This window comes from Astatotilapia calliptera, chromosome 17, assembly GCF_900246225.1.
Source record: "Astatotilapia calliptera chromosome 17, fAstCal1.2, whole genome shotgun sequence".
In the NCBI taxonomy this organism is placed as follows: domain Eukaryota; kingdom Metazoa; phylum Chordata; class Actinopteri; order Cichliformes; family Cichlidae; genus Astatotilapia; species Astatotilapia calliptera.
In genome coordinates, this window is record NC_039318.1 from 36,877,394 (window position 1) to 37,108,465 (window position 231,072).

The following is a 231,072-nucleotide window of genomic DNA, read 5'->3' on the forward strand; positions in this document are numbered from 1 at the left end:
CATTTTTGAACACGAGGAGCTTGAGGCTAAGACCTTTTTTCCCTCTAAAAAAATAAACAGCTGATTATTAGAATTGTTGTTCCCAAATAAACCGTCAGTCATCTTAAACAACTTTCTTAAAGAAAAGAAAAAAAAACTAAAAATAAACAAGAGGTTACTAACTTTACTAGGATTTACTCAGTTAAACAAATGCTAAATATTATAGAGTACTATACAAAAGTCTTCAGCCACTCCAGTAGTCCAGGCCTTTCAAAGTTATTTGGCTGCCTTTTCACTCATTTTCAGTCCGGTTCTTGTTACCAAACCATTTTTAAGCCACTTAACACAAACACAAACCTATGATTAAGTCAAGCATACAAAGGTCCCTATAACTCAAGGGATGAGCCAGTGCTTTGTCTACACATAACAGACAACTTGGCAAAGGACCAATTTTAAATAGTATTTTTAGTTTGTCACCAGCAGGTCTGACAGGCATAAAATAGTATTTTTGCTCCATGATAGTTATCCCCAGTTGTGCAGCGTGTCTTAAAAAATGAGGAAACAGGCAGGCCTAAGAAAAAACAAAACAAATGAGAAACACTATCTACAGCAGATGAATAGTATGTGAAAGTCATGCCCTTAAGAAACAGAAAACAAATCCAGCAACGCCCTGACACAGGACCCGAGGGATGCATCTGACCCTTCAGCTGGACCAAAGTCTTATCAGAAAGTGTCTCAGTGGAAGAGTGGCAGTCAAGCAGCTATTCTCAAATAAGGGAAACTGGAAGAACTTCTCTCACAGACTGATTTAGCTCCACTGCCACAAGGACAGATATCGGCACTTATCACATCACAACCTCAATACTACAATATAGCTGATAGAGAAGCAAAATAATAGTAATGATGATATTAATGATAATATAATCATTTCAACTGCTAGAACAAACGAAACTCCCAAATATGAGATGAATGACAAAGTTCTCCTTTGCCGTGATCTGATGGGAGACCACCGTCAGAGCAGGTGACCCGACCAGGCTGAATCAACTGATCAGGAAGTCCGGATCTGTGATTGGCTGCATAGTGAAGAAGAAAGGGTCCGTTTGAATGACGCTCTTCAGTTGTGAATAGGAGTTATGCATCCAAGTGTTTGTATCTGCTGTCTGACGCGTTGCCTGCATTTGACTGTGCTGATGTTATCCAACAGAGGAATGTCTGGAGAACGTGTCTCCTTATTCAACTCCAGTGCAGTTGCCGTGGCAACCTGATCGACACAATGGCTTGGTGGACCCTGCGATATAATACAAGAGAAAAAACCCGTGTCAAAGTCCCAGTTCAGTGCGTCTCCTGTCTGGATGGCTTTCTCTCGCACGCTTCCTGCCTTATCCTCACTCTGCTCATTCACGTGCGCACACTTGTGCAGCACTCACCATAATCACTTAGTGAAGGATGCAAAAGGACAGTTTAATCACAGCAAAGTAGCTCAAACGCAGTGAAAAAATACATGTAAGTGAAAGAGGGAGACTACCATGTTTTGAATTGTCTAATTCATGTGGTTAAATCGTGGTTCAAGCCTCTTTTTTTCTTTCTTTAAGTGTTCTTTTGGGTTTGAGTTCATCTTTTCTTTGTTTTACTCAGAATCCCCGAAGCTGAGACTCACCCTTCTGAAGAATACACACCAATCTTCATTTCCTGTCCACCACAAATTCTTTTTCCTGTAAGGACTGAGCACATAAGTGTTCAGAACTCACATTATCTTCAACCACAATTTTTACCCAGGTTTGTTCCGCTCCGCCGGGATGACCAAGACCAGGACACGTTTGGTTCAACTAGCTGGAATAGATCAGCGCTCTGGGAAGAGTGTGTAGAGAGAAGTGGGATAATAAAGGAGAAGTAGCTCTACATTAAGTTAGAATTAAGGAAAGAAGTAGCGCAGTCCCTATTTAATTCAGTTTATTCTTATTTTTCTTTCTCCATTTTATCCAAATTGACAAGGAGACAACCATAAAACCCTGTGTGGCAAACATCACTACAGATCTGTGTCATGTTTGTCTATGTTCAGGCTTGTTAGCCAACACAAACACACACATTTCTTTCTGTTTGACTTTGAGCCTGAATTAACAGATTTTTTTTCCGGCCACTTGGGGGCAGCGGAGACAAGTTGTGAACATCATCATGACTTTGTTGCCAGCTGGTTATGTAGACCTACGGTATTTGTATTACTGCGTTATTACTTATGAACTGCCTCTCACTTTCTATCTCAGTCTTAGAATCAGTGTAGCCACTGATAGGTTGCACGCAAGTTTATCAAGTGACCCTCATTTTAATTGAAAGATCTCTTTTTCAAGAGAGACCTTTTACAAAAAGTGTTGTACAAAGGTCTCCCTGACACAGCTACATAACAAAAAAGACACATTATACACATTCACAAATTAAGAAGAACACGTGCAAGAGTAGATATGTGAAAACAGGCTTTTTAAACGTGGAATCAGAGTATGCAGCTTCATAGTTTTTGGGGGGTTTTTTGTAGCTTGTTCCTATTTTTCCAAGTTCAGTGTACAACAGGTACAAGAACATCTAATGTCAAAATGTCCTGTAACCTCACTTGTAAGTACTGTGTTTCCCATCCTCTCTTTATATAAGATAAAATAACAAGTAAGAAGAAAAAGTGTCATATCACAGTCACATTGTTAGAGGTTGATTATTAGGTGTGCTGTTTAATTGACCACAACCTGCTTTTATATATTTAGTTTTCTCTCTTTGTTTAACGCATAGTTTTTTTTAAATTTTGTATTGTAAATCTTTTTATATTAACATATATTTTATTTGGTATTATATTGCATTTTAGATATAATTCCAGTTTTCCAGGTGAAATAAAATTCTGGCCGATATTCTGATGTATACTCTGCTACACTCACCGTTTGTGCTTATAAACAGAGTCGGAGCTGCTAAATGTATGACAGACTACTTATGTGCTATATAAATACATGTATAAAGACAGGCTTTACTTTCTTATATTTCTCCAACTTAAATTTTCTAAGTTGAGGTTTTTGCTGTACAAATTGATTGTAACATTTTCTGGAACAAATCTAGGGCTTCGGTACAATTTTACGTACTTTTTAAAAGCCATTAAATATTTCACTGTGGTCACAGGAAGCATTCTCCGGCACGATGACCCCAGATCGAGCCTTGCGGCTAAGCTGAGTGTGCCTGCCATTAACTATAAATGCTCTGAAGTGCAGGCGATTACTGTAAGGAATGACATTACACAACAGCAGTGAGGGAAAAACACACGTTTGTCATCACAACGTCTCACGCAAGCCAAAGGGATTGTTAACATGTGCTGCAAACCTCTGGTTTGGCTGTGCGAGGGAAACAAATGGTTTATAAACTTTAGTACCAGAGGGCTCGGTGACGCAGCTGCGAAGAAACGAAAGAACAAGGAAGTGCGATGCAGTGAAATTGATAGTTCTTCAGGAAAAGAAACTCTGATTCTCAGGAATTCCCCTCCTTTAGTCAGTGGAATGAAGAAATGAGAGCTTATTTTTTAAATTGTTTCTCATGTTGGTGAGTCAAAGGAAAAGATGTTGAATACAGGGGTACTTTGGTTGGTGAACATCACAGCCTTTAAGATGGTTAGTGCCAAGCTAGGCAGAGTCTGTTTATGTCTTATGCTTTTTATCTTTCAAATTGTTGTGAGCGCCGTTAAATGTCACAATAAACACGACACTTTCCACCTGTTCATCATTAAAGTCAATGCAGAGAAAGATAGCTGTCAGTCAAATTTCGCTATGACGCCAGTGGCGTCATCAGATCCATCAGATATTTAGCGCCATCTCCGACTTTGTCTTGTGAAATTAAAGAATAAATATGTGTTCTGGTTGAAACTGAAACTGAAAGTAGGAGAAACGGAGATTTACAGTATGTGAGATACAGTTTAACAGCTGAAATAAAAATGTTTTTATATTTTAATTTAACCGATATACAAATCCCTGCTCTGCAGCAGTACACTCCAGACCTGACAGCCTTTGAAAACCATGTGGTTAATAAACACTAACATGAAGCAGTCCAGTACATAAATAAATGAAGAAAGACAATCGAGAGAATAAATCTTCTTGGATGATTCTAGCAACAATACGGTCGCTCTGTGAGGTGCAAGTCATTTAATATTTGTTACCTGTTCGCTTTCAAAGCTCCACTATTGGAGTCCTAATTCTGATCAAGTGTGCACAAAGGATCTCACAGTATCTGGGTGTGGCAAGTTGTGTTGAAGCTGTTGTAAACCTCGCCAACACCACACTGTGTACTGTGCACACTGCATTTTGTTTCCTCTTTGTTGCATTGTATGTAGTCTGGGAAACAGTGCTTAAACCTGACTTTTTTCTTTCTTTCTTTTAAAGCTGCACTTCCTGTTTCACCTGCTTTGCCTTCTCAGCATCATATTCTCGGCTGCAGGTGTGGCAACGTTGGGTGTGGTGGGAGCAGAGTAAGATTAGATAATGCTTTTCACCACTACCCACATTAACAATTGTTGCCAGTATGTTTCCAGTGCTTGCCGCTAATATTAATGCGCCTGCGCAAATGTTGCTATGACAACACTGAAGATTTTTCCCATAGTTGTCTGCATGTGTGTGGCTATACTTCTGACTAACATCCCTAAAAATGACACCAGGTTATTGTTTTTTCTTTTCTCTACAACCTGTTCGCCTTCCATCCTCATAAAAAATTGCTTGCTTCTTAAATGACATTGGTTCAGAAAGCAAGTAATCAGTTGCAGTCTGGAGCCTTGCAATAAGGACTTGTTGAGGTTCTTTAAACAGGCTGTCTGTGGTGATTCTGTGCACCCTCATCCACTTCATCATCTTTACTCTAATTGGCTCTGGGGATAAAAATAGCCGCATGTATCCATCACAAGACTGATTTACTTGCTTTCCTGAAAGCCAGTGTAACTGCAGTGAAACTGTAAAGTGTAACTGCTTGTTTTACTTTTCTTTTTTTGTCTTGTACGAATGTGTTTTTATAAACGTATTGTTATTATTTTCTCATTACAAAAGGAGGGTCTTAATTACAGAAATGATTTAATTCAGAAAATGCATCAACAGCGAGTTGAAAGGAAATCGTCAGTTATCAAATCAATATTTTCTTCTTCACTAAACGATCTCCTCGTGGATGTAAAGGAGCTCAGTAATTCTTCATGCAAATTCAAATCAATTCCCAAGCTTGTCATTTTCTCCAGTATATTTCTCTGAGAGCAGCAGCAGTGTTTGACCCAGCTGGCCCTACAGCCAGCTATAAAACCACAATGACGCAAACGCAGAGGCCACATAATTTGCATTAAAAGAGAAGATATTTAACCCTGTGTGGTCACCACAACTGTGTCCTGTTACACAGCCAGCCCTAAAAAAGCCTGGGTACTGAACGTATCCTGTATGTGTGATCTCCCACTTGAATCTCTCAGAATCCTAAACTTAGACACTCCATACCAAGCAGAGAAAATAATCTGTGCAAGGTGTTAATTCCTTATTTACATAAATAAAACTTTGATCGCCAGAGAACTTAAATGTTATCTGCAGGCTCATGCTCGCATGCAGTCTGCATTCTCTCACACAGATGGTGGTTATATGTTTAGCTGTCATCAAGAAAGCTGCAGAGAACGGTCAACATCTAGGAAGTTTGTGAAGTTTCCAGAAATGAAATGCACTTTTTTTAAAACTGCAGATTTTCAAATACTTTGCTTTCCTGTCAAATGAAAACAGAAACCTCCCTTTTTAAGGTGAAGATGTCTTTTAGGATCCAGTGAAGACCGAAGCGCAGTCGGGAAAGTTTGGAAAAGTGAATATTGAGCATTAGCACTCAAATCAGCTCTCTGCTGTCACTTCATAATCTTGCCCAAAGACACTTTGGTCTTGCAGAGTGGAGGATTGAAGCATCAACCTTTAAAAACGCCCGTCTTCCTTCAGCTGTCCGTGTGTTTGTGTGCACGAGGCTGAAGTTAAAAGAGTTCTGAGCATTATAAAAATCAGCCAGGTTTCCAGACATCGTTTGAGCCTAGACCCGGACTTTACGGAAAATTCAGTGAAGATTTCCACTCATCCATTTTTCATCCTCACAGCCCATCGTTCAGTTATTGTGCAAATGTACTGTTTATAAGGTTGATGGCAGTCAGCTGAGACTAAAGAAGAAACGTTTCTCCCGCTGAAAACGCTACATCCAGATGAACAGAATCAACCTTTTGGGATTCATCTTTACAGTTACCTGCTTGTGCACCTGCTGTGTATATAAACCGCCCTGTGGAAGCCCCCTTCCTCTGTGGATTTCCTCCAGTACATCCAAACACCCATTCATCTTGATTTTTGTTTTGAGCAGTGAAGAGGAAGTCCAAAGGAAGCGGAGCACAGGACAGGTGGTGAGCAGAGATTGTTTGTTTTCTCCAGTTGTGAAACTGTGATTGTTGTCTGTGCAAAATGTAAATACATGTGAGGATTTTCTTTACATATCAAACCCATATGTTTACATATGTACTCTTTTAAAGCAGAGCTTTTCACTGTTCCTCCAGCTGAGGTCATGCATATTAAAAGTTTCTCTTACTGGCAGCATCTATACGCTGAAAGCTGATTATTGCACTGATTTAAAAATGTAACAATAATTCATCGACACTTTTTTTGTTGTTGGTTTTTGGATATATTTTTATGTCCTTTAAAGCACGCCAACATGCTCCCCCTGCTCTTTCCTCCTCCTTCCTTTTCTCTATTCTGTCTCATTCATCCACATCTAGGATACGCTTGGGATTTTCCCAGCCTCCAGCCAATTCCCTATTATTTCCTATAAGCCTACAATTTCCTTTTCTGGCCTGAAAACATCCCTCATCTTTTTCTTTGTGCCACACAGGGGAGAAGTTAAGTGGTGTCATTTACCTCAACTAGTGGGAAATGCGTTGCTCTGTTTTTAGCTTCGTTAGATGACTCTCCCATCCCCGTGGAACTGCATGCCTTCGAAATGGAGTGCCAGTCATATGCACGTAAGCGGTTCCATCAAATCAAATCCCTTCCTTTTACTGGGTTATGTCTGAAGCAAGAGATTTCCAGAGGGAAATTGGAGAGGAGGAAGGGGAGTTGGAGGGGATATAGAGCTACTGACAGATATAGAGTATAAAATTTAAAATAAATTTAACAATAAGCACTTACAGATGGAAATGAGAGGATCGGAGAGGGAATAAAAGAGACTAAGGTGATATAACTCACTCATAATTGTCCTTTAAAGCAAGGTTATAGTGGGTGCAAACGCAGACAGCCTCAGAGCTCTTGTTGTCACTGGGATGTTGCATATGAAGGGTCATACATGAGAATTACTCAAGCCTCTTACCCATGTCATGCTTCAAGTCTTTAGGTAAGAAGAATTTCTCCTCACTCAGAAGCCTCCGTGTGGCCACATGCCGCAGATCAGTTGCTGCCTCCAGCTCTGTCTTTCTTTCAGAAAATATAACATTTGTTTCTATTTATTCGCCAATGACACTCAGATCTATGTTCAACTGAAGAGAAGCTCTTCTTCTCCACTAGAACCCTTCCCCTGGATGGCCTCTAACTTCCTTAACTTTAATGAGAACAAATGTTTGGACGATCCCAGCACGTCTCATTTTAACCTGCACAGTCTTCAGCCTCTTATTAAGTCACACGCCAAAAATTTGGGGGTTATATTTGACAGCAATATCACCTTTCAAAAACAGATTACAGAGTATCTTTTAAAAACTTTGAACAGGCGATCCTTGTTGGACTATTCTAACTCTTGGAGTTAGTCGGACCTGCCTTGCAGGACTGCAGTTGGTCCAAAGGCTGCAGCTCGTCTTCTGACACGAACTAAAAGACGTGAACATATTTCTCCGGTGCTTGGCTCTCTTTGCTGGCTCCCTGTTCACTTCAGAATTGATTTAAAAATGTTATTGTTGACTTACAAAGCCCTGAATGGACAGGCTCCCGGGTATTTGTCGGACCTATTGCAGCCTTATGCGCCCTCTAGATCTCTTAGATCAAATGATCTTTTAGCCGTACCAAGCTCGAGGCTGGTTCACAGAGGCGATCGAGGGTTTGGGATCGTAACGATAAAAAACACTGTAAACCATAAATTTCACACCCGAGCCTCAACTCTCGCGGCCCGGTACCAAACGACTCATGGACCGGTACTGGCCCGGGGGTTGGGGACCGCTGTGCTACATAAATAAAAAACGATAAACTTTCTATAAAATGAAATTCCATCACTGTGTTTGGTGGTTTGAGCAGCAACTCTGCAGTCATTTGCAAAAAAGGAGGCAGCTTCATGCTGCAACACCTGCGTCCACTTTGCAAAACTGCCCTTATTATGTTTTTAAAGACAGAAGTTGTGGTAAATAGACAAAAAAGTCAATTACTAATGGCACAGTGTTATGTACTGTGGGATGCTCCCAAAGGGTTCTGGAGCCTGTAAACCCTCCAGTTAAAATAATAGGCCAATAGAGCATTCCTGGAAATATTGCTTAATCAAGCATATTTGCCTCCTCTTCCCGGCTACATACAAAGTCTCACATGTTATACAAAGCGGCTTAATAATGTAGCAATAAAACAGCTTAACTGTCTGCATCCTTTCCAGTAAATATCAGTAGGGAGTCACTGCAGGAGGTGCTGCAATAAACCAAGAACCAAATTGAGTAGAGATGGAGCTTGCAAGCATTCAGAGAGCGTGCACCACCACTCGGGTCCTCGTTTAAAGAGAAGGTTTTTGTCTTTTTTCAGCCTTAATTTGGAATAGCGCTGATGAATCTGATATGGAAATATTATCTCAGAAGAGTTTGCGTGCACTTTTTAAAATCTAGTTATGTTGATCACAGGTATTTACATATGGAGCCTGAAGTTAGGCCTCACCTAACACCTGCTGCTCAACACTCACAGCTTGGCCCAGAGAGATGGCTAAATAAAGATAACGAGTCGAGACTTTCTAGTTTTGAAATACTTTGCATTTATTTTGCATAGCAATGCAGGTCAATGCAGCTACCTTTAAAATCATTTATTGCAATAAAAACTGCATCGAGACCAGAACACTTCAGTCTTTTGCAGTCAGCTGAAACTTTGCAATACTGCAGCTGTTATTTGACATCTAAAATAAAACTTCAGCTTCTGCAGAAATTGATTCTGTTTGACATTTGTACCATCTGTTTTTAATAATCACTTCACATCTCTCCCGTGTGTGTTGGAAAGCACCCTTGCGCACGTCTGAAAGGTGTTCGTTTGTGTGTAACATTTTAACTGGGGCACAAAACGGGCAGCGTATTTACGTGTGCGTTTCTGTTCATATGCGAAGGCCTTATGTCGCATGAGGACAGCCCTGTCAGATTGCGTGTAGGCTGCGGCGCTGAGTCTGTGTCACACTGTGTCCCATCTCAGCACATTAGAGCCAAACCTTTGTGATGATGCAGCGTACACGGGGACATCAAAGAGAATGAGGAGGAACATAGTACAGATACGAGGACCAATTTTAATTCCACGTCACTTTCCTGACCTGAGAATTATTTCTATATTTAATGGTTTATTTCTGTCTGGACGGGCCAGAGTCCCAGATTATTTATTTATTTAGGCACTCGGTTGTGGTCAACTAATTAAGGAAAATTACATGTCTGGATTTTTTTAAATTTCTTGATAGGTTTCCATATTTTTATTGCATATTAGAAGGCTTTAAGAGAAACATTTATGTAGTAGTGCTGAGTGTTACAATACTCTGCTCTTATTCTCTGGTTTCATGTTGTAAATTGAGTTTTGAGTCTGCTGGACTAAATAAGGAAATGTCCTCTCTGGCTCTATTTTTTGTTTCTCTTGTGTGACTTCAAGTCAAAGGTCAAAATTGATTATGGCAACATCCCTTAACCTGCCTCTGACCCCACATCGGCCTCTAACTCTAGGCAGCAAGAATTTGAAGGTGCGTAAATCCACAGCAAGCAGCTGCATCTCATTCCATTTAATGAAGCGCTGATGACATCACGTGACACAAACATGTGACAAACTGCTGAAATGAATTAACTTTGGAAGTTCAGCAGTGTCGCCACTCCACACTTGGCAATCAGAAAAAGGGAACACGGAAAAGAATCATGCCAACATCATGTGTTTGAAATATAGAGTTACAACCAAGTGTTGAAGTCTGTTAATTGGGGGCAGACACCAGTACACAGGAGCACTCTTTTAATTCACCCCTTTGTCTTTATGTCTCTTGTTGGACTTGAATAGCTGCCCAGGCTCATCAAACATAAGTTAGCCTCACACGAGCTGTTGGACTCAATGCAGAGTCACTGACGTCACACCAACTGACGATTATATCATATCCTAGATAGATTCAGATTTTGGATGTTAACAGAGTTACGCACATTCACTGGAAACAGTCTCATTGGCAGCAGTAGTTGTTTTTTTAACCATCTGCTGTCTGATTATCATAAAATTTTTGTAGGAAATCTTCACAGTTGTGTTCCAGTTAGAATGATTGTTTCTTTGCTCCTTGATTGCCAAGACTTCCAGATCACCTATTCTGACTACCTGGCATCAGAAAGTTGTCACTGATGTTGACTTTGATTTTTTTTTTTTTAGGCAAGTGAGACATTGAGAACAGGACACTATTGTGTAAATTCATACCTTGTTAGTCAGCTTGAATGTCAGGAGCAGCGCAGGCCTCCAGGTGCCACTAGCAGGGATTTTAGGCCATTCTTAGTACACTTTCATACACAGGCTATTTTTACAGAACAGGACCCAGGTGCTCTGTAAATACAGTCTTCTATTGTGAGGCAGACTAATGAAACATGACAAACGCGTGAAAACCCACCAGGAGCATGACTGTGACCCAATTTGTTGCTCACACCCATGGTGAAAATAACAAGGCCACAAAGGGAGAAGAACAGCAGACACAGTAGGAATATATTCATGCTTTGCTTTTAATCACTTCATAGAAAAAGTATTTCAGATTTATTTTTGAACACAATATACAATATAATACCATACATTGTGTGAAACATTTAATAACCCACCTGCAACAACTGGCAGACTTGAACATATTATTGACAATAAAAGAAACAAACCCATCTCTCATGCAGATAGTGCTAAATCTGGCTAACCATTTGGACACAACTAGGACCAAAAAAAGAAGAAGCTTGAACATAGTTAATGTTGATACTGACAATTTGAATTTCAAAACTGCTAACAAGTTTGGTCAGAAACACTTTAGCACAATCAGTTACATAAGATCATTTTTGTTGGTAATCCAGAATGTTTCATGTTAGTGCGGGGCGTGTTGTAGCATGCTAACAATACCGTCCCCATGAGATCTACTTTTACATGAAGTGCATTAAGTGTAAAAGGAGACAATCGCTTTGTGTTTGTCAGTCGAACCTGTATCTGGCCTCGTATATCAGCAATCTTCATTCAAACGCCAGATGGAGAAGCTTAGGTTGTAACGAGCCACTGAGGGGAGCTAAGCTAATATGCTAAGCTATTAGCATACTTTAAAACCGAGCACCGACTAAGCTAAGATGTTCCTAACTCCTACATCCAAGCCTACGCAGTTTAACGTGTCCTCTATGTTGCCTCTGGGTTACCAAATTGCTGATGTCAGATGAAAACCTTGTAGTGAAATGCGGTTGGTCAAAAATGTGTTTAATGTGTTGTATTTTCTTGGATTCAGACTATTTCAGCAGAACTCTGATATTTGGAAAACAGATTTAGATGAAATTCAAGACAGAAAAACAAAGTGACAACATTTTTGGTTTAATATTCATGCATAATATTAATAATTTCCATGTTCTTGTCTGTGACATGATATTTAAATGTATCTAAACTTGTATGTGAAAATTAAAAAAAGAAGCTGTTTCATAGATACAAGGTTTCCATCTAACAACAACAATATGTCTCTTTAGCTGCTGCTCTGTTGGGCACTCAAAACATTGTGCGAATATATACTTAGATATATTTATATATATTTATATATATAAAAACAATATATGATACATATATAAAAAGGCTCTAATTAAGAGTCTTCTACACATTAGACACCACCACTTCCAGGTAATGCAAGTGCATATAAATTAAAATAGATTTTACACTGAACCAGTATTTCTTATTTACAGGCTTAAAGTATAGAATAAATACACTGTTATAAACAGCAAAAGGACCAACTTGAGCTTCTAGCGACAAACAGTAGAGACAAAGGTTTGGAGTGATGGGGGTAAGGCCTTATGAGGCTAAGACCTCATCCAGACACATACATACATCAACGCTTGTGCATACATATGAAACTTACTCACATACTCCATACACAAAACTAAGCATGCTTATGTGAAATCAGCTGAAGTACCTTTGAGTATCAGTAAACTAATTAAAAAAAAGAGAAAAAGACGTGATTACAGAAGCCACGAGAGCCAAAGTCTAATGGCCTGCAAACCATTTCAAACCATCAGACATTTTTGGGGGTTGTTTTAAACTAGAGCGCCTAATTATTCCTATTATTATTTTTTTTTAATTTCTTTTTTCTGTGGAAACAGGCATAGCCTTACATGCTGAATCCAGCAGTTCCAGCTGTGCCAAATCCTCATAACCTGACTGTCCTGGAAACCTGATACAGCAGAGAGGGAGGGACAATATTCAACTGACGTCAATGAGCAGGAGCAGAACATCAGGGATTTTTTAGCGTGAGGAAGAAATAGCTGGCCTGATTGTTTTGAGGTCGTGTCCGCGGAGCCTAGAGGGGTTTGTAAACCATGTGAATACTGACGCTGATGAGGGTCGAAGAGTGCCTTTCAGACAGGCAGCTGCAAGAGCGCCTTTAATCATCTGGTCTGGGCCTGATTGCAAAGAGGCCGGGGTAGGGGGGTGTTACATCAGACGGGTCTGTGGTCAGAACCCATTTCAACTAACAGGATTATTACCACTGTAGCATACCTGTGGGCTAAAAATAGACTCATCGCTGTTGCGCATTTTATCCTGAGCAGATTTCTTTTCATCGCAGATCTTAGCAGCTTGACGTAAGGGCCTGTTTGCTCGGGTTTCTGCGCATTTTATCTGGCAATGAGGGCTTGAACGTGGGTAACGCCTGTTTCACAGCAACATAACTGCAAAAATGAACAGACAAAAGTGTCTAGCTCAAACAGTTTACACTGAAAGATCAGCAGGAATCATGTAGGAATTTAGCATTTTGCATGAAAAGTCGAGTGTTGGTTTGAAACAGCAGGAAGTGCAATGGTCTGCAGGCCATTAAAAACTAAAAGAAAAGCTGTTTAACAAGAATGAGAGGTGTTGTATTTGTGTGCAACTGTGACATTCATTGACTGACATGTGATACAGAAAGCAAGAAGCTAAACGTGCGGCGTGAACCATGGATTTGAATTCCACGTGTAAAGAAGGAACTTGTGCTGAAATGTTTTCTCGTTTAGATGAATTTGTCCAAAAGTTGTTTGTCGACATTTGTTTGGATATCTCTATTGCCCAATACATGGAAGACTTTTTTCAATATACAAAAAAAAATTTGCTCTATTCAGTTAAGAAAAACAAAACAAACAAACAAAAAAACATTTCACAGACATACTAGAGTGTTCAATAAATAAAAAACTATTATAAAGACAATAGTAAAAAAGGCACACAAGTCCTTTGACAAATGGTACAGGAAAAAAGTAAACACTTCCTCTTGCTATACAAATGTGTCTCCATCAGTAGATCTCACTCTATGCTACTTCTAGATCATATCGTGTATCGGTAAAAAAGTCTCAAGGTACAAAACTTCTCTCAGTAGTGTCAATGTCCATTTAATGCCAGTCCAGAAAAGAAAAGTAACCATTTTCCAAACTGGCTGAAATCCTTCAAGTTCCACCATCAGTCTTGCTTTCCCATCAAGACTCAATTGTTCGCGTGAATTATTTCCTGAGAACTCTGAAGCCGCTTCGCTGAAACCGTCCGTCCGTGCCTGGCTTCAAACACCCAAGTGCAACATGCCACTGCGCGGGGCAAAACTAAGCCCTTGCCTCTGTGGGCTTTTTAAAAAGGACAGCAAGAGGATTTCCCCTCTTTTTCCAAAAAAAACACCCGCCTTTCAAATCACCGAGTGAACCTGATGCTGGAAGCCCTATGTGTCTGTGGGCGAAGCCTCGTGCGTCACGATCTCTATAGCTGTCGTGGGCTCGATCATGCCTTCCTCGTCATTCTCCTGACCGTCCAAATAGTCCAGCGGAGGAGAACGCGAATCTCCTAGACTGTCCTCCTCCTCCTCCTCCTCCTCATCCAGCTCTTCCTCCTCTTCGTCTTCCTCCGCGTCGCCGTCTTTTTCCATTCCGTCCAAGTCCTCCTCCTCTAAGGTCAGCTCAAATTGAAATTTCTCCCCGCCCCCCGGCCCTCCGGTGCCTCCGCTGTGTCCGTGTGTGCTCTGGTCGTAGAAGGGCGGAGAGGGACTTTGGGGAATCATGCTCTGGTACCAGTTCCTGTTGTCCTCCAGCGTGTCCAGAATGTCCTGAGCATCGGGGTGGACCAGGTCGGCCCAGGTCTCCCACAGAGGGTGTACGATGTAGTCTATGAAGCCCACCTGAAAGAAACAAACGAGTGTTAGGAGTCAGTGTCTTTTAAAGCTTTCCTGGGAATTCTCTCCATCATAGCTAATACAGTTTCTGCATACCTGGCTCTTTTCCACTGAGGCTGTGTGTTTATCGCACATCGGACTGATCTCCATGCCCCGCTCCCTCTCTCTGTCTCCTTGGTGAAAGAACTCCTCCATTATCCGATCAGTCCACTGACGATACAACTCCAGGGACTTAGTGGGGTTACTCAAGTCGGCACAGTGCACCATGTTACGCAGCACCTGGAAGTCATACAGAGTTGAAGACTGTGTCACTACACAGACTACAAAAAAGAGATGGATGACGTGACTGAGCCCCTCGTGCACAAACTTGTGCCATTATTACTGCTCAGGCAGACGTCACACATACCTGTATCCTGTCGGTGTAATTGTCTAGCAGCAGCACTCCGGAGCTCGTCACCTTTTTCGTTTCTACCATAGTCTTCAGATCGGCCAGCAGACTCATGTGTTTGGACATGTCAGTGGCCAAAACCTGAACAAAAGAAGAAAAAACACTTGATCAGCATCTGGCTTTGGAAAGTTTCTGTTTTTTTTAGTTTTACTATGAAATAATTGTAAAGAAACAAGAATCTGGAATTCCTACCATGTCGATAACCATCTTGCGCAGGGACTGACGCTGCTTCTTTGTGAGGTTCTGGAAGATATCACAGTTGTCTTCCTGTAGCAGCTTGAATCCCACAGCCAGATGATGGTTCTCCAGCACAGACTCGTCGTTGTACATTAGAGCCAGCTCAGAGTCTGCGTAGTGGTTAAAAACCGATGGTTAAACATGCTCCGATGGCTTTGTTTCGTCTCATATGAGTGGACACTTTTTGTTTAAGCGTTTCAGACTTACTGGTATTGATTAAAAACTGGTTGGATACTCCGGGATGATCAACGTCATGGATAGCCGCAGCAAAGATGGCTGCCAGGATCTCGAGATCTGTGAAGACCGCCTGTAAAAGTAATCAGAAAGGAACAGTGTTAAACAATGTCCTGAGATTGAAGCTGAAAGCAAAGAGCAGATAATCTTTGACACTGACAGCTGAGTGGCAATGTGGGAGAAATCCAGTTGTTTCTGTCACACTCTGCCTTCAAAGAAAAACGGCACACTGCCAAGGTCACACGAGGACGGAGAATTAGTATTTCCTCAACAAGCTAGCTAATAGGCTGTCTGCCTTTTCTGTGAAGATACATTGTGACAGTATAATACGCCGCCAGCTGGCTGCTATGACGACAGATGGGGAGAGCCTAGAAGTGTAAATCAGGATCTTCAGATTGGGTCATGTTGACATGGCTGCATCTCACCAGCTACTCGAGCTTGAATAGAGCTTTTAGAAAGTGTTCACCGGAAAATCTGAACAAATAAGGCGTGTGAGAGGGGGGATTCTCTCAGAAGAGGAGAAGGGAAAATATAGATGATTCATCGGAAGGACGTGGAGCTCTTTAGCCATCCAGGAAAGTGACACACGAGGTGATGTAAGAGCTCACCCTCCTAATTTAGTTTTCCCTTATTTCAGCAGATTCTGGCTCCTGATTCAAAAACGGACGAACTCAACCAAAGTGGAGAGCTACTGTAAGGCCAGCTAATGATTGGCATTACCAAACCTCGAGTTCAAGTCGGACTTTAAGACATCGCTTTCAGAAAGACTTACATCCAGGGCTGGAGTTGAGAGGAGGATGTGTGTGGACTGTGCTACGTCAGCAGCGTGCAGGCTGTTGTGGTAGGCCACATCTGAATGGTAGTGATCTTCTAATGTCATCATGTAGGCCACAAATGTATCTGCCGGGATCTTAAATGTCTTTAGAAGGTCTCGCTCCTAGGAGAAGGATACAGGGATAAACATGAGGAAGGAAACCCAGGTAACGTTTAAGTAGTAGGAAGTAGTAGAGGAGTCCTTACCTGGAAGATGGCGTACATGATGCAGGTGAGAGGTCGGTTGTTGGAGAACTCTGAAACCGAGAAGATGTTCAGGCCCCATTTGTTGAGGTCCTCCAGCTCCTTGGACAGCAGCTCCTCCTTATCAGTCTTGACCCCGAAGCGTGCGATGCTGCTGCTCGAGAGCGAGGGCCCGTGGGAGACCTTCTTGACCCCGCTAATCTGTGTCATCAGCTGCTGCTTCTGCTGCTTCTTCTTCTCCCGTGTCTTGGATGTTGGCGATGGGATCTCCACCTCATTTTGTTTGTCTACGTGAGTGGGGATTAAAAAAAAAGATGGATTTTGGTCAAGTAGAAGGTAAGAGGCTTATTCAGCAGTTCAGTGAAGATGTCTTGTATGATGGTTGGGATGTGAGAACCCAGGTGTGCTATATAGACGCACCTGTGGCAGGTTAATTCCTCGGGGGGTTTATTGATTCGCTCACTCATTCATTTATCTGTCCCTCCAGTCGTTTGCTTATTTATGCTCGCTGTCATCCATGTCTGTCTCTCAGAGCTCCCACTGCTCATTCATCCACATCCCTCAACCCCCCTTGCAGCGCCTCCGCCCCCCCATCCCAGCCTCACAGCAGGTGGCTCACATCTCATCTCCCGCTCTGTGACTCTCGGAGGTCAGCCCGTTGACACACTCAAAGCTGAGGCTTCGCCACGGGCAAAACTGTTGGAGTTTTTTTGCAGCTCTATCAGATTCAATAGTTGATGACATCAGCGAGCCTGTGCGGCTAAATAAAACGAATCGGAAGGCAAAAAAATTAAAATAAACACTGACATCACGCCAGTCTCTGTGCTAAAAATAAACATGATAGAAGTGATTTTTTCCTGTAATGAGCTTACACCGCCGTGTTTACTGCAGTCGCAGAGGAACCGAATAAGACCCTGCAGGGACCGGCTATTCTGCACGCGTGCGCGCCGCGCGCTCGTCTATCAAGCCTCGACTCGGCTCATTGCTGGCCTATCAGCCTTCCCCTGCGGAGGGTTATTCAATTACCAGGCGTAATTCAAATAATCACTTTCACTCTCATGCTCTCCCTCACATTTCTCTGCCTTCTTCTCCCCGCGCCTCGATCGCTCTTCAGTTCTCGCCTGGTAATTGAGAACGGGCAATTAAGCACACTCAGACATGTGCTGCGTGGAAACAAAAGGAGGAGCAATGTATTGCTCTCTAATTTATTACAAGTCATTGTCACCACTGCTGTGCAGTGTTTGCGTGTTGCCTGTATATAACATATATGTGTGTCTGTTAGCTGAAATATGGATAAACTGAGCTCACTCTTTTCTCTCAACTTAGCTGGTACGAAACATGCAAACAAATCAGCAGATGAAATAAATATCCCAATCGGCTATTTTGTCTCTTGTTTTTCTTCCGCTCTCACTTTCCAATCCTCTGTCACCTCCCACGTTCACTTAGATTTCAGCCAAACTCGTTTCACCCTCCTCCACAAGCTCTTCCCTGAGAGATTCGGTGGGGAAGATGGAAGAGGAGCCTGGGAGACGACTATTTTCCCAAAGTTGGGTGTGCTGGCTGATCCAAAGGGAGTTATGACAGATTTATGATGCAAGGACAGCTGGGAAAAGGTCCCAAAAAATAAATTAAAGGCACACGTGAGCTGCTGTGTCGAAAGCAATCGTAATTGGAAATCCTTGATTAAAATAGTCCCCGCTAAAAGTCTGAGATGTTTATTTATCTGGGGGATGAATCGTGCTCCACGAGCACCGTTTTACCAAGCATGAGGTCGTCTGTCACAAAACGATGGGACTTGTGATGGATCTACCAGGCCTATGGCATCAAAATTTAATTTCCCTGAGACTGAATGATGCTCTTTTTTTTTAGTAACAAAAATAGGATAATGCAGAAATAAGTGCATTACTGATGCGATGTTAATCTTAGTGGATGGAAGGATTAAAACAGTCCTTTTGGTGAGCTATGGACCGTGCCAGGTCTGCTGTGCTGACTCCTTTTCTTCTGATTAATATTTTCTCTTTCCTCCTTTGCTTCTTCAGCCCCCTTCAGCAGGGTAATCCTCATTTCCTTATCGAAGTCGTTGGTGAGTGGATTCTCGGATCGGCAGAGAGAGAGAGGGACAACAAGGTGTCCCTGCTGACAAAGATGCATTAAGATGGGGATGAGTCACCCAATCTGCCGAGCTCATCTCCCTGCCAGCAAAGGGGGTTCCTCTATACCTCCATTTTTTTCCCTTCAGTGCAGTGAGGTCTCTCCCTCCCTCGCTCGTTTGCTTCTTCTCAAAGCCCGTCTCGCTCTAAACGGGGGCGAGGGATCCACTGACAGCGCTATACCAGCGGGGGACGGCAAACGATCGGAAACAGAGTGTCTGAATAATCTCGGCTACCTTTATGAGCATTATCTCTGAAATATATCAGCCTTTTTCTTTCTCCCTCTGTATATCTGGGATGAGATCATTTACTTCTACTTTATTTCTCTGGCTTTGTGCATCCTGCATCGAGCACTCTTCCGTAGACTTATCAGGTTTCCTGAAAATCAACTTTGAATCTGTTTTGTTTCATTGGTTGTTGATTGATGTTTCTAGAGCCGTTTGTTGCATTACGGTTTCTTTTTGTGCTTTGGTGCCAAGAACAAAACCAGAAAGGTTTTAAAGCTGAATATTCATAATTAGATGTCCGCATCTATTCTCAGACGTGCAGCCCACGCCGACAGCATCCAGTTCCAGTTCAGACTCCGAAGCCTTCTTTACAGTCGATACCCTTTTTTATTCTCGTAATATTTTGAGAAATTAAATATTAATACTTTTTTCAGTTCTGTTTCAACGGTCAGATGTCATAAACGTCGACACAAAGCTTAATGGCGCAGTTTTTTTATGGTACGCCCCCACAGGAAACCAGCCAGAGCAACTTGCACAGCTCGACATCATGCAAAAGACCGAACCTCCACAAAGAAAGAAAAGAAATTGAGCTCTGTGAGCTGTAATGTTGCATATCTGACCAAACACACAAGTCATAAACGTGATTTGTGGAGGCTTCAGATGGATCATAAACATCCAGTAGCTGTTTTTGTTTAACTTATGAACATGGTCGTGATTTTGAGTTTGTGTACACAAGACTTCCATTTACCTAGGAAGGTGTTGGAGATGAATTCGGAAACCTGGTTCCCAGACCGACTCATCTCGGATAGGTGCGTCAACTCCCGATTCAACATTCTCTTGAACTGCAAGAGAGAAAGAGGAGGAGGAGGGGGAAGAGAGAGAGAGAGAGAAATGTCGTCAGTTTCCACTGGAGAGGAAATCTGGGAAACATTAGGATATATACGGTTACATGGAAAATTTACAAGTGCCCAGTTTTATTCTGCCAGGTCAAGAATGTCACTTGATATTTGTGCTTTTCCACAGTTTTCCCTGAAATGAATTAAGATGCAGATAATTATTAGCGTTAACAGTGAGTAGGCTGCCACTTTTTAATAAGCCTCAAATTACCCGCAGCAAACACTTCACAGTTTTATTACGCTGGGTCGCATATTTGGGGCATTTAGCCATTTTCCCTGCATCAGTGTGCAAAAATTTCAATGATGCAAGAGGAAAATCTGCACGCAGCTCGAGACGTTCCTCTTGTTGCCAACATTTCACGTAATTTCATGCAATTTGCACATTGCGAACAGTTCTACGGTGGTTCAAACATTTAAAAAAACACTTGTGATAAACAGGCACAGAGTACACAGAGACCCAGACACTGCAGCAGCAGCTGTTTATGACAGGCTGTTGCATGCGCGTGCACACACAGACACACAGCTCTGCAGAGGGCTCAAGATGGAGCCCGAGCCGTCGGATCCCCCACCACCATCGACAACAACCCTCTAATAATGATGGAAATATCTTTGGGTGCACGCGTCGTGCCCACAAAAGCAGCCGATCGGTTCCAAACCGATCTTTAGCTTCTAATGACAGAACAGCACAGAGAGCTATAATGAGGCCAACGCGGTATCCCCACAAGCTACGTAGATAAGCGCCACACACCTTAATGTAACCCCAAGACACCGACAGCAGGTAATTGGCTTCAGGCATTTTGGACCCCGTTTTCTCGTTCCTACACAAAGCCAGAACTGTAATCCAAAAAGGGAGGATGGGGGCAAATTAGAGGCAGATGATCAGGATTCCTCCAGCACCCAAAAACAGGGGGGAAAAAAAAATCCTCTCTTCTCTCCTCTCGGGTTTCTCTTCTTCTCAGCAGCTAAGAGAGCAGCTCGATGGTGGCTCACTCTCTCTCTCAGCAGCAGAAAAGGGCCAGCTCTGAGTTTCCATGCTTGGGAATGGAAATCTGGGAGGATGGACGGATGTGCGTGAAAGAAGGAGCTGTAAGCGAGGAGACCCAGCGGGCTCGATGGATCGGCTGGAGCAGCAGCTGGAGCCGTGAGCTGGGGACTGTCTGCGCACTGATGAATAATGGAGAAGAAGCGAGGAAGGGAGGAGGGGAAAAACGGCGATGGAGAGGGGAGGAGGAGGAGGCGGGAGTGAGGCAGTGATGTTCATCTGACTAGAGGGGGGGTTCCTCTACTGGATTTGTCTCGCTTTGCTGCTCTCGCTGCTGTAGCACTCCCTCCCTCCCTCCCTCCTCTCGCCCTCGCTGTAGTCTGCCAGCCCCAGCAACACACTCCAGTCAGAACACATGATTTGACAGAAAGTGGGGGGGGAAAGGGGGGAGCCCAAACTACAGCTTGGCATTGGTGTATATGTAAAGTTATAAAGGGGTGTGTGAGTGATTGATATTTAATATCCATTTAATATGAACTCTTTCGCTCTCTTTTTTCTCTCAACTACAAAACCACTGCAAGTAATGTCCATCCTCCTTCATTCCCAGGCCCTGTAATGTCATGAAGCTGTGAAACTGCGCCTCCCATCTACGAGTGAAACAATGGGAAGAGCGAGAGGGATGCTGCAGCACGTTTTGAAGAATATGAACGTACAGCGATGTTATTTCTAATCGCCATTATCTCTATTATCCCCTCCCGCCCCCTCTTTTGTGTCTTCTGTTGTCTCCTGACGTGCAGCCACGGCAGCCATTGTGGAGAACTCATAAGCCTGTTCATTATCCGCACCCCATAATAATATTAGATGCTGACAGGGTGTTTGTGGACGGCTATTTTTAACAGCCAAGACACAGGAGGCGAGACGGTTAGAGAAGAAGGAAGATAATTGTGTCCTTCCTTCCCCAAGTTAGGTGACACGAAGCCCACGGTTTCTCTCGCTGCCTGTAACTGCGTGTGCGCCAATTACCAGAACACCCCAACGCCATGGCAACAGCACTAGGTAGCCAGTGTCAGGCTGTTTTTTTTTTCTAAATGAGGAGAGGGGAGGCGAAGGAGAGAGGCTTCCCCTATTGCTTCCCAGGCAGACATGTGCAGTAGCTGCTGAGCTGTCACGAGGACTCACCACACACATCGCCCCTGCTCGCATCCACTGATGCACAGGCTGAAAATCGCCTCCTCCTCCTCGCCTCCACCACCATTCCCTCGCTCTGCTTCATCTATCCCTCACTCTCCACCGCTTACATGTCAATTTCTCTCTCGGCTTCCACTAGCCAACACAGTCATCAATCTCTGTCTGTCTGCTTCGCTGGCAGAATCGATGGGCTGTCCTCAGAGCAGGTGTTGATACTGGCTGCGGTGTACAAGGCCAGGCCCACCTGACCGGAGCGTAACACCAGCAGCACCAGACGTGTCAATCACGACTGGGCTCTTATGTGTGAAAACCTTGAGGACAGCTGCGACGCCTCCCTCACGCTTCAGAACACATCCACAGGAAACTGTAAACAGAGGTTCCCAGAGAATCTCTCGGCCCTAATGTGTGTGTGCGGGAAGATGAGGGGGAGATGAAAGCTTTCCCGAGAGAATTCCTTCCGGATTATCCTGCCAATGAGGGAAAGAACCAGAAGCGAGGAGGTGGGATGCAAGGAGAAGAAAAAACACAGAAAAGGAGGAGGCAGCTCTTTATATAATAGCTCACTGCATAATATATAAAGAAACCAGAAATAACAGGATGCAGTGTCGAAGTGCCGTGCTTCCCCCAGAAGCTGCGAGAAAAGTGCGCACACGCTCCGCAGCAGCCTGCGAGCGCCGTCACCTGCATTTAAACCCAGTCAGTGCTGACATGTTTTATAAGTGTGTGTGTTTCAATGTGTCGCTGCCAGTGTGTGTTTGGAGTTGGCTCTTTCATGAGGGAAGCCTCCTTATCTCCCACTGACATCATGACACTGGAGGGAGATTAACCCATCCAAAGATGTGTGGATACATCTCTCCGTCACTGGAATCTTTATTATATTTGTTTCACCAGTTAGCTCCTTTCATTTATTATAATCTAAATCAGTTTTTTCAACAAATTTTCCATTATTTTTGCTTTTATCTCGTCTTCCTCTCGCTTTAAGCTCCATATCTCTGTCTTCTAACCTCTTACTCCTCCCCTTCTCTCCCTGCTTTCGGTGGGTGGGTTGATTCAGCAGAGAGGTGCTCTGACAGAGGGAAGGAAGGTGAATGGAGCCCGTGGTACATCAATGAGAGGTGGAGGGAGGGGCATTCGTGCAGAGCCCCCTCCGTTCAGACGTGATCCCATCGGACAGCTCGCCGTGCAGGGCGGCGAGGCGGACAGGTGGACCGGAAGGCAGACACGGAGTCTCCCTCTGACACGAGACTGATCTTACGCAACATCAGCGTGCTTCCATTATCTGAGCTGGCGCTGCAGCCTCAGGGTATCGTGTCTGTTACTCTCTGACTGTTTCTCCTCATCGTTCTGATCTTTTTGCACCACAGCTTAGAGGATGACTGAACTGGAACTCTCTGGTGTTGCTGAAATCAGCTGAAATTTTCCAGTTTGTCTCGTTACCCATTTGCGCCTGAAGTGGTTCAGACTGAAGTTGTGTCTCTGAGCCACTAGTGGGTGCACTACACCCATTCTGGTCAGTCTTGACTTAGTACTGGGCTCCCAGTCTGTACTGGTATTTACAACTTATGGCTAAATCTGTAAATATCTTTGCACCTCTGTGAAGGTGCGAAACACACTTTAAAAGTAATCAATTTCTTGATTTAAGTCACTCAGGATTTGCAAGGAGCTGCAAGTTTTATTTATTATCGTGATTTTTATGCTTCTCAACAGTCTCATATTCACAGCATGCATGCAGCGTTGCTGATTATAACTCGTGCAACCATCTCCTTTACCAGCAAACGTGCAGCGTTTGCGGTTAATCACCTCCTCAGTTTAGCAAACGTGTGACGCCAGATTGTAAAATCGGCACAGCGGCGCGGAGGGGTAGTGACATAACTCGGAGAAGATCAGGAAACTTACCTACGTATGAACTGTGCGTATGTTGGTTAGAGATACAGACAATTCTGAGAGACGGCCTGACTACCTCTCACTTCCTCTGACTCACTCGCTTATGCTTGTGTGTGCGTGTGTGTGTGTGAGAGATGGAGTGTATTCATGCATCTGTGGTCCCGTACAGTAAAATATAGAGGGGGGAAAAAATGAAGGTTTCGAGAGCAAAAAAGGATGGGAAGGAGAATCGCTTTTAAGCCGACTGATTGATTCTAATCGCTCCTGGTGATCACAGCCTCAGATGTAGTTTGCTTCACTATTTTTAGGCTCGAGGCTGCAATGCTCAGCTCGAGTCGGGGCTGCTTCGAAAGCAGAAAGCAACCCTCTGTTAAAGACCACGCTGCAAAAAAAACCAGGAAATGCTCAAATCGTCTGTTCTAAATTCTCCTCCTAACTTCTGGCAAAATAAAGAATTGCAGAAATGTGTTCTCGACACTGTGCACCCAAGCTACGAGCACTTCACCACTACTTCTCTCGTCAGACAACCTGAGTGTTTTGGCCTATGTCAAAAAAAGTCTTTGGTACCCAGCTAAGATACACTCCTTTCCATCCGCTGGACCTCCTGTGATTTAAATCTGTGGCTCCTTCCCTCATTTTAGGCAGTTGGAGACATTAAAAGCAGACAAAGCTGAACTTTTTATAAGCAGTAACTATGCAGTTACAGTGAATACTGGTTATTGTCACTTATAGGTCACTTACAAACTAAAGAAATCGCTTTGGCATTTGGCCAGGAAGAACAAAACGACATCTGCGCTTAATTATCTGGAAGCACCATAAATCTCTCATGAGTTTGATTCTCTGGGAGTAAAGGTTATCTAGTTCCACAGACAGAAACAATTTGGGAATACGCAGCAAAGGAAGCATAAAAGACCCCCGAGGCAAATGCAGAAGGCAGGTTTGACCACCATGAGTTGAAAATTAATATTCAAAGGACAAACTTTTCAGTAAATTGAAGCGGCAATAAATACTCCCAACATGCTTCCAAAGTGAAATCATGTGCAGACTTGAAATAAAATGCTGCTAAAATTCGCTCCAAACTCCACCAGGATCAAAGGGCATATAAGTACACAATGTGTATGAAAAAGCAATGTGTATGTAATATATTAAAATATATATATATATCCAATAGCATTCAGTGCAAGAAAAAGCTTGAGCAAGCCACAAAACATCTGTTCTTTTAAGTCCAAGCAAGGCAGGAAATCTCACCGAATGGCGAATGATTACAAACTGTGTCTACCAGCATAAAATTATAAAAATAACAAAACTCACCTTCCTCCAACCGTTCAGCTTCCCTAATTTCCTCTCTTTCTTGTCAAAGCAACAGGCGCCCATGTTGCTGTGTGTAAAGTGCAGGGTAGAGTGGGGCTGCCGTCCGTTAAAGTGTCTCAGTCTCAGTCTGACTACAGCATGAGTAAAAGGACCAAGCCTCTGCTCTCTGACGCTGGGAAACGCCACAGCTCTAGTGACTCACTCGGGACTGCGAGGTCTGATCAGGCTCTACCTCACACCCTGTGTCTGTGGAGCAATGACTGTGTTAGACCTCTGCTACATACACACTCCCTCTTGGGGTAGTCCCGCCTCTAGCCTTTTCCCCCCCCTGCTCCTCTTGCTTGCTGCTCAGCGCTCTTGCAGCTGGCAGTCACATCTCCGAAGCTTTGCTGTCACTGTTAAATCTACTCGGGTGACCGGCTCTTTAAAAAGCCCTTTACACGTGCTCGTCTCCATCAGATTTCTTCATGGTTTCATTATTCATTCTAAGACGCAGTAATTTGCTGCTTGGTGTTTGTGGATTTTGTATTGGGGGGATGATGATGTCATCATCTCAGGCTCAGGGATAGGGATTCATTTTTCCTTGAGCTTTCTTTGATAACCAAGAAAACACTTAATGAATTAATGCACATACCGTATTTTTCAGACCATAAGGCGCATTAAGTGAAACAAAACAGTCAGATAAGTCAAACTTTACTCAGCTCATTCTTCTTGCTTCCTCCTCTTCCGTAGCATTGATTCATTGATGCTGAATTCTCTGCAGCTGCTCTATTCCCATGTTGTTGCAGTATATGAATGACTAACCTCGTATTGTGGATGGATTATCTCAGTTGTTCTCCTGACTGAAGTTTGGTCCGTTTACAGCATCCTGCCATGCGATTGCATTTGTCCCTAACCATCAGGAACCCTCATGTTAACTTTTATCAAGTGGAAAAAAGTTAGCGTTCATCCTCCAGCTTCACTGTGTTTATGCTATGCTAACATAGCTGTGTCACTAGCGATCACGTAGCACATCATTATATACCAGCTAGTCCAGCTTCAGTAACCCTACAAACGCCACTGCTGTTTAGTTTTCTGTCTTCATTTATGTTGGAAGTGATAGCAGAGCTGTACGTTTGATTTTTTCAGAAATCTCTCAGTCAGAACATGCTATATCATGTTTAGGTGGAAGCTAGCGAGCTAACTTCCTGCTAACTTCTAACTCCGTTGAATGTAATAAATTCTGTTTTCATGGATGCCTGGATGTTAAACTTAATTGTTACACCTGGTAAAACAGCAACGCTGATCATTTTATTAAAGATGAAAGAATTTAGACAGTTTTAACTCTCAGTGATGCTGCAGTGTTCGATTGACTTTGGGACCTGAACGGATGGAGTTTAGGACCCAGATTCCTCCGCGAGGCTCCTGACTATGGTAGCCGTAATGCACCGACAATCTGGTGCAGCTTCGTAGCTACCAAAGTTGTAGTAAAACATGTTTTGACAGATTTCTGTGCACCGTGTAGCACATAAAATCAGTTCGAGGTCAGTAAGCACAACCAGAATTCATACATAAGGCGCACTGTTGATTTTTGTGAAAATTAAAGGATTGTAAGTGCGCCTTATAGTGCGGAAAATACGGTATATGAACTAGACAAAAGCAGCAGCTTTTCACCTTTTCAAAGCAGGAACCAGTTGTTTCTTTTTTGGTAGCAAATTCATCACGTTTCGCAAATGAGTGCAGTCAATTATAAACTTCCATTTCAATTATAATTTTGGCTCATGCAGAATTGGGATAAAATCTTTATCTTCTCTTCACTTCCCAAAGTTCAGTGAAATCCGCATGATTAAAAAAAACAGTTGTTTCATCTTTTTTCAAGTTTACTAAATCTGATTTTCTTTTTAAGTTTTCTTTTAAATCTGTGAGTAACTCTGTTAAATGATCTTGAGCCCCATATTGACAAAAAGAACTGATTATAATCAAGCAGACATTAGATGCTTAAGCTGTATTTTCACACAACAGAGAGTCTGCAGTGCTGGAAGGAGCATATTCCAACTCACAACAGACTTTGACCCGTCTATGTCAACCATACATAACAGAGGGGACAGTCACGTACTGTAAGTGCTCAGCATCAGCCCCTGCCTGCACTTCACCTTGGAGGTACGATCGCATCTTCTTGCGTTTCACCTCCCCTGTGCTCATGTTTCATACTCTGCCACAGCTTGGATAACAGTTTTTCCACCATCCTAAATACAATAGGAAGTTGCGGGGGTCATATGAGCCGATCGGTATGTTCTTGCTAACAAAGCCGCGTTGGGTGTAACGGCCAAGTTGACAAAGGGTCTGCAGTTGTGCAATGTTTTAGTTTACTGTAAAAACAAGACTGCCGAGATATGAGGGGATTAGCCTACTGTGGGTACGGACACCCAGCTGCACGCACACTCACGTAGACACAGGCATGTATACATGCGGCACATGTTCGATGGGCGACTCCTTATCAGCATCTTGTGCACATACGGTTACGTGTCGGGGCACATTCACCCACTTGCCAAAGTCACATCTGTGAGAGAGGGTCATAATGCATAATAAGCACATTGTGCCACTTGATACGCTGCGCTGTGGACCGCAGCGGAGACTCCACATTTAAAGAAGAAATACAGTTCAGTATGAACTGATTAAAAATAAGAAAGTACAATTTAGAGAGCTACTTTTCTTTCGTTTGACCAACGATAAATGGCCACACCTGTCAGTTTACATCCATCTGCTCAAGTGGAAGTGCTGTCAGCTTTCCATTGTGTTACAGTCTGATGATCTTGGCAGACCGAGGGGTAGGTGTAATGTTTTCTGGAAAAAGCAGCGCAAAACCATTCCTTCGTTTTTCCCTTATTGGGATATTTGGGAATCTTTCAAGTTGGTGAAGTTCCTGTATTCAATCATCACCTACAGATAACGTTCGTCTCGATCCAAAAAAAGTTTTCTACGATTGCAAAAGTCCTACAGTTACAGTCTTGATTTCAGGCTAAACTGAAACGCAGCTGAGGAGTGATGCAAACCAACAGCTTCTTTAAAGAACGTTTGTACAAGCATGGATGCTCCGACTTCCTCTGCACTCTGCCTGTCTTCTGTGTTTGGTCTGTCACCCCTGCTTTCATGTCTAAATGACTGTTTGAATAGTTGTTCCAGTAGTTCTGCAGTGATTCTGTCAACCTAAGTGAAACCGCTCCTGCTTACTGTCAGTGCTGGATGTGTGACGGCAGCAATAGGATAAATAAACACGGCCATTAACCGTCCAAATGGGTATGTTGGGATGGCTATTGTCATATAGAGAGAGCAGCAGGAGATCAGGAAGGAGACAGGAAGAGAGAGTAACTCTGCCCAGGGGTCTGCGAGGATCCCTTAAACACACACACAAACACACACACACACACACACACACACACACACACACACACACACACACACACACACACGTTCTTTGTCTTCCTCTCTAGTTCATTGTGTTTGACCCACTGCTGGATCACTCGCATCCTGTTGTCCAGTTTTCATGAGAAATAATAAGCTTTCCTCTTGATTCACATGTTTACATGACAGGGTTTTTCAGGCTAAGTTACACTCATCGCACACACAGCAGCTTTCTGTGGTTTGGACTTAAACAAAAGACCAAAAAATGTAAATATCTAGCTTCCTCCAAGTGGCCGATCTCTGTGGCAGTCTACGGTATAAAACTGCCCAGTTTAGATCTCTAACAGTGATGGCCATATATCCAGTGACTCATGAACTCTTCCTACCTTTAAATCCCACAGACATATTTACTTTGGTGTCCGGCGGCCAACCACATTATCTCTATCGACAACCATTTTAAAAACAGACATCTGTGGACTGACTGGATACTTCAAGCCGCAGGCGAGGTCTGATCATTTTCTCTGAATGATGAATTCTTAAAGTACAAAACTGAATAGATGTAAAACCTTGTCGTAACGGGGAAACCGTGCTTTGATATCCATGACATCATCTGAATGCAAAGGCCAAAAGGAGGCAATTATGAGACCATGTGTTTTGTATTACAGCCCTTAAGGTAATAGCAGCAGAGATTCTAATGACAGAGAAATAAATTATAGACCGAGTAATAATTTTTTGATCCCCTGCTGAATTTGTAAGTTTCCAAAGAAATGAACAGTCTCTAATTTTTATGGTAGTATCGTTTTAATGGAGAGAAGCAAAAAATATCAACCAAAAATCCAGAGAAAATACATTACATAAAAGTTTTAAATTGATTTGCATGTTAGTGAGTGAAATAAATATTTTATCCCCTACCACCCAGCTAGGATTCGGACTCCCACAGATTGGCTGCGTGCCCATGTGTACAGATTAGGATCAATCATTCATCTCAACGCATGTTTATAGAACCAGAACCAGTTTCTTCCATTCGAACCTCGCCACCACCAAGGACATGGTCAGAGGCAAAGCCTTAGATATGCTCAAGACTGGAACTGAGGTACAAAACGTTTGATGAGCTTTCATTATTCAGAAATGGAAGAAGTATAAAATGACCAAACTGCTCAATCTGGAGCTCCTTTCAGTATCTTGCCACACGGGGTGTGCTAACAAAGGAGTGGAAAGGAAGAAGCACATTAAGGTCATGGAGTGGCCTAGCCTCAGACCTCAGTCTTTTAGAAAATCTGTGGAGGAAGCTGAAGCTTTGAGTTGCCAAACGGCAGCCACAACACCTAAAGGATTCAGAGAGTTTCTGTAAAGAGGAGTGGGCCAAAACCCCTCGTGAAATCTTTGCAAACTTGGTGACCAACAAAAAGAAACGTCTTACCCCAACAAGGGTTCGTCCACCACCAAATAGTAAGTCATGTTTTGCTTGTATGTCTGTCTCTTTCCATGAAAATGATACAGCCATTTCTTTGTAAGTGAGCAAACTTACCATGACTCACACAGTCATGGATGCCACCTAATAATTCTTAGATATCATGTCGAGAATCCAGTGACACGAGCACAGGAAGCGCAATACAACAAGTGATTATTAAGCTGAATGTGGTTCAGTACCATTGTTTCAACTTCCTGTCTCTTCACATAAAAACCAGGCATTGAACTTCACTGCACATGACACGCAATCGGTGACACAGAAGAAACAGAATAATCAGCGGACAGTGGAAAAGTTAGTCAGCTAAGATGGAAAGAGAGCCACAGCCGGTCAAGAAAAAACACACACCTGCTTGTTAGACCATCTTTTCAACAAGGAGAGTTTTATGTTTGCTCAGGAAAACAAATCTGATGATAAATAGGACATATAAGTGAGCTGGTGGCCTTTTAATCCAATCAGCACTCATCTCAGCCCCCTCTGCCAAACCAATCTCCTCCTCATTACTGTTCTGTTTATGTTCAAACTTTTAACGCTGTTTACTTTGATGGGTCATGCTAAGTTCAGCAGTAGCATCTTTGGATTTTGTATACCGCCCTTCATGTGTTTATTATGCTGAAGGATTAATGCTTCCTGCAGATTCCCTTGCTAGTCAGATTTGAGAGCTCCCCTAAAAAGCGGAGCCCTTTTTTTGTATAAACACTTGCAACACATGGACTTGGATTTATCTGCTCGAAATACAAGTGTGATGGCACAAAACTGCCCCCATTATGATGAAACACAATAACAGCAAACAGTGAAAGGTGCAGCCTCTCATACCTTGGTGGAGGCCATGTCGCTGACAGAGCGGTAGGTCTGGATGGTCTCCAGCTGGTCCAAACACCACTCCAACTCCTCCATTGTCTCCATGGCCAGTTTCTGGTACGCGTCATCTGTCAACAAACAGCCGGCACACAGAGACACGCAGTCAGAACAGACAGAGCACATGGAGCCCGAACGCTGCCCAGCCACTCCCAGGGACCGTCCACCCACGGGTCTCGCTCAGGGTTCCTGCTGCTGAGGAGGGGGGACTGCTAGAGGTGGGACACGGTTGTAGCGCCCCTTCGTCATGAGGAGGTTTTTTAGCTGCTGGGACTCGCAGCTGTCAGTGGAATCGAGAGAAAGCCAGGACCTGACCTCGTTCTGTCACACACTCGACTTGTCTGTGTGAGTCCCCAACCCCCCAAACGTCATCTCCCAATGTGAGGCCCTCAGCTTATTTACATAAAGTCAACCGCCCTATTACAGGAAACTAGATACCCCCACCTCACAAACAAACTTTACCCCATCTCACAGGAAACAGACACCTCGAAACCTAAACACACATGCAGAGGCGCACATGTTGTACCATTAAAAACATGCATTGACTTAACTGGTAAAGTTGCCACCGATTAAGAAATATTTAATCACACTAATTATTTTATTTTTGATCATCGACAACAGACGGTGGCATCGGACACGTCTTCGTGATGAGCCCATCATTTCTGACGCAGGATGTTTTTAATCACTCATTTAGTCATAAAAAAAAATGATAACAACTGCTGCAAAACATGTGTCACTGTTGCTTTCTAGGACGTAAGAAGAAGGCTGAAGGTCCAACCACAGCAGTCAGAAAATGCGCCCTAGATATAAAATGACAGGAACTGGCACTGGCGTTACGTTTACCAGAAATGCAGTGACATTTCTAATGCTGTTGTGCTGTTACCATTTAGGTTGTTTTTATTTCTTTTCTTTTTAAATATGTTGGTCAAATAAAGCAGAAGGATTATAATAAAAGAAATCTTGAGTAAAGAACAAAAACATCTACAAAGCACACATGAAGTTGGTCCAGAGAGGGATTATGATGACAGACAGAGAAAGTCAAGGCAAGGTTTGTGCTGTCACCACTGCTGAGAGATTCCTGCTTGGCCTGGGAGTCACTGCTCCGACCCTGTTCCTGTGGTTTAACCATTTTTCAGACAACTGCAAACTGTACGTCAGAGTTGGAGTGAGTGTGTCTTGGAAAGCAAAGGCGAGTGTGCGATGAGTTGGTTGGTGGAGTTGAACCAACACACACACACAAACACACTCTTCTCCCACTCACTGTGTATACTCCGGGTCGCCTAGCTGCAGAGCACAACATGGCAGCAGGGTGTGCACTGCGGCGACCTTAGCGCGGCCACGTAGAATGCGTCCCCCGCTCTGATCTCCTCGCCATCAAAGACACGAGCCTGTTTGCTCTCCCAAACATGAGAGGCACCTGGCACTTTGCCCACAGCCTTCCCTCACTCTGATGAGGGCAGTGAAAGAAAAAGAGGGAGTGTGTGTGTTTGTGTGTGTGTGTTTAGTTTAATGCCACAACTGCCTGATCTTGAAACGGTTTACACTTATTTGAGATGTTGCTCTCCAGTATTTCCAACATCTTTGAGGTGGTTTGTGTTTTTGAAGAGCGTAGAAAGGTCCCTTTCCCTGGAACGGTCTTTTCTTTTGACCTTTTAAACTCTGCTCAGAAAGCAAGAACCACAGTAGAAGTTTTTCGACTGGTATTTCAACATTTGTCCAAAGTCGTAGCAGTAATGATGAGTGAAAATGAAGCTGCATCAGAGAGAAACAGCCATGGCTGGATTGATCTAAAAATCACTTTCAGGACGTGATTTCAAAACACACAAAACTGGGTCTCAAGATCTAGTTCAGCAAGTCAGGCCCTAAAGCCAGCCATAAGGCCAAATACCTGCAGGTCTCCATGTATTAAATCCAAGTTTTGAGGCAGGTGCCAGAGCCACAGAACTGTAACACTTGTATAACGGTTTTACTTTGATCCCTGGCCTGCTGGAAAACAAGGCCAAAATCACCAGTCTTTCCTCCAGCAAAGGACCCAGTTAACCACCTGTTAAAGATTTATTTGCTAAGAACTAAAATATTTGGCTCGGGTTCTAAGTTTTATGTCAAAAATATTTAAATTGCTCCAACAGCTATCAAAAATAAGCACCGATGCTTAGAATACTTTACTTCAGATAGAAATCGAGCTAATAAATAAGACTAGTCGACCATAAAACAAGACAAGTTCACAGCTTCCGCAATATGACTTCACTTCCTATTTGGCTTTGCCTATTTTAAATTCATATGAAAAGTTCCATCATTCATCCATCTACCGATCCATCCATCATCTACCCAGCCATCATCATCCATCCATCCATTTATCCATCCATCTACCCAGCCATCATCCATCCATCCCTCTACCCATCCATCCATCATCTATCCGTCCATCATTTATCCATCCATCCACACATACATCCGTCTACCCAGCCATCATCTATCCATCATCTACTGATTCATCATCATCCATCCATCCAACCATCCATCCACCCATCCATTTATCCATCTACCGCTCCATCATCCATTCATCCATCTCCTTATTTCTCTCTCCTGAACATATGGAAGGAAAAAAAAGTCAGAAATTAATCAAGAAGTAATTAAGTGCAACATACAAATAATAATAAGCCTTATTATGTTTTTCAGGGTTTGTTTGTTGTTTTTTGTAAACTTCAACTTTTTTTACATTTCAAATATCATTTCAATTAAACAGCCTGTACACATTGGTGGACTAACCATTAGACAAACATTAAATATAATTTGGTTAATTACCAATGCTTTTAATTTTGGTGGTCTAATAGACGTATTAAACACTGTAAATATAAGTATATAGGATATAATGAGAAAGAAAAAAAAAGGTCAGTTTGAACCTGGATCTTAGGTCTACACCTATAGTCAGGTCTAATTAGATGGATGAGACACAAGCAGTAAATCACAAACGTGTTGGTATAAGGTTAAAATATGATTTGTCATAATGGGTAAAAAGTATTGGTGAGAAAAACTGGTGATAATGAAAACACATTAAGAGTAGAGGCATGTGCACTCACTATATATTAGTAAGTACTCCAGTTATGGCCTTGGGTGGACTGAGGGAAACAGCACTCCAAACACACACACACACACACACACACACACACACACACACACACACACACACACACACACACACACACACACACACACACACAACGATACAAGAGGGGATTTCCACCGCCTCCACCCGACACAAGGACCTTTCTGATCAGTGCTCAGACCTACAGTTTGTCCCACAGGGGCAGGCAGGAAAATACATATGTACAGTCCAGCCACACATACACAGTGACACACGCACACTTGATGGCTAAGATGTCTTGTTACCGCACACACTGCCATACAAACAAGTACTTTCCATCTGAGAGAAGCGGAGCCGGCAGGAAAGGTTGGGGGGGGGGGGGTTGAGGTCAGCACTCTCTGTCTCGGTTTCAATTTAATATTGAAAAGTTTTTAGTTGTTTTTCACTAAATCCAGCGAAATCAGCAGCCCGAGGTAACATTAAAATCGAGAAAATGCAGGAAAAGGGCAAGAGTGAATGAAATAAAGAGAAATAAAAGGAACAGAAAATAAAATCCAAATAAAGAACACATGGGCTGTTTTTTAATGTTACCAGCATTCCTCTTACTGTGTCAATCCATAATTCAATGATTGTTTTTCCTTTCCCTGTTTCACGTGCATTTTAGCGCCGGTTCCAAAATGTTTTATAATTCTTAGATCTGTCTTTTATTTGATTATTAGCATTTCAGAGCATAATTTTTCAGATTTCCCCATAAAATCAATTTAAATTCACTCACCTCCTCCACAAGAATAACATTTTGTTGGTTTATTTACTCCACATTTTATGGGAGATTTCTTCACAAACACACACACACACACACTCAAATGAGGTTATTTAAGGACCATTGTGCCCACAGGACATCAGACAGGAGCTGTTAAAGCTGTTTGTGTTTGTGCCTGTGTGTGAGCGACAGCTGCATCTGTCATCCTCCCATGGGCATAGAGATAGTTTGCCCGTGATGCAAAGGTAGATGCAGCAGGGCATGTCAGCTGCAGCGCATTATCAGCAGCCAGCATCTATGTGGAAGACTGTTAGCTTAATTGTGAGCAAGCACTGACACACGCTGGGACACAAAACCGACTCTGACTAAAGGGGTCAGTTGAGGACCAGCCCTCCCCACACCTGCTCAGTCCATCCTAATTTCTGCTTTTCGTTGACCAAGAATTCACCGTGTAAACATTCAGGTTTCGAAGGGTGACGTCCCACATTTCTAGTGAACCAGCGTAAACAGACCACACACGCACTTAAAGAGAAGCCAAACTTTGACGCTGGTCAACTGGCAGCAGCGCCGGATTTGTAAATGGCTGAAAAAAAGCAAGAGAGAGACTGAGGCACTCTCTTTCTTCATCTCCTGCTTTACCAGAAAGTGAGTTGATCTGAAACCCTCCGTGCGGTTACACAACACTTCCTAACAAAGACCAGAGATGGTACATTGAGGTGGGGGGGTAGCGCCGCATTTGGAGGTCTTACAAACTCAAGTTTGGCTTGACATTCACAGAAATGTCATTGACAAGAAATCTGAAAAGTCAAGGGGAGGACGAAGAGCGGTGGTGGAGTTTGTGGTTTCGGGGCCTTCTTGCATAACCTCGATACATTTCTTGATCAAAACATTTCTCTAAGCTGGGTTCTGAGAAGTGACAAAATGACATCATGGCTATGTATTTCATTAGCAAACATTTATCTGATTTACTGGGACTCAGAATGTGAGTAATATTTCAGTAGATGACATTTCCTTACCCTGCGGCTGTTTGATATTAAGGATAGGAGGGTAAAATAAACCTCTAGCCATCCTGTTATATTGGAGACAAAGCTGGTAAATTCATTGCTCAGGGACGCAGTGCTGGTAAAACGTGCTGGTTCCTTTTTTATGTGGTTGTGACCCTCCAGAAGCAGCACTGTGACATATTTAGGATGTTGATTCACAGATTAAATATTCTGATGTGTTGTAATCGTCCATGTCTCTCGTGCCAAAGCTACCAGCTTTTATATTTGCTGCCTTCCCCTAACACAGCGGTGGAGATGGCGAAACAGCGCTTTCGCGTGCGCGGCTGTCGGTGGAAAGAAGAATGCAGCTGTTACACTTGCTAACAAAATAGCAAGCGCGTCTCTTTATCTGTGTTTAATGTTTCTCACTTTAGTAAACAGAATTTGTGTGGCGAAGGTTCAAATCCAGTCTGGAATAATCTATGAAATGAGACATTATTGGAAGTAGCAACACACTGGAAGTAAACATTAGATTTGCATTTTTTGCAGGGTCGGGGGTCCTATTGTTTCACAGCATGTGAGTACAGCTCAGTGCAACAGTGTGACTTGTGGCTCTTCTACCTGCATTTAAACTGAAAGTCATTTACAACCACAAAACATAACAAAGGTGCTTTGACTGGGCCACACAGCGTGTACGTGTTTGAGTGCTAGGCCCCATTTTTGTAGCTTGCTGGCTCTAATCCCCCCTGCTTATACATTCCTCCCCACATTATACACATTTCTGTGAGATTTACAATCCGGTCGTTAAGTGATGACGCGACGAATCCTACTTCCGGGTCTAAAGTAGTCTGCGTTTAATATGGCTTTTGTGTTGTTAACATGTTTAATGTTTTGTATTTTCTTCTATTTGATCTCAAAAAGCTCCTAAAACAGTCAGTGATCACTGTTGACCTCCCTCGGCTTTTATTACCGCTAATCATTTATTTAAGCTCAGTTTTTAAAACCTTAGGATGTAACTACAGCCCAGCCCATGCAGCAGTATATGAACGACTAACCTCGTATTGTGGATGGATTATCTCAGTTGTTCTCCTGGCTGAAGTTTGGTCCTTTTACAGCATCCTGCCATGCGATTACATTTGTTCCTGACCACCGAGAACACTCACGGTAACTTTTATCGAGTGGAAAAAAAGTTAGCTTGTTTATATTATGCTAACATAGCTGTGTCGCTAGCGGTCACGTAGCACATCATTATATACCAGCTAGCCAAACTTCAGTAACCCTACAAACGTCACTGCTGTTTAGTTTTCTGTCTTCATTTATGCTGGAAGTGATAGCAGAGCTGTACGTTTGAATTTGTTTCCAAAACCCGGCAGTCAGGACATGCTATATTGTATTTAGATAGAAGCTAGCGAGCTAACTCCCTGCTAACTTCTAACTCCGTTAAATGTCATAAATTCCGTTTTCATGGATGCCTGGATGTTAAACTCAATTGTTACACCTGGTAGAGCAGAACGCTGATAATTTTATTAAAGATGAAAGACTTTAGACAGTTTTTCAACTCTCAGTAATGCCATAGTGATCGTTTGATATATGGACCTGCAGCGGAGTTTAGGCCCAGACACGGCTAGTGACGTCAGACTGAACGACCGGATAGAAAAGAAAAGCAACGCACAAAACGATGACTCTGCCCCATAAAGGCTGGACGGTTACAGCAGAGACCACGCTGAATCGTTGGAACGACAGCAGAAAGAGCTAATCAAATTCTGTGTCTACGCTGCTGTTACCGTCTAAAAACAAAGACTGGAATGAGAACTGTGTGACTGGAACATTCATTCATGTATTTATTTGTATTACTGGTATGTGACCTAATTTCAAAGATTGTTTTGAAGACGGCCGGGCCTCTTTCAGAAGTTCTGTTGCAGTGAATTCATTCTTCCATTATGCGAAGTCTAATCCAGACAGTAACTTTGTTTTATCTTTGCATGCAAGTGTTAAGATTTTATGTGGCTAAAACTTCAGTTACAGTAACATTAACCCAGAAACCAGTCCAAACGGGCCTTTGCTCCAAACTGAATCACGCACAAGTCTGAGGTTTCTCTGCCTCCGTCACGTGCACATTGTTCGCAGAGACACGGAGTGATTTACGCACGTAGGAGATGAATGTGAGGAGTACACGGTGAGGAGTGAAACGAGCTCAGGGACAGTCTGACACGGCACGGTCTGAAGGTTCGCTGAGACCTGAGGTGCCTTGTCGTACAAACAGTATCCCTCTTATCTGACCGCTCGTCACTTTCTGATGTAAAAACCTTCACAGTTTCGAATCTGTATCTCTCCCGCTGATAAAAAGACAGACGTCATTGAAGCTGTGTGTTTGGCCTTATTGTCAGCTCGGCTCTGAGGACCTGTGAGCGTAAACAGTCTTGTCCTTGAGCTGCATGCTCACGCACTCTCTTCATCTCACAACAGTTTCTAACATTTCTATATATCCAAAACTTGGGTATGCCCACCAAAAAAATGCACACAGACCGGGCTTTGTCTGTATTACCTGGGGTGAACTCCTGCATTGAAAGCAACAGCACTGACTAGACTGAATGAGCCTCATTGTCATGCTGACTGGCCTTTGGCCCTCAGGTTGATTTGCATGGATCAGAGGAGCCGTGGGACCCCGCTCAGCCAGACTTCTGTCAGTGTCGATGCTGCTGCTGCTTTGTTCTCCTTTTTAAGTTCCAGAGAAGCTTCCAGACTTAGAATTAAAAGGTGTAAGTGGTGCATCTGAATTCAGGGATTATGAGAAGTGTTGGGTATAGAGCAGCTGTTGGTGGTCCTGAAAGACCCTGCTCTCTAAAACACCTCCAGACTGATTTGACACCAACAGATTTACTCACTTCTCACTTCCTGAGGGCGTGGCTGACACGTGGTCAATCACAGTGTTCTGCTTTTTTTCCCTATTTCAAATATCTGACTGCAGTAGAGATAAAGCTACTCTTTTTCCTTGATTCTTGTTTACGTGATCTTGGGTCCAGCCCAGTAGCCCCTCTTTGACTCAGTGTAAAGCGTGTGCATTGCATAGAGAAGCATCTTCCCACTAAAGAGCTGTTTTTGTGCAGGTTTAGATAAAAAATACCATCAGTTTGTTAAACTTCATCAAAAAAAGAAAGAATCCTACATCTCTGCTAGTTTTCAACAGGTGCCTGTAGCTGTCCCTCCCCACTTTTCCACTCAAAGTGGAAACAGAAGCAGAATATAGTGTGTATAGGCTGCAGGAAGAAGCCTTCATCACTCATCGTTCATATATTACTCAGTGAATTGTCTCCGATGAGACCCTGTCACCCCAAACCTCCTACTGTGTTATTTATTATTTATTATGTTACTGCAGTGCCCATTATGATGTGGTTCCTGCTCAGCTTGGTTCCTTTAGTGTTACTTGTGTGATTAAACTGCGGTGCATTTAAAGTTGTGTTCATAGCTGTAACATGCGATTCAGAAATGAGATCAGTCACGATATTATTTTTGCAAACACTGCAGGGGTAGGGGCTCCACATTAGCTTTTGTCACAGGCTGAAGCTTCAATAAAAGAAAAGTCATATAAAGTCATATTCATATAAATATACACACATTCATTTGCCTTTTTGTTAATTTCTGTTAATTTCTAGGGAAGCTAACCAGCTACTTTTTAATGATATCATATTTGCCCTTCTCTCCCTTCTTTCTTTTGGATTTAGTACTAAAGTCAATTAACTTATTTTAGCATATTAGACTATCGCTTTAAATGACAAGTAACCAAACAAACTGGGACACAATAGCCATGGTTAACTGGGAGCGTTTTTTTTTCTGTGCTAATACAGTGACCTGGCATGTTCCTCGAGTGGGTTTCAAATCACAAAAGCAACAAAGTGCATGCTCAGTAATCACAATTATTGTTTTATTTTTAAATAAATGCTCATAGACAGCTTTACTACTGTAAAGTACTTACTACTAATTTAAGAAGGCAAGTCAGAAATCAAAGGGTTTCCAGGAGGGGAGCTTCAGACTCTACCAGGAGATGCATTACTGCTGCTAGATTTAGTGTCACGTCAGAAGAGCTACATGTGAAAATACATTTCAGGTGACAAATTGGAGTAATTCGTTTTGTCATAAACGATTAGTGTTATTTGTATTTTGACGGCTTGAACATGTCAGAAAATACGGACCGCTTCCACGTGCTCCATCCCAGGCCTCATATCACTCCTGAGGGTCTTATTTCAAATAATGGGGCCGTAAACAGCCTCACCAAGGTGATGTGCACTGCAGCTAGACAGGCTCTCTTCACATGTCACGCTTCTTCTGTTTCTTGGCGTCAGGACCTGAAAAACATTCTACTGAGGCCAAGCGAGAAATCATTTTAGTCCGGAGACTTTTCCAGCTGTTGTTGAACTGTTGTCAAGACAAACATGACTGTCTCATTAACATTATCTTGGCTGTATTTAGCGTGCAAGCCGTGAAATGGAGCCAATTCTGGCTGGTCCGGGTCGGGATAAAGTCGAGTTAACGAGCGGGGCAGGAAAGGCACCAGAAGGGTTCTGCAATGAAGGGCTTTGCGTGCAACGAAGGCTCAAGAAACATATGAAGACCAGCTGAAGCAAACCTCAAATAACCTCAAACAGCATGCCTACTTATGATGGGTAAGCATGCCTTGTGTGTCACTTCGGGCCAGCCCGTGTGTGTTTATGTGCGCCTCCCAGACCACATTACAAAATCAAATTGAACCAATAAAGACTGTTGGCAGCGGTGAGCACGCAAGACAAGATTGATTGTGTTCATCCAAACTGGCTAAGTAAGACTTCCTGATTGAATCAAGATTAAATACGACTCCCTCCCCGAGTAACAGCGAAATAGTCACGCGGCATTCACGGTGCAACTGAAGAGCAGTTTCGAAAAAGATACATGGATTTGGGGGGAAGAAAAAAAAAATAGGTTAATCGTTTCAGAGAAATGATAAGCAAAAGCATGCTTTTCTTGTTTTTTTCTCTTTGTTGGTAAAAATCAGGTGGCTTTTTATTAAAGCGAGCTGTTTAATCATTGACTTTTTAAAAAAAAAAGCTGGCTTCCTGCGCTGCTCCACAAAGAGGACGCAGTAGCTGTGGTGTTTTTCTGGCAGGTCAGGTTGGGGGGAGTGCAAAAAGCTTCCCAAATACCCAAACAAAAGGCTCTGTCTGTGAAGCAGAGAGCGTTTGAATCCATCTGCACAGAGCTGAACAGGCCTGCTGGCAAGGGAATACTTCAGGGGAAGGGCACCCGTCTACTTTATGACTGTGCTGACGTCAATGGCATAATTCAAATACTTGCAGAGTGCATGCTTCCAGCTTTCTGAACCTGCTCTCTCTCTCTCTGTGGCGGGCTGCAGATAAAACCCGAAGCGGAACAGGACTCCGGTAAAACACAACATCCAAACAACAACTGGAGCGGAGTCACGGCTGCGCTCAAACAGCATCAAACCACATGGTGTTCATTTACTCGGCCTTCAATGCTCACAAAGCCAAAAGTGACAGATTGATACATCTTTGGAAATGAAATGTAAATTTGTTCACGGAGAGCGTAATATTACTTCAAAGGAGACTTTTGAAACTTTAATTGGTTTGAGGGGAAAATAAATCCTATTAGGGAGAACTGCAAGTGTTTTTGTACGGTTTTTATAGGTTAAAGAGGAAGAAGAAAAGAAAACTGAAATCAATTAAACCCCTTTCTATGAAGGATGTTTGTCTTTTACCGAAAGAGGGAAGTGACACCGCTTTTTGTGTGAAGTGGTGTATGTATGTGACGTACAGCAAGCCTACAGCCACTATATACGCGCTGTAAAATAAGGTAATGAAACAAGGACAGAAAAACAAACAAAAGAGTAGCATTCAAACCAATTAAGGTGTAAACGAGGAAAAAGGTTGAAATATTTATGGCTCCTGACTAACTTAATGACACTTGTGAAGACTCAGACTGTTTGCTCCCACCAGATGTTTAAGGATTGTTTTTCAGAGTTTTAATGACATCATGGCTTGTATTGTTAGATAAGTGAGGATGACATAACTGAACGGGGGGCCGGGATGATGACCACAGACAGACTGAAAACCCCCCAAAACAAAACAATCCAAAATGTGAAATCCTCCTCAAAAGTCCCGCGAGTTGAATCCAGCACAGGATCTTTGCTGTGAGTCAAATTTCCTCTCTAATCAAAATAAAAGGAAAAGAATAAAAATGGGAATTTAACAGCAATGTAACGTCATGCTTTAAAATAGAAGCTCAAAGCTAATCCCAAAATCCAGTAATGACCATCCCCTTGAATCTAATAGCTAACTGCACATAACATTACTTTACATGGTTTCTAGTTCATTATGTGGTGCTTCCTGTGCAGCAATGCAACTTCTCTGACAGGAAGGATATTTTTGGGGGGCTTGCAGCGTAGGTAGACAGGAAGTTGAGTTACATCAATGACTTTTTTAATCTCTACTATGTATAAAACTCTAGCGTTAGCAATTTGTGGCCTTTGCTTTTCTGGTTGGTGTCGAGTTTGTTCATCCAGTCTTACTGCAAGGACTGGAAATCATCCGTCTGTTTACAACTAGGAAACTGCAACCTAACTGCAACCTGGCAGATCTGCCGTTTTTAAGCCAAGAAAGTTAAAACACCGCAATGAAATATTAACAAAATCAAGAATTAAACTACGCACACTAAGAAGGAGAATCAAACCTAAAATAGGCCTCGTGTAGAAGAATACACACTCATAAACATACAGTCAAGTGGGTCTTTTCCTAAAACTGAGCTCTGGATCTCCCTTGGCTGGGAGCCCCGCGAACCCAGCGCCAGCGTGTATAGAGAGCTTTGAGTAGGGTAAATACTTGGCACAGCAGCTTGTTTATGACACTGGAGACTTGTAAAGTGGAGACCAGGCCCGGCCACATTTTAACACTGGGATTACTTGCAATTAAACCATGAGCTCACCACCACAACAGAAGCCTGTGTCAGGCTTTTAAAATGTATTTGCAGCTACAGAGTGAATACAAAGTGATTACTAGTGTTTGTTTTAATTTTTTTTTTTTTTTAACTGTCCAGTAAGCTATTAATAACTAGAAAGCGGTGCCACTTATTCTGTGTCAGTCACTGTGTGTGGAAACCTCTTTAACCCTCTTAGGTCACTTGACTGATACTCGAGAGTCCGTGAGTTGGAGGATGGTGAAATGTGACCTAAGGCTGGAAAAGGCATCAGTGGGTACCTTTCCATAGCTAATATGCAATAACATAACTGTTGACACACAAAAACAACCCAAGCAAGGTCCATTTATAGACGCGTACGATGCTTTAAAGAAAACATTTGGTACTTTACGAGTTGATTAACTTGATTTGTGTTGTATTTGCTTTTGTTCAGAAGATATGAAACAACCCTACAGAATAGTCACCAAACTTTAGTTTTATAAACTCACACATATAGCACATGGCATTATTTTCTTTCAGCAATTGCTTCCATATCTCAGCCGTTACCAGTTTTATTCATGAGCACTGATTCATCTGTTGCTGTCTGTTCCGAGGCAGCGCAGTGGCTAACACTGTCGCCTCGCGGTAGGAAGGACCTGGAAGATCCCTGTGGCTGTGTGGGTTCTCTCCAGGTACTCCCGCTTCCTCCCACACTCCAAAGTCTTGCACGTTAGGTTAACTGGTAGTCCTAAATTGACCCTACCATACGACCTGGGACCTGTTCAGAGAGTACCACGTCTCTCGCCCCACGACATGGGATAGGCTCCCACTACCCTGAACTGGATAAGACGTAAATGGATGGATGGAAGGGCTTTTCCTTTCAAAAAAGAAAAAGAACAAAAGTTTATCGTTTGAGCGCACCTGGAAGAAACTGAAACCAGTAACTTGAACTAGTTCTCCACACAACTCTAAAACCCACTTCTCTATTTGTGCAGACATAAACAAACTGGCTAGCTCAGAGTGGATGCTTTAGAGTGGATGGTGCTACAATACAAGCTTTTCCTAGTAAACAATTTACACACTGGGGAAGTCGCTGCACGCCAGGACAGTTTTAGTGGAGCAACCTCACTGAACAAAGCACAACAGAGCATTTTATTTACTTCCTTATCTCACAATGAGAGGCAAGCTCTGGTCCTCAGGGGTCAGCCAGCCATTTTTCAAAAACCTTTGGGTTTTATGTCCATTTCAGCAACAAAAATGCATACTGAGTCGATAAAGGCCCACTTAGCGGTACTGGTTTAAAAAGGACAAAAAAGGCAGTGATTAAAAGATTGAAATTGTTTTTTGATGTTGGTTTAAAATTAACTGAGAAGTTAAAGAAATTTTCTCTATGCAGGAAAAACAGTGACAGCAAAAGTCTGTCGCCACTGATAAAAGTCTCCCAGACAAACAGCAACATCATCCTAGAGGTCAAAGCCACACAAAGTACAGCAGCGTCAGAGTCATAAAAGACTCTTTCCATCGAACTGAGGTAACGAATTAAGCTGTTATGCAACAAAATTCCAGTGTAGAAAACATCCCACCCTACCTTTCTTTCTCTTTCCCCATTTACGTATCTCTGACAGTCTCAGCAACAGCCAACCCATCAATCACCCACTACAAAGAAAACACAGAGAACCAAATTCCTGGAAGGGAGCAGACGACAGAAAAGCACTTCATTTTAAGGTGAAAATCAGAGCTGGGCTGTCAGGATACGGAAGAATTAATGCAACTGTCCTGCAACTACAAAGGAAGAAATCGGTATACGAGTGATCTCAGTCGACGTACATCTGCAGACAGAAACACTAAAAATTCCCTCAATTACTTTTTCTGTCTGGGAGTGGTTATCATTCCTTCGTGTTTGCAGTGGCACACCTTCTACCAAACAGAAGATCTTCTGTTAGGCTACAGTCCACAAATTATTTTTGGAAGGAATTTAACGGACAATTTCCTGTAGGGCATCGAGGTTGGACGAGTACGACATTTGTTAATCAGCGAAAAATATCCAAATAAAATGTGACTGCCAGCTCTTCGATGTGAAGAATCACCATGCAATGGGTCAGCATGGCGATAAGATCAGCTGAAGAGTCTGTCTGGATGGAGACCTCTAATGCAGTTAGTGAAACAGCTGTTTCAGGCAGATCATTTGTTTACTTTGGGGAAGATTCTAAAATATCGAAATGTGGTTTCCTGGAAAGCTGCGCGGAGACTCCTCTCAGCTGAAAGTATAATTGGAATTATACTTTAAGACCATAATGTGATCGAAATTGACTGTTAATAACAACTGAAAGCTTGTAAGTATGTAAACAGAAAATCAATCAAGCACGGCGAGCTGTAGTTAACTTCCAACTCTATGACTCGAGGGGAAAAATAACATGTTCATCTTACATATTAGCCCGAGTATTCCCAAAGGGCACCTCGGCATGTAAACATCCAGATTCCTGTTTGCTGCAGAGGCAGGCAAGGTGACATAACAGATGCACAAACAATGAGAGGTGGCCTCTGGTGTTAATCAGAGGCCACCTGAAGTGTACAACTGCCATTGTGCAGCATTTTCCCATTATGTTGCTTTTAACAAAACCACCAGACTCTAATGACAAAAATGCAACTTTACCCAACAGAGCACGGGTGCTGCAGGTTAAATGTCTCAGTCTTAGTTAGTCTGTTTGCTTTAATGAGTGATTTTGGTAATTTAAACCAGTTAGGCCTCACTCACACAAACTTAGAGAGTGGTCAGAGAGTTGGACAGCTTTCAAAAGTTTTATTTTTTAGGGGGTTCCTGATCTTTGGTCTCTAGGCTTGGGTGACTGGAGCTTTGGAAACTGATTTCACAGCCAGCCAACAACCTCTACCAATCGCCCATGAAGCAGTAGTGACATTTTTGGTGCCAAGTTTCTGGTATTTGGTTGAAGTCTTCTTGAGTTCTATCGACCAATCACAGTATTGTCAAAACCAGTTTTTTTTCTGGCCACACAAATCGAGCTGACAAACATCTTGCGCCTGTGTTTCAGGTTCTTTATTTACAATAGATTTCTATGAGATGTTTACATGTAGTACATTGGTTTAAAAAAAAAAATAGTACAGTATGGATTAAATCCATTTACAGAGCTGGTTAATGATTTTAAACCAGTCTGGTGGGCGGATTATTATCCCTCCCTAAACAAACATTTTCTTGAAAACACTGACACAGATGCGATGCAGAAACACAGCCAACAAACCTTTTATGATTATCGCCTCAAGGATTCACCTCTGGTTTTTCTTAAATAATTTTTTTTCTTTTATTGCTGTGCTTACAAGTACGTACGGGGAAATTACACAAAAAAGTGAAATAAACCTGGTGTGGACACGCATACAAAAACCTCCTCAGAAGAAAAAAGCACCACTTCAGGTTGGTCTCCATAACAAGTACAAACAAGTTTCTTTTATCTCGACTGGCATACTGGTGATACGGTCTAAGTTGTGAGTAAGAGGACTCGTATTACAGCAACCTTACGCATTCACAGACAAACGCTTACTGTAGCCTGCACGATACATGAGAGGCCCTGGCAGAAAATATTATTGATGACGTCACCTTGTCTCCAAGAGTCAGATCGCATAAACAACGGTAAGATCTGAGCTGAGCAGGAGAGCGGGCGGTTTGGCGGAGGGTCGTGATATTCCGCATCTCCTCTCTGAGAGTAAACGTACAGCTACCCACATCAGTCACAAAGTGTGCACACAGTCGCACATACACACACAGCGTTGGCAGGCTCATCTAAAGCATAAACACAGGTACACACACAAATTCACCTGGTGAGGCAAACAAGGGTTCAGTAATATGCCTGTGTGGGTTCTCAGTCATCCAGGTTATGATAAACTAAGGAGCGACTGGACTTCTTCAAGTTTCCCAAAGACGTTTCAACTCTTATCTAAGAAGCTTCTTCAGTTCTAAGACCAAATGTTGCCGAGTCCCAGGTATTTGTCCCTTAAGAGGGTCGTTAACCAACTATTGATCAAGGTGCAACAGTAAACACACACACGGTGGGACGTGCCTTTTTCAGTGCAGCCAAGGTTTGTGTACACATTACATTTCAAAGTAGTGAGCCAGTGTTATTGGCAGAGAACAGCATCAGGAGGACAGTTTGATGGCTGTTGTGGTTTCACAGTGGGCTGGGGTTCCCGCTCTTCTTCTGAATGCCAGTCATGTTTCCAGGGTCTGTGTGTGACACATAGTGGAGAGGATGATAGAAATGTTTGGACAGGCTGTGTGGCTGACCCGAAGGATTATGATAGATGGAAATAAAGGGAAAGTCGCCAAGACTCTTGCCATCTCTTTTTCTCTCTCCGGCATGCGCTGCAGTCCACTGCGCATTCATTTTGCCGGTTCAAGACTAATGAAAAACATCCTCCTATTAAAAGGCAAAACAATGTAATACTGTAAGGCTGTCTTTCACTGCCTTCTGGAACAGCCTTGATTGGCAAGATAACGCTGTAATTTCATCAAAAGTCTCAGACAAATGCACTTAGTTTTATTAGTTTTAAGTACAGAAGTTTCTTAGTAAAGTACATTTTTGGATTAAAAAAAAACAACTTTATTAACATTATGAAATGTCAAAATCAAATCTTACATGAAAAGAAAGTCAACTCTGAAACCTGCAGAGATGCAAACATATATTTGCACAAACAGGCTTTACATAGAGTCCAAGTTTGCATGAACATTTGTGTCTGCCATTTACTGCTACACAGAAGTTCTGAATATCAAATAAAAGACTGTAGTAATCTTCTCTTGACCACAACTAAACCCAAATGCAATCTTTGCATTTGGGTTTAAAAAAAAATTACAGTCCTGACCGCACGTCGCTGCAAGCGGATGATGTAAGCGACTGCCGAAGGTTGATCGGTAGATGAATGGGCCTAAAGTGATAGCGGAGTTCGCCGGGAACGGGAGAACCGCAAAAAAATTCATAGACGAAGAAATAAATCACGAAAAGCACAGAAAGTGGTCGCACTCGTTTTCACTTCATCTTTGTACAGAGTTTTTTAATCTCGTTCTCCTGCGCAGCGGACTCAGTGACCAACAACACGAGTCATGACAGTTTTGACACCTCAGTCTACATCATTAAACATGTGCTTTTACAGCCATTAGAATACTTTGTATAGACCCTCCCAAACTTTGAATGCAAACTCAGTCATCTTGTTCATCTTTCAGTAAAGTGCTAAAACTAGCATCCCACGTAATCACAGTGAACTAAGGATGCGCCTAAGATCAAAAGAAGCTAACAGCTAAATTGCTAAATGCGAAATTCAAGGCTTCAAAATCTACAATGGTTGACACTGGTTTGACAACTGGTCACAGCAGATGGCCCCGCCCCTCACTGAGCCTGGTTCTGCCAGAGGTTTCTTCCTGTCACAAGGGAGTTTTTCCTTCCCACTGTCACCGAGTGATTGCTCATAGGGGAGTGTTTGACTGTTGGGGTTTTCTATCAAACATTGAAGGGTCTTTACCTTACAACACAAAGGGCCTTGGGGTATTTGATGTTATATAAATAAAACTGAATTCAACTGAATTATGGTAGCTTTATCTTGTAGATACAATCTATGTCGACACCTTAAACACCACCATTTTACTTTTGCAGCTGTATGAACATGTCAGCTCAGCTTTTGCTTTTAGCACACAGTAGTTGGACATCACCAAAGTAATTTTTTGACCAGAAAACATACTCAAAGTCAGTCTTTTTTTTTTCAGGATTATTCAAATCAGATTTATTGAAGATCCCAAAATGCGACATGCAATTTAGTGCAATGACTATTTCATATTACTGAGAAATAAATCCATCAAGTACTGCTCGGGTGTGTACCACATCAGAATTTGGCATGACAACAGCCAGCTTTTATCTCAAAGTGAAGTGACGGGAACTTGCAACAAAAGAACAGTGTGTCCATGACGCTGTGGCACAAGATGGTCCAGTTTTATTAACCACAGTTAAAAGCAGCAATGTAAAATCCCTTCTTTGCATAATCGGACGTTACAAAGACCTGCACTCTTTAACTTTTGCTCTTTTTAAATCTGCCTTTAAAGCATAAAGTTAACAGAATTAAGTCAAGCATCAGTTATGTTAGTCATATGCATTTAGTGAACTAAAAAACTGATTTTCAGAGGTCAGTTCTTCAAGCATGGGATGTGCTGTTACTCTTACTCACTGTTTAGTGCAATCTGCTGCAGTCGCATTAGTCCTGCTCTTTGCAGCAATGTCCCTTGGAGACGTTAACTGAGGACACAGCTGCGAGTGGATCATTGTCTTGATTTAAAACTAATTCGTGAGAGGGAACACACCACACGCAAGCGTCCATTTGGGTATAAACATACAAGGGTGTCTTCATTTAATGGACAGCTGAAGAGGATAATACATGACCCTGGGTCAAGCGCCCCCGAAAACACAAAGCCCTTAATGAGCATCACACTGTCCCCTTTCCACACGAGGTGCAGTTTTCACCACAATAAACACACCTGCTTTTAATCGAATGATATTCGGGGTAAATAAACGAGAATTTTTTGGTTAGATCCAAAAAATGACGCAAGCCTCGCTGCCATGTGTCACGCATACACATTTAAAATGCAAGAAAAGACACCTCATGTAGCAGTTAGATGGTATTTTGCCCCTTGCTCAGGGACATCTGTTTGTAAAAATTACATGAAAGATTTCATTTGAATCTACAGCAACCATTTTTTTTCTCCACAAAGTCTGCACAGGTTACTCTGCATGCTCCACTGTCAATGAAAACAGTTTAAAGGGAAAATTATGGTTCCCTGGTGGTAGCATGTTGGCAGTCCATGGACAGCCTGTCTACCTGCAGAGCACAGTGCAGCCGGTCTGTGGGTTACTCTTCGTTGTGCTGTTGTTGGCCCATCAGCCAGCTGCAGACAAGAGTGAAGTTATAAAGTAAAAAGAGCCGAAGTAAATCTGAGTGCTAAAACCAATGAAATGTGTCCACTTGAGCCACTGTCACTACTGGCTTAGAAAAGCAAAGTAGCAATTCTTGAGTAACATGAACTTGAGTAACATGAATCAGTGGATGACGTCTGTGCAGATGTTATATATTTTATTAGGATTTGAGAGACTGATTTTGCACAATGTATGTGATTCTTTTGCAAAATGATCAAACTTGCAATTTGAAAAATGTAAAGCTGTTGCAGGGATCCTACCTGCTGTGTGTTGCAGCTGAATATTCATTTTGCTTGTTTGTTTGTTTGTTTTTGGGCCATCTAAAAATAAATATCAAATAGAATTTAAGCCAAGTAAAATATCTTTAGTATAGTGTCATCACTACAGAATCCACGATATACTTTGACAGTATATTAAAAGGGAAACTATGTTATGTAACCCAAAACTCAAGTGGTCTGATTTTCATCAGAACGGAATGTAATTGAAATCTTATTTGTCACATTTAACCCTCCCACTTTATTTGTTCTGGGTTGAACAATAATAACAGCAAAGAGTTACAAAATAAAGAAACTTTATTTTTTCTTCTTACATAATATGTGTTTCAATATGTGTTTCAAACCATATAAACTATTATTTTTCTCCCACCAAAGGGAGGGAGTATGTAATCAGTTCAGCTTGTGTTTTTGTTAGCAGTCTAAAAATTACCACAAAAAAGTACCACAAATTTAGTGGTAGAGGCCAATAATAGGTAGAGCTGATTTCATTTAGGTGAAAATCAGGTCAAGGTCACACCAAATGTGAAAATCAAAAAAAGCTTACCATATTTTCTGCACTATAAGGAGCACTTAAAATCTTTAAATGTTCACAAAAATCGTCAGTGTGCGTTATAATCCGGTGCGCCTTATGTATGAATTCTGGTTGTGCTTACCTGTCTCGAACTGATTTTATGTGCTACACGCTCAAAAATCTGTCAAAAAATGTTTTAGTACGACTTTGGTAGCTACGAAGCCGCACCGGATTGTTGGAGCATTACGCTGCCGTAGTCAAGAGCCTCGTGGAGGAATCCGGGTCCAAACTCCACTTCAGGTCCCAAAGTTAAACGAACACTGCAGCATCACTGAGAGTTAAAAACTGTCTAAATTCTTTCATCTTTAATAAAATGATCAGCGTGGCTGCTTTACCAGGTGTAACAATTAAGTTTAATATCCAGGCATTCATGAAAACAGAATTTATTAAATTTAACGGAGTTAGAAGTTAGCAGGAAGTTAGCTCGCTAGTTTCCGCCTAAACATGATATAGCATGTTCTGACTGAGAGATTTCTGAAAAATTCAAACGTACAGCTCTGCTATCACTTCCAACATAAATGAAGACAGAAAACTAAACAGCAGTGACGTTTGTAGGGTTACTGAAGTTGGGCTAGCTGCTATATAATGATGTGCTACGTGATTGCTAGCGACACAGCTATGTTAGCATAGCATAAACACAGTGAAGCTGGAGGATGAACGCTAACTTTTTTCCACTTGATAAAAGTTAACATGAGGGTTCCCGATGGTTAGGGACAAATGCAATCGCATGGCAGGATGCTGTAAACGGACCAAACTTCAGTCAGGAGAACAACTGAGATAATCCATCCACAATACGAGGTTAGTCATTAATATACTGCAACAACATGGGAATAGAGCAGCTGCAAGAGAATTCAACATTAATGAATCGATGGTATGGAAGTGGAGGAAGCAAGAAGAATGAGTTGAGTAAAGTTTTGATTTATCTGTCTTGTTTTGCTTAATGCGCCTTATGGTCCGAAAGATACGGTATATGGTTTGTCTTTAAACTTCACAACATACTAGACCTCGGTTACATGAGTACCTAGGCTGGGTAGGTATTTGACCTTGACCTTGATTGTTAGCACCCAAGGTCAAAATGAACCTTAAAAGGAATGATGTGGAATAAGGAGGAATATTGATGGGGAAACAACCTGCTTAACTGCTGGAGCTGGCACTGACACAGGTCATCAATTGTAATAATCAGACTGAGCTGTTATTAAAAGCTCTACAATAACACCCTTAACTCAATATAACAGGTATATAATGATGGTACCATTTTTGCAAGAGGTAGTAGATAAGTTTACTGTATTGTTACTTCTTGCTTCTTCAAACGGACATTGCTGGGACATTTTCATTTTACTGTTTGCAAAGTCGGATCCGTTACGGCGTCAAAGAAAATCTAAGTCAATAAATATTTTTGAGTCCTGATTTCAGCCATGGCTAGCATTAAGAGCATTAGACACGATAAGTGTCAATAGAGACACATATTGTACACGCACACATACAAACATACTGCCAGACATTAAGAACTAGTTCACGGGTAAAATACACATTCCAGAGTAAAGCAAACATCGCATGTATGTATTTTTCTCAGAGCGAGAGAGAGACTGAGGGCAAACAGTGTTATCTGCCATAGCTAAGAACAGACTCTTCTCTCTATAATTCCTTCTCTCAATATAAAAAAGCAGTTTCTGTGACCAGCAGAACACCTTGTACAACCCAACACAACATGCCCCACTTAACATTTAAGCTGTTTAAACTGGGGCTCTTAAGTGTTTACACAGGTACCAAAAAAAAAATCCACTGTTAATGTTTGCTTGGCCACATCGTACACATTTTGTACAATACTGCATGTGCTGATTTGTACGTCTGATGGTCAGTTAGTCATAAAAGAGAACCCAGAGTGCACCTTTTTTTCCTCATTCATTATTCAGTGTAATTTAACGTGATGTCATATCTGAACACTCATTATGCCGTTTGTGACGTTAATTGCTCTCTACACAATGAAGCAATATTTGAGCATGCGTACTATGCAAGTGCTAATATGTACACACTATTGAGAGTTAAATATGTTTTTCTTTGAGAGGTGAAACTTGCACAAGAAACTTTTGACAAACGCTGAATTGTATAAAGGTAAACTTAAGAACTACACAGTAAGTCCACAAAAAGAAACACTAGAGACAGTAGAATGATTTCTTTGTGGCAATTAAGTAGGCCTAAAGCAAAAGAAAAAATACAGCAGTGGTTTTCCCCTTTGACTAAAATAAGATAAATTTCCCTCAGGACAATTGTTAAAGTGCTACAGAAGTAACTTGATCGGAGTAACATAATCAGAATACTTATTTTTTTAAAAAAAAAGTTTTTTTAAGATGCTACTTGCGCTGTAAGGCTAATGCAGTACTCAGACCTTTTTCTCTCCTAAACCATTTTCAGGGAGATGAATCGTTGCTTCAGACTGTTGTTTGTCAAAGTTACCAGTATAGTGAACATTATTCAAACTAGTAACTTAGCAGATTTTAGGGACTAGCTCGCTAAGCTAACTAGCTGGCAGCTAGCTAAGCAGCTAGCTAGGTAGCAGGCTTTATAAAAAGAGTTGTGAGATTGTCTTTTCTGAATTTAAATAAGCAACATTCAACCCTAGCAGCAGTTTTCAGTGCTGCTTAGAAGCACCAACCCTAAAGTATGCATGTCAAAAATCCCTGAAAGAAGTGCTACATGCTAATGCTTTTACTGTGTTTTGCATATCAATTTAGGACATTGCAATGGTGATAATCTGAAACAAACAAACAATAAAAATCCTAATTTCAAAAGATTCTCTTCAATATCAAAACCTGTTGTGGAGACCCAGCCTTAAAGGCTCACCTGTGAAACCAGTTAGTAAAGCCCTGAATGAGCTGTGACTGGGGCAATGTGTTATAAGTGTTTTCATCCTGAGGACCGTGACGCAGGTCAAGCCCTGTCTGCTCTTTGTCTCATTGTCACGCCAAAGGAACTCATTTGTCCCCGCAGAAAGATGAATGAAGTGTTAAAGAAAAAGAGCTTGTGGGTGGCGTCTGAACACCTGGGGGTGAGCGTGTGTTTGTTTCCTGCTGTGTGTCTAAGGAAGTTGCTGTCGTCCTACGGGCCTGTTTCCTCATTAATGTCATAATCCTGACCGGTGTAGACTTCCTTCCACGGATAGAAAGTTGTCTGCGTGACAAACACACACAGACACACTCACTTGATTCACAGTCACTCATATAATAGTCATACCTTTGTTTTGCATGCATTTACAGTTTCTATTATGTCATCCGTGCACATACATCCAAGCAGACTGTCTGCACCTGCCAACTTTGATGCAATTCAAATGCATCCACTGAAGTCCCTACCCTGCCTCTCATCCAACACAGTGTGTGTGTGTGTGTGTGTGTGTGTGCGTGTGTGTGTGTGTGTGTGTGTGTGTGTGTGTGTGTGTGTGTGTGTGTGGGTGTGTGTGTTTGGGTGCTTTTACTATCAGAGTGTCTAAGAAGTTTGGGAACATTGAAGTTGAAGATAACTTTATATAAAGTAGTTTAATTATGACTAAGTTATGAGTGGTGTGAAAACTGTATTAAAACGGTTTCCATACAACTGTTGGCTACAGTTTCCCCTTGTTATTAACAGTGAAACTACTTATCAATACTATATTATTACTTTGTTATGCTGGAAAGCTGTTGCTGTTTTCTGAGTCATGCGAAGGGCTTAAAAAGAAATCGATATGATTATGAATATAATTGAAAAACAGCACCCTATCTTTATTGCATGAACCACAGGACTTGCAGAATGAATATGAGCCATGATTTACATAATCTGTGTTGAACTTTAAAAGCCGTTGCAATAGTTCGTTCAGATATTGTCAGTGGCAGTTGCCTGCATGCTGGTGGAGATGTGCCGCAACACACACCAGCAAATACACACACTGCCTGCATAGGTCTTTTGCAGAAGAGCCTTCCTAGGAATGAAACAACTCTGCCTGGACACATGAAGCACTTAAACAATTAAAATTCCAATATTGTTGCTTCAGAGTTTGACACACAGCAGACCAGCCAGACTCTTGTATAACAGTGTTTGGGTATGATTTGTTTTGGGAGCAGTTGGGAAGTAGTAAAGAGGGCAGGTGAAACAAGGGGCAAAAGTATAAACAGCCATTAGCCTCTATCAAGCAGGGAAATGCGACCGAGAGTATGTGTTGCTCAATGCTTGGATACTTCTTGGAGAAAGCAGGGAAGAGTGAGGCAGAGGCCATGGTTGTAAAAGACGCCACTACCACAGCAACGGTCGGTGTTGTGGACGTGCGCAGCAGAGTGTGAGCTGAGAAACAGTTGATAGGCTGGTGGATACTGTATCTGCAGCACTTAGGCATGCTTGCTCAGCCATAATATCCCTCAGTGAACTACATATCTGGACCGTGACACTTTTCCAGCATTACTGCACAAACTAAAAGATGGTTTGTAGTTCTTGGAGCAGGGGTGGGGGAACTCTAGGCCTCGAGGGCCGGTGTCCTGCAGGTTTTAGATGTGTCCTTAACCCAACACAGCTGATTTAAATGACCTTGTCAACATGTCTTGAAGTTCTCCAGAGGCCTGATGATGAACTCATCATTTAATTCAGGTGTATTGACCCAGGGTGAGATCTAAAACCTGTAGGCTCTTGATGCCTGGAGTTCCCCACCCCTGTCTTAGAGACTTATTTCATCGCCCGAAACCAGCAACTTTTTGATATATTTCAAAAAAGCCCCAGTATTAGAAGAGCAGCAGGCAATGCAGCCCAACACGGCCTAATCTGGCTAATCTTTCTGGTAAACACAGGGTTTTGTATCATTTTTGCGTACGCATGTAGGTTCGTGAGATAAGCACACTTGTCACACTAGCAGATCTTCATTTGTGCTGTAGGCCTGCATCGGTGAGAAGGTCAAGACAGCTGCACTCGTTCCTACTAGAGACTCTAGTTTTAACTGGGCCTGTTAACATGACGACCTATGTGTGTTTGTGTGTACAGTAAATGAAAAGTGCTCACAAAACAGTACTACTGCACACACAGCAGCTGCAAGAAGATGCAAATATATGCACAAAACAAAAGTGATCACCATATGATGTCATGCATGTTTCTACCAACAACAAACTGACAGCATGTAGTCCCTCAAGGAAAACTGCTCTTTTGATGGAAGTTACTGAAGGAGGGACCAGATGAAACCTATATTTTTGTAAAGTATATCTTTGTTAACCAGTTTTTGACGCAGTTTTGACGCAGTTCTTCACAAAAATTGCCCATACTGCAGAACCAAGTTCAAAGGTTTTCTTGATAAATGGCTCTTATACCAGGATACTTCTTTAGTCTAAAGTTTGGACAGGGTCTAGGCTGTCTTTGGTCACATGCTACCACTCTAAATTAATATCAGCTGAGGTTTATGTGTATGTGTGATTATTTGTGCCATGCTCACGAGTGTCTGTACATATCTGAGGAAGAAGTGAAACATCTACGAGACATCCAAGCATGTTTCCATGTAAACAGTCATTAGCACCATAATTACCTTTGCCATCATCAATCAAAACTGTCATTTATGAGTTAAGTACACAGACTATGCTTTTTATTTTTAGCTGAGAAAGCAATTCCACACATAAAAATATTCTTTTACTTAAAGTCTGATAGATAATTATGTGTGATTTTCAGCGAGTGGTGTGTCTGTCTGGTTTGCTATGGCTCCATCGACTCCTGTTTGTTACTATAGCTGCAGTGGCCCAGTTTAAATTCCTTTAGATTCCTTTTCACATAGATGTCAATACAAGTAATAAATAAGACAGCTTGACTCAGAAAGAATTCATGTTGTTTCTGTGTTGGGTTTCTTCTTTCTTGTCTCATATTTTCTCAGGGTCCTTCTTGCTTATTCTTCCTCCCTTTTCAAGACAACCCTTATCTCTCCTGTCCTCATCACTCCTCATCACTCCTCCTCCTGTCCTGTCTCTCCTGTCCTCCTCTCTGTGACCTCCTCTGTGCATTCCCACACACACCGGGCCACTGTCTGAATCAGGGAGTGCATGGTTGTTGAAAGCCTGCATTAAATAACATTTATAAAGAGACTGATATGGTAGTCCTACTTCAAGGCCCTTTGCTCTACTTTCTGCTGCACACAGAGAGGCTTAAATAAATAATTTCATGTATGGTTCTGTTAGTCATCATGATTGGTAGTTTCTGTTTGCCAGTATAAAAAGGACTTTGATAGCACTTTTTGGATTGACCAATACTCAGAACACCAGCGTCACTGTTCACAGTTTGACTGTTTGGCATTGCCATAGACTGAGAGGGTGTTGACCTTAAAGGTGTTGGAGTCCCTGCTCCTTTAAGCTGGTCTTGATGCATGCTCAATCATGCAGGTAAGTAAATCCCAAAAGGTTGATTCTGTTCATCGGGACGTTTTCATCATCAGGTGACGTCTTCAGTCTCAGCTGATTGCAGGTTTCTCCAATCTTATAAACAGGACATTTGGACAATGACTGAAACCACCCACTGAATGAACAATGGGACTGTGAGCTCAGTTCCTTCATCATTAATATGCATATTGTCGTGACCATTGATCAACAACTACTGATCAATAACCCTGAGTCCCATTCACAGAGAGTTGGGGAATGGCTGCAATCACAGCATTGTAAGATGGTGACAGATGTACCCTTAGGCCCCCTCCTCGATTCAGAGATGGTCTTTCCCTTTTCACGTAAATGGCCTCCTTGACTCTGCGCTCAAACCAGCGTTCCTCCCTGTCCAGGATGTGGACATCCTCATCACTGAAAGAGCGTCCACTGGCCTGTAGGTGTAGATAGACTGCAGAGTCCAGATGAACAGAATCAACCTTTTGGGACTTTCAAGCTTGGCAGATATTTGCAGCTGCCCACATGGACGAGCCAAATGCCTCCTGGAGAAATGTAAGTACAACTGGGCTTTGAAATCTAAGAACAGTGTACAAACAGACAAGCACGGTGGTGGCAGCACCATGCCCTGGTCTGCTTTGCTGCCAGTGTTACTGCTACATTATGCAAATTGGATGGAATAATGAAGGATGCTGACCTCCAAATTCTGCAATTACACCTGCAATTACACCTACGTAGCACTTTTAATTCTTATTCTTTTATTTTTTCATGTCTATTTAAGTGCTATTTATGACACTATGTTTGCACTGAAGCACCGCAGCAATTTCCTAATGTTGTAAACCTGCTCAACATTTGGCAATAAACCCCTTTCTGATTCTGATTCTGAAATCAACAGGTAGATGGTTGAAAATCGGACACAACTGGGTATTCCAAGAGGGGAGTGATCCCAAACACATAAAAACTGGTTTTGGGAGGGAAGCAGGTTAACATTCCGATTTTGGAATTGTCTTTCCAAAGCCCTAACCTCAACCCTAATGAAAATGTGTTGACTTTGCCAGGAGCTCTACCAATTCTGCCAAAAAGAGTGATCAAATACTCAGCCAGAATTATACCAAAACACTTGTTGACTGTTATCAGAAGTGTCTAGTTCTTGCTAAGGGTCATTTTGCCAAATGTTTGTGGGGCTCTATGTACATTTGACCACGTTTGTATAATTTTGAACCTGTGCAGATTAAACACAATCCAAAATAAATTCAAACTTGTGAAACCAACTTGTGAACTCTGTTTTTAAAGTCGCTAAAGGTGTATGCTGTACAATCATTCCAGCCTGGAAAAAGAACAGTTCAACGAAACATTAAAAGCAATGCCAGTCATGCCCACGACGGTGTATTTAAACTTCTGATTGCAACTGTAAAAATCCACAATAATTATCCGTTCTACGGCTGATCCTGCTTGTTGAGGCAGATTGTATTTACAAACATGTACGATCTGGCACATTTAAAGGTTTTAAATCTGAGCAGCAAATGAATTTATGTAAACCTCTCAGGAGTGCTTGTCTCCATTATGAATCCTGCGTACAAACAAAGCTTTGATGACCAAATATAGCAGCAGCATTATCTTGATCCACCATTGTGTTTTTATAACAAGCTTTTCCTTAAGACACAGCTAAGAATTTCCTGGTTATAAACAAAGAGAAAGTTCTCCAAATATGGACAGTGCCATACACAACAAATATCTGTGCACTGGTTTCTATTTGCAAAATTGTTGTTTACTTTTTCCCGCCCATCCTGATTCGGGCCACGCAAGCGCGTTCGCTATCGTCACTCATACTTGGTGTACAAAGTTCACCAAACAGCTGCTTTTGGGGAAAAGTCATGGGAGGCCCCTGTCCGCTTTATAAGAAAGCACTTACACAATGGAAAAGCACATTACGATTTAAAAGTCATCTCAATGACACCTTTCCACACTGCTAATCGGCCAAACTGAGACACAAGCGGTGTGTATGTGACTAAGGTCTGGAGAGTTCACGAGCCCTTTGCCTCACATATATCCTGTATGACAGCATTTCATCACAGAGGTCGGCTTGACGAGGAAATCAGGTCATACCTCCGCGAGGTTCTCCCAGCTAAGTGCGTTACTAATGGGATATAATATTTCCTGACTCTGTTATGACACCATAACACACGACAGCTGCTTTGGGTCAGTGGCTCGCTATTATTTGGAATTTCTCAGCACATGTGAATGCGGATCTCAAACAACCCATTGGTGACTGTGACGTGATAATGGCTCTGTGAAAACAATGCGTTTTCGTCACTGAGCTCAATAACTGTAACGCCAAAAGACTCCGAAGCCTTAAGAGTGGACAGTAGCACAGCTTTTAAACACTGTGTGCATAAAAACTGATTTAAACCCCAATATATTTACAACATCTTTCAATGTACTCACTTTATCTTCTTGTTCAAGTGAGAATGGGGACATTAAATTATTTTTAACCTGCTACCTGCTGTAAGCTGCGTAACATATCTGATGCTCCTGTGTGAGAACAGCCCAGGTATTTGCAAGTTGACGTCACGCGTCCTTCTACCTGCGTGGCAGCATCTTCACTTTCCAGAAGTGAAAATACATCTGAGCAGACTATCTGCACTAATCTGATATATGTACACATGTGAAAGACTACCTTTGATTGTCTCGACTTGATTGTCCCACCATTGCCTTGAGTTAAATTCACATTACTTTATGATTCCAACACATACTCTTTTCACCTAGTTGTCCGACTTATTGCATAAATCACTTAACAGTTATCTAGAAACCAATCTGATCTATCTCCAGTAGTTCATCTACGGCATGTTCATCTTTGTTGTGTGAGAAAAAAAGCGTACCGTACTTTTCCTAACTGTTGGGTACCGTGTGATGACAAAGGCACTAACCACACCTGACACTCAGAAGTTGTCAGGTGTTCAAAAGTACAACTTCTAAGTGTGCTTTTGAACTGTAACACTTTAGACCACAGGGTGTGGATTAATATGATAACAGAAATCTGTGGACATTTCCACTTACTGCTGAGTAGAAGTGATGGACGCATAACAATCCCTCACCACACACTGGTACCAATGAACCTAGAGACTTTCCCCACATCCACCTTTTGTCAGATTCACATTTGAAACATACAAATAAAGAAACAATACAACCAAGAGCATCATCCAGCAGCTGTCTGTGGCATTACGTTTCAATGCAGGCTGCAGAGTTTCAGCAACAAAATGTCTCCGTGTCAAAGTTTCCCTCAGCAACATGCTGTAGCCTAAGTTGCTTTGGAGGCAAAAACCAGAGTGATATTTCTTTCAGCTCTCTGCTCTCATAGGATTTCTACGGTGATGATATTTATGGCAGCACTGATGATACGAAACCTTCAATTCCTCCAGTTTAAGCAAAGAGCAAAACCTGCCAATGATTGTTGAGGTTCTCATTTAACAACCACTTTATCCTAATGCATAGTCTAATATGATCTCTATATATTTGTAGATTAGAAATCTATTAGAAAATTACTAGGTCATTGAGTTTATTGTTACTTTTTTGAAGATGATTTTCTGATTTTTTTTCATTTGCCTTTCGTGTTATTGTTAGCAGAGAACACGTTTTATTAAAATTGAGAGCAGCTGTTAACATCCGTTTGACTTCTTTCAGGAATTCTATTCAAAACATGGCGCTTCTTCCATTTTTAATATTATTTTTCTCTTTAAGAGATTCAACTCGTGTCCTTAGAGAAGGTGAAATGGATTCGGCACCTGAGAGCGACGCGGTTTGCACTACTGTAGGTATTTACGTATTATATCATTGTGTCAGCATGTGCATGTTTGTGCAGTGTGTGGGCACAGACAATAGGCCTTTGTCTCTTCGTATCCTATTTTTCTGCAGTGGGCTGACACACACACACACACACACACACACACACACACACACACACACACACACACACACACACACACACACACACACACACACACACACACACACACACAGTTCCTCCTGGCTTCCGTCAAGTTACAAGAGTTTAGAGACAGCAAAACAGGAACAATCTGATCTTCGCTTCCTGCCTCACGTTTCCTGCCCCATCAACCCCCCACACCTCCTCAAAATAATGGCAATGAATAAAAGAGCGAAAAGATGGCGATGGTGGGAGAGAGAGATGCGGTTGCATGTGCATATGTGAATACAGGTAGTGTGAAGTGAGGACGGGGCCAAGAGAGTCATGAGAAAAAGGTGGGACTGAGTTCAGAAGTGATTCTGCGGTGGGCAGGCGATGACTTATAACAAGTTTACTACACGAAGTGACGACACTGGAATACTTGATTAAAAGTTTTAAAGTGCGTTGATGCATTTTAAAGGTTTCCTTACTTATCTTATGATCGCTTGAAAGTTTCCCACACTACTGACATACTCTTACACCTATGAGCAAAATGAAGTCACGTAGTTTGGTAATTAGAAGGCTAACCATCGACATTGCTGACAAGCTTTTGCAGTAACAAGCAGACTCCAGTGAGGTATTCGGTCAATTGCAGCTCGGCGCATCTGCAGCAGTGCTGGCGGCATGACTGCGGAGGACTTTAGAATGCACGGGTCAAGTCAGACTTTGGGAAATACCCCTCATGGGTCTCTTTGGAACTAAAACGAGGTCATTCATCAGCTCGTGAGGCTAGCTTAAAAGCATGATCTCACATGAAAAATTACAAAGCAAATGGAAATGTGAAGAAGCCTGCGGTGCTGTTGTGTCAAGTTCATTCAGACTTCTGCTCCTCACTAAAACACCTCTCCTCTTTTTTTTTATAACTTTTACTGTTTCTCTGAGCATCTGCGTGTGGTGCTAAATATGTAAACAGATTAATGATTCAATTTAAAGAAGGTTGGTTATGCTTGAATTTGTTGTGCAGCCTGTTAAGGTGGCCCAGCGTAGTGCTGTTGAGACATGCATGTGGGCCGCAAGTGTAAATAAATGTTTCCATGAATTGGAGGATTAAACTGTCAACTCCACTCAGTAATTCTTAAACTTTGTGACTCTCAAACGACTGAACTTGAACGTAATACGCACCAGTAATTTTGCGACACCCATACAAAGAAAGGTCACAATGCACGTTATGCAGCTTGGTTATGACACACACACACTAACTTAGAGCACCTGATGAACTGCGGTTCTGAAGAAGGAAGTGAAAACTCAGTCCATCTGCTTTGACAGGAAGTCAACAGAAGCCACATACAGGCTTGCTGACGTCAATCAGAGCCACAGGAACACCTCCCTACAGCGCGCGCGCACACACACACACACACACACACACACACACACACACACACACACACACACACACACACACACACACGCCAACATTACTCACAATACTTGATGATTATATGATATAAAGTGAGCATCTTATCAATCCGCATCCACTGCAACATTGTACAGAGTTTGGATACAATTGCACGAAACGCTCACTAACATATGTCGCTGAGTTAACTGTGCACACAGCAGCGCGCACACACACACACACACACACACACACACACACACACACACACACACACACACACACACACACACACACACACACACACAGACATTGTATAAACAGCATAATGCGTTACTTCCCTTTCAACGACATGAAGTCATGTATTTGAGCAATAACACAAACAGACCAGTAAGGACTAATTCAACAACAATGTGCTGAATTATGACTTATTTGGACTCAAAAATGAAAGAAGATTAGAAGCTGTCTGATCCTCCTGAAGAGCTCAATATGGAAGCTGCCCCAAACAAAGGAGACTAAAGAAACTGTGCGAGGCTTCATTTTCACTGGGTTAACCGTGATACCTTATCTGGCCTGAATGGGTTTCATGTCAAACATCTTGGTTATTTGATGGTTAACTGCCTCGCCATTCTCAGTTTCACTGTTGCTCATCTCGGTCTCTCTTTATACAACAACACATTGTCTGGGACTGTTTTTAATACCCTTTGCAGACAGTGTGGGAACATCTGCCTACAGATGCGAGGTCTCATAGTTCACTCTTTTAATAAAAGAATGAAAGACAAATGTTGATGCATCTTAAAATGAATATTTTGGGGAAAACATCATTTTTAGTGCACATTCAGTTATCGCCTATGGCAAACGTGACATATAACTGTGTGCAAAGACTGCATTTCCTTTTAATCTCGTGCAGCTCCTGTCTGGTTTAGCTGGTTGCCGTGACATGACGGCTTTATAACGACACTTGAAGGAGACCTGCGCACATGTCCGATGTGTACACTTTTAACCGTAATTACTGCTCGCGCCTCTGTGAAACGAATGACCTCGGCTGAGCAAGTGCACAAGAACAAATCTTAGCACTACACAGAGGACTGAAAGGACTTTTCACTTTCCAAAGACACAAATAAAGTTATCTTCGCCCGTACATGTACTCACACACTGCCTCTTACTGGCCTGGACATGTACGAGTACAGTACAGAAAGTCACACGGCTGCTTAAAATCAAGTGCGATGAAAGATGAAAAGGGAGGTCTGCTGTTTTCTTTAAAGCGAGCTGGTTTAATAGGAAAAACTGTGTGTGCAAGTGTGAGTCTCAACCGCCAGTCTAATTGCAATAGAACAAAGTTAATGAGCTTGATGACAAAATAGTCCGGGTTACAACGCTGGAGATGGAGACAGATGGTGGGGGGGAAAAAAGAAAGAAAAAAGAAAATGTAAGTGGTCACGTAGGCGAATTCACGGGACAAGGAGAAGACAGGAGATAGAGCGAGGAAGGGAGGGAGGAGGAGATGATGATGAAAACAAGGAGAATAGAGAGGTTGAATGTGTGCACCAGATATAAAACAAGATAACTTTGTATCTGGTAGCTTGGCACAGGTCAAACATGTAGGGGGACATTTCTCTGAGCTGCTTACCCGGGAGACAAACTCTGGTGACTGGAGGCTGAGTTGTTGCTGCAGGAGAGCGCCTGGAAGGACGAAAACAACACAGAAAGGGGGAAAGAAAGATGCTATAAAACAAAGACTACCACAGATATATATTTATATAGAAACACTAGCAAATCTTACTTGAAAATTTAAAAACCAAACACAAAACAAACAAACAAAATAAACAGATTTTAGAGGCTCTGGCAATAATATATAGATATGTGGACGTTGCGTGGACTCCGGGCAGTCCTGTGGAAAAACGAAGTACCCCATGATTCATCAGCTGTACCCCACCTTTAGCTGCGATAACTTAAAGTAACTGTTTTCTGTATGACTGTCTCACACATTGTGTGGGAATTTTGGCCTACTCTTCTTTACAACGCTGCTTTAACTCACTGATGTTTGTGGGGTTGGTTTATGCACAGCCTGTTAAGGTCCTGCTACAGCATTTCAAACAGGTCGAGGTCTGGACTTGGACCATCGCTGCTATGCTTGAGAGAGCCCTCCACAGACCTGCTTGACAGTAGGTATGATGCTAATATGCTGTGTTTGGTTTTCTCCACAGTGGTGCTGTGCACGACAGCTGAACATCTTCACTTTGGTTTCGTCTGTCCAGAAGTCGTGCAGTTTGCTCAGATGCAGCTTTGCAAACTTAAGCTGTGTTGCCATACATTTGTTTCTAATTATACTTTTGTGAACTTAAAACATTTAAAATGCTAACTGTGGCTAGCTCTTGGGTTTTCTGCAATTCCTCTGAACATTGCACAGTCTGACTTTGGGCTGAAGTTGCTGCATGTGCGTCCACACCTGGGAAACACACACCTGAATGCTCTAGAGCAGCAAACTGAAAAAGTGTACGTTTTTTAAGCATTTAGTTGCGTGTTTACATGTTGCATTTCCTGGTTGAACTGTGTGAAAAGTTTCGAACAGTCAAGGCAGGGGTTGCAGTGTATAAATAGACTGAATACTTTTAGGTGGAGCTGGTCAGTGTTCTGCAACATGTTGCTAAACACATCAGTTTTAACCTCCTGAGAGCCCGTGTCCTCATATGGGGACATTACTGTTTCCTTCTTGCCCTTTGCTCAACTGTGTGAATGTGTATGAAAAAGTCAGTATAAACAGACTAAATGTTGGTATTTTGGCAGTGGCCGGTGGGCTGAAACACGTTAAAGACATTAATCTTAACCTCCTGAGGCCCCGTGTCCTCATATGGGGATGTTGCATTTTGGCTTTTCTGCTCATTAGTCTCTATTCAGCTAAATATTTTACACTTTTTTTGTTTTGTTTTATGCTGTACAATGAACCCACCGTCCCTATTTTTTTAAAAGTTTAACTGAGCTTGATTAGTATAAAAATAACCCAAATAAGAAATCGGGTTAAGTGAAAACTGTGCATGTGTGCTGGAATGGCGAGCTCCAGCTTATGTGTGTGTTTAATTCAGTATACGTGAACGATCCACGTTTGTGCGCCGTGTGTGCTTCTCAGTCTTTGCTCTTGTCTGTGTGGAGCTATCAGAGCTAAATGTAGGTCAGACGGGCTTCAGGTAGTCAATACAGAAAACTGAGCGTTAATTCAGCCTGAGGCAGAGCAGAGAGCTTTTAGTGTCTTTAGAAACACATATTCATACTTAAACCTTCACAGTGACGAACAGAAAGAAAGGTGGCCTACATACATATTTCTAGTACATCTAAATCTGCAGTCGCACTCCACTGGGAGAGATGATGCTCAGTGTGCTGCTGCAGCTTAAAGCAACACTGTTGAAAAACGGAGCACTCTTACTTAACTATAACTATAAACGACACGTATATTGTTGAAAAAAAAAAAAGCTAGCCTTTTGAAAGAGAGAGACATGAAAAAATTGAAAAACTAAATAACGACACATTTTCTTCTTCTTTTTGGCATCTGAAGAGAGATTGTAACTAGTCTCCTGCGTTATCGTATGCCAAACGCATATATGCTGCAGCGGCCTCTGAAGTGGTGCACGGTGAATGCCAATGAGTCACTTCATGCGTGTGTAGCTGCAGGAGTGTTTTTCTGTTTGTGCTTCATGTGCTTCATGACAACAGAGGAATTCCTTATAGAGCATTTGAACCGTGCCGTGCACAGCAGAGAACTATTCCTATTGCTCTGGAAACCAGAGAGGAGAAGAATTAAAGATTCCTTCGGCTGTAGCATCGTGTTGAGTTAACTTTTCAAATCTAGCTTGTACTCATTTTTGTCTGTCTGAAGTATGTAGGGTCTTCACTGGACTGGTTTAACTGTTCTGCTGCACTGATGTCAAGCATCCCACTTCAGTCCCACTGCAAGACAATGCCTCCCCCTTGTGACAAACTGGTGGAACTGCAGACGGCAAGCGTTATTCTGATTACTTTCTAAAATCTAATATTATTCTGGGAAAAAAGCATTTACACTTACCACAAAATATGTGGTAAGTTATGTAGATTTCAGCTTGATTGATGTGTATGCATGAATTATGCCAGCTCATTATTTAAAATATGCTAGAAGCCACTAGAGGTACTTACTTGTTGGAGGCACACTGGACATTGGTCAGTACAGTGAAGTTATTCCTTACACTTCGAAGGCTTGCAAGAACCTGAACAAGCAGAGAGCGAATCAGTAGCATTCTTCGCACTTTTACTTATTTACTTCAATTTAAACATTAGGACGAATGTTGCTAGTCCTGTTCAAACTGAGCCCTTTTTGCACCGCATGCACATTTCAAGCCTGCATTTTAGATTTCAGTTTTGCAACTACTTACATGTATGCTGATAACCGTGGTATTTATTGAAAGATTTACTTAAAATAGGCTTAGTTTGAAGATAAAAACATAAATGTGTACATACAACTAGATAACGGGATATTTACCTGAGCAAAAGGTGTTACGATCAGGTCATCACCATGTCTAAAAAGAAACAAACCATCGTCAGCAAAATGCTTGGATACAAAATATATCAAGAAAATGAGAGAACTGTTAAGAAAAAGAGCAAAAAGAAATGACCCAAGCAGCTTTGTGCAACAACCTAATAAATGGGAAGGAAAGTATCGTGGGAGAACGCGTACCTGGGTCAAGGAGGCCTCGATATTGAGGTTAACCTATTTTTGTTAGCTGAGGTGGGGACAGAAAGTGACTCTTCTGTGGGTCCAAAAATATTGTGATAATGTGGTCAGTGAGGAGATCCTTATATAGTTAGGTCCATATGTTTTTTGGATAAAGGCACAACCTTTGTAATGTTAAACCTTTCAGCAGCCTTTCAGCTTTAATACAAGAAGGTGAACAAACAGATGGCACGAACTGCTTAGGAATTACAGACTCAGAAGTAACTGGACAAAAGTTTCTAGAATTTGTTTTTGGCAGCTGTTCACTGAAACCCTTGATACGAGGTAAAATATGAAATCAGTGCAGTGAAGGAGCCCATCGTTAGGCCGAAAAAACTGAATAAACCCATTGTAGGAAAAGAGATTCCAGGACTGACCAAATGAACAATTTGGTCTGTTCTTATAAGGAAGGCAGCTCAAAATATTCCTCTGTAGGCCAGGAGGATGAGGGATTCTTTCCTTAGTTAAAAGGTTCAATGTCACAACAACTAGCCAAGTCAAGAAGTCGCTCCCAAGGAAGTGGTCAAAGTTTACAGATGAGAGACTCCTTCATGGACAGAAACAGTGAAGGTGCCAACTACAGATAACATTCAAGACCAGGAAGAGAACATCTAAGAGAGATGTTTCCAGAAAAAACACTTTGGCTTGATGAAGCCAAGACTAACAATACACTATTTTCAGGAAATGTTGTCAATATTCTTGCAGTAATTTCATTGTGATCGTCACTACTTACGGTGAACACTCAGTGGCCACCTGTTCAACTGCTCATTAACATAAAATACCCAGCCAGCCTGTCTATCATGTTGGTGCCAGACTGGCTGGTCTGAATATTTCAGAAGCTGTTGATGTGCTGGGAATTTTCCCACACAAACATCTCTTGGGTTTACAGAGAATGTTCTGGAATAAACAGAAAAAATCCAGCGAGCGGCAGTTCTCTGGGCAAAAATGCCCCGTCGATGCCAGAGGTCAGAGGAGAATGGATAGACTGCGTCGAAGAGACAGGATGGTAACAGCAACTCAAATAACCAATCGCTGCAACCAAAATATGAGGAAGAGCATCTCTGAACGCTGAAGGAGATGAGAAGCAGAAGACCACAGCAGGTGCCGCTCCTGTCAGCTAAGAACAGGTTGAACAAACTCACCAAAATCTGATAACAGACGATGGGATGGTGCCTGATCTGATGAGTCTTGATTTCTGCTGCCACATTTAGGTGGCAGGGTGAGAATCTGTCCTTTCTCCTGCTGCTGATGAAAGGATGTGGTGCATAGAGCATCATTTAAACACCACATCCTACTTGAGTATTGTTCCTGACCAAGTTCATCCCTTTACCATCCATCATAGGTGAGATCATCTCAAATTATCTGATTACTTGATCACGACACATAAATGGCCTTCACAGTCACCAGACTTCAATCCAACAGAGCGCCTCTGGGACATGCTGGAGCGGGAGAGTCGCATCATGGATGTGCAGCTGACAGATCTGCAGTAGGTGTGTGAAGCTATCATGTCCATATGGACCAAAATCTCAGAGGAATGTTTGCAGCACCTTGTTGAATCTGAGTAACAGAACCTGGTAATAGCAAAGTGTACCTAATTAAGTAACTATGGAGTGTATTCAGTCAGTCAGTTGATGTCCACTGAGCTACGTGCACAGTATGACAACATACTGCACGTATTAGTTAAATAATACTTTTAATGTACTAAGGTCAAGCATAGTGAAACATCTTCATTTACTGGAAGTGCAGATTACGAAAAACATTTCCTCACATGTAAAGTGATGATTGTGCTGAATTGACTCCTCCGATCTATGACATGCAAAGCAGTCAGCACAGTGAGAATAATTTTCGAGAAGAGAGCAGTAGTGTTTGTGGTGGAGGCCAGATATGCAAAACCTGGAATGCATGAACACAAACCAGGACTGACTGCGTCTAACAACCTGTGGCATTTTGCACCGTTAAAAAGCTGCAGAATCAAGTTCACTTGAGGTGAGAGCACCTCAACACCTGACCCTAAAAAACATACTTACTGAACTAATTTCAAACTAATTGCAATTTATTTCTACTCACAGTTCAGAGGCGATGGAGGAGTTTCGTGACATGGACTTGGGGGACAGTTCATAGTCGCTGTCTGAGCGATAGAGGAAGGACTCTCGGCGCTGGTTGTGACCTGGGAAGTTGGTGTGGAGGACCAGACCGGAGCCAGGGGAGGCCTGAGGGTCCAAGGGGCTGCAGCTAGAAGAGGGTCCATTCTCCACATCGAAGCTGAAAACATAAACGCACAGTTAAAAAGCGAATTCTTCGCTGTTTCACTGTTTCATTGCTGAGAATATGGGGGCTAGCTTTAAGGGTCAAAGCAACAAAAGACTCCACCAGCATCTTTTGCTTCTGGCTTTCCTCTAATTTCATCGCGTCTCTCTTTGATTTCCTTTTGTTTTCACTATCAGGCAGCCTGACCTTGACCTAATTTTAATGGTGGAGCGTGAAAAAAGGGCAAGATGAATTCTTCCACATGTCAACATCCTATGAACAGATCGCGCTCCCACACACACGTATATTCATATCTTGTGGGGACATCTAATTGACATAATGCTTTCCCTAGCTCGTCACCCTAAACCTAACCATGAAAAATGAATTCCTAACCTTAACCTAATTGTAACCCCTGCTCCCACCGTTCAAACTTGTGGGGATTTTGGTCCCCATAAGGGCCGTTGGTCCCCACAAAGATATGAATACACGCTTACACACACACACAAAATAAATCATGAATAAACCGGACAAGAAAGGGCAGAGTGACACACACCGGGGCGCACTGTGTTCCTTCACTGATGACAGTTAGTGAGAATGATGCTGCTAAATTCATGGAAAGAAGAACGTGGAGGAATGGAGGAAGGGGAGGTTGACCTCCTTACGACACCCACTGAGAAGGAGGACCTTGAGACTCTAGAGACTGTAGGTTTTTTTGGGGTTTTTTGGCTGTGGTTTATCCTCCCAGACATTTTTCCAAAGAAACAATCTGCATGTGACATTTACTTTCTTGTATTTTTCTCTGTACTTTACGCTTGTCAGCTTCTTTTCTTTTCCGTCTTTATAGTAAACACACACCTGCAGGAAGTGTGCCGACGGTTGCGCTACAAACAAACAAGCCATAAAGAATAATATTAACTAAAATTAGTTTATTGGATTTCCTATATTGTGATTTTTCCCCTGTATCTCTTCTCCAAAGCGGCCACTCTTCTTTTTATCATAAGAAAAGCTCAAAGTGGTAAGTGACTAAGTGAACAAAAGGCTTTATACTCCTGTGACTATCTGTAAAGCATTTGGGAATGAATGAGGAGGCGTTCTGGGTTTTTCTCCCCCCTTTCTTTCCTTCTCTTCCTATCCCCAGGGAAAGTCAGATGCAAAAAGGCAAATAATGGCCATCTGGGTCCAGACCCAAAATGAGAACACATGTGACGTGAGCAAAAAGCTCTGCGATGAAAATAAAAAGCAGCGGCAATTTGGTGCAGCGTGAGGAAGTTTATATGGTTGCAGTTTTTCAAGCTCATATAAGAGTATTAAGAAAAACAGGAAGTAAATGAGACAATAAAAACCTCAACGAGCACGAGCTCCGTTTAACTGCATCACAATCACGGGCAAAAACAAACAAGCCGCAGCATACACTTTCTGCTTCTCGGCTCCTCCCATCGATGGACCGTCGACTTCATGTCATGGGCGGTTCAAGGAGTCACAGACATGCAGAGACGCAGCTGCTGTGAGGGTGCAATAGCATCCTTACTGCCAGCCAGCAGGCCAAAATGTAGAATTACATATCAATGTAAGCTGTGTTTATGTTAAAGTTATTGAAAAAAGAAAAACTCATTTTAAAATGACTGTAAGATTAAAATAATGACAATTTCATGATAATTAGAAGGATGTGACTGATTAAAAGCACATATGTGGGGAAATTAAACAGCTTTAACACATCTGCTCAATTCAAGGCATTCAAAGCTACGACAGAGTGTAAAACAAGCTGCTACGGAGATACAGGAGCAATAATAGTTTACATAAAATCCCATAATTCCACTGGTACTGGGAAGATAGTGGCATAATGTGAGAGGTGAAAGGGAAATGGTACAAAAATACACAAGTAACACCAAAAAGTACGTAACTCTGTGGTGTGAGCTGTTTTCTTATTTATGGCGACATGCACCTGCATCCACACCCATTTGGTGTGGATGTTCGGGATTTATCTCATAATATTTAATAAGCTCATTTGTTGTAGGCAACAACATCTAAATCTGTCTGTTAACACATGCTGTCAGGTAAATGTAACGAAAGCAAAAGTTGGAGTGGAGGCACAAAACCTCTAGAGTGGAAAACGTGGACTCAATTTGAGAACACTTAAACCTCACGTTGAGTCATATCCCATCAGAGGGATGTTATGCTAATGTGAGTCATGGAAGAAGGTGTTGTGGTGGTACCGTTACACAACAGGAAAACACAAACAGTCAACACACAGTCATGACAGCCTTTGTCTTTTGTTAGCAATACCACACGATTGGATGTCCTAAAAGCAATTTAAAGTGTATAGACAGCATAGTATGCTTAGACCTGTGGAAAAGTCATACCAGGAAAGTCTAAGGAGCTTGGAAGGAAAAGTGTCTTTGTCATCCGAGAAGCTTCTTCAGGTCTAGGATGAGAGGTGAAACGTCTTCAAGTAACTTAATGTGGGATTCATCGGGAAACTAGCGGATGATACCGTGGAGACAAAGACTATCACAACGTTTCCCAACCAGAAGCCGTGGGTGGATAAAACCATCCGCGACGCTCTGAGATCCCGCACCGCTGCCTACAACACGGGACTCATGACGGGGGACATGGACCCGTACAAAGCCGCGTCATATAACGTGCGGAGGGCGGTGAAAGAGGCGAAGCAGCGCTACGGGAGGAAACTAGAGTCACAACTCCAACAGAGTGACTCTAGGAGCCTGTGGCGGGGACTAAGGACAATAACGGACTATAAAGCACCAACAACCGGTATGACGAACGCGGCCGTGACTCTGGCAGACGAGCTGAACACTTTCTATGCTCGCTTCGAGGCTGCAGCTAAGGTCTTCAACAATGCTAGTGTTAGCGGCGCTAACGGCTGCAGACAGGAAGATACTGCCAGCACCGGAAACGTGCTCGTCATCTCCGAGCATGAAGTAAGGAGAGCCTTCAAGAGAGTGAACACCAGGAAAGCAGCAGGACCAGACGGCATCCCAGGTCGTATCCTAAGAGACTGCGCATACCAGCTAGCTCCTGTGTTCACTGAGATATTCAACATCTCTTTATCTCAGTCGGTGATCCCCACATGCTTCAAAGAGTCCATCATTGTTCCTGTCCCGAAGAAACCCCACCCTGCTTCTCTCAATGACTATCGCCCTGTAGCCCTCACCTCAGTAGTGATGAAGTGCTTTGAACGCCTGGTCAGAGACTTCATCATTTCTTCACTACCAGACACACTGGACCCACTACAGTTCGCTTACCGTCCAAATCGTTCCACAGACGATGCCATCTCTCATCTCCTCCACACATCACTCACTCACTTGGACACTAGAAGGGGGAATTATGTTAAAATGCTCTTCATAGACTACAGCTCTGCATTTAACACCATAATTCCCTCCACACTCACCACCAAGCTGGAGCATCTGGGACTCAGCTCATCTATGTGTCAGTGGATCTCCAACTTCCTAACTGGCAGACCACAGGCAGTAAGGATGGGCGGACATGTCTCAGCCTCCACCACTCTCAGCACTGGAGCCCCCCAGGGGTGTGTTCTGAGCCCCCTGCTGTACTCTTTGTACACATATGACTGCGTGGCCACTACCAGCTCCACCACCATCATCAAGTTTGCTGACGACACCGTCGTGGTGGGCCTGATCTCTGATAACAACGAGACGGCCTACCTGAAGGAGATTAGGAATCTGGAGAACTGGTGCCAGAGGAACAACCTCCTTCTAAACGTCAGTTAGACAAAGGAGCTGATAGTGGACTTCAGCACTAAGCAGGAGAGGAACTACCAGACCCCCGTCATCAACGAGTGCCCAGTGGAGAGAGTGGACAGCTTCAAATACCTCGGAGTTCACATCACGCAGGACCTGTCATGGTCCTGTCACATCAACACCGTGGTGAAAAAGGCCCGACAGCGTCTCTACCACCTCAGACGCTTGAGAGACTTCCAACTGCCCTCCAAGGTGCTCAGGAACTTTTACTCCTGCACCATAGAGAGCATCCTGACGGGAAACATCTTAACCTGGTTCGGGAACAGCACCATGCAGGACAGACGAGCTCTACAGAGGGTTGTGCGGTCAGCTGAGCGCACCATCCGCTCCGAGCTCCCTGACCTGCACTCAATCTACAGCAGGCGGTGCTGGACCAAGGCCAGGAAGATCGTGAAGGACCTCAGCCATCCCAACAACAGACTGTTCTCTCTGTTGAGGTCAGGAAAGTGATTCCGCTCCCTGAAGACCAACACAGAGAGACTGAGGAGGAGCTTCTTCCCGCAGGCGATACGGTCTCTCAATCACACCACCACACAGTACTGACCCACACATATGGTTCTTACACACACACTGGACTTTCTGGACTTTGTTTTCACTTCATTACTTAAATCACGCTGCTGTTATTGTGTATATGCTGCTGTTATTGTGTATATATTTATTTATATTTCTTCATACATTCTTATATAGTTCTATATTGTGTATTTTGTTGTATAGTTATTTTATTTTCAACTTTAATTTATATATTTTATCTTATTCTTCCCAGTTAAATTTACCCTTCATTCTAATTTGTGTTGTACAGTTATTTCATTTTTAACCTTAATTTATATTTTATTCCTTCCTAGTTAAATTTACCCTTTTTAATTTTTCATATTTATTTCCTATCTTATTCATAGCCTTTTCCTTTTTTGTTTTCTTTAGGTCACGAGCAGTTGTCCAAGCATTTCACTACATATCGTACTGTGTATGACTGTGTACGTGACAAATAAAATTTGAATTAGAATTTTGATAAAGAAGTGCAGACGCTTTTCTTTCCAAGCTCCTTAGACTACGATGAGCTGGATGACTGAGAACCTTCACAGACCTATAAGAGGGAAAATAGTCAGTTAAGAAAAATCACCAGAATGTGATTTAAATTTACAAAAACCACGTCCTGCAGCTCTTTTCTTTCTATTTAACCCCCCAAACTGGCCAAAGTGCAGTGGTGCTTCCAATGTCTATGGCCACTTTCCAGGATGAAAGCTCTTTCCAACACTGTGGATTGCAGTACATCCCGAACTGAAAGCCTTTCTCTGTCAAACACCTGTGATTGGCTCAAGCTGAATCCCCAAAAACTTTATTTCTAAAGCCTGAAGGTGCAGGAGTGTAGATCTCTCCCGGGTTATTTGATTAAAAATGTGCTGAAAGGTTATTGTGGATTTTGTCCAGTGACGCCAACATGTTGCCCAGCTTCAAAGGAGTAGCAAGAGGTCCATGCAGGGTGGCACATACCTCTTCAGTGAAGTATGTTTAAATACTCTATATGTAAATGGAGTCAATAACATATCGACAAAAACACTTTAAAACTATTGTATCATTATCTCTTCTAAGAAAACAAAGATAAGATTTTCAGCAACCAATCTGTCAGTTAATTCGGACTACAAAGCAATTCAAACCTGAACTGACCTTCATATGCCAACATTCAGCCTTATTTTCTCATAAAAACTGCATATTATCAAAAACTAATGACTCTCTTGTGGCTATCTGAGTGTTTATAGCTTTCTTGTCCCTAGGTAGCACTTATTTCAACCCACACGACCATATAGGGAATGCCAAATATATTTAACTTGGAAAAACTTAAGAGTGAACTTATAAGTTCCTCCAAGTTAAATATATTCCAAGTTAAAGTTACTACATGGAGGTAACCTTTCGAAGCTCCGGCTAATAGCTTAATGTGTATCTCTTTACACTCTTTGTGCAACTCCACTTGCAGAATGGAAATGCTGAAAGCCTGTTTCCTTAGTGTTATCTACACAGGGAGGATAAAACAAAGAAAGCAGCCACTGAATACACAAGATAAGTAGTGGAGTGAAGTTATCCTTGGTGAATGTGAAGTATATGTCAAGTGAGGTGATAGTGGAAGGAAAAGGTTTTCCACCTTTGCTATTATGTTTATGGAGTTATGTAGGTAATGTTAGCTTAGTGAGAACTTGTTATTTATTTCTTCAGTCTAGAAAGTCAACTACTTCAAGCTATCAAGTGGTCAAGCTAGCAGGCTAACTAGCTAGCAGGCTAACTAGCATGTTTAAAAATAAAGTGAAAGTTTGTTCTCTTTGTGCAAAGGTCATGTTTAATCTGTTTTTTCATGTGGTGGCTGCCAACAGCTTGACACGAAATTAACTGCTGCACATGTAGCAGCAGTACACAGTAGGATATAGCGCAACTTCAATTTCAGCTAATGCTAAGGATAGCCCCACTACCTGTACATAGCACATAGCTGTTTTGCTGCTGTGTAGCAGTTTGAAATCTCATATATCAAACATTTTAAACCTAGATGATATATTAAATGACCTATTATTACAAACTAATCAGAATTATAGTTAATGGCAGATCCAAATCCCAACTCTCCTTTTGCTCCCCGTATTTCTCAAACTGAACTTCAGTGATCTTTCATCTAGAGCAGTGGTTCTTAACCTGGGTTCAATCGAACCCTTAGGGGTTCGGTGAGTCGGTCTCAGGGGTTCGGCAGAGCCTCCACCGTGACATGCATGGCTCATTTTGTGCACCAGTTAAAAACATATCTATGTCTTCAATTGGAAAAAATCACATTTTATTTTTCACTAAAGAGGGGTTCAGTGAAAGCACATATGAAACTGGTGGGGCTCGGTACCTCCAACAAGGTTAAGAACCACTGATCTAGAGGAAGTAGACCCATGCCAACAAAATGCCCTTGCCCAGCACAACAGAGCCACCAATCAACTCAATGTTGTGGTGAATGGTTCAAGATTTTCCACTATTTTCTGGGGGTCTGTCTGTAACTTCTCTGTGATTGTTGTCTCAAGTAATTAGTGAAGAAAAATAACCCCATTTTTCTTATGGCTGTGTTTTCCACCGGTCTTGTTAACAGGACAAAGAAGGGATATCCAATCATTTATCCTCAAAAACAATACAAAGGGAGACCTTGGGAACAAAGACGATTTCCTACTGAATGGGGCATCCTGGTGATTTAGTGGATTAGTGAACTGGTCTGGGAATCCACTCTCATATCATTCACCCATGTTTGTCTTTGAAGTTTATGTATAGAGAAAGGTCGACATTAGCACGTTTCAGTCCTTACTCTATCAACCACAGGCAGGCCTGTGGGTTAGGCATGATGAGAGCAAGGACAGCCACAGTCCTGTCATTTTAATAATGATCTTTCAAGGTAAAGAGGCAAAGTAGCATGTCTTTGAATCTGACAATGTGTGAACAGAAACTAAATGAATCAAAGTGTCGCCAGGTTCCATGACGCACAACTGTGGGTTAGGGTATGATAGGGTTAGATATGTTATCTGTAAACTTTCAGGGAACTGTGGTGGTGGCACAGACTAATAGCAGTTCCCTAGAAATAGGTTTTCCCAGTAATTGTGATGTTTAAGATACTGGGTAAGTCATTCAAGTTTCAGGGTGTATTTCTTTTATACCACAATCAGGAAATGGCCCTTCTGACCCCCAAGTAATTTACTATAAAGACGACATTCCTTTCCCATAATGTAGCTGCATCTGTCTGGGTGATGAGCAGAGTGATGGACTAAGCTGACATAATAACAGAAGCAGAGAAATTTCCTCAATGTTTATTTAATCGTGGCTTCATTTTGTTGGATCGTCCTTGGCCTCTGATGCTAATCTTCCTGCAGCCAGACACAAAAAAATGTCCAAATAAAACATGGTCGCAATAATGACTGCAATTTTCCAATCAAACAGAGTGAAGACAAACATCGAAATAACTTCAAATTCAAAAGCAGATTATCTTGGAGCTGATCCTAACACATCGCAACTCAGTCAAATAATATGCATAACTCTCAATATGAATAATATCTCAAATGAGCCATTTCATTTAGTCAAAAAAGAAATAAAAAAACATTACCACTGGATTCAGGACTATCCTGGGAAATCAAACCATTAATTTATTTGAACAAAATATAAATAAAGTCTCACTAGAGCAGCAAACAAAGTCCACTTTATGTAAACCCCATCAATGATTACCAGGGACATGCAGTAAAAAGCTTGTTGCGTTTGGCCCAAATTTAGCATGAGAAGCTAAACCCCTCCAACGCTTTAAGTGGAACGTGTTTATTTGAAATTCTGTTGTCACAACAAGTCCCTGTGGTAAACAGAAGCAAAACAAAGTGGAGATAGTGAGGACGAATGGAATATTTGTGACAAAAATTGTAAGTCTTTTTCCAAGGAAATGACTCCACTTCCCAGCTGTGAAACAATGGTGTTGTTTCAGGTTGACAGTAGAGACACTCACTATTTGATTGACTCGCATTTACTGGTAGAGCTGGACTGCTCAGTATCCTGTCTGGTGAGGTAAGGCACATGGGGACTGACAGAAACCAATCCACAGCCAAAGATCTAAAACAGTCCAGCTTTCAATTAGAGCTCACGTCAATTCACGTATTAATGGAACATGACAAGCGCCCGGTTCATCTAGAGCAGGGGTGTCCAACTCCAGGCCTCGAGGGCCGGTGTGCTGCAGGTTTTAGATGTGTCCTTGATACATCACAGCAGATTTAAACGGCTAAATGACCTCCTCAACATGTCCTGAAGTTCTCCAGAGGCCCAGTAATGAGCTAATCATTTGATTCAGGTGTGCTGACCCAGGGTGAGATCTAAACCTGCAGGACACCGGCCCTCGAGGCCTGGAGTTGGCCAAGCCTGATCTAGAGAGATGCACACCTACAGACAGTTTAGGCTCATCAGTTAACAACATGGATGTCTCTGGACTGGAAGAGGAAGCTTAAGCACCGGGCTGACACACACAGGCACAACTTCTTTGCTGTGAACAGACAGCTGTACTTCGTAGCTCTCCCCAAACCAAGTATTGCTAATTCGGCAAAGTTTTTCAGGTGTGTACCTCTGATATGAGTCAAAGTTTCAAGTGTAATACTCTATTTGTACCAACGATTTAATAATCAAAACTAGTAATGAAACTGCTGAATAGCCAGATAGAAACTTTCTACCAGGTGAGAAGCACGTAATGAGACGTTTCACTTGTTGAGTTGTTGTAGCACACTCACTATCACAGCAGCTTCTCATTTACACTTTCAGCAACACTGTCGGTCACAGTTAGACTTTTGCATGTTCCAACATGCCCGTGGTGGTGGGCAGGTGAAGCGCAGCATTTTTTTCATGAGCACCCTGCTGCTGCTGCTGTAAAGGTGAACAAGGTTGAACTAAAACATTAATGCTGCAGAATGGAACAAAGAGCTGAAACAGACTATAAAGTTTTGGATTATAATGCCTCATCGATCTCACCTTATTTTCACATTGTTGTTTAGCACTTACTTGTTACTTGGGTGTCAATCTCAAGACAGAACAGAGAGATTATTTATAATAAAACCACAAAGAAACCACAGTTAGTCTCAGGAGAAAAGATTCCGAACAAGGCCCAGTTTGCATCGACTTTTGGATTTACAGTAAATGTTTGGATCAAAACTAAAAGTTCATGCATAATAATTAAAGTAGTATTGAAACAAGGATCACAGACTTCAGTCTAATTTCTTTTTCACTTTCATCTGTACATGAAATTTTCTGTTATAAATAGAAAAGCAGCAAATAACAGAGAGCCAGAGTGTGTGACAGAAAGAAAAAAAGCATTCTTATACGTTAATGTGATCACTTCCTTCCTGTGTGTTATGGTAAGGGGAAACCGGTGACCATGTGTTTGTTGGGCTGTGAAAACAGTCATGCTATGGCAACACCTCTTGTTTCTCACACCGTTGGCAATGGCTCAAATAATTTTTCTTCAAGTCACACTGAAAAAGGCTTTTATTATGTTATTAAATTACCAGCACTACTAATGTTAACAGTCGTCAGCTCCAAAAAAGGAGAAAAAAAAATCTCTCCACTCCTTGCAAACGTTTGTGACTACAGGAGGGGAGAGAAGCGTGGGCCAGGCAACATATCCTAAAAAATCCTTTCTGTCTAACCAGCTGGCTCAGGGTAATATGCCAGAGTTTTGCAATACCCCAGAAGAACTGATGGGCTGATTGAATGATCCCATCAGAGCAAGCAAAAATAGCAGCTAAGTTTCATGTTCCAGCGATCTCAGACAAATTTCCTTACACGAGCAGATAAACCTAAAAATAGGTTAATTACCCGAGCTAGCCAGGACATGCTAAAGCAGACAGTTCCCAACCCATAAGCTTATACAGTACAATTCCTCAGGCACAAAGTGTTCGCCTTTAACAATCTGGAGATCATGAAAACAAACTATGCAAGGTCATTATCTCATGACCACCAAAGAGCGAACTCGACACTCAGCTAAAGTTTGTTGATATGTCTGTGAAGGATCTCAGTCATCCAGGTCATGGTAGTCTAAGGAGTTTGGAAAGAAAACCATCTGGACTTCTTTAGGTTTCTTGAAGACGTTTCATCTGCTTCTTCAGTTCTAAGAGCAACTGGTGGAGAGTCCCAGATTTTAAGCCCTATGGGGGTGTCCCCAAGAGGTCATGGACCCCCTATCACCTCAGTAAATCACATGATAAGGTAGGGCTAGGTTTCACAATGGAGTCACCTGAAACCTTGGCTGATTGTGAAGTACACCTGTTTTCACATCTTGGCTCGTGTGATTAGGTAGAGGATCAACAGGGGGTCCATGACCCTCTTGGGGGGACACTCCCACAGGGCTTAAATCTGGAACTCTCCACCAATTGCTCTTTGAACTGAAGAAGCTTCTCAGATGAAACGTCTTCAAGAAACCTAAATTAGTCCAGATGCTTTTCTTTCCGAGCACCTTAGACTTTTATTGATATGCCACCTTCACCTATGATATACATGTATACACATCTCATTTTCAGTAAAAGAAGCAGTCAGATGATACTCTGTCAGTATTTGGCAAAACATTCAAAGAGCAATTTAAAATGCAAAACACTGCAATTGTCCTTCTATTTGTTTGACTTATATTAGCTCCAAACTGTCTTCAACAGTGTCACAATAGCACAGACCTACTCTACCCCACTATGTGAATTATAAGAATTATAGTTTTTTTGTTTAAATCATCTGTTTATTTAAGGAGGACACTAAACTGGACTACATTTGTCTAGCCACAGATTGATAAGGCTTATACACGTCTATATTTTTTATGTAGTTGGACTGGTATCGCAGCAGAACCCCTCCCTGAGCCTGGTTCTGTCGAAGGTTTCTTCCTGTTAAAAGGGAGTTTTTCCTTCCCACTGTCGCCAAAGTGCTTGCTCATAGGGGGTCATATGACTGTTGGGTTTTTCTCTGTATGTATTATTGTAGGATCTACCTCACAATATAAAGTGCCTTGAGGTGAATGTTGTTGTGATTTGGCGCTGTATAAATAAAACTGAATTCATGTTTTCTTCATTATCAGCAATGTTTGCTGGCATTGCAAACTTCTTGGAGGGAACACGGGAGTCACAGTGCTTGAAATTCCCATGTGGTGTCCTGTAGCCCTCATGCACAGTTACATTTTAGGAGCTAGAAATAGAGCTTTTTAATATCACTTCTGTGTAAAACTATGCTGGCACCAGCCCACATTGCATTTTTTCCCACTGACCCAAAACAAGCATTAGCAAAAGTATTTATATTAATTAACTTAGGTCAAATTTCGTCAAAGCCCTCCTTATTACATCAACAATCTAGTCTCCCTGCAAAGCACCCAAACAAAAAACAAGCACATCCAGAATTATAGCTATGAAACCACTTTATGGAAGAAAAATAAATCTATATAAAACCACGATGAGAATTAAAAAGTATCACGTGGCTTTTTTTCAAAAACTGTAAAAAAAAAAGTAGAAAAGCAACAATGAAACTAGATACTAGAATCCAACTAGAAACAGGATTTATTATTAGAAACGAGGTCAGTAACATAATCGTGATTTGCACCAAGTCATTATACATGCTCATTTAGGCACGGAGTCGTGGAGCAGACGCTCTCGTTCCAAGTCATTTTGCAGCCTATATATGCTGGCCTTCGTGTCAGTGAGACAGGCCAAAGGTGTGATGATGGCGGTGATGATAAAGAATCAGGAGCTAAAGGTGGTGTAATTGAATTGTGATGTTATTTAGAGCAGAGAACCACTGAAGAAATGGCACGTCTGAACTAAAAGAGAAATATATTTGTACTAAAAATCTAGACAAAGAGAAATAATAGTAAATGATCTGGTATTAATATAGTGTTTTTCTGCTCCTACCGGGCAGTCGAAACACTTCACGCTACAGCCACGTTGTGCTGAAAGTTTTGTGTAAATGCATTTGTTATTTTTCTTTTGCATTTTTTGTTAATATCTTGGCTTCAATTGATGACTTATTCTGCTTGTTTTTCACGATTCCTTTCGTTTTGTTATGACTTGCAGATGCTTTCTGTCATATAACAAAGACTCCTCGTTGTTGATCAGTGTTTAGACCTCAGCTGGTATTTAAATTTGTCATTACAATTTTTCTCAAATTGCACTGAGGATGGCTTGAGGCTGAATCCATTTGTTATAAACCACATTTAGTTTAACACACATCAATGCTGTATTCTATGCACTTTAAGTGCTTTTTACCCATCACACACAGACTCACATGCTGATGGATGCATCAAGGGATTAATCGCTTAACTATGTTCCCCAAGGATGCTGGAGGGATTTCAAACCACCAACCTTCTGATATGTCCGTAGTTTTATTTTTCTTGCACCAAAGGACAAGTGGTTTATAGTAAAGTGCAACCAGTCCAGAAACGACTATCCTCTACTGCAGGCTTGGCCAACTCCAGGCCTCGAGGGCCGGTGTCCTGCAGGTTTTAGATCTCACCCTGGGTCAACACACCTGAATCAAATGATCAGTTCATTACCAGGCCTCTGGAGAACTTCAAGACATGTTGAGGAGGTCATTTAGCCATTTTAATCAGCTGTGTTGGATCAAGACACATCTAAAACCTGTAGGACATGGGCTCTCGAGGCCCGGAGTTGGCCACCCCTGCTCTACTGCTAACAACAACGTTGACTGTATGCAAAGGCAACAAGATAACACAAAGCAGGTGAACCGAGAACGATAACAAGGCTGACTGTGCCGATACCAGCCGAGCAGACAAAGCCTGATCTTTAGCAGGTGACAAAAACAGCGCTGAGCAGTCAGACTTGCAGCATTTTATGTAAATAGACCTCGGCTGTGTCATTATTAGGACAGGGATTTATGCCAGCGTGTGGGCGGATCGTGGATTAAAATGAATTTTGTTAACTGGTGCGACGATAGATTTCAGCCCATGTAGATTAACGTGAAAGTAATTTAACAAGAAGTGTTTCAAATTATTCAAATGACTTTGAATAGGAACAGGAAACCGAGGCTACAGTTTGGACGGACTCACCAAAACTGTACAACGGAACATTGGACAGCGTTGCCCTGTGTGATGAGTCTGGATTTCTGGCAACTTCTGGATGCTGTAGGTTCACATTTGGCGTACATAACGTGAAAGCATGGCTCCATCCTGCCTTGTATCAAAGTTTCAGGCTGGTGGCCGTCACATACACTTTGGGCCTATGAGTACCAACTGTGTATTAATTGTCTTTCTCCACAGTGTACCCATTTTCTAATGACTACTTCTAGCTGTTGTAATGCACCATGTCACCTTAAAATGGTTTGTTGAACATGACAGTGAGTTTGCTGCGCTGCCTCACCCGTCATCAGATCTCAATCCCATAGAGGACCTTTGGGATGTGCAGCTGACAAATCTCTAGAAACCACTTGATATATAGTCTTGAATCCATGTCAGCAAGAATTAAGACAAAAGACGATCCAACCCTGTACTAGTTGTAACAAATTAAGTAGCCAGTTAGAGTAAATTTCTTTAACTACAGATCAGAATAATGGCACGTACCAAAGCAAACACCTCAACACCATTGTCTTAATCTGCTCAGCCATCAGCCCTTATTGTCATCAGCCCTTTGATTACTTCAACTGACATTAGTCACCATCATCATCATCATACAAACTTTATTGCAGCAGCGGCTAAATTTTAGCTTTTACAAGTCACTCAGAAATCAAAGTTCTTGACCACGGCAGACTTGGGAGTCGTGAAGTGCACTGCAAATAAAACTCTGGGAAACCACAAACTCTACAACACAGAGCTGCACTCCACCCATGGACAAGCAGCACAAAACACTGTAATTCAAAATCCTTTGCTGCAGAGAAAAATGGGTCAGCAAAATAAAAAAGGAATCTGGCTTCAAATGCCTACAGCTGTTTAACACGCAGCAAATAGAAGATGAGGGTAAATGGTTCAATCACACATCTTTGTCTCTTGTCACGGTCACACAAATGAGGCTTTGTCATTGAGAACTTAAATGTGGTTTCAAAAGTCAGATCTTATTGTAACTGCATAAACAGCATGTTCCACAACAGTCAAAGCTTGAAACTGAAACTCCCATGGTCTGATGTATTTTCAGCCTGTATCGGTATAGGCTTAAAATAATAAAAAGAATTTTAAAAAAGGGATCCAGCACCCAAGAAAACATTCTGTTATAGATACAAGGAGCTTTGCTCTTTGTTATTATGCCATAGAAATCCAGGTCACCGGCCAAATATTTGGTTAAGCCCATCTTCTGCTCCAGCTAGTTATGCTACACACAGTCCCTGGGACATACAGTATATAGGTTAACTCATCCACACCCACCACCACAGGGCAGCTGCATGCCTGTAACTATGTAATCCAACGATCTACTAACAAAAGCACATACACTCACAACACACAGAGCAATGTGAGGAAGCAGTCATAAGGCAATTACTCCCCAGTGCTCACATGTCTACCTGTCTAATGATTCAGTACAGTGCACCATTTGTGTACTTCTCCTTTCTTCACTGTAGTCCAGTACTTTCCACAGGAAACCCTCAGTCACAGAGGTGGAACCCACCCAACCAACGAGAGGTTGATGCCCAACGTCTCCAGACATCCACAATTACACACTACATTTCCCATTTCCCCTTCTATTTTTGCTTAAATGTCTACAGAAATAAACAGATTGTGATTCTTTAATGCATACAAGAGAAAATTACTTCTCGCGTGTAATTCGGGATATTTTATTTAATTCATTAAGGCCATCTAGGCCTAATTTGGTTGTATTTAGTTGTTTCTCTTTTATCTGCACGCTCTCTAAACACTGAAAAAGTCCCACCCGGCAGCCTGATCAGTCTCCTGCTAAGCCAAAATACCGTCAGCCCTCTTGGGGCGAGACCCAGCCTAGTTTTTACACTGGTGTAGTTTCTCCCTGAAACAGCCTACATGACTGATGAATACTTAACATGCTTTAAGGTTTTGCTGTTCATCAAAGCAAATTCCTAACATAGTAATAACATCGTAATAAATGATTACATTTATAGAGCAAATACTAATGCAGCCATCCTTCATTACACCCAATTTAAGCTTATAGACATGTTCTATAAAACAAATATAATACTTGTAGGGCAAGTACTATATTCAAATATTTGTTACATTTTGAATCAAATGAAAACTTTGTAACAAATATGCTGCAAGAAAGTAAATTGATACAAAATCACCTTCCTTTAACACTTTCTGTTCTAAAGTAGCAGATATTTACCACTTGCCATGAATGACTGGTGATATAGATAGGTCTGTTGATGAGGGCTGGAACTAAACGCTGATACGGGCAGACAAAGTCAAATTTACCACCATTGCTCTAGGCTGCGAGGATCACAGACCCTTCAATGTCACAATATTTTTTTATTTATTTTTCATTCTTTGGTTACGTCCCCGGGCTCAGCTGCTTATTATTATGCCTGATAGTCAAAACTGGACTATATTTACACCGTGGCTTAAAAAAAGCCCAGAAAGAAGTCTGGATAATAAACAAATTCATTGCAGCACTTCCAGACTGATTTGCATGGCAAAATACTCGACTATCTTTAAACACAGCACGCAGCTGTGTTTAAAGATTTCTTTTTTTTTCTCCACCCAAACATGTGACAGTGCATTCGCTTTCGAAGCTAAGTATTCATGTAATGATAAGAAACACACGAGTGCTCACATGGGAGGGGCTAATGAATGAGAAAATGCAAGCGAGCCTGCTCGTGCTGCAAAGTGATAAACACACAGCAAAGGGAGGCACTCAGAGATTAGAAGGAGTGAACACCCAAGAGGAGACTTTGTTACAGTAAATCGGAAAGTTAGTTTGACAGTTGGACAGAGTGAAAACACAGCATGACAACATGAATTGCGTGTGGCCGTATGTGTACCGTCTAACCTGTGAGTGTGGCCGTGGTTTGTAGCGTGGAGCTTCCTGATGACTTCCTCACTGAAGTCAAAATGAACCCTTCCTCTGGCACAGGGTGAACGCCGGTACATTTCCCCGACACACATGAACTCATGCACACGCTATCTGACTCATACTATCACATATGTAACTACAAGCACAACCTGCTGTTAGAGCCTCAAAAACTCAGCACGCACACACACAAAGCGCACAAATGTCTCATACACTGTAGCATTATTAAAACCTAAGCAGCATGCACACACACCTCAGACACTCAGCATTCAACAACAAATCTCACACACACCTTGTCACAAAAGCATGCGACTACAAAAGACTGACAACTGACATTCCTCACACATTCACCACATTTCAACACACAACCAGCCAACCTGTATATCCATATATGACAGTACATCGAAACAACTGTTTCCTATAAAGCTTCTGTTAAAACAAAAGTTACTCAGCACATTATCCATCAGCCACTCTCTCCGAGGTACAAGACAAGCAGCAAGCACGTCTCCAGTCACCCTCTCGCCACACTTGATCTCATGTCACAACAGTATAAGCAGCAGCCTGCACGTCACATCACTGAACTCTTTCAGCCCCTGATCACTGTCTGACTCTGTCACTGCCCCCTCTCTGCCGGACTCTTCTCCTCGTCACAGACTATACTTCCTCCCCATGCTGTGTGTGTGTGTGTGTGCGAATCTGAGCGGCTGTGTGTTTAACATGTGTGTGTATGGAGCTCTGTTCCCTTCGGTGCAGCCCAGCAGAGTAAGGAGGAACATCAAAGTTGCGGACTGGAATAACTGGAGTGGAGTAATTATTCACAACCTTTGCCAGCTTTTTGTATCTACAGAAAACATCCAGAAGCACGAGGACTCACACACTCAGCTACTCAAAAATAACTACATGCAAACAAACTGTGATTTATGTCATTTTTCTTGAAAAGCCTCTGAAATAACCCTCTGTACACAAAGGTTCGAGCTTTAGTTTCACTTATTTTAAAATATATGAAATAAGTTTGCATATTTGGGTAAAAGTTTTAGGCTTAAAGATTTTATTGGTTCAGCGTTCTTTCCTTTTTATGGTATCTTGTGAACCGGCTGCACATTTTTGAACGCACAGCGCAATAAAAGATTATTACACTTCCCTTTAACGATGTCTCTTCTGCATTTACGAGCAAAATATAAAGACTGGAGAACATCTTTGAGGACGAGTCAGTGATGGCGTCATAGAGTAAGGTATAGCTATGCTAAGATCTTGTGCGGCTACATTATAAAGACCTTTAAGCAACATATTTAAGCTCTTTTCTGCTTCGATTCACTATTTGAAACCTGGTCCACCTTAACTGTCAGCGCATCTCTGTGTGAGAAAGAGGGGGCATCTGGCATCATTGCAGGGGGCCACAGTGCCCGTTGACACTGTGCGCTATACTGATCGCTAAGCCCTCATTTCATGACAACTGATGACAGGCTTGCGATGGATAGCAGCACGTACAAAATGTGCAAAGTCATCAGAAAGAGCAGTGAGTACTGGTTTTGTGTGTGTGTGTGTGTTTTGTAGAAAGGGAATAAACGTGAAGACTTAGCTTCATTTTGGGGGTATCAGTCTTAGATTTAAGCCACGAGCTTCATTTGAAACTGCAGAAGAAGCTCATTTGTTCATGTAGACTCTGTAACACAGGTTTACATTTCACATCAGAATCAGAATCAGAATCAGAAAGGGTTTTATTGCCAAATGTTGAGCAGGTTTACAACATTAGGAAATTGCTGCGGTGCTTCAGTGCAAACATAGTGTCATAAATAGCACTTAAATAGACATGAAAAAATAAAAGTAGGGATAAGAATTAAAAGTGCTACGTTGAAAGATATATACATGAGTGCAGGTGGTGATCAGTGCCAAACATGGAATGATGCAGTGACACAGCGTAGGGTCATGTGTTAGTGGTGGGAACAGTCATATGGTTATTGTTCATGTGTCCAACAGCAGAGGGGAAGAAACTGTTCTTGTGGCGAGAGGTTCTGGTGCGAATGGACCGGAGCCTCCTGCCTGAGGGGAGCAGGTCAAACAGACTGTGTCCAGGGTGAGAAGGGTCAGCTGAGATCCGAGCTGCACGCCGCAATGTCCTGGAGGTGTACAGGTCCTGCAAAGATGGGAGTCTGCAGCCAATCACCTTCTCAGCAGAGCGCACAACACGCTGCAGTCTCTGTTTGTCCCTGATAGTGGCTCCAGCGTACCACACGGTGATGGAGGAGGTGAGGATGGACTCGATGATTGCAGTGTAGAACTGCATCATCGTCCGTGTTGGCAGGTTGAATTTCTTCAGCTGCCTCAGGAAGTACATCCTCTGCTGGGCTTTCTTGATGACGGAGGTGATGGTGGGCTCCCACTTCAGGTCCTGGGTGATGGTGGTACCCAGGAAGCGGAATGAGTCCACAGAGGTGATGGGGGTGTCAGTCAGGATGATGGGGGGGGAGTGGGGCTGTGTGCTTCCTGAAGTCCACAATAATCTCCACTGTCTTCTGGGCATTCAGCACCAGGTTGTTGTGGCTGCACCAGGACACCAGACGTTCAACCTCCCTCCTGTAGGCAGACTCGTCCCCGTCCGAGATGAGTCCGATAACGGTGGTGTCATCTGCAAACTTGATTAGCTTGACAGACTGGTGGGTGGAGGTGCAGCAGTTGGTGTACAGGGAGAAGAGCAGAGGAGAAAGAACACAGCCCTGAGGGGAGCCGGTGCTGATGGTCCGGGAGTCCGAGACATTCTTTCCCAGCCTCACATGCTGCTTCCTGTCCGTCAGGAAGTCAGTGATCCACCGGCAGATGGGATCAGGCACATTCATCTGGGAAAGCTTGCCTCGGAGATGGTCTGGAAGGATGGTGTTGAAGGCATAGCTGAAGTCCACAAACAGGATCCTGGCGTAGGTTCCTGGGGAGTCCAGATGCTGCAGGATGAAGTGTAGGGCCATGTTGATGGCGTCGTCTACAGACCTGTCTACAGACGATGATGCATCACATGTTTTGTGGCGTACATGTCTATAATCTGGTGTCTTGGCCTTTGTTAAGCCTAAGGAGCACTGGTGTATTTTACAAAGCCAGACTCTTCTTATCTGCGTCCAATCTTAACGCTTACAAAGAACTGCTATGATTTGCACTCCTCTCGATGGCTTCCCCACGACTTTTTTCTAAAATTGGTAAAACGGCTTTCTATTGGTCAGAGCGCATTAAAGCTGGATGTATTTGTCACCCCGGGAGAGTTAAAAGCTCTCATATAGGCTAAAACTGCATGGATATGTCCTGCTACCCAAAGGCTGACCTTCTCTTTTTTATTTCAACGTTCATTCAGGTTACATTTTCATGTTTCCCGTTTTTGTAACTTTATAATCATGCGACTTCTTGGCGAGTGAAAAAGAAACTTTTAATGTGAAGAGACTTCCTGGTTAAATAAAATTTAAATTACAAGAAAAAAACCAACAAATGCTACTTTTTAAATATATGTCTCTTGTTATGGTTTACGAAGTTTCACGAAAACCCCCAACACACCAACACACACACACACACACACTATGAGTTTCGGTTCTTCTTATGAAACTCAGGAAAATCTCGCTGAATGACAGCTGGAGGAGTTTCTAATAAGCCCTGTCATGACGGGACACGTAAGCTCGCTTGTCATTTTGCTGAATATGATTCATGGCCATGACACATAATCGAGGCACTTAGAAAAACACACGAGGGGAGGAGCAGGATCGCATAGACCAAAACTGAATTGGTGCTACGGTACGTTCCCACACTGCAGCTCGCACAAGCGTTTCTCAATAAACACAAAGACGGAAGAAGCGGGACATGTGCATAGCCAGCGGGCTGCATGTATCCTGCACAACAAAAGCAACAGCATTCCTCTGGAGGTAACTATGGGAGAAAAACACACAGAGTCAATGTTAGCTGCCGGACACGAAAACAAGCCGCTGTAAGTGGATCGTGTATGTTTTTTATTTTTTTATTCATATAAGAAAACTGAGATATAAGTGTCTTACATTGGTGCTCACTCAAAGACCTGAATATTGCTCGTTCAGAGAGAAACTCACCCTATTTAAGTGGTCTTACATAATTCAGTGACATCACACGGTCAAATCCTTCTAAAATTAGAGACTCCCCTGCCTTCAGCTTATGACGTCAGCTGGTTAACTCAACTATGACTGAACCTAAAATCGAATTAAAAAAAATTTAATAAATAAATCATTCATAAGTGCATGACTCACAAGTGCTTCTGAGCACCTCTGAGCAGGTTTGCTGCTTACTTCTACATCCAGGGCTTTGGTGGAAGACACTGAACATATAAACACCAGCAAGTCAGCATGTCTGAGTTTACACCAGGGGTCCGTTCTTCGTACATCGCTAAGTAAGTTAGCTGGATTTGATTGTTGACGATTTTGCGTGATCCTGGATCAGTCGGTTCCCCGAAGCTCATCCGGGACTTGCTGTCATAGCAACAGATCCGTAAGCGTAAACCTGCTCGGGAGCAGGTTTACTTTATGTAAACAGGATTAGATCGCGGCCACTCAGGTATGTCCGCTTCATTTATAAGAAAGCAACAGCGATATTTTACCACTGTTTTTCCATAAATAAATATTATCAATGTAACTAAAAATAATGCAGTATTTGATTCTTTTATTGATTTCACACAGATACATACAGGTCATTTCCTAAAAAAAGGGAAATGTACTATTAATCATTCTATTTCATGTATTTGATTATTTCAGATGTCATTCATATTTTAGAGTAGTAATAGTAAATTACTTCGTGTAATCAAGATGAGAGACCACGGCTATAAAAGCGAAGGTGGATTTGGGAAGCCTGTCGCAGCCATGTCCTGTCCGTATACGCGATCCACCCATTGCGGAAGGTGCAAGATTGATAAGGAGAGTTTTCAGAACTCAGCGTATATTGCGGGATAGACAGGATCCTTTAGCTCAGCGCGACAGTGTGCTCATAGAGAGATATCGATTTTCCCATGAGGGTATTATTTACTTAACCAACTTGTTGACGAGGGGGTGCAGGACCACCACCTGTCTTTTTTTGCTCTGCCCTTTTCTTGGTTGCTGTTATAAACAAACAAACAGATTATTTCAGGGTCTCTTTCCAAGAGACGAAAAGCAATATAAGAGATAAATATTACCATTCTGTAGAATATTCTTATATTTCACTTTTACTTGTTCCCATGTTCTAGTGGGTCCTGTCGTGGCTCTAATGTGAAAGAGGATATAATGTAATATAATATGATAAATTTACCCTACCGCCTACTGGTGTTGGCCAGAGGGGCCGATGGCGCGATATGGCAGCCTGGCTTCTGTCAGTCTGCCCCAGGGCAGCTGTGGCTACAACCGTAGCTGCCTCCACCAGTGTGTGAATGTGAGAGTGACTGAATAGTGGCATTGTAAAGCGCTTTGGGTGCCTTGAAAAGCGCTATATAAATCCAATCCATTATTATTATTATTATTATTAAATTACTTACGAGTTTAATTTGTCAGCAACTTTCTGCCAGCCCTCTCTCCTTGCTTTTGCAGCCTTTGCAGTGTTCCCTTGCGTTTTAATTAAACTCTGAAACTCCTGAAATCCCTCAATCAAGAGTTCTTGCTCTGCTGCCGAAAAATACCGAGCGCGCTCCTTCGACATTTTCGCCGACCAATCAAAGGGTTGCCGATCAATGTTTCTACTATTGATGCGTAGCCCCTGTTAAGCCACCCAGTGATCTCACATTACTTCATCCAGCTATACTAATCGTCAACAACAGGTGTGTTCGAAGAACCGGGATAGCGAGCTCAAAGTTAGCGCGATGATTTGATCTTGGATGTGTCATTTGATCTTGGATGTAGTAAGCGAGGTACGAAGAACGGACCCCTGGTTAGGAAGCTTCCTGTAGTGAAAACACAAGAGACCAGCTCAGTGTCTTGGCAAAAACAAAAACAGGGATTGTGTTCAGAAGCTACGGCTCTGCTTTGTTTCCTTTGTCAATCCTTTAAAATGAGCCAGAAAAAAAAACATTAGGCCACAGTCTCATTATCATACCAAAGTCTTGGCAACACAACACACGCCACTAATTCTTTTTCCACAGGTCTAATTATAGCGCATCAGGAAGCAAGCAGTATTGTAAAACCTGTTGATAAACTGCATACCAGATGTTTTCTTACCTGTTCTGTGACTCTCATCACATTTTAAAATAGATGATTTCGTTTTCTAGAACTAACAACATGCAGGAACCTTCTGTGAACACAAGAGGGCGCCATTTAGCTTCACAGAAACAGGTTTCTGTGGCCACGTTTACATCCATGAGGTGGCAGTACGATATCTGCATTATGGCTCTAGATAAGCCATGCAACATATTTTTACATGGTTTGGCATGTGCTACCAGATGCCCTATGGAGAGCGTGTGAAGACGCTTCCATAAAATATTAATTCACACTGACTTAAAAACAGCGCTCATTGTGGTTCTGAGCAGGCTATACTGTGACTAACAGTCAACCTTCAGCCATAATTATGAATGAGGTGTGCTCTGAATGTCAAAGGGAGAAATCAATACGCGTGTGCAAATCCTTACAGAAATCTGTTAATGAAGGTGCAGAGATCGTGCACATTTGGAATTTGGAAAAGTTCCATGAAAAAACACATTTTCCCCATCAAATGCAGAGAGCCATAATTTAAAACTGAGCAGGCTCTTATTTGACAGCTTAAAAAAAGTAGCCTGTCAAATCGTCACCTTATGTTTTGAATCCATATCACTTTGGAGATGAGGAAACTTGTAAAAAAAAAAAAAAGTAGAAAAAAAAGAAAGAAAAAGTTTTAACAAAATGTCTTTTATCTCTGGGAACAACAAAGAAAAGCTGCAAATAGAATCACAGACGTATCTGACAGGCACAGCATCACCTTTGACATGAAAGCTATCGTGCTAATACAAACACTCCCAATCGTATTAAATCAGGATCAGAGAACAGACACGATCCCTGAAAGCACTTTAAAAATAAACTCTGAGAAAAGATGAAGAAACTCAGGACTTAATAGGACTGAGATGAAGACAAAGGCGGACGAAGAAAAGAGCAGGAGTCATTTCCAGGGTAAAAAAATTTGATCTGCAGGGCAATGAATAAAATGTTATCTCGCAAGGTTTCTGCACCGAGTCCGAGAAGAGACTTCTTGTGCGCTGACAATATTACGACCGTCTTCAATGAGTACGCTGTTTCAGTAAAAGTGGGGGAAAGTGCACTCTGATTTCTGTCATGTGAATTCCCTGTGATCTGACTCGTCGTAGCACGAGCGATCCACAGCATGTGGAGGTCTAGTTCTCTCCTCTGTCTGCAAACATGGGTAACAAGCTCGGGGAGAGTTGGTACATTTCTTGGACGGTGGTCATTAAGAAAAATTCACACTTGGTGTTTATTCCAAATTTGACTAATTTCACTGAGGGATTAAAACAGAGTGTCACTTCTTTTCAAGCAGCATCGAGTATTAAAGTATTTATTCAAAACTCTAAAACAGTGAAAAAGCCCAGTAGGATACAGGTCATTTATCCCCTTATTTTATCTTACTTACGTAAAATACATAAAATTAACACTCTGTATTTAATCAGTATTATTCATGGCTCTCTTCCACGGCGTGCATTTGTCCTGCCTTCCTCTCTCGCCACCAACCGGTCGCAGCAGATGGCCCCGCCCCTCCCCGAGCCTGGTTCTTCGGGAGGTTTCTTCCTGTTAAAAGAGAGTTTTTCCTTCCCACTGTTGCCAAAGTGCTTGCTCACAGGGAGTCATCTGATTGTTGAGGTTTTCTCTGTACTATTGCAGGGCCTCGAGCTGCTGCTGCTGTGGTTTGGTGCTATATAAATAAAACACCTGTAAGAATTTCTTTTTCAGACCTGTGGACCTTGAAACTGTGATAAACTATCAGTACTGTAAATTGTTAATGAGGTTATAAGCTTAACACGCTGTAGGATCGCGCGTGCGCTGCTTTGAACAGTCGTCCTTTAATTGGTCGCTTCTTGAGTTAAAAGGTCAACATCTGCCAATCAAGTGCATTAAGTAATAAAACAGCACTGAGCAGCACAGATTAGTCTGTTTGATAACAACTGCGTCTGGTTAAGAGTCGCCGGGCAGCCCGCTTTTAAACACATGTGACCTTTCAAATGTACCTCACGTAGACGACACTTTAGCAGCGTAGTGGGACTTTAGTATTACTGCTCCTCACCTACGTCACAGGTAAGGCAGGTATTGATTTTTCACGGAAAGCTCGCCTTGATGTGCGAACAGAGGGGGGCGCAAACCCGCCCCACCACCACACGGCTCTGAGGTCACTCTGAATGCTTCATTCATCTACTGACACATCACTTATAGCTTCCAGCAGCATCCAAAAAGACCAGAGAAGCAAAGAGGCAGATACGGTCAGACAGGAGATAATGAATCCTTCCAGTCTACAAGCTGACACGTTCGATTGCCAGATAGAGGGAGAATTTAAAGCTCCGCCCTGGTGTCCGCCGCCTTACCACAACATAGCGTTCTGAACCCCCGTCCACTCCCCCACCTCGCTCTCTGTATAAATCGAATTCCCTGCTCTGAAAAGAGGCCACTGCAGTCATTCCCCCTGTGATTAACCTAATCCGTTGGCAGAGTGGTTGTCCTCTCAGTGACACCACCATTACGTATTTGACGTAGACTGCATTCACGCCGCGATAACCAGCGAGCGTACTCTGAAAACGTGTGAATTTGAAGCAGCACGGGGCACAAATGTCACTGAAAGGAGCTCAGAGACCTACAGCGTAGCAAAGCTTCACTATAAAGCACTGCGAGCTGTTTTTGAGCTTTCAGCTACACTCTCTGGCCACTTTATTAGGTATATCTGTTAAGCTGCTCGTTAACACGAATATCTGGTTTTCCATCAGACGGAAATTTCAAGCGGAGCGTGATCTGCTGGGATTTTCCCACGCAACCATTTCTTCAGAAAAGGAGAACCTATCCCAGTTTCAGGGAGAACAAACGTCACTGATGCCAGAGTTCAGAGGAGAACGGACAGACTGCTTTGAGCTGACGGGAAGGCAACAGTAGCTCAACCACTCACTACAAACAAGATATGCAGAAAGCATTTCTCAGCAGAAGACCACCCCGGGTGCCGCTCCTGTCAGCAAAGAACAGGAAACTGAGACTACAGTTCACATAGTCACCAAACTTGGACATTACAAGATTGGAAAACGTCGTCTGGTCTGATGAGTCTCGATCTCTGCCGTGACATTTGGATGGTCGGGTCAGAATTTGATGTAAACAGCAATGGTTCAGGCTGTTGCCGGTGATGTAATAGCGTGGGGGGTAGATTTTTGGCACACCGTCTGCCATTTTTACCCAATGAGCATCATTTTGATCATACCTAAGGATTGTTCATCCCTTTGTGAACACAGTGCTCCCGTCTTCTAACGGCTGCTCCCAGTAGGATAACACTGCAGGTATGAAAGCTCAAATCATTTCAAACTGGTTTTCTGAACATGAGGGTGAGCTCACCACATTCACTGGCGTGTTCCCAATCACCAGACCTCCATCAGAGCACCCTTTGGCCATCTCCCTTTCGCTGATGAGGAACCTTTGTGGTCCAAAGTAATTACCCCCAAAAACATGTTAACTTTTATCAACACTATCAATCCCAAGTTACGCTTTTTCACTCTGTAAAGCAGGAGTGTCCAACTCCAGGCCTCGAGGGCCGGTGTCCTGCAGGTTTTAGATGTGTCCTTGATCCAACACAGCTGATTTAAATGCTAATTGACCTCCTCAACGTGTCCTGAAGTTCTCCAGAGGCCTGGTAATGAACTAATCATGTGATTCAGGTGTGCTGACCCAGGGTGAGATCTAAAACCTGCAGGACACCGGCCCTCGAGGCCTGGAGTTGGACACCCCTGCTGTAAAGTAACATTTAGTAACAAAGTAACATTGTAACTATTGTTTGTGAGGTGAACTGCTTCACCTGGTTTTTTCTCTTCTCCTCTGTACGCAGGTCGCTTGTGGAAACATAACTTTGTTTACTACTTCTGCATGATTTCATTACTTTAATGAGAAATCGATCGTTTCTTCCTAGAAACTTGCTCAACGGTGGCGAGTGTGTTTTCATGTGATATTTCATGCTTTGTTGTGTCGATATCTGACGGTCGTGCTACCTCGGGGACGATGATATCAGGTCACGCATGTGACAGGCAGCCGTGCTTATCACAATAAAATACGATTCGCAGACACAAAGGAGTTCACCTCCCTCAGTGCTCACACTTAATTATTCAGAAAGCTGCAAAGGAAACCTTCACATACATCGCAGCTATTTCTCAAACACACGAAACGTATTAATTACAGTCTAATTGTAGTAGACTTTTTTTCTTGGAAGTCTCGTGTTTGAGAAGCTTCTCTGTGTGTGAGAATATTTAAAGCTAAGGACGTGGTGGTTTGTGTTTGGGATTAGAGAGCTTGAACTTCAGTAACAAACCCCACACATGTCACTTCTTCTATCGTTTGCTTTTTGCTTTTCATGCAGTCCATCTCCAGCTGTCTACGGGCGACCGAATCCGTAGGAGTGATGATCCACAGAGTGGTTCAAAACAATGATTCACTTCAGGTTCACGGATCAAGGAGAATAAATGAGGTAATGTTCGCTCTGCACACACTTCACCTGTACAGAACATGCGTAAGAGCTTCGCTTTAAACTTGCACATAAGCTACGTTGCCATCAGAATAGTAACATTTCAGTTATTTGGCGGTTTTGGGCTAACTAACCCTGCTGTAGGCGAAAATGACCGCACTTAAGTTACTGCTGGATAAGAATTGCAAAATTAGTTTGGATGGCGGTGAAAATCCCCAGAGAGAAACCGCTCGTCTTGCTCATCGCATTTCAACGAGACAACCTGCACAAGCAGAACCTCATTAAGTGTCGGGTTTGGGCTAGTTTACGGTATATTCAGAGCAGCAGATCCCTCTTTAAATGTGCCGTTTAGCTCCCTGTTAAGGACTGCAAAGACTCTACGGAGGATAAACACAGAGGATTTTTAAAAAAGCACGATTTTCATATCACGGCTCTCCCTCTGTGTTCACAACATTTCCAGCAGTGATCTACACACAGTGCACTGCTGAGGTATGACTACAGAGTACCAAGTCTAATGAGAAGGCCACGCTGTGTCCGAGCAATTTTCAACTCCAGTATGTTTTGAAGGGAACTGCTTCTCACTTTTAGATCAGCATATATACATTTACAATAATTTGTTATGTCCATACTGTTTGTGCTGCGAGTGCCAACACTTGGGGAAGGTTAGGGAAAGAATGCAGGCAAGATGTTAGCATTTCTGTAAAAGTGCAATCTGCTAAACGCGCCCCGACCATCCTCCTGCAGTGCTGATTCAGTTAATTCAAAAGTGTTGGTGCACTGTGATCATTGTGCAACTGAGAATCCTGTTTATATTACGTAAGCGTGTAATATTTAAGAAACAGGGTTGCAACAATAAAACGGGGCAGTAACAAAGATGGATCTCCAGTTTATCTTTACGCACCAAATCCAGGAGTGACCACAGAAACAGACGGGGCTCGTGGAAACTTCCAGATCAGACCATGCTGTCGTCATCATCTTGGTTACCCTTGTGATAAATAGATTTGTTTATTGTTCTCTGCAAGTCTCTACTCAATATCCTACTAGATATGACTCATGCTCAAGTCTGGTATTATTGAACCAATCTCCTTAAGGAGGAGCATGCACACACACATACACACACATAGATGCACGCATCCCGGACTTTAAGAGGATACTTTCAGAAGATGAAAAACTCTGCATCGATCACTTGATAACAGTTCTTGGTTTTAATAATCGTGCCGGCCACATATAATCGCCACTGATGCTCTTTTAGAGCTGCTGCCTGCTCCAGGTTATAAACAAGGAGAAACAAAAGGAGGCTCGAGCCAATTAGAAGGCAAGAAATCCTCATTCTGTCATCAAGGAAAGGGCAGATATCAGCAAGTCTTCTTTAAATCACAGCTGATGAAAATCTAAACACTTACAGTATAATCCTGCAGTTACTGGCAATCAAAGCATCCAGAGCCACGTTTCACATCTCTGGTCGTCTCCAACCTCAGGTCTGCTGGACCACGCTCAGGTCACATTTCATGAATGAGCTTTGATCCTAAAGGTACATATGTGCATGGGATATCACACCAGCTGCTACTACCAGTTATCAAATTATTGTTATCATTTTATATTTAAGCAAATGATTTTGAATTAATTTTGGGGACAAACCTGAAAGCTGAGCCAGCTGCCTGTTTTATCTACAACTCCAACCGGGGTTTAGGTCTAATCTGGAACAATAAAATACACAAGAGCGCACACTTAATATCAGCACACGTCAGCCTGCTGTGAGACATTTCTTATCTGTGTCTGTGCAACAGCAGGAATGCATCATCAAATGTTAAAAAGCCCTAACAGCTAAGGCCTTCACCTACAAAACCCAAGCTTAACCCGGCCTGAGGTAAATAATGTGCAACATCAGCTGACGTCTTTTTTGATCAAATAAGACATCGGCAGCAGAGTAATCAAATCCTTTGGCAATACCACGCAAAAAGAATCACACTCACTGGTTTCCTTCTCATATGGCAGTCGCTTCTTTCTCACATACGTGCTGACCGAACCCACACGGGTTCTGATTACACGCAACAATGCATGAACTGCAAGGACCACAGCGACGACTCCAGCACACAAACTGGAATCAACATGTTTGAAAAAGCAGCCCCGCCGGCCGATCTTTAGCTTGACACTCGAGACCGCGTGTATCAAATTGCGTTCTGCGAGCACAAACACCCGCAGCTGAATACAAAATCTGTTTTTTGCACCGGTGCCCACTTTGTCAGGCCATTCAAAGTGCCTCTATGAAGCAGCATGTGAAACTGCATGGCAACAAGAGGGTTCAAAAGCACTTGACTCGTGGCTCCGTGTGGTCGGCCATTGTTTGCTTTGAAATACCTGCTGCTTTTTTTGCCGAATACGCTTCTCTCTGGAAAATTATTCTGTGAAAAAATATCTATGAACAGAGCGGCCAGAGCTGTTTTGTTGCTGGATATACTAATGAATCGAAAAGGCATTTAAATGAAAACTGACAGTGGTTTCAAAGAGTGATTAAAGCCCAGAGACAGATGTCTGTAATTTGGGTAATCTCGCCAGTCTCCCCACCATCATTATCAAGCCAAACAAAGGCACTTTAAACTGTCATCTCTCAGTCAGCTGCTTCAACTGCATTTTGAGCACAACACATAAATCCCATAAACGAATCGTGCAAAACTAGGGCGACATAATGTCCCTCTCTTTTGTCTCCCTGTCCCACATCTTGAGACAATTTCCCATCTTCTGACTGTGTCTGCAGGGCACGAACCTTTCTGGGTTTTACCCTGACACACGTGCAGGTGAAGGGGAGGCTTTTTAAAGATGTATTATATTTAAATGAAGCTTAGCCTGTCCATTTCCACCCATTTTCGCCCATGGGAGAAAATTACAAGCTACCAAAAAGTCACAAACTTTACAGAGTTTGGTGATCATGATGGAAACTACCACAAAGAGAATAAAGCAACAGCAAATACTTTATCTCCGCTAGAATTGCTGTTCAGTTTTTCAGAGAAGGAAATATGGTGCGATGCATCTATGCACGCAGCCCTACAGAGAATATGAGAGTATATGAAGACTATTGCACGGGGCCGTAAGAATCTAAGTAAGACATCTGTGTAGCCTCTGCTCCGGAAGGTGAAGGCCGGTGCTCGTAGAAGCAGGTTAAGATCGAATTATCAAATTGTTTCAGTTTGGCTCAGCAATTCTACTATTTTATTATCTGTTACTTCTGATGCTGACCATCCAAGACGGTCACAGACAAAATTAAGACTGCGTGAACAAGTTCCTGTTGCCGTCAATCACACTGAGAATCGACGTCCAACTCGCAAATAACATCTTATTTTTTTGGTATTACAAATCACAAGTGCTAATTTGTAAAGGTTAGATACTGCAGCTTTTACAAACTGCCAACATAAAATCACAGCCAGCAGTTTCTAGCAAATAACTTGAGATAAGCTCAATGGTTCATCTTACAAACAGAACGCAGCAGAGAGTCAAATTTAACAAATTCAGACATTTTCTTAGAAGTTGCTGGAAATCAAAGATAAAGGGGAGCAGGTATAAGAAGCAAAGTCATCAGGTAATACACACACACACACACACACACACCTGTTTATTTAGATGTATAAAATGTCTCTTTAGTTGCAATGCATTATTGGTCTCACTTGGTTAGAGGAGCACTGCATGGAACGGACGAGTGCACCTATTAATCCTTTGCTGTTGCAAGTGACATAAAATCATCCAATCCCAAATGAGGAGCCAAATATTCACTCGCCTCCCTGTAGCTGAGCGCTGCACCCCCTGCTTATTGGCAAAAGACTCACAGATGGATATGCACACATGCACAAACATGCATGCACACACTTTATGTGTGAGAAAAGATTCCTCAGCATGAATATTTTGCATCCACAGTTAGAACACAACGTGTCTTCCTTTGAGACCAAAAAGGTTTTATAATATTTCCATGTTTCACTTTCACAAATATATTAAGTATTAAGTATATTTAAAGAATGGATATGTTACTATAATCTGGTGTTATGTAGCTTGATTAGCTATTCTATTTCATGTTTCAGCCACATTTTAGGAGCCGAGGAGGGTTTAGTGTTGGTGGGAGATAAACTGGCAGTGTTGTCATTAGGGATTAGATGGTGGAGGGCTGGGAAAATGATCACTGGCATGAATGAGTAATTGGTTGGACCAACAGCAAAGCATGAGAGAACTGAAAAGAGAAAAGTAGAGACGAGTAAATATTTTATCCCACTCTGTGTCGGCCTGAGTGATGCAACAGAGACACTGATGTACGGAGAAAACTTTGAGGCTCTTGAACGTAACGCTTTGCAAAGCTAATTAGAAGAAATTTGTTACCATAATCTAAACAGCCATTCGATCAATGCACAGCAGTCCAGAGTCAGACAAATGGCTCAATATATTCCAACTGCAGACAGTTCTGTTTCTTTACCAAATCAGGTGCATAATCCTAGCTACGGCTGCCGCCGTAGGACAAAAAACTGTGGCCGCCGTTGGTCTGTAGTGAGTGTAAGCTGTCAGTCTGCTGGTGTCCATGTTTATTTGTAACTGATGACAGCCACACTGAGGGGAGTTGTTGAGGATATTTCCTGAACTTTTGTGTCAGCGTGCACTTCCTGGTGTTAGTGAAACTGTCTTTGAAGTGAAGGCAACATTGTTGAACTTGAACGCTTTGTGAATAAACTCTCATATGATGTGAAAATGCAATCAAACTGTTTATCGGAGGGAAAGCGTGATTTTGGGACGCTGAAGCGTAGCCGACATAAAGTTAGCTTCTAACTGTTATAACTGCTGCTGTTTAGCCTGCTTGATGACAATAACTACCTGCAACAATATCAGGAATGAAAAAGCATGTTTATGCATGTTTTCATGTGTTAGATGAACCTTGAGATGAGGAGACAGACGATAACATTTCATCCAGGTCGTGTTATCTCTTTTCTTTGGTGAAGGGACCCTTGAGCCTTGATTATTTGAGTCTGAAAGTACAGACACAAATACAAATTTGCCTTAATGGCATGCAAAGAGCTATGGGTTCTCCTCTCTTCCTTTGTCATACAATGCATGGGCTGATCTCTAACCACATACACAAAACAGCATCGAGCAGAACAGCAAGTCCACTTTGGCCACTGCATTAAAGACGGCGGGTCAGAACTGTGAATTCCACAAACCAGCACTGAGTACTTTAAACCGATTAATTAAGTTTATGGGAAGGCACCAACTTGTTGGAAGTCCAGTTCTTCTATTCTATTAAAGAACCTCAAAAAACAACTGCCTGTACCTTTAAAAACAACATGACCCTCTAAACTTGGAGGCATTTTATCCCACAGCCTTAAATATTTGTGGCAGATATATCGTTAACTAAGAATGGGGAGAGAAACTCGTATTATTTTTCAGCACTTATATCGTTATTTATACTGCGGTGGAGGCCGGGACTTTGTGTCTTCATTAAGTAGCAGTTTTGGAATATTACTAACTTTTGCACTAAGACGTTTTAATGCATAATTTAGGTCAGGAAATGACTCGTTTTATTTTTACCTTTATAAATATTGCATTAGGCAAGTGGAAGATATTTAATGGAGGCCCTTTTTTGACTGCGCAAATGTAATCGCGGCGTCAGTCAAGTGAGTGCATTTAAATATGAGCAGCTCTTATTAAATCAAATATTAGATGCTTTCCCTGTTAAGGTATTATTTATGAGACAAGCCTCTCTTCCTAGTACTGCTGTCAGGTCACATGCTGAAAGAATAAAAGAGGAAAAAGATGCTGCTCAGCTTGCTGCCACCACCACCGGCTGCGGCTGCCGGCGCATGTCACGCCCCGGCACCACCCGGCATCGACCTGTGGGCTCTGATTCTTCAAGGTTCCCCGTGGGGGCCGCATCGATCTCGCTCCTCTCTCAGTTTAGCCGGGTTTAAATTATGCTTCACGGGGAGCGACACGAAACCTTTAGCCTCAGCACCAAAACTAAATCTATACTCTCGTCTCGCTTTTAGTTAACATGCAGCTCTGTGCAACGCATTCAGCGTGTAGCGTATTAGCGAAGTGCACGAACACAGACAAGAGACACCAACTCATTTCACTTATTAGCATCAGCGTGTATTTGATGAGGGTGAGACTGCAAACCAAGAAATAGTAACGTTGTTTCAGGAATGAGATCAGATAATACATTAATTGAATAAATCTTTTAGCTTTAAACCAGAATCTCAACGAGGCTGTGACGCATTATATCCTCCACACAATAACCAGAAATAAAGCACTTGTGTGCAAATGCCACAAAGGCCACCACTGACATCACCACACCTCACATTAAGACGTGTAATTTAATTATCAGTTGTGTCCAGGGAGGGTCGGCTCCGTTGAACCGTGCCTGCATGTTTATGTGTGCAGGTCTTTAGAAGCCAAGTGTGTGTGTTTTGTCTTTCATCCCATCTGTGCGCTCTGTGCATGGTTGTGTGTTCTCATAAGGTGTGCGCATATGTCGGTGTGACACACATAGTTACCAGCAAACGTTGCTTCCTGGTTGCCATGGCTGACGGTTTCAGTGAAACCATGCTTCACAGAGCTTCCTGTATCTCATTACCATCTCAGCCTCTCTTCTTTATTATTTTAAGTCATTTTCTTTCCCCTCATCTTAATTTATCTTGTGCTTCGTGTCCTTATTGTGACTTACACTTGATTCTTGTTTCATTTTTAGGGTTCTTGTCAGTACTTTAGCAAATATCTGTATTCTCTTTGCTTTTTAAAAAAAGCATTTTTGCATCTCAGATGTTTGTTTCTTTTCTTGAATTTCCAATATTTTATTCATGTAGTTTTTTTATTATCATGGACGCTATTATCTGATTTCCTATCATGACACTGTGTATTAGTATCACATGGTGCATCTGTTTCTGTGTGCAGCTTCACTCCAAACCTGCCTGTTTCTGTCTCTGTGATGAGGATGTGTTGGCTTCCAACTTAGCCTATTTTTTTTTTTTTCTAAAATTGTCTCCCACAAATAAAAAACAACTAAAACAGGTCACCTGGGAGCTGGTTTTGCTTCTTTATTGTTGGAGGTTTTGTGTGTTGTGTCTGCTGAGGACAAAAACACCATTTGGTGTCACAATGAACTGAGATGACACGGCATTATTGGCACCAGTGTTGGTCAAGTTACTTGAAAAAAGTAATCAGTAACTAATTACTGATTACTTCCCCAAAAAAGTAATCCTGTTACTTTACTGATTACTTATTTTCAAAAGTAATTAGTTACTTAGTTACTTTTTAAAAACACAATTTACAACCTGAAGAGGTGATAAAGTGATAGATCTTTCAGCCCAATTCTACTTTTTCTGCATAATCCATCATACAAAATGTAATCAAATGGAAAAGTCTCTTTTTAAAACTTGTTTTATTAGTTTTTAATCTTTTAACTTTATGCATCAAGCAAACATTTAATTATCTGCAACATTCTCTGACTGGAAGAAATTAGTTTAACATTTAAACCTATTTTCTGCACATTCCAGCACATAAAATAAAATATTTTTTGTGTTTACACTCAGTCTTTCAAATAGATGCAAGTAAAACACAGCAGAACATAAATAAAGTCAAAGACTCAGCGGTCCTGTTGCTCTATTTTCACCTGTAAAGCAGGAGTGGGGTAGGCGGAGGTTTACGCTGGTGCAGGTGTGCCGCGGTCAGTGGAAGAATCCGCGAGTTTCTCTGTGAGTTTCCCATTACGTCGTAGCTACTCGGTGCTTGTTGGAAGTTTAGGGGTTTTTTTCTCTGTAAAAAGAAGTTTTCTTCCCACGCACAGCGGGCACTAATGTTTTTGTCACTTTTTATGGAATCAAACTCAAAGTAAGGTCAGTACTTCCACGCTTTAAACGCTGCACGCTCATACTCTCTCTGCACTCGATATATGATCCACTGTTGATCTGCACACAGCTGTTGTCACCAACGTCGCACTTGCTTACGTCACTGTCATGAGACATTCTCGGCAAAAAAAAAAAATCACGGTTTTAGTAACGCAGTAACGCAGCGTTCCTACGGGAAAGTAACGGTAATCTAATTACCGTTTTTGCAATAGTAATCCCTTACTTTACTCGTTACTTGAAAAAAGTAATCGGATTACAGTAACGCATTACAAGTAACACGTTACTGCCCATCTCTGGTTGGCACTACTTTCTCATGCCGTGTCTACAGGATCAAACTCTTGGGAACACTTTTATACGCTTCTAGAAAGCAAACAGTTTTGGTTCCTTCCACTAATGAAAAACAAGTCAGTGGGTCACTTTGATAAAGGGGAGGAGTTCCAGCTGCACACATGGACGTGGTCAGAAGTGAACTTCCACAGTGGAGTCTAAAAACTGCTGCAGCGCTGGATGTGATCCAGCCTCGAGCTGCTCACCCTTCAGTTGCCTCATTTCTGTTACTCATAGTTTGCAATCCCATATTTTCTGGTTTGTAGCTCGGATATTCCAGCATGCGCTCAGGTGGACTGGGTCCTTGTTCCTGCCATCACTTCTGTAAATGTATTGCTTTGTGTCGTGTTTGTTTTGCCGGACTGACCACTCGTGCTCATTTTTTAAATTATCTCTGGTGATTTGCATTTGGGTCCTCTCCTCTGTGAACTCTCACATCAGATTTTTTATTATAAACACGCAAACACCTGCACACAAAGAGCTGCTTTTGGACTACCTCGGGAACCTTCATTAGACAAATAGGCAAGGGCATCCCATGGGTCTTTAAAATGACACCTCCCACTCTGGAGGAGGATTTGACTGTCAGACAACATCTCTAGTCAGTGTTAGCAGCTGCTGGAAATAGTGGCTGGGGAACACCCAGTCTTAAATCCAAGAGTCCCTTCTATATGGCTTCTATATATCCCAACCCATTTACAGCCAAACAGGGAAACAGGTGCTGCTGTTCTCCTAAAATCTGCTCCAAGTCCAGTAGACTGCAGCAGGTACTTTGGGCAGTTTTAATGAATCAAGCTTGAAAATGTTCGGATAAAGTTGGATTTTCACAATCTAACCATTAAGTATATATTTTGTTGGATATGATTACATAAACAGCTGAGATTTTTTCAGCGCATCTGAACTATGCAACATGTTCTCACTCCCAAAGCGTAACATTTTACTCTAGGTGACAAATCGTTGGTATGTTATGCTTCCAGACGCCCAACACGTCCCTAGATTACAAGATCGGAAAAATGAGGAAACATGAGAACCGTTTGGAATGAATCTACACATGTGCGTTTGTTTTGGAAAACACCTCTAACGTTATTAAAGTCGTGGTTAAGGTTAGGGATAAGGTGAGGTTTTGGACTGGAATACATGGCTGGAACATGTATTAATAACCCATAACCGGCGCGTAGCATAAGAACGCGGAAGGTTACCTTTCACGTTCCTCAGGAACGCCTCGGGACTTGACTCTATATTACACCTCGGGAGTGAGAACGGGCTGCAACTATGACACGTGTAATGTGGTGCACTTGACTTTCTACAAATTCATAAACAAGAAAGCAAGCATGGATACATGAACCTGCAAAAGTCCAGCCCAGAGGCTAGAATAACAAGCTATGTGCTATTAAAGAGCATCAGGCCAGGAATCTTCTGGAAGTACCAGGTTTTCCTGTTTCACGGACCAGCGACTTCACCCTAAAGCAACCTAAATGCAAAGGAACGTACATATGGAGGTAAAAGTGTGTGACCCTTACAATCTGTGTGTGTGAGCGCGTGTATTCATATTGTTGTGGGGACCAAACATTGGAAGTTTGCTACACTTGTGGGGACCAAAATCCTGTTTCTCCCAAGTTTGAGACTGAAAATGTGGTTTTAGTGACAGGGTTACAATTAGGTTAGGGTTAGGCATTCATTTTTCATGGTTAGCGTCAGGGTAAGGGGCTAGGGGAAGCATTATGGCAATGACATGTCCCCACAAGATGTGAATACCTGACGTGCGTGTGTGTGTTTCTGATAGCAAACTCACACTCTCATCCTCTGCAGACTCACACACTTGCAGAGGATGACAGCACACATGCACACAAAGCCACGTACTCACACACACACACACATCACATCGTGTGCAACCCGAGTCTGGGAATCACATTGCAGCTTTTCCTCAACAGACACACTAAAGCTCAGGAACCTAACCTCTCACTCGGACGCACAGAGACGCCCATCTCGCAACAGGCCTGAGACACATTGACGGAGAGACATATAATTGATATGACACCAGCACCACATGGGAGCGGACCAGAAGCAAACCTGCGTCACACCGGCGCACAAATGACAAAGAACGTCTATTCTTTTAACAGCATCCGCTCAAAGGAGAAAGACCTCTTTCTCCTCTTTCACCCCTCCTCTGCAATCATACTCTTCCTCTCCACTCTCATCCACTCTTCTCATGGGTCCTCTCTGTCACTTACTTGTGTACTCTGTCCTCTCACGTTACCCTCCAGGATCTCTCCTGCTGTATTATTTAGTGAGGAATAGTGCATTGTGCGTTGTTTGTGTGCGACCTCTCAGTGGCTTACTCTACTGTAAGAAAGAACTAATGTGCAACTGAAGGCCAAAAGTTTGAACCTCAGAAGAAGCAGTGACCTCTGTCTGCTACTGCTGTGGATGAGTTCAGCATTTTACCACTACTGAGAATCACTTGCAGCATGGCTGAACCATCGGCTCTGGTCGCTCACATTATAGCACATCACAGGTGTCCCGACCATACGGCAATTCAGCATTCGCGCCTAGTCATCGTGAAGACAAGGGGAGGCTGTGAGAGAAGATGGGTGTAAAAGTGCCAGTGGTGGAAGAGCTCAGCGTAGGCGTTAGAGGATTGTTTCAGTTGCTGTCTATAAGCAGGAGAAAAAATATAAAGAAATGTGAGAGCAAAATAGATATTAAAGAGAGCTTCCAACAACAACATAGATATTATATATATTATATTATATACACACATCGTCTTCCTGGTCCAGCTGAGTCACTCACTGCAGAGCGACTGCAGAGCCAAGCCACCTCTGGTCTGCCCTGCATTCATTTCACAGCACAGGCTCTGATAAATTATCAAACACACACAGTCACTGAGGCAGCTGTGAGGCTGGCACCGCTGTCTAACAAGCCAACATGTATACAATGCTAATGCACCATACTGCATGTCGCAGGGCTGAGAAGGGCAGATTCTGAAACTCCATTTTTAGGTTTGTACACAAACTTTAATGGATTTTCATCTGGTAAAGTTTCCATTTTGCTGTGCAAATGCTGCAGGTAAGCCTGGTTATTTGATGTGCAAACCCACCATAATGGTAATCGCTATGTTTGAGTAGTGTGAAATATGTTCACATGCTTTTGCAACTATGTTACAACACATGGACTGTAGCCAAAGATCAGAAGATCCCTATCGCTAATAATCTGCTTATATGGCACAATGTTCACATGACGTGCTAATAGATGCAAAGCTGTGAGGGATGACAAACACAAATAAGCTGCGACTTTCTGTCTTCATTTAACAATGCCACGGGCTCTAATGAATTATCTGGCGCACACATTCACAGTCAGTGACTGTGCAGCACCTTAGGCAGTGATTAGTAAAAACAACTGCATAATGAGGCTGAATTTATGCACTCGCTCTCCCATGAAATCCATAGTGCACTTGGGTGGAAGGTGTGAATCTGAGACACAGCATCGGTTACAGAGTAGAGCTCTTTCAACAGCTGTGACTCGGGCTCCATCTCCGCAGCCTCTGAGCTCCTAACGAGTCACAGTTTAACAACATAAGCAGCCAAACTCTTGCCGTGGGACCGGTGGTGTGTAAAACAATCAACAGTCCTCATTAATAACCGCATATCTCCGGTGGCGCTGCCTACTCTGCTTAAAAGCTACAAACCTCTTAGTGGTCGGTTTGTTCCACTTCAATGGGAGGAAGAGGTGCAACCACAAAAGAACAGTGCAGATCAACAGGGACCAAGAACATGTTTTGTCACTCCAGAACATCTCTGATCGCTACGAAAACTCTTGCTGTGGGCCTCAAATTGCTTCCAGAGTATAAATTTAGAAGTGCCAAACATGAGCACGTTGATCGTACAAACCTGAACATAATCCATCAGTTCCTCCAGCCTGATACTCTGGAGGAACTGATACTCTCTCTCTCTCTCTCTCTCTGCCTATCACCTGCCTCCAGGACATCAGGGAGCAAAGGAAATAAGGACAGCAGGCTGAAAATGGCCTCACTGCTGTATCTACCTCCAGGGGTGGTGATTTGATTATGTGAATGTGGACAGGCATCTGAAAGGCTAAAAAAGCAAAATCCAGCAGCCGCCACGAACATAAAGTCAACGAATGTAATAGAGGCTTTAAATTGGACTGAGGGTTTCCTGGGATGGAAAAAAAGAGTAGCCTGGTGCTATGTAAGGCAAACTAAATGTGTATTATGAGTTCTACTTTACACACCTGACAAATCCAATCAGTGCCAAACTGAATCAGTCTTCAGTGCACATAGCCAACATTTACATGCTATCATTTGTGACCTTAATATAAACACATTTAAAGGCTGAATGCATTTACATGGAGCATGTCTTCATAAACAAGTCTGCATATCAAAAATACATCCATGAGTCACCGCTACTGCAGGTGGTTGGCAGTTTTTTTGGTGCTCAAGACAGCGACAAACTTTTCCAGAGTGGTGACGGAACATAAGGAATATGGGCACCAGTGCAGATGGTCCTCCAGCCTGCCATCTTCAATGCTCACCAGATCTAACTGCATATTTGTCACTTTTTTCTAGCAGAAACATGTCTGTAGCAACCTAGACTGAATAACACAACCCGAGTCGTGTGTGTGTGTGTGTGTGTGTGTGTGCTGCTGCCGGCCCAGTTGCAGTGCCCAGCCTTGTTGAGTGGTCTGTAATGACAGATTAAGTCAGCGCGAGAGCCACAGAGAGAGGCGGACAACCCCTCGGGGACATATTTAGGTGATAAAAATGACAACAGTAAACAAGTCAGTAATTAAAAGCTCGTCTCTTTTTGTCTCCCCAGTGGCAGGAAGTGGATTGTTTTCTCCCCTCGCCATTTGCTTGAAGCGCTACAAAGCCTCTAACATTTCCAGCTATTCAACAATGAGCAGAGGAGTTTCCCGTTACATCAGGCCGCTGTGCTAAATGTGTCGCCTGCATTTAAGACGCAGTCTCCGTAAGTTCCACAGTCAGGATGAGTGTTTTTCTTCTTCTGACATGAAGCCAGCCTCATAATATCATGTGAACTTCAGGAGAAAGTGAGTCTTTGAAACGGATGGTGCGATTACCACCCTCACCATCGTCATCCTCGCTGTTGTTCTCCATTTTAACCTGTCATTAGGCTATCGAGGCTGTTCAGTCACCGGCTCCGTCCCATGCCTCTCAACAGTCGCCGCATGTCGATGAACAGGAGGTGACGGCGAGATGAGCGTGTTTACACGTATCAGTGCATGCTGGTATATGATCTGCGCGCGCCCGCTACCGTGTTTCTCTGGGCTTCTGTTGTTTGTGCGCGACACTCTGTCTGAACTCCTCGGAGCTCCAAGGACACTGACAGATGGTGAGCGGCGGCTGGGTCTCATGGCCAAGGCCCCATTCACCAGCTGCGAGCACACAGCTACAGGGAGGCTGTTTAGGCCGCACACACACTTACAAACACAAGGTCCCGACAGACAGGTCAACCTTAAACACACATGCAAAACATTGCTATTGCACAATTGCTGCTACACACGCAGACACGGACAGCCCAGACTGCGAGCTGACTTTCAGTGTTATAATTAATTTTAGACCCGGTGTGACTTTTCTAGGCCAGTAGTTGTAAAAGTGGAGTCTGGATTCCCCCCAAGGGAGAATGTAGCCAGAGAGGTGCTCCAATAACATGAGCAATATGCTACTTACTAGGAGTCGTTCAAACTAACAAAACCACACAAAGAATTCAGTGTTTTCTGGCATTTTTAGTCACTGCTAATTTAAGGAACCCAGAACAGATCAAGAAGGTCAACGTGCCATCGAGCGTCCTAATACAGGACTGTTTAAAGTGTTTCTAGGGCTCAAGTTTGCAAAATACAAAATAGTTCTATGGCTTTATTAATAATGCACATGTAAGATGACAGTACTATTTTTAGTGGTGCATCAACCTACGCACTGCATTGTAATGCAAGCCAGTTGAACCTTTGCAGATATTCTCTGTTACTCTTATAGTTTGGAAACATGCAGAGGGTCAGCGGTCCTTTCTTATGTGTACTGTGCAAATAATTCCAACTTATTTAAGCGGCTGCACTTACATACAAGCATCTGGATTATTAATCCTCTTAAATTTGACTTTAAATTCCACCAGCAGGATGTCAAGTCAATCATTCTCTTGCTTTGAAAAAAGCCAAAAGGTTACTTTGTTTGGACGCGAGGAACGAGGGCCGAACTACCAAGAGCCAGTTCAATTTCCTCTCATGACCCGAGAGTCAGAAGATTGCTATTGAGGGGAGACAGGAAATTATGTTTGTACATGTGTGTCTGTGTGTGTCTGTGTAGCTTTTGTCAAGAAAATGAATAACGTCGCAGGATGTGAGTCTGCATTTGGATTACGTCAAATTAATCTTCAATTAGCTTTCTGGATTGTAACAGCAAAACTGCTGATTCATTTTCTTCTTGACTGACAGCGCTGCTGACCAGAATCTTATTTGTTGATGTTTATCAAGTCTTTTCTGGAATGACATCATCCATCCACACAAGCAAGCTTTTGGCTGCTCCTCATCGGCTCCTAAAGCATCAGGTCCCGCCTTACCTTAAAGGCCTCACAATACTGTATCATCCCAGTAGAGCACTTTGCTGCTGGACTGCAGGCTTATATGTGGTTTCTAGGATATTTAAAAGTAGGATGGGAGGCAGCGCCTTCAGCTTTCAGGTCCTCATCTGCTGAACCAGCTCCCAGTTTGGATTCAGGAGACAGACGTCTACTTTTTGAAATGCTTATTAGTCAGGGATGGATCGGGTTTATACACCACTCTGCACTTAATCATTAGTTATTATGAATCTCTGGCTCTCTTCCACAGTGTGTCTTTAGTCCTGTGTTCCTCCCTCACCTCCAGCTGGTCACAGCAGATGGCCCCACCCCTCCCTGAGCCCGGTTCTTCTGGAGGTTTCTTCCTGTTAAAAGGGAGTTTTTGCTCCCGACTTTCGCCAAGTGCTTATTCATAGGGGGGCGTTTGATTCTTGAGATTTTCTCTGTATTATTGTAAGACTGTACTATTTCTGTATATATCAAATTAATATATAGCTACATAGCAACTTGAGGCAACAGCTTATGGTTTGGAGCCATGTAGCTACATATTAATTTGATATATGCAAAACTATATCAAAATGAAATGAATCGTATCATATCAAACTGAATTAAAGGTGAAATGCTGGTGAACAGTGCAACATAAATATTAACGGTGCAGATGGAATAGACTCAAATGGATTTGCAAAGCACTAACACACACAGACAGATTTAGATGATTGGGTGGATGCAACAGACAGAAAATAGTGCTCCAGCTCTAACAGCCAAGGGACTGCAAAAAAAGAAAAAAGCTCCACAGTGTAATGTGGAGGATTGTTAGGATTTGGCAGAGATTATTTTGGATCTGCAGCTCAAACAGTGAAGCATCCTCTCTTCGGTTTTTAGCAATTCATTCATCATCAAAGAATAATTAATGAATGACTATAACGAGAACACGTGAGAACCTGCCATAATCAGCGCAGCAAATCGACTCATTAAAGTTACTTGATTGTAATAATGCTATTAAATAAAAGAAACATCTGGTTACTTATTAAATTTCATTTGAGTCATCGTCATGTTTTATTGTGTTGAAATCTGACTCCTCCTTTCAATGTAAAGAAATACCACTGAACACGATTTGTGGGAGACAACACTGCTCACTGATCGAGCTAAAGCTTCGTAGATTTATAACAGATTCAGATCATTTGGGATGGAGACAGGGGCTCCGCAACATAAGCTTCCCCAGAAACAACTGCGTTTTGAGGGGCTGTCATTGACATTTTATCTTATTGTACAACAATAAATAATAAAATACACAAGGACAAGATGGGAAGTATCTGAAAGAATAAGATCCTGTTTCTCAGCTGGCTTGGGAATGTGTCATATCCTCCCAGAAGAGCTGGAGGAGGTGTTGGGGAGAATAAAGTCTGGGCAGCTCTTCTTAGACTGCTGCAACGATGGCTCGAGGAAGGAAGGAATAAGACAGACGGATGGACGGATGGGAGGTAGGTTAAGCTAAGTGGAAGCAAGCAAGTCAGGTAAAATGAATTTAGTTTGTCACAATATATTATAATAATCTCCGGGACCACTTTGGACTTTAGCTTCCACATATGTAAACATATGTAAGTATATCTTTAATGTATTAGCACTTAAGCTGAACTCGGATTTTTATTAATTTTATTTTAAAAGTAGAAACTAAACAATCCGAGCACTTTTGCATTTCTTGAGTAATACAGTAGCCACAGAGGGTCAAAACATGGAGCCTCAAAGTTGAGAGAAACTACATCTGCTAACCTGCTTGCATCCATCCATATAGCTCATTAGCTTAAGACCACACACATATATGCTAAACCCAGCGGTTTAGCTTTCGTTACCATAGAAACCCAGCAATGGTTGGGTAAAAAAGGCAACCGTCCAGTGGGCAGTCTCACCACTGGCAGACTCAAGTATATTCTTGCATCACAAGGCCACACCTAATGATGGTGTTGAGTAATTATTTCCACAGGGGCCAGAAGGTCACCAGGGTAACCATAACCAGTGTGGAAACCATTATTCCCCTCCCCCTCCCCCAGTCGCCGCTCCTCCTCGGTGGTCACACTTCACCGTCACCTGTCAATGCTGAGAGGCGGGAAAGAGCCACGGCAAGAGGGGGAGGAAGGAGGGTGGGCCTCTGTGTTTATGTTCTGGAGAAGGACCCCCCCTCATGCACATAAATATCATTACGCTGCGCCCCAACCCCCCCGGGGGACACATAGCAAAGGGACAGAGAGGTTAGTGTTTGAACAGCCTACAGTGTAGCCCCTGTGTGACAAAACCAAGCCTCCATTCATATCTGCTCAGGACCAGCCATGTCTGATTTCATGCCTCATTACCACTTCAACATGCGTACACACACACAAGCACTGCGCACAATGTGTTCAAATATGCTGGCATACATAGAGATGGAAAGACAAACATGCTCCGGGCATATGCAAGCAAAGATCCAGGACCCAATAATTCCACTTTTCCAGTACCTGAATCCTGAGAAATGACAGCTACTGTTGATCAGCTCGGTTTTGTTAACACTTCTTCATTTGGAACGACTGGAATGAGCAAACGTGCGCATGAATGCCAATCTGAGGTCGTCTAAGTGGAGATGTCATTTCTCAAATGACACGCTTTTTAAGTTTTGTGCCATCTGGAAAATTTCTATATTTGTGTTATCAGGATGAATAAATATGAAAGACAGAAAGTGCTCTAACAGTTATGTGGACCATTAACTCAACACTGAAAAAACATCTTGGGAGAGAGATTCCTCACTTTATATATACGCAGCCATTGTGCCAAGTATATGTACATGATACTAATGGGGATCATAATATATAAAATGAACATGATATTGCATTCAGCAGGACTTGAAACAAGTAGATAATAGATTGAGGGAGACGATGGACTTCTGTACCACCGGCTTCTGTTCTCAAACCAGAGGAGTCGCCCCCTGCTGGCCCGCAGAAAGAATGCAGGTTTGAGGTACTTCCTCTGCAGCCTTACTTTTCAAATCAGTTCAAAATGGTTTTAAACTGGGCAACAGACGCTGAAGGGGGAAATGCATGAGGGGTGATTTTCATATAATAATACTCACATTTTCAATGTGCATGTGTGTGTCTGTGTGGAAGAGTTAATGAAATTGCAGCTGCAGTTTGATGCAATATGATAACAGCAGACGGATGTCACGTAACACGCATCTAATCTAACATAATCTCTTTTGTATGCGGTAGCGAGGTTTCTAGTAAACCAGTGGAATCTATTATTTCATTCATTAAGTAAACAGGACACTGGCCCTTTAGCAACAGCTGTCAGCTGTGCTCTTTGCATGTATCAAGCCTGTAAAATGAAGCATACAAAGAAGTTGTTTACACAAAGAGGCACACACACACACACACACACACACACACACACACAGGCCAAGTCTATCTAAACAAACTGCAACACTAAATGTGAAAAAGTTCAAGAAGTTCATCCAACAGATGATTGTCCACAGTATTTACTCCATCTGTTCCATGTGCTCTTCTCACTTGTAAAAACCTGCTATCATCAGCAAAGAAACATATAGGAATTATATCAGTTTTGCATTGTTAAATTGTAGCCTTATACATTGATAGGCTGTAATCTTTGTAAGCCCACTACAGTGTAATGTAGCAGTAACCTTTTTAGGACAGTAGTACATTTTTGGAGCAGTTCTAAGTAACATCATAGTCAAAGAAATAAATCAAAGTCCCTCATTTAATGTAACCTGAATTCTATTTTATTCCCAATAGAACATAGAAAACATATCAAACGTTTAAACTCTGACATGATGCTATTTTACATAAAATAATAGCAGATTTTGAATTTGATAATCAAAAAAGTAAACATCAGGAATGGAGGAGAGAAGTTGCCGGACTTCTGGGAGAGGAATGTTGTTTATCCTTCTCTATCTCCTTCTCTCTGCTCAGCAGTCCCGCCTCTTCTTCATTCTGCCAAACTAGTGAAAGGTCTGGACTCGTCTACTATGAAGCCATGCTGTTGTAATAGATGCAGAGTGTGGTTTAACGTTATCTTACAGAAATGTGCAAGGCCTTCCACCAGGACGGGAGAATTTGTTGCTCTAAAGCCTGTATGTACTTTTCACTTTTCAAATTCAGATTCGTCGGATCACACAACCGTTTTCCACTTTGCCTCAGAGAAAAAAGATGGTGGTGTTTCCGGATCAAGTTCACATTCGGCTTCTTCTTTGCATTTGTGATGAACTGTGCGCACAGACAATAATTCCTGGAAGTGCTGCTCATCCCGTGCAGTGATTTTAACAACCGAGTCATTCCTGCTCTTAATGCAATGCCAGCTGAGGGCCCAAAGATCACAGGCATCCACTACTGATTGTTGGCCTCATCCCTTGAGATTTCCCCAGATTCTCAAATGTTTGCCTTACGTACTGCAGATAACGAGATCTTCAAAGTCTTCAGAATTGTGCGTAGAGGAACATTATTCTGAAATTTTTCCACAATTTGTAGATTCAGAAACACTGCCTCGCTAAGATCCTCTTTCTATACTCACCTGTTGCTAATTAACCTAATTAGGCTACATTTTCCATCTAATCAGGTTACCAGTTAAGCTAATTAGATGCAAAACATACCTCCAGGTGTTTCGTTTTAATACCACTTACTTTTCTCGCCTTCTTTCCAACTTTTGAGAGACGTGTTGCTGCCATCAATTTTAAAATGACCTTATTGTTTTTTCTTAAAACTGTAAATTTTCTCAGTTTTCTGTGTTCTACTGTGAATAAAACATGATGAGATTTACAAATCATTGCTCATGAATTTGTAAAAAGTGGAGTTCATAAAAGCATCCAGGTTAGCCGGGTTAGACCTGGCTTCAGATAATATATTTCTCTTTTGCTTCTGCAGCTTGTTCAGTGTGACTCTGGGTCCCTAAAAAAGAAAATCACCCCAGTGTCCTAGCAAACAGAGTGGGACTAACCTTCATTTCACACGTGTGAATCAGGCTCCATTCTGTCTCTGACAAAAAGAGAAGGCGAGCCTGGTTCCTCTGCTTAGTTCTCCATTCCTCTCTGTAATTAGGACTCTGTCTGCATTCCAGATGCTTCCAGCCTGCTGCCAGGACATCGCTACCGTGCACAGTCATTAATACCCTCTATAGTGCAACAGTGACTGTGGCTCTCTATTGGCTCTGCAGTGTCCTACACACAACCTTGGATGTTAAAATTTGAGAATTTAATTCTATATTCATTATAGCTACTCTAATTTCCCACCGGCCGACGTCGCATCTTAGTGCTCCTGCTGAAAAGTTGAATGTTGGCCAACAGAACTGAATCAAGAGTCCCTGAGAAACACTGCAGTTAGCAAAGGTTCAGGAGAAGAGGCCAGACTCAGTTTACGATGGTGTTTAAATGTGTATGCTCTGATTTTTTTTAAAAACAGCAAGAACCTTAACATAAAATTATCACATAAACTAAGGAGACGGTAGTCTGGCATCAGCACAATCATAATTATGTTTATTAGGGGTGCAACGATACACAAAATTCACAGTTCGGTTCGATACTTTGGTGTCACGGTTCGATATTTTTTCGATACAAAAAAAAATGTTCATGCCTTTTTAATTTGTCATTTATTAAAATTATAAATATATATTTTAACTCAAAAGTTTTTAAATGTAATGTTGCTGAAACAACAAAGTAATAAAAATAATAAATCTATCTGATGGAGGAATCACTCATCTTTGGAAAAGAGAGTTTATTACAGAGAAATGGCTCTTTCAAAATAAAAGCTATACTATACGCTTCTTCTGGGCTATATTCTCAGCAGCATATTAAACATATCAGGTCCCCATAAGGAGAATCCTGTGCTAACGGCTGTCTAAATGACTCCGGTAAAGTTTGTAGCATGCGTGCTTGTTGTTTTTGTCTGCTTCCACTTGTCTTTGCACAAGGATGATGTCGGAGTAAATGTGCAGTCATATTCGTTGTGTTCCCACTAGTGCTGTCAGCGTTAATCTGAAATGACGTTAACGCCACAACACGGCAAATCTCCGTTAACGAGCTACCGCGGATCGCCCCGTGTATGGGGCTAGACGGCCAACACGTTAATGAGAAAACTGCGCTAACACGCTAGCGTGGCACATCCGACATACTATTTTACTTTTGTCCATGACGCGCTTACCTTCAGGGTCATACTTCACATGAAAACCAAAATAGTTCCAAATGCCAGATCTGAATGAGGGTCGGGGAGGTTCGATTTCGGGTAGTGTTGAGGCAGTAGCCATGTTGCAACGAGCTTAGCTTCTGTCTTGCTAGCTTGCGCTGCGCTCAGTGGATCTGCGCTCGACAGTGCAGCCTAGGCGGAGTAGTCGAACGCAGATCCACTGAGCGCTCAACACAGACAGCATCGTCAGAAGGAAAGTTGATAAAATAAATTAAAAATGTTGTATTGTTCGATACATATGCGTACCGAACCGAAAGCACTGTATCGAACGGTTCAATATCGATACGAGTATCGTTGCACCCCTAATGTGTATGAGGATGGTGCTGAATTTCATATGATCTGAGAGTGAAGGCCAGGCCTGATACTCAATGTACTGTATACATCTGTGAGGTATGAAACCTTAAACGGTAATTAATGCATCAGAACTGCTACTGGTGGCTGTAATAAGAGCGATGCCACATAGGAGCATCTACCCTGCAGAGCCATTTGAATAATTCTTCTTGGAGCTGGAGCAAGTGCTATAAACCGCGGGGTTTGATGGTGTCGTGGCAGCTCAGATGACTCAGGCGCATACTGTGTACCCGCCAATCTGGCATGCAACCTTTGTCACATGTCATCACGCCTCCCTCCCATCTTTCCTGTCTGTCTCTTCTGTCAACTACCAAAGACAACAGAAGAGCTGACGAAAGAAAAAAACAAGCACAAACAAGCTTCAAACCAGGCAGGACTGCTGTTTGTATCACAACCAACATTTCCATCGATTAAAATTACAATTATTTCATTTGATTTTGTTTTTATGAGGGCCATTTATCTCTCTGAGACGGACGAGCGTGAAGGGAGCAGCGGCAGAGGAGCAGGGAGCCACCTCCGCCCAGCTCCCCCTCGGCAACAGTCGATTCTATATCCCTCCATTGATTTCAATTAAGATAACTGTTATTAGGCAGCATGCACGACATGAAGTCGATGAAGCGGTGGAGTGAAGGGATCCCATTGTTGCTGAGAGGGCCTGGAGGGGGGAAATAGGGTGAAAAGTGGAGAGATTACATGAAATGCCCTCTTAGGGCCACCACAAAGTAACAGCAGGTAATATGTTTGAGAGCGGTAATCGCTTTCCCAAATTCTAGCGGACCGAGTGAGGTTTAAGAGCAAAAGAAGTGGAAGAAGAGACAAAAGATTTCCTCTCTGGAGAAATTCTTGTTGATGTGCTTGTGCAGCGGATTGTTTTGCACCATCAGCTGAAGTCTAGTTTAGAGGATTTTGCACAGAATAATAGAATAAAACTCTTCGTGTGCGTGTGATGTGTGCTTATTAGAAATATCTTAGTGGAATAATGGATGCATAATACATCAGTGAGGAAAATAAAGGCACGCTGTTTGCTTTGAATTAGTGATGACTTCAACGCAGACGCCACTCCGCTGCCTGTGACACATAAACAGCCGAGGAATAAGGAGGGAGTGGACCGCGAGAAAGTACTGGGGTGAGAAGAAAAGGGAGCAATGTGCATAACACGAACAGACAGGAGCGGAGGAGGAGTGTCGCGAGGAATAAGCAGAGAGGAGAGGAAAATAAGAGAGAAAGGATTTAATTATCCCCGTTCGCCGAGGCAGAGTAAACACATGGGGCGCACACCAAAAACGTTCTGGATCAGTGTCCGACTGGACAAATACGCACAGGCGTAATCTCACGAGGATACGGGGAAGAATTCACACGTTAATATCTGCTCGTTAAAACAATGTTTAGATTTGGACTCTTGGTTTACTTTCTGGAGTCTTTGCATCACCGAAGCTCTAATTGCGCATTAAACAAATGAGCTATAGCATGATAACCTTTAAAGGCTCTCTCATGTAAATGTTGTGACATTTGGACTGAGCCAGAGCAGCTGTTACCAGTCTTGGCGATATGTTAAGCTAACCAGCTTAGCAAGCTCTCATTTCTAATATGCAGGCATTTAAAGTAGGAATCAGCCTCATTCAGTTCTCAGCAGGAGAGAACTTCCCTCGGCAAAGGCAAATTCATCTGTCCGTTCTCTTCACTTATCCTCATCAGGGTCATTAACTGACCCATAGCACTGTTATATTTTAATTATTATCATAAACACTAACTAGGGCTGCTCGATTATGGCAAAAACGATAATCACGATTATTTTCACTGAAATTGCGATCTCGATTATTTGACGATATTTATTTAACAATAACAATGTGTTGAATAATGACTTTAAAGATTGTCAAAAAATAATATAAAATAGTGTGCAAATACTGATAACAGTGCAAATGTTTGCAATATAAAAAAATAAATGAAAAATGTAAACATCTATGTTTAGTGAACTTTGCAGTGTTGCTCTGTGGTGCAGCTATGACACCGTAGCAAAGTTTACACACTGTGTCTACTTGATCCACGTCTCAACTCCGCGAACCCATAATGTTTCCACACCAATGAAGTTTTTTTACCTCTCTTTTCAACCAACGGCAGTCACTCTCCTCTCCAAATAACTTCTGCTTAGCTTTCCGAGCTTCCCTCGGGTCCTCTTAATCAGCGGTAGGGATGGGTACCGGTGTCCGGTGCAATTATGGCACCGGTTCTGACATAAACGGTAGTAACCAGACCGAAAAGCAGCGCACATTTCGGTGCTTTATTTCGGTGCTTTTTTTTCCCTGAGCTGTGATACACTGTAGATTCTAGCCAATCATTTTACGTTTCCGAGGATAGTAGGTGGGTCCAGGTACGTACGTTCTTGTAGAGCAGAGCTACAGATTAAAAATGTCCAAGGCGAAGCGGTCAAAGTCTGGCTGTACTTCACAGCAAAATATGCAAACTCAGCAGCAACAAGTGCTTTAAGCTGATACTGTGATACTGTCAAAGGAGGTAACTCCTCAAATCTGATGAAACACCTGGCGACGCATAGTGGTTTTTTTTAAAAGCCGAGAAATGCGCCGTATTTGATAGCTTGCTGCGAGACCTCACACCGAGCACATCTACTGCGGGTGTGGTGCCTGTTATCGGGCCCGGAGTTAGCAACATCCCCCAAAAACCCGAAGAGGAGAGTCCTGGCCCCTAGCCCTGCCAGTGTAGCAGAAATGATGAGGATGATGATGCAGCAGCAGCCGTTCTTCTCTGCGTGAGTAGCTTAATGTTGTTCGTGTGTAATTTACGTTGAGTAGGCTAACCACGTTATTACATTAATGCATGTAAGGTGAACTAGCAAACATCATCATAGCTACATGCGGCTGTCTTCTTGTTTGATGGGATATACTCCCTTCACCCTGGCCAAAAAGGCTAAAAGGACCAAAGAAAAAGAGGGAAACAGCTAAACATGAGAGGTTTTTGGATAAAGTTTGTGTTTTTTCCATTGTTTAAGCACTGCTTCCAGCCAAGAGTGATATCATATATGCCCTATAGCCGCAGAAAAGGCTAACATTGTTATCTTTTTACAAAAAAACCAGCTGAACATGAGAGGTTTTTGGACCAATTTTGTGTTCTCCATTCTTTAAGCACCGGTTTGAGCACCGTTTAAGCACGGGCACCGTTTCAAAAGTACCGGTTTGGCACCGGTATCGGATAAAACCTAAACGATACCCATCCCTAATCAGCGGTCCCCAACCCCCGGGCCTCGGACCGGTACCGGTCCGTGAGTCGTTTGGTACCGGGGCCGCAAGAGTTGAGGCTCAGGTGTGAAATGTATGGTTTTCAGGGTTTTTAGCGTTATTTTGTTATCGTTTTTATAATTTACTCGGTTTTCCTGGGTCTTTTCACGTGTGTTATGAATAAATCTTTTTTTCGGTACCGGTACTAGTTTTATTTTGTTGTATTTATCCGCGACACCTTAAAGGCCGGTCCATGAAAATATTGTCGGGCATAAACCGGTCCGTGGCGCAAAAAAGGTTGGAGACCGCTGATCTTAATTGTTGTGACACGTGTTCGAAATGCAGAGAGGTGCGCTCGATTTGCCACACGGAGCAGCGCGAGAGTAAAGCACGAGGGAGGGGCTAATAATCGGCTCAGTCATTTTTAATGATCATTGAAAGCCCAGATCGTAATCGTGATTAAAATTCGATTAATTGAGCAGCCCTAACACTAACACATTTGTTTTTCCTTCTTTGCAGATGTCTTGCATTGCATAAAATATTGCAAGAATCACTACATGGTACTGGAGGTAATATATCATGATATTATTATATAGTAAATCTGTCTATCATTCCCATCCGTAGACAGCAGTCAGATCCTTAAAAACAATCAATGCTTTCGATTTTTTCTCATCCATTTTCTGGTTGCAGGAAGTCTCTACAACCTGGAATTAGAGCTCTGTTCAAAGCATAGCACTCAAGCTATCAAAGCAGAGTGCTAAAAATGGCAGCTTTTAGTATGATGGTCTTTGAGTTATGGGTACACAAACACACACACTTCCTTATGACTCTAACTTGTTTAGCGCCATCGGATCGAGGACGTTCAGAACAGCCCGAGGTATTGATGGAAAATGACGGGACATGGCGAGAAAAACAGCGTAACAGAGAAAGAAGAGTGACACTGCTGTATGTTGTGAAACAAGGCGCGCCACCTTCAAAACTCCTGTTCTGCCTTATCTTTTGTCGTTGTGCCACTTTGTCGGAAACCTTGAGACAACACTGAGTGACAGATTTATTGATTCTGAGGGCTTTCAATACACAACCCAAAGCTTGTGTATTTATCTTTGCATTGTATGGGGAAAAATGGTTACATACAGAAGAAGGAGCAATATTAGTCTGTTATTATGTTGTTAATTAATACAAAGCAGTCCAATTTTGTCTTTGAGGAAAGAACTGCCTGAGCTCGTTGTGCTTCTTTATGTTCAGATTTACTTTAGACTTTTCAAAGGTTTTCTGAAGCCATAGAAATGTATGGCGTTTGTTCGGAAAGCAATACGTCTTGTTCACAAGTTGTGGGTTATGGCTGATTGTTGATCACAGCCGCTTACTTCATTAACTTAGTGCCCAGGACGGACTGATTTAAAACGTGTCCTCCGACGTCTGTGTATAAAAAGCAATTTTCAAAAGAGAGCGGAAAGGATTAAAAGTCAATAATCTGGTCAGAAAGCTTTGTTCCCCCTGGATTTCATCTCTGTGTTTGATTTGATCGAGTCCATTACTGAGACACGCCGACGTGTTTCCTGTGCCCGTATGTGACTGTGTTTGCGTTCAGTTCTGTATGCTCTCTAAGTAGTTGGATGTGCAGCTTCGTACGACTGACCTTCAAATGTCAGTCTCATTGGCTCAGAGTTTGGTGCCTGCTGAACTAACCTGAAAGGTTACATATGAGAGCAGAAACAAAGGAGAGTGGGATGACATGCAGTCACTGAACTAATGGGAACTCAAGCAAGGCAAGAAGATGTAGAAAGACATTCAAGAAAAGAGAGAGAGAGACGCACAAAGATGGGAGAGGTTAAAACAAAACAAATCCGGTCTTTAAGTAATGACGTATGAACCCTCCTTCCGGGTCCAAACTAGTCTGTGTTTATTAAGGCTGTTGTGTTTTTAACATGTTTTAATGCTTTGTATCTTGTTCTGTTTAATCTGAACAAGCCCCTAAAAAAAGTCAGTGATCACTGTCGGCCTCTCTCGGTTTTTATTACCACCGTTCATTTTAAAGCTCAGTTTTTAAACCCTGACAATGTAACTGCAGCCCAGCCCATGCAGCAGTATATTAATGACTAACCTCGTATTGTGGATGGATTATCTCAGTTGTTCTCCTGACTGAAGTTTGGTCTGTTTACAGCATCCTGCCATGCGATTGCATTTGTCCCTAACCATCAGGAACCCTCATGTTAACTTTTATAGAGTGGAAAAAAGTTAGCGTTCAACCTCCAGCTTCACTGTGTTTATGCTATGCTAACATAGCTGTGTAGCTAGCGATCACGAAGCACATCATTATATACCAGCTAGCCCAACTTCAGTAACCCTACAAACGTCACTGCTGTTTAGTTTTCTGTCTTCATTTATGTTGGAAGTGATAGCAGAGCTGTACGTTTTCATTTTCTCAGAAATCTCTCAGTCAGAACATGTTATATCATGTTTAGGTGGAAACTAGCGAGCTAACTTCCTGCTAACTTCTAACTCTGTTAAATTTTAATAGACTCTGTTTTCATGGATGCCTGGATGTTAAACTTAATTGTGACACCTGGTAAAGCAGCAACGCTGATCATTTTATTAAAGATGAAAGAATTTAGACAGTTTGTAACTCTCAGTGATGCTGCAGTGTTCGTTTGACTTTGGGACCTGAAGCAGAATTTGGACCTGGAAACGGTTAATGACCTCAGACTTAAAGAGTGGGACCTCTGTCACGATTAAACATTAAGCTCCCTCTTAAGCACTGATGGCTAATTAATGTCAGTATTTTTTATTATTATTATTATTATCATAATTTTTTATCCTGATCTCTTTTAGCCACTCGCTATACACCAGCCTCATCATTTTGACTTTAGGAACAATGAAATTAGTGTTTTTTTATGTCCAGGTCTTTGAACATGTCGATTTACCTGTTCTACTGTAGCTGTGCAGTTTTATGATTGTTCATTTGAACCCATGGGGTTATTTTATCCTTATGAACAGCTCTCAACTTCTAGCATGGTCAGTACCATTGATTCCTTCTGTGCATTTCACTACATTTCACAACAGTTTTTTTTACTTGACCAGGAACAGAATGGTTATCATTATTTTTAAATAAAACAAATAATAGCATCAATACCAGCACTCATAAGTGTCAGCAAATTCCTGGAGGGAGCTTGCTGAAACTATTTGAGCAGATGTGAGCAGGAAAAACATTCCAGCTTTTTATTTCTTTCTATTAACTGGCATTGCATATAAAGAAAACAGGACACAACCACATGGTAATCAACACATCATGCATAAATGCCAGCAACACCATCAGCCACTTACATAGGGTATGTTATACCTCTACAAAAAGTTCTCACAGAAATCTAAATCAGGCCTTACAGAAACCAAAATAAGGACATCACTGATTAATGTGTGAAGTTCTCAGAAGTACCATTGTTGATCTCGTCTGGGTAATCCATGTGACTATTGCCCAAGTTTAGAGTATAAGACGCACAATATTTCCACAGGAAAATAAATGAAGTATTGAATAAACTTGGAACACTAAGGATATATCCACCGAGCTAAAAGAAAGTCACGTGCCACACTTGAATGTAATCGAGCCACTCCATTTGTCAAGCCATCACGAGTCAGTGATACTCTTACCCTGAATGTAGTGGAGGAAGAAAGAAGGAAAGTACATGCATGGGTATTAAATTAGAAGTAGCTGCATATAGAGGAAAAATGGTTAAAATAAACTTGCTGAATTCTAGGCCACATGTAGTGAAATGTTACTCCAGTCAGCCATTTGTCATACCAATTAAAAGTAAGCTGGTAGTGGCGTGTGTTTGCGTGTGTGCGCGCAGGTGAGTTTTCACTGCACTCCACTGGAATGTGCTCCTCATTACCTTCTCTATGAAGTTCTAAATCTATATATTTTTCTCCCTACCATTAATCTGTGTACTTTCAGTGTGTTTTTGCATGTCTCTATATACAATATCCCTCTATACGAGTGTGTTTTTCTGCATGTATGACTGCGGACCTGTGTGTGGACCCGCCACCCTACTGGAAAGTTTTTCTATATGAAATCTGTCCTATATACTGCAAAGTTATGATGTTTCCATCAAGTAAAGAACTACAGGGAGCAGAAAGGTTTCCTCTTGGCTACACTGAGATAAAACACTTCCTGCATAGAAGGACTTTCAGAGACAACCCAGTTTTACTCCCTAAGGTAGTAAAGGGCCAAGATAGCACTGATTAAGCTATCCCAAAGTTCAAGTGTCTGAGTTTACAGAATGGATCAAAGTAATCCACCGTGGCCATTAGGAGACACAGGAACTCTAAAAATACCTGACAGCCATGATATATCATGCTCTCACCTGAGTCCTGTTTCTGGGTGCCTGTTTAAATGAGGCGTATTATACGATACACACTTTGCAAAATCATTCCCATAGGAACTTTTGAGATACGAGCCGATTGTGAGACTGGTTGAGATTAGCATCTCTGGAGCTAAGCCGCTACACCGCTGATTAATGCAGTCTTTTAAGAATAATGTTAAGTTGAGTTTTTCATCTTTATCTGTAAGATTAAAGTAATTTATAGTGGAATGTGCTGAAGATCATATACGTCTGGTTCTATGTACAGTAAACCAAATCAGTTTATGTGAAGTACAAACTGATTAGTATCATATATCATATATTAGTATCATATTATCTGTGGAGCTTGCTGCACGATCGCTGCACAAGTTTAAAGCAAATGAATGAAATAATCAGTGTGACAGAAGTGCAGACATTGATCTTTGATTTAAAGGATTTACAAAGTGTTAGGAATTACATCTTCATAAACAGTCCTTCATTTCTGAGGCTCACAATTAAATGGATCCATCCATCCATCCATTCTCTGCCGCTTATCCTTTTCAGGGTCGCGGGGGGGCTTGGAGCCTATCCCAGCTGTCTTAGGGCGAGAGGCAGAGAACACAGCAGAGAAAGAGCGTGTTTGGAGGCGTGGTCCCGCTCCTGAAATTCCGATACATAATCTCCAATAGTGCGGGACATGGCTTTGGACTGGTCGCCAGTCTGTCGCAACACATAGAGACAACCCTTCACGCTCACATTCACAACTATGGGCAATTTAGAGATTAGAGTTTCCAATTAGCCTAGCCCCCCCTAGTGGGGAAAACTAAATGGATGAACTAGGAATTTAAAATTTCATAGACTATATAGTTAGTATATATCAGTGAAAACTGCCTGATGTCTAAAGCCCGTGGACATCACCAAATGCTGTTTGCTTCCTTGAGATGCTCTGCTAGACCTTTACAGCAGCCACCATCAGTTGCTGCTTATTTGTGGGTGCCTCTCACCTGGCCATGAAACTGCTTGTCAGTCAACTGCCTACCGATTTTGAGTCACTTGTAATGAGGAACTATGCATCAAAAATGCCTTTAGTTCAAAATCAGTGAACAAAAACATGTGAAACCTCTTGAATTAAAGCTGAAAGTCTGCACTTGAATCCTGCTTTGATTGTTTAATTTAAAATCTGTGAATCTGTAAAAGCTGCATCTTTGTCCAACACAGAGGTACCAGGGTCAACGAGGATTGAGGAACGAGTCTAGTGTATTAAAACACCTCTCACAGTTTGCATGTGTATAAATCAGTGTGGTACTAACCAAACGGGCACTGCTAGAGAGCGGGGATAATGAACGCTATGGAGTCAAACTGAGTTTCAATCATGCGACAGACGTGATGGGTGAGAGAGGCGAAGGCATGTGGAAAAATTACTAAGAAGAAAAGCAGAACTGAAACTTAAAAAGGTTAGACTTCGGCCAAACTGCATCTTTTGGTATCAATTTGAACCTTTTTTAGGATTCGGAGCCTTAAAAAAAAACAAAACTTTAAATATTCAAATCTTAATGGACTCAAACTTCCCGCATTCAACACATTCATACTTCAAACAAAGAGACGGACTGACACAATCCAAAATAACAGAGACTCCCATCCTAAGGAGGGAAGTGACCTTAGGAAAGACTACCTTACCCTACAATAACTGCTACCATTAAGTTTCATGTATGCCTTAAGTGCTGCTCTACAACAGCCTTGTCCTCTCTCAAGTCTGCACTTGTCAGCTTGTGAATTTAACAGGATTTCATGTTGTTACATTTTAAGTGTTCAGAAGTTGTTTGCATCCCTTCATCCTTCTTTTGCTCGCCGTATCCTGTGTTTTTGTTTTATGCTTTGCTTCCGTTTTAATGGCTAGTTTGCCATCTGCAAAGGTCCGACATTTGAAAATGAGCCGTTCAGCTAAACTTGATCCTGATTAATGTGTGTATATAAAATCAGAAAATAAGAAATCAACAAATAAAACACTCACTGTGACTGAAAATGTGGCTAACATTACATCAGCTGGTCTCATGTGCAAACCTCTGGCATACTTGCTGTCAGAGACATCTTTGACCTCTGGAGGCTGGGAGGAGACACGTGAGACTCTCCTTCAGATGTGGCAAGATTTTGGAGCTTTTTTATCTCCGACTGAAACATGAATATCAGCATAAACCACTGCCATTAGGGACACAAAAGCTCAGCATGGGCCAATGTGGGACGTTTGCAAATCTGAGAGCGCTCGCGGGTGATCTGACAAAATTAACATACCCCTGGGTATCCACTCAATCACCGGGTGCAACTGTCTGCAATCACAGACAGGAAAAAGATGGGGGGGTGTTACCAATTAATGTGTCGCCAATGTCAAACTGTCAACATGCCAGCATGGATAAACACTGACCACGTGCTGCTATGTGACCTGCAGGTCTTCATTATCTAAAACACACACACAAGTAGCAAAAGGAAAAATAAGAGTGAAATAGGTGTTAAATCTAATTTATTTAAGACTGCTAAAAAGAAGGTTAGATGCTTTCTTTGCATCTGACAACACTGAACACAGTAATCTGCTTAGTGGGGGGAGAAGGCTCTTAGAAAACCATACTTCTAAGAGAATAAAAATAACTTTTCCTCTAGCTGTGGGATTAAAACAAATGGGGAGAAAGCCTGCTGCAGAAGGTTTTAATTCATTGCCTAAATGTTTGCGGTTAGAATTCATCAACACAAGAGACGCATCTTAGTGATGATGACACAGTGTTAGTGCACTTCAGCAGCACTGCTGTTATAAACCAGGTGAGAGTAAAGCAACGAAAGCAGAAGGACACTTCCTCTCAGAGTTTGCATGACCTACACTCTATCGCTCTGTAGGCAGTAAACGAGTAAACAAAACAATTAAGCTGCATGCTAAGACGCACTGCTGTTTTCTTCTTAAAGATCCCCTCCAGGTGTCCTACACAGGGGGAAATACCTTATTTTCAACACTATAAGGCGCACTTAAAATCCTTTAATTTTCTCAAAAATCGACAGTGCGCCTTATGTATGAATTCTGGTTGTGCTTACTGACCTCGAACTGATTTTATGTGCAACACTACGCTCAGAAATCTGTCAAAAAATGTTTTAGAATAGAATAGAATAGAATTCAACTTTATTGTCATTGCACATGCACAGGTACAGGGCAACGAAATGCAGTTTGCATCCATCCAGAAGTGCTTTAGTGATATAGATATATTACAATATATATTAGCAATAATATAGATATGTGAGTATATTACAGAAATGGGTCTATTATGGTATGTTATAATGTACACGGTATGAAGTATGTTGTGAATATTCTATAACTATAAGTATGTACAGGCTGTAGTGAGTACAAGCTATGTACAGGATATAAATATGAAAAACTATACAGAATATGAAATAAATAACTTTACAGAATCTGGGATATACAGCTATACAGAAATGGGAACTATGCAAGTTGTAAACAGTTGTAGGATTAAAAATTATCGAATGTACAGAATGATTATTTACACAGAGCTATACAGTAGTGCAGTTAAGATAAGTGAGGGTGTAGATAGTTTCTACAGAGGCTATATAAAGTGCTAGTGGTTGTGAGTGGTGGTTCAGTCCATGTTATTATTGTGTTTGAGGGTACAGTTGTCCATTGTGGGTGTGTGTATGTTCAGTCCATGAGTTAACGTGGGTCAGATGTCAGGAGGCAGAGTTCAGGAGTCTGACAGCTGTGGGGAAGAAGCTGTTCCGGTACCTGGTGGTCTTAGTCCGGAGGCTCCTGTGGCGCCTCCCAGAGGGCAGGAGGGTGAAGAGTCCATGTGATGGGTGACTGGGGTCTTTGATGATTTTCCCAGCCCTTTTCAGACACCGCTTCCTGTAGATGTCTTTTATGGCAGGAAGTGGTGCTCCGGCGATGCGCTGGGCAGTTTTCACGACCCTCTGCAACGCCTTCCGGTCCGAGGCAGAGCAGTTCCCGTACCAGACTGTTATACAGTTGGTCAGGATGCTCTCGATGGTGCAGCGATAGAAGTTCACCAGGATGTCTGAGGACAGGTGGTTCTTCCTCAGGGTCCTCAAGAAGAAGAGGCGCAAAGTCCGACTTTGGTAGCTGAGAAGCCGCACTGCTTGATGGATTGTTGGAGCATCACGGCTACCGTAGTCAGGAGCCTTATGGAGGAATCTGGGTCCAAAACTCCGCCCGGTTCAGGTCCCAAAGTCAAACGAACACTGCAGCATCACTGAAAGTTAAAAACTGTCTAAATTATTTCATCTGTAATAAAATGATCAGTGTTGCTGCTTTACCAGGTTTAACATCCAGGCATCCATGAAAACAGGATTTATTACATTTAACAGAGTTAGAAGTTAGCAGGAAGTTAGCTCGCTAGCTTCCACCTAAACATGATATAGCATGTTCTGACTGAGAGATTTCTGAATAAATTAAATCACAAGAATGAGTTGAGTAAAGTTTGACTTATCTGATTTTGTTTCGCTTAATGCGCCTTATGGTCCGAAAAATACAGTAATTATTTGATCCCCTGCTAAATTTGTTAGTTTGCTCACTTATTTAAAGAAATGAAGAACCTCTGACTTTTATGGTAGTAGTAGAGACAGAATATCAACAAAAAAAACACAGAAAAAATAAGTTATGAATTGCATGTCATTGAATGAAAAAAATATTTGATCCTTAAGCAAACATGGCTTAGCACTTGGTGAAGAAACCCTCTTTGGCAAGCGGTACGGCACAGTTGTAAGACTTTTCTTGTAGTCGGTCACCAGGTTAGCAGACACGTGTCTAGAGCCTACGTATGCTGTGGTATGGTAATCAATCTAGTAAACAGCCTATAGAAGTAAAAATGCACCTCTATTGGAGTACAAACTCCAATAGATCCGTTATTTTCCCTTTTTCTTCCATATAATCCCCCTAGTTTACTGTGCCTGTCACACACAAACAATCCACACAAATCCTTTTATCCCTGAGCACAAACTACCTCGAAGCCATTCAGTCTCTCTACAAGCCTGGTTTTATTCACATCAGCACACACACACACACACACACACACACACACACACACACACACACACACACACACACACACACACACACGTGTGTTTCCAGACACTGCATTGAGTTTAACATTTATTTGGCAACCATGTAACCCTACACTATTCCCAATGTCTTCATACAGAAGCAGTTACGGGGGACTCGCTCCCAGACATTTATGTCACCACAAGATGAGTAACAGAGGTAAGCATAGACATGCACGCACACGGACAGACACACTGCATCTCACACTGTATATCAGAAAGTGTGTGGGTGGTGGTTCCCCCAAAGGCCAGTGGTGACAGTGAGTCAAGGAGACAGGGTGTGTGAAGACACACACACACACACACACACACACACACACACACACACACACACACACAGTCTCCCGGTAAAATGTATACAAGGTCTCGTGGTCTGCACTGATGATGATGACAGTACGGACAACGAAAAGGAAGAATGGGCAGAAAAAGAAGACGACAGCGTTCGTTGAAATATGGCAATGTGCGAGTGTGCTGAGAAGTCTTGTTTATCAGACAGCTGAACAGATAATCTTATTGTACCAGAAGACGGTGATTCAGACTGGGTGACTGAGTGCCAGACCATCCACAGACACCATTCCCATGCTGTTTATTGGAAATTTGAACAATTGCTCTTAATCCAGTCCAAATCCCATTTACTACCCGACAGTTTTCGTAATTATCTTTGCTTTTTTTCTCTTAGATTATAACGAATATTACTTCAAATATTTGCTTTAAAACTATTTTAAAACTAAAAATTGTGCAGTTCTGGAGTCTGTAAAGACATTAGCTGTCATTGTGAGCTCACTCCTGGCAGCTTTAATACTGCTAATTAACAATAAATACAGATATAGGAAACATACCCAGAGCAAAGAATCTAAAGGGCAGAAAACTCAGGGAACACGCAACCACACGCCACGTAACAGGGGAGAGCTAACAGGTGGGAGGACAATGAGACGAAGGAAGTAAAACCACAAGAGACCAAAGATGACCAAAACACGAGAGACAACTGAATGGGGAGAGAAGGTTAACTTGACATAAAAAGACAAACACAGAGACAAGACTGAAGGAAGCAGACGAGAGACAACAAAAACTCAGGAGCTCGCGGAATACAACTTAACAATATCAACAGAAGAACATAGAAAATATAGAGTTTGAACATAAATTGCTTCTCAAAACCAAAAGAAATCATAAAACCAGACCTAGCGACAAAGACACAAACATAGTGTTTGGTCTACTGATGCTTTGTTTATTAGCTAAGCTTGGTTTCCAATGGGTTTTTTAATACCTTTTGCCAGCTTTTATGTTCAGGATTCAGTAATCACAGATTTCTAGGAAAGCTTTTCACAAAACTCCAGCTCTTGAAGCTGTTCAGCTATTAGTTAATTCACACGGCTGCAGCTCCGAGACATCGTTACATTGTTACCACAGATGAGCAGTGGGCTGTGTTTTCTTTCTTTTGTTCCGATATTTTGTAGCTGTATGTCATTCTTTCACCAAATTCCTGGGTAGAAAATGAAACATCACTCAGGGACACAAGAAATGTAAAAGTCATGTCTTAGTGATGGCGAGCTTCAACCTAAAGCCTCTGAAGGGCCAATAATTTCCAAAAGACTTGGCTTTATCTGAAACTGAGTGACCTTCAAGGCAAGATGTAAGGGATGAGTGATTAAGCTGGAAACTAGGTGAATTTCTCTTTCCTTCATTTGTACGGTGAAGTCTATGTGTGTAACAGTGAACACTGACCGATTAACATTAAGATGCCCTCAATAAACACTTTAATCAGTTTGTCCGGCTGCAAGGTGACAATATTCAATCAGCTTTCTGGTCAAAACGAAGACTTCAGTGGGTCTCTGTGTCTTTGCGATGACAAATGTTCGTTCTTGGCCTCCGCGCGGAGCTTAAATAACTTCAGAATATGTTCTGCTACACTAAATTCAGTTTTCAGATGCCGTAAGCCTGCGTTCGTTTGATAAGATAAAGCACAATGCAGCTCTGCCTTCTCTTTGCATCACTGCACATTGTTGACTGCTTCAAAAAACAAAAAAAAAACAAAACAAAAAAAGGGATGCTGCCATGCTTCCTTTCAATCAGATTGATAGACAGTAATCAAGTAGTGAATAATCACTGCTTCTTTCTTAAAGCAGACAGAAGGGGGCCAAGCAGAAAGGAAATGTACTGCTGCGTTCTGCTTTAGAGTTTTTGTTATTAATGAGTGCTCATGCTTTTCTCGGTGGGCTGAAAAGAACATTCAGGGTGCTTCACGTATACCACAAAGACGTAGAAGCACACCATCATTAGCAATAGGTTAATGGCACAGTTGTAGTTTCCCGAAGAAGCATGAAGGTGAGACGCGCTCAGACCAAGAAGTATGTGCACGTGACAAACGCATGCATGCTCAATAAGACAGTGAGTAATACGGTTATGACAGGATTCATAGTTTCAGTTGCCCTACTAAGCTAAACTTTAAGTCTATATAACCACGTTCACAACCTGACCTGAAATGGCACCGAAGTGCTTTTTTCCCCCCTCAGTCACTCCTGCCACTGCTCTACGTTTCCCCTCACCCGACTCCAACAGAAAACCAAAACCAGAAGAAGAAAACTGGAAAAATTAAAAGCAGAATTCCAAGATCCCTTGATTGTAGATTTTCCGTCATAGCAGCACTGATTTAAAACATACTTAAACAGCTGGGAAATGTATTCATTTGTGCAAAACTGCAGAACTCACAAATAGCTGAGATGTCAGATGTAATTTATTACAATCGCTTAATTATTGGCATCAACATAATTGTACACTAAACTACAAGACATATGAGAGAGGGATGAGGAGCTGAGCATGGAATATAATGAAGATGATTTGTTTTATTAGCGTATTTGACAGAAACTATGCAAATAATAAATATTAGGAGGATGTTACAAACAATATACTACAATTCAAGCAATACTGTACACAAACGCACTATAGTTGAAATTCAACAGACAGCAGACACATGACATGACACAACAATCCAGTGTGTAGATATATGACATGAACTGGAGTTCATGTCATAGATCTACAATGTTGCGTGGAGATCAGGGGCAGTACCCCTGGACTGGCAGACCGGGGTGGTGGTCCCCATCTTTAAGAAGGGCGACCGGAGGGTGCCGGCAATAAGTCGGACTCGTTCCCGGTGGGTGATGGGCTCCGCCAGGGCTGCCCTTTGTCACCAATTCTGTTCATAATTTTTATGGACAGGATTTCTGGCGCAGCCAAGTGGCGGAGGGCTTTCACTTTGGTGGCCTCAGAATATCATCTCTGCTTTTCGCGGGTGTGGTTCTCTGGGCTTCATCAGGTGATGGCCTCCAGCTCGCACTGGAATGGTTCACAGCCGAGCGTGAGGTAGCAGGAATAAGGATCAGCACCTCCAAATCTGAGGCCATGGTTCTCAGCCGGAAAAGGGTGGAGTGCCCACACCGGGTCAGTGAGAAACTATGCTGACTTGTCCAAATTAGAAGCTTGTCTATCTTTAATTAGAAGCTGGTGCTTCTTAATGCTGATAAGACAGATTTGATGGTCATTGGACCACAAAAATTTCAGTATTTGTCTCAAAATTTCAACTTGGAAATTGATGACTATGTCAAAGTTTCATCACTTGACGCTGCAGAGGTTCTTCTCCATGCATTTGTGTCTTTGCACATTGATTATTGTAACGCTCTTCTTTCTGGGTTACCACAGAAAAGTCTTAGAGGTTTACAGATGGTACAAAATGCAGCTGCTCACATTTTAACCAAAATGGGAAATTTGAACACATTACCCCAGTACTGAAATCACTGGTTGCCTTGTCAGGTTCGAGCAGATTTTATACAGTAGCTCATCTTTTGCACCTCTATGTTCCTTACCGTGCTCTCTGATCTGAGGATACTGGCCTTCTAAATGTTCCTACAACCAGAAACAACTATTGGGAGCGTGCTTTTTCTTTTCGTGCCCCATCTTTGTGGAACAACCGCTAACCTCTAATTTAAAACCTCTATAGCAACATGTACCAAATCAAATACGTTTCCTTTCGCGTTTCTCAAATTTTTATGCATTACATCATCTGCATTCAGTGCAAGCTAAACAACTGTATTGCATATTTATAAATTAATACTTTTCACTGAGAATAAACATGAAGGAAGTACAAAATCAAGGTACTACTGGTTTTGGAAATCAGATAGAGAGCAAAGTACAAAAGGACAAGTGGTGGGATGACAAAGAGTACACTTCATCGGTTAAATTCTTACTGACAGCAGTGGAAGTGCATGTACGGTACAGTATGTTCTTTACAATGGCTTAAAGCAACCACAAAAACATCCCAGTGGAAGAAGTGTTTACCTTCCCAACAGCCTTTTACCACAGCATGCACGCAAACTTAAAGACTGCTTGGGCTAATTAAGAAGCTGAATTGCCAACACATTGTGTCAGCATCAAGCAACTGTTTCCTGTAAATGTGTCACTGGCTTTTAAAAAGGAGTTCATGACTCCCTTAGATTGATTCACAGAAAGTAGATTTACATGTAAACATGCTGCTGGGAGGAACAATGTGATTGCTGAGCAGTTATTTGATTAAAATTAGCAATATGAGAATGGAGTCAGTCATCTGTGTGTAAACATGTCGCCCACAATGTCCTACAGAAGCTCATCCAATGTAACCCAATCTTTGGGCAAGATCCTTGTTAACGTGCACAGAGACGCGCACATACACATAGCGGGTCAAGCGTACTCACTCAACGGTCCGTAATGGTTAACTTTCTGCTCCACTGGTTCAGTAGAGGGAGACAGGAGAGGAAGATAAGGGTGGTCGACCGAGTCGTACAGTCTTATGAAGAAAGGGAAGAAGAGGAGGTTCCAAACCTCTGACTCACTGCCCGCATCACTAAATTTATCAGTGAATCACAAAGGCTTGTTATGCCTGTGTCACTGTGGTCAGAGGAACCAATCAGAATTTCTGGCAGGTCGATGTTGTTACAGAGCAAGGCACTCAACACATCGTTCAGCTAAAGCATTTCTCACAAATAACCTTTTTTCATATGTTAGACAAAGAAAACTTGATTTACATAAAAGCAATAAAATGTCAATTCTTTAGGCTTTAGGCACCAGTGTTTTTAAAAGCTACAATGGCTTCTTGTTTTGCATTTTTTAGAGTCGCACGCTGACAGGAAACGACAGCAGAGAGAGAGATGAGAACTGACAAGCTACCAACCAGGTAGGCCCGCAGGAGGCTTCGTATTACACTAACTCACAAAGAACCAAAGCAATGAGGTGTCTATGCTGTCTCGAGGAGAGTTTACACTGTATATACACTAACATTATTCTTTTACTTTGTCAGCTGCATCTGAAAGTCAAAAAACTGCTTTAACATTTATGTTGGAAGTGATAGCAGAGCTGTACGTTTGAATTTTTCAGAAATCTCTCAGTCAGAACATGCTATATCATGTTTAGGTGGAAGCTAGCGAGCTAACTTCCTCCTAACTTCTGACTCCGTTAAATGTCATAAATTCTGTTTTCATGGATGCCTGGATGTTAAACTTAATTGTTACACCTGGTAAAGCAGCAACACTGATCATTTTATTAAAGATGAAAGAATTTAGACAGTTTTAACTCTCAGTGATGCTGCAGTGTTCGTTTGACTTTGGGACCTGAAAAAGATGGAGTTTAGGACCCAGATTCCTCCATGAGGCTCCTGGGTACGGTAGCTGTAATGCTCCAACAATCCATCAAGCAGTGCAGCTTTGTAGCTACCAAAGTCGTAGTAAAGCATTTTTGACAGATTTGTGAGCGCTGTGTACCACATAAAATCGGTTTGAGGTCAGTAAGCACAACCAGAATTCACACAGAAGGCGCACCAGATTATAAGGCGCACTGTTGATTTTTGAGAAAATTAAAGGATTTTAAGTGCGCCTTATAGTGCGGAAAATACAGTACATATATATATATATATATATATATATATATACATATATATATATATATACACACATATATATATACATATATACACATATATATATATACACACATATATATATACATATATACACATATATATATATACACACACATATATATATATACACACATATATATATACATATATACACATATATATATATACACACACATATATATATATACACACATATATATATATACACACACACACACACACACACACATATATATATATATATATATATATATATATATATATTTTTTTTTTTTTTTTTTTTTTTTTTTTTTTTTTAAATATTTGAAACTGAATCCCAAAAGGTTGATTTCGCTCATCTGGATGCAGTATTGTTATCCAGCTACGTCCTTTTGGGATTTACATACTTGGATTCATCGAGGCAATTGAAACTGAAAAAAAAAAAAAACCCCAACCTAAAGCAATAAGGAAATATTGGTGGATGTTCACCAACTTGGAGACAAAGAAACAGCGCCACTCTGGCCGACTCTACCCAGGATAACGCTAACTCAGTTCTGCCTCATTCTTGCCACGTATCCTTTTTATCGAACCAAAGAAATCAAGACTTTGAAAAAATTTGTTCACACTTAATAGAAACACCATTAAAGGTCTGAGCAAAAGGGTACGTGAACAAAGGTCACAGGGGGTTGGAGCTCACCAAGTCGCCAAAATTCACTCATGCAAAAGTGAACATGCTGCATAAGGTTTTTGCTCAGGAGCGGCTAAACGTCCAAAAAGAAAGACAGAAAGCAAACATTTGCTCTGCTGTTTGCTGTGTAATGAAAGGGTTTCTTTTGTCTCTCCATCTGTCCCCCCGTCTCTTACTCAAGTGAGCAGTTGGCGTAAACACGCTGGCTGCAGCAATAACAATGCTCGCGTCGAGCCTTTTCTTGACATTCATGTAAAGATGATTTCGGGTGAGTCACAGTGCAAGAAGAGAAAGAAACAAATCAATAGCAGACGGGGTGCCGGATAGAACAGAGCCGCGAGATGGGCATTTAGGTTGACATTTAAGCTAAGGTAAATAACCCTCGGTGCAGGGCCACCTCTATTTGTTTTCGCTGCTGTGGTGAATGAAGTCTGTTTTACTGGTTCTCTCTTTCTACATCCTTCCCTCCATTTCATTATCCGTCCCTCCGCCCATATCCAGCAACTCTTCCCCCACACCTGAAAGTATCTTGTGGACGTCACACGCATAAGGACGGCAAAGCTGAGAAAGTGAACAATCTTTCCTTTTGTTGTCGACAGAGACCTTTACGCATTATATATTTCGCAGATATGTAGGTGTGATGATCTTAATTAGGTGTTGTTTAGTAGTTATGCAAAGCATGTACTGTGTAGTTCATTTATTTGCAAGCATAATTAAAAATTTAAAGTTTTGCAAATAATATTTTTTCTTTTTCCCTTCTTCCTATTCCCATGGCAATTTCTCCCTCTGTCTCCGTCTCCCTCACCCTCTCTCTTCCCCCCTTAATGTGCTTTTTGTGTGAGTGGAAAACAGAGCGGTCGTACGCCTCAGCTGCCCATCAAACATTTACATCTTGCGGTGCTTTGGAGTGCAAAAGAGAGAAAGACAGACAAGAAAGAAAAGGGAGAAGGGCGCCCATAAAAGAAACCAAAGCAGGAATAAAAAGACTGAAGAAGAAAACACAGGAGAAACAAACAAGCAGCGAGGGAAAGAATGAAGCAGACAGAATGGGGCAAATTTAGAAAAGACAGACAAAGAGAGCGTAAAAGACGGAGACAGAGACGGGGGAACCGCTGAACCGGTCAAACAGAAGAGTCATTGTCTGACTGCCAGTAGGTCAGAAGATCACCAGCCACTCGTCAACCACAGCAGCAGATACTGCTACCATCAAGGCTGGGATTTATAAGCCCTCGCTATTTAAAACCAGACATTACGCATGAGAAAAAAAAATGTCTGGGAAAAAAAATATGGGAAGTATGTTTGTTTAGTTAGATAATCCTAAAAAGATTGAGCAGTTTGATTTTAGCGCCACCCGCCTAGTTTATGAATCAAAAGCAGCTAATGAAAAGATATTTCTCTGTGTGGTTACAATAAAATCCCCGACTATACCTCGAGAATAAATCATCCATTTTTAGTTGTTGTTGCTTTTTGTTACAAGCTTGGTTTAAACTGTTTAATTGTAACCGTCTAAAAACCCATGTCCCAGACTGTTCCCACAAGTAATTCAAATCTAACAACACAGTAATGTTTCTCTCTAATATGATCACTCTGTCTGATTGCACAATAACAGAGTTGCCTTTTTTGGCGACCGGGAGACACGACAGACTCCATGCTTGGAGTTGTTTGAATGGAAGGAGACCCTAGCTGGCAATTCCTGGAAAAACATGATGAACAGATAATGGTAAATAAACATCCGATCTACTTCACAGCTCCACCAGCCTTTCTGTTGCTTTTATAGTGCCGGTTTTCATCCGTTATGACAAATTGTGATGAAACAAGCAGCACTCCAAGAGGGCGAACCTCCACCAAGACTCTCGGGGCAGTATTTACTTTTAAGGGAACAGCATTGGATCTCGTATATAGAAATGAGTTCTGCATGCATTTCTAATTTTGATAGAACAGCAGCAGTTTAATGTCCTCGTAAGTGGATTTCAGGCCCATGTAGAGCAAAATTCAGTATTTTGGTCAAAATAACCCAAAATGTGATGTCCACATATGTGGGCGCCAGGTCCTAGGAGGTTAAAGAAGGAATTTCCATATATGAGTATCATTTCTGAAATGTTGCCAATACAAACAAAAGCAGCAGAATTTGGAGCACATTTATTTATTTATTTTAAAAAAGACGTTTTATGAACGTTTGACCATGTTTGACATTGAACAAGATGTACTGTGATACTCAGAGTCCCCATATATCATTTTCTACATGTTGTCAATACAAACAATGGCTGTAAGAAACATGGTTTTATATATATATATATATATATATATATATATATATATATATATATATATATATATATATATATATATATATATATATATATAAAAATAGCATTATTATCACTTGTTATATGCTGGTGCACCACACTTGTAAGAATCAGTTATATTTGTTACCAGTTTTCCACCAGAAATCATTATGTTGACTGTTGAGTGAAATTTTAGTGGATTGCTAACATGACCCCACTCTACACTCCTACAAAGTTTTACCACAATTTACTCAAAAATCTTCGAACTACTGTGTTTGCAGACAGAAGGAATGACGCACGCATAACCTCTTTGGTCACAGCTATGGTTATGTTGGATAATCATCAAATCTAGCTTTGAAAGAAGGCAACTGGACTTTTTTTGAAGACGTCTATGCTCTCATCCAGTAGCGGTTTTAGATACGGGCGACACGGGCGGTTGCCCGGGACAGCATCGTGGTGGGGGGGCGGAATCACGGGCATCGGCAAAAACAAATAAATAAATAAATTCCTCGTACTCATGCTGCTCCGACATCAGCCAGCGCATATTGGGAATGCCGTAGGCACCGATCGGTTTTCTATCGCCCATTTGCTGGGAGTAAGGGCGCCCTCCGTTTGTGAGGTGCACCTGCTGCTTGCGGCACAGAGAGGAGAGGGAGGGGCGGATTCTCTGGCTGGCTGGAGCAGCATCTGGCAGAATAAAACTAAATAAAAACAAACCAACAAGCACGAAAACACCAGACATCATGATACAGACTTATAATTTGCACCGATGTTTTTTCGAAATTCTATACGCGAAAAGTGAGCGCGAGAGCCCTCGGTGCGCCTGCTCGCTGCTGAAGTCAAAGTAAACTTTATTGTCATCTCCGCTACATCCAGTCCAGGATATAGAGAGACGAGACGACGAGGCTGCAGTTACAGCAGTGCAAGTAAACAAACAATAAATATAAGAACAGTAAGAAAATAAATATACACTTTAGGACTCGGGATAAAGGGATCAATAACAATTTAAAATTTATAATTTGCAGTTTGATGATTTAAAGTCTCTCACACAACCAGGCTGCTTCCAAATAGAGCACATTTCATTCATAATGTTGTAAATCCAAGCCCATTATGTATTCATGATTTGAATCCTGGGTTGTGTGAAATCCCAGAAATAAACCCTAGACAAAGTGAATCTGTGAACCAGGGTGTAGGTCTGTTAGGTTATGTTGTGGTGATCCTCGGGTTGGAGGACTTGTATTCATACTGGAGTGCAAAATAAAAACCAAGATGGACAAGAAAAGTTCAAAGCCATCAGGTGCTCAGTTTAGAAAAAAGAGAAAAGAGGAGGAGGAGAAACGAGCAAAAGATGCAGGTAAGCAGATGTGTGATTGGATAATGGCAGGTCATCCTGAAACAATCAGAATCAGAATACTTTATTAATCCCTAAGGAAATTATGTAGGTTACAGTTGCTCCAAGAATAAATGGTAAAAATAGCAACAGTAACAGACTAAACTCCAAACAACACATTATGTTACAGATTTTAATATTAATGAGTCTTTGTCAGTTGTTGATTTGTCCTGTTCTCATTGTATGAGGAATTATGATGGCTGCTTGGTAGCTGTTTGCATACTATGCATACTCTCTCTCTCTTCATGTGTGTGTGTGTGTGTGTGTGTGTGTGTGTGTGTGTGTGTGTGTGTGTGTGTGTGTGTGTGTGTGTGTCGTCGGAGGAGGGGGGGCGCCAGAGGGAGTGTTCGCCCAGGGCGCCAAACAGGCTAGGACCGCCACTGCTCTCATCCAAGAGTCTTACTGATTTATTGCTTGCTGTTATTTCAAGGTGATATGGCAAACATGTTCTATTTCATGGGGGGAACATGTGGCTCTTTTGGCCCCTATTGCTCCACCTGTGTCCAGTTTGGGCAGGTGATGTTGTTGCAGTGGCATTATAGAGCGTTTCCACAGCTCAGAGAGCAGAGACACTGAAAAAGAAACGATAAACGGCTGAATAATGAGCTGAAACTGGCTATACAGCCGTGCAAAACTCGGGGGAGCTGCAGATTCAGGTGACAATTCTCTGGAGGATCCTCACAACAAGAAACCCCATTCACAGAGTCAACTGAGAGCACCTTAAATTTGCATCTTAGCTACTTTTCCAGTACTAAGAAAACCATTTGAACTTAAAGGTTATTTATATTCTGAGCATATATCTGAGTAAATATTCACCTGTGATAATTATTGCAGTGGTACATTTAGAGCTCACATACATATAGGCATCATTACATAATGACAGTTCTTTGCTACTCGTACGACGGCAGGCGCGCCTGAGCAATACGGATCACCGATTCATCTTATTTTTCTCCAGTATTTCCCCGAGGTCTGGGACAGGTGGGGAGACAATTAGGCCAGTATGAGCAGACAGTAATGCCCTGAAGGATTTCCAGGTAAGGTTTTTGTTCTCCAAGGAAAAACGTCATTGATATTCTGGTGCAGCACGCAGCACATTTTACGTCACGAGATAAAGCCGAACGTGTGATGATTAATAGTCTCGCTGTGTATTTTAATGGCATCCTAACATTTAATGTGTGTGGGATTAAAAGAAAATGAGCATGAAATGAAGTCTGAAACACCTGGTCCTATTCTGGTCCTGGCTGTCAGCTGGCATTTCCATCCTAATTGCCACACCTCCCTCTTTTGGAGATGACTGGTGGGTTTTTTCTCCCCCTCTCTCTTACTGTGTCTGCTCTGCTTTTTGATCTCTTCCTTCCTATTTGATTAAAAGAAAATTTTATTTGTAACTTTCAGAGAATTATAATTAGACAGCAGACAGATCTCTGTGTCTTGCCCGAGGACGCCCTATCATGAATCTGCTGTAAATGCATTAGACTTACGCCTAATGGCTGCAATTAGTGTTATAGGTGTTGTCGAGTCCCTGGCTCCGGCCCATATGCTGTGGATTTATGAGAACGAACAAGTCAAAGGACACTACTGACGTCTTTAATGATGTCTAAATGAAGCCATTCTCCTTGTTTCTCCCTTCTTGTGCTTTGCCCCTGTACCCACCCAACCCCCACTAATCTCCCTGTGCTCTATACTATACAAGCAGAGAGATAAACAGGCACGAGTCCCCTTTCTGCTGCTGCTGTGTAGGGAGGAGATGGTGAGATATACAACGAGAGGGGGCAAAACAAACAACCGCTGTAATATCTGCATTCAAAATCATCCGTGCACGTATGCACTCTTACACGGACCACAGGTAAAGCTGCACATCACACACATTATTTCTTCTTTTTCTGTCATGCAAACATCTCAGATTGTAGTCACAACACAGAGGGGCAGATTGATATCGAGACTCATTTTTCTTTTTCTTCCTGCATGTCCCACCACAGGGAATGTTTTTAAGATCCGCCCAAGCAGTGACAAGCCTGCTTTATCATGTTACGTCGAATGTGCAACCCATTTCGGTGTCATGCGGTACGTGCTTAAAGGTACGTGACAATCACCCTCCTCTGAAGATGGTTGTGATGGTTTTCACCTTCAAAAATGTCACGAAAAAAAAATAAAGAATTACATCCCCGTCTTCCACCACCTAATTTAACCAGAAAGAGTCACCTTGAGCTCTTGCAGTCAAATCACATCAGCTCTTTGCCTCTAATCCATACATTGCATAACAAAGCAAGTCATCCTTTCTCCTGTAGTCTCTAACCGCTGCAAAACGAAAAGGTAGATTTAGGGTGTGGGTGGGGGCACAAAATAGAAAAAAAAGGATAGAATTAAGGTGTTTATGGGAAGTAGACCCTGTGCTCTTACTGAACTCGGAAAGTCAGACTTCCTGCATCTGGGCTTCTTTATAATAAGATTGACACAAAGAGAAATGCCGTCTGTGTAAACTACACAACGAAATGTAAACAGAGCCGTACTCCGTGCTGTGGATGCTCCAACATATTTGGCATTTTGTGTTGCGCTCGTGTTGTGTGAACATCCATTTCCTCATTGGGGTTGTCAGCCAAAAGAAAAAAAGGTTAAGAACCACCAGGTTGCATAACACACCCAACACTCCCTGCATATCACAGCAGCCATCCAAAACAAGGGCTGATCTGCACGCACACAAATCTCACCCAGGTATGGGGCAGAGACACCACATCAAAATGGAGGACAGGGGAGTCTGCCGAATGTGATTTTAGTCCATTATGTAATCCTCTAACCCAGTAACGAGTCATCCCACAGCAGCCCAGCCCTGATATATTTCTGACCCCATGCTTACCACAAAATTGGTTTCCCTTTTAGAAACCACGGGCTGTTTTTTGTCAGCTCAGTCTCTATACTTGGATTCTCTCACCTTCCATTTTCCCCCTCTTTTCCCCACGTCACGGCATCTCTATTGGCAAATGAATTCCTCCCCGACGGCTACACCCCAGCTCTAACGCTGTCCCTCAGCCACGCTCCCTCATGGGTTTCCCACCAAAGTAAACCCATTAGATCTTCTTTACTTTACTATTCACATCCACATTCAGTCTTTCCCCTAGCTTTAACTCTCTGTCACATCAATCAATCTTAGTCTGCACATTTTCCCTCCACCCCTACTTTTTTATTGCCCACCAACCCACAGGCCTTACCAGGTATGAGCTACAGTGAAGCGTCGCCTCTGTCGGATGCTCTTGTTGACCATCAGCTTGCGGAAGAGCCGCGGGGAGCTTCTAGGGGACAGCTTCGGGGACGTGGCTCCCCTCTTCCCTCCCATGACACCTGGCATCTTGGGTGGCTCCAGCTCCAGGTGCATGTGCTCCTTGAACGTCCGAATGCACGAGTCCATCTCGACGCTCAGCTCGTTGGATGACATCCCTGTGGGCAGACTTGTGCTCTTCTGTCAAATTCTACCAAATTCCGCCCAATTTTAGCCCCACGGGCTCGTCATGTATGCTTTAGTTAGCCCTTCTCTTGTAGACACACTGAACTTTTCCACTGGGTTAAAATGCTGCAGAGAGCCTGAGCATGCACAAACGGTCACTCAGGAAAAGGCCAGCTCACACATACCTTTTTGTTGCTCTGCCTCTGTGCTTTCAATTCTTTCCCTTTTCCCTCGTTCTTCGCGAGTTTTTAGGGATTAGCCAGCCAGCGGTCGTGCCCTCCCGCTCCCTCTCTTCTGTGGCTCGTGCCCTCTGTTTTTCTGCTGGTCTTCGGTTCATCAGAGGCTCTCAGAGGAGCTTCTACAGCTGGGCCACATACAGAAGAATTCCCCTTCTTATTACGGCTTGTCCATCCCTCTCCTGGTCTCTCCTGCTCTCACGCCCCAGTGCCCCCTCCTTCTCCCCGTGTTCCTCTGTCACTGTTGGTGCCTGTTAAGCGAACACCAACTCTTTCTCTCAGTCCATCAGGCGGCTTGATGTTGGAGGATCTCCCTTCATGAAAGATTCAGAGGGACTGAAAAGTGCTCTCTGCCTCCTCCTGTCTTGCTCTCTCTCCATTAACCACTGCTTGACGAACCCCTTTCTTGCAAAACAACCCCCGCCTCACCCAAAGGCACTCCCGGTGTGGCACAGAGTGACTCCCACTATGCTGAGGCTCAAGTCAGATTTCCCTTCACTCGCACACTCAGAGCAGCGAGCGGAGCAGCGCTCAGCACGCAGGGAAATGCTTCACTTGCCGTTTCATTCAGAATATACACAAGGAGCTCCGAGCAGGCACGCAGCGAGTACAAGCCACACCTCCAACGCTGAGGATTGGCTGGCGGCTGTTGTGACGGCAGGCAGGCAGGCACGGTAACAGGTTGCCAGATTTATTATTTATTTTTTGTTTAGCTGGTATTTGTGGTAATGTTGCTGATGGTGTTGTGACCTTTAGCGAGGCAGGCAACTAGTGAGGACATGCCAAGTTAAAAATAAATAAGGACATTTGGAAGGGAGATAAAAGCAAACAGCTTAATGGGGCATCAGTGAAATGAATCATACACACTGCTCAAAGGGCAGCCGATTCAAGTAAACACTCTAAACTACTGCAATTACAAGAAAACATATTGGTGTAAAGCATTCAGTACAATCCATCTAATGTAATCCATCTGTAATTCTGCCTGAACTGAACCAATCCAAGCATGAGCATGTAAAGAGAAAGAACGGACACAGAATAGACACAGTCATAGCAGAAATACATCCACAAACACAAAGGACTACTCCTTGTGGTGAAGAGAGAGAAAAAGAGGGGCAATGCCCTGCGAGCGGAGAGGCGGGGAAGCTGAGGGAGAAAAATCTAAAGTGAACATCAGAGGAGAGCAGAATGGCAGGGAGTGCTGGAAATGTGAGTGCTTGCTCATCTGCTCGCTGGACTGATTTGTTGAGGTTGTGAGTCACTGATGATCCTAAAGCGCAGACGCATGAGGAGCTTTCACACCACATTTTGCCAAGAAAGCCTTTGAAAATAGTCTTCTCGTGCTTGAATATAAGGAAAAGAACACTTGTAGTAATGCGAGACGTTATAGGAGCGCAGCAGGCAGACACGAGGCATTCCCCGACTCATTTCCTCCGTCAGTCTCCTGTTTTACATGGTAGTAGAAATTATCTGACCAGTCTAACACACACATATCACTGGGCTGGGTCTGTGTCCCAGGATTTTGAGCTTACGGTGGTCCCTCACTATAACACAGTTCACCTTTCGTGGCGTTGCTGTTTCGACGATTTTTTGTGTGCAACTTTGTTTTTTTTGGTTTGTTTTTTACAGTGTATGGTGTTCTGCGTCCTGATAGGCTGTAGACCACTGTCAATCAGTCTCGTACTGTGTCTCGTGTACAGTACAGAATGCATTCAGCTTGTCAAATTTACGTAAATCTTCGCTAACAGTGTGGCCTCGTGTTCCATGTTCGGTGTGTTTAGTTTCACTAAACTGCAATAATAATCCCATGTTTCCAGTGCATACAGTCCCAGGCATGTCTGACTGCGAGAGCTATGTGTCAGCCTCCGACGATGAATTAGTACCTAAAAAGGGATCTACTTCAACAGCTTCCAACAAATCACGGTACTTTGAAAAATATAAAAGAAAACTCTTCTCGCTAAAGGTGAAAACAACAAACCCGTATCATCAAATGAGGTAAAAACCCAGCATCAAATGCTAAGAACGAGGTGATACGAGCAGCTGGTGATGTGCGACTCAAATGTAAATAAGTGACTCCACCAAGAGTCCCCGGAGCACTCGCTCCATATAACTGGAAAAGCAAAGGGTGGATGGAAATCACCGATGCAGTTATATGGTGGAAAAGCGAGACTTTAAGCAGCTGGTTATAAAGTCGGACTCCAGATCCAGCAACCAGAGCTTTTAGTTTTATCATGTGATGAAGGAGGCTGCTCAAGAGTTACAGGGCTAAGTCACTTTGGTTATTGAAAGCTGCTATAAAACACCAGCAAGGCTACTTTTGTGCTTACATTTCATTTTTCCTGCCTCGCTGAATGTAATGCTCTGTCACTACAACTGCACTGTAATGAACGCGCCGCTGCTGCCACCTTATTTTAATAGATTTAGACTTAAATTTAGAAAATGTGTCATCACCGGCAGTAGCTCATTGGAAAGGGATAGAAAATGTCCTTCATTCACTTGTGCTTTACTCACTAGCACTTGCATATTACACTTAAATGCTGCTCAGTGCAAGTATCAAACGTTCAGTATTTTTTTTTTTTATCACCAGTTTTTGCATACATTTGCATCCAAAACTGATTTTTAGCCTCATCTTTGCAGATTGGTGAATCTCTGCTCACCTGTTGCCAGTTAAACCAGTTGAAAACTTTCTCCAGCAGTTTCCTGTTTTCATATATAATATATTAATATCATATATGAATACATTAATGCTAATAAAACAATGAAATTGTTGTATAATTGTGTTTAGCCAACATGAAAAAAAACCCTAAAGGAATAAAGTTTAAGAATATTTTGTACTGGTGCTCATCAGGGAAACAAACTGCTGAAAAACATACTACTGTCTGCACACAGATACTATTTTTCAGAAGTGATTGGTTGGTAGGCAGGGATTTCTGCCCTGGTGATCTCTAATCTCAAACATAACCTTCCACAACATTCCCCAGCAGGTAAGGTCTACCGCATATGTTACCAAAAACCACCTTCACAGCACAAGAAACCCAGGGTCAGTCCTGCTTCATAGTACAGGCCTCTGGGCACTGAATAAAAGTGGTATATCTCACAATGTATCTTAATAACCAATAACATCCAAAGTAGTTAGTCAGTCAACCAACTGATGTTGTAAAGTTGTTTTGCCATAGTTCTTAAAAACTGTTTTTAACCTTCTTCTCATCTTTGAAATTTTGCTGAACCTCAATCGCAGTGGCCAGCATGGATAAATGTATATAATTAGCTAGTCCTGAGTCCCAATGAGGTATGGATTCCAGATCCAAAGCTAATAAAGTCACAGATAAATTAGAGACTTCTGTGATTTCATGGTATGCTCGATCTGCAGCTGGACTTTTAGTAAATATTAAATTTCATCTATTTTTTAAAATACTTTTTGAAGCATTAGATTTAGCTTTAAAATGCTATATTTTGTTTATTATCAAAGTAAACTATATTTACTTTGATAGCCTCGCCTCTGTCAGCGCGCCCCAGGGCAGCTGTGGCTACAATGTAGCTGCCATCACCAGTGTGTGAATGTGTGCGTGAATGGGTGAATGACTGAATGTAGTGTAAAGCGCTTTGGGGTCCTTAGGGACGAGTAAAGCGCTATACAAATGCAGGCCATTTACCATTTAATTTCATCAATTTGCACAAACACGGGTAGGACTCAAAAAGGCATGCTATGTTTACAATATACTGCTAACATGCTAACTTAACATTGTTATGTTTAGTTGGCATTAAGTAATTAATACAAAAATTATTTAGGGTAACTTAAATCAGCTCTATAAATATAAATGCAATAAAATTGTGGTATTATTATTAGAATGAAAATGCAAAGTTTAAGTATCTAATAATCAGAAATTACCATAACAGAGCAATCCCATATGGTAAAAGATTTCCATTACTTATAGTTTAATTATAGAGATCAGATATGTTTTGCAGCTTCATACTGATTTTTTCATTCAAAATTAATGGTTCTTTTGATAGCAAAGGATGCTAATCCATAAATTAGCGGACAAGGCAGAAGGTTAGACTCATGAACTGATGCCCCATCAATTACTGTTTAAACTTCTATGCTTAGCTATCTTGCACATATAGAGTAACTGTTGACTGACAGTTACTCTTCACACCTGCCGGTTCCTCCTGAGAGATCCATGCCAATGGTGGAAAGAAAATAAAGAAAAATCAAAGAGACCTGCACACAAATCTTAAAAATGACTGCTGGCTCTTGCACATTAGCGCATTTCAAAACAGAAGAACTGGGAGCCAATGCCAGGAGAAAGATTGAAAGAGATTTAATTGAAGAGTAACTGGGCCATTGGATTCCATGTTAAACTGGATTTCACATCCTTGAGGGCTTAAATGAAAGCACTATGATCACAGCACAGGAGGACCTGAGACACAACAGCCCCTGCAGCAAGTTGTGAAGCTCTGACAGGCCATTTGTTGACCTTTACATTAGGATTATGTTTTAGGCACCTGTGCCACCCCTAAAAATAAAGCTCTTGGTTAATTACTAAATTAATTGTTTAAAAATAATTTCACAATAACTGACAATAATTTGAGTTATTTGTCAGTCCTTTTAGCTATATGCATTTATATATGCTAACATGCTAATGTTTAGCTGGAATAAAGCTAACCATGTCATTTGATAATTAATTACCACAAAACTATATGTGAATATCTTACATTTAATAACCTTTACACATTTAGACCTACGGGCAATTTAGTGTTACCAATTAACATAACCGCACTAACTGCATGTCAGGACTGTGGGAGGAAGCTGGAGCACCCAGAGAGAGCCCACGCAAGCACGGGGAGAGCGTGCAAACTCTACACAGAAAGACCCCGCCCTGCGACAGCTGGGACAGGCTCCAGGATGGATGGATGGCATTACACTGTAAATTGAACTATTTGTCAAAAAGTAACTTGGCTGCCTTGAAAAACAGAACAACATGTTTGGTTGTAGAGCTTAAGATTTCCATCCAAGCTGTTCACAGTAGTATTTCAGTGCCGTTGCAGCGAGGTTTGTACAGGATAAAGCTGATTAGGCTAATTTCTCAGTGTTGTTATTAGTTAACTCGGCTTATCATTTTAGATTAAAATAACTCCCATACATACATATGTGTCAACTGAACATTTTCAGTTTAATGAAGGTGCTATTTCTAGGCTTTCTAGATTCCAGGTTATTTTAAATTGAACTAGCTTGTTATTGTTTATAGCGTCAATTTGAAGTCAATAAATGCAGTAGTCGGGTTTTTTTGGTTGCACAGAACCAGACAGTAGAAAAACTAATCTGGGGATTACTAGACATTAAGTTTTATTCTCCAAGGCCATCAGTGTCTAATAAATACATAAATAATGTGATTATCTGCTGGTATACAGACAGAGCTATTAATAAAGAATTTACAATTTAAATTCTTTGTTTCATCTTTACATTTATGAGCAGTTCTTGTTTTTCATCATGAAAAAACTTAATCTCTCTCTTTTTTTAAATACTGATCAAGTAATTTATAGATGTGTCTTTGGCCTAAAGGATCCTGGGAAGAGTGTTTTTCACACATCTTACTAAGAGTGTGATAAAATGCATTAAAACAAAAGCAGCCCTAAGGCTCCGCTTTGCTTTACTTCTCTTTTCAAACTGTGCCGACTTCGGTGCTAGGATAGCTGGCATATTTGCTGCTGCAACAGTTTTTACAGATGGAGATGAGCTCTGATTGGGATCAGTGCTTTTCTAGGATGAAAATAAATGAATACATTCATGAATATGCTGTTATGTATCCGCCTGACATCCAGCACAGGCTCCAGCCCCAGCGTGACCTTGGTTTGATGCACAGTCAGGAAAATGGATGGATAGATACTGACATGTTTCTGTTCATATATTTTTAACTTGCTAAATTAGTATTGGCTTAATTTTTTCCAAGTATACTTTCCCCTCAAACCCCTATCTGTCACTCTGCATAATTCACAGCGTATAAGAAAGACGCCTCTTCTCGTCCCATGCACCTTTACTCACTTGGTTTCCCACAATGAGACCCTGAGCTAGACAATATTAGAAGTGTGCTGCCAGGGAAGGAGGTCTTACACGAGCGTAGGGGTCAGATAATTGTAGTACAGGTTGCAAGGGATGTATTTAGGTCTTGAGAAAGCTCTTGATGTCGTTCCTCAGGCTACATAAAACCCTCTTTTCTTTATTCCCCCTGTCACACGCCATCTCTCTCACATTAGTGAAAACAATCCTGCATTGTGGCCTAGATTTACAGAGCTGTAGCGCTACACAAAGGTTTACGGTACGAGAGATTCAAACACAAAAAAGCAGATAAATGTCATGTGTGAAAAAGCATGAAAGGTAATTTGAAGTTACAGCAGTGGACGGTTGAAATGAAAAAAGGAAGTCAGAAATAAACATAAAAAGAAGGACGAAAACAACAATATGAGCCTAAAATAATCTAGAAAGAGGGCTGAACAAACAGTATTATTATTTGAAGGTGACATTGTTGCACATTCCTAGATAAGAGTGAAAAATAATATCCATGACAGATTTCTCTCTGGGATGTTTGAGTATAAGCAGACAGATTAAAAAAAGGAAAAACTCCATGTCTCTGTCACTTCACAGCTTAACAGACTAGAATATTCTCAGGTTTAATTCTCAGCCAGACTCGGACATGAGAGGATTGCCATGTAACAAAAACCTGTCAGAGTATCTGAGGTAACTACACAAGCGTTTTTATTCCCTCTGGCAGTGAACAAAAAACCTGATGAAACTGTGCGTGCACGACTTGTACATGTTTACAAATAAGTATGTATAACATTTAACCAGCTACAAAAAAAGGATGATTAATCATCAGAAGCATGTTGAATGTTCCACGCGCTCTTCCTGGAGGTAACTGAATTGCTGGAACTACAGCCACAGTGCATAATCTGCCTGCCTTCATCTGTTGCTTGCTAAAATGAAAAGTGCAAGATCCAATTTCTGCCTCCTGGCCGTGATGATCACCAGCACCCACACAAAAGCCGTCTGGGACACCAGCGTAGAGGGCAGTGCTCAAAACACATCACACAAAGAAAGTACACCGAGTGCAGACAAGTCATAATCTGGCCAGCGACGCTGTGACACGATGGGGAAAAAATAGAAATAAAAAATAAATATAGCTCCAAATCAAGTTTAAACAGACTTTCAACATGGAAAATTTCACTCATTCTGGGAAAACCTCTGTCATCATACATCACAAATACCACTGACTTAACTTTAAACAGCTAAATGCACTATGCAGAATCAAAGTATTCTATTAAGAGAAGATGTATAAGCATCCATCACTGATAGAAGTTATAGCCATGCAAGTACAGTAAAAATTCAAAGCATAAAAAAATGTGTAGCATGGTAAAACGTCTTATTGCACTCTAACTGGTAAAGAAAGAAATGCATTGCACGGTCTTTTCAAACAGAACTACGCAGACCTGCAGGCTCTGTCGATCCATTGTGAACTTTCTTTTGGCCAATCATTACCTCAGTCATCAGACCACGAGCAACACAAGGCAAAATATTTGACCAGAAAACCCATATTTTAAACATATGTGGTCACTGTGAAAGCTTCAGGAGAATTTGTCCCATCATGAAAATTGCACACTAGTTTGGTGCTTTATCATATTTCATCTCTGGTGCAGACACCCCTCACCTTCATGCAAATTAGTCAGCATACAATATGTAATGAACACAAAACAGCTAATCACCTTTCTTATGCTCAACTTCACATGTCACAACTCTGGCATCCTTAAATTGCCCCCAGTCATCACCTTTTCAGCTGGGATGCACTAAGTATCACAGCTACAGTTACACTGAAGGGGAACTAACGTGCTTTCCTTCGTGCGCTGTCACATGTTTAATGTTACAGTGGTGGAGGCTCGCATTAACTACTTACTTCTTTTAGTCAAAGGAAGGAGAAATCATTATCACTCAATCACTCCCATCTGCTGATCAAACCTTATTATTCAGGGGTGAAGCCAATCAGAAGGGCATCAGCTTAAAGTAAGGGTGGCCTAAAGGGAGAGCAGCTGGCAGTGGATGAATATGAGGGGCTATACGAGACAAATGGGGATTATTTCGAGGTATAAATCATACAAAGCTCCTTTGCTAAGATCCAAGAATGAAAATGAGGTGCAAATGAGCGTAATAGGCTCTCTTTAAGGTCTGATGCTGCACACATATTCATGCATAAGACACAAATTTACTGTAGCTCCCATCTTCACAAGCAGAGGTTCTTATGCGCAGTTGCACAAACACACACAATTTCAACAATCAATGCACGAGGCACTCGAAGCTTGAAAATAATTGTGCACATCAGCAGGAAAATAATTAAAATCCCAAAATAACTTCTTGCTCCCTCCTCCTCCTCGTAATCACCGAGAAAGGCACTTAAATAAGTACGAGTGGAACGAGACAGGATCAAGAGGAGGGATGGGGCAAATTGTTGTTGACTTGGATTTAAAATTGCACTGCAGACAGATATACATAGAAACATGTAAACACATACAATACACAGTCGCGCACACATCCACCAGCTCATGGCTTCACAGGGGGAGAGAGTAATCTGACTTGAGGAAGGTTGTGCTGACCGCAACATTTAGGGAGCATAGCGTAATAGCTTTTAGAAGAGAAGAGAGCCGGGAGGGAGGAGTACACGAGGGAAACACGTCTGCCTCTGACACCAAGGTTACTGACAGCTGACACACGCCTCACCTGCTGCAAAGCCTGTGGCTGCAGGAGTGGACTGTGCTGCCATCAGTAAAGTCGCTGTTAACAGAAACAAAAATAAATGCAGTAAATATCTACAGGATGTTCAGAGCCGTCAAATTCAAAAGAAAAACAGCAACAAACGTCATATTTTGAATTCTCTGCTGGAGTCATTTATTACAATCGTTCCAAACAATATAACATCAGGTGTTTTGATGAACATCAGATCACAAATGTCCAAAATGGTGTAAACTGGGTTACAAACATTTAACCATCCAGTGCACCAAATATCTGCATTTACACGATGTTTGCTCTTTAATCTGCATGTGTGCATCCAGCTAGAATCAACACACTGCACTCTGCTGGTTACAAGAGAAGGTACAACACTTTTAAACACGCAGTCATGTTAATCCACAAACGAGGACGTTGTACATCAGCATCCACATGCAGGGCTTTGTTTGATGATTCAGAGAAAAGCGGCCTGGACTGTTGGTTTAATACATCGGTGTCGAACTCCAGTCCTAAAACGTTTCCATGTGTCCCTGCTGCGACACACCTGAATAGCATAACTAAGTCATTAGCAAGGCTCTGTAGAACTTGACTGCATGCTGAGGCGGCAATTCATAAATGAATGAACATTTTTTCAAAAACTTACATTCATTTAAATGTACTTGAGTCTGGTTAGGGGGTTGCCACCTCAGCATGCACTCAATTCTTGCTAAAGACCAATTAACTTTCTTCAGGTGTGTTGCAGCAGGGACACATTTAAAAGTTTACAGCGGCCCTCGAGGACTGGAGTTCGACAGGTTTAACAGCTGAATAGTTTGCCTTGGATACTTTGTTACATCTCTCCTGATCATTTGTATTGTCTATATTTTTTCAGCATTTAACATATCAATAAAATTAGACTTGCAGAGTTCCCAACAGACAGTTTTAATAGCAGAAACATTACTTCATTTGTATAATACAAATATTACATTTTTCAACTGTTTACAGTACTGTGTGAAAGTCCCAAGCCTGCACCAGTCTGCACCGAACAGACCCATCTTAAAGTGTATTTTTAGGAATTACTGGCAGCTTGCCCCAAAATCAATGATCCCAAGAACAGTGCCAATGCAGTAAAAGTATTCCATAATAGGAAAACACATACGGGAACACTATCAGCCGTGGATTGGCCTCACCAGAGCCCGGACCTTTTTTTATGCTTTTTATTTATATCTGTGTTTGCAGATTTTTTTAAAAACTGCTGCACTTACTGTATTCCCCACTTGTCTAGCAAAATTAGAATAGACATGAGGCGTGGCTGAAACTTTATCTGCGTGTAAAACTGGAGAAAGTTACAATCTGTTGTTGTAAACACAGGCACATGTGCTCTCTGAGAGAAACAAATCATTGTAGCCACATCGAGCCCTCCGTCACCTACAACTGTGTTGACTCACTATGGAGCAGCACACATACGCATCCATACACCACACATAAACACATACACTTAAATTCAGTGCCAATCATTGCTAATTAGCAGCCGCCTTTCAACATCCATTTATCTGAAGAGAAGTAAGCACTAGGCAACTCATACTCAAGTGTGCCTTAACTGGATTTATCTCTCCTAACATCAAACTCACTGAGAGTACTCAAGTAACGAGCCAGTAAGGGCTGATTGGCCAGCTTAACAAAAGTGTATCTGAATTTAACACAACAGGCTTCCAACCAAAACCCAGCCACACGCCGTTTGTGTACGTGTCATCTGAAACTGCACATTGTGCCTCCTGCTGTGAACGAGTGCCCGGTGTGCACCAGAATGCACTTTCTCTGTGGGCCGAGTGCATGAATAATGTAAAGAGGCAGCATCATCTTCATCAGTGTTAATGGGACATGAAAAATCACACACTGATGCAGAGAGGTTTCTACTCTCTACAGCTGAGGATTCATTTTGCTGATGCTTGTCTGCAAAGATTAGTTATTCAACCCACATTTATATAACACTTAAGCAGAGCTTGACTAGCTTTAAAAATATGTGTATTATAAAATATAAAATATGTCATTAACCTCGAACTTCAGTGCCATGCATGTATTTATTATCAGCTCATTTTAATCAAAGGAACTGAATCATCAACTAGAAGGCAGATATGTATGTAGAGGTTATGTAGAAGTAATCCTATTACTTACACAGAAGTACTGATTCCACACTGTAAAGCACATTTTTACCTGTAAGAGCAACTAAATGTAGCTTAAAGTGATGTTAAAGTACTAAATGTATAACAGTGTAACAATAAGTAACAACTGATTGTAATTACTTTGTATCAGACATAAATAAATGATAGTTTTAATCCGCCTATCTATTTTCTTAACCACTACTTTCATTCACAGGGGGCTGGAGACCATCTCAGCTCTCATTAGGTGTGAGGTGGCGTGCACCACGGACAGGTCGCCAGTCTATCGCAGAGGATGCTCACGGAGAGACACACAGCCCTTCGTGCTCACACTCGCACCTGATTTACAGCCATATTGCATGCATGACTGTAGCACCGTGGGAGGAATGCTGCAGTCCCACACTGACAGAGCACGCCAACTCCACAAAGAAGGTGGAGTCAAACCCAGAATTACGTGATTAAGGACAGCACGAACCATCTGCTACTCGATGATTGAAATAATGAATCGAGCTGTTGATCCTTTTCTCAATATGACAAACTGTAAGCATGAATTACTGTCTTATCTGTGTTGAAGGAAACCAAACAGTTGTTGGATTTTAATATGTTATAGTTTAGTCTTTATTATGGAACTAGATCACTGCCTTTCTGTGACACGAGTCAGTGTGGAGGCATTACAGACTCACTCACTGTGTAAATGTGGAGTTCTGTCACACTTAGACCAATGTAACCTGAAGAGCAACAAGAGCTCGCGTGTTCATGCCAGATGCCCCAGAAACATGTTCATTAACCCTTCCCTAATGCACAAAACCCAAAGTCACCCATAGCATATGTTGCAAGAGCTACTCCACTAACATATAAGACAAAATGTTCTCATAGTATTCTTCCTGTGAGATTAACATTAACTGTACACCACCTTTGTTTCAGCTCACTCACCATTCAGGATCCACCGGTGTGATGTCTATCCTGGGAGGAGCTCCAAACGGCAGGGATGTCGGCCTCGTCATGATCTCTCCGTCAGGCGTCCGTGACCTCTCCCCCTGACGCCACGACAGCGGGGGTAGCTGCAGGTTGCCCGAGAAACGCCGTCGTCCTCGCCGCAGGTCGACTCCCAGAGTGCAGGAAGGGGAAGTGAAAGACTCACTGAGGCAGCAGTCCGGAGGCTCTTTGCTGTCCTGAGAAGAGAAAGAAAGAACAACAATTAAAAATACAGATTAAAAAAATTAAAGCAAGATAAAACATTTTCTCTACTAAAAAGATAAACAGAGCAAAAAGAAATTAAACTTTATCACCAACTCACAAACCTGTTCTCGCCAGTTCATCACATGTTTGCCCACTAAGTGGCGCCATAGCCTTGTTTTTGACTAAAACTCAAATCTATTACCATACAGTGGATCGGTGACCTGATACAGCGTCTGCATTCTAAGAAAGAAATAAGTATCACAAACAAAAAAACTCGACTGTTTAAAAAGAGTGACAAACGTGTCAGTTTCCATATTTCTAATACTCACGTTCATTTAAAACAAGATCAACGCAGCTGTTTATTCTGTGAACATTTACAGTTTCACTCATTCTTCCTCTGAAGCTTCAGCTCATCCACTTTATTTACAGACATAATTTGTCTTATTACTGTAGCGTATGCCGTCTGTAGTGAACTGATTGCACGGCATGTAAACCATGTTTATGTCTCAGCTGCACTGCCTAATAGTAGCTCTGAAAGCCATGATAGAGCCTGACGAGTGTTAATGAGCAAACGAGAGAGAAAAACTGAGCATGTGCTTAGATTTTCTAGCATGCACATCAACTATGCAAACTCACAGGCTTCTTCATTAGGTACACTTGTTCAACTGCTCGTTAACGCAAATCTAATCAGCCAATCACCTGGCAGCAACTCAGTACATTCGGCTATGTAGATATGGTCGAGCTGCTCAAGTTCAAAGTGAGCATCAGAATGAGGAAGAAAGAGAACTTAAATGACTGAATGCAGCGAGGCTGTTGGTGTCAGACGGGCTGACGTCGTTCATAAACTCGTGATCTACCTGGATTTTTCCACACGATCATCTCTAAGATTTACAGGACGATTTGGAAAAAGAAAATACTCAGCGAGTGGCATCAGCTGATGACTGCTTCGAGCTCAGTGGAAAGCAACAGCAGCTCAGCTGTTACAACTAAGGTGCAAAGAAGACATGTGGAACCTTGAAGGATACCAGAACAGAAGACCACATCGTTCAGGAAGCTGAGGCCGCAGGCTCACCAAAACTGAACGACAGAAGACCGGAAAAACATTTCCTGGTCTCTCAGTTCCTGCTGTGACTCTTTCATGGTGTGGTCAAAACACGAAACGAGGATCCATCCGATCTTGTGTCAGCTGTTCAGGCTGCTGCTGGTGTAATACTGTGATTCTGAAATACTATGTAGTCATATTTAACTGCCTGCTATTCTCCTCCGTCTTTGTCGTCTCAACAGCTTATGTTTACGCTTTTGATATCCTCTGACATATCTGTCAAATATCTCACACACCTCTCAAGAAATTTAGTTTATTCTTGATGTTAACAATCATTCAGTTAAGTTAGATACTTCCTCTCTTGTTTCCTGAATGTTTTATTTTGTGTCTCCCACTCAGGTAGCTGAAGGTAGCAGCTAAAACAGCTGTGCCTAAAACACCACCTAGCATCAACACATCATGCGATAAGAAGCAGCGGCATGTATGGAAACCACCTGCACCTGGAACACACAGAAGATCCCACACATGCCACGGTGACGCTCAATTATCCCGTACCACAGCCAAATTATGGGCTGTCTTGATCTCTCATGGCTCGGCTAATGTGAGACATTTTAAAAAGCGGAAATATAAAGTGTGACAAGTCATGTCAGTATTTACCGACCTGTTTACCACCTCTCTTCTTGGCTAGCTGCCTCCCTCTGCCTACGCGTGGCTTCTATGCATTACCAAGCTAACAACGCATCGCTAGCAGCGCTACAACCTCACTTCACTGCACATTTACTTTTAGCAGCGTGGGCAATGACTTGTTTTCCCCTTGTGGCTTCCAGGAGCCCAACAAATCCTGATTGTTCAATCAGTGCTAATGGCAAACAAGGATACTGAAAGCTTGATTTAGCTTCTGTTTCTCCATTGTGTAAAAATCATCTCTTTGTTTTGCTATTAGCAGTTGTTCATTTTTCATTTGTGTCTGTAAACTTTACCCAGCTGGGTTCAGCTCGATATATTTAATTCTTATCCTGCTCTAAGAGCTGTCGCTTGGTGCACTAATTACTCCCGAATGCAGACTGGTCTTCATCTAAGTCACATTTAGAGACAAACACAACTAAGCTGGAAACACCCCAAACAGTTTTACTCTGCAAGTCTTAATTGAACACACTGGATGAGTGAACTCACAGAGTCTGGCTTGTTATTACACCAGGAGAAGTAATTTGGGACAATTTATCAAGATAAAACGGATCTTCATGTTTCTGGTGTCTTCATTGAACATCCATCTTCACATCATGCTGCAGCAGTTCATTTGGTCTAAGGGCAGGACTGTCTGCAGGACACTGCCCCAGTTTCATGGTTTCCTTCATGTCCTCCACTTACACCATTGTTTTTATTCAACATTTATTTTCCCTACAATCTACGCAGAAACACTTACATTAGCAAGGTTTTCATTGCTTGTGTTTTTTGTTACCCTTTAGGTCTTTACATTCTTCTATAAATAATGGTGTGTTCATTATAATTTATTAGGTACACCTTACTAGTAATAGCTTAGACCTTCTTTTTTGATTTAATGACGTTATGATTTAAATGTCTTGATGCATGCCCAATCATCCAGTTGAGGAAACTAGACGTAGTGTTTTCAGTGGGAGAAACATTTCATCACGTGGGGAAACCTGCAGCTGAGACCAAAGACCATCTGTGTATCGAGGAGATGGTCTTGTTGTCATTTTGTGCTAACGAGCAGTCAATACTAGAGATGGCACGATACCACTTTTTTATGTCCGATACTGATATCATAAATTTGGATATCGGCTGATACCGATATGAATCCGATACAGTGTGTTTTTTTAATTAAAACTGTTTTTTTAATATATTGCTGCATTTTGTATAAGTTCAAATTCAAGTTTAAATAAACAACAACACTAAAGCTATTCTGTTATACCTGTATGCAAAAAATACACTGCACCCAAAATATTTCATAGTTCAGCAAAACTGATCAATCTAATAAAGTTAAACCTGCACCATCCTCCTTATTCTGCTTTTTTAAAGAGTAAGCAACCTAATTAATAAGGTTGCAAGCTCCCAGCAAAAAAAAAAAAAAAAAAAAAAAAAAAAAAAAAAAAAAAAAAAAAATATATATATATATATATATATATATATATATATATATATATATATATATAGGGAACCACCCCCCACCCTCCACCTCATGATGCTTAATCGGCGTAATCAACTTTAATATGATGCAGTGTGAAACAAAATGCACAAAAATCAATTATTTTCAAGAAGAAGAATTAAATAGATTCAACATCTTTCTTCAACAGAACTGCAGACTGCACAGATGGTATCTTCCCAAAGGAAAAAGTACTATAGCTTACTAGGGTATATCAGACTTAACAGTTACTATATACAGTAATGGACTTCTATACATTTTACATCAGATTAAAACTTTGGGTGTAAGATTCAGATAATTATTTATTAAAAGCTAGACATTTTAAATGAGAATAAGAAAGGAAAGTATGTCTTTGTGCCCCCTTTTCCCTGTTCATGCCCTATCGGCCCCCCTGGCTAAACTTTGCTAGATCCGCCCCTGCACAGTTACCAGCGTCAGCTGTAGAAAAAGATCCTGGTGTAGAAAGTAATATTAAATAAATTCTAACAACAGCTGATCAAGCTTAAACGTGCTGCTGTTGTTCAGCCGCTGGTTTCCTCTTTCTGGAGCGAAGTGGGCCAAAAACAAACAAGAGAGACGGACTCCCGACAGAAAAGCCGATCAGCTGATCATTGATCAGTTTCACGATTGAAGTAGCAGCAGGAGAGAGAGAGAGAGGCAGTCACTCCATATATACAGCTAAGCGTTTTGCAATTTGGTCTAATTTTAAAAAGTTTACATTTCTTCGGTATTAAACAGCAGAAATGAGGCTTTGCTGTCAGAGGTAAGTTTTGAAAAAAAAAAAAAATAGAGTGGTAAATGGCCTGTATTTGTATAGCGCTTTTCTAGTCCCTAAGGACCCCAAAGCGCTTTACACAACCTGTCATCCACCCATTCACACACTGGTGATGGCAAGCTACACTGTAGCCACAGCCACCCTGGGGCGCACTGACAGAGGCGAGGCTGCCGGACACTGGCGCCACCGGGCCCTCTGACCACCACCAGTAGGCAACGGGTGAAGTGTCTTGCCCAAGGACACAACGACCGAGACTGTCCAAGCCGGGGCTCGAACCGGCAACCTTCCGATTACAAGGCGAACTCCCAACTCTTGAGCCACGATCGTGAGAGCAGTGCAGGAAGTGTGATTTTATCGAGTTGGAAGCAAAACAGCAAAGGTAGGAGGGAATTAATGACAATATTTATCAAATGTGAAGCGTAGTTTGGATCTTTTGCTGCTAGTTCAGTAAATTTTGGTTATAGAGTGACGAAATCTGCAGCATCAGAATCTGTGAGCTGTCGGCTTTCAGGCCCGGTGGACGTGCCGTCGGGTGAGAAAGCCGACAACTCAAAGATTCTGATGCCTCAGATCCACGCTTTGCATGGAACCAGTCTCTCATTTGCTGTTTTAGCTGTTTGGTGGTTGTTGAAATGAAAGCTTTAACCTGAGGTTCTGGCATTTCTGGCAAAATACATTTATATTTAAAAATCGATTCAGGATTTAATGAATTGATATCGTGGTATTTAAGCCAAAATCAATTTTAATCGGAAAATCGATAATTGAAACCCAGCCCTAGTCAATACTCATGGTACACCTAACAAAGGGGCCGGTGAGTATAGATATGAAAAATACCCAAGTTTGTATTTTAGCGGTTTCGTTGGATTATACTCGTCTGTAATCGTGACTTTATGAAAATCTGTTTGCATAAATTCCGTTTCACTAACCTTCTCTGTACAACCATGCTGCTCACCACTGTGTATATTAACACTGGTGTCACACATATGTGGATTGCACCTCTGAAACCAATTTTCCTCTGCGTAATAATTTCCCACAATTATTTAATTAAAAAAAAAAATAGCAGGCTGCAGCTATTGTGGCTTTGCTTTGTCTAGTTATGCGATTATTATTTCCATATATTTCTGATGTCACTACACAAAATATGCAAGGGCAATGATGTTCATTTTTTCTCTAAAAAATAAATAATTGCTTCATAAACTTCATGAAATGGTTCATCATCTAAAATGACACCAACATTAGCATTAATTGCCTCAGAACATAGATGGGCTTTCTGATGATTTATTTCTTCTTCAGCATTTTTTAAAATAATTTAATGTTCAGTCAGATAATGAATTCTGACCCTTTCTCTTGAAGATAAAGGGAAACCATGCTTTTAGAAAATACAGCTGAAAGACTAATGAGCATGGCAACTGCTCTTAGGCAAATTATAAATTGACAGCAAACATTAAAAAAGTAGAGGCACTATGTAATGAAATACAAAGCAGTAAAAATTGATTTATGACCTGACTCTGGTGCTGTGCCATATGTAAATATGTTTTAAATAAATAGAGTAAGTACTGCTTTACAGTGGGAAGAGCTCCAGAGGAGTCAGCAAGGAGGAACAGATAATGCTTTTCTTTGACAGCTCCGAGAATAAATGGTGGTGGCGGATGGCAGATACACAGAGGTAATGTGAAGCATAATAGTGATAAGAACTGCACTGAAAACAAAATAAGATAAAGACGGGAAAAAGGAAGGATGGTGATGTAAGATCCATAAAGGATACAGAGGAAAAAAAACACATGTAACTCAAAACAATTACCAGAGCAAAGTAAAGGACACAGACCGTATGGACCAGAATAGGCAGTAATCTGATCCCAGGTCAGATAACATCTTTAACAGCAATACTGGACTGGCTTCCTGCTCAAACTCTGTGTAAACTTTGCAACATTTCTGAACTGATAACAGTTTCTATGCAGTTTTATTGAATGCTACATTACGGTACTTTGTGAGTTGCTCAGGACATAAAAACAATGTTTCTATGCGGTTCATCTGTGGCCATTGTAGAAGGCACCTTTACATTACTCTAACAGGACGAGCGTGTTAGTCAGAAGCACAGCATGATTGTAATAACACAGTGACTCATTTCCCCTTATTTTATAGAAAGTTTTCTTTTTCTTTCTTCTCCCACGGTCACAAGGTAAAAGGACATTTGATCGAGCGAGAGGAGAGAGTGACGGAGCTACGTGCGAAATGAAAGTCTGAACCAATTCAACTGGTCTGATGAGTCATCAGACTCAAAGCTCTGTCTAGGTTTTCCATTACTTGATATATTCAACATAGAAAGTTCATCAGTGTTATGGATACGACCATTTGATTCATTTGCCTTTAAAACAAAATCTGTTCTTTTGCACACCAAAATGTAGTAAATCGGGTAAATCCATTAAAGTGGTGCAAAGACCTTGCCAAGCTTTTAGTACTTTTAACATTTTTACAAAAATGGACAGATGAAATATTTCCCACCACTGATCACTGGGAAATATCTTGGTTGAGCCTGGTCTGGCGATGTTAGCCGTCTGGCAATGGCTGTAATTTATTCAAACAGCGGTGTGAGCAGCTACCAGTAGGGATGATTACTGGTATCCGGTGCAATTATGGCACCGGTTCTGACATAAACGGTAGTAACCAGACCGAAAAGCAGCGCACATTTCGGTGCTTTATTTAGGTGCTTTTTTTTTTTTCCTGAGATGTCATTAACTTTGGATTCTAGCCAATCATTTTACCTTTCCAAGCATAGTAGGCGGGCCCAGGTACGTACGTTCTTTTAGAGCAGAGCTACAGATTAAAAATGCCCAAGGCGAAGCGGTCAAAGTCTGGCTGTACTTCACAACAAAAGATGTAAATTCAGCAGCCTGCAACAAGTGCTTTAAGGTGATACTGTGATACTGTCAAAGGAGGTAACTCCTCAAATCTGATGAAACACCTGGCGACGCATAGCGTCTTTTTAAAAGCCGAGAAATGCGCCGTATTTGATAGCTTGCTGCGAGACCTCAGCCCGAGCACATCTACTGCGGGTGTGGTGCCTGTTATCAGACCCTGAGTTAGCAACATCCCCCAAAAACCCGAAGAGGAGAGTCCTGGCCCCTAGCCCTGCCAGTGTAGCAGAAATGATGAGGATGATGATGCAGCAGCAGCCGTTCTTCTCTGCGTGCGCAGCTTAATGTTGTTCGTGTGTAAATTATGTTGAGTAGGCTAACCACATTATTAAATTAATGCATGTAAGGTGAACTAGCAAACACCATCGTAGTTTCATGCGGCTGTCTTCTTGTTTGATAAAGTGAAACCATATATGCCCTATAGCTGCAGAAAAGGCTAACATTGTTATCTTTTTTAGAAAAAAAACCCCAGCTAAACATGAGAGGTTTTAGGACAAAATTTGTGTTTTCCATTGTTTAACCACCGGTTCGAGCACCGTTTAAGCACCGGCACCATTTCAAAAGTACCAGTTTGGTGCCGGTATCCGATAAAACCCAAACGATACCCATCCCTAGCTACCAGATGCCAAATACTGAAGTTTATCAAAAAGTAGCTGCTTGGTTTACCAAATGTAGATCTATTATTGTGGTATTTTTCAGGCTCAAAACTCCTAAACAATGGCGATCAAGTCAAACTAGTGTCTTTTCAAATAACTGGGCGCTCATCAACCAGGCGGTATGTGTGAACAATCGCCAGTTGACTCATATGGTTGATGAGTGCCTGACTGTCTAAAGAAGATTTTATTGATTGAGACATCACACCATTATTAAAAATAAAGAAAGAAAATTGTGGGAGTACAGCAGAGTGAGGACTGAGATGCTCAGACTACCAAACGGCTTTACAAAGTAATACAAATGTAGCATCATCAACTCCATAAAAAAAACAACTGAAGAAGCTTCTCGGATGAGAGGTGAGACATCTTCACAAAACTCAAAGAAGTCCAGTCGCTTTCTTTCCAAGCTCCTTAGAACGACAACAACAATTACACCCATTTTGCCATGAGTCTGGTGACCCAGTGTTTGTGTCTTTGGTTTAAGTGATATTCTTTGAATTATTGTTTTCTCTTTGTACTATATTTAAAGTTCCTGGTTTCTGTTTCAGTGCCTCCCCCTGTGTTCCTGGTGTCATGTCTCTAGTGCAGCTTTAGTCCTGTATTTTTTGCTCTCCTTATTTGTCTCAGTGTACTGTATGCTTAGTCTTAGTTCTCCGTCACTACGTCTTCCCTGTGTTCCACATCTAGTTACTTTTGTCTCTGCGCTTCATGTTTCCTCTGTTCCAGAGTCGGTCATGTTTCCACGTCTCAGTGTCTAATCTGTATCTTTATGAATGTTTTCATCCTTCCCGTTTTATTTTGATAGTTCCTCATCCTGTGTGCAGTGTATCTAATTTTGCTTCCTTGTTAAGGTTGATTTGTCCCAGCTGTGTTTCCACCCGTTTCCCCATCCTCTCGTTGTCCCGGTTGTGTATTTAAGCCCTGTGTTTTTCTCTGTCTTTTGTCACATTGTTAACCATCATTTACCCTCCATGCTGTGTGTTCCTCCATGCTCCTAGTAATTTCCTAGTGTCCTGTTCCTGGTTTGTTTTCGAGTTTGGGTTTCTAGTTTCCAGTTGTATTCGTCGTTTGAGTTTTCCCAGCAAATAGAAGCCAAAACATACCAAAATGTCCCAAAATACTAAATAAGCTTGAAATAAGCTCATAATTAAGCATCATTGTAATAGAGTTGTTTCAAATATACACTGTGCCTCAGGAGGTAGAGAGCAGGTCATCGACTTATCGGAACATCAGTGGTTTGATCCCTGGCTGCTCCAGTCTGACTGTCCAGTATCATTGGACTCGTGTGAATGTTGATAGAAACCAGTCAAGCCTTTTGCCTTCAGAATTTCCTTCAAAGATTCAACAAGGTGCTGGAAACATTCCTCAGAGAGTAGAGTTGCTAATCCTCCTCATCAAAAGAAGCCAGCTCAGGTTGTCGCCTCCTGGGTAAGGCTATTGGGAGGAGGTCCCAAGGTGGACCCAGAATACGCTGGAGAGATTACACTTATCGGCTGGCCTGGGAAAGACTTGATGTTTCCTCAGATAAGCTGGAGAAGGTTGCTGACGAGAGGGAGGTCTGAGCTTCCCTGCCTAGGCTGCTGCCCCCGCAACCCATCTTCAGGTAAGTGGAAGGATGATTTTAACTTTTATTGAAGTAGTTGTCATGAATTTTCGAACAGCTTGCATTTTTTCATGCACACCCCAATGGGTCGCACTATTCCATCGCAGTTTATTAGTTCTTCAGATGTCAATTTTTCATATTTTAATAATTCGTGAACATCTTCTGTAGTAACACGTTTTCATATTATATTTAACACTGGTTTATTCGTATAACATTAAACAGACAACACTGTATTACATGCAATGCTGATAATGCCTGACGCGAGGTGACAGGAACTTGGCTTATGAGGTTTTTATTTTAACTCAAACAGAACACAAACCAAGACAAACTGAACATATTTACAATCTGGGCAATCAGAGAAAGTACCCAAGTACTGGCAGGGAGAAAATAATGGAACAAATAAAGGATTCTATGAAACTCAGTGGATGCAGAAATAGAAAAAGATGGAAAAGGCACTTTGCCATTATATATTTTTTTTATATATTTCATAAAGCCAGACCACAATTCCTGGAACTTTCCTTGGCAGTTTTATTCCTTGCCACCAGTTACTAAAACAAGCCAGAGTCTGTCCTCAACTTCAGCCATTCTGCAAATTCTGGTTTGGTCGGCTCACCCGGTGGCAGTTATGAAGCCCACCGATGCTAGACCATATTGTCACTTGGACATACGCTGGGTAAAACAGTCCAATCTCTTAATAGGCACAGCTGAGGAGGTTCTAGTAGAGGCCCATGGAGCCACTCATCAATGCATTGGATTATTTGTTCCCAAAAAACCCAAAAGACCACAATAAAGGAAGAACAGTACCAATAGTTGATGGACATTTCCAACACGAGTTGTTAGATCCGAAGCCCATTTTATGAAGTTTAACTGGCATATAATAATACATATGCACAATTTTATAATGAGTGAATTTGTCCGTCGTATCTTTGATTGACCACCCAACATTCACAACAATGCTATTCAGTTTTTGCAATTCTGTATTTCCATCCAAATCTTTTCGTTCGCCATCATTTCATAAACTCCTGATGCCGATTGAGCGGTCTGAAGCAACAAATAGATGCATTTATTGAGACTTTGGATGTCTCAAAACTACTTTAAGTCTGTATACATGTGCTTTCATCTTGTTAACATGCCATTCTGACCCTTCCGTCTGAATGTCTCAGCAGAATTCGAGACTCCTCAAATCAGACGTTATTCCAATCTAGAGTTTTATGCATTCAGAAAGGTTTTTCTGCAGACTTTGGTTGTGTAACACACTGTTACTTGAGTTTCTATTGCCTTCCAAAAAGCTTGAAGCAGTCTGGCCATTGTCCTCTGACCTCTGACATCCACAAGACATTTACTCCCGAAGGACGGTCCCTCACTGAATATGTATTTTTTTCCAGCCTGTTTCTGCAGACCCTACAGATGGTTGTGGTAGAGAATCCCAGCAGATCAGCAGTTTCTGAAATACACAAGCCAGCCTGTCTGGCACCTCTCTTCCCCATTCTAAAACTTAGTTTGAACTTTAGCAGGTTGTATTGACCATGTCTACATGCCAAAATGTACTAAGCTGCTGCTTTGTGTTTTCAACAGTTCATCCTAAACTTCTGGGCGTTTCTCTAGTTCTAAAAACACATCTGAATTTTAAAGATTCACAATGGAAACTGACAATTATACTGATTTTTAGATTAAAGCCTGAGAGACTACACTTTTACTTGTTCCTTCCACATGTGCTACCTGCTGTCTTTATACAACCTGATGCAATAAGTGTGTATGTGAGGGATGTGTAACTGTGCGTGATCAGGATGGGTCCAATGCAGAAGTCCATTAGCCCATTAGCAGCACAACCCCAGTGGCCTCGTTGTTTCCCTGGGACCACTTAGTATGGAGACAGTGACAAGTTCATTACTCTCGCATAGATACACATCATACAAATGAGAACACTTCTATTCACCTCTCTAGGCACACACACACAAAAATACAGTCCCAGAAGCAAGGTCACAAAGCCTCAGCTGTTAGTAAGATAACCACAGACGCACATTTATATGCAGCCCTGTCACGCCCACCTTTATATCAAATACTACAACAAACATGTGCCGCAGCCCTTTGAGACGGCCCACAGAAAAACAACAACATCAGTTATTTGTTCAAACAGCAACCTTACACAACCCTTCTGCTGTTGTATGATTTATGACTCTCCTTTACAAAAAGAAATCTAAGGTTAATGTCACCTATGTTTATAATAATGGGGAGCATGATGTCTTTGTACCACAGCAAAAAGTCCTTGGACCATTCACAGTACACAGCAATGGTTTCCTTCAATGATGACAATGATTTTTCTCCAACTTTAATTCAACAGTCTTAGAAGATGCTTGGGTATGACTCATAGAGAGATATGCTAGAGACATACTGCTGAAAATAACTGTTGAATGAAATGAATTAATGAGTTGCACCAGCAAATGCATGGTTAAGATTATGGAACTGCCTGATAAACATTTCAACTTTGTTTTAAACATTTTAAAACATTTATCATCCAAACCATCCACCAGCTCGCCTCCTACCTGGCTCTTAATGTCAACTCATTTCATTCTTCGTCCTCCTAATTATTATTTTGACCATAAACAAATATTTCAGAGAACTTGCTGCCAACCGCTAGTGGTCGAAACACAATGTAACCATAAAACAAAATGTCATGATCCTGGGTCTTTTGACCCAGCGTTTTAAGTTTGAGTTTATTTTGTTCATTAGGTTATCTAAGTTCATTTGGTTATTAGACTCCTTGTGTTTTCTTCTCCTGTATTTAAGCTTCCCCTCACCCTTCGTGTTTCATGCTGCGTGTCTTATGTTATCAAGTTTGTATTATCATGCCTAAGTGTTTCTAGTTCTTATTATTTCCCCCTCGTGTTTCCAACCATGTTAAATCTCCCCTGCTCTTCATGCGTTTCATGTCTGTGTCTTACATTGTCAAGTTCTGGTTGTCGTGTCTAAGTCTGCATGTTTCCTGTTTTATTTTGAAAAGGGGTCTTGTGTTCTGTGCTCATGCGGTTAGTTTTACTCTTGCCTGTGCATCATTATGTTTATCCTAGTCAGCTGTTTCCTCATGTGTCTCCACTTCCCCTAATCACCTCCTGTGTATTTAAGTCCTCTGTTTTCAGTGTGTGATTGTCAGGTCGTCTGTTGTCCATGCCATGCTTCCAAGTTTCTTGTCTAGGTTTTTCTTATTGTTTGTTTAGATTCCCCAGTTTAGGTTTGTGTTAATTTTGCTTCAGTTTGCCTTGCCCTTTGTTTGTACCTTTTCTACCAGCCATATTAAACAGCTCACCTTTTGTTAACATTCAAGTTTTGTTCCCTGTTCCTTGGAGTCTGCATTTTGGGTCCTTTTTTCAATTCATACAGTCTGCCCTCGCCAGACTGTGACAACAAAAGCTGCTTATATGCTGCTAAAATGAAAGGAGCAGGTCAGGTAAGTAGCAGAGGGGGTTGGTAATCTGTGTCAGCTGCTTTGGTGTCAATGAAATTAACAACAGGTGTCACTGGAGGGGCAACAATGAGACAACCCCCAAACACACATGGTTTTACAGGTGGAGACGACTGACATTCTCATCTTTTCTGACTGTTTTTCACTAGTTTTGCATTTGCCTACAGCAGGGGCGATTCTAGGATCAGAGCTTTGGGGGTGCTGAGCACCCAGAGAGCTGCCCAGCCAGGCAAGATAAACTTTACACGTCACGATGAGACTTCTTCCCTGTCTCTGTCAGTCCTTGCATCCTTAAATGTCTCCAGTTGTCCTGAGTTCTCTCAAACTGTCTCCTTGGTGCATTTAAACCCCTGTTCCTCCCTGTCCTCATCGTCTGTTGTCTTCGTCTCCGTTATCAGTCATCATAATTTTACCATCTCTGTGCAAGTCTGCAAATTTCTTTATTGAATCATACGATTCTTAAATTCATCAAGTCTCTCTGTGCCTGGGTCCTCGTCTCAAAACATGACATGGTAAATGGCCTGTATTTCTATAGCGCTTTTCTAGTCCCTAAGGACCCCAAAGCGCTTTACACAACCTGTCATCCACCCATTCACACACTGGTGATGGCAGCTACATTGTAGCCACAGCCGCCCTGGGGTGCACTGACAGAGGCGAGGCTGCCGGACACTGGCGCCACCGGGCCCTCTGACCACCACCAGTAGGCAACGGGTGAAGTGTCTTGCCCAAGGACACAAAGACCGAGACTGTCCAAGCCGGGGCTCAAACCGGCAACCTTCCGATTACAAGGCGAACTCTCAACTCTTGAGCCACGATCGCCCCATCACATCACTGTTTTGTACATTTTAACACAATTTAATCCCCACATTTGTGAAAGAAAAGCAAAACACTTTTTTGAAATGTCTGTAACAAAACCATCAAATCTGATCAAGGTTATTTAAATGCTGCAAAAGAAGAATGGATTGGAATAAAAAATATGACGCTCATAGTGAGTAAAAAGTAAACAGTGCATTTTTTGGACAGAGATTCACTTTTAATGTGTATGTATAATATAATATAGGCCCCACCCCTGTATTAGGGGTCACATCAGTGTGAAAAAACTTTAAATTTGTCATTCTGGTGAACAAAGGAAAATCCCACCAATATTTACATTAGCTTTTGTTTGGGAAAAAAAAAAGACCAACAGCTAACCAAATTGTGGGGCTGAAAGTCTAAATTCTAACATCTTCTGAGTGACAAAACCTGGATTTCTGATGGGCCGGTGTCTTTCTAACAAAAACTAATGTAAAGCATTTGAAATTATGTTTTTCACCCTCTCTTAGAAACTCTGTTAGACCATGAATGGCAGCATGGCAGGCCACTCTTTGGCTATAGCTATTTACTATGTTGCTTGCATTGGTTTAAATTACTCTAACATTAGAACTGGTAGATTCAAAAGAGATGAGTTTAAAAAGGAATCTTAAAGAAATGTTTTGTGTTTAACCAGGACTTGACTGAGGCCACTGCACAGATTGAGAAAACCACAATGAACATCTGTCTCCAGAGGATGCACCAGGCAATGACTTTTCTGACGTTGGCATCATCATCGAGGGTATAGTAGTTCTTCAAGATCTGGATAACGTGACCTTTGCAGTAGCCATGCTGTTTGGACCATTTTTTATTCCTTCAACATGAGTTACCCATCACAACTCTGCTACACTTTTGAGGTGATTCAAAGGGTGGTAATGGAGTTGGAAGCAACTCAGCTCTCAAGAAAAACTCACAACTAAGACAAAACTGCTCCTGCAAGGAAAGCTCACTGTTATGCATGCAAGCTGATCAGCTCTAGGTGAAAGGACATTTAAATCTCACACTTGTTCTGCTGCATTTTTGAAGCTCAATTCCAGGAACAGATCGCAGGGTTCATTTTTATATACTCTGCAACTGCCATGAGGACGAGCCGTTTTTGTTGTTGTTGTTTGTTTTTCCTTTTGCTCTGTACAGCATTTTGGCAGCATTTTTAAATTTCTCTTTGTATTTTTTCTTTCTTTTACTAGTGAAGAGATGTAGCGTGAACAGTTATACAGTCTAAATATCCCATATGGGTCGTGTGAAATGGTATTTTCAGTTTCATTCAGTTGAAGTAAGGAACGTTGAATATTTCTAAGTGTGCTGTTTTGAACCAAGATGTCACAGTATGATCAGTGCCGTAATTTTTGACAGTCACTGTATCAATGTTATTTTTGCATCTCTTGAATAAAGGTTTTGACCTGCAAGTGCTAATTTCTTTAGTTATTGGGGTAAAATGGGTAGTGTTAATAGGAAGGTGTTTGCCAATTCAGTAACCTAATTTAATGTTAATGGAAACTAACATTACCTCAAATTTGTTTAGTTATAATTGTTGTTTAACTGAATCTTGACGTCAGAGGCCTTAAATAGAATGTTTTGATTTGTTCTTTCCCAACATTTTTCAAAAGAAACAGTCTAATTTCTTTGCTGTGATTGATTCCAGAGAACACGGAAGAACTGACATTATTTAACTGTTGATTTATATAGATTCAGTAGTGGAGTAATGTCAGTTTAATTCTTTACCTACTGTCAATGCAGTGAAATTAGACATTTTGTTTTGAAAGGTTACTGGTGGATGCCAGCAACCATCTTGGAAGAGAACAATATAATCTGTTATAAGGCCTCCATTTGAAAATTGTGTATTTGATACTAGAATATAATAGCAAAATGTAATTTGAAGATAACATGTAGTATTTAAGTGACCAAGTAGTATTGGGTAAAAGTTATTGAATGGTGTTGGGATAAAGTGAGAAAATTGTGAAGGATTAAAATATTTCAAGAGCTCAAATTACTTCATCAAAACATGTTTAAGTCACATTTTATCAACACAAATTGCACAGGTTTATTGAACATGAATAAATTGTGTTAATTTAACTCAATTGTTTAAGTTGCTGCCAAAGCAAAACATCTGTGTGCAACAAATGTCCACCATTGAATTAAGTAAATCCAACAACATATTTTTTTCAGTGTATCTCAGTGTACTTTCAACCAAAAGGCAAATAACCAAACCACATGAACATCTAATAAATGATATAAATATTGAAACACTGATCCAACATTATTCCTGATTAATGGATCATTAGATTTTACACTTTTACCTGAATGTGGCTCTTTTTTTTTTTTTTTTTTTTTTTTTTTTGAAAAAACTTCCTTATATCCATTATGAACCTGTCTGTCTCTGTACACACACACACACACACACACACACACCGGGAGTTATAAGGTTAATGGGCATTCAGTCAGTTAGCTAGTTAGTATCCATTTCAAACAGGACAGTGGTAACAACAGCAGGCTATGGACAATTATAAGTTTTAGATTTTAAATAGGCTGTATACATTTCAATGGGAGCAACAGGACGGTCAAATGTTGCTGATTTTACTACAGAGCAGGACGGATTGTAGGGCAGCAAACATCGTTGGAAAACATGTTTTCAACACTGCAGGTTACCTGGTGTAATGTTTTTCAGCTAAAAAGAAACATGGTCTGACTCCTACCAACTATATAAAGAGTAACTGAAGGTTAAATGCAGCTAGTATGTCCTGTTTTAAGCCAGGCACTTCCACCTCCGCTCAGCTGCGTCTCAGACACCATCGCTCTGGCAGCAACGGTGCTAGAGCCAGAGCAGGGGAGAGGCGAGCTGGAACAAACCATTTTGGGAGGGGGGGGGATTTCTATACTTTTGTTATTAAATGTTACGTCTCAACCAAGTACTGTATGCTTTTTATACTTTTAGCAGTGTGCCACACAAACAGCAAATATTGTCAAAAAAACTAAGAAATCTTTGGGGGTGCTTTGATTCATTTTGGGGGTGCTTTGATTCATTTACCCCCCAAAAATGGGCTAAAAATCACCCCTGGCCTACGGTCAGTGTCACTACTGGTAGCATGAGGTGATAACTGGAACCTACAGAGGTTGTACATGTAGTCCAACGTCTCCAGGATGCCGTTGCCTGAAGGTTTGCTGTGTCTCCCAGCGCAGTCTGAAGAGCGTGGAGGCGATTCCAGGAGACAGGCAGTTACTCTAGGAGAGCTGGACAGGGTCGTAGAAGGTCCTCAACCCATTAGCAGGAGTGGTGTCTGCTCCTTTGTGCAAGGAGGAGCAGGGTGAGCACTGCCAGAGCTCCAAAATAACCTCCAGCGGGCCACTAATGAGAAAGTTTCGGACCAAACAATCAGAAACAGACTTCACGAGGGTAACCTGGGGGTCTGACGTCCTCTAGTGGGCCCTGTGCTCACTGCCGTATAATCTGTGTTTTGAGTTTTAAATTGTTTTTTAAATTGGAGATTTGCCCATGCTTGGGCAGATGGCCTCTTTCAAATGCACACAAATGAAAATCAGAGCCACAAACCCATCAGTGGCCCCATCGCGTCAATGATGGATCATTTCCTCATAGCCTAAAAATAAAGCAGTTATTTCAAGTGCAGTTCTATTGGTGGTGCTGGTCTGTTCTTTTTTTCCCCCACACCGTCAAACTGGATGCTAGCGACACTGCTCTAGTCCGGTCGTCTTCTTGCCTGCCTTCTCTGAGCCAATCGGCCTCGTTTCTGCGTGCTTTAAATTACAGCACTTTTCTGTCATTCTACTTTTCAGACTCTCATTCGTGCAATGTAACTCCTTTAGGTCCTGATCCCTATAACCACTGCGATCCCATCCATCTATGATGGGTTATCAGAGTCTAACAACCAAATAGCTCGAGTGAATTCCATATCTCAATAAATCATGTTCTGTTCTTCCAAATGATCTCTCCTTAATCAATATGACTCTCTGTCTAAGGCTACAGATGAGATCCTCGTGTGTTTTATGGTAGTGGCTATACTGGACTGTCAAAGCTACCGGTAGTGACCAAACAATTCGCCCAGTGTGTCAGGGCTCAGAGATAAAGCGAAGAACTCAGTCACTCAGGAATGAGTCACTGCCTGTGCTACTGTAGCCACAAGACAAATGCATGAAAGGACAAATGGATAAAAGCATGGTTGAGCTGTGGATTTTCTTCAAATACTATCAAATTGGCAAGGAATTTTGTTCCATAACTGTCCCTTGCTGCTGGATTTGTACCTCTAGACAAAATAAGAGCAGTTTTTTTGTTTTTAAATGAAGAAGTAGAAAAAAGACGACTATGCTGAGCATCATTCATTGCATTTCACACATACCTTGTTTTCATAGTTTTAATTAAATGTAATCCATGTCATGTTTTCCAACTATGGTAAAGTTTTAGTTTCACTTTAACGGGAAGAAGCTTTTTCTTCCTTGAAAGACTTTTTACCAATTAGTGCCACCAGGGCACTGCCCTTGAAGAAACCTCCGCTTTCTTTTACAGTTAAATGGACAACAAAACACTCATGCTTCACTCATAACTGAGTGTTATTTATGGATTTTCCAACACTGTAAGCACAATGCGTAACAGGGCATCCTTGGCATCTTTCCCATTTGTCATTCGCCTCCACTGACACTCAAATCCCTCCGTGCTCAAGTCAACAAAACAAAAGAGGAGAAAACAAAGGAAGAGATGAACTGAGAAAACATACTCCCATTGGTTAGAAGGGCGGACGTACGGAGAGTGGGAAAGGGAAGAGAGGCAAGGATGTAGATCAGGAATAGCAGGGGAAAGGTCTAACAGAGACTAACGTAAGTGAGAGGATAACATCGGGAATGGCAGGAACAGCTCAGAGAAGGAAGGGTGAGTCAGACAGAGAGAAAGGAAAGAGAGACAACTACAGAGAGTAAATAGAAGAGCATCTGAAAGAAACTGATTAGTATTCTCTAAAACACAGCTGACCAAAGCTTCCAGCAATATGCTCGTGCTTTTTGCATAAACACAAGGAGAAACACAGACCTGTGCATGCAAGCAAACAGCAAATGTTTGCAGCTGCAGATTTATACACAAGCCTGAAAGTCTGTGGCATTTATTTGTTCTTCAGACTTGCAACCTTGCATGGTTCAGCAGATTCAAAAAGACATGAAATATACAATTACTTTGAATATAAAAAATGTATTGCGTGTTTAACGGAACAACACAGACATAATTTTGTCTCTCAATAAAAGGCCGTTCTAGGTCTAATAACACCATTCGCTTCAATTTATATGCTGCTGAAAGTGATGAAATATTCCACTGAGGTTGACAGAGGGACCGGATATTAATAAAACTGTTTGGTGAATTATTATCCCTGCTTTCCTTTCTTTTATCTTCATCTTTTCTTTATCGCTGTGAAATAGCCTGATCCCTGCGTCTCAGACGAGAGATAAAATAAATTGCCTACTTTCCCTCGCCACAGAAAAATGCGTGACGTCTGATAAATTTAGCTTGTCGGAGGGTGAACACGAAAAAAAACAAAACATCCTGGGTGTAATTTGCCGAAGGCCATTTTTTAAAGTGATTTCAGCTTCTTTTTTTCAATATGTGTTGATGGACAATTTAACGGAGAAACAGAAGACGAGGAGATGTAACAAAGCACAAGAAATCCACTGCAATCCGCCTGGAAACCATCCTCACCGACCGTTTATGAGGAAACATCCTCCGTATACTCACCACCCTCTCGAAAAGCAGCGATTTGTGGTTCGCATTACACAGACAAAAATCAGACAAAGATCTACGAGCTCATTCAAAACTATCCTGTGTGGTTATAATTAAATATCACTCTCAATCAGTGCACTTAAATACAACCAAACTAACACAAAGACATGCAGCGACCCACAAAGTGCGAGGCTAAAACAGTGCCACGTGAACGACTGGAGGGCAAAGTGCACGAGGTCACAGCGCACATAATCCGAAGGCGCCGCAGGAGAAGACTCATTGTTGCTGTGGTAACAAGCATTAATGCCCCTGACCACACACACAAAAGAGAAAGTAAGAAGCGGGTGGAGGGAGAGTAGCGTACGCTAAGACTGATACAGACACGGCTGCTGAGAGCAGGCCAAAGCACTGAGGGCTGGAAGAAGAGACGGAGAGAAAGCATCGAACTGTTGCCGACAAATAAATTCAACCCTCCGCTTACAAGCTCTGTGATTGGAGAATGAACAGCTGTTCGGTTTGACCCGCGCACCGTGTAAATGCAAGCCTGCCAGCCAGAACGGGAGAGCGTGAGAGTTCTCCACAATGACAGAAGAAGAGATGGAGGCAGAAAAAAACGTGAAATGGTGACAAGTGAGAGAGGCAGCAAGAGAGGTTAAAGGTCAGAAAAAGGGAAATGGAAGAAAGGTGATAAAAAGAGTGACCAAAAAAGACAAACACCACATGATCAATTGTTGCATTTCAGCATCTTTCCATATGAGTTTTGTCTGGTCTGTCGCAGCCCCTCACCACACTAACAATGTTTGTCAGTGCTCTCTAAAATACTCACGCATATGATTAATGAATGAGACACGAGTCATTCATGTTTTCTGGTTTTCCACAGCTGTGATTAAGGTTTGGTCAAATGTTAAAGGATGTCAAGCACTGTTGGGAGCACGCTGTGCAACAAGCGGTGCTCTAACCCTAACAGTATAGAAATGTTCATCAGAATCCTAACACAGCATCATTAATGAGAATAAAACGATCTTTTCACCATTGTAAGACAAAATCCTCCTTTTCTTTTTCTACCAGTAAACACAGAAATAGAGTTGTTAAAAATCTACACCCTGGAAGGACTTTTACAAAAGTTCAGTTTTCAGTTTATATGGGAACGAAAATCATAGAAAAAAAGATTTTCTATGTTTTTTATACCTAAACACTAATGTGCCTGTGGACAGGGCCTCAGAATCACTCACAATAAGCAGCAGCTCAGCGGTCCCCAACCCGCGGGCCATGGACCGGTACCAGTCCATGAGTCGTTTGGTACCGCGAGAGTTGAGGCTCGGGTGGTTTTCAGGATTTTTATCGTTAACTCAGTTTCCCCGGGTCTTTTCCCACGTTGTCGTTGTGTGTCTTATTTTGAAAGAAATATTTACCCGTTACCATAGCGACCAGAGAGCATTAAGGGGCAGAGGAGGATGTTGCTGGCGCATTTCAGAAGTACGCTGCTAATAAAGTTACACAATTACACAGTGAATTTGCATTTATTATTATGTTTACAAAATAGCACCGTTTTTGTCTTCGTCATATCATTTTATTTTGTTGAATTTACCCGCGACACCTTAAAGCCCGGCCTGTGAAAATGTTGTCTGACATTAAACCGGTCCGTGGTGCAAAAAATGGTTGGGGACCGCTGGATTGGATTATTAGATGACTACTTATTGGCCTAAACACTGCCACACACCAAGAGAGTCCTGGGTTTGAACCCAGGCAGGGCCCCTCTATGTGTGGTGTGCATGTTCTTTAGTTTACCACAAAGTCTACTATGGAAAAGACATACTAGTCCTCTAATAACATTAATGAACACTTTCAGATGCAGCACGCTTTAAGGAAAACTTTAAATCCAAACTAAAAAATGAAGGACAAGATGAGAAAGTTCAAAGGTTAAATTATAGCTGTATCCCCTAATGGAAATATTACAGTGTGGAAACTTGATGAGAGAGATGCTTGCCCAGGCACACTTTCTTGTAAGCCCTAGGAAACAGACTCTAATTGAAGGTCAGCTAAATACTCAGAGCTCCGTTAACTGTGTGTGCACTTATGTGCGCATAAATATGCAGAGTCACACACAAATGGCAGTGTGCATTCAAGTGCACTCACACAGACAAGCACTAAACTAATCCACAGACAAACAGAGAGATGGAGAGACAGACCTGATCAGGTCACAACTGGTTAGCTGTGATCTGCATGGGAATGAGGTCATTAGGTCTGTGGGACTTACAGATATTATTTAATTTGTCCAGCCTTCAGCACAGCAGAGTCTAATCTCTCTCTCTCTCTCTCACACACACACACACACACACACACACACACACACACACAAACATCTCCCTGCACAAACTATCACCTCGCATCCAACCTCACTGTACTTAAAAACATACAACAATCTTCTCCACTGCAGTCTCCAGCTTCATGACCCAAACACTCACTGGCATAGCTACTCTCACTTACACCAATCCAGTAAAATCCCAGCTAAGCATCACCAGCTAAACCAAATCCCTTTGGCTAGAGGTAAAATCCAGTGGAGTGTCCCACCTAAACACACATTACTTTATTGATTCACAAACGCCTTACAGCCTGGGCTTACGGAGAGCTTTCCAGAACATCGTCTACTTTAGTGGTTCTCAAACTTTTCACAATGAGCACCACCTTTATGACCTACATTAAAGTACAATAGTATATTTATTTTAATTGTCATAAACATGATGTGATAATAATAACAACTGTACTGCATTAAAACATTCACAGCAGGTGGGATCGCCAGTCTTTAAGTGATGACGTATGAACCCTGCTTCCGGGGCCAGTCTACTTTGTGTTTATTAAGGCTGTTGTGTTTTCAACATGTTTTAATGCTTTGTATCTTCTTCTATTTAATCTGAACAAGCCTCTACAAACAGTCAGTGATCACTGTCGGCCTCTCTCGGTTTTTATTACCACTGTTCATTTTAAAGCTCAGTTTTTAAAACCCTGCATGTAACTACAGCCCCAGCCCATGCAGCAGTATATTAATGACTAACCTTGTATTGTGGTACAGTTGTTCTCCTGACTGAAGTTTGGTCCGTTTACAGCATCCTGCCAGCCTCACATTAACTTTTATCGAGTGGAAAAAAGTTAGTGTTCATCCTCCAGCTTCACTGTGTTTATGCTAACATAGCTGTGTAGCTAGCCACTACGTAGCACATCATTATATAGCAGCTAGCCCAAGTTCAGTAACCCTACAAACGTCACTGCTGTTTAGTTGTCTGTCTTAATTTATGTAGGAAGTGATAGCAGAGCTGTACGTTTGAACTTTTCAGAAATCCCTCAATCAGAACATGGAGTATTATTTATTCTTAACATTTTTTGAGAGATTTCCCGCGTACCACTAGAGGGAGCCCGCGTGCCACAGTTTGAAAATGACTGGTCTACATGTTGTTTCGGTGTACTGTCACCAGGGGGCAGTGTCAGAAATAAATGGAACAATCCGGTTGTTCAGTCTGACGTCACTGTCTAAAGTCTTTCATCTTTAATAAAATGATCAGTGTTCTGCTCTACCAGGTGTAACAATTGAGTTTAACATCCAGGCATCCATGAAAACAGAATTTATGACATTTAACGGAGTTAGAAGTTAGCAGGGAGTTAGCTCGCTAGCTTCTATCTAAATACAATATAGCATGTCCTGACTGCCGGGTTTTGGAAACAAATTAAAACGTACAGCTCTGTTATCACTTCCAGCATAAATGAAGACTGAAAACTAAACAGCAGTGACGTTTGTAGGGTTACTGAAGTTGGGCTAGCTGGTATATAATGATGTGCTACGTGACCGCTAGCGACACAGCTATGTTAGCATAATATAAACAAGCTAACTTTTTTTCCACTCGATAAAAGTTAACGTGAGTGTTCTCGGTGGTCAGGAACAAATGTAATCGCATGGCAGGATGCTGTAAAAGGACCAAACTTCAGCCAGGAGAACAACTGAGATAATCCATCCACAATATGAGGTTAGTCATTCATATACTGCTGCATGGGCTGGGCTGTAGTTACATCCTAAGGTTTTAAAAACTGAGCTTAAATAAATGATTAGCGGTAATAAAGGGAGGTCAACAGTGATCACTGACTGTTTTAGGAGCTTTTTGAGATCAAATAGAAGAAAATACATAACATTAAACATGTTAACAACACAAAAGCCATATTAAACGCAGACTACTTTAGACCCGGAAGTAGGATTCGTCGCGTCATCACTGAACAACCGGATAACGTGTATGACATGAGTCATCGTTGTGGTTCTCTCTGCTCTGTTTAACTCATTTCCTTTCATTTGAACTTTTTTAACAGTCGCCCTTCATCTTACACACAGCACCATCTTCTACTGTCCGTTTGTTTTTTGTTGGTCACTGGTTGCAAATCTAAAATTGCTCCGTTTAGCAAAAGAGCTACTAAAATGAACAAAAACGTGGTTACATGAATTCTGCTTCACGCAGCACCCTCTAACCAAATATGAGCGTTTTCACTTGTAAGAACACGGCTGATGATACACGACAACTTCAGACCTGAACTGATTCTGGTGACATTTTTTGGACTTTTTGCCTAGAAACATATGAAGAGTGATATTTGAAGATTAATACCAGTCTCATGTCAGGGCATCAACTTTAAAGTTACAGGTAAGAGGTGATTAGCATAGCTTAGCATAAAAACTAAAACCAGGAGGTAACTGCTCTGAGCTCTCTCACAACATTTATATAATTTCTATATTTCAGCTTACCCATTACCCAAGCAGTACTTTACCATAGGGTTGCCAACTCCCTGAAAAAATAAATAAGGGACACCTCGTGGCCAGGGCCGGGCAACCCAGTTGTCTTCACCCTTCCCAGTGTGGTAGCTCTTTTTTGTGTGTGTGAAATTATTTTTTAACCATTTGACTTGAATTTGATTTAAGTAGATGCATATTCTTTGTGATATGACCATATGGGAAACAAATGATCATTTAGCCATTTATTTTTAGCTCAAAATGACAACATTAACACAGTAAAACAGGTCTCTTTCTTAAACAGAAGCCTGTCATGCTTAACTTTTGAGAATATAAGTAAATCTTTCTTTAAAAGAACTCTGTCCTGCTTAACTTAAAATTATATAAATTAATAGAAAGCAATAGAACGAAAAATATTCTTGTAACTATGCACATTTAGTACATTTGGCTTCAGTTGAGGTATTATTTCAGCTTTTCTAAAGCTAATCAGCTGCTCCTGTTTGTAAACCCACTTGTTCCCATGATTACGCATCATAACTCATCATCATTATTCATCTATGTATTACTTTTATGTATTAGTGATCTATTTGTTGTAATCATCTATCCTTGCAGTTGTTTATTACACGAAATAAATTATATTATCACACTTCTGGCCACATAGCGCTGATATTCACTGCACATGCCCATTTGAACCTTAACCAGAGGGTTTAAAAAACAAACCAGTGTTTACATACCATATCTGCTTCTGCCGTGGCCTGGTGGACAAGAAATTGGTTAAGGGTTCCCAGAGCTTTCACGCCCCTCATGTTCTTCATGTGCCCACCATTAGAAGCATGCCTATGGAAAAAGTGCGCCGGCACACAGTGCAGTGCGCTTTATAGGTGTTATGGTGACCTTTTCCAGCCAGGTGTTTCCCTTTTCCCATTCCTCCCTGTACTTTTGCAGCCTTTTTTTTCCTTTCTCTGAGGGAAACAAACATTGCTGCTCTAATGCTGGGCTCACACTGTGCGATTTTTGGCCCATTTTGAGACGATTTTTGAGTCGTGCGACCGATTTGGTGATCGGCCCGATTTTGGCCTTCATCGTGCATCGTGTAGTATACGTGGGGTAACGAGAAGCGATTAACACCTTGAGCAGCTCCCGATCATCAATCGCTCGTGAGCCGCTCACACTGCTCACGCGCAAACACGTAAACGCCGTGAAAAAGACGGAGCAGCACGGCTGTGCAGCGTGTGATCTGGACACAAGTGATGGAGGCACAACTTGTAGAACTTTGGAAAGCTCATCCGAGCCTTTTCGATGTGGCATCACAAAATTATCACGACCACAACAAACGTGAAAATAGTTGGATTTACATTGCTGCTCATTCACAGCTGCCTGATCAATGTTTTTCATTAGCAATTTAGCAAAGTTGATGGTGGTGGTGTGTCTGTGTGAGTGAAAGACAGAGAGAGCGAGCGACAGATTTTCTGTTATAACCTTCATGTTATGGAGGCACAGTGTGAGCACTCAGGTCGCATCAGAGCATCGGGCGGTATAGTGTGAGACCCTGCATCGTGACCTACCAACTTCTAACCCCTGCGAGTCAATCGTGCAGTTTGAGCAGGAGCTGAATAACGTGACTGAAAAAATCGCACAGTGTCTGCCCAGCTTTAGGTGTACTGTCGTCCGAGACTTGCACCGCAGTGTCGGCGTTTGTTTCCCTGTTGGCCATGCTTCTTGTTGTGGTAATCTGTTGTCTTCCGGTATTTTCTCCGCAAGCGACCTTTCCTCGACCAATGAGATGAGCGGTAATCTGAATTGTCATACTCGAATTGTCATAAGTGTGCTGTCAGCTCATTGGTCACAAAGCAGGAGAGGGGCTGGGAATTATGTTTTCAAACAAAGCGTTAATTCCATAAACATTTATAGACCACTTTTGATTCTCACTGTATTACGGGACAAAGTGCGTCCCTTATTAGCTCAATACGGGACAAAGTGCGTCCCTTATTAGCTCAATACGGGACGTGTGCTTTTGTTTCTAAATACGGGACGATTCCGTTTTTTAAGGGACGGTTGGCAACCCTACTTTACCATAAGACACATATGTGGTGATACTGAACAAGGATATATGGTTTCTGTTGAGGTTTTGTGGACGCATGACCATCAACCATGTGATATGAACCTGTTTGCCGTTTTGGACGTGTGACAATCAATGGCAGGAGTCTCAAACTCGTGGCCCGGGGGCCCACGTCACCCCTACATGCTTTTTGTGACATTTTTGTTTGGTGGTGGTGTGCCGTGTGATTTTTCTAATGTGAAATATGTGCCGTGGCTCCAAAAACACCGAACTAGACTATCTGGTAACCATCAGAAAATAATGGCAAAATTACTTCTAAAGTCCCAGTCACTAACCAACAGACTGGTCAGTGAACCTGTGGTAACCACCTCATGCTCGGGAAAAACATGAATTCCCTAACCGGTCGGCAAAAACCTCCTGAAATCTTTGGTCACCGGCTGCGATTGACGTTCGTGCCTATGACGACTTGTTGCTTTACTGTGGCTGCATATGCAGCATCCCAATGATGCTAATCTAAGAATAAAAGATGGACACTTCAGTTTTAATTTCAGTGGACAATTATTACAGACTGCCCAGTTTTCATCAGCCTAGAAAAAAAAAAAAGCCGACAGCTGTTTCATTTGTTCTTCATTTTCAAATTTGTCTTCCATTTCAGTAATACGTCTCCCAATAATATTATTAAATATTTATACACCCAGAATCCATTTCCCTCCTCCCCACGCTGTGTTCCTGAATGTAATTCACTGGAAGTCTAACAAGAACTCAAATGTATTTCGATAAAGCAGTAAAGCACACAATTTTCAAACTGACACAGATAAAGACTCAGAGAGTCTGAGTAATGCACACCCACACCTTCAGCTATGAAATGTTTCAGCAAAAAAACACCCACAGCCACAAAATGAATCTGCCTATCTGTACAGTACGAGTGTACTGTGTAATTGCTTAGGTGCTAAACGTGCTCCGTCCCAGGACCGTGTCTTACAAGTAAACTCAACTGATTTTCAAATGCAAATGGACTGTGGTGGAATGGAGAAAGGGAGAGCTTTAAAGCTCCATATTTGCATCCCATGTATCAGGTTGGTTTTTTTTCCCCATATTTAACGATGACCTGGATTTTTCTTTCAACTTCAAAAACTGGTTTAATTTTATAACATCACTATATCATAGTTGCATTTCCAGATATTTTCCCAGAGCAAGTTTAGGGGTCTCCATCCATATATTTCAGTCAGGGGAAGAGTTTATTAGCAACAGCTGTATTTGCAGAATGTGAGTGAGTCTGTGAGTTATTAGTTTTACATGCCTGTGAGCCTGAACAAACTCAGAGTTGGAAGTTGAAGAAAAGATGAGCGCACAACGGGAGCTACGGAGCTAACAAAGGAGAGACAGGAGAGAGACGGCAAAGCAGAGAGGAGCTGCCAAAACACAGGGAAGCGTGCACAGAGTGGGGCATTAAAAGCATTAAGAACAAAGATTATAACTACATGGAAACTCTGGTACATAACATGTGCAGATTTGTTCATTCGCCATCTCGACTGTTCATGAGCCTCACTCTTCAATAAAGCTGTTGTGGACTCTGGTATTTTCTCTGTCTGTTAATCAGTCTCTTTTTCTTTCTCTAAATTGAAATCTGATTCGTGACTTTGTCACAAATACCAATAACCACAGTAATACCTGTCTTTTGTTAGGTCTCTACCCCAAACAGCAATTATAGCTCATTCTTCACAAGGTAAGTGAACCCTGCAGTGACACAAGCTGTCATAAGCTCAAATTCAAATTCAAATTTTATTTGTCACGTACACAGTCATACACAGTACGATATGTAGTGAAATGCTTGGACAACTGCTCGTGACCTAAAGAGAACAAAAAAGGAAAAGGCTATGAATAAGATAGGAAATAAATATGAAAAATTAAAAAGGGTAAATTTAACTAGGAAGGAATAAAATATAAATTAAGGTTAAAAATGAAATAACTGTACAACACAAATTAGAATGAAGGGTAAATTTAACTGGGAAGAATAAGATAAAGATAAATATATAAATTAAAGTTGAAAATAAAATAACTGTACAACAAAATACACAATACACAATATAGAACTATATAAGAATGTATGAAGAAATCTAAATATAAATAAATATATACACAATAACAGCAGCTGTACAAGTATTAACCGGAAATGAAGAATATAGTGACCAGTGTTGTGCAAAACCAAAGTCCAGAAAGTCCAGTGTGTGTGTAAGAACTGTATGTGTGGGTCAGTACTGTGTGGTGGTGTGATTGAGAGACCGTATCGCCTGCGGGAAGAAGCTCCTCCTCAGTCTCTCTGTGTTGGTCTTCAGGGAGCGGAATCGCTTTCCTGACCTCAACAGAGAGAACAGTCTGTTGTTGGGATGGCTGAGGTCCTTCACGATCTTCCTGGCCTTGGTCCAGCACCGCCTGCTGTAGATTGAGTGCAGGTCAGGGAGCTCGGAGCGGATGGTGCACTCAGCTGACCGCACAACCCTCTGTAGAGCTCGTCTGTCCTGCATGGTGCTGTTCCCGAACCAGGTTAAGATGTTTCCCGCCAGGATGCTCTCTATGGTGCACGAGTAAAAGTTCCTGAGCACCTTGGAGGGCAGTTGGAAGTCTCTCAAGCGTCTGAGGTGGTAGAGACGCTGACGGGCCTTTTTCACCACGGTGTTGATGTGACAGGACCATGACAGGTCCTGCGTGATGTGAACTCCGAGGTATTTGAAGCTGTCCACTCTCTCCACTGGGGACTCGTTGATGACGGGGGTCTGGTAGTTCCTCTCCTGCTTAGTGCTGAAGTCCACTATCAGCTCCTTTGTCTTACTGACGTTTAGAAGGAGGTTGTTCCTCTGGCACCAGTTCTCCAGATTCCTAATCTCCTTCAGGTAGGCCGTCTCGTTGTTATCAGAGATCAGGCCCACCACGACGGTGTCGTCAGCAAACTTGATGATGGTGGTGGAGCTGGTAGTGGCCACGCAGTCATATGTGTACAAAGAGTACAGCAGGGGGCTCAGAACACACCCCTGGGGGGCTCCAGTGCTGAGAGTGGTGGAGGCTGAGACATGTCCGCCCATCCTTACTGCCTGTGGTCTGCCAGTTAGGAAGTTGGAGATCCACTGACACATAGATGAGCTGAGTCCCAGATGCTCCAGCTTGGTGGTGAGTGTGGAGGGAATTATGGTATTAAATGCAGAGCTGTAGTCTATGAAGAGCATTTTAACATAATTCCCCCTTCTAGTGTCCAAGTGAGTGAGTGATGTGTGGAGGAGATGAGAGATGGCATCGTCTGTGGAACGATTTGGACGGTAAGCAAACTGTAGTGGGTCCAGTGTGTCTGGTAGTGAAGAAATGATGAAGTCTCTGACCAGGCGTTCAAAGCACTTCATCACTACTGAGGTGAGGGCTACAGGGCGATAGTCATTGAGAGAAGCAGGGTGGGGTTTCTTCGGGACAGGAACAATGATGGACTCCTTGAAGCATGTGGGGATCACCGACTGAGATAAAGAGATGTTGAATATCTCAGTGAACACAGGAGCTAGCTGGTATGCGCAGTCTCTTAGGATACGACCTGGGATGCCGTCTGGTCCTGCTGCTTTCCTGGTGTTCACTCTCTTCAAGGCTCTCCTTACTTCATGCTCGGAGATGACGAGCACGTTTCCGGTGCTTGCAGTATCTTCCTGTCTGCAGCCGTTAGCGCCGCTAACACTAGCATTGTTGGAGACCTTAGCTGCAGCCTCGAAGCGAGCATAGAAAGTGTTCAGCTCGTCTGCCAGAGTCACGGCCGCGTTCGTCATACCGGTTGTTGGTGCTTTATAGTCCGTTATTGTCCTTAGTCCCCGCCACAGGCTCCTAGAGTCACTCTGTTGGAGTTGTGACTCTAGTTTCCTCCCGTAGCGCTGCTTCGCCTCTTTCACCGCCCTCCGCACGTTATATGACGCGGCTTTGTACGGGTCCATGTCCCCCGTCATGAGTCCCGTGTTGTAGGCAGCGGTGCGGGATCTCAGAGCGTCGCGGATGGTTTTATCCACCCACGGCTTCTGGTTGGGAAACGTTGTGATAGTCTTTGTCTCCACGGTATCATCCGCTAGTTTCCCGATGAATCCCACAACCGCTTCCGTAAACACGTTGACGTCATCGTCGGAGCTGTTTCTGAACATGCCCCAGTCTGCGTCATCGAGTGCGTCCTGTAACGCGGCCACCGATTGATCCGTCCAGCGCGCGACCTTCCTCTGAACCGGAACTTCCTGTTTCAGCCTTTGTTTGTATTTTGGCATGAGGAAGATGGCGGCGTGATCAGATTTGCCAAACGGGGGGCGGGATTGTGCCTTGTAGCCGTCCTTGACCGTAGTGTAGCAGTGGTCCAGTGTCCTTTCACCTCTGGTGGGGCAGGTGATGTGTTGATAAAAGTTCGGCGCTGCGCGTTTGAGGTTGGCGCTATTAAAGTCCCCCGTCACAATAAGCGCAGCGTCCCGGTGTTGTGTCTGGTGCTGTGTGAGTGCCTCATGCAGCTCGCATAAGGCGGTGACCGTGTCCGCTTGTGGTGGAATATAAACGGCACTTACAATGACCGATGTAAATTCCCGAGGTAGATAAAAAGGACGACACATGATGGACAGTAGTTCCAGATTTGGTGTGCAGGAGCGTGTGAGAGGAACAACGTTCGCACTGTTGCACCAGTTGTTGTTCACCATTAAACACACGCCGCCTCCCCTTGACTTCCCCGAGTCCCGTGTCCTGTCCATGCGGTGAACCGAGAAGAACTCGGCCGGCTGGATGGCGTGGTCCGGCACCGCTGGGTTCAGCCATGTCTCGGTGAAGCAGAGGAGATTGCAGTCCCGAATGTCTCTCTGGAACTTTATCCTGGCCCTGAGGTCGTCAAGCTTGTTCTCCAGTGACTGGACGTTAGCGAGCAGGATGCTAGGCAGAGGTGTGCGGTGTGCACGAGCTCTCAGCCTGTTCCTGACGCCGGCTCGCTTCCCTCTAGGCCGCCGCCGCTTCCCTTTGTTCTCCCTCGAGATCTCACTTGGCCAGCTCGGATCCGGAGTTAAAAACTTCGAATTGTGAGTACATTGTATACCAATAGAAACAAGAGTGTCACTGTCATACCTAATGTACCGAATGGTGATGATTTTGCCGATTTAGAAACGCTGAAAACTAACTTAAAAAACAAAGACAAAGAAAAAGTGGTCGGAGCAGTCGTGACGGCAGCCGACCTCACCGGCGCCATCAGCCAAGCTGCTTGATAAATGCCTGGCGTGCGTGTTATATGCAAACTATCGCGCACCTTTTGAGATATTTTGAGGACATGCCGACTTACATTGTTGGGAGAGACTGTGAGGACACTCCTGCTCTTCCTCATCTTTCCGTAAGTATCTCTCGTGCTGTCCAAACACAGCAGCTTCACGTGCAAACCTGGAAAAGACAAATAGAGAGAATTATCATTTCGTCTTTTCTGGAAACATCCAGTTATAATAATCTATATTTTATTAGGAGTAACTCAGAGATCATGGTTTTTTTAAAGAAAAAACACGTTTTTACTGCTTGTGCCTGTCACCTGTACACAAACACACATGCACCAACAATGAGTTTAGGATTCAGGCTCATCTTTGTTTGAGAAAAATAAAGCAAAGCAGTCGAAACAGCCTAGCCTCAATATTGCTCCTATGAGTGTCATGCATCAGCACAGTAGCACCAGCATGCAATAATGTGCAAAATTTTCTTCCCATAAAAAACAGACCAAGAGAGGAGCTGGCTGGCAACTGTGGCGACGCGATGGCTCTAATGATGCATTGATTTTTGTTTATCTGCATTTCCTACGATCTCCCCAGTCCTCCAATAAAATCTGACTCATGTAGAAAACAAATAAAACCAATTTTCAAATTTCATTGAAATTGGAATTTGGTGTTGAAGGAGGATGAAATGAACAAGATTATTAGTTCTTACAAGAGACAAGATACAGATCGCGTCTAACAAATTTATTAGACCACCACAGAGGTTTAAGGTTTATGCCACAGCTTCTCTAATTTAACAATATTGATAATTACCTAAATCACTTTTTATGTTTCTTTAATCGTTAATCCACCAGCATGAGCAAGCTCTTTAATCATGGGGTGGCTGTAGCTCAGGTGGCAGAGCAGGTCAGCCACTAATCAGAAGATCGGTGGTTCGATCCCAGGTTGCCTCCTGGCTGCATGCCAAATATCCTTGGGCAAGATACTAACCCCATGTTTGCCTACTGGTGGTGGTCAGAGGGCCCGGTGGCGCCAGTGTCCGGCAGCCTCGCCTCTGTCAGTGCGCCCCAGGGCACACTGGGCACTGACACCCACTGCCAGTGTGTGAATGACTGAATGTAGTGTAAAGCGCTTTGGGGTCCTTAGGGATTGAGTAAAGTGCTATACAAATTCAGGCCATTTACCATTTATAATCAAAATGATGCTTTAAATTCTAAAATATAAATGCAGTACAGTGGGTTCAGTTCCACCATCAGGCCGGGATCTTTCTGTGTGGAGTTTGCATGTTCTCCCCATGTCTGCGTGGGTTCTCTCCGGCTTCCTCCCACAGTCCAAAGACATGCAGTTAGTGGGGTTAGGTTAATTGAAAACTCTAAATTGCCCGTAGGTGTGAATGTGAGTACGAATGGTTGCGTATGTCTATGTGTTAGGCCTCTGACAGACTCCAGGGTGTACCCTGCCTCTCACTCCAAGTCAGCTGGGATAGGCTCCAGCTAGGGGTGGGCGGTAGAAACGATATGAATTTGGCAAACGGTAGAGGTTTTGCTTATACCGCTCTACCACGATAGCGCATGTTGATGGTGTCATCAAGCTGCACCTGTTTTGGTCGAAAGCATCGCAGCGGCTGCAAGCATGGAGCTTACACGTGGGGAGGAGGAGGTGCGATGTTGCTCATATGCACCTGGTTTGGGTTTAAGCAGTCGGATGTTAAGCAGAAAAATATCATCTGCAAATTATGTCGAGTGACAGTAATCGCGAAAAGACAAAGCACGTTTTGGAATATGAGGAAAGCCAAAACCGTGGTTCGGGGGGTTGGGAAGCTCGTCTGTAACTGGAAGGTTGCCGGTTCGATCCCCCAGCTCTCTCCGTCCTGGTCGTTGTGTCCTTGGGCAAGACACTTTACCCTACCGCCTACAGGTGATGGTCAGAGGGGCCGATGCCTCGCTTCTGTCAGTCTGCCCCAGGGCAGCTGTGGCTACAACTGTAGTTTGCATGCACCAGTGTATGAATGGGAGAGTGAATGAATAGTGGAATTGTAAAGCGCTTTGGGTGCCTAGAAAAGCGCTATATAAATGCAATCCATTATTATTATTAATGCTGAATTCTCTGGCAGCTGCTCTATTCCCATGTTGTTGCAGTATATTAATGACTAACCTCGTATTGTCGATGGATTATCTCAGTTGTTCTCCTGACTGATGTTTGGTCCGTTTACAGCATCCTGCCATGCGATTGCATTTGTCTCTAATCATCAGGAACCCTCACGTTAACTTTTATCGAGTGGAAAAAAAGTTAGCGTTCAACCTCCAGCTTCACTGTGTTTATGCTATGCTAACATAGCTGTGTCGCTAGCGATCACGTAGCACATCATTATATACCAGCTAGCCCAACTTCAGTAACCCTACAAATGTCTCTCCCAGTGATGCCGCAGTGTTCTACGGAGCCCCGCATGGGACATGGAAGAAAAAAAAATTAAGACTGACTTTTGCGAGATCTCGCAAAAGTTGAATTCCAACAATGGCGGCAGCTACTTAGTTGTAATATTACTCTTTCTGGCTCACAAAATACACTTTTAAGATATTTTGTAGTTGTGTAAATGTCAGATACCTGCTCGGTTTACAAGACATCACATATTTGCAAAAGTGCTCCGACGTTTTCGGAGATCTGATATCCACTAGCTCGAAGCTAACGGGAGGTCGAGACCTACTACAGCCGGGAGGAACACCGCTTTCCCGGCATATCGTGCCTCGACCTCCCGGTCGGCTTCGAGCTGGCGGCCTCCGAAGAATGCGGCTAAAACTTTTGCGAGATCTCACAAAAGTTCCCCGATGGATAAATTTTTTTTTTTAATCCATGATTCTTTGTTTTTTAGATGAACTGTTTTACACTTGTTTTGATTAAGATGCCAAATGATGGTTATTTACTTCCTCAACAGAAGTATGTGTTCTAGTCGTTGACCGTTGGGGAAGAGATTATATATATATACATATATATATATATATATATATATATATATATATATACACACACACACACACACACACACACACATATATACACACACACACACACACACACACATATATACACACACACACACACACACACACACACACACACACATATATATATATATATATATATATATATATATACACACACACACACACACACATATATATATATATATATATATATATATATATATATATATATATATATATATATATATATATATACACACACACACACACACACACACACATATATATATATATATATATATATATATATATATATATATATATATATATATATATATATATATATATATACACACACACACACACACACACACACTCATTGTTAAAATATATTATTGGAATCTATACACCCACACAGATGTTTTTACATGTTATGAGCAATTAGGCCTCTGCTTTGCAGTCGTCATGTCACGGATACTTGGGATAAAAATGGGAACAGTCCCAATACAATGCATAAACAATACCGCAACACATACAATAAATTTGGCTTTAACTCAATTAAAATGTGTTTTTTTAGCTCATTTCCGGTTCCATCTTTTTGCTTTTCACTGTTATCAAGCACCATAAATGTCAGCATGACTCTAGCTTCTGTCTCTCTCGCTTCTATCAACAGCGACAGATACAGAGATATTACAAATATTAACACAAAGCCATCCGTAGGATAGCTGCAGCACGTTTGCACAAAAATGTAGGCCATCACTTTTTCCACACAGGAGACAGTTTTACAGCGTAGTGTTTAAACCCACTGAATTATATTCATGGACTGTGATTATTATCCGTAACATTATGCGAGAGAGCATTTACATACAAACATCTCTGAAGAAATGTTTTGCCTCCAGGTTGTTGGCCTTGCAACTGATGGCATAGCTGCTATAATGGGCTAATGCAGAGCAACTGTCACACTCAACCCTAACCTGACCGTCGCTCACTGTATGAATCACGAGTTAGACCTCTCGATGGTGAGAGATGTTGCAGGCAAAGAAGAGTGACGTGCCCCAGACGACCGCCCCTCCACAGGAAAGCAGAATAATTAGGCACAAGTCTCTCACCAAAGGAGATTGTTTTCCTTGTGTGAGGAGCGAGAATATAGTGTTGTCTTAGTTTAAGAAGATAATCACATTTTCAAACTTATGCTACTAAAATGCTTCACTTCATTTTGTTAATTTATTAGGTTTGCAGCTCTTTGCGCAACTAAAATCATCTCATATTAACGTTAAGTGGCACACCTGCTCAAGTGGTGCTGTCTGAAGGGGGATTTATTCTGTTAAAATATCACTTAAGCCTTTGTGTTATGGTTGATTAGATCCCCTGTGTTATGGAGAGCAACGGACAACACTGAGAATATTGTGCAAATTAATTAATTTAATTTTAATTAAAGAGATTGAAACATTCTTACAAGCGTTTGATAGAACAGCTCCGCTTGCAACCCCGGATAAGACTGATGTAAAACTTTGGTTTAAACTCTTAATATTCTACACTACATTGACAGCAGCACTAAATAATAAATACTCCAACACAGTAAAGCAGACGGTAGTTTTTTAAATGTTTCAAGAATATCAGCCTTTCTGATTTTTTTTTCCACAAATCACACCCTGCCTCTGCTTTTAACCCACTGTTAGAATATTATTTTAAACATTATGTAATAACATTACACAACCTTACTTTAAAAGCAGTGCTGGTATCTCACCACTTTTTAAGTCTGTAAAAAAATGGTGTACTCATCTAAAAAGACAAAGTGCTAATTCTGTCAAACAGTTTGTTTGAAAATGTGCACAAAGTGACTGAATGGTAGACAAATGATTGCAAAGGCGTTGGAGCATGCACAGGAATCATAAGGCACATGCTAATCAGTGCCATTACCTGATCTTTTCAAATAATCTTGCTAATCTTTGTGAGTTATCTCTCTTTCCTCTGCAAATGACAGTTTTTCTTTTTGTAATTGTTCCTCTTGGTAAGACGTCTTAATGAACCAACCGGCTAATGAAACCCAAAACAGCCTTAATGCTTTGGCACACTTTAATTCCCCCATTCTAATCATTCAAAAGCAGCAGATAAGACCTGGGAGGGTCGCTCTTTTTTTTGTTCCCAGGATATTGGCAGACAGCGAGATGAGTTTCAGTAGTGACAGAAAATGGGCACAGAGGGAGAGGCAGACAGAGAGAAAAAGAATGAGAATTGTGAGGAGACGATGTCTAAAAGGACGGGCAAAATTGCACGAGTAGGTGTTTGGAGAATGAGATGAAGATGAAGGTGTAGAAGTGCAGAAAGCTACATGCAAGCGAGACAGATGATTCTGTGAAACAGAGGAGACAGCGAAGAAGACTAGATCAAGTATTTCTGTGCAGAAATAAGACTATTCTATTCCTTTCTAAGAGTTCAATTACAAGATTAGTATAAAACTCTCATGTCTGTTTGGGAAATCTATGGATGAAAAAACAGGAAGAAGCTTCCACAGCTCTCCAGCTCGCTTGTTTTAACCACTAACATGTACCCCTCCCTGTGTCCTGCTGTACTTTATCAAATGTCATTTTAGTCTGTTCCTAGGTGGTTTCATAATATACTATCTATATTATGATATTTAAGTTTTGCGGATCTAAAGAGGGATCATTATGAGATCGTTATTATGGGGAAATAAAAATGATGCAATACTTTTATAAAGTGTTATCCGGTCTTTAAATCTGATGTCATTAGCCTTTTCTGGGTCCAAACTCCGATTTAGGTCCCAAAGTCAAACGAACACTGCGGTATCACTGAGAGTTAAAAGCTGTTTAAATTCTTTCATCTTTAATAAAATGATCAGCGTTGCTGCTTTACCAGGTATAACAATTAAGTTTAACATCCAGGCATCCATGAAAACAGGATTTATTAAATTTAACAGAGGTAGAAGTTAGCAGGAAGTTAGCTCGCTAGCTTCCACCTAAACATGATATAGCATGTTCTGACTGAGAGATTTCTGAGAAAATGAAAACGTACAGCTCTGCTATCACTTCCAACATAAATGAAGACAGAAAACTAAACAGCAGTGACGTTTGTAGGGTTACTGAACTTGGGCTAGCTGCTATATAATGATGTGCTACGTGATCATTAGCGACACATCTATGTTAGCATAAACACAGAAGCTGGAGGATGAACGCTAACTTTTTTCCACTTGATAAAGGTTAATGTGAGGCTGGCAGGATGCTGTAAAACGGATTAAATAGAACAAGATACAAAGCATTAAAACATGTTGAAAACACAACAGCCTTAATAAACACAAATTAGTTTGGACCCGGAAGCTGGGTTCATCACATCATCACTTAAAGACTGGATAAATTAGGGCTGCTCAATTAATCGAATTTTAATCACGATTACGATCTGGGCTTTCAACGATCATTAAAAATGACTGAGCCGATTATTAGCCCCTCCCTCGTGCTTTACTCTCGCGCTGCTCCGTGTGGCAAAGCACCTCTGCATTTTGAACATGCATCGCAACAATTAAGAGGACCCGAGGAAGCTCGGAAAGCTAAGCAGAAGTTATTTGGAGAGGAGAGTGACTGCCGTTGGTTGAAAAGAGAGGTAAAAAAAAAAAAACTTCAGTGGTGTGGAAACATTATGGGTTCGCGGAGTCAGACGTGGATCAAGTAGACACAGTGTGTAAACTTTGCTACGGTGTCATAGCTGCACCACAGAGCAACACTGCAAAGTTCACTAAACATAGATGTTTACATTTTTCATTTATTTTTTATATTGCAAACATTTGCACTGTTATCAGTATTTGCACACTATTTTATATTATTTTTTAAAGTCATTATTCAATACATTGTTATTGTTAACCCTTTAAATCCCAGTAGAACTGGAACGCGTAAGCTAGCGCAATAATTTGTTTTGCATATGAAACCGGAGGAGTTGTACTTATATCTTATGTCATCAGCTTGTCCTCGGTCACGGTTTCCTTCCACATAAAGCTTTGCAAAAATTGCATAAAAAGCGCTTGCAGGAACAAAAACATAATATTCCAGAAACAGGCTTTGCCGATCCGATCAGCTGTTCCTAACACTTCCCACATTGAAAAAGACGTCAACGCGAACTATCGGATGTCCGCCATTTCCTGTCCGAAACCGGAAGTGACGTCATTTTCGCGGAAAATGTAGTTTTTTCCTTGTAGGCCTTAAAAGCCTATACTGGTGTTTTTATAAGTCATGTTTGACTCTATACTTTTCTGAATAGTTTCTGGGATGCTGAGAACTCGAATTGCACTGCTGGAAATAGTTTATTTTGATGCACCTGCTGTTTTCTTTGCAAATTTGCATCATAGGATTGTTTTTTGTTTTTTCTGCAGTATATAAAAATTGCTGTATCTCCAAAATAAAACTATTAAGACACTCAAAATAAATTTCCTGTGGTGGGAAACTATTTTTTTTCAACTTTTTTGTATTTAAAGTTTTGAGAGATAAGCCTCTTAAATTTCCCCAAGTAGAAATATATGTAAAAAAAAACAAAAACGATTTTCAATTTTTTTGTAGTTTATTGCACTTTTTTGCAATTAATGTAATTACTATGGACTTAATGCATACATATTATTAAAATATGGGCTATAACAGTTGTATTGATGTATAGCAACTTGAAATGCTCCCAAAAATGGCACTACAACATGTAAAAAAAAAAAAAAAGCTCTGGCGGACTTGGTTCTATGGTAGGTCTTAAAGGGTTAAATAAATATCGTCAAATAATCGTGATCTCAATTTCAGTGAAAATAATCGTGATTATCATTTTTGCCATAATCGAGCAGCCCTAGGATAAATGCACTCAATGTGAGATATATTCGTCCAATCGCCCAACCCTACCCTCAGGAGGGTCCAAAGGCGACAGCCTGTACTAGGGGTTTATTACCTGGACCTCACTTAAATGTCTTCACAAACCTAAAGAAGTCCATTTGCAAACAACAGATGGGATGATAGTCATGAAAGATGTTTGACCCTGCTACTAGTCCTTTTGCATAGTTAACCTGCTTCTAGCTCTACCCACCCCAGCTTTCTTAAGCTGTATTTACACTACAAATGATCTGGTGACCAGAAACCATGACTTGTATAACAGGAAACAAACTAGCTGTCAGCTTCCTGTGGACACGTCTAAGCAGTCAGGTACCTAACAACACAGAGACAAGGCCCGGGTCCACTCAAGAAACTCCAGACATTCACACTGACTAATTGTGACACAGCTCAAAAAAGAGGGTGTCTCTCAAAACAGAGGAAAAGATTTTTTTTTTTCATTCTTTTCCAACATAACTAAAAATCATTTTTTCATGTTGGCATGGCCATGTGGCAAACTGCTGTTGAAGTTCAAGTTGAAGAAGAGAAATCACTTTAAATTCAAAAAAGTGAAAAAACATTGGGAGTGCTCTCAAAGAACAAGAAAAAAACCTTCATGTTCTGAGCTGTTTACCTTGATGGCTGCAGAGCTTATAATGAAATCAGCAACTCAAGTGCATTTTCCAAATATGCAAAACTGTTCCTGCATTAAGCTGCGTCAAGGGCAATGACGACATTTGGAGATGACATATGTCACATGATAATGGCGCCGTTGATGCAGATTATCTTTCAGCACGAGCGGACAAGACAAGCCCTCAAGATACGTTACTTTTATATAATCGGTACACATCACAACATCTTAATCCAGGTGAAGAAACAAACAAACGAGCATATTCAGCTGTTGTCTTCAAACACGGTTATTTCTGGCCTGCTGCGACAGCATATCACCACTCTGCACCTTCAAGAGATAATAAATGTTGAAGGATAAAATCTAAAGTCATTTGTCTAACTTTGACAGCAGACCATTAACAATTACTGTTGGCTAACATTAAAATGAGTTAATATCGAGGACAGCTTAAGGGCATACAAACTTTTTTATTGCAAAGAGAGTAAAAAAAAATGATGTTTTGAAGAGGACGTGCGCATTTCCACCTCCACATTTTCATTTTTGTACTCCACACGAGTAGCTTTGCATAATCCACAGCTCAAAAATAATCTTTATGCTATAGCATATTGGGCCTTTGTGCAGCTCTCTTAAAGGCCACCCTCCTTTTAAGCCAGGTTTCGTCTGAACTCATCTGCTACTTGCAAACAGGAGATCTGAACAGCAGGTGGGCGGGGCTTCTGTGCTCACAGCCAGCGCTCTGGAGGACATGTGCTCAGTTTGAATCCATACAGATCAGAGTAAATCCTAAAGAGTTCTGATGGTATGGTTAAACATAATGCACAAACGCCCATATTTCCATTTTAACACAAAATGCAGTCAGTGTATTTTGGAAGGGTTTGGTTGTTTAGAGGGAAAACCTGAGAATCATTTCTCTAATAATAAGCTGCACTCATTAATCCAAATGGCTCCAACTACATAATTACTGAATTTGTTCATAATATATGTCTTTAATATATATTCTATAAAGAAACTCATCATTTCGCCATCAGCAAATAATTAGTGCAAACAGGAAATCTGTGTTTCTGAAAATTGTGATGGGCAGCACAGATGCAGAAAACAGTTTATGAACACAGATTAGCTCTTTACCCTCAGGGGATGTAGCACAATAGTGTGTGTGTGTGTGTGTGTGGGGGGGGGGGGTGTCCTAATTAGCGTTACTTCAGCCTAATTAACAGCATTAGGAAAGACAGGTGTTGAGACCAAACACAAGCACACACAAACATTAGCAGGATTTCCATTACCCCAACAAAACAATATATTCCATGTGCTCTTTGCATGAGAGCGACATGAAAATGCACCGGCTCCTTTGTGCTTTGCTAATAACATTAGTCACTCACCCAGCAGTCAGAATGAACTATTGTGGCTGAGTAAAATTACCATGCCATGCCTCATTAAAATTGCGGACCTCTCTGTGACGCAGTCTTCCCTCTGGCTTGCAGCCACGCTGAAAATATAGCAGAGGTGGTGGTAACCCTGAGCTCAACATCACAACTTTGGAAGGAGTCTTCTTATAGCAAAAGGCTGATTGTGACCACTGAAGCTAGTTTTTAAAGCACACCATCCTAATGCTGGGCAAGATCAAATCTTGCTTCCACAAATACCTAAATACTGCAAGGCATCAATATGTTGCCTGGCGTAGGTACCTCTCAAGCATGTATCAAATGCAACCAGCAGCTACCATATTTCTCTAGCATCGTGCGTATAAGTGCTCTCTTTTTAGATGAACGCATGAAAACAAAGAATGCAACTGCAGGCCATTTACATGTACTAATCAGATTAACAGTGGACAGCCAAGATGACATATGTCCTTGCTGGTGGCATAGCATGACATGCTAGTGTTTACATTGCTGAATATATGTCGACTCACCAACTAACATGTATGTTTTTAGACTGTAGGAGAAAGCAGAGTACTGGAAGAGAAGCTTGCACAGGAAACTCCAGGTAGGAAACGGTGAGGTAACAGTGCTAGGATCTGCACTTCTGTGCCATCTGCTGCAGACAAGAAGGATTTGCAACATTTTTTTGATAGTAACGTTTGGTTAAGGCTGGAGGAACATAGACGTCTGGGTTAAATATTGAGAAAAGCAGGAGATGAACTGAGAAGTAGTCGTCTCTCTATTGAGGAAAAATGAAACCAGAACTGTAATGCAGGAAACCGCAGTACTGTAATCAGAGACGGGCAGAAACGTGGTACTGTAATCCGATTACTTTTTTCAAGTAATGAGTAAAGTAAGGGTTTACTATTGCAAAAAAGTAATTCGATTACTGTTACTTTTCCGTGAGCATGCTGCGTTACTAAACCGTGATGTTGTTTGACGTATGAGCGTGCGACGTCCGTGGCAGCAACAGACGTGTGCAGATCAACAATGGATAATGTGGCGTGATGCAGCGTTTGAAGCTTGGAAGTACTCACATTACTTTAAGTTTGATTCTGTACAAAGTGACAAAAACATAGCATCCGCTGTGCACTGTTTGGGAAGAAAACTTCTTTCTACAGCGAAAAATCTGAGCGAGCAGCGAGCACGCTGCCACGGGAATGTGACATTTACAGAGAAACACCGGATCCCCCCACTGACATGACCGCTGTGGACAAACCTCCACCCACCCCACTCCTGCTAAACAGGTGACAATAGATTTAAGAGCGACAGGACTCAGTGCTGCTGAGTCTTTGATTTTATTCTTCTGTTTACTTTGTTCTATTGTGAGCGGCTATGATGTTGAACCCAAACCAGTATCAACCCACGGTGACCCACGGTAACACAGGTGTCATCACCTAGTAACACTGCTTTTCATGAATATTCATATAGGGTTAAATGTATTTTTCAGACATTCACCGCAATATAAAGCCATCAGTCAGCAAATTAGTCGAGTATGGTATAACCTGAAAAACCCACCCGATTCACTTTCAGGTGACAAAGCAAAATGTGACAAGATGTTCTGTCACATCTCTTCTCGTACCTCTCACACACACGTTGTGGTGTGTAAGTGACGTCACTGAAAACGAGCTGCAATAGAGCGTGTTGTGAATCGGACTAATAGAGCAAAGATAACAAGCTCTGCCTGACTGTTCTGTTGATTGACTGATTCAGTGGGCACCTGACAGAGGACGAGAAACAGGCTGTCAACATTTCACTCTACCAGTCTTCTGCTGTCCATGTTTGTGGCGCAGTTTTGTTACGACCAACCTACTGACTCTGACAACTGTGCCATTTTCTCTAGCACCATCATTAGTTGGTTATAGTTATTTTAATTAATCACAATGCTTCCACTTTAAACCAAAGTTATTTTTTCTTGCTTCTGAATAGCAGAATGAGCCAGATGACAGAACTTTGTATTCACAGGGGAAAGTGTCCAGCAAAATTTAGCTTGAAAACAAACAAACAAACAAAAAAATGCTATAATGCTGCTTCTGATTGGGTGGATCTTTTTTCTTCAGTTTGCTGTTACTCTCAAAATATAGACATGAATTTGTAATATCGATGGACACACACACACACACACACACAGTTGTGTGTGATGAGCAGTACATTGTCACCTCCTCTCTGATGCTCTGCTCAAGCAGGCAGGACGGATGGAGGATACATTTTTACATACATAATATAAAATATCTAAAACATGTCCACACAACATAATACTGAACTGTGACACATAAATGCATAAATCAAGTCATTTCTAGTACAAACTGGCACAGACAGGACTTTAATTTGTGCAAAAACACAGGTGTTGGACACTCGTAATGATCCCTAAACTCTCCACACCGATGTTACAGGATGTAATCAAGTCATCATTTACATTAGATTTCTAATCCTTATTACCTATACAGCTGCAAAGTTAACAGCTGTTTCCTATCATCCAAAACCAGACCTGGCATTGCAGGATGATTTCTGATTACAGATACAACATCCAGACCACTCCATAGTTTTTTAACCTAATAATAGTTTCATTATACAGTACTATTGGTGTGTAAGAGAAATGAAGGAGGCACTGACAATAATGTGGCACCAAACCCAAGCTGTTGAGTATTCTTATTTCTAGGTCTTTTTAATATTAAAGAACAAGAAATATGAAATATGTGGAACATAATTTAATCCATCATAAAGTCCTCCCAAATCCACTGTACACTCAATCTTTACATGCAAGCTATGCTCTGTAAATCCTTCAAACAGTTTAATAAAGTTTATCCCTTAGCGTAGCATATCAAGGGCATCGTACGCCACTGTACCACTGACAGATGAAGCGCATGTGGGATGGTGAACAGCTGAGTTCATCAACCAGCCACAGCCTTGAACTTTTTGCTCTGTAATATTACTTTGATGCACTGCAGTTAACTTTATTAGTGTTTATCTGCCACAAGTGTTGGGGAGTAACGGAATACATGTAGAGGCGTTACGCATTTAAAATATTTAAAATGCAAAATTTTAGTAACTGCATTTCGTTACAGTTACCATCTAAATATGTGATAATTGGAAGTTAGTGTTACTTTGTTGAAATAAATGGATTACACAGCGGTCTTTTCCTGTTTCATATGTTCGGCTATCTCCTCTCTAATTTTGGTAATTCCACACATTGCTGGAAACCCAAACAAAATAAGAGGCTCTAATGTGAGCGTCCTTCCCAGCTGAAAAGACTTCAACCTAAACAAACATCTGGAAGTAAGTGCTATTTTAAAAAACTAATGTTAGCCTCCTGCAGCTATCTTGTTTTAGTTGTGGTAGCTACCTGGGTCATTTGCCACTTAAGTATCTTCGATGTATTATTGTGATTTATTACTATTACTGAACCGAGCTAACACTGTAAGCTGGCCTTAACTGAGGTTAGTTCATAGACTGCAGACTGTTATACTTGATGGATAGCATTAACAACCTGCTAGCTGCTAATAATCATGCGCAGTTCTGAAAGCAGTTTACTAACTAACCTCAGCTAATGTCAGCTAACAGTGTTAGCTTGCTGGCGAGTAGCCTTCAGTAATAGTAATAAATCACACAGCAATCGTGCATTGATTTAGCTGTAAAAAGCATGACATTATATTAAGTAATCCAAAACATTCAGAATACGTTACATTGAGTAACTTAATAGAATACGTTACAAACTACATTTCGGGTTCGTATGTATTCTGTAATCTGTAGTGGAATACATTTTAAAAGTAACCTTCCCAACACTGTGTGACATTCGGTAATGTGATACTAGTAGCATGACTGTGGTTATTAACCTGGTTAGACATATCATAGAGCTCATTGATCCATGAATGACACGACTTTTTCTGTTTATTAGATCCCAACTATAGCGATGAGGGCCTGAGTCATAGTGATAATAACAACTATCAGTTGCACTACTTCTGGAAGTGCTTCTGTGAGTCATTTCAGAGGCCAAGACATTCAATCGTTTAATGTAGAGGAATGGTTCGTGCTGCGATTGCTTTGCCCTCTTCCTAGTACAAGATGTCACAATGTGGCGCAGCATTTTGTGAAACTATGATGAAAAATATTTACTTACAGTAAAACTCAGTGTCGTGCGGGCCTAGAGACCAGTCGACAACCTCCAACAGCTGCTAAATGAATCGATTTCTCATTTGTATCCACTGTGTCGTCGTCATCAAGGAATACAGAGTCTTACCTAGCTACTGGTCTCTAGGTCTATGTGACTGATGCTTAAAAGTAAAAAAAGGTCTCTACTAGCAGCATAACGATTATTAAATTAAGAAAAGAAATCTGATGTGAATTTTTATTTTTCATTTCAGATGAAAACACAGTGTGCATGAATCATTGCCTTCAGCTGCACACAGCAACAGCAAGCACCAAAACTTTACTCCAGATTCTGCACAGGTACACGTGCATAATTTCAATATTTTTTCCCCTGCAAGGACATATGACAAATGAAAACATTGAATCTATGCCGCAGATGCGAGAAACCGTGTTTTTCATATAATTTTGCAGCCTACAGCCTCTGAGAGCCTCCCACATGAGGATTGTGTAGAGGAGAGAAAAAAAAAACAGAAAAAGGTCAGAGCAGTGGAAACAGATCCGCTGCACGTTTTCTGCAGCTGTGGGTTTTGTCTTTACCTTACTGTCTTGCAAACTTTCATTTACTAAGCACCACTGTAACTGTCACGTTTTCACTTCTCTGCATGGTTTCAGTTGCCAAAACACTTCACTTCTGAATCACTGATCACCAGTTTACAGGCTGTCTCCAGACACGGCGCTGCTCTCACTGGGGATTTCATTTCCACCTCACAGAGATCGTCATCCTAAGAACAGAAAACCAGAGCTCAGGGAGCTCCTAATTAGCAAAGTGACTTTTCTCTAGATTTCTCATTCACTTGATGTCTTCCCCTTTTTTCTCACCCTGATGTCAGTGATGTCATTTCAGGTGCGAGCGCACTAGATGGTGTTTCACCTGCCCGTGGTTAGTGCAATCTTATTAAAAACTATGAGCTTTGACATACTTTAAGTGCTTCTTGAGACAATTAAAGGGAAACTTTTATTTGCATATGTAGTGCCGATTTAATGAAGGGTCGAACACTCAAAAAGCGAGGTCAGTCCGTCTGTCGAGCACGTAATAAAGAGAAGGAGACCAGGAACACTGAGTAGAAACCATGTTGATATAATGCTGCACTATTGTATCAGTGGGAAGAAGAAAAACAGATAAAGACTGCCAGATATAATATGTTCTGGATACATTTTCATATTTTTTGATCACATAAATATGTAAATTCATCTTAAACGTGCAGAAATTAAAGTCGAAGCAGATTGTACTGACCTACTGTCTCCACATACGGTGCATCTGCCCAGACCCTTAAACATAAAATGCATCTGCAATAGGGTCAACTTGTGTTTGACCAACATCGCTGCTCAACCACAGGATTAAAAGTAGAACAAAAGGCAACACTGATCTTCAGTTTTCAAAACGCTTGCATGTTTTCTTCATTTAGTCCTTCCATCCATCTCTTTTCTTCTGTTTATCCAGTTCAGGGTTGCAGTGGTCAGTCTCAGCTGCTGTAAGGGTGAGAGGCAGGGTGCTGTCGTGGGGCTAACTCAGACAGACAGACTGCCATTCACACTCACATTAACACCTATTGTCACAGTCAGCTGACCGTGTGGAACGAGGAGGAGGACGCAAGTGCAGAGACACAAAAAACAAGACTTGAATGGACCTAACATGAAGACCTGGCATGGATACATGAAAATCCTGAAACGCAGCATGAACGTAGCAGACGACCGTACATGGAATGACCACATAAATACCGTACACACGAGGGTGACGAGGGAAAAGGAAACACACGGGCAACACAGCTGGGACGAATTAACATAATGACTGGACAGGAGGAAGCAAACTGAACACACAGAACATGCGACGCAAGACTGTCAAAGTAAAACAGGAAACACGCAGAGCTAGGGAGACGTAAACACAGGGGACTTGTCACACTCGCACGCCGAAGACAAGATACTACCAGCATAGTGGGGAAGACACGGGAGAAACCTAAACCCAAAGAGCACTAACTGAGCTTAGAACATAATGCAGAGGGTATGAACACGAGGAGGGGAACATGAGAACAAAAGGACAAGCACCTGCATAAACACCACACATACTGAAAGGGACACAGAGGACGAAGACACAGGGGGAATCTAATAACCGATCAATTACAACAGGGCAACCTAGGACAACTAAATGAACTTAAACATAAACAATAAGACATCAAAATATTAAAAGAAATTCAAAACACTGGGTCAAACGACCCGGGACCATGACACTTACTGATCATTTAGAATCAGCAATTAACCTAACCACACTAACTCCATGTCTGTGGACTGTGGGAGGAAGTACCTGGAGAGAACCCACGCAGACACAGGGAGAACATGCAAACTCCACAGAAGATTTGCTCAGAGCTTCCAGACCTGCTGTCTGTTTACACTCAGTGATGCAGCACCAATGCCAGGAAGATTATGAAGACTCTCCCACCCCAACGATGGACTCTTCTCACTGTTGAGGTCAGGGAAGTGCTTTCGCTCGCTAACACGCTAACACAGGGAGGAGCTTCTTCCCCCAGGCCATTCGGGCCGTCAACCAGACGTAGAACGGGATTGAAACCCGTGAGGGTTCAGATAATCGCATGTGAAGTAATACTTACATATTAGCACTTGATGTAGTGATAATCATTTTACTAATTTGACGACAGAGAAATAGAAAACAAGAGACAGGCCAAGTTATCAGGCACAGCTTATTCAAAACCAGGTCACAGAGGCAGCACAGGAGCTCAGTTCTTATCTAGTCCCTCCAGCTCCTTCCAGGAAATGAATATATACATAACAGACACAACTTTACGACTATCTGCCTTCCAAAGATCCCTTTCGATGCTAACAAAACTGCACTGACCATTACTGCGTGACCTTTCAGGGCCGGCGGCGCTGCTTACCACAGCACCCAGAGTAGATTGTCTGGGTGTCTGCTTGATCTGCAATCATTTTTAGTGGTAACATTCACATAAATTATCCAATTTTTCCCTTGGAGAAGTCTGAAATGAAATGAAAAATAAGCCTTCACAACATCACAAACCTTCAGCGGCTTTATTGTTGTGGCAGAACAGTGTATGACATGTCGAGCGCTGTGTGCAGTGTAACGTCCAGAGGAGAAAGTCGAAAACAGTCTTTCATCTTTTTGTTTTTGCACTAACTTCTCGGTGCGATGGTCGTTTGCTTTGATGTGAGTAAATGACCTATTACAGACAATCACCTGTGAGAAAACATAATTGTCTGACGAATTCACGGCGAGTGAGTGGGCAGCAGAGTATTGACACTAGTGAGAACTTGTTTGAAGTCTCCTGTTCTGTGTTACACGTGAGAAAGAAGAACTTCAAGTTTTGTCTTTACTTGATTTTAACAACACTGTGAAGTGTTAGCGCGAGACTTCAGGGAAATATGGTATACCAAAAAAAACCCACACCCAATGAGCTCTGCAGAATAACAGGATTTCCGAGTTATCGGTCCAGAGAACGGTTTTATTTGCAGGTTTCTCTTCCATCCTGACTTGGCTTAATGCGAACCCCAATTTGGTCTTGCTTAAATTTAATGCCCAGAAGTAAATAACAACAGCACGTTCATTACCAAATGGTGTAATGCAAAATAGCAAAGCAGAAGCTGGAGCTACAGCGTGCTCACACTACTGGCAGGTTCAAGAGGAGCTAATAATTACAGGATGCAGCGGTGTGATTCTGTGTTGTGTTTGGTGGAAGAAGGGCGGATTAATGCATGGTAGATAAAGCTCAGACCTCTGGCACACAGCACACCCTTTTACCTTCATTTTCACTCAAACAAATCTCACACCAATTATGGAAAATCCTTTAAAAATCCTTTACGAAAAACACGCTTAACATTCAAGGTTTCAGCACCAATATCAAAAACCTCAGGATGCAACATAAACTTTACATATCTGAGCTGCCACCCAGACCACACTGTTAATGGATAATGACACCGACCCCCGATTGTAACCTGGAAACCTGGTTTAAAAAGCATTGGCAGGAGCTTCCTGCAGCATCACTGAGATCCATACCTGTGCTTTTAGACAAATGGTGACTTTGTAATTATATTATCAATTATTTCCAACAGAGAGAGAGAGAGAGAGCGGTCAGTGCTGGTAAATAACACTCTGCTTTTCAACAGCAAAGACAGCAGAGCTGTTACTGACAGTTACTGTAAATGTGTTACACGGGTGCTGATCTCTGCTTGCATCCATGGCACTGTCAGCAGAAGCCCCACTGTTTCCTTGAGTCAAAACTTCATATTTCAACTACAAGCATACTGTAAGAATGTTGGATAAAAGTATTTCCAAAATGAATCATTAAAAAATTAACAAAAAAAACCTCATAAATAATTAAATTCATTACATTAAATAAAAACAAAACATAAGCACGGTGTTAGCACTGTTGCCTCACAGCAAGAAGGTCCTGGGTTCAATTCCACCATAAGGGCGGGGTCTTTCTGTGTGGAGGTTGCGTGTTCTCCCAGTGTTTGTGTGGGTTCTCTCCGGCTTCCTCCCACAGTCCAAAGACATGCGGTTGGGGGGGTTAGTTTAATTGGAAACTCTAAATTGCCCGTAGGTGTGAATGTGAGAGCGAATGTCTGTGTCCTGTGGCAGACTGACGACCTGCCCAGGGTGCACCCTCTCTCTCACCCTAAGTCAGCTGGGATAGGCTCCAGCCCTGCCGCCATCCTGAACAGGATAAGCGGAAGAGAATGGATGGAAATAAAAGAAATAAAATGAATAACATGCATGCGTAAGAGAGTTAAAAACAAAACATGCCAACAGGTAAGATTTATTATCCCTTAACCTGCTGTGGTTACATAAATTGCTACATTTGAACAGGACTTTCCGTGTTTGGGCGTTCATTAATAAAACAAATATCAACAACACAGACAAATCTGAGATAATAATTGTGGGATTATATCTAAAAATGTAGGATATAATTATGGAGGACTTCAGACTAAAGTTTTTCATTATTTTAATCCATGCAGCATAATCACTATAGACAGTAGCAGGATAATATCTGGTATATTTAATGACAATAATTGTGTTCTATTTCATTTAAGTGTGGCACATGGGCTCTAGATGACCAACAGTCTGATATAATGCTGTATTACACCGACAGCTGTGATCGCCCGAAGAAGAAACCTGCAGACCCTTTTTTCTCGTTTTATTTGCTGACTCAGCGTAGCGTGATGTTTGGATGCCTTGTACTGTTTCTTTTAAAGTGTCGACTCCAGGAAGAGGAATTGCTTTTAAGACCAGTATCAGTACCAGTATATTTTAAGCAATGTCAGCATCCAAACCCATTAAGCTAAACTACAGGTAACCACACACGGCCGTGTATTAGACACCGAATGTAGTATTGTACTATAAACAGTTGTTGTACTATTATTCTAATATAAACCAGATTATTTCTGGAGATCATACATTTAATCTGTAGCAGCACATATTCAGACATCATTCATATTTTACATTCATAATTCCTTTCATTCCACATTTGAACACACCAAAAAAAGTTGACCCCTGTACTATCTGACAGCATATTTCAAGAACACAGCTCTCAGTGTGCCCCTCTAATGTGCTATCGTTTATCTCATTTCTCCTTTACTGTGCAAATTAATGTGCAGTATGTTCAGTTTGATTCAAGAAGATTTGAATTGAAAACAGTGAAGGTTTGACTTTAGGTGTTACAATGTTTCTTAAAAAGAGAAAATGTATTATTCAAATCATCATATTTTAGATTTTACATTACGTCTGGTCACATTGTGCCTAGGGCTCCGTCTCTGTAATCAATGTGTCCTATATTTGCATATGAAGAGTCATAAGTCATAAAAATGACCTGAAGGCAAAGGAGTAGAAACCGGCCGATGTGGTCAGCACTGCCTGCAGAAACAGATGACTACACTTGTAGCATGTTCGTGTCTCTTCTCCTTGTTATGACGCATTTCCATAAACCATAAAGTTTGCCCCGGTCTCACTAGTATTTCCATAGCATGCATGTAGAGGGGATCTTTATCACACCTATCACTAATATAACAGAAAATCAATCCCAAGCCCGTCCTTCAATCACTTCATCAGTTCTTGCACAAAGACGCGAGCCGGCAGCTCGGCATGTTCATTACTCTCAATTATGCCGCTCATTTTTTTCTAGTTATTCATCTCTGTCAGCTCGAGCCCTGTGAGGGTAATCTTTCAGTCACGGACACAGAGATGAGGAAGACAGCATCCATTTGTGTATTCACTCATTAAATTAATGACCAAGATTATTTATATTTGTTTATAACATTCATGTAAAGGATGTCAGAGTCTAGAAGAGCGAGACGGAGAAACGCAGAGAATTTCAGAGGAAAAAAAACAGCAACACATAAGATTGAATATTTATAACTGGACATTTAAACGGACTATAAACAGTGTGTGGCCTGCAATACAATAACGTTACAGAGGCTAATAAGCAGCATTTGGATGGTTTATTGAAGTCTTTGAATATTTACAGTAGTCTTATAGCCTGAGAGCGCGTCTGATCCCAGAAAGTAAGCAGGGAGAGGCCTGGTTAGTACTTGGACGCGAGACCATCTGGGAATACCAGGCACTGCGAGCTTGTGGGCAGTGAAGGCTCAGGAGGTAGAGTGGGTCATCTACAATCAGAAGATCAGTAGCTTGATCCCCGGCTACTGCACTCCGCATGTCAGAGTATCCTCGGGCAAGATACTGAACCCGAGTTGCTCCCGATGCGTCCGTGTGAGTGTGTGCATGTAAAACAAGGTGCTTAGGTGTCCAAAAAAGTGCTAATATGAATGTGTGACACTGGGTGAATGAGGCTCGTGGTAAAACATGCTTTCAGTGCTCAGTGAGAGAAGAGAACCTATAACAAAGACATGCAGAGTTTAGCAAAGTTTCCAAGTTAAATTCTCTCTTAAAAATTAGCAGCATTAATCAAGAGTTGGCAACAATGTTTATTATAAGCTCGTGGTGAGACAACTCCGCACAGCTGAGTAAATACCCCCTCTGGATGAGAGCCATGTGATATGACTCATAGCTGTTTTGTTGTAAACACAACAGAGTGTCTTTAACAAATTACTGACAAATTCTAATGCACGAATTTGACAACGAAAATGCAAATATCATAATTAAACATATAAATACTGCAATTAGGAATTCTTACTCCAGATTTCTTTCTCAAATATGATCTCAAACTAATGCAACTTCCTGTTGGTCCACCATTAAACACCAATTCCATTAAGCCTGTGGAGCTGTGGAGGAGCCGTCCTGCAATATCTACAGTATTGACCAGGCTAGAAAAAGTCTAATAAAATCTTCCCAGTGAAGATGATGCAACGATGAATGTAAGGGTTTAATAAATAAATGAATGCTACAGGAAAAGAAAGAATGAAGGTCTGGTAACTATGGCAATAGCAAGAGAGTGATATTGCATGTGACGGGAACATGTGAAGATAAAGATCCAGCTTCTTAGCCCAAAGTGGGAACGTGGAGTGTTTCTCTCATTCACATTTACAAAAAAGAAATAAATGAAAAATTACAAAGTAAAACTCATAAGTACGCATGCAGCAGCAGGGACACTGGTAAAGGCAACAAAAGCTTTTTCATTTTCCTTTCAATTTTACAAGAAATTGCTGCAGATAGGTTTCCCGCTGCCCTTGCCTGTGTTTTCTTTGTGTCTCAACAGTATTTTTACTACACAATCTCCTTTTTGTGTTTTTGCTCTGTCATGTTTTCCTCCACCCTCTCTGCATCCTGGCCCTGCTGTGGATTCGAGGTGATGCAGGCCTGGTTATTCTTGGCTCTCGGGACCTCGGTCCTGCTGTGCTGTCCTCTACATCTCCAGTACCTGCTGTGCCCTGATGGCCCTGACGCTCAGCCTAATTGCCACTCCAAGTTGGCTGTGCCTCACACTCCTTTGTCCATCCCCATGTCTACTCCTGCTTCTGCTGGCTCCGTTTTGTATTCTCAACATTATTTTTCTAGTTACCACCACACACTGGTTACAGGCAGCTAAGGTTAGCATAGGGAGGTTCTGCTGTTTTTGCACCCAGTGCATTTGTGCTGCCTGAAAATAGTGTCTGTTCTGTACTTTATTCAAAGACACTGACAAAAAGAAACCAGAGAGCTGACCAATGCCAGGATTCTAGGGGAAAGCTCACTTCAAACTTGGTTTGTGGATACCACTGTGAAGTCTTTAAAGCAACTAGATTCAGGAGCCAGCCTGAAGTAAACACTTCAGGGGTTATCTTGGGTTCACAGAGTAGCTGAAACGCTGCCAGAGCAAACCAGAATAACACTCCACCAGTTTTATTCTCCAAGTGAGTAACTGGTTTATGTGACAGTATAGTTTGGTTGAAATTCAGAATTCATGCATTCATATTTCATGCGGTTTCATCCCAGCTTTATCTTCAGCACATCCCTCCTTCGCATCCTGTGATGAGTTCACGGTGCAGCCGTAAAGTTGTGGCCACTGTACTTAACTAGCTGCCAGTTTTAAACAACGTATAACTTGTTATTTTTTTAATTCAGTGATCACGCTACAGTTGCAGTTAATCGTTAGGTTCATTACAAGGGTCGGCAAGTCTTCAGGAGTGGAGGTGTGGATATTATTTTTATTTTACAAAAGGATGAGAATCCCGTGGTAAAGTGTGTCTGGGACAGAAACCACTGGGTTATGCTACTAACACAACGCAACCGTTTGCACAGAGTGATGATGTCTCCAACCTCAACCCGTCACAGAACTTCAGCAGGTCAACTTAGAGCCTCCTTTCCACCTGTTCGTGTTTCTATGGCAGAATCGTCGTGGCGATGGCTTTGAAGTCTCTTTGGGCTGTTTTTCAACTTTTTTTGTGTTGTAAGTGTGTCGTCATTAGGACAGGGATTTGCGTTGGTGTGTGTGACTGTAGCCTGCAGGTTTATATTGTTAACTGGTAATTATGAGACAAACTGTGTGAGTTCATTTTACAAAATAACGTGAAAGTTGTAAACGAATAGTGTAACAAATTACTTTGTCTGGTGAGTAATTAAGTAAGGTGCTGCATTACTTTTAAGAAAAAACACAAAACAAGGTAATGTGAAATGCATTACAGTTTTTGAGTACCAACCCCAACACTACCAGCTACTGAAGAGGAGCAGGCATGAACAGATTTTGTCATGAACCTGCTGTGTGCCGTTAAGCAGACTTAAACTCAAAAACACAGCTTTATTGCTGGCGTGCAGGTGACACAAAATGAAAATAAACTGGAATTCCTGAACCTAAACATACGGAGAAACACTCAGGAACAAGGGATGCGAGACTTTCACAATAAAACAGGAAATAAAGGAACGCAAAACTGACACGAGCTTGACACGGGAGTGGAGGAAAGTGGGACAAGACAGACATGACAGGCTGGGGAAACATGGGATGACACACAAGGAGGGGAACATGGGCACCGAAGGAGGAAACAAGACACAAGGACTCGCACAAACATATAGATCCAGACACACAGAGAGAGACACCGAGGGCAAAGACAAAAGAGGGAATCTAACAATCAAGGAACTAAACAGGGAATATAGGAAACTCAAAACAGCATAACTAAGACTACTAATGAACACTAACACAAAATGTTACCAAAACACAAGAAACTTACAATGCTGGGTCAAAAGGACGCAGAGCCGTGACAGATTTCGGTGGCAGGTCATTTAAAATGCAACATCAGCAAGCGCACAAGCTGTTTCTGTGCAGTTTGTCACAAAACGTGAGCTAAATTGAAAAAGTTCATGTGTGAAACACAGACGGAGACGATGTAAAAAAGACAGGAGAGGAAGATGAGAGCTTATTTTCAAAGGTGAGCACTGCTCATCAAGCTTACGTGTCCTCGTTCGTGTTAGATCAAATTAAATCAGATATTAGAGACGATTTGCAGCTGAATTATGTTTTTACGAAACATCTTGCAAGACAAACTGAAGTATGCCAACTCAGTGTTACTCAAAGGTTTCAAGAACACGTACGGCACTTCAGTGATAGTTTACATTGATCACTTACTGAATACTTGTCGTACTAGCTTTGTAGTTTCTAGTGGTTTTCTAAGTAATTCTTTTCCCCACGCTGTACTAGATGATCTCAGGGCCCCCCCATCTGCTTTACCCCTCGCCTGATCAGAATCAGTGATTTCCTTTAAACGGCTTCTAAATTTCCATAGACTTGCTTTTATATAATAAAACGACACATGACTTTACGTGACGTCATCTGTTGTGTTTTGACTGTCTGTTTTCAAGCTTCTAGTTGTGTTGTTTATTATAAATGCTGCCTAATTTTTCATTTTTTCATTTTTTAAAATCATCCTCCGGCATATTTCTGTGTACTTGGGTGTGCGCGCTTCTCCTGCGACTTTAAAAGAGGATTTACAAAGTGTTTTGACAGACGGGAAAAAGCAGAAGATTCAAAGGGAAAATTTAAACAGAGCCAAACATTAAAGGTGCTCTTAATATAAAGCTTATTACTGAATCATTGTTATGAAAATGTTGCTACAATTTTTTGCACTTCTAACACAATTATGTTCAAAGCTTACAATAAGGCAACAAATCTCTCCTCTGCTATTGAATTATTTATGTATTGAATGTTAGCAGGTAATTCCTCTTTAAATTCATTACTTGGTTTTATTCTCAACAGAAGAAGAATCCTTAGAGATGGATGGCCACTGTCACATGTTTCTACGGTGACACAATACCTCCGGGCTATTCAGTGCATACAGTGTATGTTGTAGCAGTTCTCAAATTAAACATTGATCTAAGAAAAACAAGAAGAACACACAAGAAGAAACACTCTCTCCTGGGGATTTATGTTTAGACTTGCACAGCCTCGACGCTACACAAGAGGAAAAAAAATCAGCACAGATATTAGCAGCAGGAAACTTATTATGCTTACAAAACACAAGTCTCTGCAGATTTGTCTCTCACCCTGGAACTCCCCAAAACAGGGATAATTGGTTACTGGCATGCCCCTTGTTTGCATGAATATAAGGGTTTTTGTTTTGCTTTTTTAAACCAATTCTTTGGTTCAAGGATATTTAGCAGATGCCTTTTCAGCCTGAGAGGGATCTGCCAAGAGTATTTGACCAACTCCCAAAAAAAGCCAGGACAAATATAATCAGTGTCACGGAGGAAAAGAGATGCCAGTGTGAACAATTATGCTGCTATTTCTTAATTAGCCACAAAATAAAAGGCTGCGCAAGTAAATGCACTTATGCATCATGGAGAAGTTAAACCAACCTTTAATTTTATCCCATCTGAGACCAAAACTGAGCCCTGCCATGGAGCTGCACATGGAAATAATCCATAATGCAATTAAAATGACAGCATGACAACTGGCTGGGTGCAAGGCGGGGACCAGGGGGAAAAACATGTCGTGGAACATGTTGTAGAGCAGCACAGCTGAATATGACGCATATGAAGGGAACAGTAGTCTTGGGTCAGGCAGTCCCGAGACATACTTCTTCTTCCTCAATGACAGCTGAGCAGGTGCAGCAATTTCTTATGCAGACTGGAGCATCTTGATATAAAGGAGCCTAAATATATATAGACGAGGGAAAAACTCTGCAGGTGTGAAGCGAGTCCGGTCAGCAAATCTTCACTGGGTGCAGGGTCACAAAAAAAGTTTACTTAAAAAAGTTGCAATGTGACATCAGGTTAGTTTCTGGTGTTCTCTGGCAGGGGCTTATATGCATTTTCAGTTTTAGGTTTATGCACAATAGATGACACCGATGCAGCCTTTCATGGATCTTCACGTTTTATCTCAAAAAACAAAAACAAAGCAGGTGATAGGAAACACTATCATTTCTACCTACTTAATTGTGTTGATGAACACACTGGTGGCTTTACACGTAGGCCACGTGTGCAGCATAGGCCTCATGATTTGATTTATACTATGATTTTTATTAAATGTGGCTCTGCCATTCTGAACGATTCCAACAATTAGCTTTAAGAAAATAAGCTCAGTGGAACTTCCTACCACCAGTGTTGGTCAAGGAACTTGAAAAAAAATTACTAACTAATTACATCGCCAAAGAAGTAATTCAATTACTTTACTGATTACTTTTTTCAAAAGTAATTAGTTACTTAGTTATTTCTCAAAACCATGATACACAACCTGGATATGTTATAACGCAAAGTCTCGGAAAGTCTTTTTAAAAATAGTTTTAATCTTTAAATTTTATGCACATTGCATCAAACAAAAATGATATGCAGCCGTCTTTGACTTGAAGAAATGTGTTTAACATTTAAACCTATTGTCTGCATATTCCAGCATAAAGAACAAAATCATGTTTTGTGTTTACACTTTTTCAAATTGATGCAAATAAAACAGCAGAAATAAATAAAATCAAAGATTCAGCAGCTCTTAAATCTATTGTCCCCTTTTAGCAGGAGTGGGGCGGGTGGAGGTTTGCCCACTGCGGTCCTGTCAGTGGGAGGATCCGGGGGTTTCTCTGTGAATGTCACATCCCAGCGTGCTCGCTGCTCACTCAAATTCGGTGCGTCTGTTGCTGCCACGGACGTCGCACGCTCGTACGTCATTGTCATGAGACACTCTCCCAAACAAATCACAACGGTTTAGTAACGCAGCATGTTTATAGGAAAGTAACAGTAATCGAATTACTTCTTTTTTCAAGTAACGCGTAATGTAATGTTACTTGTAATGCATTACTGCCCATCTCTGCCAGTCCAAAGGCTGCTGGTAGTTTGCTGGTGAGTCTAAATTGCCCGTGGATGTGAGGAAGGTAAAGTGTATGGAGTAGAGCACTGTATCCATATATGATTAAATGTAGGTTTGGCTTTGAGCTATCAGACTAGAAAGACTGGAACATTGGTGCATTATTGCCAGCCTACAATATTGTTTTGAATGTCTAAATACAGACTACATAGAAAATGTCATTCATTGGGACGACCGTGGGGGTTGGGAAGCGCATCTGTAACCGGAAGGTCGCCGGTTTGATCCCCGGCCTCTCTGTTGTGTCGTGTCCTTGGGAAAGACACTTTACCTGCCGCCTACTGGTGATGGCCAGAGGGGCCGATGGCACGATATGGCAGCCTCGCTTCTGTCAGTCTGCCCCAGGGCAGCTGTGGCTACAACTGTAGCCTCCACCAGTGTGTGAGAGTGAATGAATAGTGGCATTGTAAAGCGCTTTGAGTGCCTTGAAAAGCGCTATATAAATCCAATCCATTATTATTATTGTTATCTGGAGTTATGTCCAGTAACCAGTTTTAGTCGATAGTTCTCTGCAGGTACACATCTTTTGGGATCAGACCTCCACAGAAGGGTCATATATAGTAGAGATGTAGAGATAAACAGACAAACAGACCCATCAAACATGAGCTGCAATGTCCCTGCTTCACCTTCACTCGAGAACTATAAGGAACCTCTTTACTTCCAGCTTATTCCTGACTTCTGCTTTACAGAAACAACACCTATCATAGTTGTAGCAGCAGCAGACTACAAGTTAGTCTCAAGATCCCTTGAGACCAATGCTGCAAGAATCAGCAAAACACGAGTTGAAGTGTGTAGTCTGACTTTGTAAAGCTATTTACTCACCGTGCCTGTTGCCTGTTTACTGTGTAAGAGGTGAGCTGTGATCTAGGGCATGTGTCAGCTGGGTCTTGTTGGAAATGGATTGTGATGCCCAGAGCTAATCAAAGAGTACCTCTGGAGTCAGGGTGCTGTATGGGCACTGAATTACTGCGAGTTAAATCCTGCTCGTTCTCCTATGTTGTTGTCTGACAGCCTGAGCAGTCTCTGTTTTCATCTGCAAATGAAAATGAAATAAAGAGGTGAGCGGATGGATGCTTGTTGAAAGAGCTGTTATTCTAGGCAATGGTGCTGATGTACTGTGATCATATTGTGTAGCTGCTTACTGGGTGAATGTATAGAAGATGATTCTAAGCGGGCTAATTAGCCGGCGTGCACACTGGGTGAGAAATTACTGAATGCACAATTACTCCAGTTAATATGAAGAAGTTTTATTGTGCATGGAAAGCCCACTGTATAATCCACATCGTCACCATGCACATCAAGGTTGCCACATTACAAAGTGTTCGCTGCGGGTTAGTGTAACCAGTTTCTACCCTCATAATGATGCTAATTAAGAATTTGTAGATACCTCGAGTCAAAATCAGAGCTAGATACACGTGCTGAGGTGCTGGATATGCCGGTGCCTCTCCACTAAAGTCTGCTCAAAGATCAATGTTTTTTCCACATTTGTACATGGTGTGTAAGCCAACAGATCGATAGAGCCCAGAGTTTTGGATGGAGCAAGTCAAATGGATGAAACGCTGCTACATAGTTCACCCATCCAGTAAGGAAATGGCAGCTACAGAGAGACGGATTAAAGGTGAGGGAGGTGGAGGCATGAAGACAGGATAAGAGAAACAGAGTATCAGGGCATCTATAGGGGGAAGAATCCGAGATAAAAGGCCAATGAGAGAAGAAACACACCTGCCAGTAAGCCCATCAGTACATTGATTTTTGTGCTTGTTCACAGTTTTAGCTCCCAAAGAAAGACACCTGTCAGGTTAGGATCTCCCCAGAGTTCCTATTGTACAACATCTCCATACAGCACGGACCTTAAAAAACCCAAATATCCACATCTGCAGTGCTTCTTGACATAGAATAGCCCTTTACTGTCACTGTACATGTGCAACGAAACTGAGTGCTCCACACCAACTGTGCCGGAGTTAAATATAAATAGTAGACAGCAGGAATAAATAGCAAACAGGAGAAATATGTACAATTGATATAGAAAAACAATAGAAACAGAACATGAAGACGTGAAATGTCTGTAACTGATTCAATAATAACAGATTCTGAGTTCACACTTAAACTCTAAGCTGCTGTTATTCAGGATGAAAACAGATTTAAGATTTTTGTCCTCGTGGCCATTAGCTGGAAGTTTTGCCAGTGCCAGCACGAGGGGGCGTTCATTCTTGAGCGTAGAACACAGAGGAGGGACAGTTAATGCTGATATAATGAAATCCAGAAATTAACTCCATTGACAAAAAGATCCTCTGTGAGGTTGTCTCACAGTGGCAGAGACTGAGGTTGTTGTGTGATATTGTAAAAGCCACTAAGAACCAAGATGTCTGTGCACTTGTCATTCTTCCGCTTAAGTTTGGCATTACAAATGGTAAATGGACTGGCACTTATACAACACTTTTGTACCCTTATTGAACACACAAAGCACTTTTTATTACAAGCCTAAGTCACACACACACACACACACACACACACACACACACACACACTCTTGTCTATGCCTAAGCAGCTTGACTAACACTCGCACACACTTACACAGATACATGAGGGGCAACTTGGAGTTCAGCCCAAGGATACTTTGTCATGCAGGTTAAACCAGCAACCTTGTGACTGGTAGATGACCCACAGATTAAAAAGCTATTTGTTCATAGAAGATTATGTATTCCTTTGTTAGAGCTTCTGAGGGACAACTGAACGAAGGGTCGTATTTGTTTAGGATTTGCAAATAACAAGGGTTCCTGAAGTTTGGCAAGAAAAGCAACAGCTCTGTGCAGTGCTGGAAACCAAAGTGTCAAACTCAGTGACAGGCAGGTACGTTGACAGCTCTCCAAATGTGGGAACATAGTAACGTAATCCTCATGCAAGAATGGAAAATTCATCTCCGTCCCGGCTGAGTGCAGGGGTTGTAACCGAACAGCTTTAAAAACCATTCAGAGAACAATAAAACAGTCGTGCACTTTTCTCAGGCTTCTCAACTTGACCTGTGTGCACTCTTAGGGCTAATAAGCACTTTTGACAGCTGAGTCTGCTGTGGATGATTTTTATAACAATGCTGCAGACAGAGCTGTGACACCAACACGTCATTTTAAATCACTGACACTAAAGCTGGTGAGCAGGTACCAATAGGTGACAAAAAAAACGCAACATATTGTCGAGGGAGGCTGGGTCACGACATATGTGCCCGTTTCAATTGAGATCTGGTGACTGTGGCAGCCTTAGGATATGATTCTCAACCTTTTCATATTCATCATGTTGTCCTGCGGATGGAGACACTGTCAATGGCATCGGGCTCACATGTTAATTGGACGGTTGGTCACCCAGAACAACTGACCCATACAGGAACATGCCGCCAGTTTTGAAGCTTCCTTTTCATGCATTTGTAGCTTTTGGACCCAAAAGTAAATACAGATCAAAAGATGAAATCTAATTGTAAAACCTCACATAGGAAATGATTTTATGTTAAACGCACAAACTTAAGCCTAAAATCCCTTAAACTCTTATGTAAATACCTTAATTCTATGTAATATTTATAACACGACTCAAAGGGTTGAGAGGACGCAGCTTCCTATGTTGTGATAAAAAGCAGGTGAAACACCTGAGATCACCGCCTGGGGTTAGGCTGAACTTGTCCATGTATTAAAGGTGACAGGAGACAAACAAAATCCACATCATCGATCTAAAATCACTTTCATTCAGTAAAAATCATGTTCAGCGCTGCTAGTTACATCAACACAAACGACATCGCAGATGTTTAAAGAAAAAAAAAAGCACAGTAAATCCAATGCGATATGATAACATTCATAAGCGTCCCGATTACCTTCTTCACAGCGCATCCACACGTGGGGACAAAGGGAATCCCGGCGCCTCTTTGCGCGTTGTTTTCGGACGAGATCCGCTGTCACTACATCGGAAAAGGTTTTTTATTCCGTCTCAGCAAGTGTTCTCGCCATCCTCTGCTGGGATATGTTTGCTCTACAGCTCTTATCCAGGCTCTTCGCTCGTTTGTCTCTTTCCCCCCCTTTCTTTTATTCACATGATCAAAGGTCTCTGGTTTACCCACTTTTTCCGAGATTTAAACAAAACTGTAACAAACCCGAAACGCTTGACCAAACTGGTTACCTTTGGTCTCAGTTGCATATCCTGTCGTTTAACAATTCGGAAGCTCCGTTCCCAGACCGAGCTGCTTTATGTGTTGATAGGGGAGGTTGGAGAGCATGTGCGAGCTTTCGCATCTGAAATCCATCTGAAAGCCAGTGCGCCTCAACGATCATCCCTCCCTCCTCAGCCTCAGCAGACACGGAGCGCGGACCAATTGAGAGGCAGGAAGAGAGAGAGAGAGAGAGAGGCGAGATGAGAGCATGGCAGTCTGGTGTGGGACCAGGGACGTCAAACACGCAGGGATCAGCAGAGTAAAGCACAGATAAAAAGACAAGGAGACCGTTTGGACACATTTTTAAAGGATGTAATAAAATAAACGTTGTCACCGTGTAACTTCTATATACACAAAGGAAAATCGAATTCAACATAATAAATAATGTCTGCTTACAAATTCAAAGAATTCATAGACATGAGTTTTGTTAATGAAAACCAAAAGACATAAAACAAACCCTTTTGGAGTCATTCCTCCTACAGTAGGTGTCCTCAGTGACACATGCACAGACCAGCCTTGTGAATCATCACCAACTATCACTATCTTATGAGTTATAGAAAGGCCACGGCTCTGGTACCCAGACATTGTCTTAGCGCATGTTAGGAAAAAAAGTCGTTTTTGGTGCATGTGCTCCACTAGATTTTTTTTTTTTTTACCTGGCTACAGTTGCTCTTTTAAAAGCTTTAATTAAAATGTGTAAATGGTTTTACATTTCTGCACACAGACCTTTGTTATAGCTGAGCTGATAGGTGTCCTACCTGGTTGGGTTCAGGTTAAACGCGTTGCAGACATCCTCGGCAATCTGGTGAAGCTGTTAGCACACTAACATCACAACCCTGAAAGACACAGCTTCAGGTATGTAAGCAGAGATGTGATGTTTGGAGGCCTCCCTCCAAAAATTTGTTTTGGACCTTCATTTTTGTGCTCTGATCCCTGGGACAGGGGTGTCCAACTCCAGGCCTCGAGGGCTGGAGTTGGACACCCCTGCTGTAGCATGTACAAATCCAGTTTTAATAAAGTTGAAACCCTGTATAAAATGTAAGTGCAAACAGAACACACCCAGATTTTAATCACATTCACTTTGATGGCAGCAACATGTCCCAAAAGTCAGACAGTCCTTCTTGTCTTTAGTCTGGAGGACTTGTTGTCCATGTTAATTTCAAATGTTGATTAATCTGACCACGGAAGCATTTTCCACTTCGTCTCAGTCCATGTCCGGTGAGCTTTGGCCCAGCGTTTCTGGATCACGCTCACATATGGTGTTCACAGACGGTGGTTTCTGGAAGAGCCCATGCGCTGATTTCCATGACAGAATCGTGCCTCTCTTTAATGCAGTGCTGCCCGAGGGCCCAAAGATCACAGGCATCCAGTATTGATTTTTTATTTTCTCCAGATTCTCTGACTCTTTTGATGATATCATGTACTGTACAGGATGAGAGAGTTAAATTCTTCACAGGTTTATGGCGTGAAATTATTTCACAATTTGCAGTCAATTTGTTGCCAGTTAATCTAATTGGTTAAAATGATCATCCAACTCTTTCTTTTTAGCGCCATCAAACAAAAAATTGACCTTTTGTTTTCCAGTCCTGGCTTTTTAACTTGTTGCTGCCATTTTCTCATCTCTGTTGTAGATAAAATATCAGATTATGAATTATATTGTCTCTTAACCCACAACAACAACAACAACTCATCATCAAGTTTGGTGATGACACCACGGTAGTCTGACTCATATCAAAGGCAGACGAGGCAGACTGCAGAGAGGAAGTCCTGAAGATGGCAGCCTGGTGTTCAGAGAACAACTTGGCCCTGAACACTAAGAAAACCAAACAGGTCATTGTCGACTTCAGGAGGCACAGCGCTGACTTAGCCCCCCTATACATCAACGGGGAGTGTGTGGAGAGGGTCCAAACCTTCTGGTTCCTTGGTGTCCTCATCTCCGCTGACATCTTTTGGACAGACAACATCACAGCGGACGTCAAGAAGGCCCAGCAGCAGCTGCACTTCCCGAGGGTCCTCAGGAAGTACGAGCTGGACTCCAACCTGCTGCTGACCTTCTACTGCTCGCCCATTGAGAGCCTGCTGACATGCTGCACCACAGTATGGTACGGCAGCTGCACTAAAGCTGACAGAGTGAGGCTTCAGAGTTGAGTCAAGGCAGCACAGAAGATCGTCGGCTGCCCTCTCCCCTCCCTGATGGACATTTATTCCTCCCACTGCCTCGGCAGAGCATCACACATCATCAAGGACAGAGCCTGTTTTTGACCTGTTCAACCTGCTTTCCTCAGGAAAGCGCTGCAGGTGCATCAGACACGCAAGAATAGTTTCTTCCCAAAAGCCACGACCAGCCTGAACTCACACATGCACTGACAACACAGTTCCTTCATCCCTCCAATCCAAGGACTTCCCTCTATAAACCACCACTGTGCAATTCACGTACTTATTGTACATCTGTACAGTGACAATAAAGGCATTCTATTCTATTCTATTCTATTCTAATAACAAAGAGATGAAACAGTTATTTAATCACTAAGTCTCTTTCTTTTGTGCATCTGATGAACTGTTTAATGATGAGTCAAAATAATATTAGTTAAACATCAAACTGTTCTTTACATTTAGCTGAGTGATTTCACGCTCCTCCTGATTGTTTTGATGGACAGCTTACAGCTGCCGACTGTATGAATATTCATATTCATTGAGCTATTATTAACCTTTCAGCAACACGATCCCACAGAATTCCCAAATTCCCTCTTTTTTAAAGTTCCAATCACTTTTGAAGTGATTCCCATGTTGCAATAAATAATCTTTGTTTGTAGTCAACAACATGAAGAATAATGTGGGGACATTATTATTTTTACTCTGCTGTGAGGTCGTGAATCTCTGATTTTGGTGTCCGCCGTTATAAATCTGCGACTAAACCGTACGCAGTATGTCACTATATCACGTTACGCGTGTGGTTTCCGTCTGGCTTTGTTTATCAAACACCACCAAACTGTGCTACACAGACCATTTATAGGTTGATTTGTACCCACGAATATATATTATTTGTCACGAATGATTCAAGTAGTCCACGAGAGCTTTTGCTGACCTAGATTAATCAAAATAATTTCAGAAAGAAAAACTCTTCCTGAGCTCTTCCAGGCTTTCAAGCAGCAAAACTCATAATCTATGTACTGTCAAAACACAGCTACAATTTATCAAAGAGAGATAAAAGCCCAACGTTATTGTAGCTGAACATCACTTGATAACTTTCTGCTGCTTTAAGTCGAAAAGATTTCTTTTACATTTTATTTGCAGCGGGTGAAAATATAAGTAAACTCCAACAGTCGGCCTTAAATTATGTCGCAGAGTGAAAGCTTTAGTCGTGTAATGAATTTCTACTCTAATCCAAGTACAAGAGCTGCGTTTCATTTCAATCCAATAGAACAGAGATTTTAGCTATGCAAAGCTTCCCGATATGAAACTCATATTATTGCTTTTTACCGTTTCCCCTTCACATTCAGCCTTCAGTTGAATTTAGAGTGACTCAAGTGACCGTGAAATGGCATTTCAAACTAATATATCGTTGCTCATGACTTATTTTTCCCTTAAAGGTTTGTTTCTTTCCTTCTTTCAATACCATCACACAGCATGTCTAATCTTGTCTTGCAGCTGTGCAGGTTTCTGCTCAAACTGTTAGTTTTGAAAAGAAGCAGCAGCCCATATATAGCAAATGACAGTCAGCTATAAATGCAAAAATGTACTTTTTTCTGGCAGCACATTATTGACCCTTTGCAACCTCTTGTGTCAAGTATCGTCCACATTTTATGTGGGAGAGAAGACGATCGTGCATGTGGGAGTGCTTAGCATCGAGACCGAGTTATGCAGATCAGTCGGTTTAGCATTGTGAGAAATCGCACGATAAGATGTTGCGGTTTTAGGTCTCGTGTTGCGCTGCCAGTGGCAGAGCCGTTTTGTCTAATGATGGATCTGGAGCGCTGTTCAGTGTCTGTATTTCACAGCTTTACAGACCTCAGAAACATATTGATACGAGGACAAAAGGGAAAGGTGAAATCACTGCTGCGCTGTTTGTTCAGAAAGCCAAAAAGGCCCAATTTCTCTGCAGCTTTATTCAAAAAAAGGCTCCATCTGCCCCACGCCATCTCACACTGTTCATTACTTATTAGTCTGAAGAGCTGTTATAGACTTAAGGTCAGAAATTTTCATTCAGCCTCAGCGGAACAATTCAGAAGCTCATGAATGAGTCAAATGTCCTTAAAGAGAACTGATTTATTCATTTTGCCCAAAGTGGTAAAAATGTCTGTCGGTGTGCCTGCGCAGCCAATAACATTTAATTTGGTCTGAATATTTTCACTCTATAATAAAAGTATTCAGGGCATGATTTTAGTCTGTTTTCACATCTTTGGATAAATGCTCCAGCAGCTTTCCCTTTTAGCTCACTGCCACCTTTAACCGCTAAAAAAAAAAGAAAAAAAAAGCAACTGACAAAATCACAGGATTAAGAATACAATAATGGTGACGTCACCCCGGTGCCTGATGGGCATCCATACCATAATATCGGCAGTGTTATGCAAAGGCTTCATGGAAACAGTCTTCCTCTCAATAGGAAACCTTGTTATGTGCAAACCTGCAGTGATGTTTGTAGAGCAAATTAAAAGCCTCAGCCGGACATCTAACATAAACACTTTGTCAGGATGAAATGAAGTGGAAGGTGGAAAATTAGCCCATTACCTAATATTAGACTAACATTTTCCAGCCTTCAACATGAGGCATTTAAAAAGTCTTTTTTCTGCAATTTCTTATTTAAAGGAAGAGATAAGGTGTTTATTTTGGGAGAGTTGGATGGAAATGTTATTACTGCTCTCATGTAGAACTGGCAGCAATCTGTACTGCTTGTTTTCATTCGTGTGATGGAAACAAAGGAGAAAAATTCTCTCTGTTTTTACAAATCCACCTATTTCTTAAAAGGCTTCCTCCCACAGTCCAAAGACATGCAGTTAGTGGGGTTGGGTTAACTGGTCATTCTAAATTACCTATAGATGTGAATGGTTGTTAGACCTGCGACAGACTGGCGACCTATGCAGGGTGTCGCCCTCAAGAGAAGCTCAAGAGAATAGATGGATGCATTTGATCTGTGCAGCTTGTATCATTTTGAAAAGCTGTATATTTATTTTATTTAAGCCCACTGATGTGTGTGTGTGGGAGCCAACAGGAAGTCAGGCTGCTTGGTCGGTCAGAGTGACTCTTATTCATGCATGATCTCCAATGGCTCAGTCACACTAGAGTAAAAATAGTATGACAACCTCCTTATGACTATAGGGAAAATGGGCAGTTGTCTGATGATTGCATTGAGTTTTTTCTTTTTTTTTCTTCATTCAGTGGGCAAATGCAAGAAGTTGCAGTGACCAACTGGAACACGCAAAAACAACGGCAACTGCACAGGTTGCCTGGTGGGTTTTCAAAACATTTTGCACAAGCTGTTCAATAATTACAGCCAGTTTCATGCATAGTCCACCATTTTTAAAAGTTCCAAATTAATGGGACAGGTAACTGACAGGCAGGTGAGGCCTGTAAATGCTAGATTTAACAAAATGCTGCGAAACTCACTGGACAGTGCTTCATATTGCAAATGGATTTATCCCTTATTAAATGCAAAGCTGAGGGCAGAAATACCCCCAGATAAACAGACACTGAGGATGAGGAGGTCGGAGAGCATGTCAAGGGAAAAAATGCACCATTTATTTGATTTTTAAAGGTAAGATTTTCAAATTCATTTTGAGCCTCTGAAAATGCAGAACTGTGTATAAAAATGACTTCGGCAGCTTTAATGGGGACTGTGCCCAGATTCCCTGATGCTATGCTACACTAAGCTAATTGCTTTTAACATTAGTAAGGAGAGTGGTATTGATCTTCTCACACACCTCGGGAGAATAACGCACACTAGCAGCATATACCCAAAGCATTAAAATACTCCCTTAAACGTGCATCTAGAACTCTTTGGAAAGTTTTCTGTGAGAATCAATTTATGAAATAAAGTCGTGCTGACAGCAGTTTATGCTGCCAGTGAAGAAGAAGCAAATCCGAAGCAAAATACTTGATTCCAGTGAATCTGAGATGTTTGGTCTTTCTAGTGAGCAGAAAACCACAGAGATTGCAGCCTTCCTTCATTTCTATTTAAGCCTCTGGGAGCTCTCCACACACACTCCCTTTTCCGTGTCTTCACACACAGCTGCACGCACAGAGCTATTTAAACCACCTGCGTCCGCTAGCTCAAGCTTTACAGACATTTTCTGAGACTATTCCATCGAGTTCAGGGTAATAGAGGAGCAGGGAGACGGTGAACATGTGATCAGCCTTTGCCTTGTGGAGTCACGGATTGTGAACGCACAACACACCCAGCGATGAGAAATTCAGCACCACCTCCACAGCAAAGATCTCATCTGTCATACTGCAAAGAATAAAGTCCTACACTGAATAGATATGCTTACAGGAGATAAGCATTTATGTGTAAGTGTTAGCTCTGTGTGACAACAGATTGAGATGACAAATCCATTTAGGCCTATTTATACTCTGAAGCTGGGCTGCATTTTATTTGCAACCCAAGAGGGAAGAAAAGGATTTCAGTGAATTGAAAATGGAACAAAAGGTGGAAGTGAATGCAAATCAATTCAGTCTCAGCTCTTGGATCCGAGAAGATTGACTGAATTTCACATGCAAACAAGCCGTCACTGATTTTAGCTATAATATCTCTTTAAATACACCTTGAGGCTATCTAAACTGTAGTAGAGATCAAAACAATGCCACTACTGCAATACCACGAGTCATATTTTTCACGAGCATCCCCGCTGATCTCATAGCCTTTTCTTCTACTTGTCAAATGCAGGCCCTGGGCTTCAAGACAGATACGATTGGACTCCACAGCTATCATTGAGATGATGCCATCATGCATGACCAACTGCATTTGTTCAAATTATGAAACTGTGCATTTTGTACTTCTAATTAGATGCAGAGTCTCCTGTGATGAATCCCACTCGACCCGCATCCTCCGACCAATCCGAGGACGTCTGTTTGCGTCATCTTATTTAATGGTGAGTGCAACACGTGTGTATGTCACCGCAAGGTTAGGACATCATCATGTGGCGTGTGTGTCTGTGTTTATCTTGGTGTTTGCATATGGATGAACTTATGTGTAGAAAGTGAGCAAATAAAAAGATTGTCACATGTGTGTGTGTCTGTTTGTGTTGGGTTTTTTCAACCACGGGGATTTACTACTTAAGTAATGCAAGCATGATTAGGAAACATTGCCATCTGGTAGTTTGAGGGGGTGCTGAGACACATGCACACGAGCATGTGCGCTTGCTCAAACAAACACACAACAATGCACACATGCAAACAGGTGCACGAGACGAGACGCGCTCAGAAATGCCATCATGTAATAAATAATTCAAATAAACTGAGAAAAGACAGCTACATCCTTCACTGTCCTCAGATTCTCATCAGGCAATCACACGCCTACAGTATGCTCACAAAACACGGGGCGATCGTGGCTCAAGAGTTGGGAGTTCGCCTTGTAATCGGAAGGTTGCCGGTTCGAGCCTGGCTTGGACAGTCTCGGTCGTTGTGTCCTTGGGCAAGACACTTCACCCGTTGCCTACTGGTGGTGGTCAGAGGGCCCGGTGGCGCCAGTGTCCGGCAGCCTCGCCTCTGTCAGTGCGCCCCAGGGTGGCTGTGGCTACAATGTAACCTCCCATCACCAGTGTGTGAATGTGTGGATGACTGAATGTGTAAAGCGCTTTGGGGTCCTTAGGGACTAGTAAAGCGCTATATAAATACAGGCCATTTACATACATAAACATTGCTACTGCGCCACAAGAGGTTTGTCTGTGTCGGCTGCTGATTTCACCGATTCTTCCGCTAATATAAAGCACGGTGCACAGGTACACTGCAGATTTACTTTGATTATCGTTTCCCTTGTGAGAAAATATTCACCATCTTTTATCAGGTGAGAATAAACTCACTGTGAGGTCTGCAAGCAAAAATAGATCATTCCCAGGTGATGTTTCTTTAAAATCCCTTTCTGGATTACATTTAAAGCTATTTTATGTCACTTTTTCTTTTTTTAAACTGCTGTCTCATGTGCTAAACAATTGCTGTTATTCATGTGCACAGCAGCTTGGATCAGTCTGACCTTGAAAGCCACAGAGCCGAGTGGATGAACCAAGCTCAGTTGTGGGGTGACTGTTGTTTTTCTCCATGATTATAGATATAATACTTCTTGGTGGTCAGATTTTTTATTGTGATAAAGGTGTCAAGAAATGATACCTTTGGATGGTAGGCAGTAAACCGAGGTATCAGTCTTGACCTCATCTGGGAAATTTGTTGCATTTATTTAATTTCTTAATAAGCAGTGGAGCAAACTTGATTATCACAGCATCTTTAGCTCAGAGACGACCTTTCCCCTTTTCTGCCAACGTGGCTGCTGATGCCTAAATATCCAGTTACGTACATGATTTGATGTCATTTTAATCAAATAGCCAACACATGATTGAAGTGCAGACTTTCAGCTTTAATTCAAGGGATTCAACAGAAATACTGCAATAACTGTTCAGGAATTACAACATTTTTTATACACAGTGCAGAGGCTCAATCTTAATTGAACAGCTAACTGACAGCCAGTTTTATGGCCAGGTAAGGAAGCAGACGTAGTACCTGAAGTTGATTTAAGGTGTTGCATTTTTATTTTACAGCTTTTCAATGTAATTTTACATATGAGGATGGAGGGAGGCTATAATTAGTCAGGAAAGTAAACTTATCAGAGAGATAGCAAAAGCTTTAGAAGTTGGCAAATTGAGAATCGGTTACATTTTTATAAGGAAGAAATACCAAAAAGCCTGAGAAACCACAGAAACGATCTTTGGATGATGACGGAATAGTTTCCATTGTTAGGAAAAACAACTACACAAAATCCATCTCGTATCTCCGGACTTAAATCTACAGCAGAAAAGTTGGGAAGAGTTAACTGTGCTTTCAGACTGCTGCTCAGGAAAGTTCATTTGAAATTGCTAACTTCACACTCTTTACCCTGATTACCGATCATGACAGATCATGTTCTCTGGGACCAACTGCGTCACACTCTGATTTTTTTCATAAAGCGACATTAAACAAATATGAGTGTAGTGCTGTATAAATAACTGCTCTTCACACATATGCTCATGTCTCATTTAGAAAGCGTGCGCTGTTTTACTTTTCGGTGTGTGAGGTGTGCTGAGAGGTGCTGCCTACACACTGCTACTTCACTCTCTCTGAGTTTAACTGTCAGTCCTCACAGCAGGATTTCCAGACATGACTCACTGGCATAACCCTGCATGTGTGAACGTGAACACACACACACACACACACACACACACACACACACACCTCATAATTGCTGGCATCAATACAGGTTATACAAGTAAATGTGGGGGCAACACTTTAGTCATTTTTATTCCTGCTTGATGTTCAGTCTAAGCTTAGATGACTCCACACAAACAGAGAGAACCAAACAGTGTGGGACACAAAACTTTCTTTCACATCTGCACTGAAGATACTCACAAAAACAAAATTGCACCTTCGTGGAGCCTGACTTATTCATCAGTCACACATCCAGCTTTTTACAGCAAAGAAATGATCGAACAAATACAAATGTCCTTTTTTCCTTACCTCTTTCAGAAGGGCTGAGAACATCATGAAAAAACGTTACACACTCTGTGCACCATCTGTTTAAGCTCATCATGTCAGGCAGGTGCCTCAGGTCAATCCACACACACACACACACACACACACACACACACACACACACACACACACACACACACACAAACGCACACAGAATAAAAACAGCTTGAAAAACAGACATTTCACTGTCTTACATGTTATTTAAAGGGCTGTGTAATATTTGATGAAATACTTCATTTAAGACTTCACTATTTGTTATATTTAACACTCATGTTGAAAATGTTAAATAGAGTGATCTGAGTCATTCGTTTGCTATTACTTACTCTTTTTTTTAAAAATGTCACTACGATCCTTTTTTCTTGGTAAATAAGTTTAAAGTGTAAATGCACAATTTGAGGTTGTTGCAACTGAATTTCCATCATGCTTGGATCTTAAATTTGACCTGGAGTGGTTTGTGTGCCATTCTGATTCTGCAGACCTGCAGTCTGAGAGAGCAAGTAACCATCCAAGAGCCTGACAGGTTTGTTATTTCAATCAGCAGACAGTTTGTCTGCAGCTCCGGGTGAGCACAGCGATGCACAAATAGTTCAGTGGTACATGTCAATGTCAAGAGTCCATACATGAAAAAAATTACCCATATAGTCAGTCACTCGCATGTTTTTACAAACAATTTTGAATCAGGTTAAAAATCACACACTCGCGCAGCTGTAGTGTCACCAGTGTGCGCTGGCCGTGTGGAGTGGAGAGTTGTGGACCCAAATGCAGACAAATCACACGCGGAAACGTCGATACTAACAAAAAGCGAGCCGTTTGAAAAGGCTGGTGAAAATAATACAAAACAAAACGTTAAAGGCAAAAGAACATGAAACTGAACAATAACCTAAACTGGGAAAACTAACATAAAGCAAACAAACTGGGAACACGGGGAGACGCGGAAGGTTAACAGACAATCTGACGGACCGAAAGACGGCTAAACACCTAAATACACATGAGGGTGACGAGGGAAAAGGAAACATGGGAACGCAGCTGGGACGAATGAACGTGAAGACAAGACAGGAGGAAGCAATCTGAACACACAGAATGTGGGACGCAAGACTGTCAAAATAAAACAGGAAGCACGGGGACAAAGACACGCAGGCTTGTAATAACATCAGGGAAATAGAAACGGGAGGCAGAGCACGGACATAACTAAGAAACAAATACAGAGAACCTGATGGCCTGCTGACATGAAGGGAGAAAAAGACATCACTGAGACACACAGAGGACGAGGGAGTTGTGGACACGGGGACCTGACTTACAGACTGCACACACAACACCAAAACCAACATAGGGGGGAAGCAGACACAAGGACACACACATGAACAGAGACAGGGACACAGTGGACAAAGACACAAGGGGAACCTAATAAACAAGGAATTAAACTGTTCATAAGTAAATTCAGAGACGTAATAAGAATGAAATCTTAACTAACCAGTTACACAAAAATAATCATAATAATAAACACAACAGACACCAAAACACAAGAAAACACTGGGTCACATGACCCAGACCCTGAACATGCTAAAAGGTTCCTACAGAATCAACCCTAAACTCTTGCATTAGCCTATAATATGCTGCTAATCCAGCATGCTTTACTGAGATCATGTGCGAAACACTTTATAGACAGAGAGTTACACCGCAGCCAAGTTTTAGGCTGTGTGTAGATTCCATTAAACCACTGAGGGAAATCATACTGCGCTGTCTCTTTATTTATGCCTATAAATGTTTGTCTTCATGAATGCCAGCGGTAGAGTGAAATGTAATGTGTGTTGATGGAGTTCATGTCACGGTGGTGGAACGGACTCGGGCGCAGACTGAGAAAGCACGGTTCAGCAATACTTTATTAATCCCACTGGTGCGCTATGTACACGTGAAGGGGGGGAAACACCAGGGTCCCGGGGATCAATAGGCTGGGGAAACACTTCTTCGCACTTGCTCCGCTCCCTGTCCAAACAATCTCCACACAAGCAGCCCACTCATGCTCACGGGGTCCAGGGGTCACAAAAGGGCTGATCCAGGTAAACCTATTAACACAGACGAGGGTAAGTCGGAGGCAAGCACGGGAACAACAGAATCGCAATGAAGCCAGGCAATGCTAACGAGAGTTACTCAATATTCCAGCGACGAGTAGCTTAAGAAGAGCTGCAAACCACCGGAGATCAGCTGCAGGTGCGTGGGCCAAGGGCGGGAGCCCATTCAGAGCTCCGCCCAGGCAGACAGGTAGGAGAGAGAGAGAGCGCAAGGCCACACTGTGGCCACACTGGGCTGGCCGGGGAGGCACAGGGACCAGGACAGTTCAGTCCTGTTTTTGTTTTATCTATGAAAAGGCTCCAGTCCAGTGAAAGGGTAAGTAAGGTCAGGTATCCTTTATTGATCCTTGCAGGGGAGCTCGTTCTCTCCATTTATTCCATCAGCCCGTCCTAAATGTTAAGAATAGTGGAGTCATCATGGAGCACCTCAGGGCCTTGTGCCTTGGTCAATAACAAAGTGACATTAGGATTAACCTGAAGAGCCTCGCTGTGAGGCTATAGTGAATTTTTTATCACTGCCTCCATCAAGGAGGTTTTTTTCAGTTTGTGTTCGTGTCATTCTGTCTGCAAACACACAAAAAGGTCAACTTATAACTTATAATTTAGAAACTATGACTCTTACAAGTGAAGTGTGCATTGTCAACATATAGAAAGCACCATATAAAGATTTAAAATATTATAGCACCAACTCCATAACCAAGAAGGCCCAACAGCATTTCTACTTCCTGCTGAAGCTGAGAACAGCCCATCTCCCTCCACCCAGTCTCACCACCTTCTACAGAGGGACATCATCATCGTCTGGCTTGGTAACTGCAACGTATCGGATCGCAGTACCCTACAATGGATGGTGAGAGCAGCTGAGAAAATCATTGGAGCCTCCCTCCATCACAGACACTTATCACACCCTCTGCATCCTGCTGCCTTCTGGCAAGAGATACAGGAGCATCCGGTGACCCGAATGACACACACACGCTTTCATGCACCAAGTGAATTTTTGCACAATACTCAGTCTTTTGCACATTTCTATTGCACTGTTGTGTCTGTATCGTTCTGTCTGGTGTTGCACTGTCTTTGTTTTGGTTTTTTGCAGTTTTTGACATTGCACTTTATGTCGTCCTGTGTTGATTGTCTGTTATAAGTCATCTGTAGCACC

General features: G+C 41.9%; 1 protein-coding gene and 1 long non-coding RNA gene across 6 annotated transcripts; one reads left to right on the plus strand and one right to left on the minus strand.

The window, feature by feature from the left end:
- Positions 1–13,534: 13,534 nt before the first annotated feature.
- On the minus strand, positions 13,535–218,234 carry pde4ba (phosphodiesterase 4B, cAMP-specific a). Of its 5 annotated transcripts, XM_026146428.1 has the most exons (16): positions 217,807–218,234; positions 187,280–187,374; positions 155,722–155,960; positions 68,850–69,044; positions 66,552–66,588; positions 66,209–66,279; positions 63,675–63,727; positions 30,778–30,890; positions 19,600–19,693; positions 16,478–16,761; positions 16,230–16,394; positions 15,431–15,530; positions 15,179–15,333; positions 14,945–15,067; positions 14,635–14,817; positions 13,535–14,544 (listed from the first exon to the last, which is right to left on the minus strand). In XM_026146428.1, the coding sequence occupies exons 1-16, from the start codon at positions 217,820–217,822 to the stop codon at positions 14,092–14,094; spliced, it is 2,376 nt and encodes a 791-aa protein (XP_026002213.1). In that variant the 5' UTR covers positions 217,823–218,234; the 3' UTR covers positions 13,535–14,091. The 5 variants fall into 5 exon arrangements, with proteins under 5 accessions (XP_026002213.1, XP_026002216.1, XP_026002215.1 ...); XM_026146431.1 differs by lacking the exons at positions 155,722–155,960; positions 187,280–187,374; positions 217,807–218,234 and adding exons at positions 143,418–143,643; positions 143,836–144,461; XM_026146430.1 differs by lacking the exons at positions 155,722–155,960; positions 187,280–187,374; positions 217,807–218,234 and adding an exon at positions 143,418–144,461.
- On the plus strand, positions 37,270–46,753 carry LOC113008748 (uncharacterized). The gene is made up of 3 exons (XR_003270063.1): positions 37,270–40,305; positions 41,028–44,114; positions 44,209–46,753. It is a non-coding gene; the product is annotated as an uncharacterized LOC113008748 (long non-coding RNA).
- Positions 218,235–231,072: the final 12,838 nt, after the last annotated feature.

Excerpts from the sequence above, each read along its gene's own strand:
- pde4ba (XM_026146428.1), bottom strand. Across the intron at positions 66,280-66,551 it reads TCGTAACACCTTTTGCTCAG|GTTCTTGCAAGCCTTCGAAG; the intron begins GTAAATATCCCG and ends CTGCTTGTTCAG. Across the intron at positions 16,395-16,477 it reads TCATGTACGCCATCTTCCAG|GAGCGAGACCTTCTAAAGAC; the intron begins GTAAGGACTCCT and ends TCCTTCTCCTAG.